Source organism: Neopelma chrysocephalum, unplaced genomic scaffold (genome assembly GCF_003984885.1).
Source record: "Neopelma chrysocephalum unplaced genomic scaffold, ASM398488v2 Primary Assembly neopelma1_23, whole genome shotgun sequence".
NCBI lineage: Eukaryota > Metazoa > Chordata > Aves > Passeriformes > Pipridae > Neopelma > Neopelma chrysocephalum.
Window position 1 is genome coordinate 35,365,521 of NW_020897691.1, and position 272,186 is coordinate 35,637,706.

At 39.8% G+C, this 272,186-nt stretch overlaps 5 protein-coding genes across 14 annotated transcripts; 3 read left to right on the forward strand and 2 right to left on the reverse strand.

The window, feature by feature from the left end:
* Positions 1–25,854: 25,854 nt before the first annotated feature.
* GPR6 (G protein-coupled receptor 6) lies at positions 25,855–27,492 on the reverse strand. The gene has a single exon (XM_027683250.1). The coding sequence runs from the start codon at positions 27,431–27,433 to the stop codon at positions 26,447–26,449; it is 987 nt and encodes a 328-aa protein (XP_027539051.1). The 5' UTR covers positions 27,434–27,492; the 3' UTR covers positions 25,855–26,446.
* Positions 27,493–57,334: 29,842 nt separating this feature from the next.
* On the reverse strand, positions 57,335–121,391 carry FIG4 (FIG4 phosphoinositide 5-phosphatase). Its single transcript, XM_027693397.1, has 23 exons — positions 121,269–121,391; positions 110,691–110,789; positions 110,372–110,495; positions 107,550–107,706; positions 106,226–106,276; positions 104,791–104,939; positions 102,827–102,955; positions 101,235–101,335; positions 100,610–100,772; positions 99,961–100,058; positions 97,816–97,949; positions 95,876–95,992; positions 94,618–94,663; positions 93,042–93,190; positions 88,970–89,136; positions 84,369–84,507; positions 81,527–81,585; positions 80,787–80,934; positions 79,898–79,981; positions 76,824–77,019; positions 73,146–73,228; positions 69,361–69,450; positions 57,335–59,093 (listed from the first exon to the last, which is right to left on the reverse strand). Exons 1-23 carry the CDS (start codon positions 121,332–121,334, stop codon positions 58,916–58,918), a joined length of 2,727 nt encoding a protein of 908 aa, XP_027549198.1. The 5' UTR covers positions 121,335–121,391; the 3' UTR covers positions 57,335–58,915.
* A 457-nt stretch (positions 121,392–121,848) lies between these two features.
* On the forward strand, positions 121,849–181,614 carry AK9 (adenylate kinase 9). 4 transcript variants are annotated; one of them, XM_027693417.1, is made up of 34 exons: positions 121,849–121,921; positions 123,028–123,157; positions 125,611–125,674; positions 128,854–128,906; positions 128,990–129,086; positions 133,161–133,273; positions 135,277–135,468; positions 136,156–136,281; positions 138,408–138,482; positions 139,900–140,001; positions 141,655–141,794; positions 141,877–142,057; positions 142,418–142,562; positions 144,935–145,068; positions 145,735–145,891; positions 156,812–157,018; positions 157,993–158,123; positions 159,090–159,302; positions 159,877–160,143; positions 163,165–163,283; positions 164,652–164,871; positions 165,958–166,020; positions 166,770–166,979; positions 167,756–167,974; positions 170,644–170,857; positions 171,608–171,809; positions 172,956–173,102; positions 174,347–174,567; positions 175,776–175,972; positions 176,490–176,659; positions 177,370–177,468; positions 177,550–177,652; positions 178,207–178,321; positions 181,249–181,614. In XM_027693417.1, exons 2-34 carry the CDS (start codon positions 123,041–123,043, stop codon positions 181,449–181,451), a joined length of 5,016 nt encoding a protein of 1,671 aa, XP_027549218.1. In that variant the 5' UTR covers positions 121,849–121,921; positions 123,028–123,040; the 3' UTR covers positions 181,452–181,614. The 4 variants fall into 4 exon arrangements, with proteins under 4 accessions (XP_027549218.1, XP_027549213.1, XP_027549234.1 ...); XM_027693412.1 differs by lacking the exon at positions 121,849–121,921 and adding an exon at positions 121,942–121,986 and having other exon boundaries at positions 123,027–123,157; XM_027693426.1 differs by lacking the exon at positions 121,849–121,921 and adding an exon at positions 122,022–122,113.
* Positions 181,310–192,607, forward strand: ZBTB24 (zinc finger and BTB domain containing 24). 6 transcript variants are annotated; one of them, XM_027693458.1, is made up of 7 exons: positions 181,310–181,403; positions 184,947–185,945; positions 186,357–186,524; positions 186,690–186,773; positions 187,461–187,544; positions 189,644–189,725; positions 190,628–192,607. In XM_027693458.1, exons 2-7 carry the CDS (start codon positions 184,973–184,975, stop codon positions 191,436–191,438), a joined length of 2,202 nt encoding a protein of 733 aa, XP_027549259.1. In that variant the 5' UTR covers positions 181,310–181,403; positions 184,947–184,972; the 3' UTR covers positions 191,439–192,607. The 6 variants fall into 6 exon arrangements, 5 of the variants coding, with proteins under 5 accessions (XP_027549259.1, XP_027549242.1, XP_027549263.1 ...); XM_027693441.1 differs by lacking the exon at positions 181,310–181,403 and adding an exon at positions 182,156–182,182; XM_027693450.1 differs by lacking the exon at positions 181,310–181,403 and adding an exon at positions 182,169–182,204.
* A 21,536-nt stretch (positions 192,608–214,143) lies between these two features.
* On the forward strand, positions 214,144–225,780 carry CD164 (CD164 molecule). Of its 2 annotated transcripts, XM_027693487.1 has the most exons (6): positions 214,144–214,315; positions 216,885–216,968; positions 218,896–218,973; positions 220,412–220,576; positions 221,673–221,753; positions 222,716–225,780. In XM_027693487.1, exons 1-6 carry the CDS (start codon positions 214,213–214,215, stop codon positions 222,874–222,876), a joined length of 672 nt encoding a protein of 223 aa, XP_027549288.1. In that variant the 5' UTR covers positions 214,144–214,212; the 3' UTR covers positions 222,877–225,780. The 2 variants fall into 2 exon arrangements, with proteins under 2 accessions (XP_027549288.1, XP_027549297.1); XM_027693496.1 differs by lacking the exons at positions 216,885–216,968; positions 218,896–218,973.
* Positions 225,781–272,186: the final 46,406 nt, after the last annotated feature.

Genomic DNA, 272,186 nt, shown 5'->3' on the forward strand with positions numbered 1-272,186 from the left:
TAAAAAAGCCACACTTTAGCATCAGTGTATCTTGAGGAGATGCAGCAGTCAAAATTATGGTTAATGAAAGATAATGAAGAACATGGGTGATATTGCAAAGTCACTTTTTAAGTGCTATCTAGCAGTGTAGTGCATGTTGTGCAGGGCTTTCATTTTTCTCTTCCCTGGAATAACTCCTTCAAGTCTGAGCACATGGTCGAAAGCCTATTGAGAAGGGAAACGTGAGAGAGTGCAAGAGCGCTCTTGTCCTGTGATCTTGTTCCTGAAAGATGGAGTTGTATAATAGAAGAAAATAAGTTTGGAATGTCAGAATGAGATTTCTGAAGGTGGAACATTAGGTATTCTACAGTCTACAGAACAAGTTGCAGGGACATATGATTGTTAGCCTGCTCTTGGGACTGGGCAAAACTCCAGAGACATAGACTGGGGTAGGAATAGTGTACAGCAACCCTTCCAACTTTGCTGTCACCATCTCAGCCTTCACTGCAATTTTTTTACGTGGCCTGCTATGCTCAAGACTTTTCCCACTGCAACAATGTTGTGTTTGTGGGGGAAAAATCACTGTTTGTGAATCTGCGTCTTTACAACTGTGGATCCCGTTATCTATACACTGTTCTCTTTGATAGTTGTCTTCACAGTAACACCATCTGGTTTGTTCTTCCATTCTTTGTTAACTTTCAAAGTGCCTGTTCTTTTTAACGGCTCATTGTAATGTTAAAGAAAAGGTGTTAGAAGCACTGCTGAATGAGCATTTGACCGTGTCTAGGTGTTTCCTTGGATCTCAGTAATCCTACAGGCCAAATCTGGTCCAGTAACTAAATGTGAGAGATCTCATTTACACAGCTTTAAAGGATTGAGATCTTCAAGCCAAAGTGCACTATATACACCTGCAGCTACCCTGTAAGCAGGCGGCTAAAGGAAAGCTTGTCCCTAAATTCTGTGTGTAGGTAGTTCTGCCATTCACAAAATTACTTTTCAACCGATGTTTATACATGTTCCTTACTGAAAGCCTCTAAACTCTTAATTTTTCTGGTGGATAATACAGACAGTGCCCTATGTGGTCATTTAAATGGAGGAGCAGCGTTTCTGTGCCAAGGCAGTAACTGTTGAAATTAGAGGATCTTCTCACTATCAGACTTGCACTGGGGTATGCTCTGAGTGCATCCAGGAGCTGTGAACTGGGTATAACTTGCCCAAAGTAAAGAAGAAATCAAAGAAAAAAAAAAAAGGCCCTTACATGACTGCAGCTGTCACATATCAGACTTGAAGGTATTAAAAAAATCCTTATTGACAAATGGTTTATATTTGACCTGCTTGGTGATTAATAATATCCCTTCCAAGCTGGTACTCAGGGCAGACAGAGCAGTCGTTTAATATGACACAGTCACACGAAGTAATGAACCTTGTCTGAGAAAAGTCAAGAGTTAAATTCAGTTAACATTTCAAAGGCGGGATTCTTGGCCTTCTGCCACTGCTACAGCTTTCTGCCATAGCAACTAGTCTCCAGATAGCAATAGCATGATTCACTAGTAGTGAGAGGTGATTGCTGAACTTGAATATTTGCATTTATAGATCGAGTCTGAGTGATGCATTTGCAATCTCAGTGATTTGTGTCCCTTTTACTGTGGTCTCCAACTGCCCTTCTCATTTGGTGGAATGCTGTGCAGTGAGCTGCTGGGCTATTCGTGCCTGTGATTAGATGTGTAATAGATTATTGATTGCTTTGTCTTGTAAGGTACTAAATCAAGTCTTCTGTATTGAACTGTTTACAGAGTCTGTTGTTTACTTCTGTACATTTACAGCAGCTGGTTAAAACCAAGGCTCAAAGTCTGCCACAAAAACAATGTGTTAGTAATGTACCGTTTAAAGGAAGAGAAACCTTTGTTCATCTTCACACCTTTCTCAAACTGTAATCTGGGACAGTTAAAAATTATCTACCTCTCCTACTGAGAAATTGGGGGGGCGGGGATGGAAAGGACAATATGAAAAGCAAAGAAAGAAGAAACAGAAGTTACTTGGTGGCAGAACCAGAGCAGAAGACTGGGGATGTGCAAAATTGGTCACTCAGGGGTTTTATCAAAAGATAAAACAGTAACAATGCAGCCATCATGAACAGACCAAAAATAAATAGGTAAATGGAAGAGAACAGGGGCTAAAGAAACAAAAATTACAAGGAGACATAATTCTGGTTCTTTTTTTAGTGGTGTGTTGTGAACAGTAACCATTAAATACTAGATTTCATTAAGGGATTATGTTATCTCCCAGTAAATTGGGATTTAAAAAGCAGGAAGCATATTAAAATGACCTTTAGTCAATAAAATTATCCTTTGCTGCATATGGCACAGGGGTGCACTCCTCAGCATTCAGGTGGACGCTGACACACCATCTCCCTCCTGCCTGATGCACAATGTTCTTCAAAAGATGCTGTGGGACCTGAGTGTGCAAACAGGTACCTGATAGCCCCAGATGCCTTGCAACAGGTTTTCTTCAGGATGCTGGGACCATCTTGGCTTGGATGCAGATGCCGCCCCTGAAATGCATTCCCATGTGATTTACCTGGAGGTCATGAGCCCTTGGCCCACTCCGAGGATGCAAACAGGAACACAGACTGCAGTGGGCTGTCACATCTCAGTCTCCCCAGCCCATGGATTGCCACAGGGAGGGGGTGTCCTCAGTAGCTTCAGAGCATAGTGCAGAAATTCTTGCTTGACAGCTGGGTACAGCTCACAGCAGCGTACCCACAGCAGTGCAGGATTATGCTAGCAATCAGAGCCCTGAAATCCAGCATTTTCACAAACCAGAGCAGTTCCAAGAGGAGATACGGAGGCAAAGCGGCAGCACAGGCTCTGCTCCCCAGGGCTGCATCAGCAAAAGATCTGACAGAAATTCGACTCGAGCTCCATCAAGTGTCTGCTCCGTCTCTTCAGCTACAGGCCAGAAGGAGTTTCAATCTTACCAACTCTCTTTTGCAAATGGTGACATTAAACACCAGGAGAGGAATCACAACTAGAGGCTGGGGCAGCAATAGCAATCTCCCTTTTTGGAGCCACTCTGCCGATTTTCCCCTTTTCTTTCCCTCCCTCCTGACTACTTTTCACTCTTGAACAATCCTCAGGGGTGGTAGCCTGCCCATGGGAGACTTTTCACACACTCTTTGTGGCTGCAGCTGGGACAGACCTTACTGATTCCCAGACTGCTTCTTGGATACATCACCACCCCTTGGTAGATGTTAGTTCCCTCCATCTGCCCCTTGAGCTGCTTGGGACAGCTCTCCCTTCCCTGATTCAGCCGTAATGAGCTGGGTCAGGTTTAACTACTTAAAAAGCAGGTTCCTGTCAGCTTGGGAACCTGCTTTTTTGCCAGCACGTATGCAGGGAGCGCTCCTGTGAGTGACTGACTTGGCTGTCAGGTCTGAGGGCTTAATGAATGCCTGGCAGCACACCACCAGGCAGCTGTGGAGGAGCAGGCAAGGGATGGGAACCTCATCCCCATCCCAGCTGCTGGTAGAAGAGGATACATGGACAAGCCTCAGGAAATGGGCCCTGAGGTACAGAGCAGACCCTGCGAGGCTGAGCTGTGCACCCCATTCCACTCCATTGGAGTGACAGACCCAATACTGCACAGCCCATGCTTTTTCTTTGATACATGCCTGCTGCAAGCAGACATCTTTCCCCCTGCTAATTCCTTTGCCTGGAGAATGAATTCTGCCACACTAGTCATCACTTGTGCTCCCCAACTGCCAGCAGCCGTTGACAACAGCATCAGTAACACCTTCAGAATATTGCACCCATCCCATTTCTTCTTATTTTTACAGTATTTGTAGGCTCCAGGCAGTGGATCCAGCTACCTTCCTTTTGGCAACTGGGAACATTTGGGTATAGATTAGAGCAGGTATCAAGCATCTCTTGACAAATAGGGCTGAATATTCTTTTCCTTATATTTCTTTCTGCGGTGGTTCAATAGCTTCACTTTCAGACACAGGACAGCTGAGGGCCCCCTACAGGCAGGTTGTTTCCATTTTTCCGCTCCCCCATTTTAAATCCTTTAACATCAGAAGGTTATTTACTGCAAAACTTGTGACATTTTGTCACAACTCCATGGTAGTGTCACTGCAAGAAAAACTTACTTCAATGGGATTTTATGCCGTGTTTTAGCGACTTCTACTCCTCTGTGAGGCATTTCCCTCACCACAATTTTAAAATCTCAGAACACATCTCCTTCCCAATCCACCCCAATCGCTCCTGCTGAGCAAGGATCCATGCCAAGTGCCATATTACCACAGCTTAATTTTGCACCTCACTACCAGCAAGAAATAACTCCAGCAAATTGCCCAAGACTTCTAACCTCATGAAAAAGCAGCTCATAGCCCAGGTCTTGGCATGCTGATGTAGTTTAGCAATCTCTCCTCATGCCAAGCAAACACCATAGGCTGGATTTTTCCCACTTTCATTTTGGCAAAGCCAAAACCAGTTTGTAAGCATCACCAGCAGGACACATGGCCAACACAGCCCCATGCAGGGATGTAGGAGGCCATCACACAGCCTGGGCTACAAGTTACCCTCCCTCACTACACCACACCCCAGAGAAGGATGCATCTTCTGGGTTTTAAAAGCACAAAGAAGTTAGCAATGCTCCCAAACAGGACAGGTGTTCCCCATAAGCCTGCATCATTTGCTGGTCAATAGGTTTCCTGGAAGTAATTCAGCTGTGGTTAATTAGAGGAAAACATTGGGATAACTCCTTGTATACTTTGTTCTCTCCAGGGGAATTTTTGGTGCCAGTGATTCATCTTCAGATGAATCAGAGATAGAAAGCAGCAACTCAGCCCCTGTCCCCATCGCAGAGACAGCCTGGTTCTGGAAGCAATCAAATGTATCTGGGCTTCCCAGGCAGCTCCTGCAACTCACTGTCTGCAGATCTCTCTGATGGAGATCTCTAAGGTCACATGGAAGAATTACCACCCTAAATCTCAGGGATTTTCAGGACAGGTTTGGATGCCCCTTTGGGTTTTGAAACCTTCCACTGACTTGCCACATCTCTGCAGCTTGCAAAATCCCAGAATGTGAGGGTCTCCAGAGGAACCTGCATGTGTGGGGTACAGCCAGCCCTGTTCCCACAGTTGTGGTAATGCTGACTTCACAGCCCCTGCAACCAGGAGACATCTTTGGGAACATGTGGGCTGAAGCTCTGCCCCAGTGGTGGCCATTGTGCCCTCTGCCACAAGGACTGAGAAGATCCCACAAGGGCAGGCCGAAGGGGCTCTCATGGCTGCAGCCACACATGACCACCACCCTGCATTTGTGCTACACAAAATTCCTGCTAGAGCACTTTGCCATTATCCACATAAACTTGCAGTGTAGACCAGTCAGTGAAGGTGTTTAACAGCCATCTGCTGGCAAAGTATCCTCCCCTTCCAACACACAAGGGAGCGATTACTTTTTCAGGTTTCTCTGTTTTTAATAGTCCTTATATTCCCCATAAATTTCATTAGCTGGATTTATGTGGTCACTAAACTGCTTGATACGGTATTATAGTCACAGCAGGAAATTATTTGCTATTCTGGTGAAAATGAGCATTTCCTAGTTTTGTCAGTGCAGGGAATTATATTATCAGGGAAATAATAACCGGCTGAACTGAAGGAGGGTTTGATTCGTGGTAATTACTGATTATATGCAGATTACTTTATGGCTTTAATTCTTTGGCCTCCCACTGTTTGCTTGCTAAACCTCTAAAATAGAAAAGGCAGTGAGCACATGAGAGTCTTGTTTGTAAGGTGAATTACAGAAGCTAATTTGTTGATTAACATGAAAGGAAGCAGAGCTCTGCACAGACCAGGACAGCGGCGGGAAGGAGCCGGCAGTGGGCTGCACTTGCATCCATCCTCGGCTGCAGCCACGTCTGTGCTGCTCTTGAGCACCTGGTTCTCATTCCCAAGGTTGCAGCCCTCACCTGAGCTTGTGGCAGGTTTTACTCAAGCTGAAGGTGGCTCTTTGCTTCTCCAGTCCATAGCCCCCCAAGTCTGTCCGCTTTCTGTTTTCACTACTGCTCATCAGCTGGAGATAAGAGGATGTATCAAATTTGTTTGTGCTCAGTATGTCTCAGTATGTCTAGAAGCATTTCCTCCAATTCAGTGCAACAGCAAGGCCCTTGCAAACCTTCAGTTTTAACTAGCACTATGTGTTATAACATCAGAAGCCGGTTAGCAAACTACAGGCTGCTTTTGACAGAAAGCTATCCAAAAATAGAGTGCCGCATCACCACCACTTCCCAGCCACTCCAGCCTTTCCAAAACAGCTTTCCTCTTCTTATTACCTACAGCAAACCTTCAGCAGGCTTGCAATCCCCAGAGATGAAACCAGTCTTTTGATTTTATATATTATTCTTAGCATCGCTGGAGCAAAATTTCAGCCCCTGCTGTCTCTGTAATGGAGAGATGGAGAGTGAAACCCTGCTCCCTCTGTCCCTGGCTGCCTTCCTAGCTGGGTAGCATGGCCATTCCCATTCTGTCTAGGGTAGCATGCTGACTGAATGCTGCATTTATTCTTAAAATACATAGCTACACCCTCTTAAGTAAAAAGCATATGCTGGGATTTGCATCCAAAATTATCAACCCATGTTGGAGCAAGCTCAGAGGCATAGCTATGTGCTCCATAGTGGCTGGGTGTATTTGTCTGGGCTCTGACATGCATGCCAGCTGGGATCTTTCAGCTGCGAGCACTTTATCTAATAGATGAATGGGAGAAACAGGTAGGGAGCTGTAATTGCCAGCCCAAAAGACAACCCTCTGTGTCAGGCATGCCTGCCTGGGGATGACAGTGCAGAGGAGCAGGGTCAAGTAGCACCTGCCAAATCCATCAAGGAGGAATGGCACTTGTAGCCTACGTGGGTGCTGTCCTCATCACGACATGGTGCAGGACCAAATCTAGGCTCTGGGATGAAGGATTGGCACCACCAGCACCCCTTTGGGAGCCTTCAGAAGAGTACCCTATCCCCTAGGTTAGTACCAGCCATGATGGTTTCCCCAGCCTAGCTATGGGGCAATGTGGTTCCTTCTTAGAATAATAGAACCATAGAGTGGTTCTGTTACAGTGGTTTGGAAGGGACCTTAAAGATCATCTAGTTCCAATTCCCCTGCAATGGGCAGAGACACCTTCTGCTAGACCAAGTTGCTCAAGGTCCCATCCAACCTGGCCTTGAACACTCCCAGGGATGGGGCAGCCACATCTTCTCTGGGCAACCAGTTTCAGTGCCTCACCACCCTCACAGTGAAGAATTTCTTCCTTATATATAGTCTATACCTACCCTCTTTCAGTTTAAAGTCATTACCCTTGTCCTAAGTCCACATTACTTCCGTCCTTGAGTTCATGTTACCTCCCTCATTAGCAGAGTCCCCTCCTGGATGCAAAATTGGATCCTCTCCTGTTCACGAGCTCCCCAGCACATGAAACACCCTGACTCTGTGCCCTGCTTGCTGCGATGGACTCCACTGGAGGGACAGTGTCTTCAGGAGTCGTCCCCATTCCTGCCGTAATGTCAGCAGGGTATTTCAGCCTCTCTGTTTTGGGCAGGTGGACCCCCTAGCAGACTTTTGCCTGCCTGCAGGCTGGCCACGCTTTTGATTTCTGAACTTCTCCTTCTCCCTTTGCCGGTCATAAGTCTTTAGAAGAATGATACACGCCACTTTGTGCTGATCAGTAATAGCTATTCATCACCACAGTTCCCCCCTTATTTCTCTTATTTCACGGCAAGAATAATAATTAAACAGTGATCATCATGAAATAAATACATCTAAAAGCTGTTTGCTACAGAAAGGCTGCTCCTTCCCTGTCTGCCTCTGTTGTTTCACTAACACCTACCATCAGATAACGTTTGATCGACCACCGCAAACTAGAGGGATGCACATGACAGCTCGTCTCTGCGCTGTTTGTGCCTGGAGACGGCGTGTGCAGTTTTGCTTCATCACGTAGCTGGCTGCCCCCGGGGCTAACCACAAACCACTTCAGACCGTGTCGAAAACCACCTGGGTGACGGCGTTTCACACGCACCGAGTAAACCCCCTGAATTTCTGCCCGGAGCAGCCGGGCGCGAGGTCGCGCCGGGGATGTGCATCAGGAGGTGGCAGCATTTACCCGTCGCGCTGAGCCCGGCTCGGGCCGGGGGGCGGGAATAGCCCCTTGCCCAGCCACAGTGCTCTGTTCTAGAGAAAAGCAGCAGTTTTTAATCAGTTTGCTTTCAAGGCTATTACTACTTATTCCATTTTTAGCTCTCCCCATCTCTTTTCTCTTCTCTTCTCTTCTCTTCTCTTCTCTTCTCTTCTCTTCTCTTCTCTTCTCTTCTCTTCTCTTCTCTTCTCTTCTCTTCTCTTCTCTTCTCTTCTCTTCTCTTCTCCTCTCCTCTCCTCTCCTCTCCTCTCCTCTCCTCTCCTCTCCTCTTTTCTTTTTTTCTCTTCTCTTTTCCCTTTCCCTTTCCTTCCCCCCCTCTTTATTTTAAGAAAGGAAAGGAGTTAAAAGAGCAAGCAAAAAGGCAGCAAACCACCCACAGCACCCTGAGCAACATCCCAGGGTCTCATCCAAGCATTGCTTATCACCCCTGCCCCAGCAAGGATGGGCATCAAAGGAGAGTGATCTCAGGCCAACTGTGTAACCCGTGGGAAGCTAACTGCAGGACCAGGGCCTCCACCTGCTCAAGGGGATGGGGACTGTGGTGGAGCTCCCTGCATCCTCCTGCTCCCCAGGGAAAAAGTCCTGCAGAAGCCCTGTGAAAGCCTCCAGAGTGATTGAGAAATCCCTCTCCTTTGGTCATCTTGGAAAGGGAAGGCACCACCGCTACTGCTCTGTGAGCAGGTCTGTGCCACAGGTGGCACAAACCCCTTCCTTTACAGTAGGCAGCAGCCCTATGCAGTAGCAATGCCTGTCTGCTCCTCCCTGATGCAGAGCTATTGCTCATCTGGGTGATTTGATCAATCAGTCCATGTTATATCAGCTGCACAAAATGCTCTGAAAACCCAAAACATTTCCTTGCCCTCACTGTGCTAGATTCAGACTCCTGCAGACCACAGATCAGTTCAGATCCAAGGGATTCTGAGAGCTCTTTAAAAAAAGCACCCAGATGACTTTGGATAACCCAAGTTCTCATTCCAAAAAGAGCCACGGTGCTTCAGAGCCCAGGAGGTCACCCAGAAGTGCCCGTGCCATTTCTACCAGTGGGGCATAGCTGGCTCAAGAATATATCAAGAATATTTTCCTGAGTGGAAAAACACTCTGCTATGGGAAGGGGCATGAGCAGCCATTCTGCTAACCCACAGCCAAGATCCAGCATTGGTGGGCAAAGTCACTGTCCTCAAGCACTGCCAAAAAAAAAAATCAAGAAAACAACCATCATCTCTTAATTCAAGAATCTCCCAGGAAATTTACAAAGGCCTTCACAAAAAAACTATGGCTGTGACCCTTTCCATAGACCTGGTCCAGCACTGTTAATCTCTAGGTTTTGGGTATAGGAAGGCAGGTGGGACAATGGGACATTTAAATATATAAGAGCAGCACAGAGCCAGAGGACACACGGTGTTGTAAGCCAGTCATAAACTGGTTGGGGGGATGCTGGTTCCAGCAGAACAGCAGCACAACCCTCAGGCACTGGTAAAGGCACTGGGAATTTACCCAAATGCTGATTACTAAATAAACTGAATTGGCCAGAAGTGGCAGAAGGCATGTAATGTAGGGTGAGGGAGCTGTTGCCTGGGAATTAGCAAAGCACCACTTCTACACACCTATTTCTCTGCACTGAGATGGTGTTTCTGCAGGGGCCCCTACCTGCTAGAAAGCTGTGATCTTCACAGTGTAACTGGGGAAACACAGGGGAATTGAGGAAGGTATAATTTCTAATATCTTGACATCAGTTTTTATAAATAAAGATAGAGGTTCTGTCTCACTGTCAAGTGACATAATTGTCAGTATTGCATTTGTTAATTTGTTATGTTGTGGTGTTGCTGTGTGGGACTTTACTTACACATCCTTACCATGATGTGTTTGTGGGGTACCAGGGCATGCCAGATCCCTGTTGCTGGTGTGCCCTGTGCCTCTGTACCCCTCCCAAACCAACATCTTTCCAAACCGAACCCTTCCTCCAGGGCTGACTCAGGAGAAGGAACTGAGGGGAAATGTCCATTGACTCTCCCCCTTTTCTGTTTTCTTTTCCAGCATTATTTTTGACGGGGAGCTGGTGGTACAGCCTGGCCTCAGCAATCTCCCTGGCACAGCTCTGACAGCAGACATTGGCACTCTGCGTGTCTCTAGATGGCTTCAGTCTTGAGCAAAAGCATGCAGGACTCCTCCTCTCACTTGAAGGCCCAGGCCCAGGACCCTGTTTGTAGTCCCCTGGTGACTTCATGCTGGCTAAACATCTCCCCTCTGATATGGGACCAAACACCCCAGTGGACAAAATGCTCTAACACCAGCATCTGCACAGGCTTGGTGGTGTCCCGCATCCAAATACCATCTGTGTTGGCTACAATGACACCAATTATTAGGCAATGCCAAGGCAAGGTGAACCCTTCCAGCTCTCAGGCACTACACAGCAGTACAAGTCCTCAAGGCTTAGAAAGTCACTTTTTTCCCAATGAGTTTCCCTGGGCTTTCCGCACCCTGCATGACCCCTGAGTGCTGTCTGGGGTCAACTGCCAGAGCTGTCATCACAGGCCATGGCTGCTGTGCTGAAGCACTGTGGTCCCAGTGACAAACCCTTGTTTGTTTGCATGAAGATGGTAGAGTGGTTCATACGATTAGTGGAGATTGGAGGTAGTTGAGGCTGCTCAGGGATTTTGGTCTCCATACAGACCAAGAAACCAAAGTAGGAGCTTGATGTGTTGCCTCTGCGATCTGGCATTTCCTTGGGGAACAGGATTCAGTGGGGCAGCCCAGAGAAGGCAGGTCACTGTGCTGGGGACTCTGAGGATTTCTTCCCCACCATTTTTGTACACCCCATCCAGGTTGTGCCGAGGGCTGGCACTGGGTCTGGCTGTCTCACCCAATGTGGCAGTTTGTCTAGTCCTGGTGATTTGTCAGGTCAGGCAGCAGGAGACATTCCTCACCAAGGCCCCCCGGGGCTCCCTTTTGGGGGCATCCGCTCTGTACCAGGGCTGTGAACAATTACACACTCCTGCCAACCCTCGAGTTGTTTTATGGTGTGCTGGATCATTACCATCGCATAGATGTTTGTATCAGGGAAGCAGAAAACTAGGTCCTGGTCCCTGCTGCATTAAACACCACACAACCTACTCGAAGATGTCCAAAGCTGAGCTCACAGGTCCTGGTTTAAGCATATAAATAGAGGAGTTGATGATGTGACAGGCTGAACACCGGCTTCTCCCAGAGATTTTGAAGGAGCAGCTTGGGAAGTAGCTTTGATTCTTCTATGAAAATGCTGAAAAGCAGGAAAGCATAGTTTGACTTAAAAAATTTGAGTAGTCAAGAAAACTAAAGGCTACAAATGAATTTTTGAAAATCCATTTTGTCTGTAGCCATGAGCACTGCAAGAAAATGCATATATTTTATCAGGTGTTGGAGGACAGGTAGGCTGCCACAGGGGCATTTCCCAAGAGCATCACTCAGGTTAAAATGAGCATCCTACAGGCAAGCATACCATGAAACCCCCAGGCTTTCACTCATTGCTGCTGCACTCACCTCCTAATGCATGCCCAGGGCTGGGGAGGAGTAGCCTGCACAGAGTGGCTCTTTCCACTACTGGGAAGGAGAGGAGGAATGGCAGGGATGACACCAGGGATGTCTCAGATTTGCAGGACAAGCCCTGACTTCAGTCTGAGCAAAGCTGCTTGTCCATGGTGTCCGGCTCACAGAGGCACTTCTCTATGTGGAGCCAGCAGAATAAGCTATTTCACGAAAGGAAACCACTGAATGTGTATAAATCCAGAGCCTGCTGTCTCACAAGAGCATCCATGTGCATGTGGGGTTGTGTTCCTCCCTGGCTTGTGCCTCTCCTGCCCCTTTCATTGACCCTGGGCAAGTGGAAGAGGGCTGAGGGTCTGCACAAGGCAGCATGGCTTCAGCCAAGAAGCTAGACTGCTCAGAAATAAATGTGGCTGGCAAGGCAAACATGAGTCTCTTTAAATTAAGCAACTGATTCCCCTCTCATAGATATTTTCGTTCAAACAGCAGGGCTCTACCTTTATTAGTGACCGGATATTGAGGTAGCAGTGCCCGTGATTTCGGCAGCTTAAGTGTAGAATTTCCTTTTACGGGCTGCAATAAATCAGGCCAGTGATGTTGGCTAAATTCCTAGTTTTCTTTTGTCTCATTGTCTGTGGATCAGCTATCGCTGCTAACTGCACATATTCCTGCATCACATACCTTCCTAACGGGAATATTTTTAATACTATGGAATGAAAATGCTCTAAGAGTCTTCCCTCTCCTTTTCCTCTAGGCAAAACTGACATGAAGAGCCAGCTATAAAACAATATTAACTCTTCTTGCAACCACATGGCTGTACTAAATATCTGTACTAACCTGATGTTCACACAAAAGCAAATACTCTGGGAGAATATCAACAAGGGTAACATATTTTATTTGGCAGTCAATCCCACATGTCTGCTATGTGCTTTGCTATGACCATTTTAAAGCTGGTTCCCAGAACCCCTGGGTGTGCACAGCGGAGACAGTACAAAGAGAATGTGTTATAGGTGCGCACTGCCAAAAATGAAAGACCGATGAGTCAAGTACATAACCCTAACCCAAACCCAGGCCATGGAGCAGGACCATGTACGAGGGACTTCAACAACCTACTCATTGTTGAGGAAGTAACATCTGTAGTCCTGCGGCAAACCCTGCTGTGAATCTTGTATCCAGGTGCACCCACAGCAGAAATATCCTTTTCAGGTAACAACCATGTCTGTGCAGACACTTGCTGCTGCATGCTGCCTTGCCAGCCCCAGAAACAAACATCTCCATGCCCCTTTACACCATTCCCACTGCCCAAGGAGCTTTCTTTTTCTTCCTTCATTCCTTCAGTTCTTGCATCTCTTCGCACACTGTGTCCATGACACGATCCTGGGGCTCACATATCCTTGGAAAGATGCATCCAAGTGATACTGGTCATAGTGAACTTACTCTGTAACACAGATCTTCAAAGCCATAGAAAGGTTTTCGGCCAACAATTACTTAGGATAGTGAATGACTAGAATTTCTGTATGCTGCGATCAGTGCACCACGCAGCTGTATGGGCGTTAGACAACATCTTGTCCCTGATCCTTACTCAAAATGTGTCCTCTCAGCATCCCTGGAAGGGTCTAGAAAACTGAACTCTTGTGAACTTGTCTTTTTTTTTAGCTAATAAAGTTTGGCTAATTCAAACTCAGCAGCATGATTACCTGAACAGGTTTTCTCTCTCCAGGCTTTACACAAGGTTCTTTGTAGAAAGTTACTGTAATTTAGATAAATGTCTGCTGCAGTCACCAAGCCTATAGCTTTGACAAAGGCAGCTATTGATTTTGTCTGATGCGATCTATCCCATAAGAACACACACAGCTTCTCGCTCATCAGCTTATCTGCTACATTATTACTTATCGATTCCCTTATTTGCTTTTATTTACCAGTGTAGAAGTTGCTTCAAGAAGACGCTTTGCTTTACTCCAGTTTTCTCAACAAAACTTGGCCAAAGTTTGTCACAGGGATGGCATTGTTTTCTGCTACTTTCCACAGGTTGTCTGAATGACCTGAGCAAAAAGGAAACTGGGTGATCCCTCAAGATCCCTCTTACCCTGACCTTTCTGCCAAAGTCATAAGGCCTGTCCTCTGAGGTTGCAGACACTGGCTTGTGCACATATGCACGTACACACCTACCTTAGTTCTGCCGTCAAACGCCATTGTGTTACAATTACCATTAATTAAAATTGATGTCTCTGTCCTAGTGACATGGACTAGAATTTGACCCCATTTGTTTATCCACATTGTTATGATTTAATTTGCAGGCTCTATAGTGCTATCTCAGTTGCTGCAGAGCATACAGCAGACATGAGCATCTCAAGGAGGTTTCCTTCCACCCCTGCTATTTTGGGTAGCACCAGCCCCACTCACTGGAGGCCCTTCACTCTGCCTGGCAAGCAATCACTCACACCACATCAATGGGAAGGGTTCAGATCAGGGGCCGGCAATCTGGTGTTAGCAGCTCACAGTGATTCAGTAACCCTTCCCTCCCATCATTTGTAGATAACCCAGAATAAAGAACATTTCTATAGAAAACACTTTATCTGGGACACTTTTCCTAGACTGCTATTTGTTTGTCACCAGTTTCCAAACCCATCTTTAGCTAGAGGAAAGATGATTTACTCCATAATGTTTTTGCATGGCATCTAAATGAAATAGAGCACTTTGGCTGATACCTGCAGGTACAGCTATCCTCAGAAGACTCCAATCATTTCTCTATAACATCATGGAGGTCAGCTGGGTGCAATAATTATAGGAAGCGTACCAAAGCACCTCCTATGGTGAGGAATGATTTGTAGCACTCCCTCCTGGAAATAGGCTTGCACAGAAGGAAGTGCAACAAAAAAACCCTTGATTTAAAAAGATGTGTATAATACGTACATGCAGGCAAACTCAGAGTTTAATGTTTGATTAAGGAGATGCTGACACTGTGCAGGAAATATTCTGGGGGAAAGGCCTTCCATATTTATTCATTAACAATTCTACTCACAGGGGCTCCATCTTGGTGTCTAGACACTGTATGAATTGGGAGAAGAATTGCTGGCCCTTGAAAGCCAGCCATACATAACAAGGTAATCACAAAGTCTGGACTAAACAGAAGGCAGAGCACTGTAGCATCTGTAGACCTGACTACCTGCTACTCATGTATCTGCAAACACCAAATTAAAGAAGTACATGTAACTGTAACAGTGACATACTAAAATAGCAGTGGTAGAGACCACATAAGTTTATTCATCTGGTCACTCTGTCTGAAGACGGGGTCATTATTCCTGTGCTGTTGCAGATGGATGTTTGCAACTTACTGTGAGAGGTTTCCAGTTATGAAGTTCCCATAACCTCCCCACAAAGATTGTTCCAGTGCGCTTTGTTTCTGGCAATTTTCTGGTGTCAAGCCTGACTCTTCCTTGCCATTTAATCTCATCATTCATCATTCTACAAACCATGGATGTTAGATGCACAAGATTTCCTTTTATTTTTACAGCAGCTTTCACATACTGGAGGAGCTCCCATGAGCTTTCACAAATGGTGAAAAGCTGTTGACTAAGCTCAGCTCAAGATACTCCTCCATGGGTTTGCTACATGACTGTTCGCTCCCTATCCTGGATTCGCACTGCTGATTTTCCTACTGAGTTGCTGTGCTTACCTCTAATAGACTATCTATTTTTTTTTTCCAGACTCTCCTTCAGACTTGATAAGACTGTGTTGAACACCAAGCCAGTCCTCCAAGGTAATTGCAGCCCCTCCCAGATGTCTGACAGCCGCCCACTGAGTAAGTACTGTCCCTGCTCTGTCACCCAAATAATTTATGAAAAAATTGAATTACAGTTTGTCTGAGACAGGTACCTGTGACTCAGTACATCCTCCAGCTCTGGCAGTACACCCCAGTGAGTGCTCTCACAGGGGGCTTTACAAAGAAATTTCACCCAAATGAAGCTCTCCTCCCTTGCTTTTGAGAGGTTACACAGAAGTAGTGGGGGTTGAGTTAGGCTTTCTTCTTCACTGTAGCTATGAAGGACATTTTCATAAAGCAACTGCCATATTTGTAGAAAGAAAAGTAAATACAAATAAGGCAGAAACAAGCAATAATAAGGCTCTCAGGCACTGTAGATTCCCTGCTCACGCTGCCTACATCAGCTCCAGGTAAGACCTCGACAATTAAATCCAGGGAAAGAGTAATATAAACCATAGAGGTTTTTGCTGTATCTGTCTACAAAGGAACATTTTCAAAAGTTAAAAACCTCCACTGTTGGGCCATGCATAAAGAAGCTTGCAGAAAGACACCACCTCTCTGATGGACGGAATGTGCAAACAGCTCATGGGAAATGCAGCTCGACGAGAAACTGCACCGAGCAATAGTTCTTCTTTCGCCTTTACTTGGGGTGAACCAGGGGTATGAACCTGGTTAACCACAGCACAGCAAGCACATCACAGCCAATCGATAGCCCAAAGTGCTGGAACAGCCGAGAAATTGTTGCTATGGATTTATATAGGGTTATACATTTTGAAGGGAGGCCACCTGAGAGTAATCTTAAGAAGCAGGAACAGCTTCTGTACGGAAACAAAGAGAGGTGATACCAGGACAGGCAAAGTTATAAACATCATATTAAGGCTTTTGGGAATAGAGCAAACACAAGAAGATGTAAAAGCTGCCTTAGGTTGTTTAAAAGTTATTTTTATTGCTTGTAGATGAAATGTGCAAGGACATAAATGTGTATTTCTCAGTCTCAGTTTCTGATTAAGAAAGCCAGCAAACTGCAGACAGTGACTGGAGCCTCTCTGAGAGGCAGCAAGATGGAGTTGGGAGGAAGGTCTCCAAGTGGCACAGCGTTACTACCTGCCCCAGACTTGAAGTTTGTGTAATCCAAGTGGGAGAGGAAAGATGGACACCTCCCCGGGGGAGCCTCAGTCAGGCTTGTGGTGGAGCTGGAAGCTGCAGCTCCCTGAGCTTGGTTGCCCTCCCCATCTTACCCAGTTTGCCCCCTCCCCTCTGCTTCAGCCAGGCTTGCATGTCCATATTAAAAGGGAGCCATTACCAGAAGTGCTGCCGCAGGGTAAGAATGTTTACTTCCATCAAAGGGTCTGATTGACCTCTCTGATACGTGTAAAAGCAGCTTGGTTTGTATTTTTAGAACAACCTGAATGCACCTGCATGTTGGCTGTGCTCTGTCAGTGGGACTACACCACTGCAGCCACTGTTCTGCTCCTACCTTGATGCCTGGAAAAAATGATCCACAGGTCATTGCTCTGCCTATTGCACTCCAAAGGTAAGTCTTGAAGATGTCCTTCAGGTAGTCCAATGGCATGACATGCCATTTAGGATTATCCTGGCCATAAAACAGTACATATTAGAGAGGTGGGCTAAGCCTTCAGCGCTCACTCTGAAGCCCTCAGTAGTGTAATATACTGGGTATGTTGAAAAATGCCACTCCTGTTGTGTCTTTTCACTTCTGGTTGCAGGTGACTTTCAAAAAGCAGAGAATAAACTCCACCAGTCACAGATGCTTCTCTGGAGCACTGTGAGACAAGCAAGCTGCAGGTCTGATGGATCCAGTCATTTTTCACTGGAGAATCACTGGAGAGATAGAAACAGCCACATATCTTGGTAGGCACATGGGATAGGCAACTGGTTGGGCAGAAAATCAGTTCTGCTGCCTGCATGATAGAGAGGCTGGAAGTGTTCAAGGCCAGGTTGGGTTGGCCTTGGAGTAACCTGATCTAGTGAAAGGTGCCCCTGCCCACGGCAGGGGAGTTGGAAATAGATGATCTTTAAAATCCTTTCCAGCCCAAACCATTCTATGGTTTTATGATTCTATGATTTTTGTTTGCATCACTGCCAGACTGGCCCATAGAGCTCTCTTATCTATAGTATTCCTGGGAGCAGCAAGAGCAGAAGTGGCACAGACATAACACTGTCCCCCTTGGAGCAATCCCCTCCAAGGCGACGTCCACCCAACTTCTCACATGTGAAACCCCTACGAGGGAAGCAGCAACAGTGCCATGTGAAAAGAAAGGAGAATGGAGATGTGTTTGAGGAAAGGCAGCTCATACCAAGAGCAGGAAACATACCACTGTCACAGGGCCTTCAGGGAAGAGAGAAGGAAAGGCCACCTCTGGGGCAGAAAGGAAGGTGAAAGGGGTGTCAGAGCAAGAAGACAGAGCAATAGGAATAACAGATGCATATGGATGTTGCCAAAATGGGAACTGAAGACTTGCATCCTACCTATGTTTTATATGCAAATACCTTGTTCCAGGACCAAAATTACTTTTCTGATGTTCTTTGGTAGCTCCCAACCAAATGCTACCTCATTTTCTCATATTCTCATTTTCTGCGTTGCAGAAGAGGAGGATCACAAAGCACAGATTTTCATGCAGATATTCAGCTCTCACCTGTTACTACATAGGTATGCTTTGCATAGCAATATGAGACACCTTCCATGCCTTGCACTGTCCAAGGTTGCGTTGTACTCATGAGAATTGGGAAGCACCCCCAGCACTGAGTGCCACCAACACACTCCTCAGTTTGTAGCAGGGATAAAGTGGGGAGGGGTGTCAGGGCACTCATGCCCTGCTTAGTATTGGTTAAGGCACCAGGAATCACCAGAGAGATGGAAACAGCCATGTAGCTTGCCATGCAAAGGGGATAAGCAACCAGTTGGGCAGAAAATAAGTTCTGCATTATAGAGAAGCTGGACTGACATCACCAGCTCAAGTATCACAGACATTCAGCGTGTTTCTGTCTTCTCAAATAAAGTGACAAGTACTCATTTCAGACCAAGCATGGCAGGATGGGAGAATATTATTAGGAAGCTGTTATGGATCTGACCAATACTATGGACACTATGATTAGAAAAAAGGTCCCAGTTTTAATGGCAGTGAAGGCAGAGACAGAGCCTTTTCTAACTCCTAAAAATGTCTAGTGAAAGAAGAAAATGTTCTGGTTGACGCAATTAGAGCTGTGTGCTGCTAATGTAGCGGTGGGTTTTAGCAGGCAAGCTGGCAGCAGGGCATTTACCTTAACATAGCTGGGACTGTTGTCAGGATTCACAGAGTCTTTATTTCCTGCAAACACGCCTCATGTGGAACTAACACTGTGACAGCAACTACAGCAAAGTATTCTAATCTTTTCAATTTCATTCAAAATAAAAATAATGCAATTAGCTGTTCTCATTCATGAATAGGCAGTATCTGATTACTCTTAGAGCTCACTATTACAGTGTTACAAGTAAGGCCTCATACAATGGACTTCTCTGCAAATGCCTGTCTCCCACGTGACGGCCTTTGTCTGTCATGGAGCAACTCAGATCCCTTGGAGAAAGGAGTCCATCTTCAGCTGCATCAAGTAGGGGATCCGCTCAGAGTCTTGGGTTTATACTTTGTGCACAGATCACACTTCATGCCCAAACTCTCCCTGCAAAAGATATTCTGATGCATTTATTCCGACAGCATAATTCAATACAATTTATTATTTTCTTTGGGCCTTTTACAGAACCGCAAGAAAGGAGGAGCCCTTAACTTATTTGTCTCCCATTTTCCTTATTTGCCACTGAATAATGACATTTAAAACAAAATACAACCCTGCTTGGAAAAATGATAAACTCTTTAGGAAAACCTAACTTCCTACTGACTAACAAAAATTAGCCACAGAATCAGAAGTTAGAGACTGATACTGGAATGATTTTCCCACAGAAGAGATTTCTTTTGACAACATCTTAATACTACCTAGGTGTACTTCTTTCTATAAAAAGTGACAAATTAGATCCACCTGCAGGTGTACAGTTACATTATCTTACTGTGATGCAAAGGATAACATGTCACAGATGGTGCTGGTTAAAATAAATAATTAAGTCATTCAAAGAGTGTCGTAGATCTAATTACATTTTATTGGAGACTAAATATTTGTTTAAACAATCTACATCTAGGAGAATGTTTCCAGAAACTCTCCTTCGGCCTTGGTTTTAAATATAATTATTAATATGCATGCCGTCATCTTGGTGGTGATAAAATGAGCACTGATCCACACAAAATATGCCTTATCTCAAAAAAGACAGAAGGTTCAAGCTAATTTTTAAATCCTTTTTTCCAATCCGTTCCTGAAAAATCTCAGTCTTTCAATTAGGCTACAAAATAAAGAAACTACACAACAAGCAGGTCATTTGGAGAAAACCTTCCCTGGAAAACAACTTTTTTAAAATCAGCCAGGAGCTAGACAGTGAGCAGCATGGAAAAAAAAAAACAAAAACAAAAACCAAACAACAACAACAACAAAAAACCCCCAAACCAACCAAACAAAAACAAACAAAAAAACCCCCCACTCCCACATTAAAATATTCCCCTAGTTCAGAATTTCTTTCCTTTCCCAAGAGACAATTCACCTCCTCTTGACCCCATCTATCCCCTGTGCCTGAATCATTGCAGTCAGTTCATCCCTGCTAGAGAAACAAGTGTTTCCAACAGTGCTGATAAACATCCACTGCATAAAAACCCCCTCTCTGCCAGTATCCTGGACTCAGCCTCTTTCTCTGCTGGAGCAAATTTAAGCCTGTGGAACATAGGCCAGTGCAGAGACAAAAGGTCTGGATCATTTTTATTCAATGTGGTATTCCTGTGCTTTCCTAGCAAGCGGAGCCATGTGGAAAACACAGGTGTAAGGACACAGACTCCCTCAATCCCCACCAAGTGTAGGGGGACAAAGCAGTTTCTGGGCTGCTTGGGCAAAGCAGCCTATGCGTGTGCTCCTGCCTGGATATAAGGGCACAAAGGATAAAAATGTAAAGCAGCTGAGTGATTTGGTACTTGTAGGTCCAATTAGCAAGCAAGATTGCTGAGACACCCACCTTTAGGAATACTGGTGATTAAATCCTTTTGGTAATTTTGATCCTAAGCATCTAATTTGCACTTTTAAGTGCTGACAATCTTAATAAAATATGCCATGGTATAGACTTTACTCCAGTCTTGCCTGGGTAGAAAAAGCCTGTGCCACAGAGGAAGATGTGAGGGACAGTGCAAGGATGCTCTTCCCCAGCACGTTGTGTCAGGGGCACAGAGGCAGCAGATGGAAAAGATAAATTGTCTTGTAGGTAACCACCAAGTCTGGCCTTGCAGCTAGAAGTTTAATTGTGTTCAAAAGCAGGGCAAAAGGTGAATCTGGACTATGTTTTATCCCTTCACTGGCTGAATGATAGGTTGGGCAGCTCTGCCTGCACTTGTAGTTGTCTGCTTGAGGTGTCTAGGATTGATGACAACTCAGACAATGCCACAGTGAAGAAACATTTTTGATCTTTTGTCTTGTGTGCAGCACCAACCCATTGCTGGAAGGGTACGCTGCAGCCAGTTGATGTATCCAAGATACCTGCCAGAGGAGCTATTCCCACGTCGTGCGTCATAGTGTGAACCACTGTGCTCTTTCCCTTATGCAAATACTAGCACATTCATCTTTTCTCTTGCCCTTTCTCTCCCACCACTTCTGTTACGATGCCAAAAAAGTAGAATCATAAAAAAAGGGTGGGAATCTGCTGAAAAATACCCATCACTATTGGACTTTGTTGCAATATGTGGAGCCTGCACGGAGACCTCACCGTTGCTTCACCTCCTTCTGCCTTCTGTCACTTCTTTGCAGCCGACAGAGCTGACACGAGCAGACCTGCCTCTGCTGAACCGGCTGCCACCTCTACTGTCAGCACTGAGTCAGCGCTTACATTTCTCCAGCTGTCCCAGCAGCAGCTGGGTTATTTCCAGGGCACAGAGTTTCTGCCCTCAATAAATGAAATTGCCCCTGGGGGAATGTTTTTCCTGGGAGAAAGGGAAAGCAGAAAGAAACATCAAGAGGGCAGGGAAAGGCATAGTGGTTTTCTACCTGGGGGAGTTTTGGGAGGCACTTCTGAGCCCAGGAGCTCCGCTGTGGACTTTCAGCTGCAGCAGGTCCCAGGGAGGAGCTCACTTGATGAGGACCTGGTGATGAGGAGACACCTCACAACAGTGTCCCTCCAACAAGCAAACTCAGCAAGGGTTAAGGTGAGGTCCAGATGTGGTCATCCTCCTTGTGGAGCTCAATCGCATCCATTCATCACTCCTTGCCATCCAATCACACGTCTTCATCATAAAACAGCAAGAAGGAGAAAACCACCGTGTTTGTTTTCCCCCTTATCTTTTTTTTCTTTTTAAATGACTGCCACAAAAGCTAGTTGAAATGCTGAGGAGCAGCTGCACTATTAGAAATTTTTTTTACCTCATTATTAAAGTTGATCTTTTTTAAAATGAGAGAGGCAGAATGGAAATTAGAGATACTAGTGCTTTGCTGAGTATTACTTAGTACCTGTGGATTATCACATTGATAAAAATATGTACAGACTCACTTTTCAGGTTTCAAAGTGTTTTGTCCTTTTGTTTGCTTAGCTAAATAAAGAGGTTTTGGTTGACCTGTGATTTTGAATCCAGCTGGCTTTTTAATATACAGTGACTCATACAAAGCAGCCTGCAGAGTCAGTCTCATTTCCACTGTTCTACCACTGATTTAGGTAGAAGCTCCACAGAAAATCAAGCGGTGTGGGGTGCTTTCGGCCCAGCTCCCAATCAGGCCTTCCTTACCAGAGCTATGCCCCTTTTTCAGTAATTGCTCCTTCTGAAACAAGGGAGCTAATCACAGTGAGAGGTACTTCATGCAAGCCAAATTGCCTGGATTTGGTCTTGCAAGGCACTGCAAGTCCTGTAACTTTCAAGGCGAAGACTTTCAAGGCTGGTAATAACTAATGGAAACATTAGTTTCCAATGAAAATTGGAGCCGAGGCCAAGGACTGCCTGCCTTAAAGAGGTAGCTTTTTGTAATGAGATACTGCCATTATTGTGACTGATGTGCAATAGAGCATCACTGGTTTCAGTGGGAACAAACTGGGAGCTATTTAGACCAGGTCTGATACTATTTTACCCCAGAATAAGGCAAAGAATTTTTATGAGTGGTAAAGCAGGAAATCTCATTTCCATTTCCAGTAAAAGCTACATAGAATATACCATTACCAAATGTTGGGCCTGATCCTTGCACCTAACTCAGTGTGTGTTTTCTCCCCTCATATCATTGATGTGAGCACATAAAAACAAACCTGCAGGGACAAGGAAAGATCTGTGCTCACCAGCAGTAATGGCAATTGCCGTTGCAGTTCTGGTCTCTATGCAGACAAAATTGCCCATTGACTCTTGGAACTAGAAGATCAGACACAGTCCCTCTTAATCAGACACATGGTTGTCCCCTGAGATGGCTTCCTGTTGTGGCCGTGTGAGGGTCACAGCCATGCCCTGTTCAGCGACTGGAAATGGAGACTTTGGGAATTTTTGTCACCCCAAATCATTTCATGACCAAGGTAAAAGTGCCATCATCTGACAACTGGAGGAGTCTGTGTGTCCAGATACTGCAAATGTAACACCATTTTCTCAAATACATCTCTGCTGTTGCAACAAAAAACTCAGCAAGGAAAATACAGGCATCGTGCTATACACAATTACTGCATTTCCTCCATCAGGAATTGCAGCTTTTCTTTTTCTAAAGTGAAACGTTGTTTGGGAAGAGAAGAGATTATGCCGTCTGCTTTATGTTATTCTGCTCAGATACTCCTGGAGATCCAGACTCACTTTGAAAATTAAAAGCCATATTTTACTTCAAGTCGGTTGATGTCAATTCCATTGTCAGGGCTAACCAAAACCCATCAAAATACTCTCTCCTCTTTTGCCTTAGTTTTTCTGAGAAATTATGAGTCAGCAAATCTTTCTGAAGGTGGTATATAGAAAAAAACTCTCTCATTTGTATTGTCCTAGGAAAAGTAATGATTAAGATCACTGCAACACAAGTTTGTTTCTTAGAAGAGAGGAATGCTTGGGGAAATACTTTAAAAGTGTCACATGTTTAACAGGAGGGATCCAGCTTTATTTTGTAGAGACAGTAAATCATTGGGGAAAGTGGTAAACTGAATATGTGATCACGTAACAGAAAATTGGAAGAGGAACTCACCCAAGTCCTTTCCATTCATCGAATAAGTGTTTTATTACTGAAGTAGGATTCTATTCAACTAAGTTTTCTTTATCTTATTTTCATACAGGTTGTCACTGCGTAATGAATCCATGGTGAAAATCCCCAATGCTCAGTGCCTGAAAGAGTTAAAAGATGGGGGTTGCATTAGGGATGGTCTGTAGCAGATTCTGCCTAACTTCAAGGACTAAAAGTAAGCGTAAGAAATTTCTCTTAGGGGATTTTAGAGCCAATGCTGGTCTTCAGAGCCTGCACAGGGCTCCCAGAAGCCTGCTCAGGTCCCATTCAGCATCTCATACCTGAGTGCAGGGTCAGTGACAACCTGTATCTGGCAACCCTCCCCTGTAGTTTTACAAAGATTTATGATACTAAGACCTAGCAGAGGGCAAGTTTTTCAGTTTTATCAGAAAGTTTTGCAAGGTTTCGCCTGTCTGAGGCACTCAATGGTCTTTTTTCTCAGCAGTTACTATGTGGGTGACGCAGCATCTTTGCCTGAGTCTACGCAGGTGACCAGAGCAGGGCCAGGATGCCCCAGTCTGGCCTTGGTCCCTGGCTTTGCAAGGGGAGGGAAACTTAAGCATACTCTGTGCCACCCAGTTGCAGGGCTAGAGGGAAGGCCTTGCCCTCTTTTATTTACTACCTTAGACGTAGCAATTGAGAAGGGGGTTTAAAAAAGGGGGTGGAAAAGTCTTTTTTACAAGCAGCTAGAGAGTTCTTAATTTGAGCACCATTTTTACCTATAATAAAACCTGCTTTGAATTATACTTGTAACATCACTGCAACAGTTCCCTGATGAACTGCATGCCTTAAAGTATTAATCATTTACGATGTCACATTTGTGATTATTGGAATTGACAAAAATAGTGGAAGTAGCAGAGTCTTGAATACCAATTTTTCTTTTAAATTAAATCTCTTTATATTATCAGTGAAATGACACTAGCTTGCATAATACTCGCATTCACAGCATTACTGATTCACAGCCTCTCTGAGGCTTGTTGGATCCTTGTGGTCCCAGCTACTCCAGCAGGCAGATGCTGGATGCACTGCCCAGTCATAAGCTGGGAAGCACATTAGTCCAAACTTTTTATATGGTACCATGCATATATACGTAATCTATTTCAGTCCTTAAATACAAATTTAAATGATAGCAATAAACCATAACATAACCAGGATGCAAGTGTAGCATAACTACAAATAAATAAGCAGCAACACTGCTTCTAAAATCTGCTGCACATGTTCATGGCTAGGCTTCGCGAACGAAGATTTGGGAAGGGCTCTACCCACATTTGTTGCAAGCGCATTGGTGGCTAAAAAGGCCAATACGAGATAGGCATGTCCGGTTGCAAAAGGCACAGCAGAAAGACTCCTTAGATGGTATATTCTGCAAGGCTCCATTCTTTCTGCGTTGTCTTTTCTCCTCAAGGGTGATCCTGCGTGCTTTCTCAAAAGCATCAGCAGCATTATAGATGGTGTTGCACATGTTATTGCTCTAAATAAATCAGTGGTGAATAAATAATTGCTGGTGAATTTGAAGCTGGGTGAAGGAGTGTTCCAAACTCTGAATAACATTGACCTCTGATGGACTCTTTGAAGCCACTAAGCCATGGGATTATCAGAAAACTGTATACTGCTCCAAGACAGGCAGACAGCAAAGATGCACTTAAATGATTTTTCTACAGCACACAGTCCAAAAAAAAAAAAGAGAGGGAGAAACAATTCAGATTCCCTTCAGAACTGCGGATGATAAAGACAGTCAATTTATTGTGGCATTTTACAGGCTTTTAGGAAAGAAGACCGTGCCTTTTTTTGTTTTTCTTCTTTTTTTTTCTCTTCCAGTGTTAGATTAAAACAAGGGGGAAAAAGCCCAGCTTAGAGAATGATTTTTCCCCACAGTTAGATAATTTTTAAATGGATCAGTGGATCGTAAAGGGCTAACTTACAACTTGAAGATAAAAGCTACTGGAAACCTGGGGAATAACTGTAATGAGCAGCTTATTTGACCAGGCTTTTTGTTTCTTGGGTTTCTGGAGGAAAAAAAAAAAGGATTTTGTTCTCTTTGTTACTCTTTGTCAGACTAAAGAAGAGAACAAACAAATAAGCAAGCAGAAGGTGCCTTTCTTGGTGCAGTATTTCATCTCTATAGTGAATGATGATCTCTTTAGGCAGAATTACATGGGGAGCTTTCAAGGGACTTTGTTCAACAGGCAAATTTGCCAACTCTCTTATGTCTAAAAGCATCTAAACACACAAAGTTATATTACATTTTACATATTTTTATTTGTATACAAAATGTTATAATTTATCAATATTGTGCAGCAAGGTATTGATACACACATACATACACACACTCCCAGCCCCGTCTCCCCCCCAAACACACACACGTATAAATACAACACAAACACAACTTTCTATCTGCCCTTCAGAAAGGCAACACTGTTTTGGCAGGTGAGCAGCTAGAAATAAGGTGCTATAATTAAGCAGTACCGGAATGTCTTCACAAATGTGATGTGCAGATTTATATACAACCACATTGTTATTATTTTGATGGAACCCAAAACTCCATACCCTGAACCACTCTCAGAGATACAAATATGTATAAAGTGCTAATACTTAAGCATGTGTCCAATGATTTCACAATGTAGTTTGAAGTTTAGAACAGGCACTGTAACAGTCCACTCGGGAGATTGTCACTCTGTGCAGTACGGCAGAGAAAAGTCACTCAGACATCACTGGGGGACCGGGAGCGAAAGGACACTTTAGCCTGAAAGCAGCCGCAGAAGAGCACCCACATGGACCTCTGGATTTCCTGGTTTCTGTAGGCATAAATGATGGGGTTGATCATGGAATTGTAGGTAGCGGGTAGAAGCGTGGCATACGTGTACACAGAAGGGTAGTCAGGATTCCCCACCACGCAGTAGATGGCAAAAGGCAGCCAGCTGGCTCCGAAAGTCCCGAGGATTATAGCCAGGGTAGAGACTCCTTTTTTGGTGGCGACATAGTGGGAAGCAGTCAGAAAGTGCTGCTGGAGAGCTATCTGGTGGGCATGCCTGCAGACGATCTTGCAGATCTCGATGTAGAGATGGAGCATGATGAGGAAAATGAGAAAGAAAGAGGCAGACAGCAGCGTCACGTTACTCTTGGTCAAGGGTCTGACGACGCTGCAGGCAGCACGGTCATGGAGGCAGTTCCAGCCCAGGACGGGCAGCAGCCCCAGGCAGAGGGAGACCCCCCAGGCACACGCCAGCATGGTGTGAATGCAGAGCACCGTCCTCTCCGAGTAGTAGGTGAGGGCATTGTAGAGGGAGAGGTAGCGATCGACCGTGATAGCCAGCAAGCTACTCACGGAGGCGGCGAAGGAGGCCACGAGGAAGCCCACCGTCAGCAGGCTGATTGTCTCCGAGCGGATCACGTACTGGAAAACGAAGTTGAGGATGAGGCCGAGACCCGCCAGGAGGTCAGCCGTGGCCAGGCTGCCCACCAGCACGAACATGGGGGTGCGCAGGGCGGGCGAGTAGCAGATGATGGCAACCACCAGGGCGTTCTCGCAGGCGATGGCGGTGCCGGACACGCAGAGCATCACATCCCAGGGGTTGAGGGCGGCGGGCGCGGGGGGTCGCGACGAGAGCTCCAGCGAGGCGTTGCCGCCGCCGGCCTGCAGCCGGGGGGCTGCCGCTCCGCTCTCGTTCAGCGCTGCCACCGCCTCCATCGGCGCCCGGGCGGCTGGGGCTGTGCGGGGGCCGAGGCGGAGCGCGGGGGCGACGGCGGCAGGGCGGTGGGACTGGCGGGGCGGCGGTGGGGCTGGCGGGGCGCTCATGCCGGGCGGCGGTACCGCGCCCGCCCCGTCTGTGGTGCTGAACCCGCAGAAGTTTCCCGCCGGCCCGGCCGCCCCCCGCGCCCCGCCCCTCACAGCCCCCGCCCCGCGCACACGTCAGAGGCGAGCCGGGGGCAGGGGGGGGTCTCAGGCGTGGGGTAGGCTGGGGACACTCCGTGATGCCGAGGCAGGAGGGTCATCGCTGGCCGGCTCTCCCTGCCCAGCTCCGGGGCAGGGAGAGTCTCCCGGGGGCACGGGGGGAGGAGCCGCTCCTCCCATGGCTGCTTTCCCCCCGCTCCGTAGCCGCTTCTCCCGCGATGGGTGCCGTCCGTGCAGCGTTTGGCTGGAAGGGCTCTGATCCCAGCAGGAGCTCTGCGCCGCCAGAGGGAAACGTGTCCAGGTAGCTCTAGAAATAGCTGTGAAAAAGCCTGTTCCACGGTTACACTGTCTGAACAGTATATACCCTGGGGTTAACAGTCTGTTCACCACCGAAAGGATGATCTGCGCTGTTTTCTAAGGTCTCCCAAATGATAAGGTCAAAGCACAGAAGACCTAATCCCATGGGCGTAAAAGATACCAGATCTCTTCTTGTCTCCCTCTTTGTGTCTCACAATGAACCAGCAGCCAGGGTGTTTCCTCTCTAAAGCACACAAATAATTGAAGCAGAATCACAGAATCCTTTGGGTTGGAAAGGGCCTCTAGAGATCATCCAGTCCAACCCCCCTGCCAAGGCAGGGTCACCTAGAGCAGGTGACACAGGAACATGTCCAGGTGGGTTTTAAATGCCTCCAGAGAGGGAAATTCCACGACCTCCTTGGGCAGCCTGTTCCAGTGCTCTGCCATCCTCAATGTAAGTAAGTTCTTCATGTTGAGGTGGAACTTCTTGTGTTTTAGTTTATGGCCACTGCTCCTTGTCCTGTTGCTGGGCACACCAAAAGAGCCTGGCACCATCTTCTTAACAACTACCTTTGAGCTATTTATATGTATTGATGAGATCAAGGGATAACTGTCTCATGACCCTTGCTACCAGAACTGGTATCGAACAAATGTGCGCAGTGGGTAGTTTCCCCCCTTGTAGCAATGTGGCTTTCCTAGGAGACGAGGTGCCCCCACCCCAATCTGGGAGGGTCTGTTCATTCTGTGACTGACAATCAAAAGAATGTGGAAACAAAATGCCCTCTTGGTTATGGGAACAGCATGCAAACCATTCAGAAACAATTTTGAAAAATTCATTAGAAGAAAATGTGTTTACTGTCTTCAACAGTCCAAATGAAGAAAGTAAGCAGTGTGCCGTGTGTCATGGTAAAAAGGTGGGCACACTCAAAGGGAATTAGAGTGTCAGCATTCATTACATCCATTACCATTGTGTCCTCCTGCTAAATGCTATTATTAAGACAGGCTGCAGACACTGTATCTCCGTAAAAACCTGAAGCCATTGCTTCCCAGGATTTCTGAAGCACGAATCTCAGAATTGCTTAATTTGAAAGGGACCAGTGGAGGTCAGATCCGGGGCATCTCTGTGGTCCCACCACCTGCAACCATGCAAAGGTTTTCCTCAGGATTTCGTTCACTCAAGTCTGAATATTCCCATAGAAGGAGATTTTACAGCCTCTCTGGGAAACCTGTGCCCATGCTTTGCCCTCAACTATAAAGATTTTTCCTTTTTATTTAATAATTTCCTTCACTGCAACTTGTGCCTGCAGGCCCTATGTGGTGTCCCAGTGTCTCTATGTTTTCCCATGCCTTTCCAGGCATTACAACAGCATTAGTAACTGCAGGAAAAGCAGTTTCAAGCAGGTTTAAGAAGGGTTTGCAAGTCTACATAGCTCAAGCACTTGGTCAAGTACCCCTACTACAGTTCAGAACACAGCAGTTACCATATTTCCTTTGCCAAGCAGAGAGCAAGCATAGCCAAGTATAGCCAACATAAACTTGGATTAAGACTGAGAACGCAAGAATCCTAGTGTGGAAACCCATGCTATAGACCAAGTCAAGTGGAGGTAAGGAAAAATCCAAGGTAAAATAAAATTTTGGACTTGCACAGAGGAAACACTCCAATCTAGCCCCAAACAGATGGTTTATTTCAACATTCATTAAAATGTCTGTGGCAGAGTAACTTATTCCAAACATTTTCCAAAATGGATTAAAAATGGTGCCATTCAAATTTAGCAAGTCAGGTTTGCAAACATGAATGAGCTGGACTCCACAATGAAGCTGTAAGATCTGCAGTATTTTTATGGCATCTATAAAGCACAGAGAGACACATGTAATCTATCTACTTTTCACTAATGAAATGTGGTGTGAAAAGTCTTGGTTGTGAGTAATTTGTCACATCTCTGACCAACCTGTTACCTCTGGGAAACAAGTTTGTTGCAGGTCCTGGTTATGATAGCATGTATATCAGAAGGCAGTCTATGCTTTTTATATTATGGATATATGGCACTTTAAATCCCTCTGTTCTTGAATACTTCTTCCTTAACTGAAAACATTAAAAGCCCTTGCTGCTGAGGCAGAAGTCATTTCATGTGTGGTGAAACCTTGTGAGAGTGTTAGGATCTGAGAGTAAGACATAGGAAGAGTTTTCAAGCTATGAGCAGTCTAGTCTCACACCCCTTACCTGTGGTATTCACTCAGTGAAAGAATTGCTCAAGCACCATAGTGTGTCTCTGAAAGGGAGATGTGTGTGTCCAGCTTGACTTTGCTCTTTGTTGTCAGGTGTTTTCTGAGTTCTTCTGTCTCTTTAGTTCCAACATTTCTCTCCACTTTTACCTTTTCAAGAGAAGCATACTCTTACAGTCCTTGTGGGGTTCTTACTGAGCTCAGCAAGCAGTGCTGTACATCTTCCTCATCTCCCTCACATTGCCAAGTATTGATGGGCAGGGTTATTGACCAACTCCAAACTTATTAAAATGGTTACACCTCCTTGGGAAATGTTTGTATTTCCAGAGCTGCCATTAAAGGCCTTTTATCTTCCTAGTACAGCTTCTTGCATCAGTCATTCCAACAAAAGGTGAGCCATATGGATTGCTCTTAATTTTAACTGGTTGTGGGGAAAAAGGAGGAATCAAAGAGTAGATAAAGCTGGTGCCTGAGAGCCACTACAGTTACCGCAGCACCATAAGGAGCAGCAGGGAGAGAAGTCTGGTCAGACCTCCTGCACTGTCATCAAGATGTTTTCATCTTGCCTTCCTAGCTGAGAGTGGATCCGCAGATCTCACAGATGAATATAAATATAAAAAGCTATGTTTCAGCAGTGCATACCTAAGCACAGAGTATGATATAAGTCAGTAATTATCTTAGTGAGTTTCTGAAAATTAAGCAGCAACAAAATTAAAAAGTTGCTGAAACAAACTATTTAAAAACTCTCTGCTTGACTTCTCCATCTGTTCTGAGATTTGAGCATTATTGTGGTGTAATTTTAGTATGTGATTACTTAATTTCAGTTAACTATGGATTATTTTGATAGTTGGTATTCTTTAATGATTAATAAGTAGGCTGAGTAAATGTTAAGTATTATTAAATGTGCTTTATATAGCAAGAGTTGAAACCAACAAAAATTTCACTTCAAAATTTATCTTTCCAATAACATGCCAAGAATATTGAAGAGTCATTTTTCTTCTGGCAACAAAAAGGAGCCTCAAAATAAAGGCTGAAGGAGGGGAAGAGACGGAGGGATAACACAGATGGTGAGCTAACCAGTGCTGGCATTTCAGAGATTTCTATGCAGCTGGTCTGAAAAGATGTTTTAAACACTTAGCAATCCATTTAGGAATCTCTTCAAGTTTATCATTTTCCTGACTTGGTGAACTCAGCCTAGTCACCTGGTGACACCAATTACTAGGTTTTTACTAACAATACTCTCTGGTTGATCCTTCAGATTTGGACAGGTGTCCACCTGAAAACATGCTGTATTGCAAATCTTACTGATGACATAAACCTCAGAGAGGATCAGACACCATTTAGAATTTCAATTTCATCCTTCACAGTCTTGTTTCTCCATCACACATTGTGTTTCTCATGAGGACCTTGACTATGCTTCTTGATGGAGCACTCAGGGTGTCATCATTCCCTTTTGCTTGGCTGCTCTGTCCCTCATGCAACTGCAGTCCAGAAAACAGCCTACATGTCTGTAAAATCTATTTTACTTGCACAGTTAGGGTACATGAGACTGCATAAACTCATGAAAACAACTATTATACTTTTTCTAGCACATGCTTGGGTTGAAAATCCTGGTTTACACTGTTGCATTCACAAAGCTGCATTTCTCCAATGGATTTTATGTGCGCTTTAGAAAGTGGTATTGTGTCTTATGTGGTCTCAATCACTAGCAGAAAGTACAGGTACAAACCTCATGTAAGCAGGTGAAAATCTGCTTTCCATATTGTAATAAACATTGGTCATCAGAAATGGATTCAGGCTGAATCTTAGGTTGAATCCCACAGAGCTTGAGCCCTCATGAATTTCTTTTTCAGTGAGAAGAAGATGTAAATGCAGGTATGTACAGAAACACAGAAGCACAGCAAACACTATTTTGAGCTTGCACTTATGACTCTCAAAGGATTTTGGAACACTTTCAAGTGAGAGTCTCCCTTTTCCTTTGTGGGGTAGGATTTCTGCTTAGTGCAATCCACACATCTGCTTAGCAATCTCCACATCTGTCAGCCCACTGCCACCAGCCAACCAGGCTAAGCCAGAGGACCTGGCTTAGTTTCTGAAGGAATAATGCTGGCCAGCAACTCTTGGATGCTTAAAGAGCTGCACATGGGTTTGTATAGAATTCATTAGGAAAGGCATGGTCATCGCTTACCTTTATTGAAAAAGATAGTCGCTGGTCCACTCTGTTTATTTCTAAGATTAGGGATTAATATACTGAAGCTAAATACACATATTTTGCAGCCTTTCCTTCCTTGCCCTGCTTGTTCTGTTGATGGAAAGAAAGCAGCAGCAAGAAAGGTCATTCATCATTAGATGTGTCATCAAGTGCAGTGGAACAAGGTCTTTTATTGTTCTCATTCTTTTAAACTTTTCCCAAACCTTTTTGCTTAAGTTTTCAAATGGCTTCAAACTAGCCTTTAAATTGTTCCAGGGCTTTTCTGCACATCTGAGAGAGGGAATCCAGAGTTCACCTAACCAATGTCTTTTTGCAGCTTTGTAAAAAGAAACTGCAAATTTATTTCACTAAGATGTTTGTGTTTCATGTGATCCTATAAGTTGCTGAATGGTGACTACAAGGAGAGTGTAGATACAATTTTTTTCATTAAAGTTAAAAGTGAGTTTGAGAACAATTTTTCCAGATACTAGAATGCAAGCTAAAAATAAATTTAATAGTGGAAAAAGCACCATGCTCATCTTTTTCTCTGAAACTGCTTTCTTAGAAATTGCAAGAAGACAGCCCCATCATCACCCACGAGCAATTTCCATGTCTGCAGCACAGAACTGGCTCTGTAGGCCAGTCCATATAAGGGCTTGGGGAACTGCAGTAAGGTACATGCCTCCCCCAAAATGGGAAAAAATCTATTTCTAAGCCAGGAATCCCAATGCTGAGGATCCCTTGAGCAGGTAAAGCTCAGAATAGGATCCAAATGTGTAGTGGTCCATCCTGATTGCCTCCTGCCCCTCCTCCCCACCACAGACCACACTACAATTTGAGAAAATGGAATAAGCTCAGTCTTGATCTCTGTGGAGATGGCCAGAGAGATGTGCTGAGATAGCAGATCTTCCCTCTGCCCAAGAAGGATCTGCCCTAGAACTCCTTCCTAAAAATTTGTTGCCATATCTTTGCTTTTAGAGACCTGAGAAGGGCATATTCACCCTTTTTTTTTTTTTTAAATCTAGGATAGAATATTTGGCCAGACACAGCCCTTTAGGTACTCACCTAATGACTGAACGAGTCCCTAAGGAAATGGTGGAGGAGATCTGATTTTCTGCCCCCCACCTCTCACAGGAATGAATTAGCTATATGCCCTACCAAAAATGTGGGCCAACAGCTATATGGCATTAAGCAGTCACTGCATGTAAGACAGAAACATTCTCTTTGAGACAGGACCAAATCTCTATCTTCACTCACCATATGAGGCTGTAGTCAAGATTTCTTTCCTGTGCTTGCTCTGGTACCTCTCCACACAGCCTCAGTACAAAACGAACTGTACTTAAGCTATCCCCTTTAGATTGTTTTCCAATTTTCCCTTAAAACAAGACCCTTAAAATTGCCCTTAAACTTCAGTGCTGGAGTTTGTCTCATCTCCATAGACAATTTCTTCTAGGGGTCAACTAAAGTGTTTAATTACAAGGAGGTAGCCAAGAAATGCTGGTTGGTCTTCAGTCACTAAACTAAAAGAAATCCCAGGCATCTGAGAAGATTGCATTCTAGTGTCATAGGTGGGATTTTTTCTGTTAATGACAGGAAAGTGTGGAGAGAGCTACTGCTCTCTTCTTCAAAGAGGAAGGCTGTAGCTTCAGCAGAAGAGCACAATACAGGGAGAAAGCAAGGTCCTCACCCACCAGTGGGAATGTTGTCCTGGGGTGCTTGGCCCAGGAATTCAACATCACAGGCACAAATTCATACATCCCAGCCAAACATATTATATGTCAAATCAGATATTACCCAGAGACATTAAAAACTCAGGTATAAACCAATAGCATCAACATATGTATACCCTTATTATTATAAAGTTTAGTGCTCTACCTGTCTTACAGAAACAAATATAGTTTCATATTTCTTTACATGTCAGCTTGGCAAACATCAGCAAAGACATTTCCTCTAAGACAACAAATTAAAGCAACTTCAAAACAAGCCAGTCACTGCTCAAAAGCCAGGGTCCCTGCCAGCAAGAAACAAATTGATGATTATTTAGCTGTGGCAGTAAAAAAGAATTGCAAATTCTCAGAAAACCTTTTTTTCTTTTTTTTTTCTGGTGATGCCAGCTTTACAGGAGTAAACCAAAAGTAGAGCTGGCAAGGCTGAAGTTACTAGCATCTCAGGGTGCCTAGAGAGCAAGACATAGGGAATGGGATGATTACATCTCCCAGGGCAGCAGGAAAGGCTAGGAAAAATCCATGGACAAAGCAATACTCAGGTGCTGGTAGCAAGAAAAACCCATTGCCCTCCTGTAGGCATCCAGCCCACCCTCCTCCTCCTTATCCCACAGGTGAGCACATACTCATCTTGGCAGCAACAAATGCAGGGAAAGGGCCCAGTGGTGTAATGTCCATAGGTCTGGACTCCTCTAAACAAATGCTTATGCTGATGTAGATCACAAATGAGTATTTTTCCAGGCAGAAGGATGATTGCTTAACCTCTGTAATCCCTGCAGAACAGTCTGCTTCCTGAGATGACCACTAGAAGGACCTTCCAATATATGAGGTTTTCAGTTTTATTTCCAAAAAGCCTTATGAGATAGCAGAATGAGTTTGAAATACAGTGCTAGAACACAGAGAGTTTTAAACTCTGAAATTATATGTTGACTCACTAGCTAGAATTTAATGAAAAAATGAGGGATTTTGAAGAGCTGAAGGTAGCAAAGTGCTCTGGGAAGGGAAAGAGCAAAATTCAAGTTGAGCATCAATACCTTACTGTTGATATATGTGCTAATTGGTAGCATCCACTATTTATCTAATCAAGGAAGTGTGTATATGTGCCATAGAAAATAAAAATTGATTGCTCCCTGCTACGGCCATAAACACTGCAGCATGGTGTGCAGTGGCTGAGCTCAGCCTTTGGTTCCTCTTCTTGGGAATCCTGGAGTAGGGGGTCATTGTCCCTAAGAGACTGCTTCCCTCACAGACATCAGTATTTTGACCAGGAGAAAATGCAACAAACACACTTGCCATCATTAATAATGGCTCTCAGTGCCTTAATATAGCAAGAAGACCTTTTTTAGTCCAGAAAGTGCTATATTCAGCTCGAGATAATTTGATGGTAAATTGTGTTCTGACGAAGAAGAGTTAATCACTGACCTCAAAATTAGCTGTTGCCTAGGTACCCCTAGTCAGGCTCTGTTGACATTTATATTGTGCAAACAGAATGCAATACCAACCACTCAGATGTATATTTAGGGCTTTAAAATGGCCAGTTTTCCAAAGTGTAATGCAGTGGCTGTGACTGTGAGTTTAATGGTGGAAATGTTGGTGTCACCTGGATAACATTCAGATCCTTCTATGGGTGCTCCTGCAGATACAGTTCCAGAAACGTTGCAAAAAGCTCAAAAAACCCCAACCCAGCTCCTCCCCTACCCCCAAAACAAAACCAAAACCAACCAACCAACCAAAAAAAAAAACATTAAAAAAATCCCTCCACAATATGTTTTGTTGATGAGAAACCATCCTGGTTAAAAGAAGATGCACAGGTAGCTTCAGCAGCTAAGTATGAAAAGTAGACTGAAAACCTAAATAATGTGCTTATCATGGCTTCTCAGAAGACAGATCACAGTAGATAACTTTTTTCTTTCCCTCTGTGACAGAATTAAACCCCTTCATGGAGGGGACCAACAACTCTATGCAGAAGAATACACTTAGACTTCTCCAAAGCATGTGACTTGGTACTGCGTGACCTTGTGATGTTAGAGATTTTTGTGACATGGTGTTAACAAGGCATACGGGATCAAAAATGGACTGGTTGGCAGATCCCAGCAAGTAGTGCAAAATGGGGGTAAGGGAGAATCAAAGCTTGTGCCTTCACTGATGTCTTCTAATTATTATTACTATTATTATTATGGTTTTCTAAATCATACAATGTCAACAAATCAGAAAAATTATAAAAAAAACACCAAACCCAAACTACTACTGGTAAAGTCAGCACAAAGACTAGTGGTGTTGTAAGGAGTAAGAAGACAAGCTCCTGCTCTATGTAGAGTGAGATCCTCTAGTTAAAGGATCGCAGCTGAGGAGATGCATTTCAGTTGTGATTAAAGGATAGGTGAGTCATTTGGGAACAACTCTCAAGAAGTCTCCCTGGAGAGTACAGCCCTGTCTAGGAAAGCTGTGACTCTAAGGGAGAGTTGGCAGTTGACATGGATAATCACTCTTGCATATAAGTTTTGGATGAGAAATTGCTTTGTTAAATTGGAAATTAGTAATAATTTAAAGCTACCTGATAAGTCAGGCTCTGAGGAGTGTGGAGGGATGAGTAGGGTTAAATTGGATGAGTGTGGGTATCTGCAGTGGAGTGGAGGGTCCTTCCAGCGTTTGTGTTGCTTCATACCTTTCTGATCTTCAGTAAGATTGTAAAGTGATTGATTGTAAAGAGAATAGCAAATCAAATTTGATGAAACATGATTTTGAAAAGCAAGTGATAAAGAATGTTAAAATTCTTAAAACCTCCAAGCCTCTTCCTAACTCACTGATGTGCCATAGCATGGACAGGCAGAGCTGGGAAAACTCTTCCAAAGCTGTTCTTGCACAGACTCTGCAGCCAGCAGAGTGGCGATTGGTGTCCCAGGATCCAGTTCAGACTGCCTGTCTGGGGCAGGGAGCTGCTTGCTGGAGGGGAGCTCAGATTTGGACTAGAATTCAAAAGATTTCTAGTGAGAAAGGCAGCAAGTATGCCTGAGATGACCTGCCCATCTCAGAAAGAGGGCTCTAACCTGTGCATCACAAGGAGAAAGCTGTACGGCCTTGCCAGTGGAGTTTTGGGTAAATACCATTCTCTCTGCTGCAAACAGAGCAGGAGGAAGCTGAGGTTGCTGCTGTGAGATCTCCCAGCCCCTCAGCATGGGGGGCAGTGATGGTGATCAGGGCAGGATACCTTTTGTACCATGATGCCCCCAAAATGTTGCCCATTGGTATGGGACGGTTGTGTGCACATTTGCCATCCAGCATAGGGACGCTGATTTGAGAGCACAGATAGTCTGGGACCAAACCCTGCCTGGCATGGAGAAGTGTGTCTTCAGGATCCTTAGATGCCTTACAAGGCCTTTTCTCCTTGGATGGGTTTTGGGGCTTGGATTTTTTCTCCTCCAGCCCCACGAATCACTGGGAAGTGTTGAAAGAGCCAACACTCTGCGCTGCCCGCTCCTGCCACCCTCCCAGCCCACTGCTCATCTCCTTGGGAACAAGCCGCAGATGCAGGATGGCATGCCAGGTGGGGCTTGCTAATATAAGGTGTGAAGATTGGATCATTTGCAAGCTGGGAAAAGACTGACAATTCCTGATTTGCACCTCCTGGTTTCAGGCACTCCAGTCCAATTTTCTCCCAGTCTGCTTTGAAAAAAACCACAACATTTTAGAAGATAAACCCAAAGGTCTGCTCTGATATCGGCCATAGCACCTACCTCTGCTGCACACACTTGATGCAATAGTGTTTGTTCCCATAGCAACAGAAGGAATTAATTTAATGGTATTATTAGGCCTTATTTACATGCATGCACACACATTCACACACCTGCCTGCTGTGTGCACACACACACACATATGCACACAGAGAAAAGGAAAATGAGCAAATCCTCCTTTTCAAGAAGATCCCTATGAAAGTCAGTCCAGTACACGAGGTTCACAGTGACAGCAAGATCCTGTTTTTCACTTTAAAGGCACAAACCCAAAAGCTGACCAACCAGCCAAACCAAATTCAGCTGCACAGCCCTACGGCAGTGGGGTCCAACCCTGTGCCAGTGATAGAGCTGGGAGCAGGTATTCCATCAGTGGGGGCAGGAGGACCTCCCCTCTCATTGCCTACCCCTCAGTGCCACCTCTCACCATACAGGTGGTGCCAGGCAGGAGGCAAACCCCCTCTCTGTGTGTGCTGCCCGCAGAGGAGTGGATTAGTGGCAGCATTTTTGTCCCATCTGAGTTTCCTCTGCACTGTGGGAGGATGCTGCACGCCGAGCTTCACAGTGTTTTGTTTACTTCATCCTACAGCCCGTGGCTTTTGGACAACCTCTGTATCATCAAACATGAATCAGCGATTTCCATGAGCCCTGAAGCTCTTTTTGTTTATTGCCCTTCTGCTGTTTGCAGTTATACATTAGCCAAAAAAACTCCAGATAGTCTCACCTCTCTTTGCATTTTAAAACACTGGCACTGTACATCAAAATATCTCACAAAAAGCTATTAATTGAGGGAAAGGACAACACCATTTATTCTCAGATACCATTTATTCTCTGAGCAAATTTTTTCATAACTTTGGTATTTAGACCAAACTGTTCAGAAAACCATGTGAATTCCTTGTGGAAGCCAAAAGATGTAAAAAATCAGCTACTTTGTAAGAGCTCTCCAAAAATGATGCTTCCCTATCTTTGTGGCATTTAAAAAGCTAATATGCCTTTTGCTTGTGTTTATTATCTAAGCACATAGAAACATTTATTTTAACATGTCTGAAAGCTCAGAGTTGAGCTCCAGTTAAAGACATTTTGGAGATCAAGATCAGACCACTTTCTAAATTAGTTTGCATTTTCAGTGTGAAAAAAATTGATCTTCATTAATTTATCTGAAAGTATTCCAGTACAGAGACCCCTGGTGGCCTAGTGGTTAACGTGCAGGACTTTCACTGCTGTGACCACGGGTTCGATTCCCCGGTCTCCTGGCCTGATGGAGGTCGTTAGCCCTGTGTGGCCATCCATCTATGAGAAGGACACTCTAAACAAACCTACGTCCTGAGGACCTCACTACCATTGTCCAAGCTTGCTTGGCCCCGGCAGATGAACCTTAGGATTAAAGGGTGGGCTCAGTTCAGCGCAGGCTGTGTCTCACCTAAAAAAAATCCATTGCACAGGCTGGAAAGGTAAAAAGACCTTTCCCCAAATCTTCGTTCGCGAAGATGGGCCATTATTATTATTCCAGTACAATTTTAGAGATTAATCTCTCCTGCATTCCCATACATCCCCGTGACAAGACCAGCTGCTGCCCTGCTCTGGGAGCAGGGCAAGATTTCCGATCTGGCTTGAAAAAGTCATGAAGATGATTTTCAGGGGAGCATCCCTTAGTGCACTTGTAATGACCTCCTTTCTGCTGGTTTTGAGTTCATGTGCAGTGTCAAAATCAAGCACAAGCCTTTTTTTTTGTGCATGTGGCACTGCTGGACTTCTAATGGGGTTTTCTTTACTGGTTATCTCTCAGCTTTCTCCAACAGTATTCACAGTTAAAACACTATTTTTTTTTATTCTACCCAATAAGTGATCAGTAGATCTAATCTTTGAAAGTGGGGATGCCCACCTCTAGTATGTATCTGAACATTGTCAGAGTTGCTGGTCCAGTGATGCTCTCCTGGGTTGAATTTCTAACCACCCAAATTAATTTTTATTCCTTTCTTGGCCAACACCAGGGACCTTTAAAAAATCCTGGAAGTGAACAGCTGAATGACTGTAGAAGAAAATGCAGTTGCTGAGCAAGGGAAGGAATGTGATGCAAAGGTGATTGGCACAGAAAAACATTCTGTCTCCTCGGGCACTTGGAGTTTTATCCCGTTGGATCTCTCCAAATGCAGGAGTTGCAGCTTGGCAGCCTGTTGCAGATGGACAACCAGTGCACCCACATGCAGGGACACTTCATCCTCTGCTCATAACCCATTGCTCTTGTACTTCCCAGAGGAGAGGAAAGAGCAACAGGGGCCAGTGTCTCTGGGGTGTTCTCACCCACCACTCTCACTGTGGTGGGGGGGAGCCTGTGCTGTGCTGCCCCTGCATTTTCAAGGAATTGCCTGAAATTCCTGTATGGGGATAATGATATCCATCTGAGTAGCAGCAAGCCAAGAGCCAACAAACCACCATACATGCCCTCCCACTGCCCACTCCTGGACCTCGTGCAGATCCTGAGTGTCCCCAAGCTCCCTCAGATGACACCTTGGCTCTTTGCAAAGCTCTGCAGAAAATCAAGATTTGAAAGCTTTCCTGCTTAACATATCCAGGTTATTTCAGATCATATTGTGGGAAAGGAAGGAAGCAGAGATGTGTGATGAGCTTGAACACCAAAGGGACTTCATAAAATAACTCTGCTGTACCAGTAGGACCCCACACAGGTGCCGTTGCCTTAATCACACTGTGAAGGTGTGGACTCCCAACCCCTAAACCACTTAGGGTTTTAAAAGGTCAAGCCCCAGATTGCAGACCAAGAAGCGTTAATAAACTGTTTGTTCCTGGTGAGTCGAAATAATGGCCATGTATATTTTTAAACACAGAAGCAGACACAGGATCATCAGTCTTGCAGGTCTGCACCATGGATGCCAGCTATCCAAGCAGCTATACAAAGGCACATGGAACAAAGATTTTTGGGTCATAGCTATCCCAGGGCAGTTTTTCAGTGGGTTTTAGTCTTTCTGCATGACATGGTTACTGAGAAGGGTAGCAATGGCTGCACCAGGAGGAGGGAGCTGCAAATGTTCACTCAACAGTACATGAGAAAAAACAACCCGTCCCAGCTGTGGCTGCTATACCCTCACCTCCTGAGAGCAGGGAGTCAAAATGCTAAGGCAGAAAAGAAGGAACCATCTCCATCAAAGCAGCTGATAGAAATTTGCCTTTATTTTGGTCACTTCCCCAACCTGCTGTAATCTCTTTTGTCCTGTCTAAACTGAGATTTCATACTTGGAATTCATCCATGCTCCAAAAATATCTGAATACAGAGAGAAAGGCAGATCATCTGGATACAGATGAGTCATAAAAATCCAAGCTCAAGAATTTAAGAATGCATTTTAATTACAGTTAGCATTAATTTAATGCTAACTACAATGCCTTTCATTACACAGTCATCTCTTTTTAGCATCAAAATACACATAATAAACTTTCTTTTGGAGTATTTGACTGTTAGCATATGCAAGATTCATAAGGGAGACCCAACTGTGACCATGATGATGTAGTTCATGATATTATTGATTCCTAAATATGTTTGGGTCTCACAAGGTCACAGGTGGGACACCTGAAAAACCCAGACAATTAATTTGCTGGACATCAAAAACTGAAGGTGTCAGTGAACAGCAATGAACTCACTTCAGGTGAATATGAGGCAATATACAATGAAAGGTAAAGCTGCTGCGTTTTAGAAAACTGTTTGCAGGTCACTTTTAAAAAATAGCTCTGGTCATGCCTATTTCCAAAAAATCTACTTTTGAACCTGATGGCTTAGCAAATAATCATTTCATATCAAATATCCCTTTCAAAGCCTTCATACTGGAACAGGCAGTGCTGATATGGCTGAATATAAGCACTTAAATAAAGATTATTATTTCCAGATCTGTGGTTAAAAAAAAATGCAGCAATAAGGCAGCTGTGTTCAAAAGATGCTGAATAAACTCATTATGTGCTGATTCTGGTCAACTTTTCCCTTCCCTTTTCCCTATTAGATTGCTGCAAGCCTGATAACCCCTTCCTGCTGCAACAGTGCTGACAACACCTCTGCCAACAGCCCTTTGGGGCAATTGTGCCTCATTTCCAGGGGTGCCAGTGAACCCCCTTCTCTGTTTACAGTCCCAGGGCAGTGCTTCAAGCATCTCATTTCAAAATCCATTGACACAGTCAGCTCAGAGAAATCAGTCTTTTGTGGTTTAGTCCCTCACTTCAATGCAGGTGAAATTTTGATCTGTTGCTTGATCTCCTGTTAAGAAAAAAAAAATAAAAACCCCTCATGATATTGTCCTTTCATGTATTTGCTGCAGTCAGAGGCAGTTGCAGACGTTTCCTTTGATGCTTCTGTTGTTTCAAGCTATTGCTATACACTGTGCATTGCATTAAGTGCCTTTGAGGTCTGCACCTGGTAGTGCTCCTGTCTCTCTATCTGGAAAATCACCCCCAGAGATACATGCATGGTGTTCAGGGAACCCAACCCATGCCAAATGCAGCTGCTGAGTGACCTGAACATTTCTTCTAATGGCCAAATAGTTAAATTCCCTTCTTATATTTGAATAGCATTCAAAGAAGGCTATGAAGAAAAAGGTATGCTCACTGGCCTGGCCATCAGGACCATAGTCTGGATCTTTGGAATTTAGATGGATTTTGGACTTCTTTGTAGTCATCTTCAAGTTACTTTATGTCAGTTCATACCGTGGCTCTTTACCTACCCTACTATGAATGATCTATGATCATTTACACTGATTTTTGTCATGGCCACAGTCTGCTAAATATACATCAAAGAACAGCCTACTCCACTGAAATCAGTATAATTACTAGGGCGTAAAGATGGTCAGAGGAGAATAAAGGTGATAGAAGTACCTCTTAAAGTGTTCCCATTGCCTGTTGGCTGGTTTGGTTTCTCTCCCCTCCCTTTCATTTTTTAAAATACTTATGACTGAAGGACATAGCTGAGTTCTTTCCCTCCCAGCACCATGCTGTGCAGAGAGGAGAGGGCTCGCCCCAGGAGGCTGCCAAGTTGTCTGGCCTTCCATCAGCAAAGCACTTAAGGATATGCTTGTTTGTAGGTATTTAAGCAGTACCATTGACAGAAAAACCCATAGTACAGAGCCCTCAGGATCCGAATCAAGGCAAAATGACACATGTTGAGATCTTGAAATGCCTTTTTTTTCCTTCCCAGCAATGATGCAAGAATCACCTGAATGAACAAACAGAACTGTCCTATTGAAAGGCTGCTCATCTGGCTCCTCTCCTAGGAGTGCGAGGGCAAACAACACGTCTTATCTAGTTTGGGTTACAATTATAAAAACACATTATAAAACATATTATATTACAACACAGTGCAGTATAGCATATTGTAGTATACTATAAATGTAGTATCTAACATGTATATTGTATTATATTATTTAATAAATGTATATATTATTTTTATATATATATATATATATATATATATAAAAAAGGTGGACCCTGTCCTCCTCATATCAGACAGTAACATATGTTGAAGGGATAGCATGAAAACAACAGCAACTCTGAGTTTCTTGCTGTCCTGCCATAAAAAATTTCAGCCCAAACAGTGAAGTTCAGCAAAGGCATAGCAACCGAACTCAGGATTCTGGAAATGGTCAGGGAAGCATAATGGATTCGCTGTCACTCAGGCTGCTGCTGAGAAGACAGCTGGGAACAAAAACGTAGTCTGAGATGCATGTGCCTCTGAGTGTTTCATAAATGTGCACAATTCCTGGGATACATTTCAGAGGAAAATGCATAGGGGCTATGACAGGTTGCATGCTCTGGTAGTTATAATACCTGTGTGCACCATGTACCCTGGATGATGGATAATGTGTCACAGATTCTGCAGGATAAACACTCTAAAATAAACACATTTTCAGCTCAAAATAAGTGAAAGGTAAGCCAAACCACTCAAAATTCAAACCAAATGCAGGTCAGTGCTTTCTTATTGTGTAATCTTAAAAATAAATGTCATTTCTGTCATTAACTCATGATGATTCATCTTTAATCCAGACTATTTCTTCCAGGGTTCTACTGACATTTTCCACTGTGGTGGGTTGACCCTGCCTGGATGCCAGATGCCCACCAGAGCCACTTTGTAATTCCTCTTCTCAGCTGGACAGGGAAGAGAGAATATGACAAAAGGCTCATGGGTTGAGATCAGGACAGGGAGAGATCACTCACCAGTTACCATTGCAGGCAAAACAGACTCTATTTGTGGAAAATTAACAATTTATTACCAATCAAATCAGAGTAGGATATTGAGAAATAAAAAATCAAATCTCAAACACCTTCCTCCTCTTCCCCCTGCTTCTTCTGGACTCAATTACTTTTCCATTTCTTTACCTTCTCCCCCACAGTAGCGCAGGGGGATGGGAAAGGGGATTGCAGTCAGTTCATCTCAGGTTGTTTCTGCCTTTGCTTCTTCCTCATGTGGAGATCTCCTTATGCTGTTCCCATGCTCCAGCAGGGGGTCCCTCCCACAGAAGACAATTCTCTATGAACTTCTCCAATGTGAGTCTTTCCCACAGTTCTTCATGAACAGCTCCAGCACGGATCCCTTCCATGGGGTGCAGTCCTTCAGGAAGAGGCTCCAGTGTGGGTCCCCCCCAGGGTCACAAGTCCTCCCAGTAAACCTGCTCTAGTGTGGGCTCCTCTCTCCATGGGTCCATAGGTCCTGTCAGGAACCCACTCCAGCATAAGTTTCCCTCAGGGTCACAGCCTCCTTTGGGCATATACCTGCTCCAGCATGGGGTCCTCCATGGGCTGCAGGTGGATCTCTGCTCCATTGTGGACCTCCATGGGCTGCAGGGGCGCAGCTGCCTCACCATGGCCTTCACCATAGGCTGCAGGTGAATCTCTGCTCCGGTTCCTGGAGTATCTAATCTCTCTCTTCTTCCCTGACCTTGGTGTCTGCATGGCTGTTTTTCTCACATATTCTCACTCCTCTCTCTAGCTGCAATTGCTCTTGCACAGGTTTCCCCCCTCCCCTTCTTAAATCTGTTATCCCAAAGGCTCTACCACCATCTCTGATGGGCTCGGCCTTGGCCAGCAGTGGGTCTGTCTTGGAGCTGGCTTCTGTTGGCTCTGTTGAACATGGAAAACTTCTGGCAACTTCTCACAGAAGCCACCCCTGTAGCCCTCTGCTACCAAAACCTGGCCACGCAAACTCAGTGCATCCACAATGGCCTTTGTCTTCTTGTGGTTAAATAGTGCCTGTATTCCTTGACATGGTTTGTTAAACTATTGACCAGACTCTACCTTCCGTGTGCTTTCAAAACCAGTAGAGGTCAATTTATCTAAGATCAGACTCAGTAGTAATGGAACTGACTCCAGATCAGAAAATACATACCTTGTTTCGTGAAGTTAATGGTCTTCTTCTCAGATCAATGTATGGTTTATTGAACTCTCTGCTCTGAGAGTAAGTTATGTTCCTTATTGCTTGAGCAGAAAGTTATTTATTTCATGGTTGATAAGACTGAGCCTTGTCTCATTCAGCCTGAAAAATACAGTTGTTCTGTAGATTTATGGTTAATGGTTGGATAGGAAGAAACCAGAAATTTCTCTTGCAAATCCATCCTGGAGTCTCCATCCAATCTAAATGTACTTCAGCATTGTTCACCTAAATCTAAACCACCTAACTGAGCCAGAGACCACACTATTGGTCTTCCCTCCCTGTGCTCTCTTACAAGTCCAGGTATATCACTGCGCCCCAATGCCTGCCTTCCCCATGAGCACACCCCAGGTGGGTGACACAAGGGGCCAGCATCACTTGACAGTGATATGGAGAATAGCAGGGAGATATTAGGACAAAAGAGTGTAAATGTGTGGGTGAAAGCAAGTGAGTTGTTAATACTAGGCAGATGAGAGGAAGACATGGTGTAAAAAAGGATGGGGAGAACAATTATACCACATTCCCACCAGAATCTGAAATAAACACAGGATTCCCCAGACTTGGTACCCCTGTGCCAGAGGACATGAGGGAAACATCTATTTCATTCTGTCCTTGTGGTCAGTTGGTGCAGAAGGTCTCAACTTGCAGCACTGTTGGTTGCTCTGTAGTATGAAGCAGTGAAGACCAGGGCCATGGATCCACTGACTCAGTGCTGGCCATGGACCACCTAAACAACATGTCAAAATTACACTGTTTGAGAGCCAACAAAATTGTTGATTGTCAGTTGAGGGAGAACATGAGGCTTCCTTTCACTTGCTTCAAAAGGCAGTGCCTGCAAAAACAACGATGGGACTCTGGGCAATTGCTTTCGCTTCCTTCTGGTTCCCATATGGTCTTTCTTCCCTGCCTACATATCCATGTAGAAATGGCAGTTTTGGCATCTAGCCACTCTGCTCTGCCCACAGGTGAGCACAGCAAAGGAAATATTTTTGAGATGGCATGGTAGGAAGAGAGGAAGGTGGGAAAGCAAAGTATGCAGAAAACAATGACTAAAGAGCTGTGAGTCTGGCCTGGGAAGAGGCCACTTTTTTTAAAAATACCTTTCTGAGGGAAATTGCTTTTGTTGGCTATATTTTCTAGGAAACTAAGTAAATGAAAGATAGGATTTGCAATGTATACTTTCAGTTATTCTTGCCTAACATAGGTTGAAAAGTCAATAATTTTAAAGACAACAAAAGATGTCTATAGTCCAGGGAATCTTCAGGGTGTCACTGGAATGATGTCCCTGGTTAAACTGTAACCTTACTGCTGTTAAATGTGGTGTTGTTGGACAACGTGAGGAGAATACTGTGCATGTACAGTATGGCATAATTCTACCCAGGTACCATGGGGCTTAGAAAGTTTTTATGCTCGCTTTTAGGCCTGATGCTATTGCCACTGAACCAAAAGCAGTATTGCCACAAAGCTCCATGCGAGAAAGACTTGGCCCTAGACATCAATGTCCTTAAAAATACATTGTTATTGATGAAGCAGAGACAAAGCAATGTGTACACTTTCCTTCTCCCATCCTGTTTCCAGTGTTGAAACTCCACTGTAGCCTTTGTAGCTGAAGCAACAAGCACCTCTCTTCATGTTGATGTCATTTTAAATGAAGGATATTCTGCCCAGACTGAAGTGAGAGCAACAGCTTTTAGGCATGTTAAAGCAAGTATAAAATCTTCAAAACTCCCTTGAGGTTATTGGAAGACTATCTGAGAGGGAGCCCATGGAGCATGTCATGCCAGCATGAGCAAACTACAAAGCAGATGAGGGAAAAGGGAGTAAAGGAGCGAGGAAAGGAGCATGAGTGTGAGGAAGCTTAAAAGCCATGCTGGCAAAAAGCAGACTGTCAGCAAAGAGGATGTTTACAATCTTGAAGTTCGGATTCAAAGAGCAAGTGCCTGGCCGAGTCTGCACTACTGCTCCTTGCAGCAGGGTAAGGCTGAGAATACAAAAGCCCCAGGACCAGTGTTCAGCATAGATGAGAACTGGAGACTTCCTGCTTGTGCTACTGGTCATGCAGTTGTTGAGTCACAAACAGGACAATGTGCAAAAGGACTCTACTGTATGCTGAATGAAAATGTATGCTCTAAAATCACAGCACTTAATAGAAAAGCATTGGCAAACCTTTTGTTGTTTTGGTTTTTTTTTTCTTTTGTTGATAACAAGAAAGGAACTGAGAAATAGAGAAATATTCATTACATTCAAATATCAAAGTTTGTTAGTATCTTTATAGGGGTGTTTGTGATTGCTCCATAACTCAAAGCTGAAAAGCATCTCATGCTTATGAAGAATGTAAGCATCCTTCTCAAAATCATTGCACTTATATTGAGGATAAACATTTCTCAGGGGATTTACAGACTGAGCTAATAATCAGCTTGCGTTAAGCAGTGCCTTTCAAAAAATTCATACTGTACCAAACACTGTAGTACTGAAAATGTTTTAATAGTATTTATATTTTGTACCGGAAAACTTATCCTCTAACAGGAAATAAAACAGTTCAGGGAGTGCAGTGGGAAAAGCAATGCTCTTTCAAAATGCTACCCATCTCCTGCTGTGAGTGAGCATATCTCCATTGCCTCTGCCTGTGCACTGACATACAGCTGTGCAGATGTGCTCAGCCTGAAATACATACATAGCGTTGAGAATACAGGTGGGATCTGGGAACATTTTCCATCTTCTGTGTGAGTGGACTAGGGGGCTGCCTGCACATGCATAGGAGTGAAGAGCTGTCAGAGATTTCAAGTGGCAGTAGGAGAGAGTTGAGACAGTTGCAAGAGACAAGTGTTTGATGAAGTTCAAGTGGGAAAAGAGACACTCTGTGTTTACATCTCCTCAGGCTTTTTCTGAATAGCCTTTCCTCTTACAAGGAAGTGATGAAGTGGCCCTAGAAGGGCATTTTGGGACTGCACCCTCAGCACTTGGACCTTGCTGCAATTTCAGGCAGTGACAGACTGTTGAGAGCATGGAAAGGATGTTAACTGCCTTTGTGAACTGCAGCTTCTATTTCTACAGGCATAGCTAATAGACAAATCACTGAAAAAGAAAAAAAATTAAACAGAAGGAAAATATTGTGGGATATAATCAGAGACATCTATTTCCAAGTCAGCCCAAATCTGCAGTACAGAAACAATAATGCCTAGAGGAAGAATTAGCAAGAAACACACCCTTGACTAAATTTTTCAGCTTCACATATGCAACTATAGAGCTGGAAGGTGAAGGGCAGTTTTGTGATTGCTCAGAGCAGGAATTGTGGCCCTATGCTCAGACCTATGATACGCAAGATGTGCAGAAAGATGGATAAGATGGATAAAATGGCAAAGATATGCAGAATGAAAGCAGGCAACAAAGATGTCTGTAAGTTAGAACTTATAAGAGAAGAAATTTAAAGGGTCCATCTGGGCAACAACTAAAGCAATGCAGTATTTGTGCTACCACTGTATGCTCTGCATTTAATAAATGGGAGTATAATAATTCACCAACATTTAATAATTAGGAGCATGGAGGAGATGAGTGGTGATGATTAAAACAGACCAGCAGATTCCGTGATCTGTGGGGCACATACGGTATTAAGCAACCAAAAGCAGAATGTACAAGGTAGATGAGGGTCAGGTAGTATTTATATGGCAGACAAGTGAAGATTCCTAATTGTGACCAATTACTTCTGATCAAAAAAGCGGGTAACTCATCTTCAGGCTGTGGACACTTTCCTATGCTTTGGGCAGAGTGAAGCTCTCCCATTTGGTTTTTGCTCAGCAGGCTGCAGTGCAAACTAACACTCTCCAAAACCAACCTCTGAAGGAAAAGCATTTATTGAATGGGAAGTGGATAGGTCTGTGGATACTCTAATGGTATAAATGTTACTGGAAAAGCCATTCCTTAACATAATGTTCATTAGAGATCCAAGACAAAGCAGCAGATGGAGAACATGATGACAGCAGGCAGATGAGAAGCAGAGCTAAGCTTTGTGAGTCCCAGGGGAGTAAGGGAGAGCTGGTCCCTGCATGAGGCTCCTGACATGGCTAAAGAGGTGACCATGACTCATTAGCAATGGAGACACAGACAAATGCTGCTTTGGTTAAAGTCACTGATGATTGACAAGCTCTTCTGAGCCTCAGCAGCCCATTCTCTGCCCTGGCCGGTGACAGATCATAAGTCCCATCTACTCATGACAACATGGGGTAGCTCTGAAGTGGCATATACCCTTATTTTAGAGAAGCATTGTGTCAGAGCTGTACCTAGCTGTGTCTGGAGTAGTTGAGACAGAGGTTAAAGCCCTAAAATCCTTTTGCAAGGGATCCATTGTCGACTGTAATATTAGAACTCTGTTCACTTATCTCAGAGCTTTGCCAGGTTTTATAAAGACTGACAAGGGACTCATCTAATTTTAGTTTTTTAAATGCAGTATTTTGGCTAAGCCAGTTGTGTATGTTCCTCCAAGGTGGCATAATGGGAAGAAATACGCATCTGCATAACTCTTCCTACCCTAAGAGAGGTGATCTGACTCGCCTGTGGAAGCCCTCCTCTCTGTTTACAGCCTACCTGGCTTTGATGCCACTGCCATTAGGCAAGATGGAATTCAATCAGGTGGTGCTACAAACTCCAGAAAGCTGCTCTATGGGTTTTGTGCCACACTGAGCAAGACATGTCTGCTAGGCCAAAATTTGGTCACTTACGTAGTGTGTCCAGTACAGAACCCCCTCTCCCACAGCACCCCTTAAGCAGAGAGCAGAACAGACAAGCCTAAAGCCTCAGTGGAAGCCCCGTGCTGCTTGGTTACAACAGCATGTCCTAAGGCCATTGCACAGGACCAGCTGGAGACGCTTGTTAATGAGGATCCTGGTACATCAAGAATGACAAATGTGACCTTTGGAAATTCAAATTAGGCTTGGCACATGTATCTTCCAAATGACTGCTGTGACTCCCGTCAGGGATCATGTGGATATGGGGTATGTCTCAACTGCAGGCTTGCTGCTTGTTTTACATGTGCTGTAACCCAGCCTCCTCCCTGCCGTAGCAGCACAAGCCCTTTGCTCCACGTGTCTCTGTGCATGTTGGACCCATGCTCACACACTCAGCTGGGGCTCTGCCACACGGTGTGCTCCGGCTTTGTTACATCAACCTGCCCACCTGCCTGACAACGTGAGAGCAAAGGATATGCATGTGCCCAGGCTCATGCACAGCTTTTCTGCACTTCCTAGCAACTAAATTACGGCCTTCCCACCAATCTACTCTTCCTTCTACTTCAGGTTGCTTATTCAAATATACTTCACTGAGGTCCAACCCTCTATTTTCACCCAGACAGTTCTAGCTCTTCCCTTATTTGCCCTTTTCCTTTCACCTTCCCTCACTGAGATGCATGTTAACTCTTGTTCACCCCGGTAATAAGTCCACTGTAAAGGACTAAGATTTATGTGGAGAGAAGGGAGACCAAAAGGAAAAATACCTAAAAATCTCCCTTAGGACATACTGCATAAATGTTATGACAGTTTTTGATAAAAAGGATTCTCTGCCAGAGGACAGGTCTAACTCTTCCTTAAAATCCTGCCTCTGTTAGGAAAGGTTTTACTGAGTTGTTCCTCTCTTGCTAAGGAGTTCACGAGCCTACAAAATACCCTTGTAAGCTGTGGAGGACAAAAATAAAAATTCTTGAAATAGAGTGCAGAGCCTTAAACCCAGCATTAGGTTTCATAGCTTGGACTTGTGAGCATCTGAGTCAATTATCCAATAGTTTGATCAGGGAAAAACATAGGAAGAGGGTGGCACTTAAAAGAGCATTTAATTTTATTATGGGAGAAGTTATTATGGGATTTCTGGGCTGTGAAGAATGTCTGCATGCTATGAGATGGGTTTAAATTTGATTGACAGTCGAAAGCTTACCATTTTCCTTAGTTTCTCCTTCTGTTTTCTCTTTCATCCTTACATGATCCACATTGTATTTCCAGGGTAGTATGTGGAAAATTAAAAAAGTTAAACTGTCTCATTGATGGCAACTCTGAATACATCAGTAATAAAACAAATGAGACAATGTATTAGAAATACAGGCTAAACAAAATACAGGCTAACTGCTGTCTTAGCAGTATATGTCTTTGTCTTTGTCATACTATTAGAATAACACTGAGTTAGGTTTTTATCACAGTTTAATTACTGTGTTGGGCCACATGAACAAGAAATCCCAGGAAAAGCAGAAAGGGCCTCGGTAGAATTTCAGATACCATCCATTTGTAGGTTGGTGACAAAAAGAAGCAGGTCTGCTGTTAGTAACCTTCACCTCCATGTCCACCATCCTGACAGTGCCCATCTAAGCTTTTTCCCACTCTAGGCTGCTGATACTTGAGTTTTTTCAGTTGTTGTTGGTGGTGGTGTTGATTTTTTTAGTTATGCAGGGAAAAATGCAAAATGGGCAAATCTTCACTAAATGCTTCAATAATTGCTCTGTCAGTAACTGATAACTTATTGGGATAGTTGGGATTCAATAGTATTAGATGATGAGACCTGGCAGGGTGGGTTGGTATTACATACCCATGGTCCAACCAGGTGCTATATACACCTGCCAAGGAGACACTACCCTTCAAACTTGGCATAGTCACACTAGTTTCCATCAATATAACATATCCATGTAATATAATATTAATATATAATATATTAATGTAATATTAATATAATTTAATACAATAATATTAATATAACATGATATAATATAAATGTAATATAACATGATATAAATATAATATAACAAATATAATAAAACCCTTGACACTCCTGTGAGACCCCTCCAGGAGTACTGTGTCCAGGTCTGGGGTCCCCAACACAAGAAAAGGTGGATCTGTTGGAACGAGTCCAGAGGACAGCCACAAAGATGCTCAGAGAGCTGGAGTACCTCTTCTATGAAGGTTGAGAGAGTTGGGGTTGTTCAGCCTGAAAAAGAGAAGGCTCCAGGGAGACCTTACAGCAGCCTTTCAATACCTAAAGGGGGCTACAGGAGAGCTGGAGAGGGAGCTTTCACAAGGGCATGAGATATTAGGACAAGGAGACTGGCCTTAGCTGAAGGAGGGTAGAAGAGAAGAAGGCTTGGACTAGATATTAGGAAGAAGTTCTTTACTGTGAGGCACTGGCACAGGTTGCCCAGAAAAGTTGTGGATGCCCCATCCCTGGTAGTGTTCAAGACCAGGCTGGATGGGGCTCTCAGTAACCTGGTCTAGTAGAAGGATCCCTACCCATGTCAGGGGGTGGAACTAGAAGATGTTTAATGCCTCTTCCAACCCAAACCATTCCATGATTCTAAGAATCTAGGAACTTTGTTCTCTCGATTAACTATTACTGAGGCAGAATTTCCCCAAATTAAATATACAATTAGTGACTCATATACTTATTTTTAATCTATTGGTAACAGGCAAACAAAACACCCAAAGGAAAATTGGGATTGCACGTTTAGCAAAAAGCATAATTTTACTTTTATATCAGTAGTTTCCACTAATCATAGGAAAAACTACAGTATTCTCCATGCCACAAGTCTCCATTAGTGGAGTAACACCACTTGCATTTGCCAGTGTCTGAGCCTGCAGGGTCTGAGTTAGACAGCTTTCAGGCAGTAGTTACAGCCATGGGCTGGGCTCAGTTTGGCCTCCCTTGCTTGTGTGTTTGGGGAGAGTTTAAGAAAGGCCATTTGCTTCTGCAGAAGGTGAGGAGGTGCCGTTGGTGGTCCCCTCTTGGCAGGGCAGGGCAAACCCATCATTCTGAACCAAAGAGGTCAACAGTGAGGGATCCTGCAGCAAAACATGCAAGCAAAGGACTATCTGCAGTGAGTTCAATTGCATCCTGTCTTTCTGGGTAGACCGAGAACAGCAGAGGACAGGTAAACCTTCAGCATTTAGCGCAATGCCTTCCTCAGTGCAGCAATGCAACCTTGTTTGTAACAACAAAAGGCCTCAAATTGCACTGGGGAGGTTTAGATTGGATATTAGAGAAAATTTCTCCATGGAAAGGGTTGTCAAGAATTGGAACAGGCTGTGCAGGGAAGTAGTGGAATCCCCATCCCTGGAGGCATTGAAAAGACATGTAGATGTGGCACTTAGGGACACAGTTCGATGGTGGACTTGGCAGTGTTGGGTTAATGTTTGGACTTGATCTTGAAGTTCTTTTCCAAACTAAATGATTCTATGAATCTATAACCAAAGGCAGAAAGGCTCCTAAACAGGTTGCTGGACAGATAGGTCAGCACAGGCTGGAAGGGGCAGAAGTATGAAAATACCTCACCTATCATCCCGGCAGGGCAAAACTGCTTATGAAGGCTACAAAAAAAAGAAACAACAACTTTTAACGATTCTGTACCATAGAACAACTCCAACAGCAATACAACACCAAGGAAATCCCTTGCCAAGTGTAGTAGCAACGTCAAACACAGGTGGCAAACATGCCCACACAGGGGCCAGGATATTCACCATAGCACAGCCCTGCAAGTAAGGTGTGCATAATAATTTAGGAATGCTGTTTACACCAGTAAAGTTTACAGAAGGTATTTACTGGGCTAATTGCCCAGGTTTGTCAGCAATCATAAGAAACATCCTCCTCCACGTAACCAGCACAGTCAGAAGGGCTATCGTGTTTCATGTGTATATGTGACTGGTGTCCTGCCATGTCCACTGGCCAGACTGGGAGCTGTCTTTGGGATGACAGGGCCCTGCTGGAGCAGAACCTTCACTTAAGCTTAACCCACAGCACAGTTATTGTTGTTTTTAGCATGGATAACAGCCATAGGAAGTGGCAGTGCAAGCCCCAGCCCTCTGCATGTCTGAGACAGCTGCTTATGCCAAGGAATAGGCACAGGAGGGAACAGAGGCATCAAAATGGAAAGGTTAAAAAACCCGAAGGGACCTAAGCCAGGTTTATCACTGTAAAATCTCACACTGAACCACACCAGGGAGTCTTGATATGTGCCAACATTGGCTTATTCAAACAGGCTGGATCCACTTTATTGGGAGCATGAGCAAAAAAATCACCTCCCTCCACTTTGGATAGCTCCACGCAGTAGGATGCAGAGTAGGATGCTGCTGCAGCAGGGCTAGAGACAGCCATGAGGGGACCACTTTAAATGCTCTCTTACTTCCTTAATTAGAGTAGCACTTGATTTTCTCTAGAGGAAAAGACTTGAAGTTATGCCTACAACTTGTTCAAGCACTAACATCCTGTATCCAAGCACAGCACTTCTCAAGAATACCAAGACTCACAGAATCCAAGAGAGACACGCATCCGTAGCCACCACAGGAGACGGGAAATCAGGCAGGGCAGATGATGGCACAGCCTGCATTTAAAAATGAGAGATATGGGTTGCTGAAAAAAGCATTAGGTTTTTTCAACAGAAGTATAAAATTTACAGAGTTTTGCTTCAAGAAGTGATAACTCCAAAAGGAGGAGACGGATATCGTGGGAAAACTACAACTTGTGGCACAGTTCTGTGAGAGAAACAGGATTCTGAAAAACAGATGGTGAAAAAAATCAAAAAACTACCAAAAAATCAGATGAAAAAGAAAGGAGATAGACAAAAGATAACTCCTACTAAAAAAAAAAAAAATACTTGAGCTGCAGGGAATATAAAACAACAGTGGTCTCTCAAGGCCTAGGTTTTTTGAGAGGATTTGGATGTTGCAAGCATTCACATGATTTTTTACATGCAGCCTGCTAAAAATGGGAATACAACCACAAACGCATAGGTTGTGGCTATCACAATGGCTAAAAACCACACTGGGCTTCAGTGCTGGGAGCACAACTACACCTGAATGGGAAAATGCAAATGGAACATCAGAGATGGCTCATTAAATGCTACTGCCTGTCCTACCTTTATTACACTAGCTCTCTATTCTTCAAAGATGAATATATTTACAAAATGGAATTTAAATGTTCTAGTCAACCCTTGGGTCAGATATAGCAAAGATCATGTACTTCTGAAGGAGCAATACATAGTAATACTAAACATTGTTTTTCCTGCCTTTTCTCAGCACTCTCTTACTTCGTTCCAGGGGACAGATTAGCAGCTGCAATGGTTTACTTTGCAGCATGTAGACTTAAGAACTCCAGAAGGGAACTGCTGATTATCGATATTTGCAAGGATTGTAATTTCAATGTATGATTTTTTATTAATATTTTGTAACTTATTGCACTAGTTCCACATTACTTTTAAATCATCACCAAGAGTGACAGTTTTAATTAGATTTTTAAATATATACAAAACAGAGGGAGGCATTTGGGAGCCAAGCACATGGTATTTTTTTACAGTCAGGCTCCAGGCAATCACTTGGATTGAAACTATGCCAGCAAATGGAACACTACCTAAGGTGTACCTACCTTAGTTTTATCCTCAGTGAACTGGACTTGTTCATGTAATTATTCAGTGACCACTGATAGGGTGAAACTCCTGTGGAGAATGAAATTATCTCCTGAGTGAGGCTGATACTACTTCTGACTGTAAAACATGACTGTTTGACAGTTTGACTCCACATGCTTTGGAGTTTATACAAGTGAAGGCTGGCCTGAGTCTGTGAATGCCAACAGAAGCTTCCTGGGATCCTGTGCAAAAATCTCAAAAAGTCAGAAACAAAATAAAAAGCTGTCCCAAGTGTCACCCCAGAACTACACAAGTGTCACCCCAGAACTACACACATCTCTTTTGCCTTCTTCCCCTGGTAGCTGGCAGCTGTGTGAACATTAAAAGGGTCCTATTTCAGGGCCACACCTAAGACCCTATGGAAGGAAGAGAACAAAAAGTCAGTGGGCTTTACAAGTGGAGACAAAACTCACAATGAAAGTGTTGGAAAATAATCACTATTGATGGCACAGGGTCACAGCACGAAGCTTAAGCTGTTGGACTGCCATTAAAAACCATTGGCAGAGAAATGACACAGTTCTTATCCGATTTGTGCTTCCTGATTCCACAAGAAATTAATCCAAAGCCATTATTCTCCAGGTGTACATTTTGTAATTGTATGTCAATGCAACCTTCAAACACACTGAAACAAACTAACTATATTTTGAAGGAAAATCAACACATTTCTCAAATATTTTATTTGTCCACATAGTTTAAGGTTAAAGGTGATCAATAGAACTTAAGAGTGAAAAAGAGCACCACATTACTCTTCAGAGCCAACACAGCCCACTCTTTTTGTGTTTATACTAATTTTATACACTTTTTCCTCAGCTTCTGAAACTTCTGAACTTTTAACACTCTCGAGAACTGAACCTTATTATCACAAGAACAGGATAAAGTAGGTAGATGCAGAGGCAGCATCTTTGGAGTCCTTCATCCAAATGAACTTATTAGATGAGTTATTGAGTCTATTTCCTTTTTAAAATAATCATTTACGTGCATTAAGCAGCAGATTGATTCAGACCGATGAGTTTAGCCAGGGTTAAGCTGTGCGTCTAAGTTTCTGCATTGCCTTTTTTTTTTTTTAACAAACCTACTAAAAGTTGACATTGGTACCCTGAAGTATTCTTAACAGCTGCTATGAGTACAATGACAGTAGATCATACTGAATATTCAGTCGTCACCTGAATATTAATACCCAAGCATCTTACCATAGAAAGTAAAGCACAAGGCTTAAATGCCTATAAGCAGCTATGAGAAACAAGTGGCAGCTGTACATACTAAAAAATTCCAGGGGATACCACAACAGGACTGTCACGGTACACATTTAGTGAGACACTGAAAAGCTTGGCATTATATTACAGATAATGGACTGAGATGTCATTCATCTCTCAGAACTGTAAAACAAGCTCCTTTAATCCTCTTCTCCTGAGGAGTGCCTGAATTGTTGAGGTCTGAACATATTTTCTCTTAGAGCTGCAAAATTATTCCAATTCCTGTATTTTGCAACAACATCATTGGTTGTTGAAAAACAGAGTATCATCTTCTGTGTTATCTGTGGTTAAGTGGTGTGCTTTCAAGGATAACTTCAATAAACTACCAGTATCTATGAACAACAACAGTAAGGACTGTGAGAGTCTAGAAAACATTCTTTGCAGTAGTTTAAGAGCAGTAAGAAAAAATGTGCATTTGTCTCATTGAGACACGGACTCCAGCTCTACATTTTTTCAAAGCAAGGATTTATTCCTTCAAATTATTTTCATACTGGACAAAAGAATTCAGTACAGGGTTTTTTTCAGAGAAAAAAAACATTGACAGGTGCAATCACGTATTATCTAAAGTGACAATTCATTCTTATATCTCAAAAATACAACAATTTGTCTCAAAATAATATTAACCGATTAACAAAAGAGAATGTACACCAAAACGCTTTGTAGCTCAAGGTACCATGTTCTCTCACTGACTGCACACAAGTCATTCCCTGAAACACACAAACTTCTATCACAAGAAACCTTTTTCCCTTTATCCACTGCATCTTTTCTTACATTGAATTACTGACAGAGTTGCAACTGACTGCATAAAATATTCAAACATATTCAGACCATATTTGCAGCATGCAGCCAAGAATCTACAATAGCTGCCTGAAAAGCAATTTACTATGAACACAAACATGTTCGCTACATCTGCTACATGCAGTTGGCTACATCCATAAAACAGTTATTCCGCTACTCCAGAAAATTCTGAAATATGGTCTGCACAAGCTTGTGGAATAATATGGTTTGTCAATGATGCTGCTGATACTGTCAGTATTCTTCAAGGCAAGGGGCTAGAAAGTGTTGGGAATTTTAGCTTGCAATTGCAAATAGTAGGCTCTCCCCTCTCTTTTTTTTTTAATTTGAGAGATGTTTTATTTACAAGCCCAAATGAGTCTATTTCCTGGGAGGCTGTAGGCTTGAACCTGAAGGCATCTCACAGGAGCACAAATCCAGGGATGGAAAGAGTATGCTGCAAAAATGATCATTTTTGTCATACAGAAAAATGACAGGATGGTTTTGCATCCTCTGAGCTTCCAAACCCAGTAAAGTGGAAAGCATAACTTCATTTCAAGATGCAGTTAGTATATGGTTCACCTCAGACTCCTACTAGAAGCCTGTGATAATTAGTCACAAACCATCTTCACCCTGCATGTGGCACAGATTCTGTAGCTACTAGAACCAGAGAGTTTATTTTTGACCCATATTAGGGTTACAAAGTTGGTTAGTCTTGATGCAAATTTTGATTTTGACATCAGCCAAATATTTTTCACTTTTGCTTAAGACAGCAGCAAATTACAAGCAGTTATTCCACCACTTGCTACTAAAAATCTCAAGAAATATCAGAAAATATTTTGCTGTAAAAAAGATTGTTTGTTGTCATGGAACAAAGAGGAAGGAAACTATTCTCTTCTGATTCTTATGTACAAATCACTTCTATTGTATTAGCAAACATAACAACATAAGAAATTAATATAAAAAAACTAAAGATGTAATATTTTCTTTGCCTACATACTCTTCAGTGACTGCAAGTGCTCTGATTATTCACTTAATCTCTTAAAATGCACTTTCTCTTTCAACTAATGGCAGATATTAAATCACTTTTTTCCCTAAAGCACAATACAATAAATGGATAACAGTAAAGAATAATAAATAGAAAAGTTAGATAATAAATTCATTACTGCAAAAGAACAAAACTTGATTTCCTTTCTAAAATTATTTTTATGACCTATCAGTACAGTAGACTTGGTGGGAGAATCCAGCTTAGATTTACATGTATCTGTTTCGAATGTACTCTCTGTACATGAGGAAGTCATCTTTTCCCAGGGGCTGCATGTTTCCTCTTCCAGCCTGAATGTGCGCATGAAAAATCTCTATTGATTTTCTATCAGCTCTTGGAGGCTGGACTTCATAAATATTGTCTTGAGAAAAGGAGGAGATTGGTATTCTGGAAAAAGACAAACATGCAGAATATTTAGACCTTTAGGTAAAAATTTTCCATGGAGAGAGAGGAGTATTTCTTTGCCTTGAAATATACATGAAAGAGTCAATGAAAGGGCAACTTCCCACTAGATAATTCATTTACCTAGATTTTTATCACTACTGCAGACCTGATAACACCCAGCTTCCCAAGTAGGGTAATTAGGTAAGTTGTCATTAATCGCATTACGGAATACTTTCTCACTTCCCTCCACCCTGCCCTCATTTCTTCATCCTTCCTCAGATCTCCCATGGTCAGTAAGTACCCCAGCTGAAACAGATCTGTGGCATGCATTATGGCAGATAATAGAAAGACTTTATTGAGCTATCCACTTAGTAGCAATTACAACAAGCAAGTGATTATGCTCTGAACCAAAACAGAGAAAGGATTTATCAGGTAAGAAATTTCCACATAATTATTAGGGTAATAATATTGCTGACAATTTATTATCAGCAACAGCACTCAGATATTTTATGAAAATATTTTTTAAATCATCTTCACACAATAAATGCCATATTTGAATGTTAATATTTAAACCTCTCATGAGAAACACACAAAGTTTGAAAGTTTACAAGAACTTGAGTTTGTCAGATCTTTTCTAAGCACTGTTGTCAGACTCACTCATGAGGTAGAAGCTGGTTTTTCAACTGTTAGCTCTTGAAAACTGCATAACCAGCAGGTCAAGGAGAGTGGTTGTTTCTCTCTATTCAGGGCTCGAAAGACCATATCGGGAGTACTGGGCCTTTGAGGCTCTCCAACACAGACAGTGAAATATTTGGATGAGTCCAGCAGAGGTCACCAAGATGACTGGAGAGCTGGAGCACACGGCATATGAAGAGATACTGGAAGCACTGGGGTTGTTCAGCCAGGAGAAAAGAAGCTAAAGAGGACTTATTGCCATCTGCAGCTATCCAGTGGGAAGGTGTTGTGTGGTGCCAGACTCTTTCTGGAGTGTGTGATGAAAAGACAAATTCCAAAAAGCAAATGCAAACTGCATCATGGGATGTTCTGATTAGATAAAAGGGAACTTTTTTCTACCGTGAAAGTTGTCAATCACTGTTGTTGCTCAGAAAGGCTGTGAAACTTCTCTCCCTAAGGATATTCAACAGTCAAGTGTATGTAGGCCCGTGCAACCTCATCTAATTTGGTCCCCCTCTGAGCAGGGGAGAAAGATGACCTCTAGAATGCTTTCCTGTTTCTAATATTCTATGACTCTAAGCCAAACTCTTCAGCAGCAATGTGTTCTCCACAATGAACTCCACAACCAACTGCAAGGTAGCAACAGAACTATTTATACTCCATACATAATAAATGAATAAACACTAGAAGTATCTGTACAGTAAGTAACTTTATTTTAAAGCAGTTCAGGTATTGTGAATGCTGGATTCATAAGTACAGTCTGTACATTTCTAGCAATATTTTAGTAATTTATTTATAAAATACTCCCAAAGTTGAGCAGTACAGATGTTTTACCTGTGTGATAGCATATCAGTTTAGGTTACACAACAAAACATTCAATGACTGATATGTTGCCATCTGAAGGTAACCTGTACATTATCTTTTCCTTCTGTCAATACTATTTGCTTTAAAGGAAATCAAAGTTTGAAACTAACTCCAAGAAAAAAAAACCTGATAGAACTATGATTATCTACAACAGTAGATGCAATGCATCTAGAAAACACTAAACAGAAGAAATTATTTACTTCTCAATTTATAAAGAAAAATTACATACATGTTTTAAAGAGTTCTCTAAATCATCAGTTTCATACATTTTTAGTTCACATTTCAGCTGGAGAAGCTAGTTTATGCATAGCTATATCTACTTTCTAGATAGCTATTAAAATACTTCTACTTTATAAATTATATAAACAAAGCTGCCCTGGTATTCAGTACAACACAATTCTGGAAATTCTGAACTCACTTTCTGACAACCACAGACACTGAGCACTTTCCTACATTTGATCATTCCTCAGAGGTGGACCCAAAATTTCATTGGGCCCAGTAGTTGTCTCATGGAGTAACCAGCAGAAAGGTTTGAGGACAGTCTGTTAAGACAGAACAGGTACTAACCAATCCCTTCTCTAGTATATCTTCCTGGATTTCAGCAATCAACAGAATCCCACGGGAATAAGTTCCATGCCTTAATTGTGCCTGATGTGACACTCATTTCATTGTCATCACGGACTTGTCATCACATGTAATTCCTATCCTGGGAGAAACGGTGATCAGTCATTCTCTGCTTGCCTCCTCTACATCACTCTCAGACAACCAAGTGTATTTATCTCTACTCATACACCAGTTATTTTCTGACCAACCTTGTCACCTTGCCATTAATGTAGAGCTCCAAGCTCTACCAAAACTGTGTTTAATACCTGAGATTTTTTAACTAGCTTTTCATTTGTCATCTATTATTTTGGCTACTGAAGAGAAATTTTCTAAGTACTCTACATAAGAGCATATTGGAGTAGTAGACAGTGCCAGTGGCTGAAAAAAAGTCAGAACGCTATTGTTAAATATTGTATTAGTGTATGCACATATTTTTGGGCTCAAAACTTCTCAGGTAAAGAGTGCAGTGGGAACTTACTGTCAAATCTCACTATTTCCAAAAGCAAATGTTGACCAGCCCAACTGCAAGAGAGATTCAGATATTAGCATCATTGGCATATTCCACAGAAGCCACAGTCATGACTCTCTATCTGGGTGCTCTTCAAGAGAGATGAAGTTATTTTTGTGTGTAGAATCTCTTAAAGGAAAAAAACAGGGAAGACCTGTAACATTCAGCAATGGCAAAACCCTTTTATAAATGAAATCCCATAATAATGCCAACTTCTAGTTGCATTATGAGCACAAACTAATATTTTACACTCTTTCTAAATCAGGATCTCCATTAAAACTGTCAAAAAATCTTGTTCCCTTTTTTCCCCCCAGCCTTTTATTTTATTAAAATATGTTGTATTTTGGATGTTCCATCAGGACAGTTCATTAGTCTTAAAAAATGACCGCAGGGTGCCATGTAGTACAGTATGCCTAATATTCCACTGCAACTGGAATATGGCATATCAAAATGGTTTCCAGATTAAAATAATAGTTTTCAATGTCATATTTCAGCTTTGCATAGCTATAAATTAATTTGATTATATTTTGACTGCAATGATAAAATTACTTACACAAGAATGCTATTGAACTTGAGACAATAAAATCACCGGTCACCCATAGAGTTTGGCTGCATACTTAAAACTTAAATTTTTTTTCTCAATAATGTGCTAGTTTCTTCTCATTATCACTTCTTCTAGTTTACTTAAGGTAGGTGTTTTCAGAACTGGTAAAAAACAGTAGTCTATCTAACTTCATATATAGATGCTTTAAAAGTAGATTGTTTTTCAAAGCATCCATAGTTTCCATGGGTACTTATTTAACTAGTGCAAAGCATCCAAGCTGAGACTGTAGCAATGGTATCTGACACTAGCACACTGTACTAACTTACCAATGTCACTATCTAACACCAAAAGATGTCACTTACTTAAATGTAGCTAGTCTGTCTAGTCCACTAGAAGGTAGACAATTAAATAAAAGAACAAAATAGAGCCATAACACTAATTTGATGCCTTCTCTATTTATTGATTGGTTTCTAAAGACATGACATTTCTGAAGCACTAATGAATCAAAAGTCCTTTCCTTAGGCACAATGGAAGCATTTAGTAACTAAATCTCAATTTTCCACCTACTTGCTTCAACATGATAAAAATATATTGAAAGAACCGCATGTTCATGTGTGACAATTTTGATTAATAACCCTGTATTAAGCTGTAACTATTTGCAGAGTGCTTGTATTATCCAGTCATTTAATTAAAAGTCATTTCTCTAACACTATTCATGTAAAATCTATTCTACTTAATAAGTTTAATATCTTACAATAGTCATGAAGGAGAGCACATTATTTATGACTTGGCTATCAGACTTCCCTAGAGACCTATAGCTTTATGGCCTCCCAGTGAAAATTACACAGATAGGAACATAAATGCTATGTCATGAAGGACAGCACCCTCGACAACGCAACTTTCAATTATTTTCATCCCACTTGTAAGCATGCTTGCTTCACAGTGTTATGTTTTCACCAAGAGTACCACTGACTCTAAAATAGAAGATGACACAATTAAAATCTTCAATTACAATCAGGATGATCCATACTCTGAAGAAAAAGTGCATGGTGATGTGCGTAGCTCTCAGAAAAATAGAGGTCGCCAGAAAGCCACCATTTGTTTCAACATTGATTAGTTCTCCTCAAGTCTCTAAAATATATCTAAAGAAGTAAACAAAATGCACTCTTTTGCCTTGTTTGAATCTTAAGCAAATATCCATGAAGATGAACAAAGGGCTGGAGCACCTATCCTACGAAGACAGGCTGAGAGAGTTAAGGTTCTTCAGCCTGGAGAAGGTTCTGAGGAGACCTTACAACAGCCTTCCAGTAACTAAAGGGGGCTGCAAGAAAGCTGGAGAGAGACTTTTTACAAGGGCATGTAGTGAGACGACAAGGGGTAATGGTTTTCAACTGAAAGAGGGTGGGTTTAGATTAGACATTAGGAAGAAATTCTTTACTGTGAGCACAGTGAGGAACTGAAACAGGTTGCCCAGAGAAAATGCAGATGCCCCATCCCTGGAAGTGTTCAAGGCCAGGTTGGATGGGGCTTTGAGCAACCTGGTCCAGTGGAAGATGACCCTGCCCATGGCAGGGGGTCTTGGAACTAGATGGCCTTCAAGGTCCCTTCCAACCCAAAGCATTCTAGGATGCTATGATATTTGACTTACAAAACTCTGGCAAATCCAGAGGGGTTGCTTTTTTTATTTATTTTTTTTTTCATTTTATTTTATTTTTTTACCATAAATGGTATCCCTTTAAATTGCTTGCTGTGCTCCTGAAAGAGCCTTCAACAGAATTGTCCTTCCTTAGACACCAACACCTCCATATAACAGTTTCAGTCACATTCTTTGTGAATGGAGAGGGCTGAAAAACAGAAAACTTCTATGCCCAATAATACTGCAACTTGTATCTTGCAGAACCAAGCAGGAGCAAAAACTGGACTGCATCCAGGTCTCACAACAATTAACTGAAATTGTAAAGGTATGTACAGTTTCAAGGGTTAGAGAAAAAAGAGACTCTTCTTACACAGGTATGCAGTTAAATAAGCATTTTACAATCCAAATTAGAAGCAGCTTCTCTACAGTGCAGACAGAAGGAATATGAGAAAAGGAAAGAACATCTGATACAGAAAGATGATATCTAAGGAAAGATAAATCTTTTAAGTAAGAATGATTTACACTGACCACAAGCTAATTCAAAATTTAAAGATCAAACACACAAGGGAACCTAAACATAGGACAGGAAAAACAAGTATCAAAAGAATTCACAATTAAAAGAAAAAAAAAAGAGGAATATTCTGTTTCTTTAAGGAAAAGCTTAGACTTACTTTTTCAAATAGATTAATTGAGGAAGACAGTTACCTTAAGCTGATGAATAGAAATTTATCACATCACAAAGAAGACAGAGCAATAGGCTAAAGAAGGGTCAGAGAATTTTCACTAGAATGTCCAAAAGCAGATGGGATAAGGTGGCATACCTTTCAGTACTTTCTGTTTTTTTGCTAGACTGTCAATACTACAAAATTTCAAATTCAACAAAACCATAATATCCTATGTAGGAATAACTAAATTTCCTTCATATTTCAAAGGAATTTGTTACAGTCATATTTTTAGAGGATATGATTCCAATGCTGCTGACATTAGGATCCAAATGAGACTTCAAAGGCAAAAGAAAGAACACCAGCCCACTAAGCCTAAAATAGAATCATAGAATCTGCTGAATTGGAAGGGACCCATCAGGATCACTGAGTCCAACTCCTGGCCCTGCGCAGGACACCCCAAGAGTCACACCATGTGCCTGAGGGCATTGTCCAAACACTTCTTGGACTCTGACAGGCTTGGTGCTGTGACCACTCCCCTTGGGAGCCTGTTGCAGTGTTCAACCAGCCTCAGGCTGAAAAACTTTTTCTTGATATCCAACCTAAACCTCTGCATGCCGTTTCCTCAAGTCCTGTCACTGGTCATGAGCGAAGAGATCAGTGCCTGCCCCTTCACTTCCCCTCATGAGGAAGTTGTAGCCTGTGATAAGGTCTCCTCTCAGTCTCTTCTCGATGCTGAACAAACCAAGTGACCTCAGCTGCTCCTCACACTGCTTCCCCTGCAGACTCAAAACTTCAAACAATATTCAAGGTGAGGCTGCGCCAGTGCAAAGCAGAGCGGGACAATCTCCTCCCTCGACCGGCTGGGGATGCTTTGCCTGATGCCCCCCCAGACACGGTTGGCCCTCCTGGCTGCCAGGGTACTGCTGACTTCAACTTGACATTGACCGGGACCCCCAGGTCCCTTTCCGCAGTGCTGCTCTCCAGCCTCTTGCTCACTAGTCTTTACACACAACCATTGCCCCATTCCAGGTGCAGAATCCGGCACTTGCCCTTGTTAAATTTCATACCATTGGTGATTGCCCATCTCTCTAATTTGTTGAGGTCTCTCTGCAGGTCCTCTCTGCCCTTGAGGGAGTCGACAGCTCCTCCAAATTTAGTGTTGTTGGCAAACTCACTTAGAATTGCTTTGAGTCCTGTATCCAAGTTGTTGCTGAAGATGCTGCTCTGACAAAGGGCTGTATAGCAAGAAGGTGCTCTATTGAAGAGCAGAATATGGTTGGTTGGTTGGTTGTTTTTCTGGTTTTTTTTTTGTTTTTTTTTAAAGGAAACCCTGACTGCCACTTTATCAGGAAAAGACAGTTAAGATTAGTGTAGACAGATGACAGAAGATAAACAATTTATTCACCTGTAGTTTCCAAGAATATTCAAAAGAAGTCCCTATTTTGTTAATAAACACTTTCATTGAAGTTTACCTAACTTTCTGATGTGAATAAACATATTGGGGTGTGTACTTGAAGCAGAGAGCATGCAAAAAAAAAAGCACTGTATTGTGAAACTATCGACATGCTTGAGAATCCAAGATAACTTCTAATTTTCAAAGTCAGCTGTTGATTAATTATGATGCCTTTTGATTCACTATTTCCACAGCAGTCTCAAGAAGCCATTTAGATATTATGCAGGGGTTTAATGTAAAAAAATAAATACACTTAACACTCTAACATCTTTTATTCATTTACTTCTCTTGTTCAACATAAGGAACCCTCCAAGAAATCCTAGGATATGAACACATGGAAAGATGACAAGTTCAGTACCAGCCTTTTCTCTATAACAGTTACAAGTAACAATGCCATGTTTATAAATATAAAGCTATTTTTTATGTAATCCTCCAAGAAATATCCCTTACACTAACAAAGTCATATGAAGTACTGAATGAACAAGAGAATTGCTCTAAATTGAGGTAACAGCTTTCATAAGTAGTTAGGATTATAAAACCCTTCATTAGAATGATAAAATATATCACTTTATTTTTACTTTTATATTTTATAGTGGTATTATAGACTAAAATATCCCAGTAGAGCATTTAACTTGCATGGGCTACATTTAGTTCAGGCACAGAAGACAGCTTGGACCCTGACATATCCACCACCTACTCTTCTATTATAAGGACGTTCAGACGTGTCCACACTCTTCTTTTGTGCTGCAGTGAATCAAAACACTCAATTCCCTGTTCAGCAGGTAATAAAATTTCTTGTACTCCCAGATAAATGCATGAAGTACATTTAAAAAGGATGTGAGAGTATATTTTTACAACAGTATTATTTATATCACACCACAATGAGTACTAGGGAATTAGGAACAAGTGCATTTTGTCAGCCCACAGTAATTATACTATAGTACTCAAAGTATCTCTTCACATACAGTACAATAGATTGTGCTAATAGTCATCCAGCTCTGCTTAGTTCTATTTAGCCCTAAGTAAAATTCTTCCCTTTTTTCCTTCATAGAATTTCTAAGAAGAAAAAGAATTTCGCTATCCTTCCACATTCTCCACTCAACTTCAGTATTATTTCACTGCATCACTGCAGTCCCTGTTCAAGTATCCACTTTTTATTTCTCATCTCTACTTACAGTTTCTAAATTTAGACCAGAACTTTCTCTTCAGCCTTTCTACAATGCATATCTGAGCTCATAGACATCACTGAGGTGACACTATAAAAATAAGAAGAATTTTTTTTGTATTGGTTTCATGTATTTGATAAAAATGGCCAAGTGTTTTAAGGTTGTGAGGTGTGGGGTTATTCAAAAAGATTTTTCTTGTGAAGTGTGGAAATGTCAGCAACTAACCTAAGCCTAAATTGTATCTCATGGCTGATGAGAAACCAAAGTTTTGGATTGAAAACTTCATTTTACTATGAAAAGAATGGGGATTTAATTGCATTTGCATCTAGAAGGAACTACTGGAAAATTATATTTGCCATATTTTTTTCAATTTAAAATGCACTTAGCATCAAATTAATACAAGTTACCATAATTTTTCAATTTCTTCAAGAGCTCCTTGCAAAACAAATACAGAATGTATCTCAGCTGCTGTTACTGAAAACCCTCCCTCTCTCCCTAATATTAGTTCATTCTATTTTATCTCTAAAAAGATAGTATTCTCCAAGGAAATTCCTGATTCAGAGGAGCAATTCCACCTCTGTAAGAGAATTCAGAATTGTTTCAGAATTTAACAACATGCCTTTAAAGAATGCCTACATTTATGACTTTTATTGAAAGAATCATCTGTTACTATCCAAACAGTATTTAAACATTTTTAAAAAGTTACAGAACAAAACCCAAAGGAAATTTTTAAGTTGTATAAAAATACACTTTCAGAAAAAAGAAATTACCAACTATAAGATACCCTATTTCCTCTGAGGTCCACACAGGGGAGCATATTTGGTAGAACTGGCAGAGAAAGATGATCTACATGACTACAAGAGAAGGAGTGACAGGAGGCACAGATTTGTGTGCTCTATGACTTTTACACTTTCACTATTCAGAAACACAGGGAAAATACACTTGGGAAAAGAAAAAACTTAACATCTGACTACCAAAAGCCTCCAGAGTTCTGTGTATAGATTCTATTTAATGTGTTTATTTTGCAGCAGCAAAGCATGGAGGGAAAATTTACCCTACTTTTGAAGGGTTAAGAAAGGAATTATTACCTCTTACACTGTCTAACATGCCAGGAGATTTTGCAATTACAAAAAAAGAAACTGCCATGATAAAAAATTATTCTTATAAAATGTTTTCTTAATAAGCATTTCCCTTTAAAACATTCAGGCTTGTTCCCTCTTATGAAAAACAGTTTTACACTTTGCCCATCTAATTTACTACTTTAATACCCATCAGATATATTTTATTATAAAACTACAGGCTCATTTACCTACAAATGTGGTATCATCACTTTAAATGCAGATAACACTAAATGACTAAACACTGATATGAGACAATATTGTCCCATACACAGCATTACATCTGCTTCATGTTATTCTATCCTCTCAGCCCAACTGAGACACTCACAGTCTCTATCCCCACTTGGACAAACGCTGTGTCCAACCTTCCCTCACTTCAATGGCTTGGATTAAAGCTCTTGCAGTTTTATGAAGTGGCCATGCTGTTGGATAAAAGATCACGTTCCCCAGAGACAAAAATAAATAAAAATCTGCCTTGCCTTGGTGAAACTTTAGGCTGTCCACAGCACAGGAAGATGTCAACTGGGAAGTTAGGACTTGATCATCTAAACTCTAAGACCTGCTTCAATAATAGTATAACATTTGGATAATATCATGACCCTTTTTTTCTACTAAGAAGATTCAAATGCAACTTTGAATGTTTTTTAATGAAGAATATGCAACCAGTCTTTCAAACTGTCTCTTTCAAAAGTAATAACAGCAAGAAGAAATTGCCTTTTAAACTCAGTAGCTTCAGCGCTTTGTGTTAACTCAGGATTGTTAAGACTTTTGAACACAAAATCCCTGATGCTACAAAAACTAAAAAACAAACAAAAAGCAACACCCCCCCAAAAGAACACAAATAAAAAACAACTCCCCAAAACCCCAAACCAAACAAATCAAAAACCCAGTTCTTCATGCTACACATTAAATCTCTTTATGCAGTAAAAAAATGGAAGCGTGACTCAAACAATTTAGCATCAAATTTACCTGATGTTTTTTCACATCCAATTACAAAAGCGAAATCAGGCTAAAGGGAGAAAGAAGAAAAACACTTACAAATTTATAACCCTATCCAAGTAGTGTTTTGAGGAAAATGGCTGGCTGCCCTTGTCTTGTTTATGCTGACTCTGTCCCAGCTGAACAAACCTGTAAAAAGCAGTAGATAGAAAAATAAATCAAAGAAATAAAAGAACTATGACAAAAAAATTCATCAAATGAAACAAACTGACACTAAAAAATGAGGTTTTGAGTTGTGCTGTAAAAGTCACCGATCATGACGTAACTCTCTGGTGAACAAGAGGGATTTTTAAAAGTTCACAGTGGATGCATGTGTGAACTCCGAACCTCCTTTGAAAACAGACTTGCTTATCAATTGGTATCATCTAGTATGTCATGAGATAGAAGCAGGCCTTCCTGAAGAAATAGATAGCCCTCTACAGTCAACTTCCTATGTCTTTTTCAAAACAATCATTTAGATGAAATCAGGAAAAGAGGTAAAGTCTCTCAAGTTTCAGATTTAAGTCAGTCCTCTGCCAAATTCAATCCAGTTTATTAATCTGAAATTAATTATTAGTCCAGATCACTTATTTACAAGCACAATCTTTTGGGACAATTTTCCCATCTTCAAATATTTGCTGGAACACATTGCCAAAGGCAAATACTGTCATGGCTTTTTTTCTTGGCAATGAAGTGGAGCAAAGTTTTTTAAAAAGTAGTTTATCACTAATCTTAGTCACTCAGCCTAAAAGGAAAAGTCAGAGGGTTTCAAATATATCTATATGTAGTTATCTTGCACTCTATTTGTTCACTTTCCAACACATCTGCGTGACGGAAAAGAGAAGTAAATGTTAGTTGTGATCTAATACTTTAATTTTCTGAGGCAAAGGGCTTTTCTTAGTAGTTGGCTTCCATCTAGCTTAAAAAGTCTCACTGGTCTATTTCAGGAATATTTACTACATTTTAACAAGCAACAACTACCAGCGTAAAACCAACCGCATGAAAGAGTGTACAGAAGTCAAATGAGCAATACATTTCTAAACAACTTACTGCAGCTTTGCTTTCTGCTCCATCCAGATTCTATACTGTAGAAACAAAAGCCTCAGAAACACGCAACATCACTTTGGATGTTGAAGGAATAAATACTTACATTTCTAAATAAGAGAATTATAAGTGGAAATCAAGATAATTGAGACCTAGTGCAGGAGTTTGCTATTGAAACCAGCTTAAAAACCAAAAACCAAAGGCAAACTACTGGCATAAGTATTTTAATTAATTGCTTTAAATTATTCAATATTTTGAAACAAACAAGACCTAAATGTACACAAGCAAGTTACCAGAGATATCAGTAAGGTACCGTGCACAGTTGATCTGCAGCATACATCTTCAAATTATTTTAGGGACCTCCTGTCCCTTCCAACCTCAACCAATCTGTGCTTCTATGATTTCTGTTTTGAAGAGAATTAAGTTATCTCAGCCATCAGTGAAAATGGGCTGAATAGATTCAAATTACTTTTAATTTGCATTTGCAAATAGGCTTATAATATAGATCAGTTGATGCAAAGTAACTTAACCTGAAGTACTTTAAATCTGTGAGACCCTAATATTAATAAAGAAAAAAACCATGTAACATGGCCAAGGATATCATGTAAAGTCAGGATCCTACATCTCCATTTCCCTTATTACAATAACAGAAAAAAACTTGATGTGATAACTGTAATCATACTGTGAGAGAAATTGCTGCTATTCTCAAGTGATGTACATTTCGGAAAGTATAGATTTTACTGACATCCTTTATTACATAAATCAGCACATCAGACCAGAAATAGCACAATGTCTTGTTAGCTAAAAGAGGTAAGGAATTTGTAATTGTTTTATTTTTAAAACCTGCATTACTTGAAGGAAATTAAATAAATGCAAGCTTTTTTTTTTTTGGTCTTAAAAAAATATGAATAGGGAGCTTCAAAGCCCCCATGGGGTTTATAGTATTACAATTAAAATAGATTGAATGCTAGTCCAGCCTGAAAAAATATAAAATGGGAAGTAGCCGCAATTCTGGATGTTATCACAGAGTTGTTCACCTACACAGAGAGACTCAGAGTAGACAGCAGCTTCCACTGCGCCATTTGCAGAACCACAATAATTATCTGCTATATCAAAGGAAAATTGGCAAATTGGCACCCATTTTCTAGTGGTTAAAATAAAAAACTAAAGTTAGAGGCATAGGTGAAGTTAAAAATTTCAGAGATAAGGAGAAACATCCTCTTCAGTCCTACTCAAGTGTTCTATCTTCAAATGATTCAGGATTTAGGAAATAGGTTGAAATGGGAATTTCAAAGAACTAAAGACTGCAAGAGAAGTAGCTACACCTAAAGAAAAATTAACAGAAAAAGACTTAAATAAAAAGAAAAAAAATATTTCAGTGGATTAATGAACTAAGTCAGGATGAAACATCACGTATCACCAAATGAGAAGACAGCATAGTGAATTAAAATTCCCCTCAAAAATTGAAAAGGTTTCAAATACAACAAGGTAGCCCCTGCTATTACACATTAGAAAATAAACAGAAGTGCACCTAAGGCCATTTCAACACGTTTCACAAGTATTCACTTCAATATATGTACAGTGTTTTTCCGAGATGATGTGTAGGTTTCTTATATCTCTTTTCTCAAACGTCATTAATTCTACATTCTAAGCGGGTGTTCGAAACATTAGTTTAATAAGCAGATGTCATTGATTTGCACTCCTGATGTCTCACATAAGCAACTTCTCTCTTGATAACAGTGTTACAAGACTTCAGGAACTGAGAGGGCGTTCAATCTGTATCTAAATTTCTCCATCTGATCTCCAGTACTTAATTCTCATTATTCTGACTAGTTTTTGAAGAAAAACACTGCAGTTCAGGAAAGAATCTCCTCCAACAGGGAATAGATTAGATGACTTTTTGGGTCAGTTCTAGTTCATCCGTAACTTATATTATTCTAGTTCACTTTTGGTTTGAGTTAAAAAAAAATCAAAATGTTCAAATTAATTTTCTGGTTTAAGAAAAAATGAAAATTTGAACCAGTTTCTTTTTGGCTTTAGTGCTATTCTGTGATATTGAGGAGAGTATTTGAGAACAATAGTGTAACTACACAGTTTTTAACAAGAGCAACATGTAGCCAGTGCTCTCTATGAGGTTATGGCAATTCAGAAACAGCATTCCTGATACAATGCCTTTTGTTGGCGAAGCGTATCATTAATCTGCTGATTGCTCTTGGGGAGCAGATAGTTCATGGCTCCTGCAGGAATGGTGACAACTGTTTTCTAGAGGAGAACAGTTCAAGTTACTTCAAACTCAGAAGACCAAGATGTTTCAAGAAAAAAAGCTGAATATTATTCAGAAAAGTAATTTTCCTTCAAAAGTCACAAATTATTTCCTTCCAAAATTCACACAACTATTTAAATTTGAGTAAAAGGTAACAGTTAACACATGTCTATGAATAAGACATTATGTTAAAAAAAGGACAACTTCTATTGTTTTGTATGCATTTTTACAGAATAAGCTATTTCACTTATGACTGATTTGAATTAGTGTAATTCAACATTTGAAAAATGCAAAAACCACAGACTACAAAGCTTACAATCATGGGACCACTCCCATGGAATTTACTTAACTTCCACTGAAATCAGAGTTGACAGAGACATCCGAAAACAGTTTGATTTTAAAAAGAGAATAGTATATATATACAAATATCTCTAAAATTTATAAGTTACATAAGTTTGATCAAAGGCAGCACTTTGACAAACTGTATTTAACTACCTCAAATTATTTTTTACTGATTACCACTGGAAATTTATCTCACCTAGCATATATTGCGAGATCATCTTCTGACGGAATATCTGAAAGATTGACTCCATACACATCTTTTGTTGATTGCACTACATTCTGGAACATAAGAAGAAAGATTCAAACTGAGAATACCATAACAACATCCAAAGAAGTTTGGTTTTAAGTGCAGAACTCTTTCTAAACTTAAAAATAATTTCAAAAGCGCACAAAACCAAGTAAGTTTCTTATATAAATATTAATCTTAGCTTCTGTATATTTTTATATTAAAACCGTTATTCAACATAGAAAGAATTCTTTAAAGATAACATGATAAAACAACATATCAGGAGAATAAATTATATTCCTAGAACGTAATGATGAAGTTATTAAATTATGTTCTGTGTTGAAACTTAATATAGAATAAATCATACTCGTTCAGAACATGCTCCCACATTTACTTTCACAGTTCCTGCTGTCAATTCTGAAATAATTACAAACCTCAGGTTGAACAAAACTATTTTTATTTTATACATTACGCAATCATGTCAGTCAACTATAACAAGGAACCAATGCACCTTTAATACTGCACTTTGTCTAAGGATTCAGTGCTAAACTGAGGGGGTTTACTGACAAGATACATATGACTGCAAGTCAACTATAAAGACAGTTTTCTTTTAGTTCAAAAAGATCCAAAGTCAAAGAACTCCAGAAAGATATGGGTTGACCAGAAGTATAAAAGTGGTTTTTTAATAACTTCTCGGAGACGTGGATAGGAACTAGCTCTTTGGGTTCCCCAAATAAGAAGGAATAGCATGAATTAACAATGCAAATTGTGACTAAAATTCAATGCATGAAAAGGTGCTAATAAATTGGAATATATTTCTTCATATGCATTACTAAAAAAATCAAAATAACTCACTGAATTGAAAGCCATTGACATTCAATAATATTTTAAATCATACTTTGTGTTTACGTACATTTTTCATTTAAGCATCTTAGAAATCTAAAAAAGTTACCTTAGGTATGAGTGTTGAAGTGTGTTCAAAACAGAAGGGAAAAATGACATGAGATAAATTGTGCAATACTAGGAATCAAGAGTAAAATTTAAGCTTGGATTTCTGTTTAAAAAAATCTATAAACAATCTGATTTGCTGGACAACAGGTACTCTATTATTCAGAGATAATGGAACTTTCAGATAAAATATCTTGCATAAACAGAAAAATGCACTTGTATTGGCTTAATCCAAATTGTCCAAAATGAATACCACATAAATTCACAGTTATTTTATTGAAAGTGCTTCATTATGATTAGGAAGAAGGCACTGTTGAACAGAATCTGAGAACACAAATCCTAGGCTAAGAACTGAACAGAATGAAAATCTGTATGGTGGCAGAAAAAAAAACAAAACCAAACCAACAGTTTTATTGTCTGTTGCCTATCAGGCATTACATTTTATATTGACTAAGATCATAAATACTCAATTTTCTTCAAAAGTGGTAACATGTACAAGCATAGTGCTCTAACCATTTAAATTAGTTGTGACTTTAAAAAAACCCAACACTCCTCCCAGACAATGTAAGTATTTTCCAAATTTCTGTAATCCCTGATGCCTTAAGCCCATAATGGCTTTTTTATTTTTATACCTTATAAGTTTTATAAGTAATAGAAGTAGATTTTAGAAACCCTTTCTCCCTCCTCCCTGTAGCACCCCTTAGTTTATACATTCCATACTCCCTATATCACCCTACCCCCATATCCAGTAGATGATGTTTAGTCTTTTAGTCAAGGCAAGCCTGTCTTGTTTGGAGAATGCTTGTATCTTGGCCTAAACCGCAGGACAGAGTCAAAGAACTGGGTCACCCTGCTCTCTGTACGCTGAAGATGACGAAGATGATGAAGAGGGGGTCCCAAAAAGCACCCCAGACCCAATTCCGAGAGGCGGGCCAGGGGGTGGACCAGGCCAAAAGTTAGAGGATGGACACACTTGGGATTGGCCAGATATTGCTATAAATGTAACATCTTGGGCACAGCCCGGCGCGCGCCGTGTAACATCTATTGCCTTGGCATAATTAAACCCTTTCTTATCTCACCCCAGCTTACGGCTCCTGAATTTTTTTCGTAACACCAGCTGAGCAGGCATCATCCCCATTAGCATATCCTTTTGCTAAGACAGTTTCAGTGGTACAAGAAAGAATTTGAAGAATGATTACATGAATTAATAAAATAGGTATTTCCATAATACTTCATACAACTCAATATTTTCATTAAATTAGTACCCAAGGGATTCCAAGAATGTGGGAGTTACACTAGCAAAAAAAAGATTAATAGCCCACAACATATTCTTTCCATTTGACTGTGCTTATGCAATTTATTTCACTATTTTATTCACTGCCAATATCTTCAACTTGAGTAGGAGTAATTTCATAGGACCAATGAAATAACATTATCATGTACATTTTTTGAGTCAGTTTAATTTTTTTTGAAATGCCAGACCATATAATTATGAAACAGTAATTTAAAAGTGTTCACATAAATCTGGTTGAAATTTACAATTGATCATTAATTTACAGTTACGCTGACCTGAGCAAAGTGGCATCATCCAAAAGGAATTGCTTTGTAATTCAAAGATGTGGTGTTCAGACCTCAGGGTCTGAGTCTTTCAGGGTATTTGCTCCAGATTAGCTCCCATGGACTAAATGTTGATCGGGTAGGTAGATGTGGTAGTTTGGCCTAGGCCTTCCTTGGTGACCAGCTTGTAACCAAGGAAGTGCCCAGATTTACCCGGTATTCCCTACGATTTTTACGTAAACTGGGGTATAAGAAGAAGGGATGAAAGACCTTCGCTCTCTTTCCTTCCAGCGGCTTTGGAGGTGCAGATCTCCCTGTGTTGAGTCTGTCGGCTTGGAGAGTGAGGCCTGGTAAGGCCTTGTCGACCTTGGAAGGCGAAGGTTGCCGGCAGTCGCTCCAGCGTGACTCTCCATTGTCCCAAGGAGAGTAGTAAGATATTCTTTGTTAATTCTTTTAGTTGATAGACCTTGGGTTACTGATTGGGATAATATATATATATATTATTTTGGTTTTTGTTCTTCCCTTCCCCTTTCCCTTTTCCCTGAGAAATTATATATATATTTCAACTGTATATAACTGTAAATATAAGTGTAAATATATTTATATACATTACTTTGTCTCCCTCGTTTTCGGTTCTTTTGGTTTTTTTTTTCCCCCTCTTCTCCCTTGATTTGGGGTGGGGGGGGGGGACTCCTTGTGGTAAGGTTTGGAGACTTGGCAGGGAGCCAGCTCCAAACCATAACAGTAGATCAAGTACATTCCTGAAGAAAAGGAATCCTATTTGCATGCTCCAAGACCACCTGAGAATGGTAAGTGACAATAATCAGAAGTACACTATTGCTCTGAATTAACACACTAACACAGATGTATTTTATGCAGTATGTAATGACCTGGATACCTTTCAAATACCATAGGTTTCTTTTCTTCCAGTGCTATTTTCTTTTGTGTTTCACTAATACACAACAAGAAGAACAGAGAAGGTTTATAAGCAGTTGTGTTATATCTACACACAAAAATTACCTTGGAGACCTTTTTCACTAAATGCCTTAGAGCTTTATTTTTGACTGTTCTATAATGTTTACTGTTTTTTTCCTAAGGAAATGTGAATTTTAAGCCTTCTTGCCTATCACAGTAATTTCTTACCTCTGTGATTTTTGTATTGTCTCCTGTATCAGTCACCTTTACCGGAGTTGAACGTTGAGAAACAGCACCCTCATCTTCTTTATCTGTCCCAGAATCATCTTCAGAACTACTTGAGACTGCTTCCTCACTTGGGGGTGGAGGAGCACTAGCAGCTGTTTTGCGCTGCAACACGGTTTCTTCTCTGTTATTTTTGTTCCTATTAGGAAAGGCAGTGCGTATTTATGAAATCAGCAAGACATTAACAATGAATACTTAAAATTCCTAATCTCAGTTACGGTCTTTCTGGGGAAATAAATTCTATCCTCTGGAACAAGTTGTTGCTCATCTTTTGAAATCCCCAATTGATTTCTTTTCTTCAATCTCTTTTTATTCTGGGTCATTTAAAGAGAGCCCAAAGGATTATATCAGCTTTTCTCCACCAATCCTCTGATTCGTTACTAAAATCCCTCCCCCCAACTGAATAAATAAAAAGGAATAAAAATTAATTGAGATATAATATCTTTGGTTTTGATCCAGGAAAAAGTTTTACTTTCTGAGTAACAACAATATCTACTCCAGTAGCTTTCTTAATCTTGGTCCCAAATCCTAATGATAATGTCACCTTTTTCCTTTCTTTTCCATAACTCTCCCCTCAATTTATTTCTTTAACTAGTAACATTTCTTTATGCAGTATTTCTCACTCCAGAAATTTCAGTCAATATAAAGAGGTGCTTTATTTGTATGAAGACTTCAAGAGGCAGTGTTTAAACATAAGTAGGCTAACATTGTGTTTAACAGTATATGCTCTGAAAGGTATACATTACCCACCAGAAATTATACTACATCCTTTGCATCCTTTCCTACTGGCCATAGAAGGGTATGTGGTTGCACTTTCCTCTAAGACACTGTCACAATCTTTCAGGGAAGGCAGTTAACAAATAGACATTAACTAATGAATAGACGGTTTATAGACAAATCCCTGGAAACAGGGAAGAAACCTCTCCTTCTTGCTGCAATAGCTGTCCATGTGTCATTAACACTGTGCATGACTTAACTCTAAAGGAAGACAGGAGCATGCTAAGAGGCTATGAAAACAGCATACAGCGTGGTGCAAATGCTATTTTGAGTTGCAGGTCTAGTGTTCTCATGAGCACCACTTGAACTCTAGAGGAGCACACTGTGACTGTTACAAAGATGTCAAACTCATACAGCAGTTTACCCCTGTACTGAATTAGCTAAACTTTATATGCTCAAGGAACATGTATAAGCAAGCAGGAGAGTTCTCCCAAAGGAGGTCTGAGAGCATACTCCACCCCCAAGAATTCTTACACAGGAACTTACCACAGCAAGTTTAATTTCTGACTAAGCAGAACCTGACATTTTGTTAGATTGAAGTTTACAGAAAGTTATGAAGACAAAAGCATTTTTTTTAGAGAAAATTAAGCTTATCTTCCCTACTTTTCTAACTGAGGTGAAGGTCACAAGAAAAGCAGTTCTTTCTGAAAGCAGAAGAATGGAGTAAGTAGCCAAACACTGATAACAGTGTTCATAGAATCACAGAATATGCCAAGTTGGAAGGGACCCATCAGGATCATCAACTCCACTTCCTGGCCCTGTGCAGGACACCCCAAGAGTCACATCATGTGCCTGAGAGCGTTATTCAAACCCTTCTTGAATTTAGACAGGCTTGGTGCTGTGACACTACCCTGGGGAGCCTGTTTTAGTGCCACCCAGTGTTATCCCCACCCCACTCCCAGCATGTACTCAGAAGAGGCCAAGATCTAACTGTCCAGAACACTTATGGACAAGAAGGGATAAACAAACCCTTCAGAAATGTCATAGATCAAAAGATGATGACAAATGTGCAATGCAAAGGTTCCACCTCTACCAAAGGTTAAATATGGGTAAGGCGGAAGAGTGAAGCCACCTTTTACTCTACTATACAGTCAATGCAGAGCAAGCTTTATGAGTAATACCAGGGAGTCGTGGAACGTGGCTTTAATTGAGATGATTTTCTGTGTCGTAACAATCCCTAAAAATCACAGCAGAGAGATTAAGGCAAAGTGCCTCATAAAAATGTAAAATAGTCAAGTATTTAATGTAATATCTTAAGACAAATTAGTCCAAAATCCGACGTTATACCAAAGCGGAAGAATAAAGCTTCTCCTCAAAGTATCATAAACTCACAATTCTCAGCAGAGATAAACTGTACAACAATTGAATAGTCTTCCTGTTTATTCCCAGGGAACATCAGTAGCATTAAATTAGGTTCTACTAATGATAAGCATAGTCTACTCTCAACATTTATTGGCAATGAGATCAGAGCACAACATGAGACAGTCAAATGTCCTAGTGTTTAACCAAACAGCAAGTTTCCAGAGGAACTTATCATGTTATGACTGCACAGGGTTAGTCATTAGTGACAAAAGGTTTCCTTCGTATCAGGTATCAAAGATAGAACAAATTCAGGAAGAGTCCACACAGCCCTTGTGTGATACAGCAGATCAAACACAGCAATGGAATAAACAGAGTAACAAAGCAAGTCCAGGATGCAAAAGCAGCTAAATGAAGCATTCATTTGTCCCAATAACTGCTGCTGAATTGTTTTGTATAATTTTATCTGTAAATATTTTAATAACCCTTTTAATAAAAAAACTATGCTGAAATTGGCATTTATTGCTGTTTCAGGATATGTTCTATTTATGAAAAAATTATCATTCCTAAAGACAACAAGAATATACGCATTCCTGTCATCTCCAATAGAGAATGAAGTTGCCACCACTATGAAGTGGTGATCAAATTTTAATAACTTCTGTATATTATATATAAAAATTTTCTCATGAACTTCACTTACAGGAATATGAGAAAACAGAAAATATTAAACAAGTCTGAATTAAGAATTCCTAGTGTCAAATAAAAATCTCAATTTAGACGTGATTTTCAAGGTGTACAATTATACGTTGGTGTATAACACCAATGAATTATTTCCCATGTAACACAGAATGTGCTACACAGACACACACATAGAGTTTATATATTTTCTTTTAAATTTCATTACTATTAAATCAGAACAAAATTTCCCATTTCACACTTACCCTAACACAGATTTTCCAGTTTCATCAGGTTTACGAACAGTAAATGGACTGGGATCAATTCCCACATTCTTAGGCATAAAATCTCTGCCAAAATAGTAAGGCAAAACTGTTAATGAGCAAAGTTCAACACATAAAATTTTTCAGTTTTCTGGAAGAACAACCTCTAACATCTATCTTTGAATTAAAAAAAATCATTATAAAAAGAGATATCAAGTTCTAACTTCATCTTTGCAAGTTACATATATTAGGTATTTAAAAAGCTTTCAGTTGCATTATTTAGTCCCATAAAACAGCAGCAAATATCACCTCCTGCCAAAGATGCTAAAACAATGTGCTTCATTCCTGTGCTGAAGAAGCCCTGTAACTCAGGGCTTCATACATTGTTTTCAAAATGCTGCCAGCACTCAAATAGGGTCAAAAAGGTACATTAAACATAATCTCCCTAGAAGTCTGCAGCTAAAGCATGATTCAGATTATTCTCAGAATATCCAGCTGATTGCTGACAACAAAAAACCCTCAAAATATCTGGCCAGCTGTGAGAACCAGATGAACTGAAGAAAACAACTGTAAAATGAGAGCAGAACAACTAGAAAACAATTGTGTTGAAGGTAGGCTCTGTGATCAGAGTCCACAGAGAAAAGTTAATTTGTCAGCCTTCAAGTGCCCAAACATCAGACACTCCATAATGGAAAATAATTGGAAATTTAAGCACTATTTTAAACAGACTTTTTTTTAGAGTAACATTTCCATGCAGTACTGTGACTTAGTTTTGAGAACTTTGCTAAATTCGAAGTTACACATATTTAACCCAATAAATCAAATGCACATTTAATTCACACCAAATCAACTTCTACTCAAGGATTTAGAGCCACAAAACATCCTAATATACCGTGTAGAATTGGTCATTGCCAAGCAGAAGGTCTCATCAAAACTGCTCAACTCATATGGCCTAAAAAACTCATTGTGGATATCAATTTCCTCTTCATATTTGTGGAACTTCTTTACTGTCAACTTGCGTCTGTTTTCAGCACATGTCACTGGGGAGAAAAAAATAATATTTTTACTAACAATTACTGACTCTTGCAAAAATCTAAAAAAGCCTGCTCACCTAGTCACCCTACCAGGCATTTTTTTCTACAGTCATGTACCCCCTGAGACATGGAAATATGACATGAAGAAGATGCATTGCATATCTTCAATATATATACATTATCAACCATCATAATTTGATTTCCCTTCATGATGACAGTTCCTAATAAAAGATGCTTCACAGTACCCTAGACAACTAAGACATACTAGCTCTACCATGTCATCTGCAACAGGAATGTAACCACCAGCATAGACTATAAATATATGTTAGTATGGAAGCAAAAAGAAAAAAAGAATGAAGTGTGCCCTGGCTCATAAACAGATGGAGGTCAAGTTTTATCCAATTAGGTAGCTCTTGCAACCTGCATTTGGAAAATCATGTCTCATTAGGAGGAAAAAATAAAAAAGTATTTAGCAATCATTATACGGAAAGTTTTGGTTTTTTTCAGATTTGGGATCCAATACAGTTAAAAATCATTAGTAACTAAAATTTCTTTTTCAAGATACTCTTGCAAGGCAAGGAGAAAATACAGTTCCTACCTTCATCAAAAGGAAGAGGTAAATGCTTTAGCACACCTGTGGTCCACCAGTAAGTATAGCTACAGGAAAAACAGAAACATGGTTGATACAGAAGATTTGTATCCAGTCTAAACATTTGCACATAACATCTACCCATCCATACAGTGCCATTTCAGCAAACGCTGCTTTAAAATTCAAGCATGAAAGAAAGTAAATAATTATCCTTGGATGGAGGATTTCAACAGGCCCCTATTTGATTACTTTGCTCTCAGGTTAGGAAATTTAAACACATGAAGCTCTGTACATGTATGGAGGGAAGAGTGCCTACCTCTACAGTACTGAAAATTAAAGTCTTAGTACATATAGAAGGTATTTATGTATTTCTTTTGTTCTGGTCTTTGGGGAGGGGGAAAAGAGGCATCTCCTCCCACTTGTTATTTAGATCCTAAAATTTAGAAAAAGGGTATGAAGAAATGAAGGTCAATATAAATAAAATAATAAAATAAATATTACTATTTATATTATTATTATTAATATTTATCATTATAAATATGATAATAAAATCAGATGATTGTCAAAACATCTGATTTCTACACATAGAAATACATTTTGAGGTAACAGCTGTCCTACATCTGAGAACTGTATGTTGGCATATCTAACAGCAAAATTCAAGCCCTGCTTGAAGCTTATACAGGATTTCTGTAAAACAACAAAGGAAGTCAAGGAACATTCATAGGATAAAGCATGTTTTATCTTTCATTCATGTTTACACATTTTTATTATCTCTTCTCAAATATACTTTAATTTCTTCTCTAAATTATTCTGATAGATTCTTCTATTTCATTATAGGGAATGAAAAGACAATTGTGTTCACTGATTTTTATTTCAAATATGTATGCATTCACAATACTGTGAAGGCTGTAATCAGAGTATTAATGTGGTTATCTCCTACTCATGTCAATGTAGCCATCTGGAGCAAACACAATGGATATATTCCCACACCCAGAGATAGACTTGTTAGTGAGATTAAGCAGATAGTAAGAACAGTCAGGGAAACACACTTCAGTTCCAAGAACTGTGTGTGTCCTAGACAGAAAGGAATGGTCCTGCCTCTCCTCCAAGTCCAGTATCAGGCCACGCTAAGCAAGCTATTTTCTCTGGTACCTTCAGAAGTTATGCAGACATACCCGGTTCTGATGCCCGCATAAATGATATGTAACACGGCAACACAAAGTCTCCTTTTCAATATTCAGTGTGCTCTCATGTGACCCACAAATTGCATAAAAGTAATATATGAAGCTCATTACTAAATCTCTTCTTTTTAATGGAGAGGCAATACAATATAGAAAAAGCACAGATAGTCAAAAGAAGTTTCAATGACAGGAAACATCATCTTCCTTCTCTTTCTATATCCTTGATATCATTATGAGTTTTCATTATTTCTTTTGCTGCTGTGCCCAAGGAATCCAAAAGAGGGACTGCACATACAAGCAGGAAGAAATTACATGAAGTACATGTCCAATAGTTTGGTAGAAACAAAAAATTACTTAGAAGAGTTTTTTTCACCTATTTATTTCACCTAGTTATTACATGGAGGTATCATTTTGTTCATAGGAGGAAACATCTTTGTTTTTTACTGTAACTGCTCAGAAGAAATTCTGCCAGAATGAAAAGTAAAACTAATTAACAAGTAACCAAAGAGTATCAACAATTTTTTTAATATTCCACCTCATTTGAGAACAGTATCTGTGACAAATAAGAGACAGCTGTTTAACAGAGAACAGATGAAAGGGAGACTAGAACATTCTCACGTTTGCGATGTATCAACAGAAATAATTTTTGACACACAATAACGTTCAGAACCAGTAAGCAAGAAAATTAATATTGCATGTTTCACGTATGCCTGAAATAGCACTTGGCTGTACGGCTCATATGAGCTATCATCAAGAGAAGCCTCAGGAGCCAATACAAAAGGATTGAAATTTAGGAACAGCCACATCATATGCCAGCTGCCGTGACGGGTTAATGGAATAAGCAGCCAACAGGGATTGATTGCACTGTTTAAACACTTGCAATTTGCCCCAGACAAAAATCTAAATGCAGATATTCAGATCTACCATTTGTAATAAAGAGCTTTAAGACTCATGGAATGAACAAAGATAAAACCGTCAAAATTCCTAAGAGATTATTTAGTTGAAAGTCTAGTGCTGTCCTTTTTGTTAAAATGGATTTTTCTTAATGCACAGTATTTATAATCCTCAACAAAATAATTTCACATTGTGAAGCACTCAAATTACTTTAAAATTTTTATACTTTATTACTTCTGTATATTACCATGCAACCATGCAGTGGAATGCAAATGAAGAAAAGTAGCCTTCAAAACAGGCTAGACATGGCTGAAAGGAAGGTAGAAAATCATGGGTTTCTTGGTATGCACAGCTGCAAACTAAGTACAGTACACAGAAAAATAAACAAATGTTATCCTCATCACCTAATCTCAAATTCAACAAATAATAAATCTGAAAATCAAGAGTGAACCCGAATATTGCTTAATGAAAGTGTAGTAACTGTACTTCAGTAAATTAGTGAAGCATTTTGCACTGCAGGATAGAAATTCATATGAAATTAAACTTCCTTTTTCAGTGCAATAGCAAAAGAACACATTAAAGAAGATCCTTCAAAACACTAACATTCAACATTTTTTGGTAATCTCTTGAAGGTTTTTTTTAAGCTATTGTAAAAACTTAAAAAACAGTAAGCAAGTTTTTGACAGGCTGACTAAATTATTTGATTAACAACAGATGTCTTTTAAAATTTATTAGAGCAATATCAAACAAAACAAAAAAACAGAAGAGCAAAATACCTTTGCCTGGTCTGTGACAGACTGAGGGTGTTCTTGTGATGCAAATAAAAATCAGTGGGAAGTTCCCAGAGATGTGGTTTTCCTTCTGAAGGCTTGAATACTCCCAGAAAGAGATTGATAGAATCTTGCCTGTCTGCATCTGTTAGACAAGAGGTACAATTAACATCAGGAACATCGCACAGCTCAAGCCCATTCAGACATTGGTCCTCAGAGTGCGTATACACCGTGTATACAGAGAAGCCCCTGTGACCTCTGGGCTTCAAGCAGCACCAATGGAATCTCATTTAGACCAGACCTTCTGCCACACTGCAGTGCACCTGGGGCTGGTGGCAGCACTGACTCTTTGCTTGGCTTCTCTCCCAGAAGCCAAGGCTTTGCAGAAGTAAGACCTCACGCTGCAGCTCCATCTCCCACCTCTGTATATATGTGTATGCATGAAGCATGTGCATGTATTTATGCATGGTTCAGGAAATCTGACACATTGTGCTGAATTTACTGCAACCTAAATAACTCAAGAATGATTTAATGAAATTAAATGGTATCCATACAATACAAGTTTACAACAAAACACAAAAATTATTAATTCTTTAGGGTTTTCTAGCCAAAACATAGTCAGTAAAATGATTAAAATTCACAAACACCTTTTAATAATTTGGACTTTTTTCCTGTTGGTTTAAATCATTAATTTCTCTTGTCATATTTTGAATGCCACCAAATAAAATAAGGCAGGTGCTAAAATCCAGTAGCACATACCACTGTAGATGAAGCATGGTAAGAAATGTCATTCATTTATATCTTTGAAATCCCTCTTCCTGCCTAGTTGCAGACAAGATGAGTTACAACAGATATGAAGAAACACTAGAGTCAAATGAGGGCTCAGGGATGGTGAACTGTATAAAGACTACTTTGCAAGCAGAGTCATAGAGGCAGAAGAAGGCTTGCACTCAAAAGATCTTCAGGTATGGGGGAATGTGTAGAGAACTGTGCTCTATTTGTGCATGTGGAAAGCTCTTCACTCTTATTTGCACTTCAGTAATCATCAGACAAGGAATAGTTCAGACTAGTTCAATAGATAGGGTTACTCCTTCAGTTCTCTCCACGTTTCAAAAAGAGTACTATGAGAGTTGAGTGTTGCTTTACCAATACACTCCATCAAAAAGATAAAGTCTCAGTACACCAGAAAGCAGGTAAAAAAATAGGCAGAGTCCACAAAACAGTGGTGTGACAGAAGAAAGTTGATTCCTGGCTACCACCCAGGTTTCAGTCAATACCTCTTTCTCCCCAGAATTCAAACATCTCTTCCCTTTGTGCAACAAAAAGCATTTTTTACAAACACAAAAGCAGCTGACAAATTAAGTGCTGTGTAGAAATGTGATGACAACAGGATTATAAACAGCCACATAATGTAAGAGGGTAAGACATCAGGAACAGGGAAAAAAAGGGGAATCTCCTAATGTTGCTTAGCTTTCTTCACTATTTAGAGGACCCTTCATCTGGATTTGGGCCATTTCTTCCTTTTCTATGTACTCATACTCCCTCCAGATACATTTATTGTCTCTTCAGAGCTCTGTTCCAAGAAGACACTTATTTTTCTTTCTTTATTACTCCTCACCTTCCCATTTTTCTTAAGAGGATCAACTTATAAACATAAACTCTTCCACACAGTAATACTCAAAAGCATATGTAGGTCCTTATAGTTTGCAAGCTGTATTGTTTCTGCAAAAGTGTCACAATTTAACCAAGACATAAGGAGAGAATGAGGAAGGCCAAGAATACAGTAAGAAAGCTGTGCAGAAAGAAAACTCAGTAAAAAGGTCTGAACCTCCCCCAGCCAAAACAACCTTGTTGAGGGTACTAAGAATTAAAAAGAAAGTAAAAGTCACAAGCAGTAAAGTGTATTTTTTCTTCCTGATAAGATATTTAGTGTGTGGCTTAAAGAAAGTGCTGAACAAACCCTTAAGAAAGCTCTCGAAGCGTAGAAACTGGAGGAGCCTTAAAGACAAAATTAATTAACAGGAGCAAACAGGTCAACACTCGTGGTAATTTCTGAAAGCTAAAAGGATAGATGAGCCTCCTTTGTTCATTCCACTGTTTCATCTGCCAGGAACAGAAGGTATACTGAAATTGTTAACTAAATAATTGTAAAATAATTAGACTGAAACAAGGTAATACAGTTCACAAACTATCTCACTAGTTATATGACAGATGCTAAAATGAAATAAATCTAAATGAAATTTGTTGTGTGAAAACCGGGTTGAATTTAAACTCATACCAATTGAATTAATTAATTCATTGTCTGAAATGGTGTATAGCAGCAGTTCATTAAAGCAATCTTACCTTTCTTTCATAGCAAAAAATGACTGCTGTTAAATGTTACATTGGTGAAGGACTAAAACTCTCCTCTGCATTTAATGTTTCAATTATGGAGTTGTGTTTTAAACTTAACAGAATTACAGGACAATGTCTTTCTACCATCTTACTTCTCAACTTATAATTTAAAAGTAGGTAAAACCCCATAATGTTAAAGATTCTTTGTGCATAAGTCTTCAAGCTGGCACAAACGTATGTGTGATAGTTAACTTGAAAGGTCATAATCCTCCCACTGCATTACATTAATGGTTGAACAATTTAATCACTTAATTTTGAACAGAAATAGTGAAAGCTTTTGCCTTGCTTTGAAATACTAGCCAGAGAAAAGAGAATACTGAGTTTTTCAGATCAATTTTCTTATCTAGACAATAAAAAAAGAGAACATGTCAGTACACTAGGGAATGTAAAAGGACAAACAACTTTTCTCCCTTCATTGCTAGCACTGAATGCTATAATTATATGCAAGCAAGTAGAAAGACTGCACTGATTTTTCAAAAGATACTGTAATGTACGTGTATACTAGCACATATTTAAGACCATTTGAGAAATTAGGAATTGAAATGGCCAGTTAATTGAATTAGCTTAAAATAATTTACTGCTCTCAATTTGAGTTTGCAACTGCACCACACGACAAATTACTAAATCATGAGAGATTCAGCACATATGGGACTATAACGTCCCATGACTAAAAGGTTATGGTAATTAAGTTTCCTTTCTTACAGCACTACAAGGTAGTTTTCTATGTTGAGTCCTGTTTGTGGATAAATAGATTATTCCAGATTTCAGAAGTTTATGCATGTTGCAACTCTTAACACTGAAGTCTGTGACATCACATTACTTTCTAAAAGGCATAAAAGCCAGAAGAATATTATTTGGAATGCTATTTCCTAATTTCTCCGACAATTACAAATTAAAGAAAAATGTTAGAATTCAGCTTACACCTAACTATTTCAGTGACTGGCATAAAGGTGAACAGCTTCAGAGATTTGTTCCATCTTCTATGTATTGTGACAGGTGACACTGCAAGTGTGCTACCTTTTGCTCATAACAATTGATGAATTCATACCTTATTGCCAGTGCAAACAGTAAGAGGCCATATCACTGAAATAAAACAAGCTCTGCATTTCTCAGGCAAATATGATACACGAATTACATGATTTATACTCAGAAAAGTACTCAGAATGGTGAGCTCTCACATTATGTTACATACACAGAAGCAATAATTTCAGCCAAAGAAATCAGAGATTACTAAAGTATTTCTAGCCTTTGTTCAACTTACTGGTTTAAAGTTCACATAGTCTAATAATTGCAGCCTACTAGGAAGAGGAAAAAAAAGTACTTTCATCCCTGGCTATGCAGCTTTTGTGAAAAACAGTAATAGAGGACTGACAGTATTTATAATACAGTAGCACTCAATATTTTCCCTTTTGACATGTCTTACACTGTCCTTTGATCAATCTTTTAGACCTTTTTCATGGTTTCTAAAACCACTAACTTTCCTTGTTTTGCTTTGTTATTTTGCATAAGGTATGGCTCAGCATTTTTAAAAGAGGTTTCCCCTTAGCAATGTTTCTCAAAAGAAGGTAGAATACTATCAGTGTTCCAATGATGAGTGATACAAGCTAGTAAAGGAGTAAGTTAATGTTTTACAACTTATTTAACTGAAAAAAACAGCTTATTTACTTGGTGGACCTTGATTTTTGAATTTAATTTTGTCTTTTCTACCACAGATTTAAAGTTTGTAGCTCCTATTCATACAAAATAATACATGCATTACAGCTTATTTTTTGTTTTAAGGCCCCAGAAACATCACAAGAAATAGCACACATGGAGCCTTCTACTTGTGTTTACATTTACCAATTTTCCTTCTATTTGCTGAAAACATTCTGTCCATCATTTTAACAGCTCTGTAAAAGCCACCTGCTTCTCTACTGATCTACAAATGTCACTGACAGATTCAGTGCTATATGTGCACATTTTTAAATAATCCTTATATTAATTCACTAACTTTTAACAAATAAGGCTGCATACTATAACACAGGATAAATAAGTATTTCATCAATACCTATTTCAGAATACCTATTTGATATCCATCAGATGTTACTGAATTATTTGGAAATTTTAATATAGAGGATCTCTGTCATAAGATCATAGTAAAAATTATTGAAACATCACAAGTAAGATGCTTTGAAAATAATGGCTTAAAAGAAAGCAGTTAAAATTAAATTTACCTGAGAAAGCATTACTGTAATATCTTGAGAGTGTTTGCATAATATCTTTGGAATGCTGAGTCCATGGAGCTATCTTTCTATATGTTTTTACTCTGTGGACAAGCTGAGACCCTCCATATTGCAGAGAAAGCGTGTCTCCATGATCTTCATATAATTCTTCAAATAATCTGAGGGAAAAGCAAAATGTGTCATCTATCAAACTTCTAAATAGAATTTTTTGAAGAGAAAATATAATAAAGTTTTGCAATAATCAAGTCTTTCTGCAAATGCAATAAATTTTCTTCTCCTTTATTCAGATAAATATTTGAAAATTTTATTCAGACATAATAATTACTAAGAAGGTTTAGACGTTGAGATTTTCATTAATTTTTAATATAACAGAACACATTCACACCACAGAGTATGCAGTGCTGTAGATTCAGGGAAAAGATTAACATGTCCCACTAGTCCCTGAGGAGAAAATACCCCAAACCAGGGTATTTTAAAAACACTAAATGGGACAGAACACATCAATATCTCAAGGGTACATTTTCTGTCAAGTCCACTGGGAATGAAGTTAGCATAACCTTGCAAAAATCTCCCTAGAGACAATAATGGTGGCTCAGAGGTACAAACCAAATAAACTTGACTTGTTAGAAAAGTGTATAGCAGCCAGATAACATTTGCTGTAGCTGGGAGATCACAACATAAGAAGAAGGCAGAAAGAGCTGGCTAAGAACTGACTTGACCGAGGAGAGCTGGCTAAAAAGCAACACAGTCCTCAGCATCAGAAAGTTGACAGTATCCAAACTGGGAGCAGTCCAAATAGCAAAAATTAAAGAAGCTTCCCATCAATAACAAAAACAAGACAACAGCCTCAGAAAACAAGACTCTCCTAAACAGATGACACCCAGTTTAAAACCAAAAGATCGAGAAGTGCTTCTCAGAAATGGAGAGTATGGCCTTGCTTGAGCAAGACAATGACAAGGATGACATTTTGATAAAAGAAGCTGGAATTTTAGTTAGGAGACAAAAAATGAAAAAGGAAAACCAAAAACCGAAAACAAAACCCAGAAAACGCAACCATCAAACCTGGGGAAATGTATTTCCCATCAGTATAGGAAGACACAGTAACTCAGGCATCTGCACGTAATACCTGTAGAAGAAAGAAGTCCTTAAGAAGTGAAAAGGAAGATAGAAACAAACAAAAATAAAATAAAATAAAATACCCACCAAAACAAAAAACAAAAGCATTTCCTTAAGAAAGTTTCCAACAAAGGGACAGTATTGCATAAGTAACCTAGCAACCATCTGACTGAAGTTCTCTTCAAAAGGTTCTGGATGAAGAACACTTATCTGAGCAGCAAATCAATTTCTGCAAAAACCAAATAGCTGTCCAGCAAATCTTCTGTCCAAGGTCAAGTAAAATAATATCAATTAGGAGGAAACATCTGCTAAGTAACTTCTAAAAAAAAGAAAAAAAACACAAAACAACAGACAAAAAACCCCCAAAGAAATAACTCCAAACCCACTTGCCTCCACACAAATTGTTCAGAGTTCATGACACCACGTATGAGAATCTCATTTGTTTCTTTGGATTTGGTGGGTTGGTTTGTTCTTGTTTGACCAGCAATGCTGGTCAATTAAAAGTTAAAAAACTGGCTGAAGACAAGAACTGGCGGGTAAAAGGATAACTCTCAAAAATTTCCCAGTCAGGAATGGGGGATTGATGAACAGAGTTCCAATGACCTTGCAATAGAGGTTCATAGAAAGCAGACAACTTTAAATTCATTAAGGACACTGATCCAGTTGATTTGGAAAGGACTCACAGAATTAAATTACCCTTCCACAGCCTTAACACATTAAGCCTGCAGTCACACAAAGACTAGTCTTCCATAGAGAGAAAAGTTAACTACACATGATAAAAAAAGTTGCTAAGGTACACCTTGTTGTCTTATCTAGAAAATTTCCTAGACAATTACACTGAAGGAATCACTAAGAAATAGAGCTTTCAGAAATGGTCCTGTGCAACAACGTCATTAAGAAAATTAGTCTTGCTAGACACACAGTTTCTTTATCTATCAGGCTGGCGAACCAAAATAAATTGCTGACTTCAAATACTAGTTCAATGGAAACTCCGGACTGTAGCCAGCCAGTGAGACCATATGAGAAAAATAAGAGTTATAAGAAGGACCGTTGAAGAATGTGATGAAAAAAATTTAGTTTTTCAGACATGTTAGCTAAATTAAGGAAGACAGACTGTTAAAGATTATCCTCTTTGGACAGTTAGAAGATTGTAAATGAAGAGGCAGCATACACAGGAAACAGATACTTGATGTGAGGCAATGCAAGAAACAAGAATGCAGGAAGTCAAAAAGTGAAAGACTGCACTGCATTGCACTGAACAGAGAGACACTATAACACATGCTCGTCTTTGGAATCTGCTGCACTATGAAGCAGGATTTCTTAATTATTCTGAATACAGTAATTCAGAAACAAGTCTTAAGAGATGACAGAATCTGTTTCAGGCAAACACACATCTAGTGCAATGGAGGAGAAAAAATAAATCAAATGTGGCCAGATTAAAGGTAGCTTTTTATGTCAGACTAATAACTACATTTCAGAGAGATAATGAGAAATAAGGTATCAGGAAAATCAGAGACAAAGCAACTACTATAATCTTAAGAGATAGTGGTTAGAAATAGAAATCTGGGTGGCTGGGACATAAAGAAGAAACAAGAAGGAGAGAAAACAGACAGGAAACATGAGACTGTTGCAGCAGAAAGCAACAGAAGAAATCTGGGCTCCCAAAATAAGGGTAGGAAGGGGGGAGGTAGTGACACTTAAGGAAAGACTGTAAAATGCAGCCTGAGGTGCCAGAGTAAGTTGCAGCTGTAGAGTACACCACAGAGAGTGGATGTAAGAGAACTGTCCACTTCCTAATCCCCACTAGTTAGAACCCAAGTCCTGATTGCTGAGGCCCCAGGAGGCTGCACAGCAACTGGTATTAGCAGCAAAAATAGTTTATTCCCAGAGGTAAACATGCAGCTCCAAGCAGCTGGGACATGGTGGAGGAGAGGAATTGCTAGCACACAGAGGAAGCCAGCCAGTGGGTGCTCTCCGTGGCCATCAGGTAAATGCCAGGGGCCACTACTTGCACAGAGAATCAACATGTTGCAGGTGAGGTTGTTTCTGTGGCACATACCAGCTCCTGGCACCAGGTAAATGCTGGAAACGAACGGAAAAAAAGAGAAACTGAAGGTATGTCTCAAGCAAAGGGGATGGAAGCTCGACTACTTGTCTTTTCTGACTATGAGTTACATCTCCATGTTCTAAAACTATCAAACCACTAGTCAAAATCAGCAATGAAGCTGTAAGTTTCACGGTCATGACAACAGCATTAAAGAATAAAAACAGAGCTCCTCAAGGACTCTTAACTTGTAAATATGCTTCAGAAATTAATGTAAGTAGCTCAGTTCACTGACTCCCAAAGCATTTCAATATAAATACTGAGTTGTCTGAAATGGTTTGAGGATGCTTGAATAAGTATCACTGATACTTGATCTGAAAGCACAATTTTGCTGAAAAATCTTTCTTCAATAAATCAAAACCAACAAAATTTTTGCAAAGAAAACACAGGAGATAGCAGGATAAGATGTACTTCTATATAAATACCAGTTTGGCATTCCCCATAAAAGTGTGTTTTTATTTTCACTTTTAGTCAGCATTTTGCCTCAAGCAATTGAAGAAAGTGTAAAAGACTGGGGTGGGGGTTTTGTTACATTTTTTTCAAAGAAAAACTCTTACCTTTAAGCTTAGGCATGTAAAAAGAATAAAGTCAAGCGGTTGTCTTATAAGAAGACTTGTTAGAAGACTAATTAACATACCTTTCCAGAAGCATGAACTTTCAGCATGACTGGATTTTCTCAAGCTTTCAAGTATGGAAGATTTTTTAAACTTCAATGAATAAATATTATTAATTCATTTCAGTAGAAATAACTATACTTTTCCCCTACATAGATATAATCCTCCTATACCTCTTGACTCAAAATTAAAAGTTAAAACCATGACACACATTATTAACATATCTTACCTTACAGCATCCGTATCAAATTGTAAATTTGGTTTATCAATCAATCCTAACGAATAGAGTTGGTACGCCAAAGCACATTTCCCCACCATAAATTGGGCTGTGTTAGTGCGATCTAAACAGTCCACACAATTGGTTCGGAGAACTCCAGTCTGGTAAAGCAATCCAAACAAAAGATTTATCTTAATTAACAAATTACTACATTCACAATTATTACTTTTTTCCTACTATCCAAGTCTTAGCAAATCTCAAACTATGTTTTCACAAAAATTTGAGAAAAGACATTTCTAAAAAATGTTAAAAAGCAGTTCATCTCTAGCAAGCTACATCAGACTGCTGTATTGCCTACTTTCAAAATATTCTTGCTTTTATTAACACACAAACTGCATGTCTCCAGATCGGAAACAGCTCTGAAGAAGAAGTTTTTGGGTGTGAGTCACAAAATGTCTATTCAGAGATGAACTGTGATCCAAATGCTTACATGTATGCCGCTGGTGACTATTTCAAATCACTAAAGAAAAAATAATCATTCTCCTAATACAGGTAAACCCGCAAGACTAACATTAAAAAAACAGATCAAACTCTGTCTGCTCTGCTGTTTATCTGCCTTCAACAAACATTTACCAGTGACTGGCTAGTAAAGGAATAATAATAATAATAATGGCCAGTCTTCGCGAACGAAGATCTGGGGAAAGGTCTTTTACCTTTCAAGCCTGCGCAATGGATTTTTTAGGTGAGACACAGCCTGCGCTGAACTGAGCCCACCCTTTAATCCTAAGGTTCATCTGCTGGGGCCAAGCAAGCTTGGACAATGGCAGTGAGGTCCTCAGGACGTAGGTTTGTTTAGAGTGACCTTCTCATAGATGGATGGCCTCACAGGGCTAACGGGTTCCATCTGCCCGGGAGACCGAGGAATCGAACCCGGGTCGCAGCAGTGAGAGTCCTGCATGCTAACCACTAGGCCACCAGGGGTCTCAGTAAAGGAATGGTCACATGCTCTCAAACTTACATGAATTACAAAATTATGAATGGCAAGTCAAAAGCAACTAATGCATCTTAAGAATATGCCCTGTGTTCAGAGTATATCCAGGTACAAATTTGGGACTGTATGGTTTACAGTTTAGTCAGTACTTTTCTGACCTTAAAGAAAGACATGTTTACAGTTCTATTTTCTTTTAGTGATAGAAACTGTAACAATGCACAGAATATTCATCACTGCTGAAAATGCTTCTAGTAACCCATGTTCATGTGTACGAATATGTTACCAGGGTTAGGTATGCTTATTCATTACTTCTTCTGTATAACAGTAAATGATGCAGTTTGCTGAAATGCTGCTGTTTTAACTATCATTTCACTGGAAACATTACAGACTAAATAGTAATAGAAAGTAGTTAAAATACAAGCATTTTTCAGACTACTGGACTTCTAGGATGGACAGTAGCAATACTGTGTACGATAAATATTAAGAAGCAGACTGTGAGTCACCAATCAGGTATTTAAGTGAAACGGTTCACTGGATCTTTGAGAGTGCTGATCTATATCATTATCACCACGAACTAAAAAAAATGTGGTTTAGTACCTGCAAGCGACCAGTGGAAACAACACAACCTCCCAGTTCATTCCACCTGAATGACAAACAAAACAGAATGACTTTCAAATAATTAAAAAAAATAACAGATCATATCATGTATTGATGTACTCAGTGAAAAATGGTGACAATTAAAAACCTGACATAAAGCAAAATTGATATCCCTGAATAACAGAAAGCAATGAGAGCTTTATGCAGCAGTAAGATGCTGTGTTTAAACCACACTGAAAAATAAAATAAAGGATCTAGTCTTAAAGCAGAAATATTCCAAAATCATACTAAATATTTCCTTTGCTCCCCATAAAAAAGAGTAAGAGCAACACAAGTGTTGCTAGATAGGGTCTTGAGTGCACAAAAATTTAAGTAGGTACAACGCCAGTGACCAGAAAGTAGAGGTATAACATACACTGTAGGACAAGCTGGTTGATTTAAATCTTCTCCCTCATACTGATCCCAGGCATATGCGCTGGATACATCAATACATACAGGCATATTGTCCAAGTCTTGCAATTCTGTATAGGCCTTAACTGTACCCAAGAGCTAGAGAACATGAACCAGAAATCAAAGGTATTTTGAGGTAGAAAAGAAGTTGTGCTCGGTGCAAGTAACCCCTGAACTACTGAATATTTTCAAGTTAGTAGGGTTATTTAGCCTGACTAGAGCACTGCTATGGCAAGCCTATACACTACATTTGAGACTCACCAGAGTACCTCTACAGAACAGAGCACTGATGTTAAATCTTGCTCCTGGTAGTTTATATTCATCACATCTGCTATACTGCGTGGCAGAGAAACGCTCTAAGAGAGTTTGAGCTCACTTTGTTTCTAAACGAAGATAGGCTAAAATAGCCAGGATGCTCTTCATGTAAAATACGAACATCCATTTGGGTAGTGATGAATTAGATCCACAATACGAAAATGTGAATCAAAATCTTACTGAACTTCCAATGTACAAGTTATTTTATTTCTGGATTTTCAGAGACTTGAGAGACTTCATCTGCAGCAGTCTAAGCAAATACTTTTTTTTAAAAAAGTTTTAAATTTTTTATTTACTAATACCATAAAATCCATAGGTAAACACCAGTAACATTCAGATGACAATTGTCTTATTGCTATGCCTCAAAAGAAGTCACTTATTAATTTCCAAATTAGTAAGTCTCAAAATAAGAAATAATCTAATAAACAGAAATTCCAAACAGCTTTCCAAGGAACAGACGTTATTCAGTAAGCATCAAATAAATTATAGGTACTTCTCATCTGGACGCAAGATACTGCAGTAGGAATCAGGTCGATTTACAAAAAACCCAGTCTTCTTTACTACACTTTCTGCAATCACATTCAGTCTGTCAAGGACATTGCAAAGTTTGCTGAGGAGAGAAAAAAAAAAAAAGACAGTTGAGATACATTAACACTAAAAAAAGTTTCACTATGCGAAGTTTTTCCATAACAAAAATGATTTAAAGACAGACCCACATCACATCTTTATTCATCTAACAGTAATTATGTCTATAATTTTATTAGATTTTACAGACTTAGGAAACAGAAACTGACCATATCTGAGCAATTTTGTTTCTTTTTGATAAAACATATTACATAAACTAGAAGTGGAAGACTTAAAAAGTCTAACACTTCTTGACTTTTACATCACACTGATTTTTTTCTACAAAACTTTCTGTGATTCACAAAATATGAATGAGGCAGAAAAGGATACATGATTATGCTAAATCACATTCCCTTGTTTTGTTTGCAAGGTACTGTTTTGTTCAGTAACACTGGCTTCCAGGTGTGGCCTTCATGGTGTCCTGCACCTTCCGCTCAGATCAGGGTGTCCATTTGTTCATTATGGGGGACTTTAACTTCTGTTTACTCATAATTTCATTTTCGAGGTTTTTATTAGAGTGTTTAAATTTCAAGTAGCAAGAACAATTATTTATTTTTTAAAGACTGCTAATACTGAGATAGAAGAAATATTTTGGAACATTTCCAACAGTACTACTTTCCAACACTTACTTCAAAACTACATCTTAAAACAAACACATGCTCAGTATTCCTGCAACTGTCAATTTTGCACATAATCTTGTTCAAAGCTCTCAGGTATTTTTATATCTGTACTAGAGTGGATATACTTACGTCTAGCATATCTTCTGAAAGGATATCTAGCCTTAATTTGAGATTTGTTATTTAATTATAACACAAATAATTGCATATACACTTAACTGCACAGAATGCCATTTTAGAATAAAAAAGTAGTGTGAAACCATATCAGATTTTAATGTAACATTTTCATGACCTACATGACCAGCCATATCAACCAACTACTAATTGCAAACAGCAAATTGTTTTCCACAGCTTTTTTTCCCACAAAATTTTAACTGACAAACATTAATTATATTCATGCCTTTTGACCCAAACCAGTTTTTCCATTGTTTTGCTCAGACTGATATAGTAACAGATACCTGAAATATGATCTGAAAATTCTTATCTTTCTTCATGAATTTCTGGCAATATAAGATACAGTAGATATATGCATATCAGAGAGCTTTACAACTGAGTTGTATGCAACTTAAGAACAGTAAACTATACTTGTAGGTTTAAAATTTTTACGCCTTGTAAATATTTCTACTTTTTGGAAAATGTTAATCCTTTTCACATGATCTTGGTACAGCATTGTATAGTCAAAAATTATAGAATAAAAAGTTACTGAATTTATTTGCCTTTCTAAGATACATGCTTCTAATAACCTAAAGGTTTTGTAACATTGAACTTAATGCCCTCATTTCCCTTTGGAAGAGGAAATAGAAAAGGCTAATTGATATGAATTCCTCTGTTTTACTAAATTGTGCAACTCAATAAATTCAATGACTGAAATGGAACACCTAACAGAACGCAGTGTTTTCACCAATTCAAAATGAAAAGTGAGTCTTGATGGCTTTTTTTTTTTATTATGACTTTTCTCTAAAATTTTACTGTGCAGAGAATTTCAAAGTTTTCAGGCTTTGTTCCACTTTGCTAAGAAACCACAGAAAACCTTAAAAATCCTTCAAAAAGCTGAGGTTTTATTCTGTTCATAGATCTTAATAAAGCTCTCCCAACATTCTAAGCTACACTGAACTGAAAAGTGACATACTCGGCAGCACACAGTCATTTGTATTGTGGCTACAAGCACTAGTACAAAAAAGATCTTTTCTACCTTTTTGTGTATTTGGCCATATCCCAGGGTATATATATAATTGCATGCTCTGGGGGTAAAAACTGGTTGAGATACGTTACAGCAGCAACAAGTTCTTCACTAAGAATCCTTTCGTGCTTTCTTTTTTCACGTTCCTTTAGCAAAAAGAAAAAAAGTTAACATCACAATTTTTATTAACAAATGTATGTAACCCATACACATACACAAATACATGTATGTATGTATGTAGGAAATTAAAAGTGGAAGCTGTAATAAGGGCAGGTGATTCTTCATAACTAGTACAATTAAATTAACAACAGAAGAGACAGAAAAATCTGAGCATTCTAGGTCTTTAACAATTTATCTGTATTAGTAGTAAAAGTCACCTGTTACAATGACTGCGCATAGTCATTGGCTGAAAAATGGAATGCTGTAAGAGCAAAGAAGAGCACACAGAAACAAAAGTGGTAATATAGGTGAAATGGACAAAGACAAAAGAAAAGGGAAAAGACAGGCAGAAAGGGAAGCATCCCATTCAATTCTGGGGTAAAAGAGTACCAAGACAAATTCTTCTCCATTACTGACAGGAAATGGGGAACAACAGCTCCCATATCACCCAGTCTTGCAATAATTTTTAAAAATAAGAATTTTGTTGCCATTATCTGAATATACAACATGTTTTCATAGAACCAGAGAATGGTTTGGGTTGGAAGGGACCTTAAGGGTCATCAAGCTCCAACTCCCTGCCATAGGGAGGGATGTCACTCACTAGATCAGTTGCCTGGGGCATTATCCAACTTGGTGTTTAAACAGTCACTCCATACATTAATATGGTTTGCCTCTCACTCCATCCAAACTAAAACCTATGCTGAACATGTACTATAGAGACTGTCTTGTCTATGTTAACAGCAGTCTTAAACAAATAAACCCAAAGAAGTCTAATATATTCATTACTAATTAAAAAGCTTCTAGAACAGACAGATATAAGAGGACATGGATTTAAAGAAAGAGATGCATTGCCAGTCACTGCATCAGAAGCCCAATGTGAATAAAAGCATATAATGATTCATGAGTCAAGGTCACATCAGCCCAGACTCACACGACCACAATGGGTTTTAAAAGCTAAGGCTGCAAGAGATGAAAGTTTTCATGTCAACAGATAGAATCCTAAGTTAATCCCACAGACTTCTGGACAGTCTTAAAAGCACTCCTACACAGGAATGCTTCTAGAAATAGAAAATAGGTTATTTAGTTGCCATTTATTACAACTTAGAGCTTTAAAAGCCTTCCTTTTGTATTTTACCTATATTTTTATACTAAGAACAGATCCTAAAAATGCAGAAAATAAGCTTTTTTTCAATTGAATAGAGTTGTATAATATGATAAATTAAATTACCTTTTTCAAAGACTAAAAGAAATAAGATATTATTCAAGCAAAACAAATCAATATATTAAATTCAAATGTTGGAACATGCACCACCACAGAAATTGGCTGGATCAAAACAGAAAAAAACATCCCAAAACAAAAACAACTTCAACACAAATACAAGATGTAATGAGCAAAATTACAGTGCTACCCAGAATCCAGGCTTTGTACCACAGCCTCTCACACAGCAGTGAAATCTGCAGCAAATGTGAAGCTCTCCCCACTAATCCAGCCCTGCTGCTGGCATTTCCTGTTAGTAAGTAGCAGATGCTTCAGTTTTCTCTCCCACTCATACTTCCATGACTCTATCAGAGCAGAGTCTTGGAAGCAAACAACAGAAGATAAGTCTTTACCATAATACTTCAAATAACCACCTCTGTCAAGAAGTCTACAAACCTTGCTTTGCATGGAATCATTATATTTTGGTATTTTTTAGTGGTAAATTAAATTTAGTGATAAATTTATTTGGACTTACATCTAAAGGGTAATAGCAAAAATCTGAAAGCAACAGCGAAAAGTTACAGTAAGAAGTCTGTAAATGTGGGACTTTTTTTTTTTTTTGCAGGCTGTAGTGGAAGCAACTATGCACTAAATCATGCAGGATGAGATTTATGAAGAAAATATTCAATTTATAAGCTAATATTAGTTTCAAACATAACCAGAATTACAGAGAGACTCTACAGAAATAAGCATAGTATTAAAAATTAGAAACCACATAGAACATACTCAAAATATTGTACCTTCACAAGATTCAATATAATAATAGGAGAGCCAAATCTCTGAAGCATTTGATCGAAGTGAAGAGCAGCAACATGCGCAAAAGGATCTGCTTGGTCCACTGCAACAAATACATATATTCAGGATTATAGTAAGCAATCATTTTGCCTTACAAGTACTCTTCACAAAAGACATACTAATTATCTGGTAGTAATGATACAATTACATACTTTCCCCTCTTTCCATGCAAAACCTCTTTAAAAAAAATTCCCTTTTCCAAATTGGAGGTGACTTTTTAAACTTTCACAAGATACTTATAGAGAACAATTATTCTGGTCCCATTAATCTTAGCCCAGACATTTCCCACCATTTTCAATAGGTTTAATATTTTATCCACAATACTAAGATAAATATAGCTAACTTTGTACACAAATTAGCACAAAGAAATCTCTCATCTTCAAGTAGAAACTTTTTGTATTCCATTTCTGAATGTGAAGTCTGAGATGGAGATTTTTTTCTTAATTTTTTTTATCCTAAGTTATGGCTTCCCAAAGCACAAGTGCATAGACAATTACTTCATTTTTGCAACTTCGGTTTTCCCTTATTCTCTCGGATGTTTCTTTAGGTCACAGCACTATCCATCATCTATCACAAAGAATAACTTGTACATACGTGTTATGGGTGGCTTAGGCATCATAGTCGAAATATCTTGAGACCAATATAGAGGGACAGATCCTCGAACCTGAACATAAGAAGAATAACTCCCCGCAGAAAATGACATAACTGAAGCATCATAAAGTATTTGTTCAGTCTCCACTTCATTAGCAACATCTCCCTAAACCAAACAGAAATACACATATGATGTAGACACAACACACTTCAGAGCTGCCTGCATTACACAGAACTGATCATTACAAACAGAGCACAATTAAACTGTAAGATACCTAATCACAGTCCTGAGAACAACACTGAAGGTTAAATTCCTATTTGTCCCTAAATGTGTATTATCAGGGTTTTTTTTCCCTCTGTTTTGGAAATAACATTATCTCTAAGTGTAAAAAAACCAAAACAACAGCCAATTCAGAATTATTAAATTTATTATTATTATAACTTCATTATCTCAATGTTGAGATAATTAAAAATGTAATGATACCTGTGATAACATTATCTAAGAGCATAATTTATAGCCAAAACCCCAATAACCCTCTAAACCATTTCCATTCTTCAGTCAGTCAAGCTCAAGCTTTCATACTGTGGAGGCAGGGGGAAACAACCCCCAAAATCATATTTGATTTACCTCACAGTTTGATCCTCGTTTCAGAAAGCGTGTTCCAGCAAATTTGCTTGATCTTCTGGCTATCAGAGTGACATATATAGGGCGACCATATATTAAGAGTTCTTGAAAGAGAAGTTAAGGTTTAAGTGCTACATGCAATTTTTTGTTCACTTACTTTATGCAAGCAAAAATAAATTCTAACAAAGGTGTATGAAACTGTAATATCTAATTTACTAAAATCACCTTAACAGTGATGAGTATCACAATTTATTTTGCAGCTGGGAGAGAACATTGCCCTTTTCAACAATCAGTTTTAAGAACTTTGAAAAGGGAATCTACATTAGAATACATCAATCACTTTTCACAACATACAGATGAGAAGATGCATTTCTATTTTATGAAGTGACAGTGGAGGTGAAATAGGTACAAGATACACCTAGCACTGCAAATGCAGCTTTAGTGAATACTGGAATTAAAGCTTGGAAGCTTCTATTTTCAGATCAAGTATATTAGTCACCCTCTAATTACTTGTGTGGAAAAATAGATAAATTCACAACTACTAAAATAACAACAACTGGAAGCCAGAGGCAAACAGGCTACAGATGCAGTGATGGATTTTTATAGGCTTTTTATATTTTACTAAAAACAAACAGATAGATGCCTAGGGTGACTATCACTGCTTCCTTAGCTTAAGAGAGATGCAAGGAAGAGGAAAGAAGGCATTTGCTCACACATTAAGCAGCTGCAGGCATAATGCTGCTGTGGTCAGATCCACAGCTACTACTTTGTTTAAGTAAGACCACAAATAAACAGCAGCATATAAAACCAGACGTAACTTTCTGTCCGGGGACTAAGCCAATGACCAATAGCCTTACAATTTTAAAAAGGCAAAACTAAATTTTGCAGACATCACTAACCTTAACTTCATAATTGTATTTCCTTCCCCCCTAGAAATTTTATTGACAGGCTTTTAAACTAACATGATACTGTTGATGAATAAATTAAAATGTCATTGTAATACACTAAATTCTTATCATGTAAGATGTTGAGATGACATTTCTTTGGACTGTGACATACATTCGGGCTTTTTTTCCTCCTGCTACAATGTACATAGACCCATGTAACCATTTAAAATAATACATAGTCAAGAAAAAAGGCTTTCAGATATCCTAGTGCTCTTCACACAGCAGAGCTGAAGTTCTATCATCATCTTCAACAGAAACAGAGTAAATAAAAGTATTTCTGCAAATCTCAGATACTAAAAAATGTTTTAGAGAAGATTAGTAAGTGAACATTTCTATGTCAGCAATCCAGTGTTTCCTCAAATATCTGAAAAAATACAGCTGAGCCTTAAAATCCTCTCAAGCTCTTAACTGCTAAACACCATGCTTATAAACAGAGCCTCACCAAAAATGCAGTCTACCTCTCAGGGGCTTATTATAAGAGCATAATCACATTTTTTGTTTAGCATAATACCTAGAAAAGTACTGAAAATAAAAGCCAAACAATAATTCTAAAATTGAACGGTATTTATATGACAAAGAAATAATTCAATGTTCAAACTTCTTAAAAAAAGTGATAAACCAACATTTATTGCAACGGTAAAAGGATACTTGACTGCCCACAGAATCCATGAATAATATACAGCAGCCAGTCACGATGAACAGTATCTCTTACTGCTTCCAGAAGCTTGCCATTCCAGACGTACTTTTCGTAAGGCTTACTGCAAATCCCAAATACACCTAGGAGGTTGTTTCAATGAAAATGCTTAGCAATTAAGAAACAAGTTTACCTACACTGGACTGTTTTTAAATCCAGGTCATTGGATCTCTGTTTTGATTTTCTCTTGACTGTAGCTCAGTGTATCATTTACTCACATCCCTGAAGTTTGGCAAAAACAGATAAATTAAAGCACATGCTGAAGTCCAGCATTTATGAGGATTTGCAGTTTTGCTCTAGTTGCCACCAGTCACCTTATTGAAGTGCTTTCATACAGATGTTACTGATACTTCAGTACTGAAAAGAAATCTCTGCACAGTAGCACAAAGGGATTTGATAACAAGGGAAATAAAGTTGCGAATTCCAGTTAATGCTCTTACAGGAGGACTTCATAAGCTTTTCAATTCTGGGTCACCTCTGAAGTTACCCACTAGGTTCTGGAAGATCATGCATAACCCTGTTCCCCTTTACAAAAAGCACATCAATCTGTTTTCACATAATTTAGCGTGGTTTTCCTAATTTGCACTAACATCAAGAAACACAGCTATTGCAGACCTGCAAATTAAAATTCCATTTCTGATAGATCTGGAACCTGCATCTTTTTCAAAAATCAGGACCGAGATCACAACTGTCACTGAACAGTGGTAGAGGGAATTGAATGAAATCTGAAACTTAGAAGAAAGAGGACAAGTACTCTTTTCCTATATTTTTTACGTACTTTTTTCAAATGAAATTTCTGGCAGGAGGAATTAAATTGCTGTAGTATGTATGCCAACTATAGCAGATAATTACAGCAGCCAAATGTTCTGCTGCAGGAAAAAGAGGAATTCTCCTACTAGAATGCAGGTGAAAACGCAGCTTTTGAACAAACTGTTGATGAAGGAGTTTACGCATTCAGCAGAACCTGGTCACAAGCACTTAGTCAGCAGTTTGTCCTCTTTCTTATTGCTAGCAGCATTACTCTGGGGAGAATTTGTTCTTAAAGGACAGGCCACTGTCTTACACATATTCTATGAACAGACATGTGACTAGCACACACTGCTGATGGCATCATCTTAATTTCCTAATATTTTCACAAAGACATAGAAGAGATGATGCGCTTGTAGGGATTCCTGCGGAATCTTGCAGATAAAGAATCTTTGCAGAGGAGGAGTTATTGCTCCTTTCACTCCTTATGGCCCTTTCTGACATTGCAGTATTTGATAACCAATTTCTGATATCTTGATATATATGTGGGGGTTTCATTCAACAGAATAAAATCCAATATTAAGAATTTCAGGGGAAACTTTGTGTGTGTGAAGGAAAAGGAAGAGAAAATAGTTTTTCTGTCTGGCTGCTCATCTTTGCACTCTTATGAATATGTTAGATCCAAACTGAAGTCTGCAGTTTTCAACTGAAATCAATAATTTTTCTCAGACTTCCTGACAGAGTTTACTACATCAAGATGATACTAACTTCACACAGTTTCTCTGTTGCCAGTATCCTCCAACATGAAACAAAAAAGATTTATTAGTACTTAATCAGTTATTGCTTCCCCTTCTTTTTGTAACTCATTCCTACTGGGAGACTTACAAGTCAGCTGAGTAATCAATTGCTGAAAAATGTCAGCATGCTCAATCATCTCCCTGAGTTGCAATGTAACTTAAAACAATTATTACACAACTCTAGAAATTGCATTACTCAAATTAAAATGTCTGTAATTGGCACTTTACAAAATATTTTATTGACTCACCATTGTTAGGAAACTACTGACTAATAACAGAAGGCCTGAATGTTCCTCAGAAGTAAACTTAAGTGGAACATATTTTAAATGTACTCATGAGCAACAACATCAGTTTAATTAGATGTATTTTCTTACCACTTCCCCCTTGTGTTGAAAGTCCTTCATCTTCAAATATATCAAAACTCTCTTGCCGGGTCTGGGTTGTTACAGTTTTTAATGTCTCAAGTGGCATTCTCAGGACAGTAAGATTATACTGAAGGGAGTGAGATAGATCATAGCTGTAACTGATAGACAGTTAACATTTATTAGTAATTGTAGATACAGAGGAATTTTCCTGAAAGCCCTTACTCTCCATCTGTATTTACATTTAACACCGTACTATATTATCCATTAGAAAAGACTTCTAAACAAGATACACAGGTTCTGATTCTATAATGGCAAATCATACAAATGATTTCCAAAAGAAGCTTTACAAACATAGCAACTGTTTCCAGTTTACAAAGGCTGAAAATGTGTTTATATTCTTCTCATAACTGAAAACTAAACATGACTTTTGATCTTAAATCCAAACCCAATCCGAACCATTTTATGATTCATTTTATGGTAAATGTGTTTCTTAGTCATATAAGGAGCTTCTTCTTCCCTCTCTACAAACAACCACAGAAACAGCACAAATTCATCATCTCCAAGCACAGGGAGTGGGCTGGGGGAAGTTATATAATGTTAGGGCTGGGAGACAAAGCATGGAAAAAAAATTCAGGTTTTATACTGTGAAAGAGCTTCCCCATGCAAAAGCATGAAACACATATAAAGCTTTGGTAGGTTTTGTCTTCATAGATCCAGCTGTGACAAAAAGCCTTAATCTTCCAAGAGGCAGCATTTCTAGACTAATACACTTTTTGATATTTGCAAGAGGGATTTATTTTGTTTATTTTTTTTAAGTCTTTGGGTCTTCTAACTACTACTGGCAGGTTTATCACCACATTTCTCCCATTTTTTTGCTGTCCCAAAAATCTCATGTAATAGTAGCTGGGACACAGAAATTTGTCTTAGGTACAGCATTTATGAAACAATAAGCAAGAGAATTGGTAATGCCTAGAAGGCCCTATGAAAGATATATCCCATACAGGGTATATCTTAAATAGGGACCTATTTCCTCTATCTTCATTTCTGAATCAGGGCAAAGCTCTATTTTCGGAAAATGAGATCAAGAAAGAAAAAATGACAGGACAAGCAAACCTCCTGAAATATAATAATTTTCCAAGACAGAACTTCTGCATACCCTGGCAAGACTAAACAGCCAGAGAAAACAGCAGTGTCAGTGCTGACTTTTTACCAAGCCACTAATAGTTCTCTATTTTTTAACCTAATAGAAACTAAAATCCTAACTAATTGGTTGAAGGAGAAAGCAGGTTCAAAACACACAGACAAAAATGGACAAGCGGCAAGATCATGTGTCTTATTTCCCCAGAATATCAACCTAAGAATCTTGGGTATCAAAATCAAAACCTATAATCTTACAGCAAGTATAAGCACACATGTTTTTAAAGGAACAGTAACTAATACCTACCTAAAATAGAAGTTGCTAGAAAGGTCCACATTTTGAAAGATTCTCAGATACCTAGCAAAATAATTCAAGTTATAGGAAAAATTATTACTCTAACAAGACAGACCACAAGAAGTCATTCAGAGGATCTCAGATATTAAACTACATATAAATATTGACTCTTGCCCTGTGTTCCCTTCCTATCTTACTGTAATTGTTTTGACAGGTAATTTCACTAGAATGTCAGCATTTGGATTAAACAAATCAAATAGCCCTTTGGGGTTTCTTTTAAAATCTACTGTCTTCTCATGGACATACTCTGTTTCTTTAGGCAGTTGTAGATAAAGTTGTAGTTCTATTTTCCACAATTTTTCAGGACTTAAACAAACAAACTCTTAGCAATACTATACAAGAAATAAAATTTTTCAGTTATTCTCAAATAAATTAGAAAAAAATATCTACCTCAACTTGACATAGCCTTGCAAATTCCCATAAGAAACTATAACACTGTCTATGAATGATAAAATGGCTGACAGAAATATGTAAGTTATGATCCGCTGCACACTAAGAGGGGAGACTGAGGTCTATGATCAATCTGACCTTAAAGTGGAAGCTCTTTTAATATTTACCATCAGTTTATCATAAGCCATCACTTTTTGACTATTCATACTTGGTACAGACTGAAAAGCAGTTTATTGATACCAGTTGCCTGGTATTTCATAGCCGTAAAGTTAACTTAACCTGATAAAAACACCACTACAACATAGTTGTACATTTCACACAAGATTCCCTAATGATCAAAGGCTCAAATTTCTGTCTTCAGAAAAAAAGCACCCAAAAAGAAAGAAGCAGCTAAACTTACCAGTGAGTCAATTCATCACCCTTTACAACAGCAACATTCACAAGATTCTGACAGCACAGAATCATTTAATGATCTATTCAGCACTTTTTGAAGGGCACAAAAGATCTCTTCAGGTGAAATTAACATCATGCTAGAGCTACTAAAAAAAGAAGTGTCCCAAACAATACAAACCAGCATAAGTATTACTTAGCCCTTGTAGGAACATTGCTTATATTTGATGCTTCCTGGTGCAGATTTGCTAAGCTGTAGCTCTGACATGTAGGTGACATGGAGATGTGGACAAAAAACTCTAGAAGACTGTAACAGTTGTATTTACTCTCCAGGTCAGACGCCACAGCACTTGTAGCCTATTTTCCATCCAAGCAAGATAAAAAGGTTTGAATAACATACTAATACAAAGGAATCCATTACTGAAATTTCTAGTTGCAGTTATACATTGCTTAGAAAATATTCAAAAAGTACACACTGATTACCAGCATTATTTACCTGGCTTCATCAGGATGAGTGACTCTTACAGAGTCATTTGGAATGTAGATCATATTTGTATCTTCTATTTTATATATTGCATGACCTCCAATATCTGCCATTTTTCTTCTTTTTGTTATTAATACAATGTAGTAGCCTTCTAAAAACCTGACAAAACCTGTCAAAACAGCATTAAAACACTTTTAGTTGCATGTTTGGGTTGACTTGATAAAACATATTTAGAAAAACAGTATCAGAATTGTTTCAAGACTTCATATAATTTTTGTTTGTTCTTAATGTTACAAGTATAATGTGCATATATATATACACAAATGCAATGATATATATATACAAAGACATACAGTCTTAAAATTCACCCCCAGTAAGTGTTAATCAATGAAGTACATAGTTTTTGCTTATTTTTCCTTCCACTGTGCATATTTTTAATATTAGGTAGTAGAGTTAAGACACTGAAAATCTGGAGTAAGTTTCTGTCTACTTAGAGTACTTGTATTTGCTTTTTATAGGACTTTCATTTTTCAGAGTAAGGCATCCTCTAATTACTTCAGATACCAAAAGGTTAATTTTCCAGGACAAGGAGGAATCCCAATTTCCAATTTTCTTTTCAGGTTTATGTATTCTCTGCTGGCGAGGGACAGAGAACAGTAAAGGGAATTGTGGGTATTACAACACCTTTGTGCTCTCTCTTCTTAACAGGGAATTTAGTTCCCCAGTTAAAGCAGCATCTCCCCAGAATCAGCCACTCAGAGCATCAGGGGTAATCCTTTTTTCCTATTTCTTCTCTCAGATACCACACCTGACCTTACTGAAGTCCATGATGGGGAATGACAACATGACACACACGGACACTCACAATTCACATTTTTACTTGCATTTATATTCAGTTCTTTTAGCTCTTTTAGCTTTGCATTACAAAGTATAGAAGAAGGATGAGCAGAGCACATATTTTCCTCCCTGTCACTGCTGGAGACTGCAATGTGATCGAGTGAACTGCAATCTTTTCTTCTACCTTATTAGCCCCCCTTGGAAAAATGCTCTCACCTGCACAAGGACAGGAGGCCCTGCTGACAGTAAGAAACAAATCTTCCATTTGAAGCAGCCAGACTATTGAATTTCAGTTGTTACATAGCAGTCACAGTTCTGCCTGTATCCTCCAGGTACAAAAATCACTTATGTGAATAGCCTCTATCCTTTGAATTTCACCAAACATTATACAGAAGTCTGATAAGGAACCCAGCCTTTCTCCTTGGCCAGCTTCCCTCCCTTTAAAAGCAATTTCTACTGTTAAACACTATACAGTAAACAGAACTCAGCTTATTAGCACCCCCATTCTGAGTGCACTGCATGTACTGCATCTGATTAACAAAATAACTACAGAACAGAACAGAACAAAGCTGTCCTTTACAATTTTACAAAAAATAGCCCTGTTCTCCTCACTTGAGCCGAGAGACAGAAATAAACAACCAGTTGCTTTCTCTCAAATTACATGTTTATACAGATATGATTAGGTAGAATCTAGACTGGAAGATGTCTAGACCATATACTTTGGAAGTATATAATCTGTTACAGAGTGCGTTACTTCTAAAAAGTCATCTAGAAATTCATATCCCAAATCTGTTGGCCAATACATTTGTCCAGCTACAGAACAGAAACTCTTCTGTTATGAAGAGTACATATAAACAATCATACAATTGGGATGCAAAATTTTAATTGATCACAACCAGTTTCCAACTGAATATATTATCACATACTTAGACAGTGAGCAGTGATGGCTTGTCCAAAAAAACCCCAATGCTACAATGCAAGACTGTTACCAGCTTCTTTAGGTTTACCCACATTACGAATACTCTTAAATTAATAAGGAACATAAGTCCCATCTGAGGAATTTCTGAAAAGTGGATGCATTGATAAATTCCAAAATGCTTCATGGGCAAAAAGAATACAGAAGAAAGACTGTTTATTTTGCCACTTTAGATTGGAACAAAATTTAATTATGTTTTGATTGCTAAGCAAAATTCAGGAGCATCTTTTAGAGTAATTGCATTCTCCAGCTTCTCTGCAGCTTCAGATTTAGATGTTCAGGTATATTTTGACTCTTATAAACCACAAAGTACTCTTGAGGCCTGCCACAGCACACGTTAACATTTACTTTAGAGATATCACCCATGAATATATCGACCTAGGTATCAGACAACAGGCAGGAAAGTAGTGACTTTCAGATGAAGTTAGAAGCTATTAAATCATCGAAGCAATGCTTCAGGATTATGGACAGCTGAGCAGCATTATAAAATTCAGTTGACATGCCAGCCAGCTAGACTTGTTCAAACATGAAAAAGAAATCTTTAAATATGTCACTGCAAAAAGTTAACCAAAAAGAAAATTAAGTCTTCTTTCTGAATAGTGTCTGATAAAGAAATATAGCCTAACAAAGAATGTCAACTTCCATTTTCTTTTTTAAAAGCATTCTGTGAGCTCTGGATTTCAGGAACCAGGTTTCACCTGGCTTGCATAATTTGTATCCTTAGATCAGCTGAATTTGGTGAGATCTTCAACCAAGTTTCTAGAGCTTGGCTATTTCCTAGATCTTTCCCCTAGTGACAAAGAAGAGACTGGTTACAGCACAACTCTTATCCCTGTACTGGCCACCGTTTTCACAAAGTACACAGAAACTTACTTATCTCTGAGCATGAAAAATTTCTAAATCCTCTTCAGTTCTAAAAATAAATAAAATCAAGGGGAGACAGAAAGATATACAGAGTGACACAGTAAGCCTCATCTCCCAAGAAAACAAAAGATTTTATAAAATCAATCAAAACACTTACCTACTATACCAAAAGCAGAGACAGCTCGAGATAACCCAGAAGAGCCCTTCTGCCCAATCTTTGTTCTGTTTCCCAGGTCTAAACGTCCAAGAAGTTCCCTCACCTCTTGTTGTGTATACACATGCTTTAAAATAAAAAGTCACTTAGTTACTGCTTTGGTAGTTAAATGTTATTTCATGTCAGAGACTAGCAGAATTTACTTAATATACAATAAACCAAAGGCCTCCCCTACATTGTCCGTTTCCTGTTTCAGTGCTATCAACAAGTAGCCAGTATTATTTGGAATAATGAACCAACACAACAAAATAAATACACTCACCTTATCGTCAATTATAACCAAATCCTTTGGTTCAGTGCGATCTATTTTCAAAACACGGTACTTGGTTTCTGCAGGATTACTTCCAACTAGAAAATACCGCTACATAAAAAAAGAAAAAATGTCAGAATATTGTACAAGATAAAGCAATCGGAGCCCAGTGTAACGCAAGGCATCAACAATGCCATTTACACAGCTTCTAGACTAGACCCATGTCACCTAACAAGTATGTAATAGTCTGTATGGACTCTTAATGAACTGGTTTAGTCACCATACCTTAGGTAAGTACATTTATATACAATCAGCCTTTACAACTTAAAAGACCTCCTTCCCTCCTCTGTACAAGGAGGGAAAAAAAATGAGAAATTAAAGAAAGGTGAAAACCTGTTTAGAGAGGCAAAAATATAACTTACACTAGGTACTGGCCAACTGCATCCTGCCCCAGCCATTACTGTCTTCCCACTTGCTTTGTAAAATTTAGCAGAAGCTTATATATAAGTTTGTAACTTTTCATGACCTAAAACTAATGTTGTTACACTGTACTCCACTGCTATTTCTGACAACTAAACCCAGAAAAATTTTCAGCACTTCAGTACTACAAGTTTTCTTCAATTTTTATTCATATTTGATATGATAAGACTTCTCATTAATGTTCCTCCACCATTCTCAAATTTGCTGGTTAACAATACTACTGTTTAAAAAAATACTAGCTTTACTTCACATTTAAAATATGAAAGAAAGACCACAGATAAACATATAATATGTTCATTTCTCATGTAAGGGAATCAAACTATAAATTAATTTTTACATTTATAGGAATAAACAAGCACAGGTTGTAGGACTGACTTGCTAAAAGCAGCTCTCATTTTACTAACTCATTTAATCAGTGTGGTGCTACCACACAGCAAGGTGTAACTCATTAATAATGCTTAGCCTAGTAGGAAAGCATGGCAAATTTATGTGGATCTATGCAGTCAGCTCTTAACTTTAGAAGTCACATGGACTTCAGATGTGAGAAAGGAAATCAATAATAACATTTATATGAACCTCACAATTTCATAATTTATACAACTAGATGTTAAGAAACATCTTTACAGCCAAAATACTTAAGGTGAAAGAAGAATTCAAAGCCCTCTTCGGCTTCCCTTAATTCACAAAAGCATCTACATAGTCACTAAGTTCTAAAAAAGAAAATAAAATACTTAACTTTGAAAGCCATAAAAGCGTAAAGGAAACAGCATCAACTTCTGGCTCCACCTAGTACACTGACATTACAGTGTTTACTGAGTGTCAAGTTTTGCTGTTTACTCGTAAATGATAGTAAGAAGGTCCTTCAAAGTCATATTCCATCAGAGTACTCCCTCACTGAAGCCTCTGAAACAGCACTTTGGCACAGGAAAATGTTTCCTACCGGTTTTTTAGCAGCAATGTGCTGCTGTGCACAGCCAGGTTTCCCAGCCTGCCCCCTCAGAGTAGCCTCAGCAGGAGATACCTTAGTGCCAACATCTGTGCTTCCCAGGAGGGAAATCATAATGACAGTGTATGGTACTAAATGACACAAAGGTAGAGGATGGAGCTCTTCTGCTGTTATCATCCACCAGCAAGAAACACCAAGACAGATGCTTCCTTTGACCATGCCATCGTACCACCTTTTTCTTCATGCAGCAGAAGGTGAATGGACAGAGAGAAATATTTTCATCTGTAATACACATGATAAGTTAGCTTGCATTTTAAGAGTGCTGCTTCTTTATTTGTAGAAAAATCCTAATTAATTAAAGCTAAACAATTTTAAGTAGTCCACAATACTGCAACACAGCTCAGGGATGCCCCACCATGCCCAGATTGTTAAGTGAGCGCAATTTCTTCCCAAAGTGACACCTATGGTTACCAACAAATAATCCTGAATAAAAACAGAACTGTACAACTTTAAGATGCTTGTCCAAACAGCTGTTTGTACCAAAGACCACATTTAAAACTGGAACACGGCACATGACACACAGGAAGGGAGAGAGAGAGAGATGCATGGGGGTTGCAAATGCTCTAAGGAAGTTCAGCTGGATACTTCTCCATTTCCATTTTAATTAACCGATAAAACATAAAGAAGTACTATGAGGAATGCATCACTTGCATCACCTTAGCAGCTGCTATAGTGGGTTATGCCCAGCTGCAGGGCCAGCTTTAGGTGCTGCTGCAGCTGCTGCTTAGAACTGCAGCAGAGTTAGATTAGAGGAGGAGTAATTGTGTCTGCAGACCATGGAAGCAACCACCATAATGAACGGTACTTAACAGGCTCTCTTTGAAGTCCTTTAAGGACTAATTTACGGGTTTTAGGTTAGCTAGGTTGTATATTAAGTAAGGTCAGCTGAGAACAACCTCAAAACTGAGCGTCAATGGACTTAAAGTAAGACAGGCACTGGGAAATCTCTGTTTGGCTAATGGGAATCTTATCCACTGCATGTTAGAGGATATTCTTGTGGAAGTAATAAAGAAGTAGTAAAGTAATCTGCAAAAACTTTCGAATTTAGACTAGTGTGCAAAACTAAGAACCCAAAATTAGACTTCTATCTGGGAAATTTTCAGGACTGGCTAAAACCAACCCCATAATTACTTGAAAAACAGCATGATATGCCAACTCATATTCGATTTACAAGATCTGAAAGGAAAACAAATATTGTATGAAAACTAATAATGCAAAAAAATATACAAAAAAGACACTTCAACATTAGCTGTTTCTGCTACCTAATTTATGCATCTGATGAATAAATAAATCTGTCTTTCTGGATGACATGGAGTACAAATAAAACCATGTCAGTGACATGTTCCACAATTAAATTTACCATCACATGAACACTAGGAAAGTATAAAGACAACTACCAAATGAACACTGAGAATGTAACATAAAATAAATTAATTTCTGAGGTTGCAATATAATTGTAAAATTAATCAAAGCTAAAATGTGCTTATTGTTTACAACTCTTGATTAACAGAAATGATTGCAGTAAAAAAAAAAAGAGAGAATCCACAGGTAAGCTACGGAAACAGAAACCTTTCTGTGAGTTTCTATCCTTATTATCTCATTCCATTTGTTACTAAATTAAACTGAACAAATTTAAGCTTTTTCCAACTGTCTCAACAACTCCACAGCAAAGCCAGTGCATTCAGATAAATGGACAACCTTGATCAAAGTACTTTTTCTGGAGAATAGTACACAAGTAGAAACTGTGTAGGCTCCCTCATTCTGCTCTGGCCAGAGTCCTTCAACCATCACCTGAGGTGACACAAGCTGCTTCCAGGTTTAGACTGCCCTTGGCCTTCGCTGAAACTTGTTAACAAGAGCACTTTACCAACCACGGCAGTGCACCATGCAGCTACAAGATCTGGATTGAAGCTTAATGTGTTGCACAATTATCACTAAGCAACCACAAGATAGGAATAATCATCAGTCACTTCCACCTGGGACTTAGCTTTAACCAAAGCAATCTAATTGAAAGGCTTTACACCCTCTTTCATCAATCTTTTGATTCAGCCAAACCAAATAAAACATCTTCTAAAAGGAGTCTAAACAAAATAAAAAACTTCTTACTGCAAATGGTTGTTTTTAATGACAAGATAATAGTTCTGAAATCAGACAATCTGCTCACAATTTTTTTATTATATTTTTTTTCTTTAAGATTACTTCTTATAACTCCTGGTCTAAAAATATGATTTCTTTCTTTGTATAAACTAATTAGCATTAAGGAATGTTAGCACTGCAAAAAACTTCTTTCACTTCTCAGTTAAAAAGCTACAAACAGCTTAATCAGCAAGAAAAAAAAGTGAAAATACACTAAAAGTTACTTGAAAAGCACACTACCACAGCCAGTTTTAAATCTGCAAGGAGTATAAAGAAAACACTTAAAATCTTAAACAAAATGCTTGCAAAAGATACCTGTTAGGACCACGGATATGTCTAAAAACACAAAGCCCTGAAGAAGTGTGGTACGTTTACCTTGTCCAGCTGCCAGACCTCCACCCAGCTGCTCTCTTGCTCTCCCTCCTCAAGAGGATAGGCACAGAAAATAAGATGGAAAAGCTGATGGGTTAAGGTGAGGACAGAAATATTGCCTAAGATTTACCATTATGGGTAAAACAGACTTGACCTGGGGAAAATGTATGTAATTTATTGACAATTAAAATAGAATCATAGAATAATTGCACCTCAATGTAAGATACAGCAAAAACTCCACTATGTTCTTTCTTTCTACAGAACCTACAGCAATTCAGGAAGCGTCCGTCTTTCATCTCTCATAGAAACTGGCAGAATGACATGAAGAAAGGAAGATACGATAAGAAGCTGAGAAATACCTGAAAAGAGCAAAAATTGAATTGGCATGCCAGCTGCTTCCCGTAATCTTTTGAAACTCTTCAAAAGAAGCTCTTTCAACACGACAAATTTTAAGGATGTATGCTGCCAAGCATTACTCTCAGGGCATGTAATAATGGGTACCCAATCTGCATCCTACAGCCCCAGCACTCGGTGAATCCCTTTTGTCCTAAGGCAATCAATGCTTTTTTTCCAAACAGCACTTTGCTCTTGCTGCTCCACTGAAGGATTCCTCAAGATTACCCCTTCTAATTTTCAGCTAAATCTATTAATTATCAATCTATAAATTTTCCTTTAGCCAAATACTTCTTTGCTCTTTAGCATCTATCCTGCCAGAATGCTTTCAGAAACATAAGTATCTGGGTGTCTTTTCAGCACTCACTTCAATAGACTAAAGAAATCTTGCTGTCCCTTTGCTCCTCCTAAGACATCACTAGCATATATGTTACCTCATTGGACCTTCAATGAACCTGTTCCTGGTTGAATTCTTATTTCTTAAGTGAACATGGACAGTAAGTCTACACAATACAAAATTTCATTCTAGATCAGTATTTTTCATTAATGACCATACCACAAAAGAACACTTTAGCCTTTTTCAAAATTTTACTTCATCTGCAGCTCAACCTCCCAACCCCTCTTCAGATAAAACATCCAGATCCTCCTCCTTCCCTTCTGCTGCTTCGGAATTGATAAACTCTCAATAAACTTTTATTGGTGTGTAATCTACCATAAGGTACATAAAGTTTCATAGTATGCCATCCTATTTCAAATTATTATCTACTCCCGAGGGTCAACAAAATTGCTTGCTTTCTTGTGCTCTGATTATCCTCATTATTTCCAATATTTCAAAAGTCTAATAAGAGCTGGCCCACATTTTGGGCTAATAACATTACTGAAAATGCTGAAGTACATCATCAATTGAAAAAAATCATCCCCATCAGATGATTCCTCATTCACTCCACACTAATTTATCTATTAACTTCCCTCCTTCCATAACAAAGCCAGAGATTTTCCTTGTGGCACTGCACCTCCACAGAAGACTTGATTTAAATACATAAGGCCATCTAATTTTTAGATGAAGATGTGCAATACAACTAGGTTAATCTGACAGCACCTTTGTAAGTCTAGACTGTTTTATGTCATTTGCCTCAATTTTCAATTACTTTCCTATGGATAATTATGTGTGGGACTTCATAATGGATTAAATATTCCATTTGTCATGTTCCAGTCACAGCACCACCCTTGACTTGAGCAACTTGAAAATATTTACGTTCATTCCACTGCTTAGTATATTTAATTTCATTTCTATCTCAACACTGATTGATTCCCTTTTCATAATCCCATTCTTGTTACTCATTTTGTTTTCACCCCTTGTTCAGAACATTCATACTCAAAGTAAATTCTTACTTTAAACAAGGAAAAACGTCCATTTAGTTTTAGGGCTATAACAAACTTATTTTTGATAATAAAAAATAGCAATAGAAAATGCTTATTTTTATTCATCCTTTGTTACATTTAAATAAATACCTTTTTTTTTCATAGAATCCTCACATTTAAATACATCAATTTACAACCATTTATCCACAAGCCCCTCATCACCATCCCATCCAGAAAGGTGGAGTCACAATAAAATCAAATCTCCAAGTTTATCTCCCTCCAGTTAATCTAGTGATTAAACGGTGACACCCAGGACAATACAGGACAAAAGAAATCAAAAATATGTTACCAGAACAACTTTAGGCAGACATTTGAAGGCACATCTTTCACATACAGTGTGGTGCTACCACTTTTGAACTTTATTTTTGTTCTTCCTGAATGGAACACATTCTTCAAAACTTGTGGTGTTCTCATTACTGCTATTCCACCAAGTACCTGCCCTACTCATAAATGCTCTCAGATCCCACATTCATCAGTTGATTAAGTTTCTCTATTTTATTGCCATATATCTGTCAGTATATCAAGACATTTAAGACAGAAACAGAGCTTTCCTGATTTTCACAAAACTCCTTCTCTTTTGCAAACTCCATCCTCTGCTCCACTACATAATTACCATTCCTAGAAAGCCATGACACAGGGAATAGGACAGTCAGCTGAAAGGGGACATCTTCTGCTAATGAAACTGCTACAGAGAGAATAAATTTCACAGCCACTTCTAGCTAGAAGTCATGATATCTAATGGTTGTCCAGCTATTCACTACTTCCAATATTTTTTAAATGTACCAGATAACCATCTATATAAATCAGTCCACTTCCTAATTCAGCAAAAATTCTGCAGCTTTTTCTGTAAAGTCATATTCTACATTACAGTTTCTCCAATTTGATCACAGACTAACTTCAGCATTAAATAAGCAAACCTTGGTTTTGTTACCATAAAAATGTTTACATTTATTATTATTAGAATAAATTAAATTTAAAATAAAACAAACGCACATAGTTTTCCCTGGGGAAAAAAAAAGGGCAGAAAAACCTACAAGTATTTATGCAGGTCACATTGCTTAATAAGCTTGTGCAAGTCATTTGAATACTGTGGAGATGGCGACTAGAAAAACCTGATTAGAATAAAATTTTATTAATTAAGCCCCATAATATCCTGAAAGATAGGCAAGTGATATGCCTTTATAGAGATGGCACAAATTGACTTGTTCAATGTCACACTGCCTCAGGGGAACGATAATTTCCAATGAACTAACCTACAGCTTTCACGTGGGCTTCATTTGGGGGAATACACAAAAGTTTCATCTTCTCCTGAAGAAGGGAGGAAAACATCTTTCATCTCTTATTAGTCATAGTGCTGAAATATCTTTAGTGCCCTCTGGTGTGCATTTCAGCAGCCAATATATGCATAAAATGAAAATTAATTGACATTGATCTGAACACAACCTTCAGTTCATCTTTCTGACTACTTCTAAACAAGCCTTCAACTTCCCAGGACAAACAGGAGATACAGTTAACATCTCCATGGCATTTATTGACCCAAAGCATCAGTTTAAAACGTAGGTTTTAGCAAGTATCCTAAATATAAACATTAAGAGAAAATATAGAATTTCACTCTCTTGATTCAATTGACACTGTGAATTTAGTTCTCCACACCTCTAGCAGTCTCACATTTGACTCCAATAACACTACCAGAGCCTTTCCTGTTTGACTTAATACTACTGTATTTTTAACTAAAAAAAAAAAAAAAAACAAAAAAACCCAAACCAACCAACCAACCAAACAAAAAACCAAATAAAAAAACCCTCCCTAAATCATTTTCACTTTTTCCACTTTCTCATCCATTTCATCTCTTCCTGCTTTAATACAGAGGAGTTTTACAGAAATAAGTCGTACGACCAGTGTAAACTCCACTGTTTCTCCCTGTTTGTTGCTGACAACTTAAGTCACTGCTTCTTTGCCCACTAAAGGTCTCCACTAGGAATCTTAGGCTACAGTTTCATGTTACCCTGTATCTGATACAACCCCGGATCCCATATGCTCAATCTAGCAAGCTTTTGGCCTTAGGAAAATCAGAAGAGTACCCCGAACCAGGAGAAAGCTATTCATTTTTATGTCTGGGTGATGCTTATGCCATACCAGTGACTGTCAGAGCTGGCAACTGCATGATTGTGAGATTTCATGCAAAGGAGACCACACGAGGGATACCTCGGGGAGAAGAAGTGGGAACTTCTGTCAGCAGCCCAATGTGACACTGAATCAGCTGCAACAGCAACCGTGACCTATTCAAATCTGCAGTCCAGTTTTGGGCTCCCTAGTAGAAGATGGACATCAGCATAGTGAATGAGTCCAGCACAGAGCTACCCAGATGATTCGGAGGACAGAACACATGATGCACTGGGAGAGACTGAGAGAACTGGGTTTGTTCAGCCTTCAGAAAGCTCTGGCAGCATCTTACTGCTATCTAAATCTATGTAATGGGAAGGTGTAGATAACAGAGACAAATTCTTTCAAGTGGATGGAACAAGATTCAATGGATACAACTTGAAACATGCAAAATTTCAATTTAATATATGGAATTTCTCACTTTTTTTTTTAAACCATAAGGGTAGTCAAGCTCAGAACACGTTGTCTGCAAAGGCAGTAAAATCTATGTATTTGGAAGTATTCAAAACTCAGCTGCACACAGCCCTGAGCAACATGCTCTTGTTTAAGCTGCTTTGTGCACTGGGCTGGACTAGATGATCTCCAGAAGTCCCTTCTAATATACCTCAGTCTATGAGTTTATTAAGTGCATCAACTCTTTTCATATAATCACACCAAAATGATTCCTATTGTATTTTTCCTTCTGAAAAAAGGACTAGAATTTGAATATCAAAACACAATGTCCTTTAATTCGCACTTTTTATTTTTTTAAATAAGAACATAACCACACTCAGGGAAAACATTCCATTTTCATCACTCACAAGAAGTGACTAAAGGAACAGCTTTGAGACACCCTTGCTCAGCTGAGACATTTCAAACGGCACATGTTCATCCACAAACCACTGCCTTTACTAGTTGACGGAAACCATCTTGCCTCCTAGAGCAATTAGGACTGCTGGATCTGACCCTTACTGAATTCTGAACAGAACAGAGTATGGGCAAACCTACCCATTCAGGAAGGTACTGCCAGCTACCACTGGCCAGATGTAAAAGACTATAGTTCCCGAACGACAAGGATCAACCTGAGACACCTAAAGAATTGCAGCAAGCTGACAGAACTCTAAAGCACAATATTGACCCTGCAGACAACATGTTGTCTCCCAGGAACTGAGTCTTACAGCTCAGAGAGAAGCACGTCAGATATCCATGCATGCCAGTCACAAGCAGCCAAAATTCAGCTGAGACGCAGCATGAGTCGAGCCAAGAACAACCAAATTCAGTAATTTAGGACCTGATTCAGAAATCACATTTCCCCATTGCCCTCCTCACATACAGCGATAATTTAGCTGAAAATAAAACAACAATCAGCCGTTTCCAGCAACAGTGAGAAAGATGAATAAGGCAGCCATCAAAATTCCTTTAGGCACAGGAAAAAAGTAACATTCTGGAAAGACTTTCTGGAGTGTAAACTTCATTTTTTTAATTTACTTATACTGTTAACTCTGCATGCTTTAATCCCTCTCTGTTTCACAGGCTGTTTAATGAGGAATTAGCACAAAAGCACAAACCTACTTCTGACAGAACCAAAGCTGGAAGTCAGATTCTTCTTCATATTGAGACTATTCAGGCAGACCAAACTGCATCCCCTTCATCCGATGCATGCCATTTTGGTAAGTTTCCAGGAGGCAACACCGACTTCAGTGCACAAAACATCTTTCTGTTATCACTACAGATAACATGTGAACTTGAAATAGACCTAACTGTTGCATTTAAAGCCATGGTACCTGACCCTATCCAAAACTACCTCAAGTTAAAAAAAACAACATACTATGAAACAAGGGAAACTAGACAAAGAAATTAGATTTGGAGCTAAAGTAATAAACGCAGTGGTATTATCTCAGGCTATTTACATCAAGAAATTGGATTCTGACTCACATGCTGCTCATCACATGGCTAAAGCAGAAATTACCACTCAAGCCTCCAATCCATTTTGCCCATGGCAAAGAAGTACTATGAATAACACATCCTTACAGCTTCCACAACAGGACATAAGGAATGCTAAAAATCTGTGACTGAAAACTCTGGAAACTTTCACCAGCTGTTCACGCAGAGGACTGAAGGACTGAAATCTGCCAGAAGTAGCAAACAGATCAGTGGGGGTGGTAACCACTTCAGCCATCTGGCTTAAAGTCTTAATTCAAATCTGAAATCTGTAGTTCTGGACATCTTCAGCTGCCCATTTATGACTCCGCCTGGCACGAGTGAGCACTGTGAGCCTGGCTGTGTGACACAGCCACATGACACAACAAGCAGGGCCCAGCCTTCCCTGCTACCCTGGCAGCACCCAGCACCTCAGGGCCCCCCGCTGACCTGCGTGTCAGGGGCCCTTCCTTCGCTTAAGTCACGAGCCTCAGACAGAAGGCAAGAACTTTAAACACTTCTTTTATTTTTTTTTTAAGTTATTAGGATGTTTAGAATGTGACCAAAACGAACCAAACCTCAGCAAAAGGGAAGGAAGGCAGTTTTTGACAATCTACAGCCCAGCCGAGGCAGTAGCCCCGGGCAGAGCCGAGCCAGCACGCCGGGGGAGCCAGGACACTCCCAGCCCCGGGAGCGGCGGCGGGGCGGACGCTACTTACAGCCCTGGTCTCATACAGCACCAGCTTCTGCACGGAGCTGATCAGGGGGGCGGCCGCCGCCGGCATGACGGCCCCGAGGCACGGTCGAGGCGGGAGCGGCGGGGGATGCCCGGGGACAGCCCAGGAACAAGCGGTCAGCCCCCGCCAGAGCTGTAGGGGACACACCTCCGGCAAGGGGGGAACCCGGAAGTGCCCGCGCGCCACCGCGCCGGCGCACCCACGGGAGGGAGAGGGAGCGCGCCTGCGCCGCCGCCGCCACTGCAGGAGGGGCCGGCGGAGCAGCGTCACGCGCCGCTCCTCGGCAGCGGCGGATCCCGGCAGCGGCACCGGGGCAGGCGAGGAGGCCGCAGCCGTAGCCGCAGCCGCTGCTCCCGCCGGGACGCAGGGGACCGCTGCTCCCCTCCCCTGCGAGGGGAGCACGGTCAGCACCAGGAACAGCTCCGCAGCCCCGTCGGGGCCCCCGCCTCACCCGCCTCTGAGGGGCGGGGCCAATGTCAGAGGGCGGGGCCTCTGTCTCACCCTCCCTGACAGGGCGGGACTCCACTCCCTGGGGGCGGGGCCAGGTGCAGGGGGCGGGAAGCGGCAGTTGCCCGGGTAGCGGGGGCGCGCGCGGCGTTGCCACAGCCATCGCTGAGGCCCCGCACGCGTCCGACGTAAGTGCCCCCCCGATCCGACCCGAGGGAGGCGTCCACCGGGACATGGTCCTGGGAGTGGGGAGGTGTGTGTCTGTCTGGTTTAATTCTTTGCTTTAGTTGTGGTGTTTTTGTGAATTTGGAAATTGACCCTTAATTGTGACGGTTTGGGAAGGGGCGAAACTGCGGGGAACGGCAGGTAAAGCTCAGCCGGTGCGTTTCCTGTGAAGAAATTGAGTGTTGGTTCGCACGTGGAGGCCTTTTTTTTTTTTATATTAAAATACTTATTGCGAAGGTGTCTGAATGTTTCAGTTTGACGTTTCAAGACTCTTTTCAGATTTTTTTTCAGATTTTTCAGATTCTCAGTAGAATTTTCAAATTCAGTTATTTAATTTAAAAATGATTGGGGGTTTTGTGGGGTTGTACTGGGTTGTATGGAGGTCGTGCTGGGGCTGTGTGGGTGAGACTGAAGTGGCCCTCTAATGAAAGCTGGAGGGTTTTTTTGCCTTCTTCAAACAAGCTTAAACAAGCTCCTCACGTTTTTGGCCTCCATTTGTGTGAAAGACCCACCCAAATTTTCTTCCAACTTACCTTAATTAGAAGCTTGTTTGGGTTTTCATTTGTTGCATAGCACTGGATGTGTGGCTTCTGGGAGTCCTGGAACAGCTGGGATTTGTGAGTGGACAGATTATGAACCGTGATTTGATTTTGCAAAGCCTTATTTATGTACCTACGTGTGGTTCCACTGACCATGACAGGGGCCTTCTGTGTCTGAAGCTCACAAGTGAAGGTCTTAGCAGGCCCACGGTACGTTTCAGGGACCAGAGAGACTGTGTGGTATTTGGAACAGGAAGGACAAGGCAATGAAACACTTGAAAAGAGCAACAAGCAGTTTGAGAGTCAGGAAAAAGTTATCAACTGCCATAAAATTCCAGCTGGGGATCAGGGGCAGTTCCGACAATCCTTTATTTTTCAGAAGTGGCTTTTCTCTTAGTAATGGATGTGTTCTCAATTGCTTTTTCTTCTTATAACAGCTTTTTTTTTTCTTTACAAAGCCATTTACCTTGTAATTCAGTTCCACTTGAAAGTAATTTTACACATATGTAACTACTGTATTTTTCTCCTAGTCTTAGATAATACATGGCTTCGCAGGATGAAAAACAAGCTCAGCCCTTTACAGACATCTTTGATGAAGATGAGGCTGAAAAATCCTTTCTGTTGTCCAAGCCCACTTGCTTAATTATCTTTGGAAAGCCAGTAAGATGTCTGATAGACATTTTTTCTTCAGATATTTTGCTAACAATTTTACTTTTCCTTTCAAAACATTAGTTTAGCGATGCTGCCAAAAGGACCAAACACCTACTTTTTCACCTTTTCCACTCTTCAAATACTTCAGAGTGTGGTAAAGATTCTGATCTCATTTAATGAGGCCAACTTTTGGCCTGTGTGATCAGTCAAGTGCAATTAAAAGTGTTAAAAGTTACATGTTACTCAAAAAATTTCTTTTCACATTGACAACTGGATGGTTTTTATTTTTGTGGTGGTTTAACCCCAGCCAGCAACCAAATCCCACGCAGCCACTCACTAGCCCCAGTGGGGTGGGACAGAGAATCAGAAGGGTAAAAGTGAGAAAACTCATGGGTTGAGATAAAGACAGTTTAACAGATAAAGCAAAAGCCATGGACATGAGCAAAGCCAAAGAAGGAATTAATTCACCACTTCCCATGAGCAGGCACCCCCAGGAGAGCAGGGCCCCATCACGTGAAACAGTTACTTAGGAAGACAAACACCATCACTCTGAATGTCCCCCCTTCCTTCTTCTTGCCCAGCTTTATAAGCTGAGCATGATGCCGTATAGAATCCCTTTGGTCAATTGGGGTCAGCTGTCCCAGCTATGTCTGCTCCCAACTCCTTGTGCATCCCCAGTCTCCTCACCAGTGTGGCAGTATGAGAAGCAGAAAATGCCCTGTCTCCGTGTAAGCACTGCTCCGCAGCAGCAAAAACATCTCTATATTAACAACACTTTTTTTCAGAACAAATCCAAAACATGGCCCCATACTTGCTACTATGAAAAAAAAAATAACTCTACCCCAGCCAAAACCAGAACAATGTTATTAAGTATTCTAACTTTTAAAAAACTTGATGGATTAAAGACATAAATAGCCATAAAAGAACCTTAAGGTTAATGTACTGACTTACAGACGTGCAATGAGATATTACATATCTTAACCTTAATATTAAAATTCTGACATAGTTATATATCATGTATTTGGGAACATCTGAAATCCAACAAGGTGTCCCAATAAGGTTTGTACCTCATTTCAACTATAATTCAAGGTCTCTCTTTTTCTCAAATAATTTGTGGCCTCCTGTACTTAGGAAAATGCAATGTTTTATAATCCTAAACTTCTCAGATTTTTCTCTTTTATGAAGTGTAGGAGACTTTGTGTGGGGGTGCATTAGTGCCTTAGTTTGCTGAAGGGAGTTCTTTTTTTGGAACAAGTTTGCTGTATAACGTGTCGTATGGCTATATGCACTTAAAAGAGTGCACTCAGCTCAGTAGAAAACTACACTGGACTAGCTTGTCTAATTTTAAACAAATATCAAATTTCTAACCTCACATGAAAAAGGTAACTTTACATTTTTTAGACTAAACCAGCATAAAATGCTCATTGAAAGACAATACAAAAATATTCTCATATTCTCAATCATTGCTTTCAGTAGACGCTTTACATTAATACAAATTTAACAAAGGGTTAAAACTGTACAGTCCTTACCAGGAAAACAGGGAATTAAATAGTCTATTTTTTGTGGTAATATTTTTTATTTATATGACTGATGTGTAGAGCACCTATCTTATTTAAGATAGATCTTTTAAGTTAAAAACATAGTGCCATTAAACCAAAACCAAATATATATACTTACATCACATCTGTAAGATTTAAGGTGTGAGAAGCTGGAGTGTTTGCTGATACACTGTTAACTGGGAATTGTGATTTGTTTGTGGATTTTTACTAATTTTAATCACAAAATTTATCTGGGGCAAACAATTGTCAAAACAGGTCTTTGTATGTGCCCTTGGAATAAAGGGACACAATCCGAAGGGTGGAAGATGGTGAGTTACAAAAAATCCCATTCAGGTAGCTGTACTCTTAGATGCCTCATTTTTCTCGGCTATGTTGGTTCCTCAGGACTCATATAAATGATAAAATAAACATTTTGTCAGTATCAAACCAAATTTGTGGACTAACAAGGGCAGTTTTTAAGCATTTGTTGTTTTAGTCAAAGAATATTATCCCTATGTATCCTACTCAGAAAGGCTTGAGCAGGTTTGCATCATAATAGGCTTTGAGGCTGAAGATAATAAATTTCAGTCCTAAAGGGTTTCTCATAGGAATATGTAGGCAAATCATAGCTGAGTTTTAGATAGAGTTACTCAGAAACAAAATCAGTGTAATGACTTTGATGATAATTAACTGCAAAGGGCAGTAGCAGTATATTAGCAATGCTAGGCAGTATACAATAGAGGATGGTAACAAAAAAGTGTTCTGTGTTTGCCCAGTGCATAACTCAGAGGCCCTGATCCCAGTGGTAGCTTTTAGTTGTTTTTATCATATGCAAATATATTCTTTATTGTGTGATATGTTTGTGGGTTTTTTTTGTTTTTGTTCAGCCTGTTTTTCTTTTAAAAGTGTATTTTTTGTTTTAAGGGTTCTGGAAAGAAAACGTTAGCTAGAAAACTAGCACAGAGATGGAATTGCATTTTCATAGAAGGTAAACATACACTGTATTTGGAACATTGCAATTGTTTCACAATATCTTTTGGTTCAGAATATCCTTGCTGTTCCCTGTAACTCAATAAGGCATGTTTCTGATTCCAGCAAAGGCTTCTGATAAGGACCAAGTAACCATTTTGCCAGAAATACAATTGCTGATAATGGCTTTTTAGTTATTGAAAGTCTTAGAAAATCACTGTGGGTTTTTTTTTTCATCATAATCAAATTCTATTCCCAATCCTGTAAGGTGATTCATGTGACCCTTCTTGTTCACATGGAGGCAACTCATTCAACTCCAGAGAGCACAGACATTTTCCAGTACAGACCATGAAAAAATAGAAGGATCTTTCTTTTCTTTTGTGTAGTGTTCAGTGCAAGGTGTGTGTCCTCCAGGAAACAGAAGCATAGCTTTTGTATCACTACGAGTAATAAAGGAAGTAATGGGAACTGGCATTTTCCAATTTCTAAACCAAAAATATCCAGTGACTTATTTCAGAAGGTGTAGTTAATTTCTCCCACCATGCATTTACCAGAATAAAAGGTGTCATTTAATTTTTTAAGCTATTGAGCTACATTTCTGACGGTCCCTCTCATCAAAGATTTTTGAAGATTTGTAGGGTAAAACCTGTTATGTATAACATTATCTTATTCCCTATCAACACATTGCTTGAGATTTCCTTTTCATTTTGAGGCATCTCAGAAAGAAAGTTCCTACAAAAAAGCATTAAGTCTGGGGAAGTTGTTTGGGGTTTTTTTGGTCCTAATTTTGTCAACAGTAAGTAAAGAAACGCTAAAAAAGATGTAATTTTTTTAAAGCCCTGGTAATATTTTTATGTCCATGACATTATAATTCACAAATCTTGACCCTTTCACTGAAGTTTTATGAAAAAAAGAAACCTTTTACACCACGTATGTCCTACCAGTTTGAAGGGTAATACAATATTTTTAAGTAAAAGAAGCACAATATAACCTTACCTATGAAGCAATTTATTGAGTACCTCTTTAGGGACACCAAATTATAAATCTGATGTTATGGTATATATGTGTAAATTGTTCTGATTCTAAACTTATTCTTTACATATCATTTATGCTCAAGTTTTGTCTTTTAAATTTGCCCTCTGGTATTTTTTTATTGTTCTAATGAAAGCCCTCTAGTGGACAGGGTAACACTTCATATTCCTGCGAGTATGTAGTTATTTATCAAATGAAGCATCTTTATCTTCTTTTGAAGGTTTGGAACTCTAACATAGTACAATTCAGTTTTAATAAAGTGCTTTTTGGACTTATGTAAATGTAGAATTTTAAATTCATATTATTGTATAACAAAAAATTAACACCTGTCCAAAACATAGATCGGACCAAAATCAGAAGGCACCTCAGGAATGTACTTAAGCCAATCCACTCTGTTTGAAAGTATTTAAACCATTACTGACAAATATCCATCAGATTTGTTTTTAGAATCTCCAGACAGTCTATCTCTGTAACACAGTCTTTGCCATTAGAAAGTTTTTCTTATGACTGATCTAAATCTCACTTTCTGCATTTTTAAGCCTTATTTCTAGTAGATTCAGGGAATTATTCTTTTCTAATTTTGCTCGTGATATTTCTTTTAATCTTTTGGTTAGTGTACCCACACATGTGTACACACATATTCCTTCAACTTTTGCTAGTAAGTTTTTTTTCACTTTCTACATCAAAAGAAAGAAATGAAGAAATTTAACATATATAAACATGAATAATTGAGTTCAGAAAGGACCTCCAGAGATGACCGGGTCTCAACCTTCCTCTCAAAGCAGAGTCAACTAGATTGAGTCTGGAATATTTCCAAGGATGGAGACTCTATGTCCTCTCAGAGAAACACTTTACAATGTTTGACTACCTTCATGATGAAGAATTGCTTCCTAATTACCCCATTCAGATTTCTCACGTTCTTACTTATGTCTGTTGCCTCCTGTCCTAATTGCTCTTCTGTGAAGACAGTGGTTCTGAGTTTGTGATCTCCCAGTAAGTTTTAGACAACAGTAAGATTTGTCTGCTTTTCTTCAGGCTGAACAAGGCCAGTTCTTTTGGCCTTCCTAGAACATTCAACACTTCTAATCATATTGGTGCCCACTTCTGGACTTGCTCCAGTGTAAAAATATCTGTCTTGTGCTGTGTTAAAAATAAACCAAGATAGAGAATTATTAAATAGGAAAGGTGTTCGCAGTCTTTTTAATTATAATACTTTCTATCCATTTATTCAATGAATAGGTCAATACTTACAAATAAAACAGGGCCAGGATGCACACAGATTGCTGATTTTCAGTTGTCTGTATCGTTTATTAGTACATTCCCTGTCTCAGCTTTGGCCCGCGGCAAATGCTGTTCTCCCAAGCAACCATTCGTTGTATGAAGGATGGTATGTGCAACAGTCATCATTAATAGTAGGAACAATTGGAAAACAGCCACTGTATTTGAGGAGAAAGATTATGACTGTATAGGCATGAGCCACCTGGTTTCAGGACCTTTCCCTGACCTGGTTTATTAGTAATATAAATGTAGCCTTAAGGGTCATTCTTGAAAACTTTTGTAAAGTGTCTACTTATTTCATTTGTACAGAAGGGTGAAAGACTTCGGGATCGTTCTGCTATGATGCCACTGTCCACATAGACAGAGGGCAGGTCTTTGAGTTTAATGAATGTCAAATTTAGTATTTATTTAATTCTAGGTAATTAAACTATGTAAGAAATAGGTTCTTAATGACTTTTTTTAAGCAGATGGTTTTGTGTATCTAAGCAGTTCTGCTACATCTTGCTTTTAAAATTTAGGAAGGGATTGAGCTGAAATACTTATCTATGGATTACAAAGGAATAATGCTGATTTAATATAAATCAGTAGTTAAAATAATCCTGCAAAACTGCTGTTGTGCATTTTTCTGTAGTGTATACAGGGTTAAATTGTAGGGAGAAACACCTACCCAAACCTTGCCAGAAGGCACCAAGTTCTGGGTGGGCAAAGTACAATAATGGCCGTAATTATAATGGCTGTTCATTCAAAAGTAGTCTGATTGCTTGGAACACAGATACGTACTCTGGTGTGTGTATGTGTATGTATTGATGTATCTGCATAAACCTGTCTGTACAGAAAATATTTTTTATTAACTATTTTAATTTTCTTCTCTCTGATGTGCTCTGTCAGCTTCAGAAATAATTCAAACAAATATTCATGAAGAAACAGAGTATGGACTTAAGGTAAAAGTCTAACCTTCTAGTGAGTTTTTCACATTCTTGACAAATCCATATTGTATAATACTATGTTTTGCATTTTACCTTAGTGTCAAGAATTGCTTTTTAGAGGTGAAAGTATTTCCGAGGAACTGGTTACTGAAATGGTTCTGCAAAAGCTTGAGTCACCAGAAGTTGCTCATTTTGGTAAGTATGTTTGTAGCCTAAACTTCTTAGAATGTGCTAACTTTAATTTTCATAGAATCATAGAATATGCTGAATTGCAAGGGACCCATTAGGATCATCGAGTCCAGTTCTTGGCCCTGCACAGTACCATCCCCAAGAATCATACCATCTGTGTTAGAATATTGTCTAGATGCTTCTTGAACTCTCTCAGGCTTGGTGCTGTGACCCCTTGCCTGGGGAGCTTCTTCCAGTACCCAATCACCCTCTGGGTGAAGAACCTTTTACTAATATCCAACCTAAACCTTCCCTGGCACAACGTCAGGCCATTCTCTCAGGTCCTGTCACTGGTCACCACAGAGAAGAGATCAGTGCCTGCCCTTCCTCTTCCCCTGAGGAAGTTGTAGACTGCAAAGAGGTCTCCCCTCAATCTCCTCCAGACTGACCAAAGAAAGGGACCTCAGCCACTCCTCATCAGGCTTGCCCTCTTTCCACACTTTACATCCATTGGTGCTCAAATATGATTTATTTTCTATTAGATGGTAACACCTTTTTTTGTGCTCTTCAGATTGTGAAATATCAATAAAATGAGTGTGTTTAGGGATTAACTTACCAATATGGGAGATCAGAAAGTGTCATACCAGTCCTATGTTGTGTTAATTTTGAGAAAATTATTTTGCCCCAAATTTTAAGTGTTGCTATGACTCTCACTTGACAATATTATCTGGTTAGAAGACTTTTACTATTTAAAATACAGCTTTTTTTTAAAATACTTCTATAACAACAACACAACAAAAACCCACTATCAAAAATATTTCAAACATTTAAAAAAATTAAAAAGAAGGAAATCATATTATTGAAAATGCATAGTATTATGGTCTTTTTTTTTTCTTACAACATTGTTTGTTCCCTTTCTGTTTTGTCACAGAGAGTAAGATGAGACTAGTATTGGTACTAGTAATAATTCTTCTATTTGCAGAAAGATTATATTAATTGAGGCCGTCAAGACTAGTGCTGCAGATCTTGCTAGTCTGAACCTGCTTTCCTGAAGAGAAAACAAATACACTGCTAAGTGGAAAGAAAGTAAAAAGGAAATATAGTTTTTTTCCTCATTCTGACTTTTATTTGAAATTTCCATTATAGGAGAGAGACAGGTGTAGTGGCAAGAAAATTTTAAGTTTCTTCTGCTCTAAAAACTAGCATGCTTTTTGAGCTTTCAGTTGCAATGTTTTTTTTTTTTTCTTCTCTAGTCCAAGACCCAACAGTTTTGCAAAATATGCAACCTTAACTGATGAAGCCAGGCTTTTAAAGCAGTATAAAAAAAGAGAGAGAAATAGGGAATAAATGAAAAAAAAAAAGGTATGATATGGACAGAAAATTTGCTGGAATAGGTATCAGCAGAAATGCCAGTCTCTTAATCCATATGTTAGGACTTCTTTAATAAAGGCATAAAGAGATATTTCTGTTATTGGAGTTCCCCTTTTTGAGTCTGCCTGAAGATGTGTGTATTGCAGAGGACACAGAGATCCTAGAGACTGTAAAGCTGATAAAAGTTTCGTTCTTGTAGCCAAGACATTTTCTGTATTACAGATACCCCAAAGTAGTAAGGAATAGAACAGCCAACATTTTCACTATTTTTCCTACCAACTAGAACTCATCTCCAAAACCAGTTTTGTTAAATATTTTCTAGTCCTAATAACTTTTTGTTTAATCAACTATTATCTTAGTATAATCCTTGGGAAACTTAAGCTTTCAGCAGGAACTAATTAGTCAGTTCTCTGTTAATTATTCATTAAAGATTTTAGAAACTGTTGTATGAGAGGCTGAGATTTTTACTTTTAATGTTTGAAAAATACAAGTTTCTAAACAGTACACACAATAAGGTATTCTTTCAAGTTATACTATTCTGTCTTAAATAATAAACATATCATGTTGGAGACCGATGTGCCAGAGGTATCCACAAGTGCTAATGCAAATGATAATATTTAAAAATTGTAAGACGCTAAAACCAGATTTTTTTCTTTACTTCCAAAGTGGGTCAGATATGGATCTTGTAAGCTACTTCTTGAAACAAACAATGTCTCTTATTAAAATAACATAGACACTGTACAATAACAAGCAAACTTGTATTTTAGGGCATTGTAGGTAAGAAAATACAGAATTATAATCTCTGTGTAATTGATACACTTGCTTTTTTCTTTCTTTTTTTTTTTTCAAGAGGGGAAGAAAACAACCAGAAGTTCATATCAGGTTAATCTAAATAATATTTGCAAAGGAAAAATCTATGTCATTATCACAGGAGGTAACTACTCTATTAGCATGCTCTAAATCAAACCAGGGCAAAGTTGTTTATTGATTTATTAACTGACAATCAGCAAACTGGTGATCAGTGAAAAGATTCAATATCAGCCGCAAAGCAGACAAGCCACAGCACTAGGCACTTGCCAAATATAATGAACACCTACAAATTTTTGAACATCCTCATAAAACTAATTCCAGGGAGTATACTCAAACTGGCATGGTTATGCATGCAAACCCTCTGTCAAAGATGTGTAGAAGTTAGAAGCACACATTCCCTTTTCTGAGAGTACACGTTCACCTATTTAAGCATGCTTTCTGTTGGAAATGCAGGCACATCTTTGTGTGCCATTTCCTGCAGTCTGCTAAGCCACACACCAGTGAGAAAGCTCTCCGTGAGCTCACATACACACACTAGGGATGTGGGTCACTGTGTGTTTAACCTTGTTCTGTCAGTCCAGTAGTTGAAATGCAGATTACTCAGAGCATCCAAGAGGGAGACTGTTCTGCCAGGCCTAGCCAGAAGGCTGTGGTGCTGGCACATCAAACCTGGTTAGGCTCCTGTTCTTTTGCCTTGCTCTCACTCTAAGATCTCTTCCCCTGGCCACAAATTTTAATGCTTCTCTTCAAGGTGTCTCCTTATCCCCTCAAAAGTTTCTTGGCAATCCCCTGATTACTATTTGATCTGGTTGATGGTTGCCATAGCTATACCTCATCATTGTTAGTCTCCCCACATTATTGGTTTGGGGGCAAACACTCTGTCAGAGAACAAACAGTTTCCTATGTTACACTTCCATTCTCATCACATCAGCTATTGTTGTCTGGGATGTGTTGGTAAGCAGAGACTGTGCAGACTCTTCACACCTACCAGTTAGAATTCTCTAAAGGTATCAACAACTTAGAATCCAGGATTTTATTTTCCTAGAGGAATGACTATATGTTATGCTCTCTTTTGCTTATCCTCTTCTATAAATTTTGCATCTATGGATAGTAGCTCCCCAAAGAAGGAGGAGTCTTCACTCCTAATACCTCTTGCAAAGACTGCTATGTTTTTGTGCTGCCCAGACTTGCATTTAAATGTTAGCACATAAAATTCTAAGCATGCACCATTTCTCTAAGGGAATATTATCATTATTTGGCTAAAAGAAATCCACCCAATTCTTTTTAGTCTCTCCTTCTGGCCTTATAAATATTGATTTTCTTACTGCAACAGTAGTTCTTACTGCACCAGATGCAGCCGTCAGTAGTTACAGTACTATCCTAGGAACTTGAAGCCACAATTTCATCTGTGGGGCTGAGCACTGTAATAATACTAGGAAGAAAAGTACTATTACCACTATGCTTGTCATATGTAGCCAACGTCTGCTTGCCAAACAGGACTCAGCATTGTGAATCCTGAGTGAACAAATGCTTACCAAGTTGGGTGCCTCTGCGTGCATACCGTGTGCATAGTGCCTCCTTTTGAGATGCAGGACTGCGGTTCAGACTCCCTTCCTTGTCCATAGAAGCAAAGACCTTCCAAAGTTGTATAATGCAGGTGGTCTGAGTATGATCTTTAATGTCCTCATAATTCTTGAGTTAACAAATTTTGGGAATACTCTATAAATTGAAAACAACACACTTTTTTTTTCCTGTATTTCATCTGAAGTAGACATGGGTGCACAATTTTTTTTAGTAGTGTTATATCATGTACATGGTTTAAAATTGTGCCACTAAATGTATTGTTTAAAGACAAGTAAAACTAGCCCTATATTTGACATAAACCTCTAAAAAATATGTTTCATAAAATGTATTTGTCAGGTTATGTTCTCAGTGGATTTCCTTCTCTCTCGGAGGAATACATGACTGTTTCACAGCAAATAGAGAAAATAAAGAATCTAAAATTAAAACCGGATTTCCTGATTAACATTAAGGTAATATCATCTTCATTAACTTGCTAAGGATTTTCTTAATTATTAGTAGACTCATATGCTGTGTATGCCAAAAGATTATATTTTCCTCTGTGCACTTGAGTATAGTATTTATTGAGGAGCAATAAATTGTTCTCTTTTATATTGGAATGGAATTTCGCTAGTTTGTTCCATTATAAGCATTGCTCAGGTAAAATAATGAACATTTCCTAAAACTTCAACAGCAGTTACAGTCTTTGCACCTCTACCAATTAGAAGATAGAGGTTTTCAAGAAAAGGAAATTTTGAGTAACATTATTATTATGGGATTTTGGATAAATGTACATCTGCCATTCACATCTTGCAGGAAAAAATTTCCCACATATGGAAGTTAGAAAGCAAATTGTTTTATTTTTCACTCACTAATTGTGTAACTGCTTCATATTCATTATTCATTCATCTCATTTACAAATCTCAATTTGTAGTGGGACATACCAGATATTTTACAGAAGTGACTGATATAACCAAAGAACCATAAATCTTGGAAGTGTAGGATTAAGAGGACTTCCTCATTTTAACTTAAAAGAATGGACTTGCTTTCTTCATCTATATTAGTAAAAAAACAAGGCAAGAGGGACTCTTCAGACATCAGGCCGACTGCTTTGGCCAAACATCGCTAACCTGTCTTATTAGTCAGAATGGGATGGCCATGCCCAAACTGCCCACTGGGAAAAGCCTGTGCCCTTCTCCAGATTGTGCCCAGCTATTCACTGGGGAGGATACTAGCTGACCCACACCAAACTGCCAGATTCCATGCAGATAAAATAACAGTATGTATAGTCGTGAACAAGGTTTCAGACCCTTCTTCTTGTAATGTTTTATTTATTATCGACTAGATTATTTCTCTCTTTTACTTTGAATGTGTAGAATGAGCTACTGAGGCAGCTCTGAATAGTCAGCCTCTGGTCTTGTGCTCCATTCTCATTGGGATTTTGATTCTGGTTGTCATATCTATGTGTTTTTTCAGATGCTAAGCTTCAGGGTATGGATCTACTCTATGACTTTGCAAATTTAACTCCATGTTTGTTTTAATCCTGTACTTTTAAGACTTAATTTGCTTGAATATGCATAGTAAAAATTTGTGAATGGCTACTTCAAACCTTTTTTCTATGATCATGGAAAGATCTTAAAATATTAGAGAAACATATTTTTGTGCTGCATTTCAGGCAGACATGATTTTTTTCAGAAAGTCAATCATTGTTTTAATAATAATAATAATGGCCAGTCTTCGCGAACGAAGATTTTGGGAAAGGTCTTTTACCTTTCCAGCCTGCACAATGGATTTTTTAGGTGAGACACAGCCTGCGCTGAACTGAGCCCACCCTTTAATCCTAAGGTTCATCTGCCGGGGCCAAGCAAGCTTGGACAATGACAGTGAGGTCCTCAGGACGTAGGTTTGTTTAGAGTGACCTTCTCATAGATGGATGGCCTCACAGGGCTAACGAGCTCCATCTGCCCGGGGGACCGAGGAATCGAACCCGGGTCGCAGCAGTGAGAGTCCTGCATGCTAACCACTAGGCCACCAGGGGTCAGTTTTAATACCAAGTAGTGAGAAATCCCAGTTCTTGAGAATATGTGCTGTATAGTTTCATATGCAACAGTACAAATGGATATACTAACTACACTGGAAAGAAAAATGTAATTCTTGACTTCTTGTAGTAACATCATCATCTTCTCCTGTGGGAAAAAGACTGAGACAAAATGTGCATTAAAAATCCTTGTCCCAAAGTTGAATGAATAATTTTGCTTTTGATTTCAGTTTATTCAAGCTGCTTTCACAGCTATGTCAGAAATGTAACTATTTTCATTAGACTAAAAGGAACAGAAGAATGGAGATTCTAGATAACTCTGGAAATAATAAAATACTGTTATTAGTAGACCAATTTAGAGAAATTTTGTCTTTCTGAGAAAAAGATGTTATAGCAGGACAATAAACACATGATTTCTTTTTACTTATTCCTTTCTAGTGTCCAGACTATGACTTATGCCAAAGAATATCAGGACAAAGGCAACACCCTGATTCAGGGCAGGTATATCAGAGGAGCCAGTGGGATCCTAAAGTTACTGAGAAGCGTAAGAAAGAGAAAAACCAGCAGGAAGAAGAGGATGAAGAAGAGGAGCAGGAAGAGGAAGAAGAAGAAAAAGGAGAGGAAGAAGAAGTAAATATTGCTAATTTCTAAACAATGCAAAGTATTATATTTTAGACAAAGCAGAACAAATTCTGATACCCTAAAATATCACTACACTACATTATGAATTAATTTGGCTCAACTTTAATCTTAATTCCATTTCTGTTCTGCTTTAAGAGATGTGGGATAATACTTAAATGGTGGGTTTAAATGACAGCAAGTGCTGATGATTGTATAGCTTAACCTGGATTCAGTCTTTAACATAAAAGTCACTGAACTGTTCCTTGCCATAAGTTGAGAGAGTGCATCAGGAGGAAAAGGGTGACTCTCCATTGCCTGTTTTTGATCTAGGCAAATAATAGAGTTCTTAGATTTTGTTTATTGTAGCAAGTTTTACTGGTATTTGCAGGACACTAGCTCATTTTCTGGTTTTGGTATTACATTACTACAAATGAATTTTCTTTTTTTTTTTATGAAGGTCTTAATTTTGAATTTAGGTTGAATTTTTATAACAGTGGCCAGAGACTTATTAATGCAAATTCTAAGCACATTCCTCTCCATTTGTGGTATCTATACTTCATCAGGAAAGGATCATGGTCAGCAATCACTGGACTGATACTCATTGCAATACTCTGCAAAGCTACTTTATTTACATTTGAGTGAAGACAAAAATTATTTCAATACATTATTTCTGTATCTTGAAATTTTGTTCTGCAGACTGCAGAAGATCTACATAAGAAAGCAGAATCTTTTCATCAATTAGTGCAGAGGCCTGAAGATATTCTTGAAAATGCAGAGAAAAGACTTGGAACATATAAGGATATAATGCTTCATCCTCTAGAAGTAAGAAAAAACGAAGTAATATGATCATGCATAACAGAAGATTTCTAAAAATATCTTGCACTGTTTTAATTGGGTTTTTTAGTTTGAGATCTGTTGTATGGAAGTGGTCATGCTACAACATCTCCCCAAATTCTGGAATGCATTCTGAAATCAATGATACAAAGTTGTCGTCTGTAAGTGAGGTTTGCACTCTGGGATCAAGATCAAGTTTGAGTTTTAAAAGTTGAGTATTAAAAGGGAAACCATACCTACCACCACAGACGCTTTTTCAGTCTAGTAAGTGAAGAATTTGAAGACTCCAGTGTTTCATCACCGTTACCAGAGTCCATTCCAGAATGCAATCCCATAAGTAATCTGCCCTTTACATCCATTACCTTCCACTCCAATAGATTCCCTTCCTCACCTGCTTCATTGTCTGCAGATCCATATACACAGTAATTATCCCATCAGTTTGCTTTGTCACCTCTTTAATTTCTGCAGCTATGACATTGTTTTTTCCTTTCCCTGTTGTGTTCAGGAAGGTGGATGTACTATGTGTCTCTTTTTTTTTTTTTGATTAAAAAAAAAAAACAGAACAGGTCCAAAGCAATAATTTGTTCTTTTATTTTATTTTTTCCCTATCTCCTGATATAAGCAACTGCAAAATCCTCATGTTTGATGCCCACTTGACAATTACTGATTATGCCCTTCGATTTCCCTATGGATTATTTAATCCTATAGATAAAATTGTGTAAAACTGGTATAACCTTTGTCGCTAGAGTAACAAACTTGTTACTGCTGTGAAGGGGAAAACAAAAGATGTGATATCTTTAATCATTACACGGTCTTACATGGATTTCTCGTGATCAAACTAATGGAAAGGTGTTTAGAATAAATTACCGTAGGATGTATACCAAACTTCAACAGGTTCAACACATTCCACTAGTTGGTAGGCCATACTTAGGCTTCGCTAGTGGTGAATGTATTAGTGAAGATATTTAGTGGTCCACTAATACGTTAAAAGAACATAGGGCTTTGTTATGTTGAGGTTGAGATGGTGAACTGGAAATAAAAGCTTTTAGGATGCGCAGTTGGCACTGAACTGGGATAGGTTGAATGAAGTTTGGAGAACACACTTTGATTGCTTGATGAATTGTTAGGATGAAATTGACTAGAAATAAATGTGAAATACTACAGTGAGGAAGGAAACCTAATGAACAATTAATGTGAAATAATTGGCTAGACCTCAGTACTGCAGACAATCTGCCATCTGTGGGGGTTTAGTTAGTCAAAACTGAGTTAATAAATTAGATGTTATTGTATTAATGCAAATATTATGGATGTACCGATAAGACCATAAGAGCATTGTATATAAGAGAAATGCAAACTATTATCTTTTCTGTAGAAGAGTATTAGAAAGAAGTAATTAGTTATCATCTATTTTTACTAAAGACAGGATAGATAATTTAATTTATTGTATAGAAGACAGACTAGATGCCAGGAAATGAACTGTGACCATAAATGTAGTGAAGAACTGGAACAGATTATCTACGAAGTTGTCAAGTCAGCTTCACTAAGCTTTTTCAGGGCTGAGGTTAGACCAACATATGTCAGGAATGGACTGAGTATTCCCAATCCTCAGAGAGAGGCATTAACAATGGACCTGGGAGGTTTGTTTTAGTCTTACTTACTAATGGGAAAATTGAAAATAAGAAAAATCAAATATATTGTTCAAATTTTAAAGAAATTGGGAGTCAGGACCAAAATGAAAACATTGGTCTCATGGCTGGCATTTCCAGGAAATGTGTTAATTCACATTGTCATCATTTTCCAGCAAAGAATTAAGGTAGTTAGACAATTAGAAGTTGAACTCATACACAAAATGGTACTGTATCTTGATATTTTTTAGCTCTTTTGCATTTGAGCTAAGACATCTGAGCTATTTTCTGAACCCATTTTAACTCCAATTTTGGAACTCTTTCTATATTTATCTGTCACCAAATAAAAGTTTCTCTCCAGAAGATTTTATAAGCCATCAGTACAATAAATCTTGATTTTGCTGAAGTCCACAGGAGGCTTAACTTCATTAACTGTCATTATGTGGTTAACTATACTCAATTGATGAGTATGTCTTTGTTCTTAAACAGGAATTGATGGCTGAACAAGATTGTCAATATCTTATTGAAGTGGATGGAAATCAGCAACCAGATGATCTCTTTGAGGTAAGTAAACTATGCACCAACTAAGTTAACCTCCACTAGAAAATAATTTCTCAATTCTTTGGATTGTTTTCCTGTCAGCAGAATTTTAAGTTGTTTAAAACTTATTCATTTACTATTAGAAAACATGACCTTTGAAATACTTGCTTTCATTGCTCTATTATAAGATTCATTGCACTACTGTCAGGTTTATGTATATGTTACACGGGAATATTTTCAGGAAGGCTACAGACTCTTTTGTGTTGTGTCCATCTGGTTTTAGCTCTTTTTCTGATGTGTATTAGTGTAAAATATAATGAGAAATTAAAACGTTTTCAGTACTATATATCTACAGAACTGGCCTATTTTGTGCTTGTGTCTAAAATAATAACAGAATTTTTATGAATTTTGATATTGTTTTGCAATGTAATAGAAGACACTTCATTCTTGTAACAGTTCTGCTGAGTGCTTGTGTCTAGATTTTTAGCTTATAACATAGCAACTCATTCTCCCTATTCTAAAACCTACAGTGGTAAATCTTGAAAATAAATAATCTTATCCTCTGCCTCAGAACTAAGAGTTGCTTCAAATCAGAACCTTAAATAAGGGGTTGAAAATTAAGTAGGAGATCGTCTTTGACAATGTAGAAAGTGAGCTGCTCCTGCATTTTCTCCTCTGTTGTTTGAAACAAATTGTATCAATTATAATTCTGTAAGTACTATTTCAATTTATGCTGAACTTCACTACCAAGACTGGTCCTATGGGCAAAAAACCCCAGTAATTTTGCAGGGTTGGAACATATGATTTCCTCATTTATGATCTCTTTGTGAACATTACAACACAAAATTTATGGCAAACACAATCAAGTTATGTAATGATTCCAACCATTTTACCTACAAGTAAGGGCCTATTGTGAAACAGAAAGAAACAAACAAAGACCTATTATGCAACTATTCCAAACATGACAGAATTGGCTTTTTCATTTCAAGAACGCTTGTATTCAGGCAAGATTACATTCAGGAAATATTTCATTTAAACTTAATATCATCTGATTCTCATTGGTAGACATCTGGTTTAAATATCTTTAAAATAAACTACCCAAAGTCGTATTACTTCTGAATGTGTATATACTGATTTCCTAAAGAGACTTGCCTCTTTTTCAGATTGGAGCTCATCTGAGTAGTTCCACTGATTTGATCCTTCACAGCCTATTCCTGTAGGAGGCTTGGGATTCACAGCATAATGAGGAGATATAAAGACTGTGATTTGGCATTTTGCACTGCCTGTATCTACAAAATAGCTTGTTAAAACTATAAACTGGGCCTCCGTATATATTTAACCATTATATAAATAATAAGTTACAATTTTAAATATGGTTTGGGGGGCCTTTCAGAGGACAAAAGCAGTTTTGATTGGTACTGAGTTGGTATTTTCTCTTCAGTCAGTGGTAATTCAACTTCAGTCTATGGATGTTCGAAATGCAGCTCCTATAATTCGACTACAAAGTGAACAAGAAGAAGAAACGCTGGGGGGAAAGAAAAATGTAAGTGGGCTTTTCTGAACTGTGATTGACTGTAATAACTAGATTTTTTTCGGTGTAAGTTTATATTGTAACATCTTTGCTTCACAGGAGCCAGTTTGTTTTACCGTGCAATAAGGGCATTTTTTAAACCTTGATTTTTCAGAAATGAGAATTTAAGATAAATCTGGGACTGAAATCCACTTAAAAAGTATGAAAATAAAAAAGTCTGTCATTACAAAAAAAAGTTTAGATGATTATAATAAAATTTTGAACAAAATTATTGTTTTAGCAATGAAGAATTAATTCCTTCCAAGAAAATAAAGAAACTTTAGCCAAAGGATAACAATCTCAGCAACCGACACTTAGCTCAGTCTTTACTCTTTTTCTGAATGAGAAACAATGTGCTAATAGAAGTCCAGCAACATTCTGCCTAACTGAAATCACACTCATTCTATTTCCTGTAATTAATTAGAAACATGGCAAGTTAGTGCTGAATTTTGCTGAATCATGACAATTATACTTTGTGTCCCTTCCAAATAAAACTGAAAAACAGAGGTCTCTGTATGAATGTCTTCACCTGTATTTAGTTGCACTCATCTTTCCTGCTTCTTAACTAAACTTTGAATATATGAACCATACTGTAACTGGGAGACTCCACCACGCATTTTCAGAGAAACATCCCTTGCTTCACTTTTCTGTTTTCTCCGTTGCTGACAAATTCACAAGTGAAAGACAGGTCATCTGTATTTATTATTTAGTTAGTTTGTGTGTTTGTTTTAGTTTGTGTGTAAGCTTTTAGTAACCACAGTATTTGGGGCAAGGAGTTCTGCATCTTAGCTGGACGTTATATACAGAATTGCTTCCCTTCATGTTGCAGCTGCAGCCTTTTATCTCCATGTCCTCCACCTGTTGATATGCAGAAGTCAGTCTATACTTTTGTTCTCTACATCTGCCCTCTAATAACTCATGATTTCAGACTTACGTCCTGCTCTCATGTAGCTGTACTGAAGAGTTTCAGTCTACATAATTTTATCCACAGAAGTATGTATTCCAGGATCTATTCCTGAGTAGTGACAGTCAATGAAAATTCATAAATCATAATTTTCTGTGTAAAACTGCTATTTTACTGCCTGACTTTGTAGATTTTGAAGGTTTTTCTGCAGTTCTTCACAGCCAGCGCTTGTCTGTACTATTCTGAATAATTTAGAGTCACCATAACTTTAGGACTCACTCACTATTCACCTTCTATAAAAGGTCTATTAAACTTACTTTATCACATGATATTTCTGCATGCCTAAAATAGGTACTTTGACCTTGCTATTCCCCGCCACAGACCTTGGTCCTTTTTTCATCCCCTTTGGAAGAATTCTTGGCCATTTTCTGCCATCTTCAATAAGTGCCTCATTATAATTTTAAACTTCTGAAAATAATAAGTAGAGCCTACAGAAGCTATTTTAAATACTATTTTTGTTAAATAAACCTGAAAAACTCCTTAAAATTGTCCTACAATTCTGAAATATATAATATTTAAAAAAATATTCTTAAAAGCATGATGTGGTTTTCTTTTTAGGTTTGCATATTTTCCATCAAAATGTTTCAAAAAAATGTAAGAAAAAGGCATATGTAGCTTCAGACAAAAATTACATATGCTGTTATTGCTGTTTTAATAAACAGGATGAACTTTTCCGTGTTCTGTCATCTTACAATCTAATAGCACCCAGATACCGATGGCGTAGAAGCAGATGGGGACAAGCATGTCCCGTGGCTCTAAAGGAAGGTGACATTGTAATGGGAAACCCAGACTTTGCTGTCAGGTTAGCAGAATTTGACACTCAGTTTTCGTTTCTATTTAATGAGATAACTGTCCATATCTGTTAGCTTCTCTTCTGTTTGAAGTTTTCTAGGTAAAATGTACGTACTGTCATCCCCAGAGGCATTGAAAACATTTATGTTGAATCCACGGCCTTATCTCTTACCACCAATGCCGCTTCCTCCTTGCAAAGTATTAGTATTTGGTCCTCCATTCTCTGGAAGAACAACTATTTGTAACCTAATCGCGCAGAAATATAAAGGAAAGGTAGGTTTATAAATGTCTTACATAGCAAGGGTATCAGCTGAGGCTTGGGAATCAGTTAAGCACATTCCTATTCCTGTTGTGTTATTAACAGACACATCACAAATATATGGATTACAGAGAAAATATCATATTTCAGAGAAATTCATTTATTTGAAAGTAGCTGCATTTCAAAAATACTTTTAGTATTAGAATAATTATTAATTAGCATTAGAATATTATTAATAACTTTTGTATCTAGGATAATTAAATATAAATGCAAATTAAAAATAACCCTGCACTGGAATTATATGTAAATTTTTATGGATCAGATGTTATATTTCTTCTCTGTGATATTTGTATTTTTTCAAATAATTTCACTAGGTTCTTGATATGGCCAAACTCATTCAACCCCATATAGAAGAATCAAGAGAAAAAAACACTGAGCAAGTGCAAAGGGATGCAGTAGAAAAGGCTATAACAGCAGTGAAAAATAGGTTGGAATTAGAAGAACAGTCAGGAGAAACAGGTGAACAAAGTGTTCTATGGTCTTTGAAGCTATTTTATTTGCTTTAGGTTATTTAACTGAAGCAGTTGCTGTCACTTTACTTAAAAAGTTACAGTTGTTATGGTTCCTGTGCATTAAATATAAACTAAAAGAAGATGCAGTGAGGGGGATAGCTTAGTAGAATTCAGTATATATATACATATAAATCCTCTGAATTTGAGGACCATTAGTATTAAGAAAGAGTTTTCTGAGCTCTGAGCTAAAAGAAGAAATTGGTTCTGACTGATACTGTTTGAAAACTTTCCAGTTAAGTTAAATCTCTACAAAATTGAAATTCTCTTCAAGAAAGAAGCTTGTCAGCTAGGCTGATGTGAATCCACAATCTACAGATTTTACACTCTGGAGCAGCTTCCAAGTATGCTGTCTCAGATGGCACATTCACAAGTCACTCCAGCTCCAGTCACATTTAGACTCCTTAAGCTGCCCAGGTTTTTGCAGCTTGAATTCAGAAAATATTTTGAAAAGGTGAAAATAATACATTGTTAAATATCTTTAAAACAAAATTTGTGGGTTTTTTCCCAGGAAATTTAATGGGGGCTTTTAAAAATAGGGTTTTTTTAAATGAAAATTCTCCACTGAATTAGAATTGCCTTTTCCAGTTAGCTCTCGTTATGGTTCAAATGGACAACCAGGCCATTTTGCCTTATTCAAATAAGCAAGGAATCACTATGTTTGACTTTCTTATGGGTTGATACATATCTAACAAGGATTCAGTATATTCCTCTGGTGCTGCAAAATAGAGGCTGACAGTGATGAAAAACCATTGGCCTTGCAATAAGAATAATGGTGAGCTATCACACCAAAATTAAAACCATTAACAGTGTCATGTTCCAGATTCTTGGCTATGTAAAGACTTTTCAGGACAGGTATGTGAAATGATATTAGGATTAAAGAGAATTTAATCCTAATTCATAACCTGAGAGAGCTCAGGCAATTTTATTGCAAAACAGAACTACAAACAGATTATGTGTTTTCACTTAAATATATTTTTATAGCATAAGATTGTTTCAGAATTTTTTAATAGATAAGAATAGGTGCTAATTCACACACAAAAACTAAAAGGAAGAGAGGATCTGGATTCAGAAGTAGGAGTATTTGCCACCTGAATATGAGAAACTTAAAAGTATGCTAAGTTTTAACTTGTTGAAATGCTTAAACAAATGAAATATGTTTGTAAACCTATTATGGTTTACAAATAATAGTAATTTTTGCATACAGAGCAGACTTTTATTTCATCTCAAACAAGATAGGTTGTTAGGTAAATCCAATTAATGAACATTAATGAAATATATAGAGAGGAAGCTAAAATCAAAGTTAAATAAATGTGGATTGTGAGGTAGTTTTTGCAAGTTTCTTTGACTTTTTAAAGAAAAACATTTGTTCTTTCAATGATATTCTTCCTTTAATTTGTGACATCCTGTATCAGAAAAATATACCAAAGAGAGCACTAAAGAAAGATGCAGAACTGCAGAAGTAGGATATAATATCTTTAGCTATGATAACTGTAAAGTCTGCTCCATTTGGAGTTTGGGCTGCATTGAGATTTTTTGCAGTATGGAAATTAGTAAGTTATTGTCACTTACCCAGGGACTTTGTAACTTGGCAAAAATTTGTGTTAATTTGTGCACGTAAAAAGTAACAGCATAATCATGGAAACTTCTTGACATAATCACAGAAACTAAATATGGGTTTTTTTCCAAATTATACTGTTAGTAGATAATGCAGTTGGCTAAAACAGTTCTTCATCAAATTTTATCAAATCAGTATTTACAGTATTAACTGTAAAATGAGTGTTCCTTAAATTTTTTTTTAAATAATTGCAGTTGTTGTGCCAGCCATTAATAACAAAATATGGGTCCAATATGAACGTTTTGTACATCTTAGGTAATGCAGGCTTCTTGATTGTTGACAGTACACTGCCTCGATCAGTGATTTGTATTGATTTTAAAATTAATCTAGTCAACCTTTTGATTTAGAAATCAAAGAGAAATCAAATCCAGGGAAATTCTCAGGTGCTGCAAGTGCCTGATTGTGATTGTTCTAGTACATAAATGTAATTCTATTCATATTGAAACCACATTTCACTTAGTGGTAAAAAATACTGAACAGCTAAAATGGTTGAGTTTTTTATCATGAGAGAGCAAACCAAAATCCTAAAATTTATCTTTATGAAACATTTCCTAGAACTGCATTCAGAAGAACTGGTGTTTGATTCTTTCTCAGCATAATTGTGTAGTATTGCTTAAAATGACTACTGGGCTGTAGTTATGATTTAACCTTTTATTTGATTCCCATTAATTTGGGAAGTGCTTTAAAAAAATCTGTATTGCTAGGAATATCAGAGATAACTGCTGACCACCCAGAAGTTCAAGCGATGGTAGAAGAAGCCATGAAAAGTGCATCAGTCTCTGAAGCTACACTGCCACCTCAAATATATGCTGAAATACTGGAGGCAGCTATTGCAGAGGTAAGACTACAAGTACTATATAGCAAAGCATTTTTTTCCTGAGAGCAACTTTTAACAGTTTATAAATTATTGATATATGTTCCTAATTTTTCTGTTTGAAAGATCAGTTTAGTTTATAACACAATGCCTGGAAACCTTCATACGATTGAGGAGAGACTGAGCAGGATCATGAAAGACAGATCTATTGGGGACTATTTTATATATGTGTATATACACGCACAAACTATATCTGTCTTGCAAATTACCTGGGCTACAAATTGTTAAAGCCTGGGAGAATTATCTGAGGGATCACTGTATGCTTGCCCTATTCTCACATTCTTAGTCACTATTAAACAGCTCAACACCAGATACAAGAGTTTGAAAATAATTGTTTATGAAGGTTTATCCAAGAATCTTGAATTGTTTTAAATTTGTTCAATTGTTTGTAACTATTAAAATTGGAATCTAAATTCTTTATAGCAAGCTTAAAAATCACTATCACAGTTATCTCTTTTTGTTTAAAATGCTTTTAATTTTCATTCAGAAAATGTCTTATTTTTTATTGACCTGAAATGACAAAAAGGAAAAATCATAACATTTAGAAAATCATTTTGTGTTGTGCAGTCTTTTTTGTACAGCTGATAGACTTAGTCTTTTTATATCACTGAACCTGACATTTTGTAACAGCTAATGAAGAAGAACAAAGACAGGTTTCCTGGCGCTCCGGAAAAAGGAGGATGGGTAGTGGATAACTACCCTCTGTCAGTAGATCACTGGTCAGCTTTATCAGAAAAACGACTCCTACCCGACACTGTTATCTGTCTGAAGCATACGGAAAAAGATGGTTAGTAAATGCATACTAGTGCAATTTAATATTTTCTTTTTTTTCCATGTTGATATCTGTATATAAAGCACACTTATGAGAAAAACTACTAGTTATGTTCCATTTATAAAGTGTCAGGGGTCTAGAGAAGACATAATTCAGTGAATCAACAAGAGTACCCCAAATTTCTTACAATTTGGATTAAGGGAATTACACAGAATTGAAAACCAGAACACTCTGCAAAAGCAGTAAAGAAAATTCCTCCTATTTATAATCAATTTTCAATTTTCTCCTATTTACAATCATTAGTAAATACCAGGGAACTCTTGTACTTTCAGATTTTTGCATTCTGTGTCTGGCTGGCCACCAGCTTGCAATGTGGCTCTCTGTCAAATTCCCCTGTGCATTAGTTTCCCTATTTGAAAAATTATGTATCAAATTTCTGTACTTGAGAGAAAAGAGGGAGAGAAACACCTGTATGTAGGTGTATCCTGTTCTCCATCCTGGGATCAAAAAAAAAGAGTAACTTCTTACCCAGATTGATACAATAGCTTAGTATCCATGAATTCAGAGGAAGGGATTTTTGCTTTATTGTTTCAAGCAGGAAGGAAGGTTGGTATCAGGCATGAATAACTGAACAGATTCATATACTGTTAGAAGTTTTGCCTGCCAAATCAGGTCTTAATGGAATATGGCTGCCTAATTCATACCACAACACAAGTTTAATTGACCTTTGGGAATGTTTGGTCATTGCCTGTCCAACCCCATCCATTATCAAAAGATCTTTCAGTGGCAGAAACTTCCATTCTAGAAAGGCATGATGGGTCTATTCATATGTAGTTCAGGAAAGCTCAGTAACTGCCCAACATTGGAATCAATGCAGAGAGCTTTTCAAAACCTTGTTCCTGGATATAAAAATCAACCTGAGTACATGAACGTTATACTGTTTACTCAGAACAGATTTCTGTTATTTAAAAAAAAGCTTTTCAGAAGCATGTCAGCTGATCAGCTAATCATTCTCACAACTCAGGTACCATACCTAAATTACTTAGTCACGTAGCTTTGAGAAATTTTGTAACACCTTAAACATCTTAACTAAAAGTCTTTCAGTGTGGTTGGAGCTCATATACAGACTAAATACAGAGTGAACATTTCTATGAGAAAGTTCTAGATCCAGTGTTTGTCAGAAAATTGTATTTGCTATCTCTATCATTCAAGACCTCATCTCAGATACTTTCAGAGTGAACTTAAGGGCAAATTACATTTTGATGCCTCATCTCTGCTTCCCAGACATTCCAAGCTGCAGAAGAATACCAAGACTAAATTATCTAAAGGTGGCTTTATGAACTATATTCTTTTAAATTCCCTTCAGTTATCCTCTGTTTTTCAAAAATACATTTAATTGAAAGTATTAGTTTAAAATATAAACCCTTCACACAGAAATGTCATCACTTCAAATCAACACCAATGTTTCTAACAGTTAAGTGACATCTTTCTCACAGTTAAAATTTAGATAAAAACACATTTTATGTTAGTTGATCATGTGAGATATGGGAGGAACAAGTATGAGTAAAGTGAGGTAAAAGAGATAATCTCTGCTATAGCTTTTGGCTAAAAGTGTAGCTTTTTGCTTATGGATACACTTACTTGAATTTAGCTATTTTGTTTCATTTTGTTCATTTTAGTCTTTCTTTTTATTTGGGCAATTGTGTTAGCTCTTTGTTTGATTCCTACTAATTTCTGTCATTTAAATAACCATGTAGTTGTGGAGTTTACATTTTCACAGTATTTGAGTCATTACTTTGTAAGATATTCCCTGAACTAGTCTAAACTGTCGTAAGTGCACTGATGAAAATGGATTTTAGCCACACAGCCATATATCATAAATCTATTTGCCAAGGTAACTAAGTCAGTAGAGTTCCTAGTAAGAACAGCATATTCTTCATTTCTGTCAACCAGCTGTAGTAGTAGAGGTATGTACATTATTTATATTTTATTTGAATGTTTTTTATTTATTTCTTCATAGTTTTCTTCGTGCACATGTAAACAAAATAAATGTTGGAGTAATGTGATATATATAATGCGTGATAAATAAAGCCTTTCAGTTCTGTCTCCCCTTACAGCCTTCATCATAATCTTCCAGTATCCCAGGCTCAGTTTACCAGGTGCTTGAAATTGAAAACAAAGCTCTAAAACCATAGAAATCAACAGTATAACAACATTTCAGCAGTACATATGCTTTTTGTTGACTTTAAAAAGAAGTAAGATAGTTGTATATAATTTATTAAATAATAGTCTGAACTCAATAACTTCTGTTTTATTCAGATGCCTAAAACTCATTACTGTTATGTAATGGTACTGCAGAAGTCTGTATACTATGTAGACCATACTTAGCAAATAGGAAAGAAAATAATTTTATTATTATTTAGCTTTTATTTTACCTATATATAACAAGGCCTAAGTTATAAAGGTACTATAAGATAGACTGAATATGATAACATGCTTTTAATTTTTAATGATGTAACATTTCACCTACTCTCTGAAAGAAATACTCTAGCCTTGTAGGGTTCTTTAAATTACATAGAAGCTTTTTAAAAATTCCACATTGTAATTTTTTATAGTTTCTAATAAAACACACAGCTCTTCTCCAAAATGAACAAGTTCTATAGTATTATCTATAAAGGCTCTTACAAAGATACTCTCTCATCAGTGTCTGAAACAACAAAGTGCATCTTAGTTTTGAATATCTAACTAATTTTGATCTGAGTGCATCAAAATAACATTTATTAATGATAGTAGTAATAATGTGATGTACACACTTGTGCTCTTAACACGTGCTAAGTCCTTGTTCAGAGTAAATCATGTTTTCCTATGCCTACATTTTATTTCAATAATCAAACACTGACTCACTGAAACACTTCAGTCCTGCTGCTCTTCACCTGACATCTGTTTTATTTCTCATGTAGTGCCATCAGCACATTGCTGCAGCTTTTCTCCCATGTGACATGTCTTTACACCAATATAAATGAATGATATGTTCACAGTTTTGGTTGTTTGGTTTGGGGTTTTTTTATATGTAAGAGTTATGATATAAAAACGATTAATCAGAAAAATAGTCCAGAGTCCAAATCATACTCTTCTAGTGTCTCATATATGAGATCATCTGGGAATGACTCAAAGCTGCACCAGGAGAGGTTTAGACTGGACTTTAGGAAGCCTTTCTTAAACAAGAAGGTGGTCAAACACTGTGACAGGCTTCTTTACAGAGATGGTTGATGCCCCAAGCCTGTCAGCATTTCAGGAGCATTTAGACAATTCCGTTAATAACATGCTTTAACTTTTGGTCAGCCCTGAATTGCTCAGGCAGTTGGTGAGAAGTAGATGATCATTGTAGGTCCCTTCCACCTGAAATAGTTCTATTCTATATAAATAGATTCACATTTTAATAATCACGATTTTTGTAACCTCAGTGGGACCTGAGATTGCCTGAGGACTGAACCATATTCAAATTTATAATATTGTTTGTGTTTAAAAGGAAAAAGTGGTTCCAGTAATGTCTTAATGAGAGTGGAAGTATAGGGGGAAGGAGACTTCATGTAAATGTAACAAATGTATTTAAATAAGTTAAGAAGCTAAGTTCAATGCTAAAGTGTCTAGTGAGGGTACACAAATCAATTTATGAGGTAACTCTTGCTTGTAATGTCTAGCTGAAAATTAAAGCCTCACATCTTTTTTTCATGTTCCTTGACACAATTTTTCTGAGCCTAAATTATTTTCAGAAATTTGTTACTGTAGTTAAGCATTTTTGCAGAAGCTTCACATGGATATGTATTTATTTATACTAGGAGACAGTTATATCACTTCATGAGAATATATCTCAGGCATTGTAAGAGAGTTACCAGCTTCAAGTAGATCTGTGGGTTCATTCCAATCTTCCTGAAGTAAAATTTGCCGTATTCCTTTCCTGCCACATTTCTGCCAGAGATTACTCCCTTTCTATAAGAAACTCCACTGGAGCACACATGCCTATGCCTCAGTAGTTCAGGGTGGTGTGTTAGTAAAACCCCATCTTCACTGATGTCTCTTCTGCTGCTCTTGTTATTTGGGCAGAAGTTCTTGCCAAAAATAAATGGGTAGCTGGGGCTGATAATTCCAGCCATCATCTCTTACACTTGTCTTTCACAGCTGTTAACATCAATTAGTTATAAGCTCTTTAATAATGGTTCCAATCCCCCCTTTCCTATATTACAGATGGTGGAGGGTTGAATTAATACGCATCTCTTTGGCTTTTATTTTATGTTCTTGCTTTTTTATTTGTATTGTCATGTTAAAATCAGTAAGATATTTGAAACAACAAGAGAAAAAATAATTAAACCTGTTCATGTTAGGACATTTCCTCTTTAGTCTTTGAAGAGAAATGCTTTTTGGAATCAATTGTAATTATAAAATTTATGCTTTGCAGAATCAATTGTAATTATAACATTTACCAGGCAGATGATGTGTACTTAGTCCTACAGCGTCTGAATATATTTCCTTTGTTTTTCCTGAATGGCTTTCAACCTGATTTGTGGGGGTTTTTTTTTCCTCAAACTGGAGGCTTTTCAATGAGAGTTTGGACAAGGACAGTTAATTAAACTGCAGACAAGACATAGCAAATTACTTGTTCTGTAAACTTCAAAGCAAGCTCTAGTGATATTAACTTCACAGTTTGTTCAGTCTTTGAGGAAAACTGCGTGATCTTCGAAGCCAATTTCTGCCCTCCTTCATAAGCCAGATGTGATAATTACATTTTAATACCTGTAATCACAGCATTCTAGGCAGAAAAAAAATCGAAATTTGAAACAGAAAAGTTAAGAACAACTTTCTCAATTAAATCCCAAATACCTTCAGTTCTTAAATTCTTTTAGTCTCTCATTCAGAGGAATAAAGGCTAAGGGATATTGATGTAGTACAACTATGCAATTCTTTGCAGAAAAAAAAAAAACAAAAGCCTATGATTAGAGCTATCAGTCTCTCTGAAAGCTCTTGTCACTTTCTAAACATAATAAGAAAAAGGACATTGTAATTTGCTTTGCTTAATGTCTGTCCATCTGTCCTCCTTGACTCTATCCAACAATAGTCTTGTAAATGCAATAGAACCAAAAGCTAACGAAAAGATATCTGAAATCCTATAGCAGCTTTCTCTCAAAAGGCCTTTGAAGGCAACTCATCTTTTAGTCTGCTTTAGGTTTTAAAAATATACATTTTAGCTTTTATCTACTAGGATTTTTAGAATATTTTAAAGTGCAAAACAGAAATAAATCCAGTACAAACCATTTTATTTTAATAGCATGTTGTTAAATATACATATTTCTATGCATTAGAAAGAACCAACTTAATCTGTAAACCAAAGTTTTCTTTCCAAATACCATAGATTGGTACACAGAATATAAGTTTGTCTATTAAGTACATTGCACTGTAATATGCTTAACATTATTTGGCAGTATATATTTATAAGTAAGTAATGAAAAATCTGTATAAACAAACTATGTGGTCTGTTTCAAAAAGACAACTGAAAATATGTTCATAATGAAATACATATCAGTTCTAAGAAATGGAAGTGTAACTGTTATCCTACATTTTGCCTTTCTCTTTATTTTGATAGTTAAGCTCTAACGAAGAAGACATGCTATCTTCGGGTGTCTCTGTCTCAGGTTTGAGAGGGGAGGAAAGAAGGATTTTTTTTCATCTTTTTTTGTTGCTGAATGTGGACTGAGGGCAGAAAATGTCATATCTAATACTATCAGAACACTGGGGAAAAAAGACATTAAAGCCTCTCCTTCCCCAGCAATTCAGTTAGAGAATATGGGGGCAGAAAGCCTTTGAGGATTGTTTGTCTCTATGGTAACTATGCTCAGTAACAGCAAAGACACAGAGAAAAAGAGTATGAGAGATTGCCATATAGGCATTACCTATGAAAGCCCAAGATTTAAGGCTGGGAAGGATTGTTTCTTATCACCTCTGTGATAAGGAAATGAAATTAAGAACAGCACTGTTAGATGGACCACCAACTTCTTGGAAAGAAACTTGTTTGTATTTTTATGTCATTTATTTTAAAACCATTACTGTCTTTTCAAGGGTTTTTCTTGACTATGTTTTTAATTTCTTTAAAAATATCTTCTCAGCATAAATAATCTCTCCAAGCAGAATTATTATAATTTACACCTAATGACAAAGGTACAGTTGCCTTACAGAAAAATATTTTCTTTTTTTTCGGTACCTGAGACCAAGTTTGAAACAAACTAAATGCCAAGGAGGAAACATTTTTGTCATAATAAGGTTCAAATACCTGAACCAAAACTAAATAAGGTTTGGATTGTCTGATTTTTGGGTTATCCCTTTTCCCTAGGAATGTAAGCCTTTTCTCTTTTGTTACTTCTCCCTTCTTTTGAGGGGAAAGTTTCTCCAATTCACTTCGGCCTGGGTAATCTATTTAAAAACTCTGTAAGTATGCAATAATTGCTGCTGGATATGTTTTCTCAAGCAAAAACCCTCCCAGATAGAGGTAATCTGATGGAATTATGTGCCTACAGTAGCAAAACAAAGCTGGATCACATGCTGGCCCATCATTTGCTAAATATTGTATCAGGAGAGGTGTGCTTCTGAGATAAAGTTTCTAATGGGAAGCATTCTATTGAGTGGATTTGTTACCATGCTTAACACTGTGTCTCAGATGATGCCAAATATTCATTTAAATCCATTATTCTGCCTATATATTTCCAAAGTTTCGTTACCTACTCAGAACTGAGAGGTTTTTAAAGGGCTGAACTATAAGAAATGATCTGTTGAAAGCTAGATCCAGACAGCCCTCATCCCTGTCTTCCATGTGTTATTGCTGTGAATAGGGCTGTGGTTCACAAGGCACCACATGTGATTTCTACAGTGTGACTGTGCCAGGGATAACACGTGTAACAAGCAGTTAGCATAACCTAGTTATTAATGTATCCTTTGCTTATTTTCTTAAAATCTGTGTTCCTAGTAGAGTCATCATTACATATTGCATTAGAGCTGCTCAAATTTAAGCAGGTTTTACCTGGCTACATCTCTGTCTCACTTGGAATACATCACTGCAGAATGCAACATAATTAATGGTACCATTTACACAACATTTTTTTTAAAGCACATAAAAAGGTATTTTCAGTTTCCTCTTTAAAGTCACAACAAGAGAAAAATGTCACTGAAGAGGATAGTAATGATATATATAGAATGAAAGTGTAGTTTAGTAAGATGCAAATGTTCATAAACATTTTCAAGAAAAAAAATACATTTTAATTCAAGGTCAGACTGTTTGAAATTTGCAAAGTGTTTCTGCTTAATGACATGCCCTTTTGCACTTTTAGTTTATGTTTAGACTAATAATCCTTCAAACAGGAGGAAGGTTAGCCACTGAGGCATCAATCTGATAGCTGTGTTGTTCAAGCTTTAAAGAAAGGGGGAAAGGCATTAAGTATTCTTTGTTATTAAAGATCGCAAAAATACATAACAAAATGCTTATTTGTTAATAAAGTTTTGCAGTTCACCTTTGGGGGCAACATGTCAGACACTGAGACGGCAAACTGCTCCCAAAGGAACAGAGCTGGCTGGACAGTGTGGTAGCATGGCCATCTGGACACTGCACTAGCCAGGAGCAGGGTAGCTCTGGCCCTCGGCTTTAGCAGCTCCCTGGGGATAGCAACAAGCTGAGGCCAGGCTGGGATGTCAGCCTGTGGGTTGGCCCAGCTTTTCAGCGCCCGTGGCTGGGCAGGGCTGTCAGGAGCTGTAGATTGGCCCAGCAGCAGCATTGCAGGTTAGGGGAGCCCCCGGGGCCACATGGAGACAGCCAGGCCTAGGAGTGCCCTCAGGTCCGTGAGCCAGCATATGAATTGCTATAGAGCACCTGACTTATTTCAAATCTCAGTTTATCATATATATAGTAGAGGTAATTTGAGAGAATAAAAATTTCAGCCTCAAAAGTAGAAGAATAAAATTATTAAAAGCACTGAAGTATTTAGAAATTTAGTATTGGAGGACTACACATTGAGATCCAGACCCATAAGAAGATGTAGACATTGCAGTACCCAAAACTGCCATACTAATTTTAAGTGCCTGATTTCAAATATGGACTAAAGAGCTGTAGAAATAGGCACAACAAGTAGCAAACTAGCAAGGGGCCAACCTTAGTGAGCCATTAAGGGATGTCAAAACAAGGCATGTATTTGACATCCTATATATTTTTAAATTTGGCCAATTACAAAAGAATGGAAATCCTTAACTTTACCTCTTTGTCAATTAAAGCCCTGGAGGCAGGGCACTGGCTTGCTTTCTTCTAGAGACAGTAGTGGCACTGCCCTTTGTTACAATACCTTCATGAATAGCTTAGCCATCCAAGTCAGAAAAATGCTACATATGTCCTGCAGGTGCTCACACATCCCAGCTATTCCAGGTGATGCTTTAGTTGTAGCATTTCAGACAAAAATTAGGCATCATATCTACTTTGACCACTGTATTTAGTCTTGTTTCCTGCCAAATCTTCTTGGTACCTAATCACTGAAATCCAGCTACATTGTACTTAGCATTTTTTTATCTGCCTTTGTTATGGAAAACTAAATGTGTCATTTGTGCATTTCTTCAACAATCCCCAAGGAGGAAATACTAGTTTTCTTAATGAAGAAAATATTAACAGGGCAATCTAACTCTTCATAAGACAGAAAAATTGTTTGGATTCTTCAGGTTAGGACAAACTCAAAATGAATATTAGTGCTGCAATTTGACATAGTGAGTGTTGGCCTGCTTAATGCCAGGGAGGAACCATAAAACATTGAGTTTTTAATACTTTGAGGGGTTGTATTTATGAGAAAGTAGTCAAATCTTTTAACATACAAGGCATTGTGTAAGACTTTCATTTGTAGTAATACCTTTCCTTTGTATGTGTAGGAAGTTATATAAGGAAAAATAGTAGTAATGATCCTTTTATTTTTAAAAAATCATAAAAGTTCATTGCAATAGACTGCATATGTTGTTATTTGTGTCAAAATCTGTATCTGCTCTTTCAAACTCAAGACAGAACCATCAAGAGAATGGGAAAATTATAGCAAAGTAGAAAATCACTCCATCTGCTGCTCAAGGTTTCTCTTGCATCTTCATTTCTGGCAAGGGACAAACACAACACACACTATGTCCCAGCAAACTTATAGTAAAATCAGACCATTGAAGTAATTGTTCTCAACTGCTTTTCTCTCTGTTAAGGCATTAATGTCAGACTTATTAAACAGAACACAAAAGAAAAAATGGTAAGAAAAAGAAGAAAATCAGAGTTGAAAATTATATGAGTGCAGGAAGTGGGAATAGCAGCATCACCACACTGTTGCCTACCACTATAATCCAATGGAAGACCACTCCACTAGTCTTCCTTGTGGAGGTGGTCAGGATACAGGGGGTAGGCCTTTGACCCTGCCAACATCTCTGGTGTAGATGGACCTTCACATTAGCTGTTGACTGGCCTTCCACATCTAAGTCTCTGGCTGTGGGACGTGCCAGAGCCTATCACTTGTAGCACTCTTTCTGAGAGTCCCTCATGCAACCTTTCCACCTCCTCTCATAGCTCTGCCACCAGGCCGAGCACATAATCCACCTGTTTGCACCTTACACAGCTGTTCTCATGTTACCAGTGCCAGGGCTCTGTCTGGGTTGCCACATCCATGCTGATGAGTGCAGAGGACATAGCTTTTTACCCGGTAGACATTGTAGCTAAGCTCCAAGAGGGTGATGACTACCAATTGAACTCACCTCTTGAGCTGGTGGGGGGACTGTGCCCCCCCTGCGTGCCCTGCCACACAAACTGCTGCACAAACAGCTGTGCCATGCCCCAGCTGATGCACCATGCTCTATTTGCAGCGCTCCTGGTTGCTCGGTTCCCTAGGCTGCTTTTTGTGGGTGTGTCTTGCCTCATTTGTTAGTTATGGATAGAGGCATCATAGAATATCTTCAGTTGGAAGGGACCCACAAGGATTATTGAGTCCAACTCCTGTCCCTGCACAGAACAGTCCCACAGTTGTAATTGGTTTAAGAAATCTTACACTGCATGGTTTAGTGTTTTAGCTCACTGCTTTGCCTTTATCAATTTAGGATTTCAGTCTTCAATACCTTCTTTCATATCCTTGATATTTACACTGGCCTTCTCTTTTAGTCCTTTCTTTTTCCTTTTTCCTCTAAATCTTCTATTTCCTCTGCGATATTTTGCTATGTTGATCTTTATATATCTATGTGCTGTTGTTTGCATAAATGAAGGTTTAATTCATTAATATCTGTATCTTGAGATGCCATAGAGAAATAACACCCAGTAGTATTATATTTCTAGTCCTATAAAGAGAACGTGCTCCACTTGAAAAAGAACAAATACCTAACACACAACCTGAACACTCCACAACAGCTTCAGTACAGGAACCTGAACCAGGTCAGAACATGAGGTTGCTTCTTTGCAGTGTATGCTAGTTTTCCTACTCTTTATTTTTCCTATGCTTGCATGAGGCATGACTATATGGATAGCTTGTCAAAAGCTGTTATCATTAAATCATAATTTTTAAATTAATGTATTCTATATTGTATTTCTTTGGAGAAGGAGTCATTATATTTATCCGAGAGATGATTTAAATAACCATATGGAAATACAGTTAAGCAATTTGACTTCGTTTATTTTCCTAGAGATGGCTCAGTATATACAACATCAACATAGTTAAATTGGGAGTTTACAAAGTGTCTTTGTAAAATACTAATATAATAATTCATAATTATGGGAGAGAAGAAGCTTTAAAAAAATATGCCACCATATTTGAGCAAAATAAAAATAATCCTAAAGCATAAGGATAATTTTTAAATGTAAAACATTTTAGAGGAGCATTGCCTATTATATGATTTGATTTTCAGAAATCACGCTACCCAAGTTTGCAGAGGATGCTTTTCCAGATACACAAGAAATGGATACAATTAAAAAGAAGATTGAACTTTTCATGCATGATTGGCAAACAGTGGAATCAGAAATCAAGAACTCATCTCTAGTTCAAGTTGTTGTTCTAGAGATCGCTGAGCAAACTCCAGAAAGTCTGCTCAATCAAGCAGTGCTGGTTATGGAAAGTAAGTAATACTGTCTATGTGATTGGCACTTAAACTGTCAAGGGGGATTTTGGAGAGCTTATGTGATTAATAAATTGGGGGTTAGGTTATACTCAGTTTGATATTACTAGCGTGAAATGGCTCATGCTGTGTTCTGAGGGTCAGCTGAAAAGCACAATAGCAGCCTTTAAGACATAGGAAGAGTAAGGAATATGTATGTTTGAAATATATATAGAGAGAGAGATAGGCTATGCAAATGTGTACATTATAGCTCCCTAAACATTCTGACAGCACATTTCCCCAGTTACTTGCTCTGTTCTGTTCATGTCAGGATACTGGTTTGAGAAACGGACAGATATTGAAGGTTCACTAATGTACAATATTCACTGGGTTAATGTATACTAATCTAACCTACCCACCTGCACAGACTGTATTTCAAGACTGAATTTTACACTGAATTTGTTGTTGTTGTTGTTGTTTTTTTTCCGCAAAGTACATTCCTTCACTCGTGTGCTCAAATCTCTTAAAATTTTGAGCACTGGATAAATAATATTAATATTACATTTTTCCTATCATTACTACAATGGAAATGTTTTATTAACCATGACATCTATTGTGCTGGCTTTATAATCAATTAAAATTTAAGTGATGATTTTTCCCACCAACTAAGAACCAAAAAAACAAAACAAAAAACTTGTTGAAAACAGTAATGTCCCTATCTGCATGTGCTTGTATAATACTTTTGTAATACAAGTTCCCATTGAAAATACAAATTTACTTCAACCAAAAACAACCAGTAGAATTTCCATTTTTGGAGGAGGCAATTTACTAATTACTACATCTGGGGAGAACATTTTGTTCTATGAGTAGAAGAAATGCAATATACAGTTGGCTTTATTTTCTTTCACATATGCACTCACTTTTATGGATGGAGAATCTACTCTGGCACAAACAAATGAAAAATATTGAAACAGGAAAAACCCTAACCTTTTCAGAACCTTTTAAGTATCACGTTTGGGAATTATCTGCTGAAGACTTAGCGGAGGAAGCAGAAGATCTGGCTGCTGAACAAGAAAATGAGGTAGATGAAGAAGAAGTTGAAGAAGAGGAAGAAGAAAATGAAGAAGTAAGCGTGCCAGCTTTATCTATTTATGCTTTTATTGTAACTTATTTATTTTCAGTTTGAACATAACCCCAGAGAAGTTATATTTTGCACCTGATTTTGTATGATCCAGTTTAAGCCTTCTTACAGAATAAATACTAGCATATGCTTCAAGAACACTTTCGTTGTATTTCTATGTTTTGTCTATGTTTTACTGCAGCAAGAAGCTTAAATATCCCCTGTGCTAATAGAGAGAATGAATGTACCTAGTTTTGCCAGATGGCAAAGAGGAGTTTTATTAAAGAAAGAAATGTGAACTTTGATTTCTGTCAACTAACAATGATCTGTGAGCCATCATGTAAACATCAGAAGATGCAGAGTCCTAATGTGCAATCCCCTGTTTCATCTCAGCTATTGATAATTTTCACACACCCACTTTAATGAAATTAGAAGTCTAGCTTTGTCTTTCTTTTATTTTCATCCTATATTGGAAGATTCCCATCCTCAAATTTAACAGTACAGGATATCCATATGCTGTAGTAACGCAGTATTGAATAGATTTTTTAGAAATTAATTTTATTGGATAAGTAATCTGACTTCATAACACCAGCTCTCATTGTCTTTTCTGAAGAGGTCTACATTTAGAAGCAAGAGAAAATCAGTTTCAAGAACACAGTAGGAAAATGTTTTATTATAGATACTTCTACCCTAGTTTTGGTCTTCCACAGCTAACTACGATATTATAATTTCAAATTTAAAATGGTAACTCTGTTCTCAGTAATTCTCTTGGACAGTTTGTTTTCTGACTCAGAATCTAAAAAGTGTGTATTTTCATAGATTTATTTTTGGCTTACAAACTACTTTGAGAATACAGTACTCATTCAGTCCTCAGTTAATGTGTTTGGCATTACTTTATCTGATCTACTTGATCTACTTAATCTCCGTAAACTACTGAATTCTAAGAGTTTTTGAAAATTTTCATATTTTCAGGATGAAGAAACAATTAAGCAAAAGAAAAGGCACATGGGAGATACAAAACACTTTTGTCCAGTCAGTCTGAAAGAGCACTTTGTCCTCCACCCTGGACTCCAGGAACATGCAGCTAAATATAAAGAAAATATTTATTACTTTTCAAGTTCTGAGTACAGAGATAAATTTTTGAAGAACCCTGAAGAATATGTGGCTCACAATGAACCGATACAAGTGAGAATCTTCATAATTATTTAAAGTAGATAATAGCAGATTAAAATCACTAAAATCACTATTTTTCATTCCCATTTGGAATTGTTTATTATTGCTGATTTTTTTTTCTAGGTAACAGGCAAGTCCTTGAAGGAAATAAAACATATGGTTTCCCTAGTGACTTTTTAGTGTACATTTAAATTAACACATTGAATTAATTATGCAAATATAGCAGAAAAGAGGAAGATTATAAAGACTTACACTAATCTTAAAATGTGATTAACAGATTACACATATTGGGGGGCTTTTTATTATCTTTTCTTTTTTTTTGTAAGTAGAAGAAGGGTAAAAGAAGGGAATATTTACCAGAATTCTCTAATGAAGTTTCTGACATCCACTGTTGTAGTGTATTTGTTCAGTGTTTCCAGAAAGCAGGTAGTCTGGTTGGAACAGCAATAGAAAGTCTGGAAAAATGAAAATGTATAATTATGGACTGGTTTTGGAATTTTTATTATGATACTTTGGAAGTTAAAAACAGTAGGAGATGCATTGTACACTCCAAAATGTTACGTAATATTCAATTTTTTTCCTACAGGCTCCTCCTTTACGGGTGTGTTTACTTGGGACTCATGGAGCAGGTAAAACTACTTGTGCACGACAGATAGCAGACAAATTAGGCATTTTTCATATTCAGTTTGAAGAATATCTACAGGAATTGATCTTACCCAAAACTAGAAGGAAAGTTGGGCCCCAGTTTGATGAAGAACATGAAGAAGATGACAATAAAATACCAGTCCTATCAGAGGAACTAGAAGACTTCTCTCAGACAATTACTAAAACTGAGACAGAAAAAAGCAAACAGGTAATAATAATCTTTTTATGTCCACACACAAAATAACCATTTTCAGGCCAGAATAGGAATTTCCTATAAAATTATAAACCCCATCTCTTAGACGATGTAATTTGCCTGAAGAACAAACATTTACATAAATGTTTATCAGGGGAGAATGATAGCTCTTATTAGGCAGTGATATATTCTGGGGAAAAAACCCTTAAGCTTTTAATGCAAATGAATTCTTCTTTAGACAGCAATGGATATATGTGTTCAAGTTCCAACACATGTACACAGCATATAAATCTTTCAAGAAATGGGTAGTATAAAGAAACTGAAAACTACTTCCTAGACAATAGAAATAAGTATTTATCCAACTCTCAAAGCTTGAGGAAGAAACAAGTTTCTGCATCACATTTTAAGAGCCTTTCTTTTTGGTGTGTGCTCCTGATACCTGCCATGTTCCGTCACATTACTAGCTAGTCATCAAAGATCTTCAAACATTTCCTGCTATAGGATTTAAGGAAGCATGCAGGAGAGGAAGCAGGCTACAGAAACAACATTCAGGCACAGTATTAGGAAGATGAGCACTCCATGGAACTGTAAACTAGTGAGGGATCTGAAGGGTAACAAGAAAAATTTCTGCAGAATAACAGTAGTAAAAGGAAGGTCTAGAAAATATAAGTCTGCCACCTAGGCATGTGACCTTTCAATACTGAAAAGGCTGAGATGCCCAATGCCTTTTTTACTGTGGCCTTCTACGTCTCTGTGTCTAATAGGAAAGCATGAGTAAAAAGTGGTACTGCTCACAACAGAATAGGATCAAATTTGGGATTCTTTTTGTAAACTGGACATATACAAGTCCATGGAGTGCATTCACAGGTGCTGAGGAAGCTGCCAACGGTGCATTCAAGGCCACTGTATTGTCTTGAAAAGCAGAGCAGGTCCCTGTTAACTGGGAGGTAGTATTCTGATGAAATAATGCAAGAGCAGGTAATATTGGAAGGAAATGCTTCAACACGGAGTACAGATCAAAATCACAGATGTCAGAACAAAAATTCAGGTTTTCATCAGTTGAAATTTGGCAAATCAGGTTACAACTTGTTCATCATAGCCAAAAATATGGCAAGTGTTCCTGGCACTAATGGTTATGGCTGACTCTCACTCAGCTTTATTTTTTTGGCGTCAATATGTCTGACACCAAGGCACTATTTGTTAGTATTTTTTGCTTGTCATCTTTATATCTGCAGGTAAACAATCTTCTACATTAGTATTTTTTTTCTCATATTTCTTGTAAAGTACTTTATCTGATGGCATGACCTAAGCACAGGTGATACAGTTTCAGTTCAGTTTAGAAATACATTCATTGGTCCATGCACAAAACTCTAGAGGATAATTTCCAAGATTGTGGACTCCTCAAGCATTTCTCTGAGTATGAGTACCACTGGACCGTCTGACTATCCCGTTTTTTCACCGAGCCACCACCTCTCCAAAATTTCATTTAATTCCATTTGTATCATTCTCTTTCACTTTGGCACAAGACACTAGAAGTGTATCTATCAAAGCTTAAGGTAAAGGTCAGCTATAACATTCAAAGCAAGACCACTAAAGGCAAAGAAAACGTGCCATGCAGTCTGGGAAGTTTACCAAAAAGATACTATCTTGGTTGTTTTAATATATATCAGACAAAGCCTTCACAGGTTGGTCTGGGGGCCAACCTTGTCCTTCAAATCCCCAGTAAGTGGGGTGTTCTCTTCTGTACCTGGAATATACGTCTTGTGTTTCTTTTCTTTTATCAGATACAAATGCCATTCCAACAGCTCATTGGCAGTGGTGATGTCAGTGATACATTTTTATATGTGTTTTACTGTTTTCTCCCACTTCACACATTTCTTTCAAGATGTCTCCGTATTACAGATCTGGCTACCACTTTTGTCTTCCTAGGTATCTTCTGTCATACAAACATCTTTTAATATATATGCTATCTGAGACACTAGAGAAACTATTACTAACACACACACTACATTAAACCTGTGACTTCCAACATATTCTCAAGTTCTTTTGGCTACATTATCAAAATAGATGTCAGCATCTTATTCAGACATGGCTTTGCAGCAAGCAGCTCCCTACCATCATTTTGGAGGTTCCTGAATCACTTTGGATCAGTATTTTCTTCTGTGAATATTACCATGAAAAAAAGTAACACAGCAGGTCAGGAACAGTGATATTTTCTGACTTTAATATTGCGTTTTATTCAGTCTTCTTGTAAAAATGTGTGTTTTAGTATCATGACTTATGTAAACTCATCCAGAGGCACCAATCTGTACCCTCTTTTCATTCTTTTTTACCACAGTCTGTGTCAGGAAGCCATTCTATGAGAATTGCATACTCATCCAAATCAATCTTACAGTGTTTCATATTCTGGAAAAAAAAAAAACCAACAGTTTTTCACCAGAAGTTAGTAGCTAGATTTGGTATTTGAATGCTCTGCACTTGATTAGTCATTAATATTACTACTATTCTGTAGAACAATGCCATCTGTCTGGTATCTGTTCCTGTGCCTGTACCCAATAACCTTATATATCCTTCTTTAACATGTTTTTTTGGATTGCATTAAAAGAGTTGCTTTTAAAAGGTGAAAAAACATTCTGGTGTAGTGCAGATAGTCTTCCAGCATGAAGACATGTATAACTAAGTGGAAAACTTCTTGTAGGCATCTAGGAGAGACTATGCTCATTTCACTTTCTATTCCTCTGAATTGAGCATAAGTATAATTAAATACTTAACTGTTGTGCTTGGTTTTAGGTTTTATGAAAACTCATGCAGCAGCAATTGCCCTAATTCTACGGCCTTACCTAAAATGTGTAATGTAGTATGATAAAACGTGACAAATGAGTTTGTTTCTCCCGGTTTAAGTCAAATGAAGACAGTACCTTACTTAGCCAAAAACCAATACATGTGTCAAGTAGATATTTCTTTCTTTCTGGTTTTTTTTTGTTTGTTCTCTTGGGGTATGTTTTTCATTTTCCAGTTGATTTTCTTTACATAAAGGAAGAGGTGTTAACTGATGAGGAAGAGGCAATCAAAGCAAATCTAATGGATAGTAAGGAACTGCCTCCAGAAGTCCTTGATAACATTGCTTTTGACTGGTGGAAGAAAGAGCCATTCCGGTAACTGTAATTAGGTTCTCTTTTTCTTTAATTAATCTTGGGAAGTATATCATCCATTTGGTCCACAATTGTAAATAACTATCCCAGAGATTATTTCAATGCTCTTGTACTTTTTATGAGTTATGGCCTACCTCTCAGTCTTGGTTTTGTTGTACTATTTTGATTGATATTTTGACAGTAATATCATGTCTCATATGCTGTACGCAGTTCTGGACAAAAGTACTTAGCACACTTGAATTGGATTAAATCTCCTAAATAGCTGGTTAGTTTTCATGGTCTTACAGGATAGATATGTAAACAAACCTTTTATATTTTTATGTTATTTTTATCCTGTCAGACCACAGATAGGGGACATTCTCCAAATGGTGTAAAAACAAGGACACCAGTTTTAGGAAAAAAAGAATGCACCAAGACTAAAAATTACCCAGCATTACACATGATGTTGTGATGTTATATTGTATTATATCACATTACAATACATTACACTAGACTATACTATACTACACTACACTATGTTACACACTCCTTTCACACAGCATCTAGGGCTACCTATTCTTCCCTCCACTCCTTGTAGCTTCTTTGTTTTTTTGCAATTTTACAATGTATCCTATTTAGGTCTAAAGTAATAAAAATAAATATTCACTTCTTATCAACACACATTCAGCCTTACATAACTACTCATCTAATTTGAAATTGTAAGAGGTCCAACAAGCCATAGAGGTTTCCAGGCATATCTGTCTTGTTTTTAATATCTGCAGGAAGACAGATCTAAGTCACGCTGAGTAGCAAATTTCTCATCTTATACTAGAGGAGAAACTGTCAGGCATATTTCTGAAACATAAATTTTCAGGCACAAGCTTTCTTTGGCAATTGTTACCCAAATAATGTTTGGGTAACAATAATGTTTTTTTGAGAGCAGTACCTAAGAAATATTGGTTTTAGATTTACACAAGCAAGTCTGAAGACACAATTTATTTTGGTTTTTTTATGTTCTTTTAAAATAATTAAGCTTTGCACATTAAAACCTTGGAAGAAATTAATTTTTAAGTGCGTAGTTAAAATACATACTGAAATATCAGTTTTACATTGTAAAAAGATAGTAGCTGAAAGTATCTTTTAAATTTTACTCTTAACATATGCATTTAACATGGGAGGCTTTGGGGTTTTTTTCAAAATAATTACATGTTCATTCTCATCATCATCATCATGGCTAGGCTTCGTGAACAAAGATTTGGGAAGGGCTCTACCCACATTTTCTACAAGCGCACTGGTGACTAAAGAGGCCAATGCAAGATAGTTCATTGATAGTTCATTGTGTTGCACTTTAAACTACACTGTGTAGTGATAAATATCTCATTTTCCAATTAGGTCCACAGGCTTTATACTGGATGGTTTCCCTCGTACTGCAGATGAAGCCAAATATTTGTCAGAACGAGGACTCTGTCCTGATGTCGCAGTTTATATTCAAGTAGAAGACAGTGACATTCTTGAGCGTCTTTTTCCTCCACGTCTGAAAAAATGGAAAGACAAACAGCATAAAAAAAAGGAATATAAAAAGAAGCTGAAGGACCTGAAAACAAAAATGAGGGTAAGTTTTCAGTCCTACATTTTTTTTTGTTGTTGTTTCAACAGCATAGGTCTAAATATAGATTCTGAAACTCCCAAAGCTGTGAAGAGCACACTGAGTAACAGATATGGGAGCCAGGAGACACAGTCCAACACATTCATAGCGCTCCCAGACTTACCATAAGAATGAAAAATAATTTAGAGCTCCTTTCCTCTTCTCTGCAATTAATTTATGAAGGAGTTTAGCTACCTTGCACCCAAGAGAAGTAGCTGTGCTGCCAAACAAATGGCAGTCTGACAGAATGCCAGACATCTGGAAAGTCCTGGACAAAAGGCAACTGGATGGAGGGAGTGTATGGTGTGGGTGTGTGTCTGTGTTTCCATCTATGATACTCTGCACAGAAATGTAATAGCTCTAAGCCACATTCTAGTGCTGTTGTGGCTGCACAGTCTCCCGTTCAAACAACGCCGTGTCTACTGTCGATAAAGTTACAAATTACTTGAAGTAACCTGAAGCCTCTATGCAAACATTTACAATTGGTACATGTAATATATTCAAGATTATTAACTTTCTATAAAAGTGAGATAAAGTACTTCACATGTACTATCAGAAAAAGTCTGAATATAAGTTACTACAGAGCAACTGAAACATAGGAAGTTAGGACAATGGAATTTGGGACAAGACTCATACAATACCATTAACATCACTAAACTGTCAAAGGGAACAGCACACATTTAATACTGTCTTCAGTCACCCCTTTGCCAAATGACAGAAAACACCTATAAGTTCAGGAACTCTATAGTTAACCAATAAAAATATTACTATATTTTCAGTGTGATAAGAACACAGTATTTTTTCCTCCTCTAATGTCAATCTCAAAAGTTGCCAAATTAGTTTTACTAAAATTAAATTACATGTTTGCTTAGTAGAGAGGTATATCTGGTCTGCAAAATTTCAAACTGTAGGTAGTATTTTTTAACATTAGAATCAACTGGAAATAGAATTTCAAGGTGGAAAGAACGACGTTAAATACAGGCCACGTTACCAATTCTCAGAGACCTTCTATTAGCAAATATCAGTCTTCTTACATCTTTTTTTCACTAACAGAATGAGAAGATTGCTAAAAGAAGGGAAGAACTTTTAGCAGAACGAAAACAAAAGAAACAGGAGGTAAGAAAACAAGCTAATAAGAAAGATTTTAGATAGAAGTGTTTGCATTCATCCCTTAGAAATTTTTAGTCAAAGACTTCGGACAATGTAGAATAGTAAAAATGGGATAGACTGTGAAGAAGCTTCTACTTTCAAAAATACTTTGATGTGATGTTTGAATTTGTTGTAAAAACGATTCATGAAGACTAAAAACAATTTAAAAAGAATTCTCAATATGTGCTCCAAGTCAGCAAAATACTTATGAATGTGTTTAATGAATCTAATTGGTGACCATAAGAGTAGCCCCATTAATTGGATTAGGCATGTGCCTTAAGTACCCTGTCAAATCCAGGGTCAATCCAGAATAGGATTGTACTGGAATTTCTGCCCAAAGTCAATTACATAGTATATTTATAAATATATTCATGTACTACTTGACTGCTCAAGAAATTCTGTCAGCTACACTTTCAGTAAACATGCCTGTTTAAAACAAAGTCCTGTCAAACTACAATACCACATATGAAAAAAATACACCTCTTACCAAAACTGCGTTTTTGACAATGCTTCACTGTATGCACGACGCAATACCCCTGTATTTTCTTCTGAAATAAGATTCTAGGATCTACTAGATTTTTGCTTACAATAAAGGATACCCCAAAATCAGGGTTTTTTTAATTAATGATTTTTCTAATTCAAAAAGAGACAAGAATGCCATATGTTCCTTCATCTGTATCAGAGACATGAAACAACAAAATATTTTGCCTTTATAGGCTCTAGCAAATGAGGAGAATCTTGAAGCCACTGAGGAGGAGGATGAGAATAAAAATGAAGAAATTGAAGCTATACTTAAAGAAGAGTTTTTAGAAGAAGAAGAAGAAGAAGCAGAAGAAGAAGAAGATGAAGAAGAGGCTGTTGAACGCATGCAAAATGAAATTGCAGAAAAGTTTGATTCAGAAGTAGAGAGATTACAAAGTGTACAGGTACTGATACCACTGCTTACTTTTTTCAATGATATGATCACATAATGCAAGAAGAATTTTCAAGTTTATTTTTCACATTTAGAAGTTATAGTGCTTAAACAACTGTGCTGCTGTACTCATGATCTAAATATGTGAGCAAGAGGAAGGCTGTACTGAGAAGGCATAGACTTTATAGAGTATGTAATTTATATGACTTATATCATAGGGGGAGAAAAGGAAACGTTTGGTCAGGCCTACCCAGTCTTGGTGTCCTTATTTCCTTTTTGATAAGTCAGTTGATACAGGCAACCAAACTAGAGAGTTATAAATATATAAACAGTATTTCAAAATAATTTTTGAGACAAAAGTCTTACTAGACAGCTCTATTTTTTAATACAGTTCCTAGTAACATAATTTTCTTGAAATCAGTTACCTATGGTGAGGTAACCTCATCTAATGTTAGATGTCTGCAATGATAATGCCATATCTAAAGCAGTGAGCAGATGGGTAACATTTGTTTACTATGTACTAAGTATCTTACTTCAGGAAGAAACTAAATCATGATTCAGATTCTATCCACTGATTGTATGATACTTAATATATACTGGGTACTGGGTAGTTTAAACTTCAGAGGGCAGGAAGACCAATTCTCCTCTCAAATCAAATTTTGCTGATTATGGTGACTGAGAACATGCTCAAGAAATCCTTGATAGTTGACAGAAAATCTTGCTGTCAGTCTTTATTATAAATCTGATTGTGTTTATGATTCTAATATTTCATTATGTTTTCATAACCAGGAAGAACTTGAAAAATTATTAATACCACCAATTGAGATCAATGGAGGACGGAAGCCTCATGTCGTGCGCTACCAAGTGTATAGCAAGCTGAAATCTCTAACAGAAAATCGTGAAAGCATTTTTGAGAAATGTTACCCAATCAGTTTACCACTTGCAGAGAAGATGCTATTTCTCTCATATAAATTTCCAAGTTCTTTTGGTCAGTGGGATCCAATCAAGGTAATGTTCTTAAATGGCTGAAGAATATTTTCAAGAGGTAACACTTTTTAAAAATGTATTCTACATTAAAAAGATGTTATGAGACATTAGCAATTAATACCAGACCTATTGAATGAAAACTACATTACTGAATCAAAATGACACCACTGAATAAACAGAAAAGACAGCAAGCATTGATAATAAAAGGTGTTAGTCTTTTCAGTGTTGCATCTAATTTAAGGCTGAGAAGCATTTAGTGAAATTTGTTACACTGTCATTGGTGACACGATTAAAGGTGGCATTAAATCAGAAAGAAATGCCTATCTCTTAATGATACACAAAACACAGGACAACAGAGAAGATCTTAAAGCCTTCCAAAAGTGGTGAAAACAAATTGAAAGGCTTTGGAGTATGAATTTATAAGAAGCCACACACACAAGTGGCCACCAACCCTAGCAGTGGTGAAAAAGTAAACGAAAAAATGTTAGATGTATGTAATTCATCGGCAATAATTCTTTCTTGTGAAAATTTACAAATTTTGAAAAGCAACAAATGTATTCCTGTAGTATTTTACTAGAGATCTGGAAAGTTGAGGTCAGAAAGTACTCATATCTATCCCCAAAAGTGGGCTGATACAGTTTTATAGGTAGGAAGTGAAATGTCAGCAGGTAATTTTTGTGGTTTAATGGAAGAAATAAAAGCAGGTTGGATTGTGAATAAATCAAAAATAGAAAGGAAGATTCATTAAAGAAAAAGTCCAGTGAACACCATATAGAAAGCAGAAAGGCCCTGAGAGAAACACATTTTGGCCTTCATTTTACTATGCCAATTAATCAAGCAACTTTTATTCCTTTTTGTATAGTCATCATGTTGGGTCTTCACCTCTTCCAGATCGTGTTTGTCTTTCTTTAACAGTAGGATCAGAATCTTCATTCTTTTTCATGTCTGCATCAAATTGGCATCCAATAATCTACGGACATATTAATAGAAGGAGATATTTCTACTCTTCTGTCATTTCCAACTACTGAACCAGTTTATGTGTTTAATTCTAATTAGTCCCTACACTCTAGTCCTTGCACTTTGTTCTATCAGATTTCACTACATTTTTGTCATTCTGTTTCTCCAGTTCATTCATTTCTTCTATGCAGTGTTTTTTGCCAATAAAAACTGCAATTCAGTTAGAAAAAAGAAGTCATAGGAAGCTATTAGATAGCTTCCAGTGTGTGCTGACAGTGAAAATGTACGAGCTGGTAATAATGACAGGGAAATAGGATCATTTTGTGGGTACTTTAGGATATAATAGAAATTATGAAACTGATTACAGACTGGAAGTTTTGGGGTAGAAAGGCAGATAAGAATATATGCCAATTACTTTTAGATTAAATCTGTGGGGGGGGGAAGTAGTAATGCAACTGATTAGATAGGCAGAGAATAAAAATTATGAGCTGAGGGAGGAATGGAAGCAGATATGCAGTAGAACAGACTCATGACATCTCATAAATTGAGGGCAAGCATCCTGAAATGACTTCATGCAGAAATAGGAACCTAAGAATATGAGAAGAGTCTGGCAAGGCAATGCCATACAGTAGAACAGTCCCATCTCTTACTGTAATAACCAGATCAACTTCATGGACTCCTTCAAAGAATAGTAATAAATTTGTGAGGTATGATTTCCCTCCACAAGAAGCCGAGTTGGCTCTTCCCCATTATTTTATATTGCATGCATGTAACTACTTTCCTTAATATATTTCAATTTGCTCAATACAGAGTCAGATTTACTGGACTATGTTTGCCAGGATCCACCCTGAAGGCCTTTTAAAAAAATGGTAACTTTCTCTACCTTTCTTTTTTTGTTGAAGGAAGGCCAATGTTACACATTTCTCAGTAAAAATTTCTCTTTTGAGTCCCTTTAGAAATATAAGGGGAATGCCATCTGGACTGGGCAATTTTTTCTACAGATGTCAACATTTAGTTTTAAAACATCTTTTATTGACACTTTAAGGCAGTTCCTCCAAGAAGGGCTGCAGCAGGGACATGACTAAGTTCTTCTACAGAGAACAGTGGTGCAACAAATTCATTTAGCATTACTGCAATGACCATTTCTGACAATGATCCATCAACACTACAGACTTTCTAGTGGGCTGTCTAATGTGTTTGAAAACATTTAATCAGTGGTGCATGTATTTTACCAAAAACTTTTTTGGCTTACTTGCTGTGGTTTTACACTTGACCATAATGTAACTATTGATATCCTTTTACATTTTCTTCATTTGTACATACAATATTCTCAGTGTATCTTCTACCGTCAGGCAGGTAAGCAAGTTTAATTCACTGAGGAATAAAATTATTTTCTTTATTCTCTGAAAATCAGAAAAGGTATTATGTTAATCCTTTCTGACCAGTATTTTGATGGACATAAAGTGTTACAGTACCACCTACTGGAAATAGTGAGTATTCTTTCTGTCTTCATTGTTTATTTCATCTTTTTGTACAATAATTGCATATGTAGGGAATTTTCTCAGACTTGGACAAAATATTATGTCCATATGTATGAATTTCAGAATGCTTTGATGGTTTGTTTCCTATGGTTGGTACTTCTCCACCTGCCTACAAAGCCACTTCTCTGGGATGGAGGGAGAAGAGATTTTGTCAAACCTAATGAATTAATTCCCATTTTGTGTACACTACAGCTAAGCAAAGGAGATGTAATCAGGCCTCACCAAAGCCATGGAAATGAAGTCTTTCCTGTAATCCATCGACAATATATTTATTTTTTTTCAAGTAAAGAAAATAAAGAAACATTTATGACAAATCCCATCAAATATATTCGTCAGCCAAAACCTAAACCGGCTGCACCAGTGAAGATTGCAATTGTGGGACCTCCAAAATCTGGAAAGACTACAGGTATGGGCCAGTTATCTGTACAGCAAAATCTTATTTAATGAACTGAAGCTGTATCTGTCATTACTATTGAAAAATCATAAACCATTAATATTGTTGGTCTTCCTGCTCTTCTTGCTGGGCATAAATTCCTTTAGTTACATTCTCTAGTGTCTCATTTGATAGTCAGATACTCCCCATTCCCCAGTCTATTTCCAAATTTGTAGATTAAAAAAACCCCAAGATTTCCATCTTTCTCTCCTCTCTCTCCTCCATGACTCTGTCAATCCACTTCTCTGCCTTTTACTGGAGGAGGAGAAAATTCATCTTGTACCATATGATTATATTTTAACGATTATAATAGGATGTTAGAAAAAGAAGAGACAGGTTCAAATTATATTTAGGAGGAAATTTTAACCATATTTCCCATTTTCTGAATAAGTGATCTTACTGCTGGGCTGTTCTGTAAAAGGGGCAGCAGTGGAAGCATATTTTCTAAGACATTTTATAATAATATTGACTATTGCTCCTGAGGTTTTTGCTGACTTGAACAGCATAAGTGCACTGAGTGTGCTATGTACACATGCACGGTCTGGGCCCTACAGGGGCCTTAGCGGGGTAAGGTACACACTTACCAAGATCATGCAGTGGAAATGACCCGGGGAAATGAGCTGAGCAGTTAGCTTCTGAGACCAAGGACATACTTCAATAGGCTGCCAGATTGTGTTGTTGCTTACGTTAAAAGTGGTGAGTTGAAATGAAAATGTTTTGCAGTTGCTCAGAAGCTTGCCAGTGTGTATGGATTGCTGCGCCTGTGCATGGGAGACGCCATACGGCTGGTGATAGACAGCCAGCCAGAGAGTGACTTGGCACTTAAGATAAAGGAGCACCTTCATAAAGGACTGACTGTACCTGATGAACTGGCCATCCAGGCTCTAGATGTGGCTCTGCTAAACCCCATGTGTAGCATCACCGGGTAAGAGTCTTGTCTGCATTTGGGGGGTTTCTTCAAGACATGCCAGTCCCTTCATAGGCATGGATTCCCATGTTATCACTGTAAAACAATTTCATTATAACACATAACTGGTTTCTGCATTAAGAAAATAATCTGTAAAAAAAGGTCCTTCACACTACTCTGGGAAATGAAACTGAAGCATAATTTTCTGCAATTTTCAAGTAAGTATATTCCAGTCAATCCAGGTAATATGCTTTATGAAAGTTACCTTTTTTTCAGTCAATAAGCCAATATTTTCTACTGTCCTTTGAGAATACCATTTTGTCTCTCTTATACCAACTCCAGAACCAACTTGGACACATTGGATTCCCTTTGATCATGCAGACTGGTTCAGTATTCAAGTTTTTTTTCTGGTTTTCTTAACAACCAGTTATGAAGGAGGAATTGAAACCAGTGAGTTTTTCCACCTCATTCATATGTGATCCTGATTTCCTAGGCTCTTTCTCCGTCACTGAAACACCTTCAAAACTAGGCAGACTTAAAGAGCTTTACGATCATGATTTCATGACATTCAACTCCTCTCCCCAAAAAGAATTGTTACAGGGAAAGGCAATTCTGGAATAATCTCTGAAAACTATTTGAGCTTGAGATAGAATTCTTTCAACTTTTCTTTCATGTTAAATACTGGAATATTGTTTCAGTATATTTTGTTCCAGTATTGCCTAATATGTGAAAAGCATTTCTTCTTCAATATGATTTTAAAAATTCTTCAAATACAGTAGTAAATCATTTTACTTATCACTTTGAAAACTGCTCCTTCCAATCCATATGGAGATTTCTCATAGTTAAAATGATGTTTCTGAATGATTGATGTGTCAGAATTTTAAAATCCACCACTATTCAAGTCACAGCCCTCCACTTACCTTTTACCCTTTGTGCATTTTCTTTTCCCTTTACTATTTTATATTCTACCTACTTGATTTTTTTAATCTGATTTTAAATTCTTAGGAGTGAAGATTGTGTCTATCAAGTCAGAACAGTGATAACTTCATGGCATGGGTGTAGACTTTGTCTTTATGGAGAATGTACTAGGAATATAAATAGTCTTACTGGTTGACTAGAAACTCACTTTTTAGGAAAACTTTTTCTGTTCCTGTTTGTATGCAGAGTTGTAATTGATGGATATCCTCTAACAAGAAAACAAGTCAACCTCTTGGAATCAGTGAAGATAATTCCAGTGAAAATCTTTGAATTAGAAATGGATACAAAGGAAGTGTTCAGAAGAGCACTGTTGGATAAGGAAAGCACAAAGAGGTAGTGATGCTCTCTGATAGAAATACTTTTTTCTACAAGATATGGTAATTTCTCTAATTATGTGCCTCAGTGCTGTACCCAGAGAGGCTGTATCTAAGCTGGAGCATTACTCAGCTGTCTCTGAACTCCACACATGAAAAGACATGGGAACTAGTCCCTCTGTGTGCTAGTGCTTTGATTTCCACAGACCAGAAACGGAGACATCAGGTATTTGTGGCATGCTCTGGCCAGATCCCTCGATTTGTGACTGAGGTCACAAATGTGCAATGCTGTTCACCCACTGCTGAGTTAAACTGGTTTAATGAGACTGTATGTCAGAAATGTTACCAGTTCTCTCTGCTGCTGAAGTTTATTTTGCAATTTAATTCAATTATTATCATTGTAAGAGAAATTGATACTTCATCTAATAAGCTGTCTTTTAAGTCTTAATTATAGTTCTTTTTAAAATATGGAAATAATGCATAGTTTAGTAACATACAGAATTCATGAGTTATTCATCTAAACCTTTCAATTCAGCTCACTCCCCTTTGTTTTTCTGAGGAGGTAAATACTCTGTTTAAAGAGCTGCTGGTTGTTTTTGAGGAAGAACAGTAAACAGAGAATGAAAAAGAACAGAACATTCACCTTAAAATTAAATTGTATAAGAACCTGGTTCTCATTAGACAAAGTGTTTCTAAGAAGTTCCAGATAGCTTGGAGCATTATTGCATATCTCTTTCATTTTGTCTCTTTCTTTTTATCAAGTAATCAGTACAATGCTAAATTGTTTACCGAGAGACTAAAGAGAATTTGCATTGCAAAAAAATTAAATTAATGATGACTTTTTGAAAGTATTTACTTTAAACTTCATTTTAACTTTAAACTAATTATATTTCATAGGCTTAAATACAAATCAAATGTGCAATATCAGGGTGCCATTTAATAGTATATCTATGGTGTGTGTCAGTTAATATGTGCTGATACATTCCAAATACTTTACAAAATAATTTTTGAGTTGTATTTGGAACATAAGTAGAAAAGGTTTTGTTCTTTGTTTCTGAACATGACTATCTATCTAATCATAAGTATGCTCTTTTTCACATGTACTTGGTAATATTCTTAATAAGAAATTTGTACTTCCTACAGTGTCAAGCAAGCCGAATTCTGTAAAAAGAACTTAAAGTGAACTCTAGAATTTACACTTGAAATTCAATGAAATTATCTAATCCTCAGATGTAAATGAGTGTTATTTTTCATTGTCTTCAGCCCTCCCTATCCTGAACATGACAGCTCACAGATTCTAGCCATTAAAAATTCCTGCTATAAACAGCACATTGATGCAATTAGGACTTACTATATGAAGGAGCGTCAGAACTGGTGTGTGATTGATGCTGTTCAGAGCAAGTGGAAGATCTGGAACAAAGTTACACAGGAAGTTCAAGTGGTTGTTAAACAAATACAGATATACCTGGAAAGAATAAGAGAAGGTAAAAGAAAAACAAACTTTCCCAGAGTAATATGGGCATTCCCATTACATTCCCATTGTAATACTGTAATATGGGCATTTCAGCTTTCTTTGGATGAAGCTAATTCTTGGGCACGTAGATACCCTCAAATTCTTCAATCTCATCTGCAGAGATCTTGAAGAGATCTCTTGAAGAAAGTGAAGACAAAACCAACTACTGAGTAGTCTGAGGCCATCCTCCAAACAACAGAGTAACAGAAATATGCTGGAAGAAGTCAGAGTCCATGGTAGATTCTGCAACACTGGGGAATAAACCACAAAGGCTTTCCCAAAGTATCCAAGGGGAACTATGACTGGCAACTTCACTTTAGTATTAGTAGAGTAAGAGGGTAGGAGAGGGAAGATGTTAATTAAAAGTTCAGAATTAAGCTTAAATATGCCATCTGAGTTAATTTCTGTGCTTTGGGAAGAAAACTACTTTAGTCTAAAATGACACAGTTCCCGCTTGATTTTTTGTATGTCAGCCTTGGTCAGGATTAAATATGCCTTTTAAACATGTCTGTACTATTGAACTAGAATTCCTCTGAAGGGCAAACAGACTTCCTTATCTGATATCCACCTTTTGGTTTCAACTTTTACAGCTCTGTGGCTGCACCCTTCTTAAAAACCAGAGCCATAATCAAAAATACTAAAATACATTTAACTTTTTTCATGTCAAGCTTGAAAAGTACAATTTTTAAACAGCTTGGGTTTGAGATGACATTAAAGATTTTGAATATATTTCATGCAGATAGACTGTAGCATTTGCAAGATGTGGATGAATAAAGGGGAGGCTTTCATCACACCTTGTACTCTTTTTCACTAATGTAATGAAATAAAATAATAGCTGAAATGTTCCTTAGTAACACAGAGGAGTAAAGCAATAAATCATAAATAAACCCATCCCAGGGAAAGTAGACTAATAAGTTGAGCATGCAGAATAGCCTACATCATTAATAATTATTATATTTCTTAACTGCTACAAAAATGTCATTAAAATTAATTGGTAAAATGAGTTGCAATTTCATTTTATTATCAATCTATTAAAAATTGCTATTTTAGTTCTCATTATTTCATATCACTTTCAAATTATGAATTACCCTCTAAACTGTAACATTTCTGAGTAGAATTGTTTGATGTTTGTATGTCTTTCATAAATAAAACATTATCATTAATTGCTTTTACTAACAGGAAAAGCTGCCAGCATTGCTGATTTATGTATCACTTCCAAAGAGCTGCAGGAGCGGCTGGGGGAGTTTGGACATTACTGTCCCGTCAGCCTTGCAGAGAAGGGTGAATTGGTCGACTGCTCTGTAATCTCCTCATTGCAGTTTGCTGCGGAATTTGAAGGGCGCTATTACAAAATGGCTTCACAGGAAGAACTGGATGTAAGTGTCAAAAAGCACATCGGGAGGGGATTATGGGAAGGGGGAACATTGTTGTTTAGATTCTTTGATTCAATACAGAAATAACTAATATGCAACCTGAATTAGACCGCTCTTCTTAGTATTCAAGCTTTTGTTCTGTATACTTCTGCTATCAAACATCTAGGTACACAAAATGCAGCACAGAGTCCATTAAACCAAAGCTCCTCTTACAACTTGCCACAGATCAAACGTTAGTTTTGAACCACTAATTTCCTCCTTTCTCTACCTGTTTTAGGGAGAGTGGGTGTAGAGAGTGGCTAATGATAGCAATGGATATTGATGGATGGTGGGTGGATAGTGTTGACTTAACTGAGAGTGGGTTGTAAAAGAAATTACTTATCCAAAAGCAGCAGCAGTGCCAACACACTGTTGTGTTGTAGAAGAACTAAGTATCTAAACTGTGTGAGCCAGGCTTCTGTAGTTTGACTAACAGTCTTACAGTGCTTCTTTCATTATAAAGATGTTTCCTTTTCTACAGAAATTCTTGATCACACCAGAGATTTATGTGTCATCACTGGCACCTCACCCTCTCCCACCCCCCCATATGCTACCAAAGAAACTGACTGTGGCAGAAGTGAAGGCCTCATTCCCTCTAAGGGCTGAAATGCAGGGATACTGTCCAGTCACTTACCTAGATGGAAAACAGAGGTAGGTCACTGGAGTTTTCATAATCTGAATTACAGACTGTCTGTCCTATATTAACACATTAATGAGAAAACACTTTCAAAATACTTTTCAATAGTGTTTAGGGTTTGGACGGGAAGTGATTACAATTCTCTATATTGTGCCTGTGGCTTTGGAAATCAATATAAAATCACCTTTTAAAACTTATATGGTTCTACAAGGATCTGTATTGCCTTGCTGTCTTTCATGATGATGATGGACAGAATTCTCTCTATCATGAGCCTTCCATGGTTCAAAGAAATCTCATAACATCCTAGTAGATGCAAAACAAGCTATTATTTTTGTAAGAGATCCATAAAGCTCCAGTATAAAGTCCCACTGACTTCCTCAGTGTGCAAGAATTTCTCATCAGAATAGAACCGTACTAAGCAATTCTATGCTATCCCTTCTTAATCTCCTGAACAACCATGATTGGCATTTTAAATGAAGTAGCTCTAAAGAAGCACTGTAAAAGTTCCTTAATAAGCAAATTTTGAGGCAGAGGCTTTCTCAGATTTTGAGCCTTGTAACTGTCAGTCATGTAGTGGAAAGTTGGACAATCCAAGTGCTACTTTTTTGGTGTTTCTATACTTGTTAATAATCAGAAGGCTCCCAATAACTCGTGAATTTACACCGCACAAATTATGTTTTACATTTCCTGGGAATGAATAGATGTTCTTGCTTCATCTCTTCAGATATGAAGCCTTGGTGCCTGGCAATATTGAGTATGCAGCAAAATACCAAGATAAAGTATATATTTTTGAAAGTGAAGAAAAACTTCAGAAGTTTATGAGGTGAATATACCAACTGCATTTTAATCTTCAATCATGTCACAGTTTATACACGTTAGAAGTGCTTACTTTTTATCTGGTTAGGTTACCAGAGAAGTACTGGAATCTGAAACTTCCCCATAAACTCCCTCCAAAAAAGGAGCCAATGCTACTAACTGCACTTCCTTTGGCTGGATACCTTGAACAGGCCAGTTTTTGCTTTTCTATTTTAAAACATGATTTTGTGATGTGTAGTATGTCCTACTCAGTTTACTTAATTTTTAAGGCAATATGAGTCTTATGTTTATCAATGGGATTATATTAAATTGAAAATTTAATATACTTATGATTGAGAGGAATTTTTAAAAGCTTTAAAATAATAGATATTTGTAGTTTTAAGGGAAAAAATACAAGTAAGTCCATCAGAGGGGGATAATAAACTGCAGTATTATATGATGGATTTTCTTACTTAGTTTTTTATGATATCATGTAACATTACATTTTTGTTTGATTTTTAACACTAGAATAGACACAAGCTTATCTGGAATCATCTAAGGATAGTTTGTTACATTTTGACACATGAATAAATAAAAAAATGATTCATATTTTATACTATTTTATACTATTTGTTATCTTCTACTCTTTACCAACTTAGGGTATCATCCTATATTGTTAGGTCTGCATGACAACATGATAAGGCTTTGAATATATTTTTGTTCAAGATTTCTATAATGGTTTTCTAAAACTGTTTTCTTCCTTTAGGGAGTAGCAACTTCTCTAATAAAAGCTCTGCATGAAGTAGGCAGCCTTAAGCCAAAATTTCCATTCCTAAGTGTAAAAGAAACTGCTCTGCTGTTTGTCTCCTTCCATTTAAAAGGTAGTGTATAAAATAATATGCTATAAAAATAATTAAATATAAAAATTATATAAATAATCTGATACAACATTTATAGCTAATTGGTGTGGTTTTCTTATGTCCAACATGGAAAAACACTATTATATACTGATCTAAGTTTCTTGGAAATGTGTAAGGACCAGGGAGGAAAGTAAGGTTAACAGAATAGGTAGATAGGTAAGTGATCTCTCAGAAATAATGAGACTTTAATAATGCTTTATTACCAACAACGTGATGGCCTTGAAAACATTTCTAACAGGAATTGTTGGAGTTTTCAAACAGGAAGTGAAATGATACATTTCAGGTAGTAATAAATTTTAAACTAGTCATAGACAACCTGAATTGTCTTTAAAATTGACTTACATTACTGTGTCAAAAGGCTGCTGAAATACTATCTGAGGCATAGTTTAGGTGCCTGAATGCTAGCCTTTTTTCAACGGCATCATGTGGCCAAATAAAACTTAGTAAGAAACCTTGCCTTGCAGATACCCTGAAGACAACATTATGATTTTTAAGTTTTTAGCAGAGAAATGAAATACTGTTTATCAGTCTGTTTATTTGTGAAATTATCTGGGAAGATCTCAATATTAATGTGATTCAGAGTAATATGTTGATTATTTTTGACTTCTTAATTTAATTGATAGTCCAATTGACCTTACTTTTCCGTAACAAAGATAAACAGTCCAAAATTAAAATTAGGTGTTTCTACTCAGCCCACAAGATAAGGAAAAAGTAAAACTTCTCACAGAGCTACCAGAGGTTAGGACTACTCCTGCACTGAGGAAAGTTGCTCTAGTTTCATCTTCCGTGTTCATAGTTGCTGTTTTTTAGAATTTTGGGGTTTTTTTTAATTCAAGATACCAGTTACAGATAATAATCTTTAATAGTTTACAATCAGCATAAATGGTGCCAGCTTTCTCGATTTCAGCATCCTTGTTTGTAGCTCTGCTGTAGCTTTGGTCTGCTTTCCAGTACTGCTGGAGATTTCTGGAGCAAGACTGACATTTCTTTCAACTCACCAGTCTTGTCTTATAGAAGTCAACCTGTTCAGTGGGTGTACTTTACCTTGTCTTTTGTATTTTACATTTTTCCTTATTCTTTTAGATAATACCAATCTTTATTATTTGTTAAAAGTTCTTCACATCCTGTGTTTCCTCATGCAGTTTCCAGAGCCCTCCAGAATCTTCTTGAACTATCACAAATTTTTTTACTAGCATAGCTTTGTTAAGGAAAACCACTCAACAGGGTAGGCACATGGTAAATGTGCATAAATGTACAGTTCTTAAGATGCCAAACTGCATTTATCCTAGTAGTTTGTTCCATCCACAAAGGCTGTTTTCATCCTATTGTTAGAACAGCTTTGCTAACGCAACAATGCCGACTCTAGGAAATGCTTTGCTCAAATATTGCAACAATAAATCATTATTAGCACTGCACGATGAACCAGAAAGGTTATGCAAGTGCACAAATCTCTTCTCTCATGCAGTGCTAAACAGTTTGACCATAGGAATCCAGGAAAACAAGTTATCTTCTTCTAACACCAGGTAGAACTGCTTCCAACTTTAAGATACAGCATTCCTGTACGCTGACAAGTCGCCTGAACATGAAGAAGAACGTCTTTACTGTGTAGGTGACTGTGCACTGAACAGGTTGCTCAGGGAAGCTGTGGAGTCTCCCTCACTGGAGATACTCAAGAACCTCCTGGATACAATCTTGTGCCATGTGCTCTAGGATGACCCTGCTTGAGCAGGGAGGTTGCACCTGATGACTCATTGTGGTACCTCCCAGCCTGACCTATTCTGTGATTGTTGCAAATATTGCATTGTTTATTATTGTGCATCTCTTCAAAGTAGTCGTGCCATCCTTGATCAAAATTTGATCGAAGTGCTTCACGTTGTGGTCCCCTGGAAATTTATTTCATCCTATTTCTGTCTAAAGTAAGACTTTCTTATCTTCAATTTATGTCACTCTCTAATCTCACATTTAAATAGGGGACAAGAAACAATGGTTTAGTTGCTCCTTCAGCTTTTCTCACAACAACACTGGATTGCTTTCAGTATCTGAGAAGGTACAGGTATCAACCATAAATGCAGAGAGATTTACTTCTGAGAAAAGTGTTAAACCATACATCACTAGAGTGGTGGAGTGCCCTTCAAGCTTGACTCCTGGAAGAGCTCTACATGCAGCTATGCTTGAAAAATCTCTCAGAAGCTGTTAAATGCAGTAGTCTGCAATTTAAAGCGTCTCATAGTATAGTTCTTCATGCTGTCCAGTTTTTATAATGAGATATAAAGTAATGTCCACAGGAAAAAACTGGTTATGATTTGGCTGTCACTTCTTCCCCTTTGCTGCAGGGTAACAATTAAAACAATAGTGTACTCTGAGGATTGGCACTCAATACTAATGTAAAATAGGGCTTAGGGCAGAGAGAAACCCTCCCTCCTCTACACTGTTGATCAGCTCTTCACTTTATATAGGCAAAGCATTTAGGTCATAGAACAGCTGTGCCAAGGACACAGTGGCCTGGTGCCAGCCACACCAGGCCTGGGCTATCCCCAGGCTGCTCCACTTCAGGGTATCTGCTGCGCTACCCAAATTTGTCATTTCCTGGAGTTACACCAGCACCTCACACCCTGAGGAATGGGAAGTTGACAGCAGCTGAGCATGTTTGTTGTGTCTTTGTTTACAAAAGCCTGATCTTTCCAAGTATCATTACCCTTTGGAGTCAGGAACTTTCTGAAACACCAGTCTTGATCTTTTGGTTTGGCACCAATGGGCACAGCCCATGGAAGGTTTATCTGTACCACAGGTAACATCATCAGGGGTAGACTTGGTCCCTTTGAAAATTTCTATAATGTAATTCCACAAAGTTGACAGGGGACACTAACATGCTGTTTAACTTCTTGCAGCATACAACCCCCGGAGCTTGGAGACAGTGCGACAAATGTACAGGAAGAAGCTGGTGCAGTTCTTGAAGCACTGCCAGCTCATACCCTACCTGGGGACTGCCATGGCAGGCCCATACCGGGAACCAAGAGATCGGCCCCTTGGCCTTGACGACAAGGTGCAGACTTTCTTTTCCCTGAAAGACATGCGTCCCAGTTTTGTGTAGTGTGGGCTGTTTTCCCCCTCCAATTTCCATGGATTAACACATGGAGCGTTGCCGTGAGCCACCAGCATGGCTGCAACGTGGCCCGTGAACAACGTCACACCTTCTCGGACCAGTTTCTTAATCACAAAATCTTAGAAATAAAATCTTTTGTCTGAAGTTGAAAGATGTTCAGCTATTAGAGAGCGTCCAAAGGAGGGCTGAAAAGATGGTGAAGGGCCTTGAGGGGAAGCCGTATGGAGAGCGACTGAGGTTGCCTGGAGGAGACTGAGGGGAGACAGTCTACAGCTTCCTTGAGGGGAAGTGGAGAGGCAGACACTGATCTCTCTGGTGACCAGTGACACGACCAGTGACAGGGAACGGCCTGAAGTTGTGTCAGGAGAGGTTTAGATTAGATATTACGAAAAGGTTCTTCATCCAGAGGGTGGTTGGGCACTGGAACAGGCCCCCCCCAGGGAAGTGGCCACAGCACCAAGCCTGACGGAGTTCAAGACGCCTTCGGACAACGCTCTCAGGCACATGGTGTGATCCCTGCAGCTGTCGTGCGCAGGGCCAGGAGCTGGAAGAGGACGACCCCACGTATCCCTTCCAGCTCAGGACGTTCTGTGATTCCGCGACTCCAAGTCCCGCCTCGTGTATCGCTCATTGCGGCAGCGCACGCGCGGCTCCAGCCCCGGCCCGGCCCCGCCCGTGCCGGAAGTGCGGCGGCGGAGCGGCGGGGCTGCGGCCGAGCCGTGAGTGCGGGGTGGGGACCGGGTGAGTGCCGGGCAGGGCGGGCGGCGGCCGTGCTGGGGGAGCCTGGGCCTGCGGCTCTCGGGGGACAGCGCCCGCTCCTTGCTCCGGCCCCGCAGAGGGACGAGCGGCCTTCCCGGGGGGCGGCCCGAACCTACGGAGCGAGTCTCGGGGCTCACACGGGCGCGGGAGGCGGCGCTTGCGGTGCCGCCAGTGCCCTCCCGGCCCAGCTCCCGCCGAGGCTGTTCGGGCGATTCCCGCGCGGTGTCCTTGGCCGTGCCGGTGTCGGGATCCATCCCCATGCGCTGCGCCCCGGGGTCACTCCCGGGAGCTCCTGAGCCCTTCCACGCCTGGAACGGGGCCTTCCGCTTGTGCACAGTCTCACTCTAAAATTGTTAGGGCTTTTTAGGAAAGGCAGGCGGGTGTTTTGGATTTTGCGGTCAAAATACTAATGATGTCACCTCCTGATTAAACGCCAAAGTCTTTGATGTGATCAAAAGCCAAAAAACACCCACTGTCCCGTCTGAGACGTGTGGGTGTCAGGGGATGCCTGCAGGCAGGGTTGGCAGCAGCTCTTCGGGAGTTCTTGGAATGCAGGGGAAGGCAGAGTTGGATCACACCTGCAGCTGTGCTTTCAGGTGTCCCAGCAACAAACATCAGGCTCACATCCTCCGGAAATTAAAGCTCCCAGCCCAGATAAAACAATTTGACTCCACCATGAACTGTTTGGTAGATGATTTGGGCTAAAGAATCACTTTTTCACCACCACAGTAGCATTTAGGTATCATCTGTAGGTAGTGTTATGTTGATTCATACAGCATTTGTTCAGGTGATTGAAACTACTGCACTCACTAGATACAAATATGCAATTTTTTTTGTGTTTGATATGCCACTTGTATAAATTAAGATGGCAGGTAGCTAATCTGTTTTATCTTTGGCTCAGCTGAGCCTTGTAAATTGGACATTTTGGGCACATCTCTTCCATAATAATGTTTGGTGGACTCTTCTGAAATTTTTGGATTTTTTTTGTTTGTTATTAATTTTTGCAAATTTACAATTCTTAGCAAGTCAAACTGGTGGTTAATAATTACCATAATCAACCCTATTTTAGACAGAGTGCTTTAAAGTGGTGCTGTTTTTCTGCTTTTATTGCCTACCTCCATAGGCTGAAGCTTAGTAAGTAGAGTGTTATGAAAAAGAAACTTTCTGAATTATATAAGTGGATAAAAGAAGTCATGAAGTTCTGCCATACTGATACCAGTGAAGTTTTATCATCAATTACAGGATTTCATAGCCTTATCCCTGAATAATCTGCAATGATAAAACTGCAGTTGACCTTTTTTGTTTCCAATGTGGTGGGTTGACACTGGGTTGATGCCAGGTGCCCACCAAAGCCACTCCATCACTCCCATCCTGAGCTGGACTAGGGACAAAGAATATAATAAAAAGCTCATGAGTCAAGATAAGGACAGGGAGAAATGAGTCAACAATTACCATCACAGGCAAAACACACTTGACTTTGGGGAAATCAATGAAATCAGAGCAAGATAATGAAAAATAAAACCAAATCTTAAAACAGGTGGTCACCCCACTCCTCCCTTCTTTCCAGGCTTAGCTTTACTCATGCTTTTCTCTGCCTTATCCCCCTTTAGTGGTGCAAGGGGATAGGGAATGGGGGCTGTGGTCAGTTCATCACACATTGTCTCTGCCACTGCTTCCTCTGCAGTGAGAGGACTCCGTACATTCTTCTTCTGCTCCAGCATGGGGTCCTTCCCACAGGAAACGGTCCTCCACAAACTTCTGCAAAGTGAGTCCTTCCCACAGGCTACAGTTCTTCACAAACTGCTCCAGTGTGGGTCCCTTCCAGGGATGCAGTCCTTCAGGAACAGGCTGCTCCAGCGTGGGTCCCCCACGAGGTCACAAGTCCTGCCAGCTAATTTGCTCCAGTGTAGCCTTCTCTCTCTAAAGGACTACAAGTCCTGCCAGGAGCCTGCTCCAGCAGGGCTTCCCAAATGGTCCCAGCCTGCTTTGGGCATCCACCTGCTGTGGCATGGGATTTTCCATGGGCTGCAGGGGGACAGTCTGCTTCACCATGATCTGCACCATGGGCTGCAGGGGAACCTCTGCTCCAGCGCCTAGAACACCTCCTCCCCCTCCTTCACTGACCTTGGTGTCTGCAGGGCTGTTTCTCACTCCTCTCTCTAGCTCAGTTGTGGAGGTATTTTTCACCCTTCTTAAATCTGTTATCCCAGAGGCATTACCACTGTTTCTGATGAGCTCAGCCTCGGCCAGCAGCTGGTGGGTCCTGGATCCAGGTAGTGGTGTCTCTGTAGGACATGGAGGAAGCTTCTAACAGCTCCTAACAGAAGCCACCCCTGTAGCTGCCCCACTAACAAAATTTGCCATGCAAAACCAGTACTCTACTAAGGAGCCACGAACAAACAATTCTTTTTGTCCAATTATTTTAGTTAGGAAAGGAGATTTCAGAATGGGTCGCAATTTTTTTAGATAATACAGAGTTCTCAGTACATCAGAGATAAACAAATGATAGGCAGTGATTCTGATCAAAGAAACTATCTGTAGCCATTCCATGGGATTTAAAAACACTTTTTGAAGAAAGTCCGTGTCAGCAATAGTGTTTATTTTTCAAAAGTTCAGAGGATTCAGAATTGCTTCAGAAATTCTTGAACTCTGTTACTGGTAAAGCAGATGATATTTGGTGTCTTACAATAATAATTATTTATTAAAATCATTCTGTTTTTGTAGGCACCTCCTTTATATTTGTAAATAAAATGGCAAAAGCAACTCCTGATGGTTCTGAGAAACTGGTCATCATCCACTCCAAAGCTCACAAAGATACCATTTTAGCTAATTTTGAAGAACAGAGGAAAAAGGATTTTCTTTGTGACATTACTTTGATAGTGGAGAATGTGCAATTCAGAGCCCATAAAGCCTTGCTGGCTGCCAGCAGTGAATACTTCTCAATGATGTTTGTAAATGAGGGTGAAATAGGACAGTCAGTTTACGTGTTGGAGGGAATGGTTGCAGACATCTTTGCAGTTCTGCTAGAATTTATCTACACTGGTTGCCTCTGTGCCAGTGAGAAAAGCACAGAACAAATCCTGGCTACTGCACAGCTGCTGAAAGTGACTGACTTGGTATGGGTCTGTACAGACTACCTGGCCAGCTGTAGCCCAGGTAATGCGTTGCCAGCTCCAGCAAACAGTGGAGCCTCTGTAGCTGTTGTTGCAAGTGACAACAAAAATGAAGATCCACCAAAGCGAAAACGAGGGCGACCGAGGAAAATCAAAGTTGTCCAAGAAGAAGAAGAATCAGGAGCAAATTCTGCCGAAGATGTGCAGCTGAGAGAGAACAACTCCATGCAAAATAAGCAAAATTTTGTGAAAAAAGACACTGCAGCAGAAGCAGTCGCCAGTGAACAGGCTCCAGTGAGGAAAGATGGAGAAGAAACTGAACTTGCTTGTGGCTCAGAGGCTGCTGTTGATCTGTCAGCTGAGAAAGATGAAAACTATGATCCCAAATCTGAAGGAATACAGAGCACTCAGAGCCGTTACAGCAAACGTAGAATAAGGAGATCAATCAAACTAAAGGATTATAAACTTCTCGGGGATGAGGATGAAAAAGGACTGGCAAAGAGAAACGATGGAAAAAGAAGACGTGTGGGCTCTGAAGCTCGCTGTAAAGACTGTGGCAAAGTATTTAAGTATAATCACTTCTTAGCTATTCACCAGCGAAGTCATACAGGTAGGCATTAAAAGACTGCTGTTTTTGGATTAGGGTTTAGTGATGGTGCTAAATGCGAGCAAGTAGTTGAAATGTTGGCTGTTTTCTAGAGCAAGAGCTATCCAAAATAGCATGCTGGTCCAAATTCTGGTGTGTCTCCTGTGTTCGCTGTTTTATTCTTGGCAGCAGATCTCAGGGTCTTTATGTCTCATCTTGATTGCAGTTTAGTTAATAATTTTGCTGTTCAAAGACTGAATTATATGGCAATAGTTAAAGAATTATTGGTATGTGAAGCTTGTCTCAATTCTTCTCACCACTACTCAGGAGTAATTTTTTTGTAGCTACTACATTGCAATGCATCTCACTGTCAGCTTAGAATATCGAGTGAGAAATAATGCATCTATACCTAAAAATGTCATCTTTTGCTTTCAGGAGAGCGCCCTTTTAAGTGCAGTGAGTGTGGCAAAGGCTTTTCCCAGAAGCATTCTCTTCAGGTCCATGAGCGGATGCACACTGGGGAACGGCCATACACGTGCACTGTCTGCAGTAAGGCTCTAACAACAAAGCATTCTCTTCTGGAGCATATGAGCCTACATACAGGTAAATAGTTCAAGGCAAATGTAGCCTCTCTGCTCCAAGAATTTGCCTTTCTGAAAAAAAAGGTATTTCTGCTCTGTCTCGTGTGTGCTGGCTTATGTATTTATTTATTTTCTTACACTTGCTTTGGACGTGGCTTACTTTTTAATATGTGATTTTTTTTTGCAGGGCAGAAGGCTTTCACGTGCGATCAGTGTGGGAAATACTTCAGCCAAAAGAGACAGCTCAAGAGCCACTATCGAGTACACACAGGTATAACAAATTTGGGTTGAGGAGCTGGCTTACAGTCCATGCTGATTTGTCTTCCCAAAGATTGACTAAGGCTGAAAGTTCTTCCTCAGTGATGTATTAAGTGTCTGATGTGTCACATTTTGATATAACAGTGGATAGGGTGAAAAAGATAAAACTGTGTGTAGTAAATGGAATGTGTAAAAAAATAGTTCATTGAGAAGGGCTCTTACAATGATTAAAAATTAGTAATGCTGTATTTGACATACAACTGTATTATTTTAGCCCTGCTGTCCATGTTATATCGAAGCCAGGAATTGTATAAATAATTGTGTCCGCTGCCTGGTGTGCAAATTGCCTTGGACTAGTAATGGCAAACAAGCTTTAGGAAGTGTCGTCCTCACTTCTGGAGCAGGTTGGAGATTAAGTTACACACACAGGAAGTGGTGGAGAAAATCAGAATTTACAAAGCTTCAAGAGAAGGTGTGTTTGGGCAGGAGCAGGTGTCAGTCCTCTCTTTTCCGATGGTAATATTTAATAGAGAAACAGGAGTGTGACAGTTAAGATAGGGAGGAGGCAGTGAATCACCTTTTGTTTTATCTCTATATTATATCAAAGTGGTTATTTTACAGGAAAGTGCTTTAACAAAGATCACTGAAGAGATACAGGGGATGACTTATGCACTGACACTTTTTTTATTATTGCGACAAGGCCGTTCACTGCCGGAATGTAACCAGTGTCGTCGCAAATTCATGGATGCAGCTCAGTTAAAGAAACATCTAAGAACACATACAGGTAATGTCATTCCTTGTCTTTTGTGGGTTTCGTGGTTTGTTTTTTCTTGAAGTTACATAGACAAAACAATGTTAGGCAAATGACAGTTGTCTCTGTGGAACTTCTGCTCTACTTGTACATAATGAAGCCTGTATTGCTAATGAAGAGATTTGACGTCAAGAATGCAGGAGCACAAAAAAGCTTGGTTTACAGCAGCAGAAGCAGTGCCTATTACAGGAAGAGGGGTTATCCCCCATTTTTACAAAGCCTGCTGCAGAAAATGCCAGTTAGCTCTCCTATGATAAAATCCTAGACTGGGAATTCAGTTTGTCAGGAGAGCTGCATCCAGCATCTATGGGGCTTTCATTGAGCTAATTAGTAACAGAAAGTGTATGTCCTAAATGAGTTGGGCACCCCTGTCTGTGAGGGATGGGTGCTTATGAAAAGGGCTGTGACTAGAAAAATAATTTTTTCCATTTACCTTTTTATTGCACTGTAATAAACCAGATATTGAGAGGAGGTGGGCTGGGAGGGAGTATGTCAGAGGGTGTTTTAAAAGTTTTAGAGGGCAAGGTGGTAGTGAATGACTGGAGAACAAATAAAAATGTTGATCTACCCTCTTGTAATAAGAAGGCATAAACTTCTTAAAATAGTTTTCTTTGAAGGGTAAGTCCATAAGGTGATGTGTGAATAATTTTGTCTTTTAAAATAACCACAAACAGTGGCAATTGTTTCCTCCCGAAATCAAATTATTCTTTTGCATGTTGTCTGCAGTTATAATACATAACTTGGTCTCGAGCATACTATTGACACACACACCAGTTTTGTAGCTGAAGGTGTTAAAGCTCTCTAAATGTAGTGGGAAATTAATTTGGTGTGGGAAATTAATTTGGTGTGGGAAATGAGAAGAGGAAGCATACTCGCAAAGGAAGTTGCAAAAATAGATGAAGCTGAATTCTAGCAGAAACTGGCTTGCAATATATTTTGCTTCCAGAAAAGATACCAGTATTAATTATGCAGAAATAATAATTGATCTGTCCCATCTCAGAAGCAAAAAGTAAAATTCCAAAGCATTTTGGGGACAGGTATTAAAATTGATATGACTGTTGTGCTTTGGCAGCAGTTTCGTAACACTGTTATAATAATACAGTCTACTTGGGAAGTTACTCCTCTTTTCAGTAATAGGCTGGGACTAGATGACTAGAGGTCCCTTCTGACAGATGTTTCTTGTTATCTCATCCTTTATCCCTGCCCTCCAAAGCCATATGAAGGCAGGTAAGCATTGCAGTTCTATGCTAAATGTGAAGCTTCCTTGGAAACTGGCTGCTGTCAAATCCCTGGATTTAGTGTGCTTTGATGGTGTGAATTACTGCAGTGGTGATCTGGATTCTCATGTCTGGTGTCTTAAAGAACCTCAACACAATCCCGGGGATTTGTTATGGTGTGAATTAGGATTTGCTTTGGTTGGGTAGTATCTGTTTCTTATGAACCTTCTTATAAGTTAATTTGGTCTTTCTGCTTCTACTCAATTAGACACAAAAATTCCAAATGTAGTAAAAAAACCCCAAAACAAATAAACAAACAAAAAAAACCCCAAACAAACTCACAGTTTATTCGACCCATGATAATTTAATTTTTTTCCAACTGGTGTTCCCAGAATATCACAGGCCCAGTGTGATGGAGCCTTAGAGAAAGCCAGCCAACTTGTTAAGATAGTGGATTCACTTTCCAGCTGTGGAAATTCAGGCTTACTCATCTGCATGGTGCTGCACATGATCCTAGCATTAATGCATACTGGTTCAGGGCCATCCTTTTTCAAAACATTTTTGTTCTATGTGGAACACCCGCTTCTGTGTCATAGGTGCAGCTTTTGGTTGCGCTGAGGGCTTGGATCACCTAATTCTTTATCTTCAAAGGGGAGAAATGCCAGAGGTGTACTACTATACACTCATTTTGAGTAAATGAATTAATTCAGCTTTGGATATCTGTCTTGACCCATGTCAGAAATGTGAGGAACTGTCAGTGCTCACTTGATGCTGTGTATCGTAAAATATAAAATGTTTTTAATATATTGATGAGAAGCGCTATATTAAAAGTGATGTCACATTTCCTTTTGATAGGTGAGAAGCCCTTCACTTGTGAGATTTGTGGCAAATCATTTACAGCTAAAAGTTCACTTCAGACTCACATTAGAATTCACAGGTAGAGTATGTCTAATTTTCATTACATTCTTTAAAAATGTAACTTCTAATCTGATAACCTGTTCAGTTATAGAATGGTCAGGACTTTATTGCATTTTGGGTGGATGGGTAAAGACTAAAATTTTTGCTTAATCTATATAAGGAACTAAGTGGTAATGGAAAGTACCGAACTGCTAAATACTCGTGTGCCAAGACATTGTAAGAGTCTCCTGTGGTGTTCTGTGTCTGTTCAATGACAAGGTACTTACTGCTACATTACTTATGTGAAAATTTTACTGTGAATTTTTGTGCAACAGCAGAACAGTAGGCATGGTGTAACAAGGTTATTGGAGCATTGTCCTGTTGCTCTGTAATCTGTCATGTCTCATTAATAGTGTTAGTTGTCTTTTACCCTTGCAGTGTGATGCATTGCATAAAGGCATGGTAGATTTCAAATCTTAGGGGAACTGTTGTATAAGAAAACATTTCCAGTAAAATTTCTTGCTGCCTGAGTTCCTTTGACTCAGGCAGCAAGTTAGGATTTGGACACTATACCTTGTTTTAAAGCCCACCCTGTTAGTAAATGTTCTTAAAATAGTCAGTGCTTAGAGTTGTGCAAAGTAAGCTGTTGCATTCTTGGCAAGGTCTAGCAGCATGAAGCTTGTACCTCTGGGGTTATGACGTGAGGGCAGATACCTCTGTAGCTCTTGAGTATATACTAATCAAAGAGTTGTACAATTTGTGAAGTCAAATAGAAATAATCAGGAAGCCAAATGGAGAACATTTTTAATGTCACTATTCTTAAGAGCTTATGATTTTAGCAAAACAAGGTAATCTTTTAAGTATTTCATTACAGAACAAGTTGCAGAAAGAAGCACTGTCTAAGTGAATATTTTAATGAAATCAGATTGTCTCCTTTTGCAGAGGAGAAAAGCCATATTCTTGTGGTATATGCGGAAAATCCTTCTCTGATTCCAGTGCTAAGAGAAGACACTGTATCTTACACACAGGCAAGAAGCCTTTCTCCTGTCCAGAATGTAGTTTGCAGTTTGCTCGTCTGGACAACCTGAAGTCTCATTTGAAAATTCATAGCAAGGAAAAGCAGTTTCAGGAAGCCAGTGCTGCCCGGAGCACCAACACTCACCCAGAAGTGAGAAACATACTCCAGCTGCAGCAGTACCAACTTGCCACCTCTGGAGGGCAGGAAATTCAACTGCTGGTTACAGATGCAGTGCACAACATCAACTTCATGCCTAGCCATAATCAAGGCATTAGTATTGTGACTGCAGAAGATGCCCCAAACATGACAACAGAGCAGGCTGCAAACCTCACGCTGCTTGCGCAGCCACCACAGCAGCTGCAAAACTTGTTGCTTTCAGCTCAGCAGGAGCAAGCAGAACAAATCCAAAGTATCAATATGATTGCAAACCAAATAGAGGCTGCCCAACCTGAACAAATGCATGTAATCACTCTTTCCAAGGAAGCACTAGAACATCTCCATGCTCATCAAGGACAAAATGAACAAATCCACTTAGCAGGATCTTCACATCCAGCTCAACGTGTGCAGCTGGCTCAGGAATCAAGTCAACAGCCTCACTCCAGCCACGATACAGTTTCTTCCCATCAAATCAGTGAAGAACAGAATCAAAGTGTACATGTTTCTGAATCCCATCAGCAGTCTCTGTCAGTAAATGAGTCATCTTGTGAGCATCCTGTCCAAGGACAGGCTTTCTGAAACGCTTATTTGCCATCAGACAGCTAGGCCATAGCGTGCTTTTCATCCAGGCAGGGATTACATGTATCATTCTTATTTTTCTGCAGTGTAATCTATCTGAGGATGCATTTCTTGGTGATTTTAGATGGGTGATTCAGTTTCTTAACCTTATTTATTTTAGATTTTTTCATTTTTCCACATTGGTATTTCTTTACCACTTAGTCCATACTTCAGAATTGATTAATGTGGGGTTTTGTGCCTGATACCCATCCATGCCTACTGAGGAGATATTTGACTCCTTATTTCCATTTCTCTGTGACTCTCCAGAGAAGTGCACCTTGCTGGTAGAAGAACAGTGTTAAGACGTCTGTGGGTCAGAAACTACCACTAACAAAGTCGACATTACCTGAGCTGCTGTTAAGCTTAAGATAACCAGTACGTTTTGCAAAGCTAACACCATATGTCTTACGTTTAATGAGCTTTCTCTTTGCAGGTTAATGTGTAATTTTCTATGTGATCATTCCCTGAAGTGCATTATGATTTACTGGCTACCAAATTCATTTGGTTTGGGTTGAAACTGTTGCAGCCTTTAACTAGCCCTGGCTTTTCCCTTCTGTTCACTGCATGCTGTACAAGTTTTACTCCTCAGAAATGCTTAAGCCATTGCATTTGAATAGTGGCAGTGGGTTGTGGTGGTTACACTGGAGAATTGAAAAGCCCTAATTCTGCTCTGTTCTACCACCCACTCGCTGTGTGACTGTGGGCAAGGTAGTTGACCTCTGTGCCTTATTTCATCGTCTAGTAAGTGGGGATAGTGTTCACACACTCTGCCAAGCACTTTGAAGAGCTCTTGATGTTGAAGGCGCTGTCTATAGAAGTGCAAAATTCTCTTCCTGACAGATTCTGTCTAAGCTTAGGAGCCAGTGTGTATTTAAAGTGTTATTTTTTGTACTTTTGAGAGAAGAATGTAATCATACTTTATAATATGTGTTAAGACTGGTAATTGTTTATGTGAGGACTTAAACAATGAAGAGCATCACTTCAGAGCTTAATGAGCTACATAAATGGGGCACATCACTTAAAGTTGTACAGCTATTTTGTTGACTAAATTAAGTGTGTACAGATGCTTTTCAATGACTGGCTGCTAACAAAAAAGATTTGACATCTTAATAAAATGCCTTGCCAAAATACATGCTTTGTGTTTCCAAGTTTGGCTACTGGTAACATCTCACATAGTGGACTGCTGTGTTAAAATCCAGATAAAATGCTGCTATTACTTATAACAACATGCTCAATTTTCACTTCGGTTTTAAAATACTTGTGATTTACATTGATGTTTTTGTGTTGTAACAAATGAAAAATCTAAAAATTAAAGTGAATATAAAAGCAAAATTATCCAAATTTTGGATAATATTCCTCGTTCAAGTCCAAACTACTTGGCCAGCTCCTGACTGCATGCTGCAGAACTTTGGGTAAGTATCTTCATTTTTTCAAAGTACTAGATCACTTTTATGATAAAGGGTAGTCACTGAGAACAAATAAATAAATAAATAAATAAAACCATCCTGAAACAGAACTCTATTTCCTCTCAGAAGGGAGAAATAAAATTTGTATACTTCCTGCTACCAAAGCAAACCAGCATATTCTGCAGTCTTACTTGAGAAGCTTGAAGTCTTGATGCTGTAAGAACATATTACTAAATACATTAAAGCCTTTATAACATCTATGAAAATCTCACTGATTAACTGTGTAAGTTTACAGTAAATATTCTGTCAGTTTCATCCTAACAACTTCTGGTTTTATCTAAAACACTGTACGGTGCAGCCAGAACACTGTCAGGTCATAAGTTTACAGGAGCTTGCACTGAATTCATTCTCTGCCGTATATTTATGAATCCTGAAATGCTTAAAAACCGGTTACAAGCTAAATTCTAAGACTACCAGTAAAGTAACTGTTCAGTTGTTTCTTTTTTTGGACTTTATTTTGTTCATTATGCAGTTATCCTTGAAGGATTCAGTTCAATGCTACAGTTATGCATGAGACACTATCACACAATGACTTCTCGATGCTTTCCCTATAACAAAAAAAAATAACTGAAGTTTTGTGTTTGGAATTTTGTATGCATTTCTGTAAATTGCCAGTGAAGAAACGAGCATTTGTGAATAGAACATCAGTGACTAATCTTGAACCCTGCATTGCTTAAGCTGTCAGCACATATTGTAACTTGCACTCGAGAAGCTGGCATGGCTTCTCATATCACAAATGTTGGTTTTTGGACATCATTTGCTTCCTTTCTAGTGAATGCATTTCTGTTAAAGCTGAAAAAGAATCCTTTTTCTGTGTGTGTTTTTAAGGCTATGGCTGAAGCCTATGATTGCTTTGCATTTGAAAGGAAACCCCTTCAGCTTTGTTTTTCCAGCTGCCACTGAGAACTATTTAGGAGAAAAAAGGCATCCCTTAAAAACTAAGTTTCAAAGCAGCTCTCTAAATATCTTTACTTCTTAGCCAGTAAACACCTTAACTTCTCCTTTTCTCACATAGACTAATCTGAAGAAATCCCTCTTGCTGCTTAGTATGTTAAAATGAGATTAGGGTTTTAGACATAAATGCAGGATGGTAAGAGGACTACAGAGAGATCCATTTTTTGAGTAATTAACACCATTGTGTATCTTCTGCTGCATGTGTAAGTTGCCCAGTGTAGTTGAACTCTAATATGGTTTTACTTTTTTTGTGGTTTTTTTTCAAATGCAAATTTACCAGATTTTGGCTTTTTCTGAAAATTTTGGTTGGTTCTCAAGGTGCAAGTTGAAACAAATCCTCAAGAAGTAGAACAAACACACTGTGAAGTGTATATCTGACTGCTGTATGTGTGTTTCCCCTGCTTGGCCTTCCAGCCCAGCATCTCATTTTTGATAGATGAATATCAGAGTATTTATTTCATATGAGCTGTGAAAGCAAATTATCCTACCAATGGGAAAAGCTTCATCCTGGCAGGTGTAACTTTTCAAGGATCATTTAAATACTTGGTTTATGCTCTCCCTTCTGCTCAGGGGGACTAAAAAAAAAGCACTACTAGGGGTTGTGCAGCAATTACCTCTTAGTATCTAAGAGGAAGGAGATGACTCCCTACCCCACCACAAATTTTCCAACTGAATGCCTATTCACAGGTTAAAGTTATGGACATTGAGCCTGATATAGATCTTGCCCGTTGTTCAGGAAAAGAGTTTTGCTTGCATCTCTTTATTGTGAAAGACTTGTTTTACTAGTAGCTGCTTAGTCATTGTGACGAAGGTCATGGTTTGCTAAGATCTATCCTTGTATGCTGGGATCTGCGTTTTTTCAGTCTTTTCCCACTTCACCTTAACTGAAAGTTAGTATGGAATTCATTCCGAATCACTGACCCAGTGCCTGTGTGAGCACAACAGCCCGCTCGCTACCTTTCCTGTCTTCCATCTCTGCAGCACACTGCCTCCTTGACTTGTAGGTATCCTTATTCAGGAGGAGCTGAGTCTGGCTTGGGAGTGGCTGGGAGAGGCTGGTTTGCACAGCAGGTGTACCCTGGAGGCTGGGAGTGGTCAAGGCTGCTTCCTGTGTGTGCTTATCTCCACATTGTCAGAAGTCTGGCCATGCAGGCTTTTTCCCAGCCCTACTGCACTGCAGGTTCTCTCTAAGAGCAGAGGAAGAAGAGATAAAGCCATACTCTCCATAGCTACAATTTTAGGACCTCTTTTATCTATTCACTAGAGACATTAAAGAGTCTGTTTCTTGCAGAGCTGCAATCCTGTGACCTATGGCAGTTCTCTATGTTCTGTCCCTTTTCAGATCCTCTGTAAAACATGGCGAACAATAAATGGCTTTCCACAACAGAGGGACGACTGTTCATATTTGTCCCAAGAAATTCTTCCAAATGGAAAAAGCCATCCAGGCATCTTCTAGGTGAACCAGCATCTCACTGTACTACACTTACTGCTCATTTCTGGGTAATATTTTAATCCTACCCAATTGAAAGTATCTTTGGAATAGCAAGAAGCAGAGTTTTGTTTTAGTTATCAAACTCCCTACCCTGTCCTTCAAGTTTTTCTGACACCTGCAACTACATCCCACTGTCTGTGCCTTCCCTGAGGGGACCGACTCTTACATGTTCATGGGTCTTCCCATCAAACCACTGGATCCTCCTTGCCCTTGAGAGTAACATGCCTCATGGCTATTACAGCAGTCACCTGGAGAGCTTCAGGGTGTTGTGGACATCCCATTTAGTATACTGTCATCGTCAATGGCCTTGTTTTGAATTTCTTGATAAAGCGATGTCACTTTCTGCCTTTCACCTGGAAGATGAAGTTCATAGAGGTCTTCCTTCTTTCTGGAGCTGAATCTGTCCCTTGTTTCCTGGCAGTAGGAAGCCCTTTGCAGAAGTCTTCTTTGATGTTTAATTTGAATGCTGGGTGATCTAACAGCTGGGATTTCCATGCATAGTATGCCTCAGAAAGGACTGGTGGCAGCCCAAGGGCCTGAAACAGTGCTAGTGGCCGTCCCACTAGTCATCACATCACATTGTTGCAGTTCAGCAGCTTCTTCAGATAGGCTGTACAGTGTTTCCAGGTATTTGCTGGGAAGTTATTTTGCGTTCGTGTCTTTAACAAGCACAGCGTTATTCTTTATGCAGCTTTTAGCAAGGCAATGCTGCAGTCGTTTGTATATAAGTATCCACAGGGAGGGTGTCAGCAGAGCCAGGCTCTGCTTGGTTGTGCCAAGCAATAGGACAAGAGGTAGCAGCCAGAAACTGATGCACAGGAAGTTCCACCTGAACATGAGGAAGAATTCTTTACTGTGCAGGTGATCACACACTGAACAGATTGCCCAGAGAAGCTGTGGAGTCTCCCTCACTGGAGAAACTTATTTGAAAACCGTCTGGATGCAATCCTGTGTCATGTGCTCTATGATCACCCTGCTTGAGCTGGGAGGTTGGATCAGATGCCCTCAGCCATCCTGTGATTCTGTCATTTCACTTGCCCTTCATCAAGATGTCTCCAGGTTCCCCCTAGCAGCTCCCCTTTAGTATCTTCATGTGGGGGACCTCCGTCAAAATTTTTTTTTAATCAATTTACTCTGCTTTTCTGTTCTGTTTCTCAGTCCCTTTCAGATGCTATTTTGGACTGAAAGCTGCAGCCACAGCAGGTGGAGAGGTTTAGAGTGAGGAAACCCTCCGAGATTCACACAGAAGCAAAACTCTTGGGTCTTGTGTCAGGCCATGTGTGCACTTTTCAAAGGACTTCAAATGATGATACAAAACTGGGAGGAGCTGTTGACTCCCTCGAAGGCAAGGGAGGCCCTGAAGAGAGACCTCGACAAATTAGATGACTGGGCAATCACCAACCATATGAACTTCAACAAGGAAAAGTGCCGGATTCTGCAGCTGGTATGGGGCAACCCTGGATGTTTGTACAGACTGGGGAATGAGAGCCTGGAAAGCAGTGCCATGGACAGGGACTGGGGGGTCCTGGTTGATGGCAAGTTGAATGTGAGTCAGCAGTGCCCTGGCAGCCAGGAGGGCCAACCATGTCCTGGGGGGGCATCAGGCAAAGTATCGCCAGGTGGTCGAGGGAGGTGATTGTCCCACTCTGCTCTGCACTGGTGATTCTGTAATTCTGTTTCCAAGAACATTAGCTGTGTGACCTGCATGACCTTTGAGAGGTTTTCAGTATCATTGTTTAAATGTACTGTACAGTCTCTCATGTTTTCCATATTTTCCTTCATGGCAATTGTTTTTCTCTCCAAACTGAATGCACCATGCCATGTCTGCCACAGCTGGTAAGCAGAGCAGCACCAGCAAACTCACCTCTAACTCTTATCACTGGCAAAGCATTTATGCTTACCTACATAGTATGAACAGGCTTGCAGAACAGTATCATATTGTCATAAACGGTAATAGAAAGAGTCTGAAAATAATATTAGTCATCCAGTTTGAGATTTTAATAAATATAATTTTCATAATTGGCAACCTGTTGAATGGAATTTAATGTACCTGAATTACAAAGTGATGAGAAAAGGAGAGAAATAAAAACCAGAACAGGTAGAGACAGCAAGTAATTGGTGGCTCTTGGCTTGCTCTTTTTTTTTCTTAAAAAAGCCCATCATAAATTTTCAGAAAACAGTCCTGTTGAGCAAAAAAGTTATGCTTGTTAGGCTGATTGTTGCTTTTCTTTTTGACTTTGACTGTCAGTTGACTATTAGCAGTATGCTTATAGTTAACCCCTTTCTTGTCCACAATGACAGTAAGAATTTCCATGCCTAGAAATTACCAGTGAAAGAAAAAAGCTTTTCTTTTTTTTTTTTTTTCAAAGAAAAAAGATTAACAGGAACCAGTCATATGTATGTGCAGAATGAAATTTCAGGAACAGAATTTGTGTGTAAATTCAAGCACATTTACAAAATGCGGACATCAATCTCAGGGGGTTTTTTAAATAACATTCAGTGGATTGCTCTAGTTCTAATACTTACATTTTGTACTGCAAAAGGAGAAAAGAGATGTTACAAAAGGCCCAATAAACTTCAATTGTATTAATCTGTATCAGAGATGAAAAGTGACCTGGCCCAGCCGTGCTGACAGAACCCCAAGTTGAGCCTACAACTGTCCCACAAAGCAGCTTTTGCATGTGCTGCATGAGCCTAAAGAGAGCAAACCTGCCGCGGTGGCACAAAGCTTTGCTGTGGGAGCCGCGACCCCTCTGGAACTGCTCGTTCCACGCACGGTCGCGCTCTGTCTGGGCTGCTGGCAGGAATGATGTCTCAGCATTGCCCAGCAAATACAGCTGTGGGTAGGAGTTTCTGCGTCACAAGGAGACACACACTTTACACAGGGTATAATTAAGCTGTAAATCTTCTTGCCACAGAAATGTGTGGATGCCAGATTTTTACATTTGTCTGAAAAGCAAAGAAATTCACATGAAAAAGAGACACCAAGGCCAATTAAACACAAAGATACCGGGAAATCCTTGAGCAGAGGCTCACTGGTGGCTGGGAGAGTAATGGGGAAGCAGTGCTCTTGTTTGCTTTTTCTTACCACTTCTTGTTGGGCATTTGTTCTTAGATATCATTAGCAACAGGCTCTTCATCCTTTCTTTTGAACGATCCTGTACTGAGAGATCTCTCATGAGCTTTGGAAAGAGCTGGCTTCAGTCCTCTGCTCTGCCACATGCTTTCTGTGTAACCTTGTTTTCCTTCCTTCAGGAGAAAACAGAAATTGGAGCATTTCCCAATCTCTGACAGGGTTTAAACCTGCTTATGTTAGGCTTGGGGAGTGATTAGAAATGTGGGGTGGGGTGTGTGTGTTGGTGTGTGGTGTTGCTGTGGGACCAGACTCTGTTGACAGACTCAAACTCGTGGTGGCCAGAGTGCCATGGGCCCACAGCAGGTGCCCGTGGCAGTGATGGTGATGGGGCTCCTTCGGGACTTAGTTTTCTATGTGGCCAAGTGTATGGCAGAGGTTTACCCTGGGCTTCAGCCCCAGAATCAGGTTGGGAGCAGGAGGAGCTGTGTGGACTGGAAGTAAATAAGCAGAGCAATGCCTGTGCCTGGCAGCAGCTCTTGGGAAGAAAATATTCTGAATTTTGTGTTTCTGTTTTCCTTTGGCACTGCCAGGTGCAGGCACCAGAACTGAGGCTTTATGGACTCCTGGCTCACTGCTGCCTGGGGCAAGGGTCTGCACTACAGCTTCCTTACCTCCTTATTCCTACATCTCCCAAGAAATTTTACAGCTGTGCAATGCTGTACAAGATGACATGTGCATCGCAGCTCAGCCCTGAACATAGCTCTGGCAGTTCAAATGAGAAAGCAAGAAGCTGCAAACCTCATGGGGTTTTGGACGCTTTCCCTGGGAAGCTCAGCTCTGTGACAGAGGCACAACATGCAGCCCACTGCAGGGTACACAACCCTGACCTTTCTGCCTTCCCTACCTGTAAGAGTTTATCTGCCAGGCTCATTCCCCAGCTGATTGCTGAAGAAGTGTGTACCTCTTGGCTTTTTTTTCCATTTTCTTCCAGCCACCATCCCAACAATAGCAACAGGGACCATGAGATGAACAGAGGCACTTCTTCGCCTTATGCTTTAAGGCTGGCTCGGCTGGCTTTAGGCCACAGCTTGTTGCGCTTGTGTGATACAGCCCACATGGAGATGAGACTAAGTTGATGGACAGGGGTGTCCCATATCTAAATAGCAGTGTGCTCCTGAGGCAATAGTACAGGCAACAAGGACTGGAAACATTCAACCTGCAGCCTTCACCGAACCACTCCCTTGCCTCAAGGCCCTGAGCCCAGTCTCCTGGACAGTAAAGGACTGTGACTTCCTGTATATGCAAAAATGCAGTTGGTGATGCTCAGCAACATCTTTGAATATCTCCTTGCTTATATTTGTCTCACATGGCAGGAAGGGATGGGGGCGGTACCAGTATAATTCAATATTTGTGAAGCAGCCCTTCAGAGAAAAACCAGACACCCACTACATCTGCAAACAGGGATTTAGAGCCATTTGCATGTGTTGGGAATTACACGGAAGGCATGAGGGGTGCAGAGCAATAACTGGCTTAGAAGGTGGCTTAGGTTGTAAGTTCATGAGGGAAGTACAAGCTGTGATAGGACAGGGTAAGGGAGGGTATTAATCTGCTTATAAGCACTTTTTTTTTCTTACCTTGAAAATACAGGCTCTGAAGCTGAAGTTTCCAAGCAAGTTTGCAGATCCTTTAGTAGAATTTGCATGACATGAATATTAATAGGAGACAAAGAAGGTAACTCTTGCATCCTTAGGTTGTTTGTGTCCTGTCTTTGGGGCTGCAGCCTCTCCCAGCTCGGTGCCACCCACCGATTTTGAAAGTGAGCTTTTCCACCCCAATATATTTAACAGTCTCAGATACCCTCAAGGCAGGATGGGGCTCTTCGGGTGCTTTCCCTGTTCAGTCTGAGCTACCCTCCAAGTGACACCCAGATGACTCTTGATACGATAATTTCCCAAGCAGCAGGATCCAGACTTTTAGGGCACACCTCACCAAAAGCTGCTGCCCAGTGCATTCCAGTTGGTGGGATTTGTGATTTTGGAAGGAGGAAAGGCATAAAAATACCACAGGCCACTTGACTTGTGGTGGATATTATCACTGCTTCTTCACTAAGTGTGTAATTAATTCCTGGAGGCTTTGGTGTCTCTCTAAAATGCTGGAACTCAGAGGTGAGGTGTGAGCATATGTCTCCCTGGTGATGTGCTTCATTGATGGCCAACTGCTGGGGATGAGAAGGAGATCTCAAGTGGCCTTATCATGAGTCTCTTATCAAATCTCCTTTCTTAGATAAGTTAGTGGCCTTAACTCAACATAGAATCACAGCTGCATCTTCATCCTTCCTTCTTCTAACCCTACTCTCCCTGACAGATGTCCTTCTTCGGAGCACTCCTTCCTCGGCTGAGTGCTGCCACTGCCAGAGCTCTCCCAGCAGGAGATGCTGGACATTCTAAGAGGGGCAGCAATTAAATTCACTGCATGTAATAGTTCATATAGAGGGCCTCTTGGGATGGAAGCAGAGCTCTTCCCAAAGGTCTGTTAAAATTTCAGTAGTGAAACAGAAAGACGGATGCAGTTGTTCTCCCAGGTTGATGTGCACCCCACGTTCCTGACCTCAGCTCAGCTGCTCACTGACAACCTTGTGATAAATGTCTGCTATAAACCTGGTCTCTGATGATTACTTTTATCAAGCCTGCAGATATCATAACTGGAAAAGGAGATGAAGGACAGTCAATTTATGGTCCCACCTTTGAAGGTATGTTTCCTCCTACTGCACAAATGGTGAATTTCTGCAAAAGCCAAGTTGTTGATATGATCTTATTCACATAATAACTTGGGAATTTCTTTTTATCTCCCCAGAGCAAAAAGGTTTGCTTTTCACTCAGAATTATCTGCTTGTATTAGCAAGAGCAGAATGCTTTAGTGAGAACACTCTGATCTGTAACCTTGTCCCCCTCCTCTGATGTCTCCTGCCCAAGTCTTGGCTCCACCAGCCCCTTCTCCTTGCCTAAATGAGGGCTGATGGTCACCCACTGCCTACTTCAAACTTCAAATATTCACCTTTGTGGAAAGGACCTTAGAAATGCAGAAGTGGATTAGCTACAGATCTCCAGGCAACCTTACGACCTGTTTAAATGCATTTAAAGTAACAGAAGTTATCAGCTTTAACTCTAGATTTGTTGGACCTGGCAGCTTTTCAGGCTTGAGCACACCACAAGCATTCCTGCCAGCAGCTACAACTCTGCAGATGGAAGGGGAATTCTGAATCTCACAAAAACCTGTGAAAGTCGAGAAATGACAGTTCATGAACAAGAGCTAAGTTTAACAAAAAATGTTCCCTCATACTGGTATAAAGTAATAAAATGTAAATAAAAAAGAACATTCTAGCTTTCAATATTTAAGAAAAACAACCCATAAAATTGACATAAGCATTTGGGATCTTAAATGCTACCCATCAAAAGGTTTTATGACAGTTAAAGTACTTTTGAAACTGATTTATGTTCCCTTATATAAAAGCTTTCCTACTGCCAATAGAGCAAACCATTTGAGCAGGCTGGGCAGCAGCCAACACTGAGATCAGAAATGCCAAGTGTAGCTGAAAACTTCCTTTCCCAAAATGCTGAAGAGCTTGCCTGTGATAAGAAGCTGCTCTCACCTCAAGGTCCCAGGTTGGACAGAGCCAAACATAGTGGCAGTGGCAAACAGGAAAGCTGATGGAGGTGGAAGCCCAGTGTGCGAGATATAAGGCAGCAAATGCTATGGGCTGCCTAGAGTGGACAGAAAGGGGCAAAAGTCACTTTTTTTGTGCTGGAGTTCCTGGAAGAGCAGCAAGCCTAGCCTCTCGGGACACACACATCTCTGAAAGAACATAAGCTGGTACTGGAAAACAATAGGACTGGATGTCAGATTGTTCGCAAAGTGGACGTCACCAAGGATTTAAAATTTTGTGAATCCTCTTTTCCAGCAATATTATCCAATGGATTTGTGTTAGTGCTCGTCTCACACCCTTTGCACTTTCTGTTTGGGTAGAAATTGCCATTTTTTATGACCCATAGATTTACCTGATCTACATGTTAGATAGAAATGAGTTTGGGCATGCACAAGCACCTCTGTACAAAGGAGAGCTGTGGCCCTACACAATTCCTGGGCTGCAGCACAAAGCCCCAGCCCATTTACAGCATTTTGCTCTGGCTCCATCCTTCTCCAAGCAGAGCTTGTGCTTTCCCTATGCTACCCAGGAAAGAAGGAGCCATGTCATGTGGGAAGGGGACAACGCACCAAAAATTGCTTTGGTAATTTTAAGGTGCATTTAATTTGGAATTGGTCAACCTTGAAAGTGTCCCTGGAAGAGGTTTGTTATCCATATTGCACATACTCCATGTGTTGATGTATTAAAGGAGAGGGTTGCTAGTTCTTGCCCTCTCCCTCTTTAATTAAAAGTTGCTTTTCACCATTGAGAAAGGTGTTCCCTTGGGTATGCCTTTCTATTTTAAGGCTTAGATTGCTATCCTAATACTTCCTGCAAAACTACTTTACACTGAGAGCAGAGGACAAATATCTTTGATACTTGAAGAGGGTGAGAGATGCCCGTGTCAGCCAGTAATGTTCTGGGAGACTCCGCGCTTGGCACGTGTCTGGGCACTGCAACCAGGGCCTGCTGAAATTAATGGGACACAACCTCATTTTACTGTAATGAGATGAAAGGACTAAGGCAAGTACATAGAATCACTTGGACTGGAGCATTATGTCATAGGACAAAGCACCCCACTCCAAAATCAGTCTGCTGAAGTAATTTTGCAAACCACAAGGCAGCAGACAGGGAGAAACTGTACAGTTAAAATTTAATTACCATTTTTATGACTCAGTTTCTGAGAAGGGCATTCAAACAGGGTAGCAAGAATTAGAAAAAATAATCAGAGAACAATAAAATCTAAAATTTCTACAGTTTCCTTAAGGCTTGTTGAGAGCTCAATGGAGCTCTCAGTGTAATCAGATCAGACAGTGATGGAGGATGACAGGATCAGTGAACTCCTTGCTCCACACCTCATAGTCAGGCTCCCCTCCACAGAGAAGGAATCAAGTTCTTGCCATCATCCTCCAAACTCAAGCATGCCTAATGCCTCCTCTTCACCAGTCATTCCTCTTGAGAGCCATTTCTTCTCTCCCTCACCAGTTCTTCCTCAACCAGCATGGAGTATCCTCTTCACCTTCTCACAGCTCTTGTTTCCATTGTCTACCTTCTCTCCTTGTCCTGGAAAGAAGCTTCCACTCTGGGAGCACCCTGACCTCCTTAACTAAATATCTGCTCTCCATTTATTCAGCTCTGTCATATTACTTGGACTCACCCTCCTGTGTGAGTCACCAAGCACTGGGAGCAGCCAGGCAGCCTGCCCCAGCCAGCCATGTCCTGTCCTCACAGCCCTGACTGTGCTCATGGGGGATCTTGTCCCCTTCACTTCAGACAGAGGCGTGAGGGGAGGCAGAGCAGAGGCTGTGCTTGGACCATCTGCTCTGCCTCCCACCTTCCTCATCCATACAGTGGGAATAATAACAAGCAGCCATGGGGAATGGCCATGCTAAGTACCCAGAGCTCCTCTGGCAAGAGGCATTACAGACTAACAACAGGGAGCCAAAAATACCCAGAGTGCTTCTCTATGGATATTTTTTAGCTTCTTCACTGGCTTAAGCACTGGACAGTAGCAGGAAGCTCTTTGTAGAAATAACATCGATTCAAACCAAACTTTGCTGGCATGAGACTTGATGAGACCTTTGAGGAAAAAGAAGGGAGAGTGGGAAGGAGGAAAGGGGAGCTTCTGGCAAAAGGGACTTGTATGGTGAATAGCAGCAAAGGGAACAACACAACTGTGGCCCTTCATCCCCCAACTCTTTCCCTAGATGAAAGCATCTCTGTCCATCACAAGGGAAGGGGGGGCCAACAAGGGTTGCCACAGCAACAGCTCACAGTTCTACATCTCCTTCCAGCCAACTCCCCATCTGGACAAAAAATATGTGGCTTTTGGGCAGGTACACACAAGCTTGGCATCACTATACTGTGCAGGATGTCACCCTGGCCCTGCAGGACATTGCTGCCCAGGAGAAAGCATCCATGAAATCCCTTTGGCAGCTACAACACAAATGCCTCCGGCCAGAGGGAGGAACTGAAGTACTAATGACCACCATTCCTTCCTTCTCTGCCATGGCCTGGCTTCCTCAAGCTTGAAAACCCTTTTGCAAAACTAAGGAAGCTGCCAGGGCATCTCTAGGACCAAGGTTACAAACTTGTGGCTGCATAGCTTGGTGTCAGCTGAAGATGGGCCCTGACAGACAGGGAGGCATTTCACAAAACCTCCAGGCTCTACTCAGCCCTCAAGAGCTGAAAGAAACTATTTTAGTGAACACATACCAGGAGTTTGTTCCCGGTAAGTTAATGTATAAGACTGGCGCTGTTAAAATTTTTAGTTTTCAGGAATGTAATAAGCAAGATTATTGCTCTGAGCAGTTTGTTTGATGGAAGAGAACTAAATATGTAAGTATTACCATAAAGAGAGAAATTCACAGTGCAGTTTCCATTTTACTATCATGCAGAAAGACAACATTTTCAAAGGTAGCAAAAAGCATCGCTGCCAAACCTACAGAGAACAAACCAAAAGCCAGATATATTTATATCCAGTGACATTCACCTTGTTTCCACCTTGTCCGGCTCTGTGCAATCTGAAAAGTGTGGGATCCATGATCTTTCAGTAAGGCTCTCCTAAATCTGAGTGGGAGTTTAATTCTGAGGAAGCAAAAAGTAGCCACAGCATATGACAAGGACAGATGTGCACTTTCCAGCTCTGCTCTGCTCAGTCTTTCTGATGTCCCTACTTGGACAAGGAACACCTGCAGTGTCTTCCGTGCTTGGTACCACTCTTCTGGATGGGATGGGGTGGGGTGGGATGGGATACAGTACGAAGCTTTATGGAACACTGCTGGCATCCACTGCCACGCTGGCACCTGCAGGAGGTTCAGCTCATCCTCCCACAGCGTAGGAGCAGGATAGGCTGAAAATCATGAAGATTGCAAAATGTTGGACTGTTTTCAGGATTCAGATTGGCACAGTGAAGAAAGAAAACGAAAAGATATTTCTCAGGGAGTCACTTCTAATACTGTCACTTCTGACAGCGTGTTTCCTGACTTCTTTTTTCTCAAAAGTAAAGGCCATTTGTAGCTGGGACACATGGAGCAACACTTAGTTCTTTAAATAAATGTCGCTCCATGATATTTTCATCTCTCCTAAAATACCAGTTAGAGGCTACTTAGTCAAGAACTGATGGCATTTGCAATTCCATTGAGAAGAACAACTTTTTGAAGAGCTGAGTGAGTGTAGCCTGTCAGTTGGAAACAGGTGTCTGGGTTTGTTATGGCCCTGCACAAGGCAGAGGTTGCAGAGCTTGGCTTTGGATGGAGACAGATCACATGGGCACTTTCTCTCCCCTGCAGGCAACTGATTGAGGGCACGGAGATCCTCTGAAGACTGGAAGTTGTACTTACACATAAAAAAAGGCCTACTGTAGCCTGCAAGATTGTTAACTGTGGGACCTTTGAGCCATGATTGCCAGCTGGTTTCCCTGCCTGCTGTAAGGTAGAGAATTACTTCCTACTCAGCTTTTTACAGACCTTCATGGCTTTCACTTACGGCAAAAATAAAACTGCTTCTTGCACATGTGGATGGCTTGCAAACATTCCTTTAGCTTAAAAAGAAATGTTGATAAGGTGTTAAAAATTACTTTTACAGGAGTATAGAAAAAGACCTGTGAACATATCTCACTGCATTTACAATTTATGGGAAATAGCGTTCATATGATTATATAGAGACAAGGGGATATGGTAAAATGCACATATGGCTAAAGCACAGGTGGACAGATAGATACACACCCATAGGGATAAAGCTAACTGTTTCTGACTAAATTCTGCCTCTGTCACAACCTCTATCAACACTGCCTTGCCAGGTTTGCCCTATATAGAATCATAGAATAGTTTGGGCTGGATATTTAAAGTTCACCTAGTCCAAACCCCCTGCAGTAAGCAGCGACTTCTTCAACTACATCAGATTGCTCAGAGGCCCATATAGCTCAGACACCAGATGGAGTCTGCATATGGTAATTCAGACATCTCAGAGAAAAAGAGAAAAAAATATGTTTGCAGGACTGTGGTCTCTGTGAAGGCCAAACATTTGATCCTGTGCTGACTACTATAATCTAAAAGTAATGCCCTCTGGCTGGGTTGGGCTGCATCAGGCTAAAACCAGGAAATGGTAGTGCACGCATAAGCTTTAAGTAATTACTTTTAGCAGATGGTCTCAAATGCAAAAAAGTGACTGAAACAGAGAAAAATATTGTTTATAAAGTTACTGCAAAACAGGAAATGTTAAGGTTATGTGTGGATATAAATACACAATGATTGCTAGTATAAGTGATTTCTTACATGCAAGATCTCTCTGACCTGCAGTGCAGAGCTGAGGCACAGACGGCTTCAGCAGAGGACAGAAGGTGAGCATTAAAAGAAGAGATGATGTGTGGAAGATCAAAATGCAGGCTGGAAAGAGAGGCCATAACCAAGTGCACTGGAAGTTCAAAGGAAACAACACTCATTCGTTGAGCTTGGATGCAGATACAAGGCTAAACCAGCTCTGCTGTGCCAGGGCAACCCAGACACTGTCAGAGTGCAGCTCTCCCACCTCTACTTCCGGTGCTGCCAAGAGCACTGTGCTGAGTGACCTTTGCTCCTGGGCTCACTGTATGAGCCACTAAACCTCACAGAACAGTGCCAGTGTAAGATAGGAACGGCTGAATTAGGTAAATATTAAGAGAAAGAAAAGAAAATTAGGAGAGACCTAATTTTGTCTGAGCTTAAAATCCATGGATTTCAGGAAAAGTAATGATCTTAAGTTTACTTGTTAAATGGGAATGAATTTAACAAATCAGCAAATGTTTAACTGAATGCCTGAAGAGGGCATAGACCCAGAGTGATCTCCACAGGCTCTGAGTATGGAGATCATCTTAATTTCAGCAAGGGGATTTAGGTTTTTTTTTTCCTTATGCTACAAAACCCAAAAAGATTATTTAACCTAAAATGTCTTTGTATGTCTGTAGCCAGCGAAGGAGCCTTTAACGCATTTCATCCTTCCATTTTCTACAGCATTCTGCAATCTATACATAGATCACTATGTAGGAACTAAGTCTTCTGTAGGAACATTTCAAATCAATCTGCCTAAAGAGTAATTATTTTCACTTCATAGTTCTGGGTCAAAGATGAAAATAGAGTGTTGTATTTTCTTCATAAAACCCCCACATTTCCTGGCAAATTAATTTTTATAAATAACAGAGACTTGCTATGAAAGGATATGATTTTCAAACTCAGTATTGAGATACAGGTTAGCGGCTCTTATTTTTGGCAAGAATTTTAAATTATATTCAGATGTTTAAAGTCAGGAAAGCGATTTTAGTTCTGCAGGTTATAAAGGACAATGCTAAAAGACCAATTAATTGATTCTTTATTTGCTGTTAGCTTGGTCACCCATGGCAGGTCTGCTATGTGGCATGGCTGCCACCTCAGTAACTCGTCTCCCAAGAGGGACCAAGCCAGAATACAGCGTGTTCTTTGAGTCCGAATGACCCAATATGAGCAGCTATCAGGGCCCAGAAACTCAAGCTCTGGCAAGGGCAGTGTTCAGGGACCCTCAGGGCAGGCAAACGCCTGATCACATCAAGTATCAGAAAACTGATCCCATGCCAAGTCACAGACCTGGTAACAAGTATGATGGCTGGACATACAGCTGGGCATCATATACTCAGGATCTAGGAGAGCCATGCAAGGGAACAACTGGCTGCAGTTATACCACATCAAAAAAAAGTTATAACGAGAAGAGGAAAGTACAACCAGGAAATATTTTTAATTTCAGGCATAACAATTCTTCAGGCAAGCCATAATTACTGTATTTGCATTGGTCACGACAGGACACTATGCCAGAAAAAACGGGGTAAAATCTTTCACCTAGTATTAAAAGGTCACCTAAAAGAAAGAGTGTCTTTTAAGCCTGGTTCCCCAGTGCCTGCAAAATGGATACACTTAAGGAGCTCAAGGCAATGAACAATGAAACAGGAAAGAAATATTCATCTTAACCTTAATCCAAAATGATGGTTTGTGCCATATTTTCTACTGTAACTTACATCTCTAATTAAGTCACCAGGAATGCATTGCTGCCTCTGAGAGAGCTAGACCAGAGAAGTAGCATGTGCAAGCATCCAGAGGACACGCAAGTCCATGGGGTCTCCATAAAGCCGGGAAATTCAGGGGCAGTCTGCAGACAGGGAGATGAAGACTTCCATTGCCAGCTGCTGGTTTTGGAGAAGTTCCCTTCCCAGCAACCATATAAAAAACCTCTCTTTTATAAAGAACAGCTGGCAGCAACATGCCTTCTGAGAAAACTATTATCTTACCGGATTACACAGTGTTTTATTTATGTAATGTGTCACTGCTGTAAGAAAAATCATTATCTTTCAAGTTTTGCATTATTAGACTCTTATGCTGAGCTTCTTACTCCAGCAAAACACTCTCTTAGATACTGCTCTAAACGAAAAGTGATGAAATAAGCCCTCAGACTATACACAAATTTTCTTTGCACAGGCGTATGTGTTAAAAGCACAAGGACACTGTGTTAATAAACCACAGTCAATAGGCTCCAATCACTTATTCAAGCACTGATCAGACTAAAGTTGGAGGCTGAAGTCATTAACTACAAGGTAGTTTACCTAATCTAAGGTCAGATGGTTTCTAAATCTGATCCAGGAGGGCTGCTAAAGCCAGAAATTGTTAGTGTGGCTCCTCAGCTATGCGGGTACTCCACACTGATCTGGGGAAGCCCTGGGATCTCTAAGGTATATGTTCATTTTCACGGTATCAGACAGGCCTTAGACATCATATTTCACCTTCCTAGAGACCAGCCTCACTTTTCTTTTTAGACTGTCATGGCTACAGCTCCCTGCTATTGCCTTTCACATACTTTATTGCTTGGGATACACTGCACTAATTAATTGTTGACCTTCAGCTCTAAGGCAGAGACAAAAAAGAGCTTGCCACCAATTCCAGGGAGAAAAAAAAAGGCACTCCAAGGGCCTGATTTTGAAAAAAACTTTACTGAAAATAACAACTACGCAGCATATCAAATGGCTCAGAATGATGTGATACAGCTATTGCAGGAAGCCAATGGGTAAGCAGAATGATTTTACAAAATTAATAGAAAAAATCTTGATACTGTAATTCTGATAAGATTTAGGATCTTAAAAAGCAGTAATGGGTGGCCAGATCAACAGACCTCAATTGTGCCTGTACCTCAGATGCTGTGAGGGAAGAAGCACTGGTCCAGGCCACACGGTACAGCAAGAGTGGACACAAGGACAGTGGGACCCAAGAAGAGGCACAGTCAAGCCACAGGTGTTACAGCTCAGGCAGGGGTCACATGCAAGAGTCTCAGTCTAAAAACATCTACCAAGAAAAAGTTGGGGGAGCTCCTGCTGAGGTTTCTTCTCTTGAAAACTCCCAGGCTGACCAAGGCGTCTTTTATCAGCCAGCCAGCCTTGAGCACAGAGCTAAACTCCTAGGAGCAGGGAGTATGCTCCTGCCCGACACAGACCAGAGCCCACCACTGTATTACACCATTGCCAACCAAAAAATGCATGTTACAAATACAGTAAATGGATGTACTGTTGCCAGGACTCCATCTCAATATAAGCCTTATTTTCCTTTGGTTACCTAAACCAGCCTAACCTTGTTCTGTGGTTAGTTCCAGCTGCACAGGTGAAATGTTTAGTCCTTCCACCCCATCTTACCTCTACCTGTTGCCTTCCATTCTTCTTCTCAATACATGTCCCTTTGGCTTGCCTTAGGTTAAAAGCATCAGCCTGTACCATTGTTTCTAAAAGAGCTCAGAAAAACCTTTTAGCATTATTATATCATCACTACGACTCTCTATATTGTTTTATTTGTCCCTTATGTTAAAAGCAGCCTTTCCACTCCACCTGGTGGGGCTGAGCAAGTGCCTGTAACACAGCACGCATGTGTACCAGACGCAGCTCCACCTTGCTTGCCCCAGGCAAGCGACTTTTACAGTACAGGTACCAATGTTCTCACCCAGAATTCCTGCTGAGGTCAGACACACGGGCACCTTAAATGCACACTTTGATGTCATACAACATAGCATGCACAACCCTTGGGTATGTGTCTTGGAGCTGTATCCAGCCTCGATCAGACACACCTCTATAGCAGGATTTACTACCGTACCTGTCTCATGATGCAAGGACTAACTAAGGTTACAAAGCTCTGAGCACAGGCATCGATGTATTATTTCTGAACAATTACAAAGTTGGTGAATGGCATCAGAACCCAATAACGCATCATTATGTAGTGGTATCAAATACCCCAAAAACTCTTTGGATGCTGTATTTTCCCTGTTAAAACATTCACCATGTATTTACACTTCACACATGCTTCGCTTTCCATGTACTTGAAATGTCAATATGGAAATGAGAACAAATGTTTACAAATTGAAACAAATACACGTTCCCTTCAGTTTATCTACTAAGTTTTGTTTTTTATTTATTTTTATTATCCCAAATGCTTCTATGGAACCTCTTCAACCCCTTACCACATTTTGCCAAGCACCAATTGATACAACACATCTGTTTCAAATCCTGGGCATTTACTACATTTAAATTGTGGGACATCTGCAGACCCTTAGGTTTTACCCATTTTTGTAAAGACTTTTACATAATTTTCCAGTAATGGTGTGCTTGGAACTCCTTATAGATTCAAAACAGAGGTAAATGCCTTACTAACCACTAAGTATATAAAAGCACAATGAAAACTGAATACAGTGATGAATGTGATATTTTAAATCTAACAACAACCCAGACTGCCATGATCCTGCCGACTGTATGCTACAACAAAATCCCAAGATGCTGACTTTAAGAAAAAACAGACAAACCACATTTATCATTCCCTTGGATTCTCACCAGCCCCCAGGATTACATGATAGACATTTTCACTCACTTGTGCAGATGTGCTGTAATTCTTGCCTTGCTTGTAATCTTAGTTCTGTTTTATTATGTACTTCATTTCCTCCCACTTTTTCCATATATGTAAACACTGATTAGTCTGGTCTTTTATCAACCACATTTAACTTATGTCCTATTTGTTTTCCTTCTCAAAAGAAGAGATTTTTAGTATGCAGTCCTCATGAAATGCAGATTGCAGCAACCACGACACTTCATGTATCCTGCACATCAACAGAACTGCCACTGCATCCCTCATAAAACACTATGATAACTGCTGAAGATATATATAATATCATAACTCACAAGACCTGCAAAAAAGAAAACCTGAGTTCAAATAATATCATGTCCAGTGAAATCACAAGAGATCCTGTGAATTAAGCCCTGATCCCAGCAGAAGACCCTTGTTCCAGAAGGCCATAAAATTTCTGCAGGTATGGGAAGCATATTCCAAGCAGTTTTGGTTACATTGCAGTATCTATTTATGCTGCTTCTCAATTTATTCTGCTTATTCAAGGATAGATCAGAAACACAGTATTTTAATAAGGAATGTGAAAATTATTTCTTCTTAAAAAGCCAGCACCTTTCATCATACTGCAGAAATAACTCAACTTACACTAACACTCCAGTAAAAAGTACATGCAGAATGAGAACTAAAGTCAGTGTGTGACTTCAGTCTCATCACTTTTCAGAACTAAATTCAGATGTTACTGACATTTACATCCATCAGAATATGTTTGGTCTTTTCACTGCAGCTGCTACCTTTTTTTTTAAAGTTTTCACTATAAGATTCCTTTTCAGGAAGACACAGCATTAGTCATCCTGCCTGACTAGGATCACCACAATATATGGCAGTACAGAAGCTTGTCAGAAAGCTTGGTACCCAAGTTATGTATTATCAACAGCCCTATGGACCTTTCCAGACCTCACTCAATAATCATGACAGGTAGCTTGCCTTAAAGTTTCAGCATTTTTATCAGTCTCTTGACAATAAAACACCTTCAGCAAAGAAAGTAAAATGGAAGATTAATCTAGGGATTTATTTGGTGGTTTCCTCTTTACTGCCCAAGTCCAGTTCACACTTAGGAAAAACGAGGGGGAATTCTCCTGATTATAACTCTTCCCTTCCATTTGTCCTTTCACCAGGACCACGCTAAAATATGCTTTATAGCTCTAGCTTAGCTCTCCTTGAATTCAAGCAGCCGTGAATGTTTGCCTTGGTTTCCCAACATTCACCTGTACTGGCATTGCACAAAAATGCTGAGGCAGATTTACACAAACATTTATTTGCAGAGTCCACTACTGATGACATACATCGACTCAAGCTGCCTTAGGGAAAAACAAAGGACAGAGAGGCAGGAAATGTGATAGGCAGAGGGGGAACTCTTCCCAGGGCTGAGGAGGGAATTACAGATTCTTAGAATCGAGTCCAACTGCAAACCTAACACTGCCAAGACCAGCAAAAGAAGTGGCGGGATGACCTGAGCCTTCTCCAGGTGCTCTCTCCAGCGCAGTGGGAGGAAAAGATAAGGGTTACAGTTTGTACCATGCTTGCCTTCTAGTAACGCAGGCATTTTATCCTGGACCTAGCCCAGCTCCCGGTGTGCAGCTTTGTAAGGTGCTAGCGCAGTTGAACACTTTTTTAAAGTGTTGCACAGTGACTGCTAAGGTTCATGTGATTTATTACTACGTAAAATGAAATTAACTATTATGTATCTAGTCACTAAGTTCTTTCATGGTAGGGAAAGGGGTAAGAGGTGAACCCCACACCAGTGGCAACCACTGTCGGAGAGAGATCCACCGCAAAAAAACAGAGAGGCACAAGTGGTGAGAGGCACAAGTCCCGGTGCCTGAGGGCAAGGCGGCGGGAGCAGCTCGGCCTTGGCAACTTCAGGGAAGTCGCAGACAGCCGAGGGGACAGGCTGCAGCCCTGAGACCCAGGGTACGGCTACGGAGCGGCGAGCAGCTATCCCCAGGCCTGGGCAACGCGAACAAGCACAACCCCCTCAGCCACGAGGGAGCGACCTCGGCCCCGTCTCGCACCGCCAACCCGCTCCCTCCCCACGCTGGAGAGGCCGCAGGGGGCGGGCCGCCATGGCCAGCTGCCGTCCCGCGAGGGGAGGGAGAGGCGCCGCGCCGCGCCACGCCACGCCACGGCCGTGCCTCCCCAGGCGGCTGGTGTTGGTGGGGTGGGACGGTCTCGCTTGCAAGGGTCACGCCCCATGGCTCGGAGCGAGACCATGGCCCAATGCAGCCCCCGGGAAACAACATCGACCACGTGTCACCCGCCCACCCGCGGCAAACGCGAGCCCGCGCGCGCCAGCCCCGCCCCCGCTTCGCCCCAGCCAATGAGCAGACCCAGCGGGAAAGGGGGCGGGACCTCCGTGGTGACGTACGGCGTTCGGGGAGCGCGTGACACGCGGGAAACGTTCCCTCCTGGGGGAGCGGCGCGGTCACGTGGGATAGCGGCGCCGCGGCGCGGACCGTTCCATTACCCGCCGGATGGGGGGGGAGGCTGGGCGGAACCACCGCGGGCGGGGGGCGGGATCGGGGTCGGCCGGAGGCGCTCTCGTGACGCCACGTGGGGCGGGACGGCGGCGCGGGGAGGGTGCGCGCAGGCAGCGGGAGCGGGAGCCGGAGCCACTCGTTTCTTCGCACCACCGCCATGGGCCGGACACTCGCGCTCCCCCTCGCCGCCCTTTCCCTGGCGTGCTGCCTCTGTGGGCTGACCGCGGGCACCGTGCAGAGCGGCGGCAACGCGCCCGTCGGTGAGTGATTCGCGTACCTCTCCTTTCCCCGGGAGCTGCTGACGGGGCAGCCCCGCCCGGTGCCGGGCGCTGGGGGGAGCGCGGCGGCCTCCGCGCACCGAGCCCCGCCGGCCCTCCCTCCGCACCCGCTGTCGGAGCCCCCGCGGCCGGCGGGGCGGGAGCGCCACCGCGCCGCCCCGAGCCCGCCCTGCGCTCCCTCAGCGCTCGGCAGCCGCCACCGCTTCCGCAGGGCGGCAGCGCTGCCGCCCGCCACGGGCGCGGCGGCCACAGCCCGCCGGGCGTTTGACCCGCTATCCCGGTTGTCGCGGTTTGGATCCGTTATCCCGGTTGGACGCCGCCTGCGGTGCTCCCTTGGGACGCCGCAGGGGGCCGGGAGCCGCTGGCAGTACCCTGTACACGGGTGGTTCTTGTACACTCGGTGCAGGTCTGATAGCGAGGGTTCCCTGACTCAGCGGTGGTGGTCTGTCCCTGCTGCCGCTCGTTCCTTATCCCGGTGCGAGCCCCATTAGCCGTCTTGTGGGTTTGCCCACGATTGCCCACAGCTCCGGCCCCGTGAGATGTGTGCTGAAGTGTTTGCCTGGCCGAGAACCACGAAATGTGCCGTGCTCCGGGAAGCGAAGGGGAGAAGTTGCGTGGAAGTACTTCGGTGTTCCCTAGCCGCGTTGCACGGTGGCGCTGGAGGCAGCTGGGTTTGAGGCTGCCCGGTCACCGCTGCCGCAACCTTTCTAGGTTTCCTCTCCAGCCCTACCCTGACGGCGGGATGCAGGGCGGTGTGGGACACCTGGTGGGAACCGAGAGCTGCTCCGTGACTGCTCAGCCAGGGGTTAATAGCCGCTCCGCTGCAGCGGGAGAGGGCACTGTTGGTCCAGAAGGACAAACTGTTTCCCGGTTTCCTCCTTGAGTGAAAGGAGAATATCCGAATTTACCCCGTGTGAGAGCCAGTACAACAAGTTTATCTTGGGAGCAAACGTCAGCTCGCTTAGTCTGAACAGCTGAGTTTGTGATACCAGAGTAATTTTTTTCAGTAAAGTAAAGGCATCTTCTGATGGGGAGAGCTGGGGAACTTGCAGTTATCCCGTATGAAAGACCCTAAGAGACAATGTCTGAGACCCTGCCCCAGATTCTGAGGTTAACAGGTCATTGATAAAAACTGTCCTGATCCTTTATTCTTGCACGTCAGATCCTTCTCCATGATAGTCTGGGAAAGCTGTTTTTGAAACTAAACTAAAAGCCCTTGTGCATCTGGTATTAGTTAGCTGCACTGGCTGTCTTCCTGTCTCCACAGATGTACTGTGCTACATTTTCTGTGTACCAGTGAGGAATTTGCAAAAGTCGGGGTTGTTCATTTGTCAGAAGTCGGTGGTGTGTGTGCTGTGATCATTCCTCAGATGTATATCCAGAATAATAATTGACTGACTTCTTTTTTCCCCAGAATTTTTTTCACCCCTGAAATCTGTTATCCAGGAGCTGTCATATAGCTCTTCAAGTGGTTTGAGTACTGCCTTCCCAAAGGGAACAGTGCAACTGTTGCATACCTCACTGATGCAAACCGACAAAGGTCTTTTCATATCTTATGTGAAAGGGAAGAAATAGTGCCAGTATTTCTGACCTGATCCTACCATAACCAAGAGAAAGGCCAGGTAGATTCAGGCTTAATTCGAATTGTCAGATTACTGAAGTTACTTAATGTATTTGTAGTTGTTATCTGAGAGATAAATTACCATGCTGATTGCCACAGATCTGTGGATAAAAGTGTTCCCTTCATGGAGAAGAGTGAAAGGTCACCCAAAGGTGGAGAGGTGGTATGGTGTGAAGTGTGGTGGAGAGCATGCAACATGTGGGTTGCATGTGGGTTTTCCAAGTATGAGTAAGTATTAATTAAAACTAATGCAGTCAAACTGCAGATTTGGAGATCTTATTTGAGCCAGATAGTGGATGTGTTGTCATTGTGGTTTTAAGGCAACAATATTTGACTGAGATTGACATAAAAAAGCATCTGGAGTAGTTAGATTGCTGGCTTTTACTGTGATCAGAATATGAATAGATTAACTTCCTTTCTGCTCTCCTTTTTTTATGCATGTGAATATGAATTCCTCTAGGTTCTTGTCTTTATTTGATTGCTTTCTACTGTAGGATTACATATAGCTGACTGTATTACCTAAAGGAAAAATATAACCAAAAGGAAACAGGCTTTTACCACCTGATGTTTCAACAAACTTCTGCAGAATTAATTTAGTGAACTTTGATAACTTCACTAGAGTAGTATATCCACTATTGTCTGAGTTTACTGTAGTTAGATGTTGCATGAGGCAGAATCATGGTTTACATGTGGGGGTCTGGTTTAGCAGTATCACTGTTGTCTGGAGGAAAATGTATTTACTTCATGTTAAAAGCATTCAAAAGTTGTAGTTTTCACTTGTAATTACTTCAGTGTAAAGGATTGTGCCGTAACCTGGGAGATGTACATATGGGAGAGTGCAGATCTAAGACTTGTTTCTGTGGGTGAAGTTGCTCTTTTGACAGTGGTAATTTTGTCCTAACCAGTGCTTACCATTTTTTTTTTTTTAAGGCGTCTGTGGAAACTTCTCTGACTGTGATTCGTGTATTGCTAATGACACAAATGTAGGAGTCTGCATGTGGATCAAATGTGAAGGTAAGGAGGACTACATAGTGCAGATCCTTACTTTGCCATTGGTAAGGAAACTTCCCTGTCTGACCATTCAGGAGACTTGGGCAGTCACACTCCCACCACTGGAAACTTTCATTGCCCGGACTGAAGCCCCTTTGCAGGGGTCAGCTCATGACGGGTGCCCCGCTTGACTCCCTACACACCCCACACTCACACAGTCAAACCAGGTTTCCTTACCAGTTCAACCCCAGGTTTCCTTTTGCAGAGTCTCAGGTGTCTTGTTCCATAAAGCAGTTTATTCACAGTTCAGTAACACAGAAACAGCTCAAGCTGGTGCCTCTGAGGAGGGACCCCCAGTAAAGGAATCCCTGGGGTTTATACCGTCACAGTCTTAAATGGGTAATAGTCTGGGGTCATTGGCTCCGCGGTGTCTCTGAGTGTCTGGTCCCTTGGCTGGGCCACAGGTCCCCGTGCCCTTTGTTATGCACCCAGTTCCCAGCTCAAGCTGCAGCTCATACTGCAGCTGCACACCGAGCTACCTGCACTGAATGTATTCCTCAACACTGTGGAGAGCCTTAAACCCAGCTAGACCTACTTCATCTATATTGATGTTCATCACACAAATACTCTGTTCTGTTTGATAACATAATGAAGCATTAATTCATAATTTGTATCTGTCATTCAGCTGTCTTCACCTGAGAACTTTAAATGTTTAATGTGTTCAAAATATTTCCAGATTTTTTAGGCTTCTGATTTAAATCTGTGCTGTTGATAAAGTAGTGTTTTCCAGGTGGTTCAGAATGTTTTTAGAGCAAACTAGTCACTTGTATTTGCTGATAAGGGGTCACAAGTAGATTCTGACATGCAAGCACAACTCTGTCCTTCAGTCCCTTTTGAGGTCTTGTCATGGACCTGGTGGTCGCAACCACTGCTCCTGAACTGAAGTGCAGTGCGGGTAGAGGAGTCCATTAAATAGTTAACAGCAGTGTTCATAAAACTAAGAATTGCAGGCCAGTGAAGGGAAGGTGACAGAGCTGAAGAAGCATTAGTTGGTTTCTAATTTAGAGCCTTATTTTTCCAATTATAGGTGAGTTGGATGTAACTACATTTAGTTGACATCTGTTACTCAGTCCTGGAGGAGATGAAATTGCTGTTGACAAAGTCATACAAAGACTAAATAAACAGGCCTCAGGTGGACTATTTGTACTTCTTATGTGAGATGAAAACAGAGTAAGAGGAGAGAATGGCTTGACTGTCATAATGATTTTTGTAGCACTTGATTGTAGATAACCAAGAAAGGTTATATATGAAGGTTAAGGTGCTTTGGAACTAATGAAATCAATTTTGGATGCAACTTATCATTCAGAAAGCTCTTTTTCTGAATTCTGCTTGTGGTGTTGGACCAACAGGCATATACTGCAAACACCCAAGAGATCTGTGTAGCTTCTTTGAGAGAGAGGTTGAAATCTCCATCAAGGGAGAATAAGTCAAGGCAGAGAATAAGAAACTGTATTCAACAATTTCAAGGTCAAGGACCAGTTTGAAAAACTGGAACTAAGTTTTGCTTGGATATAGAATTTTTTAAGACAGTAAGATACCTTTTTTATGATGCTACCATAGATGTGGAAATGTTTAACTTGGAAAATGCCACAAATAGAAACACTGTTTAATTTTATCAGCTGTGAAGAAAAAACATCAAGCTATACTGTTACAACAAAACGTGTAAGTATTGCCCAAGTGTTGATTTGAGTGGTGGAGTAACTAGTGAAAGAAAATACTAAAGTCTGAAATTATTAATATAATATTAAAGTCCTGTATACTAAAGTGGCTGTCTTGGCTAGCAGATGGTGTTTAGTTTGTCCTTTGAACAGTTTATTAGTATCTAGGAGCAATGTCTCAAACACTTTAAACTTTGGCTACTGTAAATATCTTGTTTCTTCTTTTCTAACAGAAGGTAAAGAGAGGTGTGTAAATGAAACAGAAGCATCTGTGAAGTCTGGAGAATGTTCAGCTGTACAACAGTGTTCCTGTGAGTATTTAGATACTCAGCTTTCACATTGTTTAATGTGAGACAGTTGTGTTTACAACTCATTTTTTGTTGGCCTTTTGTTGATAAGCCTTCTACAATTTATATAATCATTTACAAGTATGTAAATAAGCCCTTTGCTTTCTGCTTAAACAGATAATATATGATACTAGAATACCCAATTTTGTTGTGCATTCATTTAACTGCTTACTGTTGCTGTTTTAAGAAGCCTGACATATTTTAGTAGACACATCTTTCGATACTACTTTGCTTTCTTAGATTAAAATGGGTGTTTCCTGTTAGATACAGCATATCCCAAGGAACTTGTCAGTGTCTTCAAAGCAGTAAGCTGCATATTGAACAAAACAAGTTTCACCTGCTAAGTCATCTGAGATGCAGTAAATAGGAAGAACTTATGAACCTTCCAGTTTTTATAGTTAACTAGCACAACTCTTCATGCAGTTCTGAAATACAGGGTCTGGGATATAGAACTGCATAAGATAAATCCTTCATGATAGGAACGTGCTCGGTCGCTTATCTACTTCAGACTTAATTTCTGCTTGCTGTGCAAAACTGATTTGCAGGATATGAATAATTTAGATTAGATCTTGAATTTCACTTTTGTGGAAGCCCTCCAATTTTAGTTTTTCTGAAAATTGACAAGAAATGGACTTTAAAATAGGATTTCCTGGTTTTAAGATCTAGAACAACAAATGAAAATTCTGAATAATCTTGTCCAGCTGAATTCAACAGTGTGGCTAAAGCGGCTGGCTCACAACATCAGAGATGAAGCTTCCGTGCTGCAATGGGCTATATTGTGATGGCAGCCAGTCAGAAATAATTCCTTTTGACTTGGACTTGCGTGTTGTTTCTAAAATTGTAACAATCACCTCTTAATCAGGACTGCTAAAAGTACTATTTTTTTAATGGTTTCCAAAGAGAGCATGATGTTACAATGCCTTTCTTCTGTATCTAAGAGAAGTGTTTTTACAATCTATCCGCTTTCAAATTCTTGATGAGGTCTTGGTTTTCCCTTCATTCTGATTCAGTTGTCTAACCACTCTAATTTATAGTTGAACTTGGTAAGTCAGGTTCAGTCTAAGTTGCAGTGAGGTTGGGAAGCAGTACTGTATGCCTAGTTCCCTATTGTGTAAAGCTTGTACAGTAGGGCTCTTCTCACTCCTGTTTGCTTTGAGGCATCATGAGTTGCCAGTTGAACACTGACTTGATTGGGCTGCCTGTGACAAGATTTTTCATGTATTCATTCATGTAACTTTTGAGGTTAGTATGGTGGAGTCAACTGCTTTGTAATTTCATACTAAAACTACAGTAGAACTCAGTGCTGTATGAAATAGCTAAAACTATGCCTGCTGATGCTGGGTTGTTTTTTAGCTAAATACCATCATTAATCTCTTTAAATGGCACTCTTATTTTTTCATAGCTTCCAGTACTTTCAATACTACTGTACCACCTTCCAGTGCTACCACAGCGTCTTCCAATGCTACCACAGAATCTTCCAATGCTACCACAGCGTCTTCCAATGCTACCACAGAATCTTCCAATGTGACCACAGCCACTTCTGCTACCACGGCTCATACTTCTATAGGTAATACAGTAGCACTGAACATAGAATGGCAGTAAACTAGGAACTGGTGAATAAAATGAAGGATAAGGACTTCTTCCAGAGTTCAGTGTAGTAGCTTGAGTACTAAACATCTGATGTACAGAATACATAAATGGTTCCAAGGTTTGGAAGAGGTGGGGATTTAAAAAAACCTCTTAATTATATTGGCAAGAAGCATTTTCTCTGTTAAAAATTGGGCCAGTGGTAATTGTTTCAATTAATCATTTCCACTGATCTTTCCATTAATCATGACTTCTTAGGAGGTTTTTTTTGTTGTTATTCAGAAATTTCTCTACCATCTTAACAGTGAAGTTCTTAAAAAAATGAATCTAATCTTTAAAAGCATCTGCTTGTCAAGCGAGCTGGGAGGTAAAAAGTTGGTACTTGATTAGTCTTAGGACAGCCTAATGTACAGTAGGGCGATGTTTAACTTTGAGTAAACCTACAAATGTTGGCACTTGTTCCAGGCACATAGTGAAATACTGATTCGTTTTTAATAATACTAATTGGCTGGGGAGGGGAGGAGTGGTCAGAGACCCGGTGTTCTGGCCTGATAATGAAAGAGTTTTTAGGAGGCAGTTTAGCTATAGGTGGGCGGTTTTATTCCAATGATGGCATTCACAGTGTTTTGGGGCAGGAGGAGCGTGTATGTCCTGTCTAGAGGTACTATATTAAGTACTTTTTTAGTACAATTGTAAGGGCTGTCTAATGAAGGTCCTTTGCCTTGATGCAGATACTCAATTGTCTTGAAGCAGCTGTCTTGGTTCTTGTTCAAATACTAGCATTTACACTAGTGCTTGAAAGAGAAGTGGTTTTGTCGGAATGAAAAATCACTGTCTGATCTGTGGAGAACCTTGAAATATTTGGATAACAGTGTTATGCAAGTTTGAAAATAATCCTTATTGCAGAAACTTGGCTTAGTGCCACACAGCTGAACACCTAAATTGTGTGGGATAGTCTGAGGGCAAAGCTTATCCTTGTTAAAACAAAACAAGAAAAATAATTTGCATAAGAACTTCAGTGCTTGCAAATTTTGCTGTTGAGGTTTATGGTATGCACACTGTCTTCTCTCAAACAGCTAATGTCACCAATGCAACTACACATGCTCCTCTGCCTACAACTACCGTTACTTCACCTACCACAACACCTACTACTCCAGGTAACTGCTACTGCTACCATAATTAAAGCATAAAATACTTAAAAATTAGTGTTGCTTTAAAAGTTATCTGGAAAGACTTACCAACTGACAGCATTAAAGCAGTATTGCTGTATCTGCTGTTGTCACTTCTAACTTTATGGCAAGTCTAATTTTGTTAAGGTGATGTACGTATGTAGCAAGGTAATAGCCCAAGAATCAGAGCTAGTTGGTGAGATATTAAAAGGCAGAAACATTTTGGTAAAAAAAATCAGCTGGACGATTTTAATAGTGTGGCTGGAATTCACTTGTTAACTCACTTGTCCTTGGGAGGTAATATTTTGGCTTTCAGTTGCAGCATAATAATGGGATGCCCTTTTTTTTTGTTAAATGAAATTGAGCTACGGTGATGGGAATAAGCTGAAGTATTTTATTTCTGTGTCAGTCCTAAATATGCTATTTCATGAAAAGCTTTCACAAAGTAAAGCTCTTTAAAACTAGCCTTCAGCAGATGGCTGTTATTTCCAGACCCATATTTGTTGGGATTTCAGCTGATTTCTTTAAGCAAACTCTTGCGGTAAAATACAGTAGATGGAAGATAACAATTTATTTTGAATTTAAGCAAAAAAAGCCGGAGCAAGGAGCAGAGACCATAAATGTGTCTTGAATGTGAACATATCAATAATATACTTCTATGTAAAGGAGGAAGACTTTGGCTGTTATAAGTACAAATAAAGTTCAGTTGGGTATTGCTCAGTATTGAGGTCCAGAGCAATTTGTCTATAAATAGCTCTAGTCTTGTACAATCAGTATTTAATCAGAATTTCAGTATTACTAATCTAAATGCAGATGCTGATGTGTCTTTACTTTTGATTTTTTTTTCCTTTGATGTTCTGAGTAATATTAATACAAGGAAACCAGCACTGAAATCTGTAAAACTGTTGTGAGCATTGTGCTCTTATAATTTCTAATGTGGTGTTTAACAGGTACAAGTGCTACTGTGACTCCTGCACCTGCTGCACGCAAATCTACGTTTGATGCTGCAAGTTTCATAGGTGGAATTGTCCTTGTTCTGGGTCTGCAGGCTGTTATTTTCTTTCTGTACAAATTCTGCAAGTCAAAAGACCGAAACTATCACACACTTTAGGATCTGCCACTTTGTATTGGACTAGTAGCCCAACACCTGTAGTTCACTGAACCAAAATATTTTCTGTTGCTCATGGAAGACAGCAGTTCATAATATCCTTTGAATCTCTAAAAGAAGACTTTAAATGAATATTTTTGCAACATTATACTTGGCAAGAGGTGATATGAATCTCTTCAACAGGATTACTTGCAATATGCTGCATGGGTTCTAATGGCTGTTTTATTTTCCTTTAGTGGCTGCTGCTGTGGGACTTTTCTTGTTATGCCAAATGTAGATGTTCAGAGATTCTTATTCAGTGGTAACACTGTTGAGTAGACAATCTCATGATGACTTATTGTGAAGGCTAATTTAATCCACATTTGATACAGTATCCCTTCAGTTCTATCAAGATGTGAATTATTGGTGACTAAATTCAGGGAGTGAAATACCGTTTATACTAGCTTACGGCTCTTACAGCATGTTGCTAGAAAGACGAACAAAAATGTAGAATTAGATAATGTGTTAATAGAATAACATAACCCTTTTTATTTTTTTTACACAAGAATAAAAGTTGCTTCATATAATAGTTCATTCCAAACAGAATTCCTATGCCCTTCTCAATTAATGTTAAGGGTGGAGGTAAGGATAATTCTTCTAATAGGAAAATAAATATTAGTGCCTTAAAGACTAAATTTCAGTAGGCTGCAAACGTGTCCCACCTATCTCAAAGATAAATAAAACTTTTAAGTACTGGCTTTACATAGAAAAATAGAATACATGTGACTTGAGCATTCCAGTTTAAAAAAATTTTCACTAGAATAACTGTCCCTTATTGACCTTGTTTTATAGTGAGGAGCGTGGTACAGTGATGTTCAGCTACAAACAGAAGCTTTGACTTGTTTACCTTTTGTTCTGGCCTACAAAGACCAACCATAAAACTAGTGATAAAATGCAGTTCACTCCCTCTGTAAAAAGGCAAGAACTCACATTTATACTTGAAATACTGATGTTTGGGAAGTCCTGAGGTTTTTATTGTTCAAACGGTTCTTAAACTCGTTGCAGTTAATTTCAGGGGTTTGGGTTGTTTTTTTCTTTTTTACCCTCCTGTATACCTGCTTGCTGACAGAGTAGTTAAGGGTAGTTCAGAGGATCTGCTGATTTGATCCTAGTCCGGGTTGCTGTAGTCCTGTGACTGCAGGCTACACCTTTTTTTTCTTTCCTCTTCCCGCTTCCTGGCATCAGGTTTGTGTCTCCCTGCAGTGAACTGGTTAAGGAGATCTATTCAGCCAAGTAGTTGGTTTTTTTTACTTGGCTGGATCAGCCGTGTGATCTGAGTATCAAAGGTACATCATCTCCAGTGCAGACTTGAGCACCTGTGAAAATAAACCCACAGGAAAAATGGAAGTAAAGATAAAATCAAGTGGTGTATGTAGCACATAATGCATAGCTTCTGATGATATCCCTTGATCATCAATTTTGGGATAATCTGTAGTACTGTCTTATTAACTCTGACTTGACTGGAACTCGGCACCGAAAACAAAATAGCATCAATAGCAGATAATACTCATGGCAGTGGAACTTGAAATATGAAGCAAATTAAGTGCACTTCAGTTGGAAATTTAAAGTGTACCGTGTTGCTTTCTTGTGTTCTTTTAGTTTGAATGGCATTGTTTCTGTTATGCTGCATAGAAAACTCAAATTGCTACAAAATGCAGAGGTTACTCACCAGTACTGTATCTTTGAGTTCATTAGCTTTTGGTTTTCTAAACAAAACTAAGACAATCAGCTCAGGTTTATGAAAACAGCAGTGAGCAGCCAGTTTCCAGCAACAATATGTGTGAGTTAGATGGTATATCCTTGGCCTTATTGTGAAATCACTTAAATCTGTCCTTTTCCTATCTAAGAACTGTTTTATTCCATTTGTTTCAAACAATATCCATGAGCTTGTGTTCTGTACTTTGAAGTGAACGAAGTACTCTTCTAAAATATGACAGTTCGTTTTTAGCTCAGCAAAGCAAAGTATGCCTAATGTATAATTTTTGGCCTCAAAGGGCTCTCTTTTGAGAAACTTGCAGAAAAGTCCTGCAGAACACTTCATAGCATGGGAGTCATTGCCACAAAAATATTGCTGAAATGCTTATTCATGAGCTATGCTGATCCTGATTTAGGTTGCTGATAAAGTATGCTGGTAAAGCGAACTAAAAATAGTGTTTAAAGTGCCTTAAAATTGCTTAATCGTTTGCCTCAAATTTTGTTTAAAAGGGGAGAAAGGATACCTTGCCTTAGTTACTAAATTTTCAGTGGTGCCAGCAATTGCTGTTTTCCAAGACTTTAAGAAACCCAGGATCTCTGACATGTACAGATGCCTATCTGAAAAACTCAAGTTTGTGCTATATCAATTTAGTCATGTTCCAAAGGGCCTGCACTACACACCTCTTGCTCATTAGCCTTGCCAGCAAGGTATAAGTCCACAGGTTAGAGTTGTGGCTGGAATCGTTTCCCTTTTAGTTGTTTGTGGGGAGGGGAGGCTGGGTTTTACATCTTCACCATGTGCTTGGCTGCCTCACTGTTGAAAGTAATTACTCCTTTGTGAAATGGCAGTATCAGCTGATCTGTGCTGTGTAGTAGCAAAAAACCTGAAGTAACAACTTGCAGTTTTTCTTGGCCTTGTGTTTTGAAGTGGAAGGTAACTCATAGATCTGTAGTTGTACTTGTCCCTTAATCAGTTTTAGGCACTGAATTGTAGTGACTCTTCAAGTTACCTGGCTTTTTCTTGAAGCCGACTTGTGCAGATATCAAGCTGTTACCTTACGAATGTTCTCTGCAAGTGTTGCTGTAAAAGTTTGTATTTTATCTTCAGTGGAAGAAAACTGAAGCAGTTGTAATCGCAAAACCAAATTGATAAATAAAATCTGTTGAATGGAATTTTACCCGTAAACTTTCTTTAATGTGGGCAATCCCAGAGGGTACTGTGTGCTTGCTAACTTTCTGGAAATAAGAGCTGTTTTCCATAGAAATTGAGAAACACTATAGGGCAAAAAGGCTGAAAGATTTGTTAGCTCTCCTAAATACAGTATTAACTTTGCATGTGGTATGTGCAACAATACTGATTCAGATTTAGAATCATCTCCAAATAATTTTCATTTAGGTCATGTTTTTCCATGTTAGCTTAACTCTGTTTTTCACAAAAAGCCAGAGAACAGCAAGGCATTTAAGTGTTCCACTTGCAATAGCCTGTAAGGCTTAATACTCCTCTTTTCCATAGTAAAGTTTGTAATACTGGATGTCAGGCCAAAGAGGGGCTGTGGGTCCCACAGAGGCTGTTGCAACTTTCTTGAAAAAGGTATTGCTCTGAGCCTTATTTCTTTTCTGATTGCATAGAATCATAGAATGGCTGTGGTTGGAAAGGACTTTAAAGATCATCTAGTTCCAGCTCCTCTGCTCTGGGGAGGGACACCTTCCACTAGACGAGGTTGCTTCAAGGCCAGGTTGGGTGTTTCAACACTTCCAGGGATGGGGTGTCCATAGCTGCTCTGGGCAACCTGTACCAGTGCCTCACAGTAAAGAATTTCTTCCTAATACCTAATCTAAGCCCACACTCTTTCAGTTTAAAGCCATTCCCCCTTGTCCTATCACTACACGCCCATGTAAAAAGTCTCTCTCAGCTGTTTTGTAGCCCCCTTTAGGTACTGGAAGGTGCTGTAAGGTCTCTCCAGAGCCTTCTTTTCAGGTTGAACAGTACCATCTCTCTCAGCCTGTCTTCATGGGAGAGGTGCTCCAGTTCTCAGGCCATTTTTATAAGTGTCTGGACTCACTTCTATAGTTCCAAATCCTTATGTTGGGGAACCCAGAGATGGATGCAGTATTCCAGGTGGGGTTTCACAAGAGCAGGGTGGAGGGCGAGAATCACCTTCCTTGACTTGCTGATCAGCTTCTCTTGATGCAGCCCAGGACACAGTTGGCTTTTTGAGCTGTGAGCACACATTACCAGCTCATGTTGAGCTTCTCATTCCCCAAAACCCCCAAGTCTTTCTCAGGGCTGCTCTCAATCCATTCTCAATCCAGCCTATATTTTTGCTTGGGATTGCCTTCACCCAGGTGCAGGACCTGGCACTTGGCCTTGTTGAACTTTATGAGGTTCACATGGTCCCACTTCTCAAGCCTGTCAAGGTCCCTCTGGATGGCATCCCTTCCCTCCAGTGTATTGACTGCACCACACAGCTTGGTGTTGTCAGCAAACTTGCTGAGAGTGCACTCAATCCCACTGGCCAGGTCACCGACAAAGATGTTAAAACAGCACTGGTCCCAATACTGACCCCTGAGGAGTATGACTCATCACTGGTCTCCACTTGGACATTGAGCCATTGACCATCCAGCCAAATTCTTATCCACCGAGTGATCCATCTGTCAAGTCTGTGTCTCTCCAGTTTAAAGACAAGGACGTCATGCAGGACAGCATCAAATGCTTTGCACAGGTCCAGGTAGGTGATGTCTGTCACTCTTCCCTTGTGCACCAGTGCTGTAACCCCACTGTGGAAAGCCACCAAATTGGTCAGGCGTGATTTGCCCTTAGTGAGGCCGTGTTGGCTGTCACAAATTGCCTCCTTATTTTCTGTGTGTGTTAGCCTAAGTTCCTGGAGGATCTGCTCTGTCTTGCCAGGCACTGAGATGGGACTGACCCGCCTGTAGTTCCTTGGGTCTTCCTTTTTTTGTTTGTTTGTTTGTGGGTTTTTTGTTGGTTTTTTTTTGTTTGTTTTGTTTTATTTTTTGGGTTTTTTTTGTTGGTAGTGTTGGGGTTTTTGTTTATTTGTTTGTTTGTTTTTGTTTTTAAGGGTGGGGTTACATTTCCCCTTTTCCAGTCAGTGGCAACTAAACCAGACTGCCATGACTTCTCAAATATGATGGACAGTGGCTTAGTAACTTCATCTGCCAGTTCCCTCAGTATCCATGTGGGTAGGGAATTTGCTAGGGAATAACTGTCAGTATGCTTGAACAGAACAGAGAGCGTGCAGTTCTGTGGTTGCTGACGGACTAAAATGATAACCAGCTCTGAGGGAAGGAACCTCAGTTTCACATCATGACCTTGATGCTTATGTGGGTAGTGAATGAAGTGTGAATGTGTATTGACATAACTAAGTCTCATATGATGAGAAATTGCAAAAAATTTAGTCCGATTTCTGGACGTGTATGGAAATGAAGAGCTTTCTTATGTGCTTAAAATTGCTATGCCTTCCAGAAAATCATCCAGCTACTGCACACAGTTAAGAACTGAGTTAAGTTTTTGTTACAATGCAGCACTGAAAGTCTCTGCACAGTTATTTATCCCTATAATACTAGTTTTGTGTTACTGCTTTTCTTTGAAATTAGTCTGTAGGTATAACATTTGTTCAAAAATAATCTTTGAATTTTGCTTTGTAGAGTAATACTTAAAGTATTTTAACAAAAGGCTGTAATTAGATGGAGACAGCCGTTTCCTTTCTGCTACTGCAATGGCACATGACTGCTTCATACTGATGCTATCGCTCTACTTCCAAATTGGCATCTGGTTCCTGGAATGTGCTAAAATCACATTTAATGGCTTTCCTGGTGACAACTGTCCTTTGATTGTTATCACTCACCTTGTCCTTCATTTATGGCATACCATGTTATTCAACAGCCAAATAACAGCATTCTGAGTATACTGTGACTTGTTTGGATATAGCAGCAAGCTTGAATGAAATAAAGCTTGTTTCAGTAATGGTGAAGGATGTCAGCCTTATTCTAGGAATCCTGCATATCTACGTAATTGGTGTTTAATCAATGCAGTGCTGTTAAGGTTTGCCTGAATGTAATTCTAGGTCTTAGTTATAGAAATAGTGCTGAAGTGTTTGATCGTTCATGTTCACAAGCATCCAGGGACATGGATGATACCAAAAGGCACATAGGTTAGTATTCTAACTGATCCATAGCTGCAATACAATTTGACACAATCTGAAAGACACTTTTGAGTCCTTTATTGGCTAGACTATAGAAACAAGCTTTTTTGCCATGAAAGATAAATGCAGATAAAGTTATGCGTTTTCTCTATTTTCTTCTAGACAGTGTAGCATTGGGGAAGGAGTTGTACTTCCTCTCTGCTCTAGGGGGAGGGCAGAGAGGGTGCTAGGGAAGGTCAAAACACTTTCGATGAGTCATCTTTGAACAGTCAGAAAAGGTTTAAGGTACAGGCAGCAGCCTCAGAGGGTGAGAACACTGCATTGGGCAGGATGTGGTGGGCAAGGGTTCCAACAAGGAAAGCAGTTTAAAAAAAAAACCAGATAAAATACCAGACACCAATGTTTTTGCTCTAAGCACTTAGCTGTGTTTTGCACCATCATGTTCCAAGGTTACCATAATCAAAGAAAGCTTTTTAGTTTTGACTGATGTCCTTGCCTTTCTCTCCTGTGCTGCACTGTCTGTGAAAGGAGGACATGCAGTGCTGCTCTCGCTCAGGAGGAGGAGGAGGATCTGAATCACCCAGTACCAGAAAAGGATTAGCAGATTAAATTATGTTGAAGTATATATGCAGGATACTGACTATTACTGCCTCTCTTTGATTTGTGTATAAATTATTCTTCTCTTATTTCAATCACAGGTTGCCTGTTCAATGGCATTTTCTAAAGTGACCTGGACTGATTAAAAATATATTTTTGTTTACTTCTGGATCAGCCTTTGTTGCTGTAGCTATGTGAAAACAGTAGGAAAAGACTTTTCATTTAGGTGTGGTAGTAGCCATTCTCTCCTTTCATCTGCTAGGCACCTGAAAGCTTAAGTAACATATAAAAAGTGTCAGCAACTACGGCATGGTACTCAAAAAAAAATTACTTCCTAGACCACTTTTAAATAAATACCTCCCTCCTGCTCCCTTTCCTTAGTCAATTTTTAGAACTATTTTCCACCCCATTTACTAGCAATACATCCTTCTATCTCGCATTGGCCTCTTTAGCCACCAGCGTGCTTGTAGCAAATGTGGGTAGAGTCCTTCCTAAATCTTCGTTCATGAAGCCTAGCCATGATGAGGATGATCCTGTCACCTTGCTCTGAAAGATCACTCTTCAGAGGGATTTGACTTAATGTCCACGTGAAACCTGCCTGGGTGTGTATACAAATCACAGCTCGCAAACTAGCAAAAAATTTGCTTGTTCTCCAACCATACTAAGCAATTACCAGTGCCATCATTACTTACTGTCTTTGGTCTTAGAATGTTTCCTCCTGTGACACTGCTGCTTCTTGTGTCAAGATTGAAAGGATGTTTGCTGGTAATGCTGAGAGCTTGTTGAAAGACCTGAGCTGCAGAGCCTGAAGAGTTATTAGCAACACAGAGTTAAAGCAGAACTCAGGTAAATGCAAAAGCTGTTGTTTCTGATCTCTAAGAGAAGTTTTAGGGTGAAAGAAAAAAAAAAAGAATGAACCCGAAGTTGTGAAGACTCAGCATAGTAATAGTTGAATAGTATTTTGTTTAGTCTGCAAAAAGCAGTTCATGGACGATCTTGACAGAAAGCAGAACAAAACTATTTGCAAATAGTTGCAACTACTCACAAAAATTTCCATTATCTCCAATTTTTGTAGCTCACTCCATGCCCTTTCAATTCACAGTAATGAGTGTATTGGCATTCATTCCTGCAGCAGGAGACATCAGCAAAAGATTCCTGCTCCCCTAAGTCTACCTTATGATATGTGACTATCTTCCCCACAACTGTGTATTGCCAAGATTGAAAGCCGTTGGCTGTTGAAAACCAAGATTAAAAGGTGTGGATGGGTGTTAATGGTCTGTTCCCTAAATTCCCTAGTGAATTCCAGTCTTCAATTTCATAGGTTTCTAAAAAGCAGAGTTGCAGCCACTTAATGCCAACCCTTCAACCCCTAAAAAAAAAAAATCCCCACTGACTCAAAGGATTGGCTTGTCATCAGCCTTGGTGTGATTAGTATCTATTAGCCCTGATTAGTATCTGTACAGTGTGGTGTGACTGTACCACTTCTTAATCCTATGCTAATCTTTTTCACAAACTTTAGCTAAAAAGGTGAGGGTATTTTTGCTGTGTAGCTGTAGCCCTGCACTTAATTTGTTAATTGAGACAAGGTTCCTCCTCCTTCTCAGATATGGTCCAAGATGTTAGCTGTGGTTAGCTGTTTCTGGCATTATTTCAGAGTGCATGTCCAAGGGACTCTGGCCTTCTGCTGAAGCAGCGGGAGAGCAGCCGGCAGCTGCCCAGAGTGTGCAACTACCCAGTTTGGGCAGATGCATCAGATGTCCATGCATCCTGAAGCAGGGGCTTGAGGGGACTGCCTGCACAAACATCACATGACCCCAGAAAGAAGTGCAGAAACAGTTCTACATTACTGAGACAGGCCATGACCGAGTGCATTGGAGATGGAAGAAAATGTGAAAATAGAGAAGAAGGACTGGAGAAAACACCTAGAGGACATGGTTCAGGCTGCTAATCTACAGATTATTCTTACAAACTGGCTGAAGGTTAGTCTACCTGGGCAATTCCTGAAGTTCACACAACCTGTTTCAAAAATGCCTTCCCCTTTACAGTCAAAACACAGCTATTGCAAGTTAGAGTTGCCACCCCTATACAGATAGGTCTGACCAAATGCTATAGGTCTGAAGTCAGGCCAGCGGCATAGTGCAACTCAGTTTAACAGAAAAGGCAAATCTTTACATGATGCAAGTCTGGATTGCCTTATCAGAAATACTAGGATTAATGCTTTAAAAAAATAATATATCTATTTGATATTGACTTGTTATCTAGAAAACAACTTCTTATATTACTTGTACTATAACAGCTCTGCAGTCTTCTGCCTTTTTGAAAGGAAAACCAGAAGCAAACTTTACAACATCCATTAAATAGTACAGACGTAGGAATTAAAATAACACAAGTGAAAAGGTAGCTACAATACATTGCAGAGTTTTAACACGTTTCAGACTAGATGTCTGTAGTTTGATGGAGCTCCTGTATTGAGAATAGAGAAATCCAAGCTCCTCAGCCAGATTTTCCAGCTCTGCATCATCTTTAACACTAGTAAATCACTGCAGGAAAAAAAATCATTTCCTTTCTGTCACAGCTCCTCTCTTTGTGCTCAGTAGCATCAATGTGACTTACAAGTTTTGCACGAACTTTTCCCCTGAATTTGATTGGCTTAAAGCCAGAGAAACCAAGTATATTTGTGCATTAATTAAAGATATCTCCCACTTCTTTATTTTTCCACATTGGCTTTGTGTCTTGTCTTCAGCAGTGTGCTAATGAGCATTTCTGCGTTTCCTGTTGCAGGAACAACTAAAATTTTCCTGCAGGAGGAAACTATAATTAAATTTGCAGTACTTCATACTCTTCATAGCATGGAAATGAACCTTGAAAGATCAGTGGAGTTTTTTCCTGTTAAGTTACTAGGAATTTATGTATTGCCCATCAGTTTTTCTGCATATGTTTGTCAGACTGAAAGTAGAATTTTAATAATAAAGAGAAAAGCAGCAACTTCAGACAGTTAGGAGTAGAAATCCCTAATCAAGCCTTTTAAAACTACATGAATTACATAAGCATTACATTTAAAAGTTACCTAATAAACAGCTGAGAAGAAAGATTTTTGTTAAAGGTTTAAGTTCCAGGTTAATTCAATTAAGGACTAGAAAGCTCTCACTGCTGTCTTGATAGCCTCTAAAAGCACCCGCAATCATAGGCATATATCTAATTGAATTAGAAGGGTAAAGTCTTGTTTGACAGCCCCACATGATTTCCAATTTAGCTATTTGAAGGACAGAACCAATCCTGAAGCCTGTTTTCCTACTACTTGGGATCTTTTGTTTCCCAGTTGCCTCTTCACCTAAATGCAGCTTCCCTTTTATTTCCCATGATATCCCTACAAAGCAAAAGACAGCACAAGTTACGGTTTAAAGTTGTTAACTGGAGAGTCACTGTGTTGTGCTGCTTCAGCAGCTGTGGTGTAAGAAGGCATATATATGGCTTTTGAGTTTTCTGACTTTTCCTGAAGGTTGCTTTAGGTCTTTCTCCTCTACCTAAATGCTTCCATTACAGATGAGGTCTTCTCTTTTATATTTGGCTTAAGTTGCCTGTTGCTTCAAAGATTAAGGAGGGGTTCAGAGACAGAGACACATAGCTCACAACCTGTCTTTACCTGCAGTCACATTCCTCTGGGTAACTGCAGCTTCCAGGTCATAAACTTGACATTGCAGTTCATCAACCTACCTCCCATTTTAAACTGCACTCTTGGGTTAACTGGCTTCCTATCTAAAAGATGGTAAAAGGATTAGTGTCAGCAACAAAAATTCGTCTTCCAACAGTTCTACCTCAAGGCAGGGGCCTAGATTTAAAAGAAAAGATGTTGTTGCCCTGTGCACTCATGAATGAGAGTCCATCAGTTCTTTCTGCTTGAAATAATCCATAATTACAGCTTTGCTAAACATACCCATAATCCCTCTGAATGCAAAATACAGCATGAATAGTGCAAATTGACATTCTCATTATTGTTTAATAGGAATCTGCATTTCAGGCATTGCTGGAGGAAGACAACACAGAGGCCTTTTCTCAGTGTTCTCTGTGTATAGCCCTAATTATACAAGGTCCTGCATCCATTTTCAGGGCAGAGGTATGTGAAAAAAACAGCAGCTCTTCCTTCACCTCTCACACACAGACTCTGTAATTTGCTAACTAAATTTATATCTAAAATTTCTTAGTGTTAATGACCATGTAGGTGCTACCTGCAGCTGGGGCTTTTGTGTGGCAGTAACTGTTTTCCTTTCTGCTCTCCTGAAAGGCTGATACAGGTGTTGACACTCCTGAACTCTTGAAGGGTTATTTTGTAAACACAGCAAAACAGTTCAGAGCCACCAATTAAATCAGTGGCCTCGTGTGTGTTCACCAACTGCTATGGCTGTGTAAAGTCTCTTATATGATTTTGTTTAGAAAACATGCCAACAGCCTGAGAAATTATTCCCAGCAGAATGGCATTTGTCATCCTGACTCAGGCAAAACAAACAGCTCATGCTTTTTCACCTTGATGCTTGAAAAGACTGAAGACAGAATATACTTTGCTTGGTTTAGAGGAGAGGCATTCAGTTACATTTACCAACCTCTTTTTTCTATAGACCAAGAAAGCAAGAGTAAGAGGCAGCAAAGTTGTCAGTAGATGGATTAATCTAGTTAAAGTCTAATCAACTGGTTTCTAAACAGTATGTTTTTTCTGCATATTTCACAGCCAAGGGCCCACTCCACCAGCTGTGCTAAACAGAGGTTGTATTTACTTGGCCAAGTCAGTTTTAAAATTGAAGTAGTTAAAGCTCTACAGCTCCTTTTATATCCTTTAAGAGTGGGTCCGATTTCAGTTAGACTAAATCAGTGATTAGCAATGCAATAAAAGATTTAAACTCAATACATCAGTTCAGTACAATGGCATCAGTTTAGTGAAAGCTAATGCCATTTCTGTGGCCAGACTGGATTGAAGCAGTTCCCTTCCCAATACAGTCCAGAATTTGGGGAACAGTGTTGTAATGTATCTGAAACAATGTGGAACAGAGATAAGGGCAGAGGGTTTACATCCAGTGCAGAATATATAAAGCAAAAGGACAGCTCTGCAACAGTGGTGCCAAAGCCCTGCCTGGAAAATGTCACAGGGAAAGCCAGGAAAATGACAGGCGCTACAGACCCAGGAACATGGCCGCAGCAGGGAGGCAGAGCGCAAGTGAGGCTCCAAAGCTCCTTGTTTAGTCTGGTCACAAGAGTGGTGGCTATGGCAGAGGCCTGGGGCACACAGCTGGGAGACATCCAGATCCTCCAGAGCCACCAAACCCAGCCAGTTGCTGCTCTAGCTGCCGCACCCCAAGAGTTGCCAGCATGTTCCATCTGACATCGTGCACCCATTCCCTCTGCACCAGCACCTTACACAACTTCTTAGGCAGTTTACCTGTAAAATATGGAGAGAATAGTCCTTACTTTCTAGAGCAAAGGCACTGAACTGGGCTCAGGAAGGCCCTGAGAAGTATCAGAAACACAAGATGCCACCAACAGGTGGACCATGACCCTAAAGCCCCCACCAGGCAGGGCCCAGCACAGTGCTAAAGTTCCTACTGCAAGACATTCATCCATAGCACTCGAATGGCTACAGTGAAGCTCTGAAGTTCAGACACTTGAAGGAGTACTCTCAGATATGTGGTCAGGCAGTGTTAAACCTTGAGACTTCTCTCCAGAAATGCCAATGCTTCTGTATTTCAATTCTTTGTTAAGAATTGCTGCATTTTTTTTGTGACCCCTCTTTTGTTGAAGATAGTATGTTTTAGGAGGTTCTTCAGCTTCCCTGGTTAGGCATTTTACTCTCTGCTCTTTTTCTTCCAGTTGGGAGCATCTTCTCCATGTTTTTAGCTTTCATTGCATGGACTACTTGTGTCTTGGAAGTTCTTGGCTTCTTGTATGTTCCTCTGTACTACTTCCAACAGCATTATTTTCTACAACATACAGTTATAAAATCTTCAGAGTTAGGTTGCATTCCCCCAATTCCTGTACACACCTTTTTAGATTTCCTTTTAAACCCTGATGACCAGTCCTCAGCTGTCATGCTCAGCTACACTGAATGAGGAGAGACCCAGTTGCACATGACTTGGTACTGAAGATAATGAAACGTTGGTAAACAAATCTGGATTGTCCTAATATCTAATGAAAGGACCCTAGTCAGACCTAAACCCAAAATGAAATCGGGTTTGTGGGAACAGGGAGCACAGGGGAAGGGTAGGATAAGTAGAAACAGAATGCTGTATTCATACTATTGCTTGTTAGAGAGAGAAGCCTCAAAACAACATTCATGTGTACAGCTCATTCAATTGCAAATAAACAAGAAGGCAGTTGCTTCCAGTTTCCTCAGTCTGCTGTAATCTGCTTTCTGCAACCACCCTCTGTTCTGCACGTGAAAGTTGTTTTTAAAACAACATACAAACAAGGAAAGAGGGAAGAAATGGGCACAACTTTTTCAAACGTTATTTATACATGGTTTCTAGAGACAGACAGACAGTATGGCTACGTGTTGGAATCTGTACCACATCAAATGCAATGGTATTACAAGTCACACACAGAATCACAGAATATTCTGAGTTGGAAAGGACCCACAAGGATCACCAAGTCCAACTCTTAAGTGAGTGGCCCATACAGGGGTTGAACCCATGACCTTGGTGTTATTAGTGCCAAGTTTTAACCAACTGAGCTAATCTCAAATTCAAGAAGCTCCTTGCTAAGGCAAGCAAGGCCAAATTTCTGCTAAACTCCCTGGTCTTCTTACATAACAGGGTAGTTGATTATGAATTCTCTTCAGATTATTTAAAATTCAACCATCTTCCTTCTGCACTTGTCCTCTCTTGGCAGTTTCTCAGGGATTTTGCCTGTTCTGACTGCAGCCTCAGATGACACTTACTACCTTGTTTTCCCTGTTTGTGAGTAGCTGAAGTAGGGATTTACCACAGTTGGCTCCTCTAGCATTTGCTTTTAAGATATTATCACTAATGCTGTCTAGGAACCTCTTAGGCTTTCACAATGCTGTTTTCCCTTTCCAGTAGATTTCCAGATGAACAGCAAGACCTCAAATCAAAAACACTTTTCTTATCCCTCTATAGACAGATCCATGCAATTTATTCTCTTGACCAGGCAGTCTGTCATGGATTCCCCACCACAGTCATTATTCTTCACTAACGTTCCTCCTTCCTCTGACCTTAACTCATAGGCTTGCAGCAGTACATCTCCACATTCACACATGAGCTCTGTGCAGGGAAAGAGCCCCTTACACAGGAGGCAATCCTCACTCCTCTTCTTACCCACCAATCCTTCTTAAACACTGTAACCACCCATGACTGTGATGTACACCAGCCTACCAAGTTCCCATGGATCTGCTCAAACCACAGCTCTTTAACTGTACATGAGCTCTCCACTCTTCATGTTCACTGCACTTCACGTGTGCTGTCCCTTTCAAGTGGGGACGTGGAAGTCTCCCTTCAGTCTTCTCACTCATACACCTCTTCCCTTTCCACTGGTTCCTCATTTACTTCTGGGTGTCCCTATCTCCCAGTTCTTTGGGGGTGCTGAAAGCCCTTGTTACTCTGTTAGCATTGCAGTTATATCCTGCTTCACAAACTTCTCTGCTTTAGAGATCTGCAGACATATTTGCTTTAGACAGAAGGATTTAGCCATTATTCATTTGATCTCATTTGTATTCACTGACTGACTAACATAATTTCAGTACAAATTGAACTTTGCTGAGGAAGAAGGGATTGATTTGGAAGTACAGCTTGGAAATTACTTTCCAGGCTTTATTTTATAACTCCCAGAAGATCAGTTTTGGGGTCAGTTTTTCAAAACATAAAGCTGAATATATTTTTTTTTCTGAATAACCCCAAGTGGAAAAAAGGATTCTGCTCCCATTATTTTATGTGACCAGGTTGCACAAGAAGATGATAAAACTCCCATCAACACTTTTGTCAAGGTCACTGAAACATCACAGTCTTTTTCCCTTGCCCAGAAAAGGGACAATGGCAATAGTTGAAAATGCTGATATATGATTGAATGTTCATGTGTATACTTCCTCAGATCCAAGTTCAACTTCCCTGATGTTCACCTGTGTAGAAAGCATGGTGTTGGTTTCATTCAGAACTGTCTGAAACTAGAGTTGCTAAGTTTAGAACCAAATTCAGTTCGAATATATGTAGTTATTCAGTGTCTATGGGCTGAGTTTGGCCCAACATTTCTGCACTTGGAGCATTAACACCGTGACAGCCTGACAAATGAGTAGTCATTAACAGTCTAGTAATGGATCACCTCCATGCTCTTCACCCAACCAATGTCCCAGACAGAGTGAAATAACATAAGCTATCTTCAGCAAGCTCAACCAGGATATTATCCTTGTCTTTGTTTACTGACACATTTATGTATTTCTTTACTTTAGACAAATGTTCTTTCAAGTCACTATTATTTTTACTGGAGCCAACCTTTTTCTTCTAATAAATCATGTTGTCAACTCCTTCCCTTCTCACTTGACTGATGATTTCAAACACTGGTTGCTCAGTGCTAAGATGATAGACATCCAACTTTCTCTGCAATTACAAACAGAACCCATAAAAGATGAAGTGTGCACATATGGGAAAGCAACATTCAGAAGATTTCAAAAGTCTCTCAACTACAACCAGATGGTCCTTCTTCATAATTGTTTTCCTAGCATCAATGTATCAGGAAGACAGAACAATATTCCTCTCGCATCCAGGCACTACAAGAAATGGAAATTCAGTTGTATCATTTGCAGGCAACCTATTGAAAATCCTAGGATGTATGTATTTAATGGAAGTAGCAGCACCATGGTGAAAAAGTAGGCTCTCTGGTGAAAACTGGAGTCACCCTCAGGACTGCAAAAGAAATCACAACGTTCCACAAGTCACTGTTGACATTAATGGGCCCTTGGACCATCAGATCAAAACCCTGAGGATCTGATGCAGGTAGTTGCTCTAAGGTCACAATCAGGTGAGTTTTTACAGACTAGATTAAGATGTCTTATTTTTGTAAAGTAATGACACAGTAGCCCCAAAGAAATCAGTGGACTACTTGAAAACAAAGGCATTGTTAGAGTGAGCAATACAATTTTGCAATGGACATAAAATTTACAAGAAAAATAATGCAGAATATTACAAGCTGAGGTATTATATCCAAAATGTTCCCTCCACTGTAACTAAAAAGAACTTTCATCACTCTCTCTAATGTAGTACCTGTTCCATCGAGAATACGCCTCCTCTCTCAGAGAAGGCACACTATTTTTCCACCAGACATTTTTACAAGATGCTTCTAGCAGCAGGAGACAAATGATTCACCCATTCGTCCACCTGGCACACTGCAGCAATTTATTCCTTTGAGTGCTACACTTGTGGTGAATTATACAGCAGCACAAAAAGACTGATCAAGTATCCCCTCATATTCTGTACCTAATTTTAGATGGACACAAGTCACAAATAGGTTCTGCACTAGTGATTCATAGTTATCCTGTCCTTCTTTTCTAATTTTCTCTTTGAGACTAAGGTTTTCTTTCTCTAAATCAGCGAGCTGGGCTCTAAGAACTGTTATTTCCATAATTATCCTATGGCACAGCCCCACAATCTACCAGAGCAGAGAAAGTGAATGAGCAAAGCTAGGGATGAGCAAACACCATAGCCTAGGAGTAAATGATCCAGAGCTCTGAATATGTTGTGCGATACCTAATTAATTGTAGCATGAATATTTTTCCTAACTGAATGGTTTTTTGAAAATAATCCATTGATGATATGGAATAATCCATTTTGTACATCGCTGTTGGTTTTAGAAACATTTATTCCCTGGAAACAGTAGGAAGTTCACAACCAATATTTGAAGGTGGCAAATGCTTGAGCAGGGAGGTTGGACCAGATGACCCACTGTGGTTCCTTCCAACCTTACCCATTCTGTGATTTGATGGTTCTGTAATTCTGTGAAATGTGTTAAGTTTCATATATACTCTTAAAATGTCTGTTTCTGGTCATCAGAAAAGAAAGATCTCCTCACTAATAGGTATGAGAATTGACAGAAGAAAACGTGTGCAGAGGACAGAGGAGTAGAAAGATTGGGAAGCAGGATTAGGAAATCCAGTTTTAGGAGAAGGTCCTGTGCCTGGCTCTGCTACGTCAGTGAGCCTGGCCTCCCACAGCATAATGTCCCCTGCCTCCAGAGAGAAAGTCAGAACAACTGTGACCAGGCTTCCTTCAGTAAGCTGTGAGGTAATGCATTTATCAGAACAAATATGCTTCTGCTGATAATCTTGTACATACAGACCATTTAATATATGATAAAAACAATCGCATGTTCCATTTGTTGATATTTGACAATCTACGTACCCTCAGAAAGGGCACACAGGTTAGCACAAATAGGAAGGTACATAATAGAACTTAAACAGATTTAAATGACAGAATTTAAATTTCACATAGTTAGGTCATTGCTAGGTATAAATGTTTGGTTATTTTCATATTGCTGAACAGCACTTGCAACCAGATTAGCACAATGGAGGAAAGCTAAAAGCCATTCTTAGCATATTACATTATTCAGATAAGAAATAGGCACAAGTGCAGACTGTTGGCTCAGCCAACAGAACAGTCTGCTTTCAAGGTTGCCTGGCACCTCTGCATGCCAGATCTAAGCAGTAAATGCTAATAACTTCATTGGGTTCTTGGTAAAATTTCCTGTGTCAATTTTTTTGTCTTACATAAACATTACTGAGATATTCCTGAAAAATGAATGTTGGGGGAAAATACAAGTATTTTAGCCCTGCTTAAATGTTCTGGTCATCTTTATTCAGAGCAACACTAGCTTTCTTCTGATCTATGTTTCTTTTTTGTAAAGAAAAGTTGGTCAAATCCTAAGACTCTACTGGAGAAAAAAGAACAATGCATAGGGTTAGACACTTCTTAGTTTTTAACTGTCTGCCATCCCATTTTAGCTGATCATGCCTGAATCTTTCTTGTGGCTTCTGACACCTCCACTGAGCATCTGAGCTTGCTCTTCAGACCTGCAGTGGCCTCTGTTAATTGCTTTAGGCTAATGAGAAGTGGAACTGGGAGTGGGACGTCTCTTATGAGGTTGAAACAGAGCCCAGTGACATTAGGTAGCTCCTGACCCTGAGCCACTTCCTGTGAGTACAAACACAGATGACACAGAATTTGGTGGTGATGGACTAGCAAAGTGGAGGGAGAGGGTGGAGACTCCACTGCCCACAGGCTTCAGGAAAGTCCAACTGACTCCTCCTGTATCTTTCCACCCAGCTGAAACCTCACACGCATTTTTCATTTTCTCTCTCATTCCAGCCTTCTCAAACATATGGACAGGACAGTTAAATCAGGCAAGAAGGGATGTTGCTGACCAGACACCATACAGAAAAGGATATAGGGGAGAAAAAAAATAAAATGGAAAAAGCATGAGAAAATGGGACAAAAAAGTTATAAGAAGCCCAGAGAAGAACTTGAAATCACAGATAGATGAAAATAGGACCCAAGAATGAAATCCGAAATGCAGGTGTTCTAGGACTGCTGTGCCAACATCCTTGAAACCCAAGCAGTCTTCTCCCTAGTGTAGGTTTCTGTAGAAGCTGACATACCTCAAGCAGTGGAGTGTGTTTTGACGGAACCCTGCCTCCAAGTCAGCTAATAGATTACATGGATATCACGATTCCACAAGATTGCATTTCTGATTTATTGGCTGGGCTTACTTCTTTTCAAAGTTCCACCCACACACACCAGCTATCCTAAAAAACATAGCTGAAGCTGCAAAGTCAAGTGCTCAGAACTTAAGAAGAGTTGGTTGCGGAAGAAACAGGAGCCCTAGAGCCTCCCTACCTTCCTTCTCAAAGGCTGTCACAATGTGTCTGTACGGTGGGACTCTGTCCCAAATGAAACCACTAAGTACTGCCACTCAACAGACCACCACCATCACCAATCTGTGTCAGAGCCCTATCACTTTGGGGCTGCCAGCTCCTAAAGCAAAGCACAAAGGTGCATGGTGACTGTGCTTGTGTAGCCCAGCTCCACTTCAGCAAATTCCCAGCCAAACAGCTTGGCTTTGTTTTTTACTTAGCAACTACGTCCCACACAGAGAAAACGCCTTCCCCTGTTTCAGAGAGTAGAATCAATACTTGTTCTTTTTGGTAAAGTAAATAATGCTACTACTGGAGCATATTTTCATGAAACATGGAGTAGGGCTTCAAGTTTCTGCACTCTCTGGCCATGATATCACTGCCCAGTAGAGTGAGACACTGCTCTAAATTACTTTTTTGAAAAGTGACCTAAGAAAACAAAATAAGAAACCTTGTGGGTGGCCTGAGTCACAAGGGTTGCTATATACAGCATACGTCAAAATGAAACATGGTCACTTTGTTGTAAATAAAATGCTTCTGCAATACCAAAATGAAGCAAAAATCAAATCATCAGTGTGAAAGTTTTTGCTCAACCTACAGTTTCACTGAACTAATAGAAAACAGATTTGTCTTTTTTTTTTTTGACTGGTTCTAGCTGCAACTGTATAATGGCTGTTTTTTTCCATCTGAAGCTAAATGAGAATTTTCAGTAGAGAAATTAAATCAGCAGCTCAGAAACTGCCTGAATTGTAGTTGGGCCCCAACATCCCTTCTCTCATAGAAAAGTGTGGTTTGTGTTTTTTAAGTGGGAGTGGTCATATTTCATAAATATTTTCTTTAATTTTCACTGAAAAAAACAAAACCAGCTTCCTAACATTGTGATTGACCCCTGATTTAGCAATGACTCACGAGAAGAGTTCCCACAACAGATTCTGTGGATAAAGTCCTGCAATCGTGCACTGCGGTTTCATATAAACCTCCAGCCCTAACTCATCTTCACATTATTACAGTCCTGAGAGCTGAAATAAACCTGTCAGAAGGCAGCAGAGCACAACACAAGTTTGCTGCCAATGCTGCTATTACAAACCAACATAATCTGCATCTAAGCTCATAAGCTTAAGAAATGTGTTTCTCTTTTAGGTCACCGATTGACAAGACCTTTAAGAAATAAAGATGTAAACATGATTTAGCTGTTGCTTAGATAGAAATGCAGAGTCTGTACCTCTGTATCTGATTCTTGGTAGTTTTCCATCAACTGTTGAACAAATGTTTCAACTATCTGTGGTTGTATAACTGAGAAATTTTCTTGCATTATGCTGTGTTTCCAGAGCTCTGTGGGTACAGAGGAAGAAAACAAAAAACCAGAACAAACCCCCACATCAGTGGATATCACTGTCACAAAATATTGATCCTTCAGTAATCCTTGGGATTTGACACTGGGTATGCTTTATAGCTTAGAGCTTCTTAGCTTTCCTAAAATGTTTACAACAAAAAGTAAATGTCATTGCAAACAGATTGCAAAGCCAGTGTTGAGCAGCAATATCAAATTTGTTCTCATATCCAAGCTAAAATGCAATTTCATTACAGACCAGTTCTGTCAATAATGATCTGGCCCACAATTGTGTATTGGAGTTTTCTGTAAAAATTGAGTAAAGAATCTGGCTTTTGTGTGAAATTGAACATTTATGTACACTAATTATTGCTGCCTGCAACCAGAACCAGTGGCAGTAGGGCACATTTTTCTTATCTTTTGTTTCCACTTTTTCTTTTTTTACTATTTCTGTCTGTAAATGCCCAAATTGCCCATATCCATGCAGTAATTGTACCAGAACAACATACCCAAAATACTAAAAAGTCTGACATTTAAATTGCCTAAGACGTTAACACTCCAACACAGAGAAGTAGAGAAGTAATTTCCCATCAGCCTGTTTCAGCCTGCCTGCAAACTCCAGTGGGGAGCTGAGAATAAATGTCTTCACACACAGGACAACACTTCACTGCCTTTATGCATCAAGGCTGCTTTTCACATACAAGAATTGGGCTCCCATATTCCCAGATAGGGTATTTTAATTCTCCTTACCAGTGAGGAGACTGTTCTTGTCTGGCTCTTTCAGATGTCAATAGAGACATCTCCTGATTAATTTTCTTCTGTACATCATGGATCATGTGGTTTTCTGGGCTTTCCAAAAGATTTTGAAGCTAGAATCAAGCTTAATACCAGCTTTTTCTAAATATCTATAACGTTCATAAAGCAACTTACTAGCAAAAAGTAGCAGACTAAACAAAACAATTCTCCTGCCATTCTTCTCTAAAATACAGAACTTTCAGAGAGAATATTAAGGTCAGTATCATTTGAGGGTGATTGTATACCTAGTGCTGTGCCACAAATAGTCTGGACAGAGGCAGGTTCCCCTGTTGCTTTGGGTTCTCCCAGGACCCACACCTGGCTCCATGCAACAGAGCCTCCCGAGTCACCCACATCTGAGAGACTTCCTCCCTCTACAGCCTCCATGGGCCCCTGCTGAACTTCACTTATCAGAAACTCCTCCTCTGTGCCCGTTTGTCTGACTAGGGCTTTCATGGCTGGTACAGGATATCTGCACTAGAATCACCAAGTCACGGGTATTTCACACATTCTCTCATTTACTGACCTTGGACCTTAACTCAGATTTTCCTTCCCCTGCCCCTGTTTCTAATCCACACAGAATGTGGTTGTCTCAGCTCACTGCATTAGCCCCACTCCACCTACAAGCAGGACACAGTCTCTTCTTCACCAGTCCTGCCTTATTACATAGTTCACTAATTTCTCTAAGTTTATAGTAATACAAAACTAAAACTGAGGGGAAGAAACCAAGGGGTCAAGCAGATAAAGCAGGGAAATAAGGTCACTATCAAGAACTTGTCTATCACCATTGATCAAATAGACCAAGAAACTCTCTCCACCTCCAACCCCTATCCTTGGGTTTGCTAAGAGCTTCTGAGTGCCAAGTGCCAAGGCAGTCACTCTGCTCTTAAAAAACAGAAGAGATATTAGCAAGCCATACACCTCGTTACATTTTATTGCTTTAATCATGCAGCCTTTCAAACCCTTAAGAGTATGACACAAAAGGTCAGCACAGAGCTCCGAGAGGGAAGTAGAGAGGTCTTACCTGTGGAAGGGAATGGGTGGGCATTTGGAGGAGGGAAAAGTGGGATTTTTGGATACAGTAGATTTAGTGGATTGCCTGCTATGAAAGAGGGGTTGCAGGTGCTGCTACAGTTACTCCTCATGCTCAAAGTCCAGCGTAAGCAAAGCCAGGGGCAAGGAGCTCACCTCTCCTCCCAGGAGGCAATAACTGCTAAGCCCAGTCTCAGGCATCACAAGAAAGCTCTGGCTGTGGAGGGACTGGGAGACGCTGAGGCCCTGGAGCTCTCCTGCCCAACCCCATGGTGAAAGCACAAGCTGTTGCTCACTCCACATGGAGAATTTGCACCCCTGACTCCCAGCCCTCCTGCAACCCAGTCGTGCTCTGTCCCAGAGCTGCTCTCTCAGCAGGGTTCAATAAATTAGTTAGAGGTAAGGACCATGGGCCCCCACTGATGGACTGGGCTCCTTCCGCTCTGGTGATAGTGATGGGAAATAGCACTGGGATACAGATACGTGGAGACCAGAATGGAGCAAACCTGATACCAGCTCTTTACATACACATAGATTTTCTGTGATGGATTCAGACTTGTCAATCTAAAATGCCTTGGCCTTGTAGGGACAGGCCCACTGAGCATTGCTTCCTCCATTGCATGACAACAGTGCTTTCCGGTGCCTTCATGCACGGATTTCACCCTCACGGTGTCATCTTGCTCTTTCACTTCCTTTGTTGTGGTTTTCAGGGACAAGGTTTTTTAAAAAGCAGTGTTCCATTTTCTGCTTTCAGAAGGACCTCTCTGATGGCAGCCTTCCAGTTTTCTATTCTTGACTGCTCAAAGTTGAGCCAAGTAGGAGGGTTAAGAATAATTCTGCTACAGTTCACCTAGCAGGCTTCCCAAATTTCCATTTATTCAAGTACTGTATTTAACATTGTTTATGAAACCTGAAATACAGAGGCGAATCATACAACTGAGAATAATGCGCTTGGAAAACATCATCAACAAACAGTCTGAATAGACATTGAAAGAGGGTAAAAAACAACTGTACTGAAACAAAGAAACAGAAGGTAACGAGCCTTTAGAGAAAAGTGAAAGTACGAGGCTAATTATAAGCAAAAATAAAGAAAGGTCGATATTGCAAGAGAAAAGAAAGGTAAGTGAAAGATGAAGACAGGAGGAAAATAGATGGAGAAGGCAGTGACATTACTTATTTTTCCTCTTTTCAGCCACTCTGGAATATTCTTGCATCCAAGGTAACTTATCCTTATTGCTCACAGAATTCATTGTAGAGAGGAACTGTACTGATACCCTCAGTTCTCAGCTTCAGCACACTCCATTCTGCCTTTAATATTTCTAGTTGCTTTCTCAGTATCAGAGAAGATCCCAGCAAGTTAAGTGACACAACCAGATCATGATGCCTCAGCAAAATTTGCAGCCCTTTTGCTATTATGCAACAAATTAGCACTTGAGTGTCAACTGCTTCTGCCTAATTCTGCTGGAAGTCCTAGGGAAATGTTTTGTTTCAGAAGGCTGTGTCAAGCTTTTCACATGATTTTCTGTGCTTAATATCATCTCATGAGATACACAGTGAGACAAGATATGCAACAGACTATTGTGCAATTGGAACTTGCAACAGAGCCTCACATCAGCATTCAGAGCACAATACAGGAAAAAAAGGGCCTATTTTTTGACTGCAATGGGTACTCACATACATTAGAGATGGGGATAAAATTTCACAGAAGTTAAATCCTTTGTTTTATTGCTGCTTTCCTCAAGAGGATCGCTTCAACAGCATCAGTCTCTCCTTGGTCACTAGTAAGAGTGCTGTTAAAGAAATCAGACTCTTAGGTCAGATCATGAAGGAAGCAGACCCTAAAATAGGTAAATTTGTCCTTTCCACTCATTTTACCTTAGAAATCAATCAGTGCATTTGTTTCCCATTACAAACAGTTTGAATCATTCCCCATTCCTTGAAACAAATCTTTATGTAGTTTCTGGCAGGCTTTAGGTGCCCCCAGCAGCCATTCCTCACAAACACATCCACTCAGGGAAGTACAGCCTGGAAGTACCTTTCCTCTCCTTGACTAGATTCAGCTTTAGACAGTGGCCAGGCTGTTGCTTTTCCCTTTGCACTGATAAGAAAGAGCTGGTCCTTCGGTGGGGTGTGGGGGGAAGCCAGGACAGTCGCTGGTTTCTCCAGAAGTCTGAAGATACCAACAGGTCCTCAAGGGGCATCTACCACTAGGGCTTCTCTCGAGAGCGCTCAGGATTGATGAGACCACACTGTTCCCTTTGCTTCTTACGAGCTGACCGGGAGTAGGTGAGGTTGTTATGGCACGCCTCAGGTCTAGGTCACTTACGTTCACAGAGGTATGGTTGCAAAAACTAAGAGGAGTCCTGCATAGAAGCTGTACGGTCCCAAACAAACTGAACTGTCAGAAGCACCTGCTTGTTCTGAGCTAATGAAACTTGACAGTCAGTGCCTCCTTCACAACACAGCCATGGCTGTGCTGCAGTACATCCTCCATTGGAAACTGCATCATCACGAGCTCTGCACAAGCAACCCTTTGGCCTGCATCACTCAGGCTGCACAGGTACAGCTGGAGAGGAAGGGAAGGTCTTGGAAGTTCTGGTGTCAGAGCTTCACCAGTAATAGCAAACCTCAGATAACTGTCAGCACAAATTTTTTTGTGTTAGAAACATAAATGGGTATCAAGTTTTTAGCACCATGGTCCCAAAATATATGTGCCCGTGCATGAACGTTATGCAATTCTCTGGTTCTAGCACACTAGAAAAAGGCTAGGTATAGGTTCATTATCAATAAAAATACTCAGTTCTACTTGAAGAAAGGTCAAATGTGAAGCAAATGGTAAGATGGGCTTTTGGACAGAAAAAGGGGAGGTTTTTCTTCACTTCTGTTTTTTAAAAAACAGAAAATAAATGAGATAGTATTAACTTGCTTTGTTCCTGCATCATAGAATCATCTTGTCTTTATGTCTTTGGGCATAAGCACAAGGCTGCTGTCTCACTGTACCTGCATGTTGTAATTTATATTAATTGCATTGTTGATAGTGACTGGAAACAATCCTCCATCCATTAGCAATGTCCTTCAAGGAAAATGTATGAGTGAGATGACTGTTCATAAATAAGAACAACATTCAATTAGTTCTGAGAATCTCATCTAATATAATGAGAAAAAGGCAACTCAGAGGCCAAGATGATAAGTGATATGTGTTACACTCTGCTCTGACTTTGAAAGTAGGCCATGTTTTAGAAAAGAGAGAAGCATCTGTTATCACTCCTTGGGAAAGAAACAATAAGATTAATTCCATTAAGAATTAATTAAGAATACATTTCCTACCAAGATGCTGTGCTACTTCTGCCTCCATGGAATAGCTCCTATGTCCTTACCTACCTACTCTCAGTCATTTATTGCTGGTCCTACCTCAGAAGCATCGGGCATCTTAGTCATCAGACATCCAGATTTTGCATGCCAGTACAAATCCTGCTTCTCAGTTATGCTAAGTCGGTCCTATGTGTCATTGTCACCTAAATGAAGGCAGAAAATTGTATTCCTATAGGTCACTATTTGGGAAAGGCATTATTAAGGGTGAATAATGGTAGTATGTAACACTGGATAATTAGCTGGGTGGCATTAAAATGAAGAATCATGAGGTCAGAATGATTATTTAAAACTGCCTATTACCTTGGAACATGCTAATATTGTCAGCAACTCATCTTTACTTTCCCTAACGTGACACCAGCTTTTTTCGCTGGTGTCATTCAAGGTGCCTCTTGAGCACATAGGTATGCAATTTGGCATTATGTAACTCCATGTGGTGCTATATCTAAGAACATCACTCCACCTAAATATCTTGCACACAACCATGACAGACACGTTGGGCTAACAAAACTGCTGCCAGGTGATAAGAGAGCTCAGAAGGGTAATTACCCAAAACTGAAAGTTGGGAGAATCACCGACATCTATCATGCAGAATAATTCCATTTTGGTGACATCAGTGTGTTTACATTCCATATCAAATTTTTATTATTCACTTCTGTAGACAGTGCCTTTTAGAACTCCTACTGGAGAATCAAGTTAATAAGCTGTGATCATGGGAATTTTTTAATTAGCTGTTAGATTCTTTGCACCATGGTAGGGAAGGAGTAAGAACACCAAAAAGAAGTGGAGAGGACATTGTTCTCCAAGAAGCTCAAGGCAAATGGAGGAAGGAAGAGTGCCTCTGAGAGTACACTTTACTCACCCTGCAGCTTTGAGGATCCAGAAGGCGTGGGAGTCACAGCTGTGAAGCAAATGCACTCTGAATCACGGAGTTACCCAACGGAGGCAGCGCATGGTGTATTCTGTCTGTAATACTCTGGTAGGCTGAAATATTCCCTGAGGACAAAAATGTCTCTCTGTTTGTATTAAAAAAGAAGTAAGATGACTTCAAAATTCTCCAAATGGTCTATAATGAAATTACTTGCACCTCATCATAACCAGCATGGTAGCAACTCAGAAGGGTAGTGGCAGACTAGATTAAAACAAATAGGTGCAAATAGTAATGATATAGATACACGTGTGAAAGTGCCTCTGACTGGGGACATTTACAGCAAAACATATGTCTGAGATAATGGAGAGGAATGCTCATGTAGACTGGATAATAATCCAGAAGCTCTACTGCCTCCTATTTCTGATATTAAGAAAATTTCCTATACAAAGTGGGAGAGCCACTAAAACTTTTCAAAGTTTTCAAAAGTGCTCGTGAAGCTTTGGAACCTAAATTAAAGAATACTTGAAGTCCAGAGTCAGGTTTAGTAGCAACACTCCCCACTGATTTCATGAGACCTGGGCTCACACAGCAGTGCAGGGGCTCCAGCACCCAATTAAATCATTAGAATGCTCTTCCTACACAACTGTACAACACTTCTGGAACCCAACTGGCTCCTCATGCTTGGATTGCATTGCACTGTGCAATCCCACACGTAAGGCTACCTTTTACTGCACTCTACGCGTCATGTAAATGTATTACTCAACCGAGATTTGAGATGACTTCGTAATTTCATTACACCCTCTTTGTCACCCTCGTTTCCCCTGTAGTTCATTCTCATGCTCTAAAAAAAAAAAAAAAGAAAAAAAAAAGAACCCCTGTTCACCCAGTTTTTGAAATATAAGAAGCAATCTAGACTGCAACTCTTTCTGTAGCTGCACATCCTCCTTTGAATGGCAACTCTAAGGCAAGGATCTTGTTCTTTTGTTTTTGTCAAACACATACAAATGTTTTTAAAATTACATGGAATTACATTCAGTTAGTTGTAGGACTAACTGAAGAATTACAGGGACAAATAACAGCTTCTGGGATTGAACTTGGCACAGAAGTTCAAAAGAGGTTTAATGTGCTTTAGTGTCATACTGTGAGCCCTGATGTGAAGAATATGGAAACTAATTGCACTGGCAGTAAGGAACAAGAAAGGTGAAATAGCTGATATTCTGAATTTCTTCTTACTTCCTGTTAACACACAATTCCTTATTTGAGGAAAACATTTCCCCTCACCAATTGCCTTTACAGTATTTTAATCAGGAAAAAATAGAAGTTAAATCACTAGGTAATTTTACATCCTTGCAAATCTCCAGAAAAATCTTCCGTTTACAAATACATTCTGAACAGCACAAGCGTGGTCATACTGGGTCAGAGCAAAGGTCCATCAGCTCAGAGTCCTGCCTCCCACAGTGATCAAAAGCAGATTCATGAGAAGATTACAAAAATCTCCAGAACAAGCTTATGATGATATTTCCCACTGATGTTCTCACGGCCTCCCAGAATTTATAGCTCGGGCATTTCCCCAGCCAGAGGTGATTGCTAAATGTTTAATAATCCTTGGCAGATTTGTTTTCCACAAGCCTGTGCGGGCTCTCTCTGAGTCCTATGAATTTTGATCACCTGCTGCACCATGCAGCAAGAAGTCTCACAGCCTGATTACAAGCCATGTGCAAGAACCCCCTTTTTGGTTTTGTTGTTCAGAGCTGCCTACCTGCTGTTCACCTGTGCATGTTACACTGGAAAAGACCTTGAGCAAACACTCCTTGTTCATTCCCTGCCTTTGATTGACAGTTTTATGGGGCTCTCCACCAGTTGTACCTCTTGTTTCAACCAACAACCATATGGCTCCTTTCCAAGTCCTCTGTCCTTCCTCAGGTGGGGACCAGAACTGTGTAGGCTCATCAACACACATTTATTCAGTGGTGTAGTGGTGTTCTTATTTTTCCTCACCTAAAGGGAATCAATTTGCTTTTTTTTTTTTAATCACTACTGAGTTGAAATTTTGACAGAATTATCCGTTGTAACTCTGAGGTTTCATTACTACACGGTCAATATACTGATCAAGTCAGAGGTTATAATTTTATACATTGGGATTGCTTTTTTCCCCCAGATACATCATTTTACCAACGTGCTGAACTTCATCTGCTGTTTTGTTTTGCAGCCACTCTATTTTGTAAGATCCTTCTGCAGCCATCTCTTGCCCTTGGTATCCTTGGTATCAAAGTACCATGCACACACAGTACCACTGGAGCTTCAGTGTCTTTATCTATGAGCACCTGAATAGCGCAGGAGAAGGCTGTAAATGGACAACTTTAGTAGTGGATAAGGAAGGCTCCCAGTGGCTTCCCACAGGAGTTTGAACCTTCTCCTTCCTAAATCTCAACAAATTATTTGCGAATGTGACCATCTCCTCACATATCGAGTGGCTGCTCACACTCCTTAAGAGCCTCTGTTGAGGCTATTAAAATTTTCAAGGAATCCAGACAAACTGTATCAACCCTTTGGCTGTGCTTGTTAACACCATCAGAGAACTCCAATATGTTTGTAAGGCATGACTGCACTTTCCAAAAGTGGTGCTTGATATTTACCCATGCATCCACATCATAGCAGTTTCTCCTAGATTGAACACTATGGATATCAGGTTTATCAGACTGTAACTAGCCAGATCACCCTTGCAATCCTTTTTAACAGCTGCCGACACATCAGCCACTTCCAGTCTTTGGGTATCAAGGCAATGTTAAGCAAGAAGCTACACACCATAGGTAGCACTTTGTCTTCTTTAAAAAAAATAAATCCTTGAGTGTGGTCTTGGCAACTTGTTCGTCTTCAGTTCAGTCTGCTTGTCCCATAACTTTCCAATACTTCCAATACTTTCCAATACTTGTAGCAGCTTCTCTGATGGACTTCCCATAAAAAAAAGTTTTGGTGTGGGAGCCTCCTCAAATTCTTCCACAGGGAATGCAGAAACACTTTTCAAAATGTGTGCTATTGACTTATCTTCACTGAATGTTCCTGATCACCTCCTGGCCTTTCGGACTCTCTGGCAAGTGCCCTGCTCTTGGGTATATTTGAAACAATATCTATTAGTCTTGAAGCCTTCAGCAAAATTGTTCCTCAAAATCTTTGCTGGACTGTCTTGAATCCTCTTATGTTTATCCTGTGATAGTTTAGAGCCCTTTCTTTTTTCTTCATTTGAATGAAAATTGAGCTTTTTGAAGGATGCCTTCTTGCTTTAATAATCAGTTTAATCCTGCTGTTTACTCATGCCAGCATCCTCTTATCCTTTTTTAAACCTTTCTTCACATGTGGTATGCATTTCTTGAATGCCTCCGGTATGTCCCCAAAGGGTCTTCATGCCATTTGCAAGGATTTAACTCCTCTGGCTAATCCTTCTGGGTTTCTCTCAGCAGGTATTGTCCTTTTTATGTAGTTTCCCATTTTGGAAGCTGAGCTCAGCTATGATGATATTTATTTGGCTTTTGCTGGTCCGTAGGGGATGTTTTATGCCAGCACATCATGGCTGCTCTTAGAGAGCAACTCTCTAACTGCAGCATTTTGAACTCAGTCGTGTGTGTTACTCAAAAGCAAGTCCAGGGATTTTTCTCTTCTGGTGGACTCCACAACCTGCCTGCCCTGTGTGGGTTGTGCCTGCAAATCCAGCGTTGTGTCATGGTACCATGTGGCACCTACAGAGGGGGAGAGAGTTGAAATTTCCTTTACTTTTGCATGTGCTGCCCTTATGCCAAGGTTGTTCTATTGAGTGCATTCAAACCACTCTGTGACCATTACTGACAGAAAGCATATGGGAGGAAAGCAGAGGAAAAAGAGGAGGATAGTTATGTTTTAGAAGGACCTGAAAAGCATATCTTAGTTGGGTTTCTGTGATGGAGTAAAGAGCAGCATTTTACAAGAGGCTAAGCCTAGATCTCGGTATAAGCAGGTAAGTTCTGTAACTGCTTATTATTTTCCTTTGATAGAGGAAAATATAAAATTGAATGTAGATCTCACAGCAAAACAAAAAGATTAACTCTTAAGTCAACCTCTGTAGCAGCCACCAACCTCCCTAATTTAGTAAACTATGAATCAGAACATCAAGGTAATTTAATGCTCAGGTAATAGGACAGCTGTACTCAGACATGGTGTGTTGAGATCCCTCAATGAAGCGTGTAAGCACTTTTTGTTAAAGGAATATTGACACTTTTAGTGAAACGAAAATGTCTACACTTACAGGGCACGTGTCATGATCTTGAAGCAGATACCATGGACAAAATTTGAATTTGTCTTTCCTACATTCTTTTCTTTCTTTGTGAACAACTGAAAAAAAGTGTCTTTTCTAAAAAAGGTTCCAGTCCTGTCCCTAACAGGTTGTAACTCCTACCGTCATTGATGCTGGATTGCTTCATCAAAGAACACCTCTCTGTGAATGGCTAAAGCTGAGATATTTTGCTAGAGTTCAGTGAATTCTGGAGGCTTTCAATCAGTTTCTGTATGTGTTGAAGTTTAGTCCCTGAAGTCCCAAGAACAGTAAGTTTACCAGGTACGGTGTCAGGAACTGCACTTAAAATTATGTCAGTTTTATGAACTCATTTTCCCTCCAGGGGTTTTGTACTTCAGGACTTTCTTAATATTTCACCCTCCCCCCAGAGGCAGAAGAAGAATGTGTTTACATCCCCCTCAACATTACAAAACCAGGCTTTAAAAATAGAGATTGTGGCCAGTAGAGATGAGGATGTAGTAGAGTCAGGGAAGAAAAGGCATAGGAATGAAAAGTTATGAACAACTTAAAAGAGTGGTTCTTTCATTAACCTTTCACATTAAAAAGTTATTTATTATAAAATGCTAGCAAGGATGGTGGTATATCAAGATTAGGTTTGCCGGACACAAGCAGAATCAGGTCCTGAGACAGCATTTTACTTACTCCTGAGACCTAAGGTAGTTACTGTCTGATAAGGAATGAGAGGCACAACTTTTCCAATGTTTTTTAATAAAATATTATTGCAGCTCAATCCTTCAAGGTAAAGAGCCTCCTGCTGAGACTCTAAAATTTTTTTATTCCCTTTAAGCTTAGCAAAAAACTTCTCAAAGCAATGGGTCTCTACATGTCATTACCCTTACAAGAGTACCTACTCTTACTTGGTGTTTTAGGAAATGTGTGACAAGGCTGGACTACCTCCCAAGACAGTCATTGCAGAAATGATTTAACTTGGAAGTACCTGTTATAGAAACCCAGTGTTCTCTCTGTCAGACTGAAGGGCCTGCCATCATTGAGGGAAGTTTAATGGAGGAGAGCGAAATTGTTCCTCAGCAGCAGCAACCAAAAAGATCTTTTGGTCATGAGCAACATAGTAAAACTGTCCATACAAAATGTGTTATAGAGACAGCGGAGCACTGAGGGCTCTATCATTGTCCATATTTTCTGTTTTAAAAGTGTGGTAGCTAAGCACACATTAGATATGTCTGAAATTGAAATACATGGCACATAATATTCCTCCTACATCTGGTTATGTTGTTTCTCACTGATCACTCAGCTCAGCCTTTTTGATTGTTTCAAAGCTCATTAAGCATGCTAATTTACATGAGCTTTCTCAGTCATATACAAATGAAGTTACTGATATGCACTTGGCACAATGAGCTCAAACCACAGAATAGGCAGTGTTTTTTGTCAAAGAAAATAAACCCACTTGAAAATCAAACATTCACAAGGACAGTAGTAAAATAAAAGCTGTAACAAGCATTTATGATTCACTGACTCCTTTCTTCCTTCCAAATTGAAAACTTAAGATGATAAATTCAGAATTGATAATAAAAATCTTACTCACAAAAAGAGGAAAATACATAAGGGAAAAAATCTGGAGATATTAAAAGACAAAGCTGGTCCTCCACAACCTGGGGTCAGAGGCTCTGGGTTTAAGACACAAAAGCAGTTTGGGGAATTTCCTAACTGAGTAAAAGCCAGGAGATATGAAACTATGTGGTGAAATGCATCAACCGTTCCTAAGCTAAGGCGGGGAGTTCTGAGAGCAGCCTGCAGACAAGATAAAGACACAAATACAATCTTTCAGGTAATCATCCCTAAGCAAACCCATCAAAACAGCAGATTTTTTTGCTTCTCGGGACAGAACTGCTCCCAGACACCAAACAAGACCTCCCTAAGATGACACTGGGGACCCCAGAGCAAGGTCAGCCACTGGATTTTGTTCAGGCTCAGGATATCACTCCCAGCTATTGTCACAGACTCTGGTTAAGAAACTGCTTCCCCAGTGACTCTTACAACTGCTTTTGTCAGTGTTTATAGCTATTCAAACAGATAGACACAGTCAGGCAGCCTTCCCTCTGCAGTCCTTTCTCCCAGCTCCCGCACTGCCAGGGCCAGCCCAGGTACCTCCTACCTTCTGTTCCCTCTCCTCCTTATTTCCACAGAAATAAGTCAAAAGGTTTGACGCTTCTGTATATGCAGGGACAGGGACAATACTACATAAACTGGTGGGATGGGGAATAATTTCATAAATAGGAAATATTTGTGTGGCTGGGTGGCTGAGTTTTGCTTTAATAAGTTTTGATTTTAAATTAAAGGATCCTTCCTTTTCTTTTACTTTCATTGCTACCTCTAAACCAAGAGGACCAAGGCTTTGTGGTTTCTGGCAGGTCCTCCACATCAACACCCTTCATCAGTGGCACATGCTGGTTTCATCCAGATTATAACTGCTGATGGTTATTTCCTCATCTCCAGTGACAAGTTCAATTGTAATGCATGTGAAAAGATGTACATGGCTTAGTGCCTATAACAGAATCTCTTTTAGCATTAGCAAACACTGACCTTCTCTGGAAGTGTTTTGAACATGATCAGCCCTTTGGTAGGGTGAGGGATGATCCACAAGTTAAGGAAAGTGCATCCATCTTGAGACAGCAGGGACCGTGGTTGAGAATGGAAGGATCTGAGTTACTGTAAGAACGGAGAAATGTTCAGTATTTTGGGGCTACTTTCTGCTTGTCATTTCCCAGAAAGACTTTAAAAAAAAAATAAAACTGTTGCTTGAACATAAGATTTGCCTCTAAGATTTGGATCAAGAGTGTTTTACACATAACATGATTTAGCTTTGATGTGTAGAGTACAAGGTAAAGGTTTGACCTTTAAAACTCGCTGAATTTGAGAGACATTTGGAAGAAACTTTCTTAAAGCATCTAATTTATAAAGCAAGGATGTAAGCTGCTGTGCCAAGGGCATTCAGGGTCTCTTCCCCTAGGAACATGCTTTTGCTGGCTAGAGCAGGAAACAGGCAGGGCAATGCAACTGACACATTAAAAGTCTGTATCATTATTTTAAAATAGGATGTGCAATTACTAGTAGGCAGCCAACTTTTTTTTTGCCAGAAGACATGAAAATACAACATTTATTACATGAATAATGTATTTTCCTGTTTTTATATACAGTGTGCCATTTCTTGTCTTCATATACATGAAGATGAAGTACAATATGAAGTTAGTACATTCTGAAATGAGAGATATAAATTCACCTTGGAGATTAGGTTCATGTCTTTCTGAAGTGAATTTTACAGGAGTTTTAATCTTTTTTTTCCTTTTCCCTGGGAAAAAAAAAGCATAAGGCTGAATGCAAAAAATAGACCTTTGGTTTAGGTGGGAAGGAGTAATGAAAGGTTAAATACTCTGTGTTGTAAGCACGGAAATCATAATTGGGGAGTGTTTGTTTAACCAGCTGTGACCTACTAACTTTTGCACAAGAATGATAAGCACAAATTGTACCTAAGGAAACCAGATCCTTTTTAGGGTGAGATTAGTATTCACACTCTCCATTTCCTCTGCTTTACATCACAACACATAAACGATACCAGCATGGCAAGAGAAAACAGGGTGACCACAGTTTCCTCCAGAGACAGAAACACACCCACCATCCAGATGTGCTTTATCTTTACTGATTTCGGCAGTCAAGGACTGTGAGCTGCCTGTCACAGGTGCTGTACTTCCCCACCTCATCACAGGATATTAAGGGTGACTTCTCTGGAGCCGTGTGTGCAACACGATGTCACCCTGGTATGAGGAAGCACCTAACTCCTTGGAGAGAAAAGGACAGCCTGCTGCATCTAGATGAGCCCAGGTACCACCTACCTCAGAAACAGATGAACAATTTGCACTGTCATTTCCCAAGAAACAGCTAAAACAGAGTTTAATCACTAATAGAACAGATTTTCTACACTATGTAAAAAAAACCCTAAAACACCCCAAAAATGCTTCGTCATGCTCACAGAGTGACTAGTACTTTCAAAACTTGTATGGCTAATAGCCTTGACCTAGTTTCATATGCCAAATCTGGGAACAAAAAAAAGGGCTAGGAGAAGGGAAGAACAGGATGGCACCACTGCACAAAAACTACTGTCCTTCATTGTCCTCTTTCTTCCTGCTTCCAACATTTACTTTTACAACAGCAGTTGCTGCAGGAGTCTTTTCCTATTTTCTGTAAGATAACATGCCTGCTATACCCAGCCAGTGCTTGTGTCTTTTTCTAAGGGATACTGGCTTAGGTAAGCCAGCAGGGGTGGACACAGACTACTATCCACAGCCTTCCCTTCGTCCTGCTGATCTTTTTTCCTCCCTGCATTTCCTCTGCTGTAACTAGCCACCTTCCTCTCATCCACCACATCCACTACTTCTTCCACCCAGCTGCAGGTCTTTCTCTGAGGGAGAGAAGGAGGAAGGGAGGGAGGGACAGGGAAGACAGGGCCTGCTCACCACCAGAAGCACCAGGCAGCCACAAATGCAGGCAGCAGGAATAGTTCAGAAGACAGGAAAGTAATTGAATTAACTCCTGGTGTACAAGATGGAAGCTACATTTCTGCTTTCATCATAACTAATTGACAGTTGCTATCTACAAGGTGCTTCTTGGCATCAGTTAAACAAAACCAGAAAGTGAAACATTAACTCATAATAACTGATTAAGTGGGGACAAAAGAAGACCAGAGGAGCTGAAAGGGCCGGAGCCATTTTTAATTAAAGCCTTTTCTCAAGCTGCCTGCAGATCCCTTTCTGACATGAATGCCAGTTTCTGTGGCAGCCTGTGCAGGGCAGGTTGATGCAGATGAGAAGAGCCCCACACTTCAGTGGTCCCTGGTCCCTATGCTGCAGCCATCCCCAGTTCCCAAGCTGTCCCCACACTCACTGCTCTCTGGACACCTTCACATCTGTCTACCTCTAGTATGTAAGGTGTTGCTCTTGGCTTCCTTTGTATATGAAGCACAGAAAAGCAGCATAAAAGTGATATGGAAGTGATATGGAAGTGAGTGTGGCTGGGCCACAAGCTGAGGGAGAGACACGGACAAGTGCAGAAGCCCAGGAGGAGAAAAGGCAACTTCAGAAACTTCAGTGCTATTAAGGAAATAAAAGAGGATACATATGTATACATGCTTATTTTCTAGGATATTTCATTGTCTTGAATGTTGCATTTTAACGTGTAGAAGCGAATATGTTTATACTAACTTCTTTGAAGAAGTGTAATAGTATAACTCTACAAAGTATTTTAGAGTACTGAAATATTTTCCTACTGTTGAAAAGTTACAGGTCCAAGAGGCACAAGCCAATACCTAGTCCGGGTGCACAGTGCTATGACTTGCGGATCTGTCTTTTGATTATCCCAGCACAGTCAATGCCCTGAAGGGCCTTCTCTGTCACAAGTTGGATGCTCCTGAAATGCACCATGGCTTTATTCTTTGCATGACATCCCTGTGACTCCAAGAGTGGCAGGCAGTGCATGAACTGCAGATCTTCAGATTCTGCAGCTGAACTCAGTGTACAAGTCCTTATGATAATATGCAAAATACTCTACAGCTTAAAAGCTTCTCAGGGCATCTGAAACAGGAGTACAAAATACAGTGTTTTAATCACCCAATAAAAATGGGTAGATATAGGAAAACAATCAGCCTGTAGCATGAGCTTGTGATGAGGTTACTTCCCAGCAACTACTAGCCAGATAAGAACTAGCCCAAAACTGGCATGCAGCTGGCACACAGTTAAACCACAGGGGAGGGATAACAATCACCTTCTTAACGTTCATGATTTGTTGGGCTCGTAACTACAACTTCCAACTTTTGTCATCAACACAAGCTTCTGCCTGAACCTTAACACTTGTTTTTTTCTGTGTTTCCTGATAAGCCTCTCTGTTGCTGGGGAACAAGATGACCAAAAGCAAAACCAGTGTCCTGGGGGACTAGTAGTTCTAAAACCATCTGTCTGCTGGTGCTAACATGGGGAACCCAGAGACATGCAAGGAGTCAGCAGAAGGACACGCCTTGCTAGACACAAGTTTTGAGGAAGGAGGTCCTTGTGACATAGTCAAAAAATTGTGCTTTCTGAAAGGAGCAGATGATACAGGGTCATTTTGTTAGCTGTTGTGTGCTCTTTCCTTTCCTAACCTCCGACAAGTCACACGTCTGCAACTTATTAACAGGTTTCATTTAAATCTCAAATAAATAAAATTTTAAGGGTAGAACAACCCTCACTGCCTGGGTTTAATCATTAAAGCAGAGGGTTTACATCCTAAAAATGAGATGATCTATTTGTTTTCCCCTTACATGTAGTGCTTATGATTAGAAACAAGCATGTTTTCAAAGTTTTCCTTCTCTATGTGTCAGCTTTTGCAGGAGACTCTGACTGTACACATTCTTCATCCATGAAAAATTGCCTGAACACTGGCAGAACACACTGCTCAAGGCACTTTCAGACTATCATTTGCTGCAGTCCGAAAGGGGGGAGGGGAATGGGACCGCGACACAGCACGGGCCAGGGACACAAAGGTGGGATGCAGGTAGAGAGAGTCTATTCCAGCGCGCACATGGGTTTTTATCAGCTCTGGAGGGGAAAGGGCCAGAACACAGGGCGGAGCATGAGACAGACAAGCAGGGGAACAAACCAGGATAGAGACACAGGCAAAAGGGGGAGGAGTGGGGGAAGCAGGGAGCAGGCAGCAGGCAAACTCATGGCAAGCCTGGGCATGACCAGGTTGTGCACTGTGTAGTGTGAATACAATGAAACCACATAAGAACAGTAAAGTCCATATGATAACTGTAAGGTCCATATAATAAAGTCCTGCCAATTGCTGTATGCTTTTCTCCACGCCTGGAACTGTTCCCATCCTGAATCTTGCTCCTTCACAATCATTCCCTTTACAAACATGTATTCACCTTTACTTAGTAATATGCACTGACTGAGGACTCTGGCCCCCAGGAAGACTCTTGCAAACATAATACAAACCTGGTATCAGCTGCAAGGTTTTTCTTTAAGTTTTGCTTCTCTTTTTTTTCTTGAGATAGTCCAATTATGAAGTACTTGTCTCTGGTGACAGGGAAATCATCTAAGAGGCTTCTTAGGCTATTGTAGTACCCAGTGAGCTGATCTGTCAGGGAATGTTGGGACACACACTGATTCAACCTAAAAAAAATTTAATTTAAATATGTAGTGTTGTGCAGGATGTCATCAGCCCAGATAAGCTCTACCTTTGTTGAACCTCTTTCTGTATAGACATTTTTGGCATCTTCTACAGCCAAATTTAGCTCAGTTGGTTGGAGCATGGTGCTAACAATGCCAAGGTCATGAGTTCAATCTCCATATGGACCTTTCATTTAAGAGTTGGACTCAATGATCTTTGTGGGTCCCTTCCAACTGAGAATGTTCTGTGAAACAGACAAAAGCAATCTGTGAAATGGACAAGCTATGATTCCTCTGTACTGTGATGAGCAGTGCAGTAGAAATTGTGAAAGTGGCATTTAAGAACCAGGGTAAATTTCAGATTTCATGCTTTTCATCACACTTTATAACGCTTTAGAAATACCCACAAATTAATACAGGAGCCACTTTGTGGTAGCTGGTGATACTTACATTACAATAAGGAAGCAGAAACAGGAAGGAGCTAAGTGAGATCATGAGTTAAATGCAGAACTGGAATTCGACAGTGTGACCCTGAGTCAGATTTCATCATCACTGAGCTACTATTGATCAATCATACCTGGGTTAAAGGTAGTCTGAATCTGCAGCACAAAACAAACCCACATTGTTTATAAAACACGGTTTACTGGAACAGCTGTTCTACTCACAGCTCTCTCCTTTCTCTGTTCTTTCCCAAGGCTGCTCAGATGCACCTTTGCATGCCTGGGCACATGAGATGACAGACCTGGATGCTGGCCACAGGCCACGTTCTTACCAAGTCTTTTGACAGAGCGGAACATACAGCTCTAGGTGGCTTCACAACAGGCTACACACTCAGTAGAAAGGAAACACATAAACTAACCTAGGGTGCTTATCAAGTATGGTCTGTTTCTTAGTGGGTAAAGCTAATTTCCTTTATTTTTTCTTCTTTATTGGCAGTTGTGCCCAATCTCATGACATTGTGTCCAAGAGAAAAGTCCCAAAAATGTAAACTTATCTGGGAACACAAACAATAAAATACTGCACACTTACATATGATCGAAGAGTTCAAAAAATAAAATCAAGTCTGACTGTCTTTGAACCTCTGTTTCCTCCCAAATTGTTTCACAAACTAGATCGAATTCACGGGAGAGCACATCCCACTCATTCATTCTCTGATCTACTGCATGTTATTTCCACTACAATTTATCACTCATATAAATTATGTTTATCTGGTATTTCTGCTGAAATACCAAAAAAGTGTTGGTGTTGTGTGCCTCTGCTTAACATCCCATCATCAATCCTTTCTCCTCATAAAGAGACCTATTAATCTAGCAACCTGGCTTGTACCACCTGTAATGTTATCCCCCTATACCATTGAAAATGTTCTTTTCCTCAGCTTGCAAAATGGCTTACAGGTATATTCATAATATTCACAATACAGAGTCTGTAAGTTCGTATCATCCCCAGGAAAAAGATGCCCTCAGAACAGGAGTTATGTTTAAAATATGAAATGTTTGTATGGAAATGTCTATACCAGATCTGTATTAAACATATATTAGATAGATAGTAAACACCTGTATCAGATATACTTACTTATGGCAATATTCAACAATTAGATCTCTCTTCCTATAGAAGAAGTTTTAGAACTTGCTCCTATAATGAGACAACATTTTCTTCTTAGTGTCATGTAGGACTTGCTTGTACTGTGAATCTAATAAAGCCAGAGCACTCGTAACATTTTCTATTAATATAATTTTAAAAACCCCTCCAGATTATGTGCAGTATTGCAAATATCTAAACTATGAAATTCCAAGGAGGAATTAACCTTTAAGGAGGTTAAACATCAAGGAAGATTTCAACCAGTACACCAGGTCCAGCAGACAGTTAAGTCAGTCTTGTAAATAAATTCAGAATTTTTTTATTAAAGTCTGGTTTATATAATTTTGTTCACCAATTCTGTAGCATTTCCCAAAAGAGTCTGGCAGTTATTTCCTCATACACTCATATAGCCTACTGAGCTGGCAAGAAGCTTAGAAGTACATTAAACTATATAATTTATACTGGCTATTTCAAAAACAAAATAGCCATTAAAGGTTTGCATAGAAGGAGTTTGATTTTACTACTTGGTAAATTCATAAAGCCTGTGCCTAACCTGCAATATATTCAGCAAAAGATTCAGAATCACAGGCAGTTTAATATACGATCTATGTTTTCATCTTTAGATGAAATAGAATTTGCAAAAGACAAACTCCCTACTCATGTATCCTTACATTTATTATTTTTTTTATAATTCTCACATCTTCTTCTACAATAAGAAAAAATTAAAATTGCAAGAAATATTTATTAAAGGAGCCTTCCTCACAAAGTTTCTTTCTCTAGTTAGGACCACTGTTGGACGCCTCATGTGTAAAAGCCCAGAACAGTCTTGCACCTATAAGCATAAATATAGACAGAATTTACCTCCTTACCTAGGCTGGAAATAGTTTAGGAGCAATATCAATTAGCATCCACAACCTCAGTCAGCCAATAGTCTGCAGAATGCTGCTGTTTTCCATCCACCTCCCTGTCACAGGCCTTGAACTCATGCCTATGGGAGACCACAGGAGGGTATTGTGGAAGAAGGAGCCAGGCCACTGCCTGCACCTGACTTGCACACCCTGGCCACATCCCAGCCTCCTCTGTGCTGCTGGGTTTTCCACACCTGCCACTGGCTTACCTTTCTCCCTAAAGTAACAACTGAGTAAGTACAAAGCTAACTCAAAGATGCCACTTTACCTACGTGCCAAAACCTAACAGTGCCTCTCAAAAGCACCTAGGAGCCTCCTGATGAGTGAAAATGTTCCGCATCCTATCTCAGGGTCCCTGTATTTCCAGCTAAATGGAAAAAAACCATGGCAGCTGAGAAGAGTCACCTCTTGAAAGGTGAACTGCTAACCTACTTCTGAACCACTTAAATACCTTCTTTAAATTAAACACAACTTCAACAACATTCTTTTTATTCGTTCCTTATATACAACAGGTACACATACACTAGATCTTGTGGATCAGGTGTTGGAGATGAGATGAGCTCTGGGGAAAGTCACCCACTCTACATATTTTTAATTTCAGTGCAAGTGAAATACATGGTGAAAGAAATAGTGACAAATAAAAAAATATATATATCTATACCTCCTCATATTGGCATTAAGGTAGTAATAGGAACCATGAGTCTGCCTGGGTCAAGCTAGACACATTGAATGCCCTTTTATTTGTACCCTCAAACCACAGGTTGTTCAATTAGCACAGTTTTCAGTGCTCAACTTCCAGCTAATCAGCAGTGAGTAATATGAAAAATAGCTCTGTACCTTGTTAGTGCACAGTACCCCACATAAAATCCAGGAGTTAGTAAGCGGGCATACAAACCCTGAGACTAAGCTCTGTTCTACAGGAGGAGCAAAGTCATGTTTAATGGCCTCATGCTGACCCACTTAGTATTTGTCATAATTTTGCAATGTTTTCAACTGTAAACTCATTGATGCTTAGAAACTCTTGAGAGGTATCTGGATTTCCTCCTTTAGTTAATTAAAGGTTATCTCCATAGGGTTTGATGTGAAACCAGAGTCATATAGAATGGTTTGGGTTGGAAAGGACCTTAAGGATCATCTAGTTACAACCCACAGCCATGGTCAGGGACAGCTTTCACTGGACCAGATTGCTCAAAGCTCCATCCAACCTGGTCTTGAATGCCATCAAAAGGGTATGGTGAGACAGCCAGAACCCTCAGACCACCAATTCACACATGAAACAAGGTGTCTGGGATCATGCCCTTACGACTGAGAGCCCAGCAGTATGTTTTTCATGGTGAAGACCCAGTGCAATGTAAAGCAGGTTGTGCTTGGGGATTTGCACGTGCACCTGACTGACTTCTACCCAGCGGAGTGGGCTTGGTCGGTGTGTAACAATTACCTTTACATGGCACGGAACAAATCTGGAGAATGCTGAGGAGAAAATGAAGTAGCTGATGCGGTTGCTTGCAGCAGGCAATCCTCTGTTTCACTCCCAGACGCTGAATTTCCTCCACTTACTTGCTGAACTGCTCTGACTTGTTAGACTTACATTTCCTTCCTAAAATATCATGAATATCAATTCTGTGCTTGGTCTCATAAAGACTGGCAGCTCTTCCTACTAAATCAATGCAGATTTGCAATTCTGTATGCTTTCATTTACTCTAGTTTTATGCTATAATAATTCACTGGGATCATTGAAAGTCACAGAAAAAAACATTTCTCATTGAGCACAGGCATAATGAAACTGTAGCAGCAGCAGACTTAGAGGCAGTACCCTATTTATAAATCAGACAACATTCACAACATTCACAACATTCAATCAGCTGCAAATAAAATATGAATATTCACAGATAGTCACATTTTCAAATATGTACAAATAATTGCATATCTAGATCACTTGTCTGGAAAAGCAGTTTGCCTCCCTAAAACCATAAAAAACTACATACATTCCCGCACATCTCCTGTGTAAGTTCCAGTGGCTCCTGGAATGAAGGAACCTCAGAAATTTCTGTGCATTTATATAAAAATAATCCTAATTTTCAAGTAGGAACAAGTGGTACTTTTCCAAGTTGTTGAAGTCATATTTCAAAAGCGGCACCGGCACTTTGAAGTCCAGGGGTACTAAAAAAGCACACTAATTCCACTGCAGATCAAGGAGAACTGTTGTCTCTTGTGTATAGCAGGAAAAGGAAAGACCAAAGCGGTGAAAAAAAGCCATGTTTTGAGGGCTGAGTTCTTTCTCTTAATTAAGTATTAGCTTGGTTTGGGTTAGTGATAGCTTTTAGACAGGTCTACCAAAGAGCGCCTTTTCTCTGTTGTAGTAGAAAATGGATTTATTGCCCAGAGAAAAATTCTTCTGAGCACAGTGAACATCCTATATGTATTAAAAAAACAGTGGTCAGCAACTGCCTTAGAAGTAAATGGGCAGACATGAGCAATGTCCTCGTTCCTGAGAAATATTTCAGCCTATAAATAAAGTACAGAAAAGTTGGGCACTGATGTTTCAAATACAAGGAGTTCATTATTCTGAAAGTCCTAGACTGCTATCAGACAGACTGGTCTGCATGAGGACTTACTGCACGATGAGTCTGGCATGGTTAAGCCTCTGCCCTTCACAGCACCGTCCATAGGTGTTGGCGATCAACCAACCAGCTTGTGGCAGGTGCTGCAAAGCACACAGCTCCCTTGGCATCACACAACCTTCACACAGGCTGAAGGGAGACACCACAAAATTTGCCCTGTTTCGTGTGGGCAATCATACTACCCACAGCACTGGTGGGTCCCTCAGTGCAGATATGGCCTCTGACATCCTGCAACCATCTCCTTTTGCTATGTAAGGAGGTTTTACAAGATTATTTCCCAGTTTTACATGTTATTCTGGCATAACAGATGCACGACCACCTTATCACTGCCTCTGTTGGGTGTATTGATTGCCCTCTGTGTGTGAGTTTGATAAATTAGTTAATACCCACTGACTGTAAATCAGCAAAAAGTGATTCAGAATGGATGCAGCAGCCACTAAATGATTTACAGAGGAGAGAAGACATCTGAAAACAAAAAATACAGTTGCTGCCATTCTGTGGAAAAGAAACCATTCAGCATTTAGACAGTAAGAGAGCTCCAAATGTTTGGAAGATCAGTCCTTTTCAACTGGTTGCTCAGTTCCGCTGAAGACTGCAGTGCTACAGGATCTGATTAGAAATGAAGACAGGGAATCTCAAACTTGTCTGTGAGAGGGAACAGAAACCAGTCTCTGGGATGAAGCAGACCATGGCCAGCCCTGGGAGACTGCACAGCTGGCCTCACTGCCTGGGTGCCTACCAAGTGGCTGCAGAGCGCAGCAGCTCCTTTGGGACACGGTCTGAGTGCTGTCAAAAGTTGCGCCTCAGTGATGTGAAGGGTTCTTGCTCAGCAGCAAGCAGGCAGCACTGCCCACGTGACACTAAGCTTTTTTATTTTTGGTGGGCCATTGTGGTGTCTTTTTGTTTGGGCCAATGGATCTCAGCCATACAGTGCAGAATCACTGTCTTGCTAGTGTTGGGACAGGGTACAAACCATGTAGTGGTAAAACAAGTTTGTTCTGGTGTAGATAACAGTCTCTGGGGTGAGTGTTGACCCTAGAACCTCCTTTAAATTCATCCCCAATGTAAGCAAAGAAAGTGTATAGGACACTGCTCTAGGAAAAGCAATTCATCCTCACAAGCTTGCAAGTCACAGCTGCAGCTGCATGTGATGTCTTTCCCTCCTCTCCTCATGCTACATCTCTGAGTGACCCAAAAGGAGACAACAGAGAGTCATGATAACATCTGTTTTTTGTTTTTGAACTTAGAAAGAAACTGGTGTTGTGTCACACAGGAAATGTTTTGGCCTCATTCCCTCAGCTGGTTCATGGCTAACAACTTTTGACTCCTCTGACTAATTTTAAATACATTTGACATAAGAACAGAGGTCTCAAGGGTAAAAAATTCCTTCCAGTTTTGCAAAATCAGCATTCAGCTAGTGAATTCTCTGCTCAGGGAAAAAGCAAGGAGGGTTTGATCCCTAGTTATTTTGTTTGCTATTTTGCTCAGCTCCCAGGAGGCAGCAGCCAGCTGGGCTCCCAGCATCACAGCCAGACAGTCAGCACGTGCACAGTCACAAACCTGCAGAACACAGTGTTTCTTGCTTAGCTAGACAGCAAACCACAGGCACTTCCCATTCACAGGAATGGGCTGAGGATACTGCCTGGTGGTGAGGGATTGAGCACAGGGTGTATCAGGGATGCAAGAGGCGACTGAGGAGAGACAGAAGAGGTGTACTAAGGAACTTGGAAAGAGATGGCAATATAAGCACAGAGAAGGCATAGCAAGCCCTAAAGAATCTCTATTTGCTTATGAATTCAACATTGCATACGAGTTCACTTAGCTCACCACTGTAATGCATCTGTCTCTGGTGCAGACACAAAACAGCTGTGAAAGAAAATGCAGGACGGAGCCCTACAAAAATTTAGCATGTATGAAGAAAGAGCAGCTCCTGAACACCATATATTAAACACAGGATGGGACAAAAAAAAAATCCAAATATAAAATGAGATGAGGGACATGCTGGTGACCTTGGCAGTTAGCTCTTGAACCAACATTATGGCATCAGGCTGGCATTAATGTTTCCCATAGCAAATAGTCTTGACCCTACTTCTTTTCAGAAGACAGAACAAATGAGACTAGTGGGAACTCATGGTTTCGCCATCCCAGAAGAATGCACATTTCAAGGTCAGGTTGTGATTGCTAGCCTTACTGCATACCACAGGCTTTAAGATTTCACCTGTGCCTTTTGAATTCAATTCATCTCCAACCTCTTTCAGTGCTCTCCTGGGTATTTTTAGCTGTGCTTCATCACTTACCCAACTAATAGACTTTGAATAAATCACTGATGTGACAACATTTATTTTTATGTCATATGCTAATACATAACCACTGCAGTTCCTGTAGTCATCAGTGATGCTGTTCCAAGTGTTGTGCAGGACTGCCATCCAATTGATTCTAAGCAGAACTAACAGATAGCCTCTTAGGTCTAGATCTGAGGAACCTTACGATTACTAGTGCAATGTGAGGAAGAAGATCCTGCTAACCTTTATGTCCAGGGTATGGGGAGACTGGATCAAATAACAAAAGAGGCTTGCTGAATGTCTGCCAAAATAGCATTTTTCTGAATGATCTGACAGGCCAGGATAAGTTGCATCCTCCTTATTCCAGATGGACACAAGAGTAAGGAAAGGGAAAACAATGTGTTAGGCATTTCCTCTGCTATTCACTTTACAGACATCACTCCCTGTTTTGTAGTACTTCAGCAGCTTCATTTAAAGAAAGGAGGAGTAAGGGATGGCGAGTAATGGAGAGCATTCTATTATATTTGTATACGATGTTATCATTGAAACATGACTAAATGTGGAGATCAAGGAAACATTTCATTCATTTGTGCTTAGCCAGTTGTATTCTCAGTTCTACTCTGTAGAGCAGGACGGTGCCAGACAGTGCAGCCAAGTGCAAACAGATGGGAAAAGGAATAGATACCAAATAAAACATTTGTTTTTCCTTGGTAAATTTTTAATTACATGCCAGTGTGCTGCAGAGCAAAGGCCATGACTGTGTAGGTGGCAAGAAGGATACTTTGTGGAGAGCTTTAAAGAAAAAATGTCCATGGCCGGGCAGCCTGTGATACTGTTTTTATACATTTGTACAAAGAGGAAAGGACTAAGTATGCAAAAAAGCATTGGAGACTAAGGTAGTTTTCTTTCATTACAGAACAATTAACACCAAATATGGTTGTTATATGTGCATACAGCCACACACAGGCATCCTGCTTTGTTTAAAAAAGTTTCTCAGACTAAATTTTGCTGAGTTAAAGACTTTCATCCCAGTAAGGATACCTGGATTAGGCCACATTAACAAACAAATTTTCAGTGCAATTTTATAAATTAATTATAACCAGTAGATTATATCATATCATCCCTCAGAGAAAGAAAAACAATAGAGAATTTTACAGTGTCTACTAAACCCATGACTGAGATCCTGACATACTCTAACAAATAAATAGTAACTCAATGCACTTTTTTTTGCTTGTTCTGCAAATTAAATCATTCACCTGCATTACACCATCTCTTGTATGGACACTAAACTCTGCAATATGATTGTCAATTTCTTGAATGCTTAATGGTAAGCTAGATGGAATATATCTGCAATAAAAGCAAAATTATTTATCAACATGGAGTATGACACAGAAATAAGCCAAACTGAGGATAGAAGGAAAATAATGATAAATTCAGAAATACTGTTTTTTCTCCTTTAAATTTCCAACAATAATTGAATTAGTCACTCTAGTCCTTACTTTAGTGATATTAGGACGTTGCTTTAGTGTTTAAAGGAGACTTGTAAGAAAATTAATATAATCTTATTACTTTTTATTGTTGACTTTACAATAACTCATAAGCTCTTCCAAGATGAGCTCGATCTGCGCCAGTGAAAAATCCACTTGTTCAGTTGCTTTAAGTATTGGTTACTAATGTGGGGGTTTGTGCTTGTCGTGGTTTGAGCTCCCCAAAAATCCAGTTTCCAAGCTTCCCCACAATTTGCTTCAGTATGAGAGGGTTTTCAGACATAACACAACTGCTAGCATGGGGAAATTATATCAAAATTTATTACTAACACAATAAATACTATAGAAACTAAAAAGCAAATAAATACACAGTATTAATACAATCTCTACCACCCCTGAGGCTCTCCCACATCAAACCAGAAGAATTGGGGTATTGAGGAAGGGGTCTTTTGCACCCCCGCCAGCTCCTTGGCCTCTGCTGAGGTCTCCTCCTGGACTGCAAGGGAACACTTGTTGCACCAGGTCTTCATCACAAGCTACAGGGAGTCAGCTTTTGAGTCCTTTCCCCCTGGTTTGTGAAGATTCCTCCCAGGAAGTAAGATTCAGGGACTTTTCCACTTTGAGTCCACTCTTCTCCCCAGGTTGCAGGATTCTCTGGGTTTTTGCTCAGTCTTTATACCCCAAATAGTTTTCACCAAAAGTCTTTACCCAGAAAAAGCCTGCTTGGTTTGGCTTCTCTCTGTTTCAGCTGCAGCTTCAGCTCGACTTCCACGTGTCATGGGAGGCATTCCTCCTCCCGCGTTCCTCCTTCGGTTTTCGGCTGTCCCTGCCCAAACCTCATGCAGGGCCTCCTCCAAGCCCCTCAGACCTTCTCTCCGTTGCTCAGGCTTAACTCAGGGTCACCTCCTCCACCGCTGTAGTGTGGGGGAGAAAGTGGCAGTGGGACTGCTTGAAGTCTTTCTCTCATCCTCTGCCTGGAATTCTTCCAGCTCTGCATGATCTCCACTGCTTCTGCAGCTCTGGGCCACTCCTCGGCCCGTCTCTGGCTCGGCTCTGATGCCATGCCTGCCTGCCGGGGGGGGGGGCTGGCTCCACCCCCCGGCTGGCCTCTCAAGCCCCGCGCCACTGCCTCTTCAGGGCAGTGGGGGGAAGTGGCGAAGAAACCACCCTGGCCCTGGCCAAACCAAGGCCATGGAGGCCCAGGGGCTCCCCCGGTTTGGGGGCCCCTGGCCCGCCCTTGTGGCTCTGATACTCTCTGCCAACCACTTACTGCCGGCTGTTGTAATACCCTAATTTCACAGGGGCGAAACACAGCTCTGATTGGCCCCTGATCGGAAACTCACCTGGGACCAACCACTTCCAGCCCCCCCGGGGGGGGGCGGCTCAAACCATGACAGTGCTGCTGCACTGTCTTCTGGGCTCTGATATCCGTTGCTGCCCCAATTCAATTAGCAGCTGAAGTTTCATTCCAGGTTACTTGCCAGTGGTAAACTTGTTTGGAACAGCCCAGTTTACGCAGCAGACTAGACTGTATGCAAGTGAAGAGGATGCAAACAACAGCGCAAGACTGCAGATGGTATACGTACAGGTCGAAAGGGAGTTCTGCTGCCCATGCTTAGCCACAGGGAACGACTGAGAGGATGCCCTCCCTGAACATAGCGATAGAATTCACAAGTTGTTTCTTTTCTTCCTCCTAAACCCTGATCTAAAATACACACAAAACACACACATAGGCAAACTGGTGTATTTATGTATGCTTTTACACATATATTTATCAACTCTTTAAAACAGTAAATCACAGTAAAATCTACTTATACCAGTCACTATCCCTAGAGGAAAAGGGAAGATAATAAATAGCCTTTTCCTTGTTCAGAGATTGGGTGCAGTAGTCACTGAGCTGAAAAACAAAGATCAAAGAGGTCACTTCATGAAGTGCAGTATAACTCTAGGAAAATAAGCTTTCTTTGTGCTCAAAATTAGGAATTTATCACAACAGTTTCTGAGGTCCTATTTCACTATCTATGGGGTTTGGGGCACTCACTTCCAGGTCAGCCCCATTAGGAATAGTTCACTTTGAATGAAAATGCACTTTAGTTGCAAAATTGTCAGCATTCTATACAAATTCAGTGTCTTCCTCACTTTCATTACTCAACAGCTTCAAATGAGCATTATTCAATCCCAGACTCTATAAAAATAGGAAACAATTCATGCAGCATTTTAAATTTTATGCATGAATCATTTTATGTATTTTACACACTGAAGTTTTTGTGGCTTATGTGTGAGCCTAAGCAGACTAAAGGCTTGATCCCATCTAATCTAAAGAAATTTTGCCCCGTGGAACACAAAGAAGTTCAGTCTACCTATCAAGACTGCTGTCATCTCCCAGGAGAGATGTAATGAGTATTGGTGGGATGTGGTCTGCTTTCTCCATGTGAGATGCTGATTAAAAGAGCATGGGCCTCAGGTACGAATACAATTCCCCCAAACCTGCTTTCACTGCAAAAGCCTTATATAACTTAGAAACAAATCCACATGGATGCATTTGAAAAATTTTCTTTCCTCCTGCTGTAAGCAGTACTCATCTAGAAACCAACATCCGTCAAGTTAGTTTCAATTAGACACCTGCATTCAACTTAAAACATTTCTTGGCATCTGAAATGGTATAATGGATACAAAGTAAGTGAGTGTTGTACCCAGATGGCTGATGGTTGCTTAGTATTGCCGATTCAACTGACACAGACAGCACTTACAAAGGACAGTCAGCTGGGAGCCTGTAATGTCATAAGGGAAAATAAAAGGAAATAGGCTAACTGTTCCTATTTAGAAAGGACTGCTTTTGGCAGAGAGATGAATAACATTATTTTAGACTAGAAATTGGGCAAAGAAGTGACTGCCAGAGGGGAAGCTTCAATAGACGAGCAGAGCTCATACACATTATTACTATTTAAACAGTGACTTCATGACTTAAGAAACATTTATTCTAGATGCCCCCAGTAAGACACAGCCCTAATACAACTCACTCATTTAATGAGTTATTAGAACAGTCCATCAGCAGACAGTAAACACATGGTATAGCTGCAGCCACTAGCTCAGGAAACCTCTGAAGAACCAAGTGTCAGAAGTCAGGCACTGTTCTGCTTTTAGCACTCCCTCCCTACAGATCCATCAC

What these genes read in the sequence shown, in the direction of transcription:
- GPR6 (XM_027683250.1), bottom strand. Translation starts at nt 27,433, where the DNA reads ATGGAGGCGGTGGCAGCGCTGAACGAGAGCGGAGCGGCAGCCCCCCGG.
- FIG4 (XM_027693397.1), bottom strand. Translation starts at nt 121,334, where the DNA reads ATGCCGGCGGCGGCCGCCCCCCTGATCAGCTCCGTGCAGAAGCTGGTG. An exon ending in TTTGATACGGATGCTGTAAG is followed by an intron (nt 89,137 to 93,041) that starts GTAAGATATGTT and finishes CTTTTCCCTCAG; the next exon opens with ATTATTTGAAGAATTATATG. An exon ending in ACTGGAAAATCTGTGTTAGG is followed by an intron (nt 77,020 to 79,897) that starts GTAAGTGTGAAA and finishes CTTTCCTAATAG; the next exon opens with GAACAAAAATAACAGAGAAG.
- AK9 (XM_027693417.1), top strand. Translation starts at nt 123,041, where the DNA reads ATGGCTTCGCAGGATGAAAAACAAGCTCAGCCCTTTACAGACATCTTT. An exon ending in AAAAAGGAGAGGAAGAAGAA is followed by an intron (nt 135,469 to 136,155) that starts GTAAATATTGCT and finishes TTTGTTCTGCAG; the next exon opens with ACTGCAGAAGATCTACATAA. An exon ending in GAAAACAAAAGAAACAGGAG is followed by an intron (nt 166,021 to 166,769) that starts GTAAGAAAACAA and finishes TTGCCTTTATAG; the next exon opens with GCTCTAGCAAATGAGGAGAA.
- ZBTB24 (XM_027693458.1), top strand. Translation starts at nt 184,973, where the DNA reads ATGGCAAAAGCAACTCCTGATGGTTCTGAGAAACTGGTCATCATCCAC. An exon ending in CCACTATCGAGTACACACAG is followed by an intron (nt 186,774 to 187,460) that starts GTATAACAAATT and finishes TATTGCGACAAG; the next exon opens with GCCGTTCACTGCCGGAATGT. An exon ending in ACATCTAAGAACACATACAG is followed by an intron (nt 187,545 to 189,643) that starts GTAATGTCATTC and finishes TCCTTTTGATAG; the next exon opens with GTGAGAAGCCCTTCACTTGT.
- CD164 (XM_027693487.1), top strand. Translation starts at nt 214,213, where the DNA reads ATGGGCCGGACACTCGCGCTCCCCCTCGCCGCCCTTTCCCTGGCGTGC. An exon ending in CACGGCTCATACTTCTATAG is followed by an intron (nt 220,577 to 221,672) that starts GTAATACAGTAG and finishes TCTCTCAAACAG; the next exon opens with CTAATGTCACCAATGCAACT. An exon ending in CACAACACCTACTACTCCAG is followed by an intron (nt 221,754 to 222,715) that starts GTAACTGCTACT and finishes GGTGTTTAACAG; the next exon opens with GTACAAGTGCTACTGTGACT.